The 288,358-nt window shown below is 36.0% G+C and overlaps 8 protein-coding genes and 5 non-coding genes across 29 annotated transcripts; 5 read left to right on the top strand and 8 right to left on the bottom strand.

Annotated features, from left to right (window-relative positions):
* The first annotated feature begins 46,810 nt into the window (after positions 1-46,810).
* Positions 46,811-55,893, top strand: frg1 (FSHD region gene 1). Its single transcript, XM_051862456.1, has 9 exons — positions 46,811-47,032; positions 47,199-47,263; positions 47,374-47,496; positions 51,759-51,816; positions 54,349-54,463; positions 54,590-54,694; positions 54,888-54,979; positions 55,436-55,546; positions 55,757-55,893. The coding sequence occupies exons 1-9, from the start codon at positions 46,971-46,973 to the stop codon at positions 55,791-55,793; spliced, it is 768 nt and encodes a 255-aa protein (XP_051718416.1). The 5' UTR covers positions 46,811-46,970; the 3' UTR covers positions 55,794-55,893.
* Positions 55,894-56,617: 724 nt separating this feature from the next.
* asah1b (N-acylsphingosine amidohydrolase (acid ceramidase) 1b) lies at positions 56,618-63,301 on the top strand. Of its 2 annotated transcripts, XM_051862335.1 has the most exons (14): positions 56,637-56,831; positions 57,098-57,144; positions 57,653-57,743; positions 58,863-58,949; positions 59,120-59,198; positions 59,289-59,363; positions 60,045-60,090; positions 60,773-60,917; positions 61,131-61,185; positions 61,369-61,450; positions 62,196-62,327; positions 62,425-62,548; positions 62,653-62,709; positions 62,799-63,301. In XM_051862335.1, the coding sequence occupies exons 1-14, from the start codon at positions 56,754-56,756 to the stop codon at positions 62,886-62,888; spliced, it is 1,188 nt and encodes a 395-aa protein (XP_051718295.1). In that variant the 5' UTR covers positions 56,637-56,753; the 3' UTR covers positions 62,889-63,301. The 2 variants fall into 2 exon arrangements, with proteins under 2 accessions (XP_051718213.1, XP_051718295.1); XM_051862253.1 differs by lacking the exon at positions 57,653-57,743 and having other exon boundaries at positions 56,618-56,831.
* An 83-nt stretch (positions 63,302-63,384) lies between these two features.
* pcm1 (pericentriolar material 1) lies at positions 63,385-96,601 on the bottom strand. 8 transcript variants are annotated; one of them, XM_051861523.1, is made up of 40 exons: positions 96,439-96,601; positions 95,026-95,143; positions 92,451-92,696; positions 91,901-92,200; positions 90,553-90,723; positions 87,529-87,654; positions 84,930-85,113; positions 84,747-84,856; positions 83,734-83,980; positions 83,391-83,544; positions 83,080-83,274; positions 82,185-82,345; positions 81,784-82,016; positions 81,476-81,594; positions 81,189-81,318; positions 80,911-81,075; positions 75,710-75,873; positions 75,404-75,601; positions 75,075-75,324; positions 74,823-74,968; positions 74,062-74,237; positions 73,775-73,934; positions 73,240-73,592; positions 72,954-73,121; positions 72,608-72,664; positions 70,771-70,943; positions 70,292-70,423; positions 70,073-70,205; positions 69,723-69,866; positions 68,255-68,358; positions 68,023-68,157; positions 67,346-67,543; positions 67,206-67,265; positions 66,510-66,636; positions 65,706-65,857; positions 65,545-65,614; positions 65,227-65,423; positions 64,991-65,083; positions 64,505-64,628; positions 63,385-64,185 (listed from the first exon to the last, which is right to left on the bottom strand). In XM_051861523.1, exons 2-40 carry the CDS (start codon positions 95,125-95,127, stop codon positions 64,160-64,162), a joined length of 6,183 nt encoding a protein of 2,060 aa, XP_051717483.1. In that variant the 5' UTR covers positions 95,128-95,143; positions 96,439-96,601; the 3' UTR covers positions 63,385-64,159. The 8 variants fall into 8 exon arrangements, with proteins under 8 accessions (XP_051717483.1, XP_051717664.1, XP_051717568.1 ...); XM_051861704.1 differs by having other exon boundaries at positions 73,775-73,901; XM_051861608.1 differs by having other exon boundaries at positions 84,936-85,113.
* Positions 96,602-98,808: 2,207 nt separating this feature from the next.
* On the bottom strand, positions 98,809-149,696 carry mtus1b (microtubule associated tumor suppressor 1b). Its single transcript, XM_051895220.1, has 15 exons — positions 149,520-149,696; positions 137,782-139,353; positions 135,507-135,654; positions 129,677-129,868; positions 128,571-128,711; positions 127,401-127,505; positions 114,140-114,366; positions 105,961-106,027; positions 102,825-103,039; positions 102,554-102,659; positions 102,351-102,424; positions 102,070-102,165; positions 100,864-100,980; positions 99,960-100,057; positions 98,809-99,813 (listed from the first exon to the last, which is right to left on the bottom strand). The coding sequence occupies exons 2-15, from the start codon at positions 139,189-139,191 to the stop codon at positions 99,606-99,608; spliced, it is 3,204 nt and encodes a 1,067-aa protein (XP_051751180.1). The 5' UTR covers positions 139,192-139,353; positions 149,520-149,696; the 3' UTR covers positions 98,809-99,605.
* Positions 149,697-158,366: 8,670 nt separating this feature from the next.
* Positions 158,367-172,470, top strand: mtmr7b (myotubularin related protein 7b). 3 transcript variants are annotated; one of them, XR_007930200.1, is made up of 14 exons: positions 158,367-158,624; positions 159,158-159,277; positions 159,623-159,785; positions 161,034-161,191; positions 161,848-161,976; positions 162,092-162,226; positions 163,365-163,497; positions 163,599-163,708; positions 163,924-164,049; positions 164,181-164,230; positions 165,630-165,830; positions 168,622-168,756; positions 170,790-171,052; positions 171,168-171,393. XR_007930200.1 is itself a non-coding variant. In XM_051893359.1 (14 exons), exons 1-14 carry the CDS (start codon positions 158,601-158,603, stop codon positions 171,230-171,232), a joined length of 1,701 nt encoding a protein of 566 aa, XP_051749319.1. In that variant the 5' UTR covers positions 158,367-158,600; the 3' UTR covers positions 171,233-171,483. The 3 variants fall into 3 exon arrangements, 2 of the variants coding, with proteins under 2 accessions (XP_051749319.1, XP_051749309.1); XM_051893359.1 differs by having other exon boundaries at positions 170,790-170,941; positions 171,168-171,483; XM_051893349.1 differs by having other exon boundaries at positions 158,368-158,624; positions 170,790-170,913; positions 171,168-172,470.
* An 857-nt stretch (positions 172,471-173,327) lies between these two features.
* On the bottom strand, positions 173,328-181,755 carry vps37a (VPS37A subunit of ESCRT-I). The gene is made up of 12 exons (XM_051893372.1): positions 181,330-181,755; positions 179,345-179,419; positions 179,122-179,239; positions 178,671-178,768; positions 178,360-178,573; positions 176,557-176,627; positions 176,235-176,362; positions 175,958-176,016; positions 175,624-175,692; positions 174,375-174,518; positions 173,928-174,042; positions 173,328-173,827 (listed from the first exon to the last, which is right to left on the bottom strand). The coding sequence occupies exons 1-11, from the start codon at positions 181,437-181,439 to the stop codon at positions 173,962-173,964; spliced, it is 1,167 nt and encodes a 388-aa protein (XP_051749332.1). The 5' UTR covers positions 181,440-181,755; the 3' UTR covers positions 173,328-173,827; positions 173,928-173,961.
* Positions 181,756-182,194: 439 nt separating this feature from the next.
* LOC127521518 (small nucleolar RNA U3) lies at positions 182,195-182,410 on the top strand. The gene has a single exon (XR_007932384.1). It is a non-coding gene; the product is annotated as a small nucleolar RNA U3 (small nucleolar RNA).
* Positions 182,411-185,530: 3,120 nt separating this feature from the next.
* Positions 185,531-185,746, bottom strand: LOC127521536 (small nucleolar RNA U3). Its single transcript, XR_007932391.1, has one exon. It is a non-coding gene; the product is annotated as a small nucleolar RNA U3 (small nucleolar RNA).
* Positions 185,747-186,629: 883 nt separating this feature from the next.
* LOC127521529 (small nucleolar RNA U3) lies at positions 186,630-186,845 on the bottom strand. Its single transcript, XR_007932386.1, has one exon. It is a non-coding gene; the product is annotated as a small nucleolar RNA U3 (small nucleolar RNA).
* A 1,286-nt stretch (positions 186,846-188,131) lies between these two features.
* On the bottom strand, positions 188,132-188,346 carry LOC127521523 (small nucleolar RNA U3). Its single transcript, XR_007932385.1, has one exon. It is a non-coding gene; the product is annotated as a small nucleolar RNA U3 (small nucleolar RNA).
* A 1,220-nt stretch (positions 188,347-189,566) lies between these two features.
* On the bottom strand, positions 189,567-189,781 carry LOC127521516 (small nucleolar RNA U3). The gene has a single exon (XR_007932380.1). It is a non-coding gene; the product is annotated as a small nucleolar RNA U3 (small nucleolar RNA).
* A 1,258-nt stretch (positions 189,782-191,039) lies between these two features.
* Positions 191,040-222,419, bottom strand: micu3a (mitochondrial calcium uptake family, member 3a). Of its 7 annotated transcripts, none has more exons than XM_051903168.1 (16): positions 222,094-222,419; positions 220,776-220,920; positions 217,969-218,000; positions 217,717-217,795; positions 213,188-213,235; positions 211,507-211,589; positions 211,318-211,389; positions 207,205-207,246; positions 204,707-204,802; positions 202,132-202,146; positions 201,047-201,141; positions 199,128-199,299; positions 194,422-194,530; positions 192,956-193,130; positions 192,560-192,624; positions 191,040-191,886 (listed from the first exon to the last, which is right to left on the bottom strand). In XM_051903168.1, the coding sequence occupies exons 1-15, from the start codon at positions 222,400-222,402 to the stop codon at positions 192,609-192,611; spliced, it is 1,488 nt and encodes a 495-aa protein (XP_051759128.1). In that variant the 5' UTR covers positions 222,403-222,419; the 3' UTR covers positions 191,040-191,886; positions 192,560-192,608. The 7 variants fall into 7 exon arrangements, with proteins under 7 accessions (XP_051759128.1, XP_051759109.1, XP_051759135.1 ...); XM_051903149.1 differs by having other exon boundaries at positions 192,973-193,130; positions 222,094-222,415; XM_051903175.1 differs by lacking the exon at positions 207,205-207,246 and having other exon boundaries at positions 192,973-193,130; positions 222,094-222,415.
* Positions 222,420-224,490: 2,071 nt separating this feature from the next.
* On the top strand, positions 224,491-227,156 carry fgf20a (fibroblast growth factor 20a). The gene is made up of 3 exons (XM_051895836.1): positions 224,491-225,402; positions 225,850-225,953; positions 226,153-227,156. The coding sequence occupies exons 1-3, from the start codon at positions 225,126-225,128 to the stop codon at positions 226,396-226,398; spliced, it is 627 nt and encodes a 208-aa protein (XP_051751796.1). The 5' UTR covers positions 224,491-225,125; the 3' UTR covers positions 226,399-227,156.
* Positions 227,157-288,358: the final 61,202 nt, after the last annotated feature.

The following is a 288,358-nucleotide window of genomic DNA, read 5'->3' as shown; positions in this document are numbered from 1 at the left end:
TGATAGGAGATCCGAGGCACTGATTCGATTCGCAAAGCTCTGAAGCAGTGTTTTGAAATCGGCCCATCACTATATTGTTGATATTGATATTTAATTTTAAGTGACAGTCCACCCAAAAATGAAAATTCTATCACCATTTACTCAACTTTGTAAATTTGTAATGGCCACCTAATGCTGAATGCTGTTTATGACATGAATGTTGATGTGCCTTTAAGATGACTTCTAGGTTGTATGTTGTTACTGTGCATATGCACACTGTTCTTTTTGTGTAAGCGTGCACATGCAGATGAAGGAGAGACCTTGCTTGGAAGAGAGAGATGGCTGCACTACCGCTGACTATTATAGAAAACTAACTTGTCTATTCCATTTTGTTTTGTTTGTAGCATTTCTTTTTCTGTTTTATACCCGCTTCTACATGTATGTGAGTGTACTTATGCGACTATCCATAAAGACTCATGGGACTACCAGTTCTGTGCCTCAGGTTTTCCTTCTCACCTCCTGTCTTTTATTTCACATGGGCAGATTACAAACCCTCTGACAGACATTACACATTCTAAACCTGTATGACTCTGTCTTCTGTAGAACATGAAAAAAAGATATTTTGAAGAATGTTGGTAACCAAACAATTTCGGCCCCCATTTACTTCCATTATATTTTTTATAGTCAATGAGAAACGAAACTGTTTGGTTACCAACATTGTTCAAAATATCATCTTTTATGTTCTGCAAAAGAAAGAAATGCTTACAGTTTGGAGTAACATTGGAGCAAATGATGGTAGGATTTTAATTTTTTGGTGGACTATCCCTTTAAAAATTTTTTTTTTTTTTTCATATAATAAAAATATCAGCAATGCTGGCTTTATTCAGTTTATTCAATTTGCGTTAGTTGGCAATAAAATAATCACTGATCATTACCTGTGAGAGTCAGTATGAAAGTGTCACTCCAAAATGTCAATGGCCCAAAGCACAGATCTGCACAGAGGTTAAAAGCCCGTAGCTTTTAGCAGGCATGTTTATACCAATGTGCTTGTGTTTGTGTGAGAGCATAAGCTAAAGAAAAAAATAAGGTGGTGTAATCTAAGAAGAAAGTTGTCTTTAAACATAACTTAACAACATCATGTTACAATGACAGCTCATATGCAACGGGCTCACAGTAGAGAGTGAGCCAGATGCCTTGAGCAGTCCTTGTGTCAGGTTTATGGAGAGCTCCACCTGTTCCCTCCCTCTCCCCAACATGGCGCTGACATTTAGTGATATTTCAGCCAAATGTCACGAGACAGACTCCGATGAACAAGCGAACGGAATGTCCCGCCGAAAGAGATACGCATGCAGTTGTACTCAAATGAAAGTTCACATTTGATACGTTGTGCTTGGGCACTGATACGTGACGCCAAAGAATGTGGGAGATAGGGTCGTTATGCTAGCGAGGTTGGAGAGCAGAGAAAATCTGGCTAATAAGGTCACACTGTTTGATGCTAGATGGTTCCCACGACCCTGTGTCAACGATGGGAAGCGGCACAAACGCAAGAAAAATGCCATCTTAAGGAACTATGACCGGAATGTTCATAGCCATTAAACACATAGTACATGATCCTGATCCACAACCAGGGTTTCCTTTTTTAAGCTGCTGCATTCTGTCTGTATAATGTGAAACATGCTGAAAAATTCAGTAAGAATGAACAGTGTTGTTCATTAGCACATGCTTTGTTTTAGCACCAAAACTGTTTTAGTGCTGAAACACAACAAGCTTGTTGGTCCCAGTGGGTCAATTATTTGACAGATCTATAAATTTATTTAAAAATGCAATAAATGCAATGTTTTTAAAGGGTTAGTTCACCCAAAAATGAAAATTATATCATTAATTACTCACTCTCATGTCATTCTCAGGTCAGGGGTAAGAAATATCAGTGTGATTAAAACTGTCCATATTAAATGAATGAAATTAAAAAGAAAACCTTAAATAGTTTCGCATAGTCTTTTATTATTATTTATTAGAAAAAAATGTGTTGCATCTTGTTTATTATTACGACTATTATTATTTGTCATTGACACTAATACTCTGATGTCCCTAGCTAGCTTAGCTTAACCTGGCAGACATTCAATACAAAAACCAAGCTGGTTAACCAGCAATTTTTGATTAACAATATGGCTATGCAATATGGCTAGCTCCAAATAAGCTAATACAGGTCTAAAATAGTCTTTTCAGCAGAGGTGGTGCAATTTCTTAGTGAATTTGTCCTGCTTACATTCTAATCCTTTTAAAGTTAACTTATAAAACCAGAGTAAGATTCTTTCTAAGGCTTTCATTAATGTCTCTCTTCAGGCTCAAAAAGACTTTCAGAACTTTGAAAGACGCTGTGGAAATAGCCTTCTTGAAGAGAACACCTCTCTTCACATCTCTCCTTCTTTTTAATTTGTAGTATGTCTGCTTCAAAAAGCAATCCAATTATGAAGCGTTTGATGAGTTTAATGACAGTTAATTTTGTCAGGCCTGTCCTCAAAGGCTTGGTTATGAGAGATGGACATTAAAGGGATTTCAAGTGTATGAAAAACTAGAGGATGTCAGTTTTGATCCACCAGACGAGGGGGAATGGATCCCAGCACAGGCAGATAAGTTCTGGTTGAGTTAACTTTTTGGTTTGGATTAGCGCAATAGTATAATTAAAAGTATTTACAATCTTCATTTGCTGTCACTGTTCATCTGGCCTCTACCATCTGTACAGACTCCTGGGACATCAATACCAATGTCTATGTGACAATATAAGGCATAAAATATGCCTTTAACGCTGAATGTGATAATACTTAGATAGTTGGAAGATTTTTCACTGTTCATGTTGAATTAAGGTTTGTTCAAATTCAGAGCTATCTTCATTTTAGAAAGATATTTCAAATCTGAATTGCTTGTGCTTCCTAATTCTTAAGTGTCTGTTAAATGCAAAAATATAAATGTAAGCTTTTAATTTACAAACCACTTTGTTTGGTGACATGAATCTAGGGTTTTGTAAGGCATTGCTATGCAGTTGCTAAGGTGTTTTGAACAGTTGCTGACAGGTTTTGGGTAAACGCATATTTTAAGCAAATGTAACCCCTCCAGCTCTACTCCCACCACACGCTAACAAGGACTCTAAAGACCCCAGCCTCTAGCATCAGTTGCTAGTGCATCTCTTGAGGTCAGGGGTGTGAGGTTTACCTGCACAGCTCTTTCCTAGCTGGCCTCCGTTACACTCACCCCCCTAAACCTCATTTCCATCCAGGTCACGGCACCAACAATACCCCTCCGGCTTTACTCGCACCTCTCCAAGCGGGATTCAAACTGACGTTTCCGGCATGGGAGGCGGGCATGCTAACAAGGACCGCAGCCTCTAACATCTGTCGCTAGTGTGCCTCTTGAGGGTTAGGTGAGTGAGGTTTACCTGCTCAGCTCTTTACTAGCTGGTCTCTGTTACAGTTTGCAGTTCATATAAAGGTAATAAGTCCAAAATCGTGGATATGAACGGCTATTAATGACTAATATTTGCATCTTTGCATGCTCCTGATTACCCTTAGTATATAATAATAAATTTCTCATACCTGGTAATCTACAAATAAATGCCTTCGGAGAGCAGCTCTTTACATCTCTTGCAAAGCATCCACAGCTTGGCAAACATACTGTCCTTAGTTTGGACCCAAAAATAAACTAAGAAACTCAGAGATAAATTGGTATGAGACACATGAGAAGGAGAACTGACACTGGTTATCTTTGACTCTTCTCTCTATACTTTTCCTATGCACTGCAAACCCCTTTGTGTGTCCTTAGTGTTCTCAAATAGCCTTCCAGGTTTGAGACCTTTACAATCTCCTGTTCTACCTCAGTGTGGGGCGAAGATGATGGTGATGACATCATCCAAGCTTTATTTCTTCTAAACAACTGCTGTTCTGCGCTTGCTCTACAATCAAGGACACAATCCGCAGAATGTCACATGCATCAGCTAAAAGCGGGGGGACAATTGTCAGTCCATAAGTTTCCACATGCATATGAAGTTGCTTAAAATGACAGCCAGTTGTTGTGCACATCAACATAGTAACATAATAGAAGAAGAAATACAGGAAGGTAAGTCACTTTAAATGTCACCTCACCATGCTTCTACATGACTGAGTGTTTTTTTTTTTTTTTTAAGCTTTTTAATTATTTTAAATGGGTATTTTCAATGTTTTTTTCCACAGATGTTCAAATGTTTTTTTTCTCATGTTGCAATCCCATATTTTTATCTGCTACAAATCATAGCTTAGTAATCTACTACTTCTAACTATCCCTCCTTTTTTTATTGTACAAGTGTGCTAATTATAATAGAAACATTTTTCATTTACTAAAAACTCTAATGTTCAAGAGTGCATGTCGCTAAAATGTGCAGTAAGTTTTACCTAGTAAGCTGCCAACCTAGATAGCATTTTTTGAGACACTGTTCCAGAGTTAATTTTAAACAAAATTGTAAGGCAACCTCACATTTAACCTTACCAGCTAACAAAAATATGTTCTTAGAATGTTTTGCTAACATTCCCTTTAAGTTATGAAAACGTTATTTCTGAAAGTTTTCTGAGCGTTTAAAACATCATTAGGACGTTCCAAGAATGTTGTTTTCTCTCAACATTATGAGAATGTATATAATGTTATAAGAACATTCCAAAAACATTTCTTAAAGAATGTTTTGTTCTAACATTTACATAACATTTATAAAATGTTAATGAAATTTGTGGGAACATTCCCTGTTAGCTTGGTTTATGGATATAACAACCTTTAATGTCATATTCTTAAAGGATTTCCATCCGAGATGGTGAATGAAGCCAAGAGAAATAATGATTATCAATTTTATTATTATTATTATTATTATTCCTAAAGGAAAAGCATAAAATAGTTTGACTTTATTATAGATGTATTATTTCACCCAATATTTGGTGTGCTTTTTTTGTGCTCATTAGGATTTCAAAACAAGTGTTTGTGGCATCTTTCATTTGGTTCACTTAAGGTTCCATCTACTACAGTAAAAATACTACAGTATTTATGTATAGCTTATTTAATGTAGACAGCAGACAGTGAATGAGCTCATCAGGTTATGAGACATGTAAATTCTGAAATAATCACCAATTTGCAAATCGGTAGGACTTAGTTCATACTGGCAGATATGGATATAAGAGATATGACAGACCTTCTGATATGAATGTCTGGAAAGTTCACTGTTCTCCTGCAGCTAACACTGAGAGATCTATAGTCCCTGCGTACAACACATCCTTGATGGATTTTAGCAAATATTTTTCATCTCAAAGTGGAACTGAGAAAACAGTTACTGTGTGTAAAATTCCCTATGAAGAAGCCACCAGATGTGACAGATTAACTCCCGTTAAGCAAACAACACATAAATATGATTTGAAACGCAGCAGTTAAAAATGTTAATGAAGAGGCTTCTTCCACCAAGTATGATTTCTGAGCCTTCTGAGAATTTGTAAACATGCTGATAGTTTTAACTGCTTAGAATATAAACGTGCCATTAGTTATCTAGCTTCAGCAGTAAAGATGTTAAAAGACACCTTTTAAATTTTTATATCTTAACTAATAGATTTTTTTTCAAAAACAATAGATCAATTTCTTATAAAGTCTAAAATTTTAAAGGTGCAATGTGTAAAATTTTGGAGGGTCTATTGGCAGAAATAATATAATATGCAATATAATATACATAACTATGTTTTCAAGACCTTACATAATGATCTGTTATGTTAATATTACCTTAGAATGAGCCATTTCTATCTATGTACACCACGGGTCCCCTTACATGTTAAGTCGCCATTTTGTGCCGGCATGTTTCTACAGTAGCCCTAAATGGACAAATTGCTCTAGCATGCGTTTCGTCACTATGTTGTTCTTCTTCTAAATCCTTCGTGTTTTTAGAGGCAGCTTGCATTGTCACTACACTGAATACGCACAAAGTAGTTGTAGTAATAGTAGTCATTTGGTTTATAGGAGCAAAGACCGTTCTTTGTTAGAAGTAAGAAGAAACCTCATTGCTTGACTGGCTACTCTCTGCTGTCTCAGACGATGACCTCTTTGTCTTGTGTCGGCCAGACGGCCACTGTAGCTTCCCTATGTTCTTCAAAACCTTGCGGCTAGATGCCGTTAAAATTTACACACTGCACCTTTAAATCAAATTAATTACATATGTCGATTAATATATCAAATTTATCACATATATCAATATTTGCTGAGAAAGCCCCCAAATTAAGATAATTCAAAAACATTGCATTATTGTGGCAGATAAATAATACACATTGTATATTGTGTGATCAACGTTAATGCATTAAATTAAAGGGTTAGTTCACCCAAAAATGAAAATTCTGTCATTTATTACTCACCCTCATGCCGTTCCAGACCCATAAGACCTTCGTTAATCTTCGGAATGCAAATTGAGATATTCTTGTTGAAATCCGATGGCTCCAAGAGGCCTACATAGGGAGCAATGACATTTCCTCTCTCAAGATCCATAAAGTTACTAAAAACATATTTAAATCAGTTCATGTGAGTACAGTGGTTCAATGTTAATATTATAAAGCGACGAGAATATTTTTGGTGCGCCAAAAAAAACAAAATAACGACTTATATAGTGATGGCCGATTTCAAAACACTGCTTCAGGAAGCTTCGGAGCGTAATGAATCAGCGTGTCGAATCCGCAGTTCGGAGCGCCAAAGTCACATGATTTCAGCAGTTTGGCGGTTTGACACGCGATCCGAATCATGATTCGATACGCTGATTCATTATGCTACGAAGCTTCCTGAAGCAGTGTTTTGAAATCGGCCATCACTAAATAAGTCGTTATTTTGTTTTTTTATTCTCAATATTCTCGTCGCTTTATAATATTAACATTGAACCACTGTACTCACATGAACTGATTTAAATATGTTTTTAGTACCTTTATGGATCTTGAGAGAGGAAATGTCATTGCTCCCTATGTAGGCCTCACGGAGCCATCGGATTTCAACAAAAATATCTTAATTTGTGTTCCGAAGATTAACGAATGTCTTACGGGTGTGGAACGGCATGAGGGTGAGTAATAAATGACATTATTTTCATTCTTGGGTGAACTAACCCTTTAAGCCTATATGTGTAATATTTCTGGTTGTGTTTTTGAAATAGTGAACAATTTACTGGTGGGACAGTATAAGTGACCTGAATGTCCAAAATATGTCTTCCAAATTAGTGCACTTTTGTCTGAAGCTAAAACCCAACATCAGTGCTTCACTTTGTTCCCATAAATGACATCATCTGTAGCAGCCCACTTAAGATGATCTGTCATTAATTGTGTGTGCTGATCAAGGTACTGCCATATTTAATGGTCACTAGTCAAATATAATTTTTAAGGTGCTCAGTAAGTCATATTAAATGTATTTCATAAAATACATATGGGGTAACCCTTCTATTTTCGTTTTCATATGTAAACCTATACATTATTTTAAGGTACTATTTCATACTTACATTTTTATGTGTTTGGACTCTCCCTGGAATGCCATGAATAAATATGAGCCCATTAACACATTTTAAAGTTGCTGCTTTGCACACATACACTCTTGTCATTACTATGCAAATGAGTCTGGCCCTAGTTGGTAAACAGAAAGCCAGTAAGGAGAGGTGCGAAACAGGAGGAAATGAAATCCAGTAGTTGAGCTGTGTACTAACAACATTAAGCATGCCTGGACTTATCTGTCGCGTTTACATTCCCAGTCTCGACTGGAGAAAAACGACTCTGCCATCATGGAAGCCGTTTGCGTTCAGTCAGATTTTTTGGCAGAAATTGCTGTGTACGGCATTGGTGATTATAATGAACAGTAAGGCTAATGATGGTTCAGCCGAAGGTTGATGGAAAAATGTAACAGCATGATTATTTAGATGATGGATGAATGTTTTAGCTTTACAGGCCTGCAGTTTTAATGCAGGTTTAACTTTGCAGCTGTGTGAACGGTTGCCTTCGTCACTCACAGTTGAGTCCTTAAAGAGGGACGAGAGATTTTAATTAGATCTTCAGGAGCGGAGGTGATAACAAACTGATCGATGATAACGGTACCTGTGGGCTTATCTAAGAGTGTTTCTGATGCAATCTTCTGTCACTCTGGTAGAAACTGCCATTTTACGCAGATCTGAAATACTTCTACCGTTTTACGTACTATGGATTGGTTTAGGATTTGGGTTGGGTAGCTCATCAGTATGAAAACTTTCACAGTGATTGTCAGCTGCAGCTTTATCAGCACCTTAGAGGATGTGAAGCATCACAGTGAAGCACCCGCTTTGTACTTGTGAAATGGATTTTTGCATTCCTGCGAAAGCGTGAGTGTATTTGTATGTGCGTGTCAACGTGTGATATCCATGTGATATGCAGTTGCAAATCAATTGTATTTCATTTCAGTCCATCTGTGTTCTGCTGAAGAAAAGTGGTCATACAGGTTTGGAATGACCTGAGGGTGAGTATAAATGATGACAGATTTTTCATTTTTGGGCAAAGTATTTCTTTAAGACTGAAATATCATGAATGACATATATTTTCATCACTTAAAAATGTGTAATTCCTCAAGATATTATCATGTGTTGTACATAAAATGTGGTTCTATCACACATATATTTACTTATGCTTGCATAGACACTAAAATGTACAATATTGATGTATTGACAGCATCTACAATGAAAATCATTTATGTATTAACTTTTTAGATGTGTTCACGAATCCAGTAACACTTTATACATGTGCGCTAATATGCATTGATTCATGTTTAACTAATGCACAGATAATCTTGAATTAATGCATATTAGTGCACTCGTATTGTGAAGTGTTACCACAAATCTTTATTTAATCTGTGAATATTTAATTATAAATAATCAATTAATTCTAAAGTATTTATGATCGTCAGATGTACGTTTTCAATGGCATTTAAGGAATATTTTACTTATTTACTTGATTTGAAATTCTAACATTTTATTCTATTATATGATTTCTGGTGGCAACTCGTTTCAAATGGTTAATGTTAAACAAGACTACACTTTAAAATTTTAAAATAAATAACATTTCTGTAATCATTTAACCATTTTTTATAATGTAATATTTATTTTGTCTGCCAAAGTTTTCGCAGCACGTTATGGCTTAAAAAATGATTTGTGCCCTGTAATCTAAATCTTCAGAATCAATATGAATTATGTTTTATTAACAAAGTTCGGGAGGAGCATGTTCAGATAATTAATCAAATGAACACGGGAGGAGCACATTCTGTTAATCAACTCAATTAGCGTGATAAGATATATATATATATATATATATATATAATTTTTTTCTGTAATGCAAAGCTGAATTTTAATCAGCCATTACTCCAGTCTTCAGTGTCACATGATCCTTCAGCAATCATTCTAATATGCTGATTTGATACTCAGTTATTATCAAAGTTGGAAACAGTTGTTGCTTAATATTTTTTGGAAACTGTGATACTTTTTTCAGGATTCATTGATGAATAAATAGTCAAAAAGAACAGCATTTATTCAAAATAGAAATATTTTCTAACAATATAAATCTTTACTATCACTTTTTATCAATTTAACACATCATTGCTGAAAAAAGTATTAATTTCTTCAAAAAAAAAAAGAAAGAAAGAAAAAAATACTGACCCCAAACTTTTGAACAGTAGTGTATATTGTTACAAAAGATTTAATTTAAACAAATGCTGCTCTTTTTTAACTTTTTATTTATCAAAGAATCCTGAAAAAAAGTATCACGTTATAAAAAAATATTAAGCAACGCACCATTTGTAATAAATCAGCATATTAGAATGATTTCTGAAGGATCATGTGACACTGAAGACTAGAGTAATGATGCTGAAAATTCAGCTTTGCATCACAGACATAAATTATATTTTAAAGTATATTATAATAGAAAAATATATATACAGCAGACTTATTTCTGTTCCACGACAGTTTGAAGCAACCCTCCACCACCCCATCTCCTCACTTCTAGCTATTCTTATCTCAACCTGGGATGGGGGGGTGGGGGAATTCTGGGTTCAGGCCAATCTGATTATATGTAAGTGTGAATTCGTGACTTGATTTTTTTTCTTCTTCTTCTTTCTTGCGGAACAGACCCAAATTCAAGACTTTATTCACCGATCTTCATCTGCATTCTCAGTAGAAACCATAATGATCAAATTCATAATAATAATAATCATAATAACAAATTCAAAATTGCCACCTCAAAAAGCTGTACAATAAAAATAGTTATGTTAATGATATCAAATCGCATGACTGTCTGCTACACCACTGGTACAAACGTACATCTTTGTACCTGTAAATATTATGTACGGAAACCTAAGTATATACAATTAGATGAATCCCTTGTTATACAACAATTATAATAACTTCAGTACAACAGCACTGTTGCTTGTGTGAAAAAAAGTGAACATGTTATTCAACATCTCCTCATGTTTTCCAGTTGGAAAGGTGACTTATCCTGCTGCTATGATCCTTTAATGCAATATTTTCTGTCCTGCTGTGCCGCCTTCATTCTCCTGAGCTTACTGACCCACTGAGGTCACACTGATGAACCATCTGGGTCCGAAACACACACACACACACAAGGGGTATTAAGGAGAAATACTCATGCCATTGACTCCTTCAGTCACCCGTGCTCTGCTGATCTCGGCACAGAGGAGCTACTTTTCTGTTCACTACCGTTTCTTATTCCTGAGTAAAGGAGGCTATTAGTTTTGGATGTGGACTCAATTCAAGCTGACAGGCCATGAACAGCACTTTTTTTCTTACACTTCTCTACTGGTTGCTGAGATATAGGCTTTTATTAAATGCAGTTGTACATCTCGCTCCTCATTGCTCATACTAGCTGCCTTCCTTTCACCTTCCCTTGCAGGAAGTTATTTACTTTGTATTGCATGTGTTGACTGGATCTTTGTACACTATAAAAATGATTTGTCATGGCAACTTAAGTTTTTACATTAACTAATCAAAATAATTTAAGCATTTTCAACTTTTTTATATATATATTTTACTAGATTTATCCTTGATTTTTTTTTTTTTTTTTTTTTTTTTTTTTTAATTGAAGTCAATTTAATGTAATGTAAGTTAAAAAAAAAAAGACCACAAAGTTGATTGTACTTAAAACATTTAGGGCAGCAACTTAACTTAAGTTTTTAAGTTGAAATTGGTGGAAATTTTTAACAGGGTACTTTTGTTACATTGTATATTGTGTTTTGTGCTGTGTTTAGGCTGTCAATTATAGCCTACATTTTAACTGAATAAATTACATGATATGCTAATTGATTAATCAAATTATTTGTGTATAATCATTTTTGAGAAAAGCCCAAAATGAAGACAATTAGAGGTGTGATTGGTTCTGACTTGGTTCAATTATGAATACTTATGATTACCTATTTTTGCGATGCATTGTGAGATCTGAAATCTAATCAGATTTGAACAAATCATGAAACCAGTTATTTTGGAATCATTCATTATTATTTCCAAAAACATGCTGAACTGTAACAGGACAATTTGAAACTATAGATAAGCTTTACATTCATAGTCTTACATAATTTCAGATAAAAAAATTATGTACATTTATTATTTATCCAATAAAAATAATGTTTGATACCATTTGGGCAAATTACATTTTTCACATTTATGACTTTTAGACATTACAAAAAGTGCTAAATAGTGTTTGTTTTATTTCCATATCAATGAATAAAAGCCTGTCACTGGCATCCAGTTCATTTTCCAATCAAGTTTAATTCAGATTCCATTTTTAATTTTTAATTTCCTAGTGTTCTAGATTTTGAGCAAATCTAGCCAATAACAAAACAGGATTCCCAGGGATCACATTAATAAATCATTGCATCTGCACATACAGCAATGAACCTAGACTGATACACACCTGCTGTACAACAGATGAAGAGGAAAACATGACACAGAGGAAGAAGAAGAGATGAAAGGGATTATTCTGTCAACCTTTATCAAACAGGGTAACTCTCTAAGTGGATTACAGAGCCCTAAGTTCCATGGGTTACCATGTTAGATAAATATGGTATGCTCATGGGTGGTCCTGAGATAACTCAGAGTCTTTCATGTGTGTTTACAGCATTGTCTACAGCTTAAGTTCAACAGGCACTTTAGCTTCATTTGAAGGGACTTAAAGTTTTTTCTCAGGTTGTTGAGGACATCAAAGCCCAAAATAATCCATCACTAAAACACTTTATAGTTTGTTCCCTGGATTCATAACTCAGATTTTCAAAGAACTCGGGGAATTCCATGTTTTAAACAATGAGTATTTCTTGGGAATGTACACACCTACAAAGAGTGTATGATTTTGCAGTTTCAAGCTATATAGTGAGTTTAAAATCTCTAAACCTTTAAATGAATCTCCATAAAAGCACTACCATTACTGTCATACACATGCAGATGAATGTCTTAGGCTTTTAGCATTGTGCTCTATGATGGTGTGTAAATTTAAAAATAATTCCATTTTTCAAAGCACATCTAGAGACTTTTATGATCATTGTTCATTGTACTCTGTTTAGCTGCTAAAAGCAAGAACATGTCTTACCGAAGAAACTCTTCTGATTGGGGTCAGGTGAACACGAAAGTATAGCCTTACTAGAACATTTTTTCAGTCATTTTTAGACAATCACCCTGACTAGTCAATCACAAAAATATGTACTTTTGCACATCTCTACGTTGCAGCGATGTCAGAAAATGGTGTCAACAAAATCAAAACAGACATTTTTGGATAGATGGTTTTGAGCTACTCTGCAGTGCATAATGAGTCTCATGGGCTAATGTGGGGGTCTGATATCTGTGGAAAGACTGAAAAGCACACAATATTTATGCAGTTTTGAGAAAAATAGAGCAGAACGAATTGCAACTAATATTATAATACAGAAGTCACATCATTAGACGTATTAGGAGTTTGAGGATTTGCAATGTTGACAAAAAAAAAAATTCAAATTTAATCTTGTCCTAATCCTTGCTGAAGCATGGTTGTGTTTCATGCCTGCTGGCACGTTGTTTCCAATGCTATGACTTGTGTAGCCAGTGAAATGGTAATCCTGCTGTCAGAACATTGCCTCTCTTTTTTTCTCTCTCTCTGTCAAGAGCTCTTGAGAAGCCCTCAATAATAACAGACGGGCCAGGCTGTTCCTCACCCCAATGAAGGAGCATCTTCAGCCCTCTTCACGCGCAGCAGTCCCCCCCAGAACAAACCACTACTCTTGGGTATTAATCAACTGCCCCTTTACACGCCCTCACCCAAACTCTCTTTGTGTGGGAGTTCATTCCAGCACCACCATTGCTGCCTGTAAGGGCACTACGGCTATGAATAATGGGCCTCAAGAATATAATGCTGATTTATGCAAATAACAGGTGAGGAAATCCATTTCCTTGCATAATGTTCCTTGGATAATATAGAACATGATATAGCCTGCAGTGGAACTGTGGGGGAAAATCGTCCATTTTGTCACTGATTCATTCTTATAACATGTTGCACTGCAAATACCATCTTTCAACCCTTTTATAATACATGCACTAAAATGAGATCAGTACTGAACTGCATGCTTTCCATTTCAAATTGAGACATATTCCAGTGTTCTTCGACTTCTTTCTTTTAAAGACTACATTATTCAAATGAAAATATTGATGGGGGATATCATTTTTCAGAGTAATTTTCAAATCTTAGCACATTCATTCTACACAGAATGAATCACAACTACTGTATTGCGAGCTTTCAGATTCAAAACAACACACAAACGAGAGTTTTTCAAATACTTGCTTACAAGTGACAGGTTTTCAAATTACCAGATTTTAGTGCTTTTGTGTAACATGTTTACATTAAAACCCTAATGTTCTGTGTTCATTAATATTCAATATGCAAACAAGGAACGTTCTCATAACTTTGGCTAAAGTTCTGGCAAGGTTTGCTTAAAGTTATGAACAAACATTCTTCCAGTAACATTAATAGAACGTTTGTTTAATGTTATCTGGTCTTCAATGTTCTCAGGTTAGCACAAAAACATTATTTATACATTGTTTGTATACGTTTTTTTTAAATGTCCTCATAATGTTGGGAGAAAATGTTCTTAAAACATTCTTGGAATATTCTTTAAACATTAGAATGGCAGCTAACTTGAATAAGGTTAATAATAATTAAGGTTAATAAGGTTAGATTGTTTTAAAAGAACATCTATGGAACATGAGAAAGTTTAGCCTATCCAATAGTTCTTGTTCCTAACTTATAAATAAATTAAAGGTTATGCAAGTGTTTGTTTTGAAATTGTTTAATTCTATGTTCATGAAATCACCATATGTTGTCATTAGTATTTTATGAATGTTCTCATAATGTTGGCAGAAAACATTCTTTGAACTACATTCTTCAGTTGTCCTTTAAATATTAAAAATCACACTTTTATTTATTTTTATTTTAATTTTATTTTTTTTTGCTAAAAATGGCTTAAGGTTGGATGTTACACAGCAAAATCCCATGTTTCACTAACACCGCTCAGTGTTCATTTTTGTCCACTCCACAATACTGATTGTTAAACTGAAGCAGTGTTGGAATTTATTAGATAATTAAGTGATGATTAGGCATTAGTGATGACACACTGAAGGAAAGAGGAATAAACATTTAAAGTCACCATTGTGGTGATCTGTGTTTATTGTAGTTGACTCTTGATTTTGTTAGTTTTTCTCTGGCTGGTTCTGGTGTGCTTAGAAAACATGTTTACTGTTTCAGAGGAAGTCAAGACAATAACATCAGGTGATGTTGGCTGTTAATTAATGTCATCGTGAAGTGGTCTGATTCACTGTTCACATCTTTTTTTTGTTATTAATTTGTTTGAGTATTGTGCTACTGGCCATCTGATGGTACTATGATAGTCAGATATTCTGAAAAATTATGAAAACATATTGTGAGCAGAAAGTTATTAATTACGATGTTATTTAGACAATCACAGACATCAACAATCAGCAAATGAAATGCGACCATCGTGACATGCTTCATGCCAGCACACAAAACGCATTCATGGCTCCCAGCATGCATTGCTGCATGAATAAATTATTCAACTGAATTCTTTTACTATTTATATTTGAATATTTTTTGTAACGAGGTTGTAACGTTTTTGGAAGATCTTTTCATAACAACTGAATTTAGTACTTAGCTTTTCATCTTTCTCTTTCTTATAGGCAATACACAAATGTTTACTGAAAACACTTGGATTTGCTGAAAGAGAAATAAGGTCAAGGAAAAGTCAAGGGTCAAGAGCCCAACTAAAGCAAACACTGATCACCATCAGGGTGAATCCAAACATCAACATTTAAACCTCTGTTCATCTCAGTAAGAACTTTTGTACATGTTTGAAAGAAATAAAGTCAAGTAGTTAGCAAGAAATGAAGCTGGTAAAGCTGTTTGTGGAGTTTAATCATCCTCTGCTGAGATCTTGAGAGATTTAATGTCTTTTATCTTCAGGTGATTTCATCTAAGGCTGTGGCTGGAGGTCAGTTAAAGTTTCTGTTCTTGTTGTTTCTCTTTCCTTCAGTGATACTGCTTGTTAACAGCAGTTGTTTGTTCGAATGTTTCAGGAACATCATACTAATCTTTAAATTAAATTCTATTAACATTAGGGAAACTGGACGTTTTTATGTTCTTGGAATGTACCAAATCAGTGTTCCTATAATGTTGAGTTGTAATAAAAATTAAATTGAAAAAATGTTTTAGGAAAATCATACTAACCTTTTTTTTAAAAAAAAAAAAAAAAAAAAGTTCCAGTAACATCAAGAAAACTGGACATTTTAACATTTCCATAACCAAAACTGAACGTTTGGAAAACATTCTTAAAATAAAAATGTGTTAGCTGGGTAATTGAGTAAGGTTGTTGTTTGCATTGAAAAGGAGCCTTTAAGCAATTCTGCATCAAATTTAAAACTAAGCTTTATATGTTTTGATGACAGGCTGATGAGTTTCTGTAAACTCGCTTTAATTTCATGCCACACTATGCAAATAAACGCCAGTGAATCAATGACATGAGATTGAGATAGTTGGACAAAGGCTAAGAGCCCTTTAGCTACATAGATAAGCAGAGTATTTCTGTCTTTTGTGTTTATTCATACCAGACATAGTGGCACCATTGTATCATCCCAGCGGCAACATCAGCTAGTGTTTATTAATTTATTAGGTGATTATGGGCTGTTTGACATTTCTTTTTTATATAGCTGTCAGTTACATCTTTGTTCTATAGAGATGAAATGAACCACAGAGTGATAAGATAAGGCAATGCAGGTAGTAAACATTTTAATTAAAGCACAGTAAGTAGCAGCGATATGGAGGAATTGTTTGTTTCCCAGTTCTTAGTTTTAAGTAAATGTACCTGAGTTTTTGGTTACCACCAATGTGAGTGGATTTGTTTTAATGTGTCCTGGATAAAATAGTAATGAAGATCTTATGTTAGATCTATAGAATGCAATGTAGATTGAATACAAATGAGCTTAGTTTGTTTAGCCTGGAGGTGGTTCTCCTTGTGATGTCTTTCACCTTTTCAAACACCAAGGTAGACTGTTCACTCTCATAATTTCTTTAGTTTAGCTATCGACCAAATTGACTCACAACACACATACCGCATTCAGTCAGATGTCAATGTTAATTATAAGGGGAGTCCTCTCTTTTCCTCAACATGTTACTCTAAGGCTTTCTATCTCTCCCCTTCATACCCCTTTTCCATTTAAATGGTGCTAGGTCCAATTCAAATCTCATGAGATGTTAAAAAGATGCAATGAAATCTAAGCTAATTTAATTTATGCAAACACAAACAGTGGTCAGAAGTTATACAATTTATTACAATAAATGTATAACATAAATCAAATTTATAACAACAAATTCATAATATATAATTTATTTCAGAATAATAGGGAAAATAAAATGGCTTGAGTTTATAAGTGAGAACATATTTTAAAGGATGTGCTGCTTATGATGCAGAAGTTATTTATCCTACAATCAGATTTTTCTCTGCAGCAGTGGAAACATGTGGATGGGGCTTGATGTGTGGGTTTTTCACACACAAACATTTGCCATACACTCTTTTTCTGCCTGTATATTATCTCTTAATTGCTTTTACTTTCTCACAGTGTCCGTGTGTGTGAGTGAGGCAAAGCTTGTGCCCTGTCTCAGATAAAAGGATTGCTTTTTCACTCTTGTTTCCTTATTTTCTTATATTATTTTCCTGAATATGTAGAATTAGGAACAGAATGGTTTTTTTATTATTATTATTATTATTATTATTGTAGTGTGTATTTTATTTTATTTTTTCTTTAAGCATATTTTAATTAATGAAAATGAGGGATATACAGGAGAGGAGACATATTGATTTGCCTCATTAAATGTCCTTTCATTAATACACTCTCATGTGACCTGTGTTACATTATGCATGCTTGCTTTCAGAGGTTGACAGTTTTAATTTGGACAAACCAAGTTTTCTTCACAATCTCAAAGGCATAAATGTATTATTCCAGTCAGAGTGTTTTTAAATGGTATGTAATTACTGACCTCATGGAACTGAATGAATTAGGCAGTGTTATGTTTAGCTGGCATAATGAGGATTCGTCGATATAAACAAGGACTTTCTGTGCCAGTGTTCACATTGAGTTCATTAAATACAAAGACTTAATTAGAAATAGAATTATTCTGCTTTGGACAGTCAAATTTTGATGTTTTGCCTTGCGTTTGTTCAGGCCAGATAGTTTATGTCAAGGAGGTCAATAATTCCTGGAGAATGCTATTTCTTATCCTTCCTATTCATCTCATAGGCAGTTGCTCAGCTGGAACATAACCCTTGGATGATGTACCCTATACAAAAAGATGATTTCCTGTTGGACAAAATGCCCAGAATTCCCAGTTTATGTCTCTTATAAAAGAGATCTAATGAAGTTTCAGAGACCATTTGAGTGAAGCCAAGTTAACTGGCTTACTATCTGTGCTTAGCTTCTTACAAACCATTCTAGCTCTTTTCAGTACTACTGTTTGTGCATATGTCTTTGATGCTTCTAGTTTCTGTGGGTGTGAGGGTCAACATCTGATTTTCTAGGTTTCACAGGGGTCAAGCATGACCATAGGGACTTTTACCTGTAAAGTCAGTGGATCTCATTTAGTAACACTTGTACAAGTTTTCTTACTTGCAGAAAATATTCTCACTCAAAATTTCAACCATATGCACAATTCTTGTTAAAATTTATTACATTGTTTAAATAATTTATTGTTAATTACATATAATGTAAATGAAATATGTAAAATGTTATATACTGTATGTAATTAAAAAATTAGGAATATATACTGTATCGTCTATAATAAAGAATAAAGGTACTGTAATGTATCTCCATATTAAAATGCAGTTCATTCCAGTATATGACTTTTCCCACCCACAAATGTAGCTACATTTTTATAAAAAAATTATTCTAATCAATGTAGGGAGAGTTAAGAATATCTACATGTAGGCCGTTTTAATATTAGTAACGATTATTTAAAACTTTTGCAGCATAAAAATCCAGATAAAAACTCTCTCTCTCTTTCTCTGTCTATCTTGAAATGCAATATATAGTAAAAAAAAAAGTTGTTTGCTATAAGATTAGCAACTCTTTCCTTCTCGCTCACTAGCTTTTAATTTGTCCACCGTGTGGTTTACACAGCGAATTAAGCTGAACAGCAAACCTGAGCCAGGAGTCCAATTTCAGAATTTCAGAAGTTGTGTTCCTTAATATATTTACTATTTTTAATGTGCTTAACTGCAAAGATTGCTGCCTATTTAAAATATGGCCACACTGACTGATGTTTGGAAAGTAATTGGAAAAAGAAACCTGTCAGTCAGCGTTCACAGGAAGAGCTCATAGCAGACAGCTGTGAGAAGGAGATAAGAGACCATATAGCAGTACAGTTTAGAAAGAAACACAGCAATACTCACTTCAACATCATTTTATAATGTGATAAAAATAGTAAAGCAATATATCTCTCAAAACACTGCTGATAACAAGCGTGTATTATTTAACTTCTCTGTATGTTTGATTGCAGAAGAATTTAGGTGGCTAAACAAGCCAAGTACTCTACAACCAAATTTTCAAACCTTTAACATGTCTTGAACAGTTATTTGAATAATTTCTGGTTAATATTCAAAGGATGGTCCACAGAAACGAGACAAGATATGTAACTTTTACTTGGCTCAGGAACACACTCATGTATGTGTGACCTGTGATTACTGTAGTTTCTTTCGTTGTACTATATTTTTATTTTATTATTCTGATTGTGAAAATGTTGACCTTTTCCCTTTTCTTTAATTTTAGATTTATTATAATATTCTGGAGTAAAAACATCCCAGTGGTGCTCAATGCATGAACTGATATAGATGAAAAAAAATCAAAGGACATTTGGAAGGAGAAAAGCTAATTGCAAAGGCCTATTAAAATATTTTAATATGCTATTTTTTGAAATCTTTTTAATAACAACTTAAGGTTGTTCAAAAAACATTTTGTCCTGCATTGGTTCCTCCACATAAAATGGTAAAAATATGTCTAATGTCAACAGAACAAGAATAGTTAGCACATCTGAGAAGACAAAGGGGAAGAAAAAAAAAACACTTAAATCAGAAATCCCATAAACAACCTGAACACAGTCCCGTAACAGTAACTGCATATGAATATCCTCAGGATGTCCATCATGTAGGAAGGGGAAAGGTGCAAAAGGAGAGTACAAGCAGTAATGTAATGTTCCAGCACTCACTTAGATATATCTTAAATTGAACAAAATTATGTACCTTCTTTTTCAATTACTTGACAGCATCAGGACATGGTTTCAACAAGGACAAATTTAAAAGGACATCTTCCTTCAAAAATCAGAGCTCAAAATAGAGCTACACTCCAAAGAAACAGCAGTGACCAAATAGTCTTGCTAACATCTGAGTGAGACGTACTGCACCATCCACCACTGCACACACCATGAAGAACAGCATTCAGGCTGATGAGCTGCACCAACACATGCTGCCTAAGACAATCTACATCTCACACTAACAGTAACAGAATGATTGTTGTAAATTTATTTAATTCATTTTATTCATTTTAAAAAGCAAAGTTCTGTTCTCTGTATTTTATCATTTTAATCATCCTACACTGTAGGCATTTAAAAAAAAAAAGCTCTAGTAATATTGCACTTTTTACTTTTTAGTAGAGATGCACCAATTACCGGCTTACAATCGGTATTGGCCGATAAAAGCTATTATTATATCGGCCATCGGCTGATTGTTTAAAAACTGCCTATGGTCAGGGCCGATTATATCCTGTCAATCAAAACAGGATAAGGTGCGGAAAGACGTGTTCAGACTGCAACTCATACATACTGTGTGTGAAGAAAATCGCTCTTGTGTTGAATTTTAACGCATTAACAGTTTAAAAATAGTGACGTTAAAACAGGCTCTTTTTGACCCTATGAATCACTTATAGTTCAAGCCAGGGTTGCCAGGTCTGCGTTTTTTTTCCTACATCAAATATTATTTGTAGCGCCTCCCATCCAATAATCGCAAAAAGATTTGTGCTTTATTACTTATGATAAGAATTAAAGTTTCAGTTTTCAAATTCTGTCCATTTTATCATGAAATTCAAACAATAAATGGCGTTTTGACGCTCTTAAATGTGACGTGTCAGATCGCTGTAATGCCTCAGTTCAGGCAGCAGCTCGGATTGCTAGTCTTTTCTTCCTCTTCAATACAAGTTATATCTCAAAAAACATGAATGAACATCAAAGGTATGTTGAAATATATTGTACAACTTACCAGAATGTATCATGTCTCATGTAATCACTTTATTTGTGTTTCAACCGCGGAAAGAAAACAGCTTGTGAACAATATGTCACATCATGTCACTTTTACCTCAGGAATGTTTTCCAATGTTCCTTAGCTATCTACATATATATATATATATATATATATATATATATATATATATATAAAACCACTAAAGAGGAGCTTATTTACTGTTAATTATATGTTTGTGCAAGTGCTTATGAAAACTACCTTATGTGATACTAAGTTTTATACATTTCAGTTTTTATTTGAGTGTAATTATTATATCTGAAAATAAACAGCAGCTGAATATAATACCTCTGCTGTTAATTGTAACCTCTAATATTGTAGTGTACCAAATGAGAGGGTTGCCTGTATAGTTTGCAACATTATTTGGGAGAGATTTTTTTTTTCTTAAGAAAAACCAAACTATCGGTATCGGCCGATATCATTCTGAATAATCTGCTATCGATATCGGCAGAGAAATTTAGTATTGGTGCATCTCTTAGTCATCAATAATCTATTACACATAGTACAGAAGTTTGGTGAGATGCATTGGTGGGAACTTTAAAGTGGCTCTTTAGTGCAAGTTACATTGTTACACTATTTTTAGGCCTAAAAAATTTTAGTCTTTTTGAGTGAGTCATTGAAGTCATTGAATCATTCAGGAAGGAAACAATGACTGTTTTAAGAGTGAGTCTTTGAATCATTAATTTAACAGATTTGTTCAAAATGCTGATTCATTCAGGGTTTAAACATGTGAATGGGCTAATACCCACACTTACGTGTACATGACAGGAGGTAAGCGTGCAGAACTGTCCCAGGTCTAACGTGAGTACACCTAGATACTTTAGATCGAAATTTGTTTTCCAATGGGAAATTCTCAATGGGAAAGTGCCCAAGCATCATTGCTCAAAAAGTTGCTCCGTGTATAATCATACGCTGTATGTCCTACACCTTCCCTATTCAATTCACGGAACGAATGCCAGTTCCATTTTTTCCAGAACAGGGAAGGCGTAGGACACACAGCGTAAGCTTTTTGAAGAATACGGAAGCCGGAATGACGGAACCACTTGCAAGGCGATCATTTGTGCTTATAAAGCATATACAGTTGTTTTTTTGTTTTGTTTTTTGAAAATGACAGATCGTTTCGCTAGATAAGACCCTTATTCCTCGTTTGGTATCGTTTAAAGCCCTTTGAAGCTGCACTGAAACTGTAATTTTGACCTTCAACTGTGGAGTCCATTGAAGTCCACTATAAGGAGAATAATCCTGGAATGTTTTCATCAAAAACCTTAATTTCTTTTCGACTGAAGAAAGAAGGACATGGACATCTTGGATGACATGGGGGTGAGTAAATTATCAGGAAAATTGTATTTGAAAGTGGACTAATCCTTTAAATGCCCTAATTGAACTAAGCCCTAATTCTGGCTTAATCTAAGCCCTCTTTTAATCGGGCTTGAGATCAGATTTTTCTAACTTTTTCAGAGTTTTCACCTGTGATCATATTTTCATTAATAATTTTAACAAATGCAACCAACATTTAAATCTCTTAACAGAACAATACTGCCCAATATTTAAATATAGTAGTCAACATTTGAAGTGGATCAAAACCTTTCATCAAAGTTGTCCTAAAACCTTCTTCTTAGGATAATTTAGTTCTTAGGACAACTTTGATTAACTTTTTTGATCCACTTCAAATGTTGACTACTGTATTTAACGCTCATTAAGAGCTAGCGTGTGCCTGAGCCACTACGGCCCTAACAGTATACGTGCTAGACAGCACTATAATATAGCTAGCTATATAGCTAGATCTAAATCTGGTGGATCACTCGTATCCTTGTCATATCACCCAGGCCTAAAACTTGCTCTATGTAAATCACTACTGCATTATAGAGATTACAGTATGGCTTTCTGTAAAGCTGCTTTGAAATTGTGTTCAAATACGTGTGTTCAAATAAACTTGACTTCACCTAAACAATTTGTTCAAAAACACTGAATCATTTAGGAGAGAAACACCACTATACTGTGTTGCACGGTTCTGCTGTGGCATCAAGATCCTCAGAAGCAATCTGGGTTTAAATGCCTTGCTCATTGTGACCATGAAACCCTTCTTGGATTTGAAGACACAACATGTAATCTTTGGGTTACCAGTCCATTCTTTAACTTCTAAGTTATACCACCCCATGTTTGAACACTGTTATGACTTTTAAGTTTTAAACAAATCAATCAAAATGATTTTTCACAGCAGTGCCAGCCATTGAAGCTGTTCAGTTAACATTTTTGGTTTCAGCGCTTTTCATTGCTGTCATCAACTGACCTCAGTGGACTCACCACCAGTGCACAAGTCATGTGGTGTCAGTTGTGTTGTGGCTAGACTGAAAAAAGGGAGCTAAACAAAGAGGACACCGGTGGGATTGTGTTCGACAGAAGAAGCAACAGCTACACAGTACATCAGAGACCACTGTGCTGTTGTACACGCACATACACATATTTACACTACTACACAGAATATTTGCTGTTTTTGATCTGAATAGAAAGACAAAATAAGTTCTTTCCACCCAGGCTACTTCTTGGGCCATGGAGGTTTATTGTATTCTTTACAACAGGTATCATTAGGAACTGTTAGAAAACAGTTAGCATTGATTTGCTCTGGTAGCAGCAGGGGCATAATTTGTAAAATTGGGCTATTAATTAAACATATACATTGCGCGTTTAGAGCTTTTATAAGCATAAAGTGCACTTTTTTTGTCCATCTGAGTTCCTCGTCTCCGGCGAACCCTGGACGCCCTCCTTTTCTCCAGCACTCATTGGTGACCGAATTTGGCAGAGGAATTGTGCTGTTAGGCCCATTACTCTTTTCAGGTGAGCTGTTATACTTGGGCTAAGTGTCCCTTAACGATAATCCCATATGATGTATTTTCCACTGTTTGTTTCCCTGTGTCTTCTCTGGGCAGAACCTCACTCTGCCACCTGTCACTTCTAGGGCAGGATGTGGTCTCCGCAGTGTTCTTTTTTCTGCATAGGAAAAAGAACACTCACCCAGCACAAACTTCTGGTCTGCACAGCTGCACGATTTTATCCTTTATTTAAAAAAAGAAAAAAGGTCAGAAATGGCTGAAGCGATCTACTCACATCATAAGTAGTCCTAACTGCCCCTCATGGTACAGGGGATTGCAGCAACTTGGGGCTTTGGAAAGGTTACAACGCGGGCTTTGTGCACGTGTTAAGCCCAAAGTATACTTCAGCCTTCTGCGATTACAACAGCGCATGGGTGAGTGACTTGAGCACTTGAAAACTGTTAAATAATTTTAAATAATATTTAACAGTATTACTGGTTTTACTGTTTTTATTTAATATATATAGTTTTGGTTAGCATAAGAGCCTTTTAAACACTTTAACATTAAAAATGTATTTTGAATTGTAGCTGTACTAACATTGTGTAAAATTATAAAATTATTTTGCTATTATAAAACAATGTTTTAAACAAAAAGATGAAGATTTTAACAGATTTTTTTTCCCAGTATATCATGGTTGATGTCTAGCATTAGCTTACAGCGGATTGGTCTGTGTTAGAGCATTCTGAGATTATGTGTGCTGCCCTGATCTTCTAGCCACAGTCGCTCTACATCTGTGTCAACGATTCTGCAGTAGTGTCTACTTTTGGTCTTCAAAATACCTGGGATTTGTTTAGGATTACCAGCTACACAGCTGGATTTACAGATCATATTGCTCCCACACTCCATTCTCACTGACCTCTGCCTGATAACACCAGGGAAATTTGATCTTTTCCAATGTTTTCTTTAAAGGAAGTGCTCTTGTTATCATATGACCACCCATAACTTTGCCTCTTGTCTCAACTCACCAAGGTGAACAGACTTTGGGTCACATTCTTACAAATATTTATGTATTCCAGTGATGTTTTTTAAGACAAAAACTGAACGTGGGAGTCTTTGGGTCACTAATAACTGTCCAAGGTGAAGTCTACATTATTAATGCTGATGGATTTGTTATTCTACAATCCAGTTTTTGCCTGAGATTAATTGAAACCCACTTCTGCACTGAAGTGCCATCCAGCAACATCACAGAGTATGTGAAACCCAATTAGAGTTAGAAAGATAGAGAACCTTATAACTCTTGTACATCTACCTCTTCCCGCAACCCTCTTCGATGGGTTTCCCTGAACTAATACAGGAAAATGTGACACATAGCTGATATGTTGAGTAATGCTTTTGTTTATAAAGTAAAATAAGCATGGATTCAAGGTCTGAGATTTTGTGAAGGTCAAATTTCTTTCAGAGCTGATTTTCACTCATGTAGTAGATGCGTGTCTGCTATGCTACTATAAAAAAGAAGCATTTCAGCCATAATTCTCAGTTTAGATTGTTTTGTCCCACTTGAAAATCAATAAAAACAAACATGTATTCTGCAGACTCATTCTATGCTTAGAGATGTGTACCTCACCTTGACCTTTGCCAAATGTTTTGAGGGACAGGCCGTAGCAGAATAATCAGTACTTTGTCTCAGTGTGTTGATGAGGGACTATTGATCTAACAGAATTGATAAGGTCAGGCCCTGGGCACGCATACACTTCTTATTAACCAAGGGATGGTGTACAAGTATCTCTCATTCCTCAGGAGATGTTGGTAATAGTAAGTGTTAGTGACAAACTTGTAACAGACAGATACTCAGATAATTTATTAATCACTTGTAAAAAATTGTGGTGCATGAAAAGCCTTACATAATCAACACGGTATATAAAATACATTACTGAATGTATAATATATATTATTGAATGTCACTGAATCATTCATTCAGTGGATTCATTAAAAAAAATATTCATTCATGAATTAAATGAGTGACTCTCTGAATTTGAAACTACTAGCATACTATTCTTAATACTTTTACCATACTTTTACATGGCAGAAATATAGAACATTTTGCACGTTAACATACTCTTTTCAAAACTGTTAAAACCTAGCATAATACAAAACTGAATAAGACAGCAATTTGCTGCATTACTACAGTAATACCATATTGAAATATATTCCAAATCTAAAAAAAATTAAATACTATCAAAACCATTAGATTACACAGGTGTTAGTTTTTCAATTTTATTACCATCTATACTAAAGGGGAAACTTCGTGAATAATTGTGTACTGTAATAAACATAATGTTAAAGTGTGTTTGTTGGTCGACAACCAAGTGTTGGCTAAGAATTGGTTGATTTAAAAAAAAAAAAAATAAAATGTATAAAGTGTTTTGGTAGTTTTAGTGCATTTAAAAGGAGAACTGTGTGGAGACTTTTGAAAAAGTGACCTATAAATATTGAGAAATGTGTCCTAGTAAAAACTGTAATGTGCAGTTCCAAAACTGCCTTTATGAGTCATTGAATTATTCACTTATGATTCACATTGTGCAAAAACACTGATTCATTCAGGAAGTAAACACCATTATGTGTTGCTCAGAGACATAGGACTGATCCTGTTTTGACTTGGCTGAACAAAAAAAGTAACTATCAATATTGTGTCTAAAACACAAAACGCAGTACTAACATCTTGTTTATTGGATGTCATATAAATGCGATATCACACTTGGAACCAATGTTTTCTGCCAGCAGCACTCTTGCTTGTTTGATATTGCATAATTCTAATTGTAATAGGATTTATAAATTATATGGAACAGATATCATGTGAAATAATGCTTGAGCAACAGAACTACAGAATGAAAAAGCATATGAAGTCCTCTGTACATATAAAATGCTTAAATCAGAGGATAAAAATAAGCTCTGCATTGAGAGACTGAGATCATGTGAAAGAGCAGAGATGAGTGTGTTGGGGCAGAGATCACAGCCACGTTCCCTTCACTGTGATGTTTAATGTCTCTAATGAGCTTTGTTCTCCTGGTTAATAAAAGCCTCACATTTTCACATTAAGCTTTCAGGTCAACCACAGCATCTCCAGGTCAAGAGTTTCCTGACCACACATACATGCAAAAAGAGTATTCATTATCCTTGGGTTGTGTATGTGTGTGCTCCATTGAGTGTTCTCCATTGTGTGTGTGTGTGTGTGTGTGTGTGTGTGTGTGTCTGTGTGTGCACATTTGTGATTTATGAGGACACAAATTTGTATAATGACATGGTTATTATACTGGTATTATGACATAAACATGAAATATGAGGACATTTCATGAGTCCTCATATTTAAAATAGCTTTAAAAACATACTGAACGATGTTTTATTAAAAATGTAAAAATGCAGAATATTTTCTGTGATGGTAGGTTTTGAAGTAGGGTTAGTGTAGGGGGGTAGAATGTACAGTTTGTACAGTATAGAAACCATTATGCCTATGGAATGTCACTTTGATAACAAAACAAACCTGTGTGTGTGTGTGTGTGTGTGTGTGTGTGTGTGTGTGTGTGTGTGTGTGTGTGTGTGTGTGTGTGTGTGTGTGGAAAAAGTCTTTGTTCATGTAAATTAGGGAGTAGATTTTTTTTATTATTAAAAATTACTAGGTTAGAAATGAGAATTTTTCCACCCTCTTGTGCTTTGAATTTCAAGTATACGAAATCCAACGGCAATTAAATTTGCCAAAGTATAACAGCTTTGTTTAAAACCTGATGAGCTACCTCACTGCCTAAAGCCTATAGGGAGCTGACTGCCATGGAACTTAATATGTCAGTGATTTGGGGCACTCTCTACACCAGACAGTTGACTCACAGTTGATTCTATTAAAGTTTTCCGTTAGCATGTTGCTAAGATTACACTGTGATTCTACACTAAGATCTGATTTTGTTCTATTTTGAAACAATCTTCGCTCAAGTAGTGATGGGAGAAACTAAGCTTTTTGAAACTGAATGTGGTCCAAACATTAAAGGGATAGTTCACCCAAAAATTAAAATTATCCCATGATTTACTCACCCTCAAGCAATCCTAGGTGTATATGACTATCTTCTTTCAGACAAACACAATCAGAGAGATATTTAAAAATATTCTTAGACCTCCAAGGTTTATAATGGCAGTGAATGGGGGTCCACGTTTTGAAGTCAAAAACAATGCATCCATCCATAAAAAAAGTAATCCATACGACTCCAGTGGGTTAATAAAGGCCTTCTGAAGCGAAGCGATGCGTTTTTGTGAGAAAAATATCCATATTTAAAACTTTATAAATTCAAATAGCTAGCTTCTAGCGGATGACCATACGCAGAATGCGCACGTCGATTTTCGGCAGAAGAGTATCCTTTTACCTGATGCACAACATAATGACAAACATGGAGGATAGAGCAAAACAAATCATCGGTCATGGATTATAAGTCTAAAACAATAATTTTTAAAGAGAAATTTCGGAGGAGAGAGAAGAGAAGCTTAAATTTGTTGCACAGCCCTATTTTTTTGAACCACAAGAGGCATCTAAGCTTACAATACTCCTACATCCTGCGTCAAACATCGCGTCAGAGGATTACTAATTTGTCGACTTGTGCATTCTGCGTACGGTCGTCCACTAGAAGCTAGTTATTTTAATTTATGAAGTTTTAAATATGGATATTTTTCTCATAAAAACGCATCGTTTCGCTTCAGAAGGCCTTTATTAACCCACTGGAGTCGTATGGATTCCTTTTTTTAATGGATGGATGCATTATGTTTGACTTCAAAACGCGGCCCCCCCATTCACAACCATTATAAACATTGGAGGACTAAGGATATTTTTAAATATATCTCCGATTGTGTTCGTCTGAAAGAAGATAGTCATATACAACTAGGATGGCTTGAGGGTGAGTAAATCATGGGATCATTTTCATTTTTGGGTGAACTATCCCTTTAATAAACGCATCTTTTACAAACCAATTACAAAAGTTTTTATGAAAGTATAATCTGTTAAATGTTATCGACAATTCATTAAAAATCATTAAAGGAATAGTTCACCCAAAAATTAAAATTCTGTCATCATTTACTCACTCTCAAGTAGTTCCAAACCTGTATGAATTTCTTTGTTCTCCTGAACCCAAAGGAAGATATTTGGAAGATGTCAGTAACCAAACAGATCTCGACCCCTATTGACTACCATAGTATTTATTTTTCCTACTATGGTAGTAAATGGTGGACAAGATCTGTTTGTTACTTCTTTGTGTTCAGCAGGAAAAATAAATTCATACAGGTTTGGAACTACTTGAGGGTGAGTAAATGAGTTTTTTTCAAATTTAAAAAAGTTTTGAAACCATGTTTAAAAAAGTTTAAGTAATATGTGGCCCAAGTAGCCTACTCTCCCCTCATCCCTCCATCCCTGGCTGGGATAGGAAAGGTTGAGAGTGAGGAGCTGGGGTGGAGGAGGAATGCTGGAAAACTGTCATGGGACAGAGGTGAGTCAGCTATTTATAGGCCTTCTCATGCTGATTGGGTAGATTACACGCTCCTCCCAAACTATTTTATTAAAACGTCATTTCGAAATAAAGATTTGCAAAGGTTTCAAAGCTTCCTAAAGCGTTTCAAAATAACATCTCTACACTCCAGGAATATGCCTATGATGCCATAAAATGCTGTGTGCGTAGGCAGCCTACTAGATTTTTGAACAGCAAGTGGGATTGATTGGTTTTTAAAGCTGCCTTTTGGGATTGTGAAGGAAACAACAGTGGTCTTTCATAAAGCATATCAAAGAGGCCTGTAAGCAGTGTCATTACCTTTTTATTGCTTTGCTCTGTGTGAGTGTGTGTGTGTGTGTGAGAAAGTCCACCATTTCATTTACATCAAATGTGCTTGACTCGCCATCAGTTGTGGATGTTGACAGTGAAGAAGACTTACTTCTGCTGCTACAGTATATGTGCATTCTGAAACAACATGGAAAGTTGGAGTCATGCTTTTTAGTTCTGAGAGGTTGTGATTTATTGATTAAGGAGATCATGTTTTATTCACGGGAGGAAGAGGGAGAGTATGCATGTGTATACGGCATGTGTGTGTTCTGGGGGAGGATGTTTGCTAGTGGGAAATGATATTGTTATATAGAGACATAGCACTAAAAGAACTGAAACAGTATGTGTGTTAGTTGTCACGGTCTGTTTGCATTAGGTGCTAAACACATAAATGCAATGCCCTACATCTTGTTTCCATATACTGCACCTCAAAATGGATGTATCTGTCAGTTTTATAAATGGTATTGCAATTTATATCACCTCCTGGAAGTCATCACACCATTACAGATATGGGGCAGAAATATTAAATTTGCTTTAAACATTGTGATTTGTTTCAAAAGTATTAGCCTGCCAAACTAGATAGCTTTAGTACACACCTTAGTATTTAGTAATTATTTGGAACAGTATTCTAAAGTGAAAAACTTGATAACTCCCTAGTAATGACTTAAGTCATTGTAAGCTTTTGAGGTTTTTGTAAGGTTAGTGTCCATAATTCTCTGCTAGGCAATGAAAGTTACTTAGGACCTGCCAAAAAACCATTGCCTCAAATTTGTGCTGTGTAATGTGTGCGTTCTCGTGAATCTATGGGTCTTCAAAACTATTGCCTGGTGCAAGTCCATCAGTTCTTGAGCAAATTAAACCACAGAGACTTTGATTTGGGGATCAAATCCACACTTTTATGATTGTTGCTTGTCAGATAGCACAATACAACCCATTTGAGATCTTAGATACAAGCCATCAACTGTCATTTATGTCAGACCATGCAATATACTAACTAATTTAGTCACAAATGACAACGCTGAGCGAATCCGAGTCCACTCTGACATCCTCGTTTATATGTAAAATTGAAATTATACCACAAACCCAGTTAAGCCTTGTGGTAATTTTGTCAATGATATGCTTGGAAACCAAAAAAAGGGGGGAAATGTCATGTTCTTCATTAAATGGCTGTCATAAGCGCAGCCACAATTTTTGACACAGTTAGCACTTCTTGGCAGACTAAAGTTCAATAAGACTTCTTTATTTATTAGTTATTACACCACCAAGAAATTTTTTACTTCAAGACCCAAAAAACATATCAAAATGCTTTTAATTGAGAAACTGAAAACATATTCATCATAGAAAAGGTGCATTCAAAGTCATACTGTATTTTGTATGAATTGCAAAAGAGTATTTTTTAATAACTCGATGATAAAAGGACAATAAGCAATTTATACATACTGAATACAGTAACTTGAATTCACCTCTTCTATGATGAATATATTATATTTTATATTTAAAAACTGTCTCACTGCTTATTAATATTTAAAAACTTTGCCAAGTCATGTGATTATGCAAAAACATGCAGAAAAAAAGGTCACAGGTAAGGTTAATTTAGTGTGGCACTTCAATAACTAAATGGTATTTATAAATTAGCAATTTGTGATATTTGTTTAAAAAAAAAAAAAAAAAAAAAAAAAACGTTTTACCTTAAAAAATATATTTAAAAACTCTAAAATATACCATATGACCTCTGAAGATTTTTACCTGCATAAATCTTTTACGATCCCTGAAATTAGTCTTAGATGGTAATGTGCACCAGGCTTAACACACTAAACGACTGGTAATTTTAGTTTGTTCATGCACAGATGTCCTAGTTTGCTAATAATTAGATGGTAAAGATGGCTGCATGTGGGGGTGAGATTTGACTTTAATTAATGCAAAGCTGAATTTTTGAAAGACTGGAATCAAACAGTGTTTGTAAGACTGCACATGTGGAATCCCTAGCGAGAGGGATCAGTACAGACTAACTGCTTAAGTGGCTCTTTGGGGGTTTAAGAAAAGACAGATTCTCCCTTTACAAAATCTCATTGTGTCTTCTGTGAGGATCTTGTGAGACATGTGGAGCACTACTGCTATGAAAACATTAAAATCTTGAGAGGTCAAATGAGCTGATGAGATCAGCCCTACACAGAGCTTTAACACTGGATATATTCCTCTCTCTGATGCTCATCCATTTCCTCTTTCATAATTAAACCTTTGAGAACGTGCCAGAAGATGAAACACAGGAGTGGGTCTGTTGTTTGGAGAGGATTTAGAGAACACAAATGCTATACACAAATCATTTGCCGCATTGCATCTGTTTGGGTGAGAGATGGAAAGAGATTGTTTTGGTGATGGAAATAGTTTATAAAAAATCCCCACATGGTGTTAAAATATGAGTGTGTGCAAGATACTTTCCTACAGTATGACTATACTAATCCAAGCATGCAAATCCATGTAGAAAATGCTCCTTTTGTGGATAATCCAACACAGTTTCCATGAGATTATGACTAAGCGGAAAGGCAAACGAGCATTTTGCCTGCTATGGACATTAAATGTTAGGAATCGTTGAGTTTTAAAGATCGTCCTTGAGTTAAGAAGTTATGCTTTACTCAACTTTCAAGAAAGCTTAACAAAGATATATCTTCGTCTGTGCACTTTTATGTTTATATATTATCTTCAGTAAGTATTCAGCTCAATCCATAGTGACTGACATTCAAGCTTCTTGTTGACATGATATTTACAAGAAAAAAAACATAATGCTCTTTTTTTACAGTGTTTGTTGTATAAATACTGATAGGGATGTTAGCAGCACACTGGGTTGTTGATAAAGCATGCATGAATCTTTATCAATTTAAAAAGTCCTTGAAATTGTCCATGAAGGGTAAAATGTACTGTGTGTCTATTTACTGCATATTTTGTATGTGAGTTTATTTTATACACAATACAGTGTAGTTTTATTTTTATTTTTATTTTAGGTGTTTTACCATTTTCTCACTTTGTAGCTTCAGAATTAGAAATAGATTACCGATTCTAAAGCTAAAAAGGGATTAACACCAAAAAGTAGAGAAAAGTAGCTATTTAAAAGAAATAGATCTAAAATCAGAAAAAAAAAAAAAAAGAAATCTAAGATCTATCAAATAAATTCTGGCATTTCCCTGGAATATATATATATACAGTACTGTGCAAAATATCAATATTTTATATTAAATAACTGGCTTAAAACCTTTTTTGAGGGGGTGAAAATGTGTCTAAGACTTTTGCACAGTAATATATATATATATATATATATATATATATATATATTATAAATATATAAAACGGTTAGTTCCTGTCCTTGATTCTGATTGGTCAATAGCTGTGTTTTATTCACGATAAAACACGACTATGACAGCTTCACCCAACGGTTCTGTGTATCACTACACAACACCCTTAGCAACCACTCTTAGCAACGTAAACTGTTTGTTCTCAGTTGATATAGTTCATTGAAGCTTACTGTATTATGTAGAAGAGAATTCTGAGAAAAAGTGCGATTGAACAAGTTTATTACCTGCATTCAGATTTAGCATTTTTCTTCAAGTCAGTCCTATGTTCATAATAAAAAATCTGTTTAAATGTCCGATGTATTATCTTGTCCTTTTAACAGTTAAGGGGTTTTCCCGTGACTGACAGCGCTAGTCAAAGCATTTGTCAGTTGCGTTTTGTTCTGTGTTCACAACAATTCAGTCTTTTCAATGTAAAAGTCTACGCTACTGACCAGCTACTGACTGACACACTCATAAAGACTCCGCTTCACGTCGTGCCTAACAACACCCTTCAGCCGTGACTTATTCATGATACAGCACAGCCTCTTGTACACACTGTGTAGAACACTGTTGTCAAAAAAACAAAAGTGGTCAGTCATGTACAGCAATGTTTGGAAAAAATGTACATAAATAAGACTACATAAATTAAATACTGCTTCTACATATTTATAATGTTAAATAAAAATAATAATAATAATATGCATATGACAGTAAAAATAACATATACCTCTTAAAGAGTAAACCTTTGCAGAAAGTTTAGTTAGTTTGCATTTTCACTGTGTGTGACTAATTTGCGTTGACAGTTCCTTCCCCGTATTATTCTTAAGGAAGGCTTTCCTTTGACAGGCACTGTTTCTGCCTTGCAAAAGAGCTTTAAAACATTAAAACATAAACCCACCAAAGACTTAAATAGCCACAAAGAAAAGCTTTTTCATTTCTAATTTTCTCAATTTCTGTCAAACTTATTTTTGAGCAGGTGTGGAATCTGTGGATAATACTGTTTAGATGCAACACTCGGGTTCCCAGCAATGCACCACAGCATAAATAAACTATACTGAATAATGTTGCTTATTACTATTTATTGTTATTCTATTTGCTGCCTTTATTTATGCCAGTTGTCATTGTATTTGTTGTTGCCTTCAGTTATTTGTTACGTGGTGATTATTCAGAGCCTATCTTTGTTTACTTAATATATTTTTGTTGATGTTGTTGTCATCACAATTATTCTGGTTTGTCCATGTGCATCTGAATGTATCAAAACCTTGATATACTCATATACTCCGAAAGCGAGTAGCACATTGTGAGGCAACAAAGCTGTGTTGGAACATAAAATAAATATGAATATACATACAAAAAACAGAGTGGTTAATAACATTATACATTGTATGATTTTTAGATAATATCATGATAGAAACAGGAAAGTAAACTTTTTCACTTTCTTTTTTCTAGACTTACACAAAATGACCTTACTGACATGCAGTCTTACTTAGATATAAATTATTCATTTTTCCACCTCAGTTTGTTCTTACTACTGTGAGAATGTTGCCTCTCTTGTTGTAATTTCCAAGCTAATTATGAGCAGGCTAGCATCTTTACATAGACATTGTGGAGAGCGAGTTGGGATGAATTGTAATTCTGACAGCAGCAGTTGCTGCCATTCCCTCTAGAGATGTACTGTTCTCAGCTTTAACAGCAGATTAACAATGACCAGTCCAGTCTCAGCTGAGGCGCTCTGCTAAATCACAAACACCTCAGTGCCAGGGAAATGCCAGAATTGAGCAGGCACGTGTGGGTAAGCCAGATGGTTCAGGCACTGTCCTGTCTATTATTATGATGGAAACAAGGTCCCAATGAGACATTCTGGGGACATTTTACATCTAGCAATTTTTTATTTTTCTAATGGGCCACTATCTCCCATAAACCGAACATGCATTGATAAAGCAATATACTGTCTCATCTCGTATTTAATGGTTCATAGTACTGATTAGGTTATAGTGATTCTGGTAGCCCTTGGCTTGTTTCTTGATGAATTTCCAAGCTGATTTATTCTCTTTAGTCTTCCATAGCCATATTGTAGACTAACAGCATTAAGAAGTCTAGTCCAGATTGCTGTTTATTCTGCCAAAGAACCAGCAAATGAGACAGGAAAACCCATCTGACTAACATATAAGATGACCAACCGCAGTTCATTTTGTTTTTAGAACACATTTAGGGGCAGGTGAATATGAAATTCGGTGACACATAACTAAAAATGTGTGAAAAAAACAAACAAAATGCTTGCAACCAGTGGAATTATGTACATTTACTGATTATTTCAAAGGCATGACTATGAGGTGTACAGATGGCACAGTAAGTAGAGCAGCCTAAATGAATATATTGAGTAATGGTTCATTGTATGGCCGTATAGCCGTTCTAACTGATTCTGAGAGTTTTAGTGGAGTGAAGCCTTGAGTGAAAGATTTGTCATACTGATTCATACTGGGAACTACTGAGAGTCTTTTTTGAATGATTATTTATCATAACAAGCTCATAAGAGTCTTTGTTTTCGAATCGGACTGCACAGGTTGTGCTGCATGCTGAAAAGCGCTGCAGGAAACACTTGCTGTGTTGTAACTGTGTTTCCAGTTTGTTTTGACATATTTCAATCTACATACCATATTTTATGCATCTTAATATCGCTATTGAAACAAATCAGACTCATCTCCAGAGAATAGCATGAGCACTACGAAGGATTGGCCCCTGCTGGTTGGTGAAGGTGAAGCGCAAACTCCCAAATATTAACATTAGTGTTAGCTTGGTGCTGAAATCACAGAGTCTCACTGTAAGGCAGTGGTCCCCGCTGGTTAGTGCGAGTGAAGAGCGGTAGCACACGTGGTGGCGCTGAATGATTTACAGCCTGTCAGTCCCCAAGCAACTGGAGTAGCTGTGACTCTCATCCAACAGCATCTTTAATGAATGGGGAGAGTGTTAAAAATACACAGGTTGTCAATTATTGAACATTTTCTCTCTCTCTCTTATGTGCTCGGACCCTTTCACTCGCATTTATTGGCTTGCTACCTCAATCTTTCTGTCTTTTTTTTAGTTTTTGCCCTCTTTTTGAAACCTTTGTCCCTCATATAAGGAATATGACCAGGTCACATCTCCTATCTTTATTTCGTTTCTCACTAAAGGACTGAGCTGTTTATTTAAAAATGTTTATATAGTAAAAGTTTAAAAAAAAAAAAAAAAAAAGGAAAATAAAATGTCATTCTCATGCCATTTAAAAAATGTTCTTCCTAGGAACACAAAATAAGAAGCTTTGTAGAATGTTCTCGCTGCTCTTTTCCATACAACAACAGATGATGATTGCCAAGCTCCATAAAAGCACCATAAAAGTGGTCCATATGACCAGTGTTGGGGAAAGTTACTTTTAAAAATAATGCATTACAATATTGCGTTAATCCCTAAAAAAGTAACTAATTGAGTTAGTTACTTTTTATGGAAAGTAATGCGGTACATTACTTTTGCGTTACTTTTTTTCACCTGGGTTGGGCTTGCTTGTTTGTTTTTTAACAACAAAAAAAGTTCTATTTTTGGCAAATGTTAAGGCCCTTTCACACCAAAAGTGAAATGAATAAGCTTCAGGCTGATCAGAAATGTGATGTTTATCTAAAGTCATTTTTGCTTGTTAGTATGGTTGAATTGAATCATTGAAGGTCAGCAGAAAAGAAACTGGTTAATAAAGTGAGATTAAATACATAAAGTATATTTGTTTAATTTAATATATTTAATTATTGCAGGTTTGTGCAATATTCTGAGATTGCATTTCACTGTTTTTATTCATTTTGAGGAATACTGACAGTTTTTGAGCAAGTGAGATAGAACTAGAACTACAATATACAATAATACAACACGTCTGCACTTACTCCCGATTTCTCTCAACATGACGACATGAGGTCTGTCAGTCAAAACAAAGTAACTTGCGTTACTTATTTGAAAAAAAAAAAAAAAACTCTTTTTATTTAAAAGAAATGTGTTACTTTACCAGTTACTTAAAAAAGTAATCTGATTACGTAACTCAAGTTACTTGTAATGTGTTACCCCCAACACTGCATATGACCTTGGCCAGACCACAGCAAAAGCACATTTTATCAAATGAAATGTGCCCCTAACATACCTCAACTCGTATACAGTTGCCATTTTACTTGGTTTCTTAAAATGGTTGCATAAAATGGTTTTTAAAGGCTTAGTCATCATTCACTCTCATTTTACCCTCATTTTGTTCCAAACCCAAAAAACTTTCATTCATCTTCGAAACACAAATGAAGAAAATTTTAATGAAACTTCTCCCTCCATTGAAAGTCAATTCCCCCCAAAATGTTGATGCTTCTAAAAATTAAAGACATCGTAAAAAAAAAAAAAAACACGAATAAATTGCGTGGTTGAATCCAAGTCTCCTGAAGAGACATGATTGTTTTATGTGATGAACAGATTTAATTTAGGCTTTTACTCACCAGACTTCATCAGATGGTAAACAGAAGCTGAAACGTGCTTGTCTCAGGCACGAGAACACATGAGCTTTGTTCTCACACATCAAGCAAGTACTATAGGGTTGAGCTTCCGTTTACCATTTAGGTAGGGAAAGGGGACAAATGTCTGCATCCTAAATTCCAAATTCTTCCTAACTAATTAATCCTCCTGGCAACTCTGCTGGAGCCTTCCAATCTCATTTTCACTTATGCATATTTAAACATCACATTTAGCATCACTGACATCAAATCAAAGTGTTTTCACGCATCTTCACCCTTTTGTGTTCCATAGAAGAGGTGAGCAAATGATGACAGATTTTTCATTTTTTTGGTGAACTGTCCCTTTAAGCACTTGGTCAAAGCATTGTTTTTATTCAGATTTCATTCGAGTATTCATTGAAGTTATCAAGAGTTTCACACTGCATGGTTGTCATTACACAAGTGCATCAAAAGCACTCCAAAAGTGTTTTGTTAACATAATGTACTGAAATAAACAAGAAACTGCATTAGTACAACAAAGTACTGCTGCTGAACTCAGCAACCTCCTCCGAAACCCTCTCACCTCTGCATTTTTTCACACATGCAAATCACTGTTTCTATATCACCTGGGTATTCAATAACTAGGGCGATAGCAGTACACTAAAACACCTTGTTATTGCACTTTGACCAGTACAGGTCCCTCTAACTCTTTTTTCCCAACTAACTGCTGAAATCCATGAAGAGATAGGTTGCCTCTTGATAAACAGGAAAAAAAAAAAAAAAAAAATTCATGGTTCTGTTGTTGGAAGCATGGCAAATTACATATTGTATACATGTAATTTGTCATGCTTCCAACAACAGAACCATGAAAAAAAAAATATATATATATTCTTTTAGGGAGTTTAGGTAGCCGCATTCAGCACAGTTTCATATCTGATGACTTGCTGAATTTGGTTATGACTAAGTGTGACAAATGGCTGAAAGTGAGGTTGAATATACTGCTTATTACTATTTATTGTGAGACTACCCAAGATAATCATAAAAACAGTATCTGCTATGCTGTAGTTATCATAGAAGATTAATGATCGAAGAGTGGGACATATATTAATGATGTGCAAGATGGCACATGGATGTAGTATTGCTCAATATTGCAGTGTTGCAAATCCCAGTGCATTACCGAACAAGTGAACGCTCCGGCAATGCCATGTGCAAGTACATACTGCCCCCTACAGGCAGTAAGTGCTGTAGGCAAGAAGACAGATGTGAGCCATGATGCAAACTCTCATGTGCTCAATGACACAATGAGAGCTGTGCTCTGACTGAGTGTGTGCTTTGCTCTGCCACCATCAGAACTAGTACAGAGAGACACAACTAGACAAACTTAGCTTCCCAAAGAAGAAGCAGTCTCAGTGTGAGATTTGAGAGGTTGAGACAGAGGCACACTTTCTCCTTTACTGCCACAAATTTCATAATACACAACTTTCAAAGCTCATTTCTTGTTTTCTAAAATTGTTTAAAAAGATCAAATGCAGGTGTTATTGAGGGAGGTTGCAGAAAAACTCATATTTGAGCTCTACAACCTCAGAAATCAATCACTGTTTTGATTATAATGCACGAGTTGTAGCCTAAACTGTCTTCAGTTCCAAACTGCACATATTTACACATACTACACATTTACTACAGTGGAGATTTTAGCAATTTTTAGCAATCAAAATCATATCACCCAATAAAGGTCATCGATAACTCCATCCACTAATGACTTCTGAACACCCTTCAGCAAGCAACACACTTTTTATTTTATTTTATTTTATTTATTTATTTATTTTATTTTTTTATTAGACCTACTGGCACCTTATTTTATTTTGATTTAAATTTTTATTTTATTTTATTTTTATTTATTAGGCCTACTGGAACCCTATTACTTCACACACCAGGGGCTACAATACATTTCAAAGACTTTATAAATGTAATTTATTTCCTGTTATTATTTTTAATTAATTTTATTAGTGTATATTAATAATTTGGCAATGTTGCATTTAAAATATTGGAATTTAAAAATAATAATAATAATAATAATAATAAAGTACTTTTAATTTGTAAACAAGCGTCACAAATTTATAGTTAACACCTGTCTATCACACGCATGATTAGGTGTGAGTGACAGTGGAGTTTGTGCAATGTTGTGTGTTTGTTTTGGTGTGTATGTGTCTTACAACTTAACATGTTAATGAGACTTGCAAGGAAAGTGGAATCTGTCAGTCAAACTTGTGACCTCACCTGCGACTGAGTCTGTCACTTTAACAGTTTTTTTTTTTTTATGCAAAATGTCTTGTGAGTGTGCCTGTGTATGTGTGAGCCAGAGAGAAGCAGTCAATGATAAACACACAGAACAGTCTAAGAGCGAGTGCATTTTTGTGGATCTTTAAAATGATGGGTTTGGCCACTGCTGATAACTTGTAATTATAAGGAGACTTGTGGTACTTTAACCTCTAAAAAGAGTCTGAGTGTATAATTCAACATTTATTAACTCTACCTTGCATTTTGGGATGGGAATTCATTATTTGATTACCATGATTTTATGATTTGTGCACCACCCCACCCAGTAAATGTTTAGATTTCTTTTCTAACTGACTTTTCCTGGCCAAAGCTGTGTTAGAAGGAAGATATTTTGTGTTCCTGTCACAGCTAAAAAGGAACTTATCAGAATATAGTTTATGTTCTCTGCACCTCATGAAGGAAGGGCTGAAAAATCCTCTTGTTAGAGGAAACATGAGAGAAGGAAATTAGAATAGAGAGGATGGGGCCGGAGAAACCTGGTCTGTTACCTCCTCCTGAAGTGTTAAGAGGGAAATTTCACGGCTAGTTATTCATGCTGTGATCTCTTCCCCTCCAAATCACAGTGAGAAATTGGCTGAGCCCTAAAGTGACTCTAGCTTGTAGTCTGTTTGAAAGAGACCCATGACAGAAGAGAAAATTCAGCTGGAGTCTCTCAAAGGTCTTCTACACTTCGAGATCGAGCTTTTCAGTCCAGTTTCTTGTGCCTGAAGCTATTGTCCAAACAAGTCTGTTACCAAAACCCAAACTGGTAAGGCTTTCCCATGAGCCAAAGAGTTGATTTTTCAATCTCTGTTGCTACCTGATCTCAAACTGGCCTTATTTCAACAAAGCAAACAGAATGCGATATTTTTTCGAAACACGTGGGGAATGATTCTTACTGTAGATTCTGCTATAAATTGTGTTTTATTGGAGCTGCTTGGTGTAAAACCCCAAATGTGCACTTTTCTACAGTTGACTTCTTGTTTGTAATATTACTTGTCAGCAAGACCTAGAGCTATAGCTCACCTCCTGACGGCTTCAACCCACAGCTCAATCACTGGGTCAGTGTCATGAGAGAGGACTTGTTAACCTCGCAAAATGTGACATCATATCCTGGATTTGGCCTGAGGGCACTCTAGAGATTCGGTTACACGGAGCTGAAGCTCTCATGAGTCAACGCACACATCGATGCAAGACCTTCGAAAGATTGTATCCGGTGTATAAGGTGACAAGAGGGAGACTGACATCCAGAAAAGCAGCCAAAGGTGGATGGAAGACCTGTGTTATGATACTTACATGGTAAGTTCACACCTCTGTGTTGAGAGTCTCCAGACCACCTGCTCTTCACCATCAATCACTCTTCTTCAGCTCAAATCATTTTTCATTAACACAGCAGCCCTCCGAGAGACACAAAGACCCTGAGCTGCCGAGCAGCTCCTGCTTGCCAGCCCAAAAATCACTTATTATCTGCGACACGGAGGTGCTGCGGCGGTCCCATTAGCAGCTGCATTCTCCGGTCCTGTGTGCACTCCCCCTCCCCCTTATTTCCTCTGTCAGTCACTGTCAAATATCAGAACGCACCGTTCCCATCGGAGCCTTTCTGCAATTTTCTTTGTAACACCTTATGGGGACGACGTTATCTTTTCAACACTCCTGTGTCTCTGCAGAGAATTTTACTAACGGTACAAGCAACCATGGAATTTTGCTATAACACTGCTTCACCATAAACAGAAAAAATTGAGACATGCAAGGATAAAAAAATAGGTCGCTTTGGAAAAAAAGTGTCTGCCAAATGTGTAAATGTAAATTCAATTCAATTCAATTCAATTGACTGGCTATTTATTATGTCTACACGATGTGTTGTAACTACACCAAGTTGCATGTTAGGATTAGAGCAGCAGGGATGTTTCATTTGCTTCTATTCTGTAAAATAACATTGTTCAGCCAAATTCATTGCGAACACCAAATTAAATTTAGCTCGGCCCCTAACTGTTTCCCTGGCCAGAGCAAGAAACAGCATGTGCTGGCTCATAAACAAGACACGTTTTGATCTTAATTTTTGTTTTTAGTTGTGATTGGAAGCCGCTTCCAAACTAAACATCTGTGAATTAGATGCCTTTTATTATTCTGGCTAAAAATAACAGCTGGCTTCAGAGCAGATATTCATGCCAACGATTAAATGCATTTTCTCACTAACATTGGCATTTTTATGTGTGTGTTTAATTGCGTTTGGCTCATCTGAATTCATTCAGCCGTGAAGTTCATCAATCACACATTCCCAAATGCCCGGAAGTATGCAATATGAAATCTGCCATGTTTGCTCATGGGCACTCAGTTATGCAGTCGGGTAGTTTTGAGCCAATCACATGAGCCCTAAACATCAGGACAATGCTGATATATTGAAATACAGTGTATGTATATATGAAGAGTTTGGTTCCAAAACGCGATAAATGCCATTTTCAAAAAATAATTGAGTTTCCGCCAAAATCAGTATTGTATCTGGTCGGTATTGAAAAGACATTTATTAATTTTGCGCAAAATGCGATATCCTTCGTGTTATTCTGTCATGTTTTCTCCCTTACTTTCCAAAACGCGACAAACTCCAGTCTCCTTTCTCTGCAGAATGCAATATATCCGCTCAACCAATCACAGAACACCATTTCGCGCACTGTAAACAATAGGCGGTCTGAATACACCAATCTACTCTGCAAATGTGTTTATTTTAACCGTGCGGTGGCGCCAGATACTCTTTAATCGGTAATAACAAACGGAGACATAATTAATTTATAACATTAACAAGATGACTCATTGAATTCATTTTGGGAGCGACAACTTAGTAAAATGCCTGTATATAAGATTAGTATTGGCAAAGTTCAGAGGCTGTCGTATATGTGAATCAACTTAGTTTGTTGTGTATTTTCAATATGAAAAATAACTTTTATATTGATGGATTAATTGCATTTTGAAAAAAAAAAAAAAAAACAACAAAAAAAACGTGTCATGGATTTATTGCATTTTGGGGGGAAAATAATCCGTTTTTATAATAAACCATTTAAAAATCAAAATGTAGATTTTAATTTTTAATGTTTTTATAACCAAAAGATGCTATGTGAAAGTTTGAAACAGAAAATAGTGGTTTTCATCTTGCCACTTTCTTGGTAAAGAAAACACAATTTTACTCAAATTAATCAAAATGGAGTTATAGCGTTTTGGAACCAAACTCTTCTTATATCCAGTGTGTATATATATATAAAACCAGTCATAAGTCACACGGGTATATTTGTGGCAATAGTCAACAATACATTGTATGGGTCAAAATTATCGATTTTTCTTTTATGCCAAAAATCATTAGGATATTAAGTAAAGATCATATTCCATGAAGATATTTTGTAAATTTCCTACTGTAAATATATCAAAAATAAATTTTTGTGAGTGGATATGCATCGCTAAGGACTTCATTTGGACAACTTTAAAGGTGATTTTCTCAATATTTAGATTTTTTTGCACCCTCAGATTCCAGATTTTCAAATAGTTGTATCTCGGCCAGATATTGTATATATATACAGTCAAACCAAAATTTATTCAGACACCTTGAACATTTCATTCATAAATACAGTTTATTCACTATAGTTTAAAAAATAAGAAAATAAAACATGACAAGATCAAGAGTTAAACTGTGTCAGAAAAAATTAATCTTAATTATGTCAGATAACACTTAAGCAAAACATGGTCAGGTCGAAGTGTCAGAATAATTTTTGGTTCCAAATTTTTATCAATTTCACTGTATGAAGAATTTTTGGGTATAATATGTCACAGTTTACTTTATTTTGCTATCCTCACTTACATAAATATAGTGTCCTGCACCCACTAGTAAAAATATATCAAAAATATCAAAAATGTCTAAATAATTTTTGGTTTAACTGTATATATATATATATATATATATATATATATAATTATTATTATTATTATTATTATTTACAGGGACGGAAAATGTCTATGAGGAGGTGGTCTGACTTACAGAATATTGTTTATAAGCTTGTACTTGTTTCCATTCACACACTCTCAGCCATTCCGCTGCAGTCGGCACAGTATCATGGCTTATATTAGTTTGAAAGTCAGACCAATCACTATCTATAGCCAACCACCTGACTGATGACTGGCACCATGGGAGGAAATAAAAGACTAAGCTCATTAAACTATATATTAAGCCATCTTTCCCTCTCTCTTCCTTCTCGCCATCCCCATTTGCTTTGTGTCTCATACAACGTTGATGCTTGCTAAGGATGATAAATTCTCTATTCCACTTGAGAGGCGGAGGTAATGGGGCAGGCCGAACATGGAGACAAAAAGCCTTTCAACAAGGACAAGAGAAAGACACCGAACATGGATACAAACATCTCATTAAACAATCCCATCACCACAGCCGCCCGTCCTGCTCCTTTCGTCTTATCACTTATGATTAAGTGTATCTACTGCAGGTCTTTTAGAATCTGATACAACTGATACACATAATATTTAGCATTTAATGTAAAAGCCTCCATCCAACCCTCCAAAGTTGGAGTCCATTTGCTTTTTTAGCAGGTCATTTATTTATTTATAGGAGCTCTGTGCTATGTCAGTGTCTGTCTGGCATATCTGGAATCAATTAAGCTGTCTATCACATGCAAGTTCTCTTTGCTGTTCCTCCAGTCACCCTGTTTAGCTCATTCACCTGTTTGCATTTAAAGAATGCTGCTGTCTTGTTTATTTTACTTCCTGGCAGTGTCACACTATGATTTATTACATGCTCTGACCAGTTCCTCAACAGGCCACCCTTTAATGATTATTATCATTAGCAGAAGGCTGATCCTCAGTGTACTGTTCTGTAACTGATTTGAACTGATTGATTTAATAGACCTTTAAAAGGATGTATTGAAATGAATTACACAGTAGTGAGTCCATATTGTGTGTGTGTGTGTGTACTCCAGTGTTTCATTGTTACAGTGGTCTGCTGAGGTTTTAAATAAGAGAGCTTTGCCATGTTCAGAGCTATTTTGGTTTAAATGGTGGCTCACTCTTGGTAGACGCTGTGTCTGGAAAGAAAAGGGCCTGGAGACACACTGCCTTGGCTCCTCTCTCTCTCTCTCTCTCTCTCTCTCTCTGTTCAGTCTGATAACCAATCTGGCAATAACCTATCCTTTCTGACACACCCTGTGATTTAAAACCATGGTAGGAGCAACATAAGCATGACACACACACACACGCACGCACACACGCACACGCACACACACACACACACACACACACACACACACACACACAATGTTGGGTTTTCATGTTTTACGGGGACATTCCATAGACAGGATTTTTATAGTGTAAAAAACTGTATAATATATCTTACCCCTAAACGCATAACAGAAAACTTCACAAATTTTTCACAAATTAATATTAATATAATATGATTTATAAACTGTTTTCCTCATGGGGACCAAAAAAAACACATATTATTAGTTGGTCAGCTATTGAATTTGAATGGTCAATTAATGAAGTGCGTGTTTCAGTTAAAGAATACTGTATTGTTATTAATTCTGTCTCTGTCAAGATACTATCTCTGTTCAGAAATCAGAGCACTTGGTGAAATACTGTAGGAAAATGTTTATATATATATATATATATATATATATATATATATATATATATATATATATAAAGACTGTAAGAGTGGTAACGTTAGAGTCATGCGACCGTGGTGTAGTTCATTTATAGCCTACGTTTAGAATTTTACTTCTGGCGATTATATTTAGGCTTCAAAATTCATAAAAGTTGTGTTTATTTCTGAAGATTATCATGATGAACAAGATGTGTAAGAATTATAAAAACTTGTGTTGGTCAAAAACAAGCCAATGGGTATTTGTCCAGGGTTGTTGCTAACTTTCGAGTTGGCCTTACTGATCTACATAGGGGGAGACTTTTTGTTTGAGCATCAGTAACTCAGTGGTTGTTTGTGCTAGATGTCTCTAATTTCGATACATAGTAACCACATTTGTCTGCTACAAATATAACTCACTTGGACATGTGTACTACACAACCACAGATTATGTGAGTTAATTTCAAATACAAAGAGTTCTTTTGTTACAATCTACCCTACTACTGGGATGAGCTGTAACACTAGCTGTGGATAGATGTAACACTGAGGTAATTTGCTGAAATAACACCCACACTATCCAATTCTTGCATAAACATTATTGAAAAACAAAGAAAGAAAAAAAAAGGTTTCGAACAACGTGAACAATTTAAACTGACAAAAAAAAAAAATATATGAGTGTATATGAGTGTACTGTATTCCTGTCACATAAGGGTTTAGTCACTAGCTATGTTTCCAAGATCCACCTATTTTTATGTGAATTTCAAGATATTGCATAAAAAACGCTGGATGGAAACACAAAGATGTGCCTAAATTCTAATAATCTGCACAAAAAACTTGTGCGTTCAATTGAGGCAGATAATTTTTTTTATCTGGTAAAAAGACATGAGCATAAACTATGATGGAAACACATTTACTGAATAAATCCCTCGATACGCAACCCAAAAAAACAAACAAAACAAAACAAAATAAATTCATGTGACTGCCTCAACGGAGGATGTGATTGATAACTGGACTCATTGGAATCATCATAGAGGTTGGTTGGTTCAGGTTGTAACATTTTTAATAAACTGTTACAACTACTCCCACCCCAAACAGCCATAGCTAACTGTTTTAGCATGTGGGTTAGATACAAAGCATCAAAATAAACTAGGGAATGTAAGTTAAATAATTATATGTGCAATTCAATGATTGCTAGGCAAAAAAAATAATCTTGATGAACATTTTTACTTTCTTACCTGAAAATCAGTTTTATAGTCATAAAATCTACAAATTTGCTCACAGTCACATTCCACTTCTTCTGTGAGCTCAAAAAGAAGATGGGACTGTATGATATTGATGACGGCACCACAGCTCTTTTCTGACCTGTCAAACTTACAGTGTAACACCTAACCCCGTGTTACAAAACTCCACGGTCTCACCTAAATATTTATATAGATCAGTGGTTGGCCTACAAAAATACATCATCACTGCAGCGCTCTATTTGCACAATAGTATGCAGTGCGTTCTCCGACCGATAGGTGTCGCACTTTATTCCAGCCGCGTCTGTAGTGTGGGTCCTCTCGGCCACCGTATACACGCAGATCTGTTGCTAAACTCTTTCCTGGTGTAAATAACAACGTATGATATCCCACAGAACCACTTTAATACAATTGCCTTAACCTTGTGTAATCATGACAGAGTACTCACACGTAAAGTCTACCAAGCTGGTCCTAAAAGGATTAAACGATAAGAAGTAAGGCTTTCGTTCTGTGTTGCGTTCATGAAAATGTATCGATTCTATAAGTGTTCTACACAGTTTTTGCTCTAATTGATGTAAATAGCTTTGCTGTGTTAGAGTTATGTTATTATTGCTATTATTTCTGCTAATATAAATGACCTGCGACTTCCGTATTGTGCAGAAAGAAGAAAAAGAAGGACAAGAAGAGAAAAAGAGATGATGAAGAGGACAAGCTGGATGTTGTTGGTATGTGCTGCAGTTTATGTCTTTGTAAATGCTGTATGATATGCCTCATAGCTTTAACTTTGTTTGATGCATGTAATAAGCTGTGTGTGTTTCTGAACGTGTCTCATCAGGAGGATGGTGGTCAGTAAAGAGTTTCGGTGAGATCACAAGTACAGTGGCCATAGAGATGCACAGCAACTCCTACATTCATGCACTGGACACTGGACTCTTCACTGTAGGAGCTCCACATAAAGGTGCTGATTCTATTTCCTTCATTCTACTCCTGAAAAGTTGCAATTGCAAGGCAGCTCAGTTTTACTATATAAAACTCCTAGTTCCTATTTTGTGTCTTGTTTTGATTTTGGACAAAATCATAAAACAAATAACTAAATGTTTAAATAATTTAAAAAATTAAAATTCAGAATCAGTTGAACACATCTATACATCATATTTCTTACTCTAGAGTGACATTTTTTTCACTCCAGCGTTTTAACTTATTTTTCCTTAAAGTTGAAAAGTATTGTGATGAATATCCAAGTGAAACCTCTTCTCGAACAGGAAAAAATTAGGACGGGACTTGATTTTGTTAATTGGGAATTGATTGGATCAGTTTTCTTAAAAAAAAAATAAAAAAGCAAGATCATGATGACTTTAAAAAGTTATAGGCTAGTTGAGCAAATTATTGGCGAGTTTAGGTTACAAAGAATGTCCACAGTCAAAAAATCTGTATCTGGAGAACTTTTGTGGCATCAGCTTTGTTACATGTGTATTTGTATTCATTCCTCTACAAAGTAACAGTACATCACATCAATAAAATTCATTGCTGGCAAGACTTAAAGTAGCCACAGCACTAAAATGGAGCATTTCAGACAGAATGTTAAAGGGAGGGAATATAATCTTTTGCAAATATGACTTATTTTCTGCAAAAGATTTTGACATATATAAGTGAACCTCAAGGAGCATATTTAAATAATAAAAAATATATGTCATGACATCATATAATATGAATTTAAATGTTCCTAAATATTAAAAAAATTCTCAGGACCAAAAAATATTCATCTAGTCATTTCATTCAGTCCGGGCCTACCTACCTGTTAACATATGTCCGTCCTGCCTGTTATCACATGTATTTCCATACCTCCCCACACCCTGCTAGCACAGACATCACACTTCATCAGCGCGTTCCGTGTGGCTCTGCAGAATTGTAATTAAGAATTACCATAATTAAGAGATGGCAACCTGTGACATTCAGCACATACCAACAACATCCAGCTTGTCCTCTTCATCTTCTCTTTTTCTCTTCTTGTCCTTCTTTTTCTTCTTTCTGCACAATACGGAAGTCGCAGGTCATTTATATTAGCAGAAATAATAGCAATAATAACATAACTCTAACACAGCAGAGCTGTTTTCCCTTAGACTTGGAATTATGTGTTTATACGGCAACACTATCAACACCGAAATTAATTTGCTGCAGTCATGTGGTACAAGTCAGAGCTCTTTAAGCTGTTTACATTCATTATTATTGCAATGTTATGTGCTTTGAGCTGAGGTAATTTAACACCGTCTCTCTGGCTGTGCGCATTCATGTGTTTTGGAGGAGGCGTGGCTTTGGAGAGCGCTCTGAAGGGTGGGTGGGATCTTATGCTTTCAAAGCTAGCTTGCTGTTGCGAGCCTCTCCAAAACGTCCTACCCTGCCTTTAAGTAAATGAACCGCTGCTGTCTTACAGCTTATGATGCACAAGTGCATTAATATAATGGTGAGATTTGAAAGGAGAAAATGTTAGTTTAAATGAACTAGTCTAGAAGCTTTATTGGAAATAAAATGTTGCATTCTTAAGGCCTATGTTTTAAAATACACCTTACAAGATATTTTTGCAGTCTTTTCGGGCAACAGGAAATTCTTTCTGTGCAATTATACTGCACTATATTTTTTTATGCCATGCCGTGTGGCTTTTATATTGCCTTTTAAATTGAAAAGGTCCCTCTAATAGCGCGGAACAAATAAGTCTCAAAAGTAGAGATGACTAGGTGCTGCTGTTTCTCTGTTGCTCTCAGTATGGAGGGATTTAAAAACCTGAATAATGTTAGGGATCGTCAGTTGCTATTACCGCAGCCGTTCATGCAAAGCACAGAGCAATTTCATAGATGAGTCACCAGAAGGAGTTGTTTACGATTGTTTTCTTTCCAGCTTCATTTTCTGCTTTTCGCTGACCGTTGGTTGTAAGGATCAGTCTCTACATCAGTCTGGAAGCACCATTGAAATTGTGCACACTCCCTAAAATCAATTTAATTTAGTGGTTGAGACCTGAAATTAGGAAATGAATGACTGTAACTGTTGTTGGCACCCACTTCATGACAAATGCATCTGTATGATTACCACACCTCTCCAGGCAAGAAATGTGCTAGATGTGCGCACACACACACACACACACACACACACACACATACACACAAACAAACAAACAAACAAACACACAAACAAACTGTCCTGTAACTTTTTCACTGGAGCATATCACTGGAATGCTCTTGCAGTATTCAGTATCTTTGATAATTCATGAGTTCATCATGTCCACAGCGGGGGGAATAGAATATCAGCTTTTAGATTAACTCTTTTGTTCAGGCAGTCATGGTTGAAGAAAAAAGTACTATTAAAATTTTGCAAGACTCATCAGTATGATAAATTATTGTCAGGTAGTCTATAGTTCTACAAGGCCTTTCTTTGTATTTGATATTCTTATAGCAGATCTTTTCAGTTTTGTTTCATGTTATTAGGGCCCGAGCACTGATGGTGTGAGGACCCTATTGGAATTGCTCGGCCAATTCTTTTTCTTCTCCGAAATGAATTGCATTTTTGAGGGCCTAAACATGCTCAAACTCATGAAACTTTGCACACACATCAGAAATGGGGAAAATTTACGCCTGATATGGGTTTCAGAATTAGGTGTGGCAAAATTTCAATTAAGCGCCCTTCGTGCTACGTTTCACGTACAGGTATGAAATTCAATAGACACATGTAACAGCCCAACACCTACAAAAAAGTCCATGGGTGCAAAATCTGAAAATGTCAGATATTTTGAATTTTCTCTGCAAAATGTTTGCAGTTTTTGCCATTTCCATTCCTTGTACTTTAGCGAACACCTCCTAGAGATTTTATCAGATAAACATCATATTTGGTCAGTCTAATCTAAAGGCCTTTGCGACGTTAAATTGTGAAGATCTTGAGTTTTCGTTGAAGGGTGTGTCCGTGGCGGCCTGACAAAATTCGATGTTTCGCCATGAAGAAGGAAGTTGTGTAACTCGGGCATACAATGTCCAGTCTGCCCCAAACTTCACATGTTTTATTAGAGTCCTGGCCTGAAGACATCTACATGCCAATATTCAGTTACAGTCATAGCACCACCTGCGGGCAACAGGGAATGACATGTTTTACACTGTGATTAACTCCTCATTGAGATTTAACCAGAACAACATCATATTTGGTCAGTCTAATCTTAAGGCCTTAGTGATGTTAAATTGCAAAGATGTTGAGTTTTCGCTGAAGGGCGTGTCCGTGGCGGACTGACAAAATCTGATGTTTTGCCATGAAAGAGGAAGCTGTTGTAACTCAGGCATACAATGTGAAGACATGCCAATATTCAGTTAGTCATAGCGCCACCTGCTGGCAACAGGAAATGGCATGCTTTACACTATTCCCTCCCAGAAACACATTTAAATATGCCATGAAGTACCAAACATACTAGAAACACGGTAAATCATGCAACACTTGGCTAAGTGCTAATGTTTGTGATTAACGCCACGAAACAGGAAGTTATTGTAACTCAGGCATACAATGTCCGATCTGCTCCAAACTTCACATGTTTGATAATAGTCTTAGCCTGAAGACATCTACATGGCAATATTCAGTTACAGTCAAAGCACCACCTGTTGGCAGCAGGAAGTGTGGCACTTTGAAATGAAATGCCATAATTCTCCTGTATTTACTTGCATACATGCATACCGCCCACTGTTCACTGTTTTCCTAAGGCCAACGGGTGGTGGTGAGCCCGGGTGCGAGGGCCCTTTCATCGCTGCTTGCAGCTTTAATTATAATTATTTTGCCATTAAAACTTTGATGCCATGGGAATTATTCAGTTATATTTCAGACATCTGGGGTCAGTAAGATTTTTTTTTTTTTTTGAAGGAAATTAATAGTTTTATTCAGCAAGGTTGACAGAAAAACATTTATAATATTACAAAGAAATGCTGTAGTTTTAATGTGGCAAATAGGAATGTGTAAAAATTGAAGTTTCCATTTACCAGTGTAGAAGTTTATTTGTAATAATAATAATACTTGTAATATTTCACTATATTACTTTTTACTGTATTTTTGATCAAATAAATACAGCCCATGAGCATAAGAAACTTCTTTCAAAAACACTCCAAACTTTTTATTTATTTTTTTTTTTTTTACCATCTCTGAACTTTTTAATGGTAGTGTATATACAGGTTTACAAATATATATGTCTTATGTTTACAGAGGATGAAGGTCCAGATCCTCCTGAACAGTTCACTGCCATCAGACTCTCAGACTCCAGGTAAAGATCATATCCATATCCATAACTAGGTGTCCTGAGTAGGGATGGGTGCATGAAGTTTAAATAAAAGGCTGCAACCACTAACAGCACCTTTTAAATGTATAATCATATGCACCATGTATTACAGTGCCCTCCACTAATATTGACACCCTTGGTAAATATGAGCAAAGGTGGCTGTGAAAATAAATCTGTGTTGTTTATCCTTTTGATCTTTCATTCAAAAAATTCACAAAATTCTAACTTTTTATTTGAAGTAAAACAATGGAAAGTGGGGGGGAAAATCTCATTATGAAATAAATGTTTTCTCTAGTTCACGTTGGCCCCAATTATTGGCACCCAATTATTGCAATGTCCTTTTGCCAAGATACCAGCTCTGAGTCTTCAGCTATAATGCCTGATGAGACAAGAGATCAGAGACCATTCCTTCATACAGAATCTCTCCAGATCCTTCAGATTCCCAGCTCCATGTTGGTGCTTCTTCTCTTCAGTTCACCCTGCTCATCTTTTATAGGGTTCAGGTCAGGGGACTGGGATGGTCATGGCAAAAGCTTCATTAGAGCTTTTCACACTGTGCTTAACCCCAGGTTATCAACGTTCTAAACACTGCTTTTAACCCCGGGTAAAGGAACTTTTCACACTTGTAATTTAGCTGTGGGGTTAGCACCGCTTTTTACCCGGAGTTATGAAGTTAACCCGGGCTTTTTTAGCACCACTTTTTACTCTGGGTTTTGAAGTTTACCCGGGCTTTTGCGGTGTTAACTCCGCATTGCGGTGCCAAACTTGTACAGTGTGAAACAATGCAGTGTTAGAATGTTTCAAATAGATGCTTAGCAACCGACAACCAATCGCGTGCCTGATATTCACATGCTTTGGGCAGTCATGGAAACAGCGCAATGTATATAAGCAGACATTTCTGCGTATGATAAGAAAATTGTCAAACGGTGATCAGTCATTCTTACCTTTATAGTTCGAAAAGTTCATTCAGAAAAAAAAAACTGACATTACAGTCAGCAATGAGGATGCTAGAGCCTTTATGTAAACAGGTCACGTGCTGCGTTTGTCCAGTCAGTAACACTGACACTACAAATGTGCAAATAAGGACTATAACCCTGGGTTTAGGAATGAACAGTGTGAAACGGCAGCTTATGAATACCCAGGATTAACTGTTAACCCCTGGTATAGTAAGAGCAGTGAAACGTGAATAAAGATAACCCAGGATTCCATTTACCTGGGGTTCAGAATGACCCAGGGTTAACTTTTTCAAGTGTGAAAATTTTGTGCTCAGTGACACATTTTTGTGCTGATTTTGATGTTTGTTTTGGATCATTGTCCTGATGGAAGATCCAATCATGGCCCATTATACGATTTCCAGCAGAAGCGGTCAGGTTTTGATTTTTTTTATATTTTAGTATTTGCTAGAATCCATGTGTCTGAACAAGACGTCCAGGACCTCCAGCAAAAAAAAAAAAATAGGCAGACAACATTAAAGATCCAGTGTTATATTTAACCGTGGACATGGGGTACTTTTTATCCCTGTGTGCACCAAACACATCTGGTGGGTTTGCTGCCAAAAAACTATTTTTTTTTTTTTTTACTTTCATCTGACCGTAGAAGCCGGTCCCTTTTGAAGTTCCAGTCTTGTCTGACAAGTGAATATGCTGGAGTTTGTTTTTAGATGAGTGAGGAGGATTATTCTTGAAACCCTCCCGAACAACTTGTGGGGATGTAGGTGCTGTTTGATAAATTTTTAGGCTTTCTGACCCCAAGACTCAACTAATCTCTGCAATTCTCCAGCTGTGATCCGTGGAGAGTCTTTGTCCACTCAAACTCTCTTCCTCACCGTGCATTAGGATGATTTAGACACACGTCCTCTTCCAGGCAGATTTGTGACATCTTTAGTTGATTGGAAATTCGTAATTATTGCCCTGATGGTGGAAATGGGGATTTTCAATGCTTTAGCTATTTTCTTACAGCCACTTTCTATTTTGTGAAGCTCAACAATCTTTTGCTGCACATCAGAACTATATTCTTTGGTTTTTCTCATTGTGATGAATGATTAAGGGAATTTGGCCTTTGTGTTTCCTCATATTTCCTCATTTCCTTGTACTCTTGTGTAGTGTGTAACAGGAAGTCATGGCTGGACAATTTCATGCTCCTAGTCACCCTGGTGTGCTAAAAAAAATAATTAAATATTAAAGGGAATTTACTTCAGAGAGATTTTTCTCATAAGGATTTCTAGGGGTGCCAATAATTGTGGCCCACATGTATTGAAGAAAGACATTTATTTCATAATGAAATTTTCCCCCCACTTTCAATTGTTTTACTTCAATGATGTGTTAGAATTTAGTGAATTTTTCAAATGAAAGATCAAAAGGATAAACAATGCAGATTTATTTTCACTGCCGCATTTGCTCATGTTTACCAAGGGTGCCAATATTAGTGGAGGGCACTGTATTCTATAGGTAATTAAATGATTTTTGAATCGATCATGTGATGTGACTAACTTTTCTCATCTGTTTTGCTGGTTTCTAGGATAGCGCTGAAGTCAGGCTATGGGAAGTATTTAGGTATAAGCTCAGACGGTGTTGTGATTGGTCGATCAGATGCCATCGGCTCCAGAGAGCAGTGGGAACCAGTGTTTCAGGATGTGAGTGAATCTGGCAGTCAAATCAATTCACCAGTCACAATGAAAATAATACTGGCACATTTGGCTAAACAGTTTTGAATTCAGCTTTTACAATTTCATTTATTTTTGTTTTCTTGTTTTCCGTAGGGTAAATTGGCCTTGCTTGCTGCAAACAGTTGTTTTATCTCGTACAGTGAGAATGGAGACATAGTGGCTAAAAACAAGACAGCTGGAGATGAGGAGATGATCAAGGTGAAGCTCTCCTGAACTCAGCCAGCACCAAGATGAATTGATTTTTTTTTTGTTTTTGTTGCTATCTGAACAACATCATAATTCACAGACAATGTATTTTATCTGAATACAAGACTACTGCTGTCAAATTACACTTGACTTTTTCCTGGAATAAAGATCAACATTATTTTTCATGCTTATCTGTCCTCCACAGATCCGTTCATGCACAGAAAGAGAGGAGAAGAGAAAAGATGACATAGCAGATGAAGATAGGGGTAATGTCAAGAACTGTGAGATCAACTACGTGTGAGTGCTTGCATTTATTACAAGGCCTGTCACGATTATTGATTAATTGTCTAATCGTGGTTATTCTATCTAATCACAATTATTTGAGATAACCACAATAATTGTACAGTTTAAATTTTTGCCAAAGAATATTAAAAAATACTTTTGTAAATAAAGATAGATAATCAAAGTCTTCCTTCAAATTATATTAATTTAATTTTTTACAGCGTCAAAGTAAATCACAAGGGCCTTTTTATTATGATTATATTATTATATTGTTATACAGTTCCAATAACGTCACTTACACTGTAAGTGACATGAACAAAAAACAGAATTAAATCATTATGACAATTAAACGTCAGCACAAAATTCATGATTGTGACAGGCCTATTTATTACCTACAGTAAGATTCAGAAGTTGTGCTGTTTATTTAAGCATTCAGTAAAGTAAAATGTTTATGTGAATGTTTGCCTACAGGAAGAAGTTCCAGAGTTTTCAGGATCGGAAGCTGAGGGTGAATGAGGAAGCCAGCAGTTCTCTGAAAAAAGCCAGAACAGATGGAAAATTCCATGAGGCACTGCTGGACAGGTAAGACCTCTGACTTCAGGAGGAAAAACCTCATACTGAATAATAAATAAGTGTAGCCTGGTAATTTAGCTCATCCTTAGATGGAAGAGAAGGTGGCATGTTGATATACCATATTGGATGATTTATTATAGAAGATGGTGTATGAAAAATTGTGAATATGCTAACATTTCTACATTATTAATAATGGGTTTTTTTTTTTTTTTTTTTTAGGAGAGCAAAGATGAAGGCTGACAGATACTGCAAGTGAAACCAGGAGAAACATTTTTTTTTTTTTTTTAATTTTTTAATTTTGTTGTCATGGAATCTCTGCCATTTTTATAATAAACTATTTACTGTTCAGAAGAAAATGTTTTCCCCCTCTTTTTTAAAAAAACAATTATTATTAGAGTTGTAGTAATTTGTGTAATATTGAATTGTAAATGTGATTCATTTCCTAAATTAAATAGATTGTCATTAAAAAATCGCAGTTTGTTTCATATTTTAATTATAATAATTTATTTTACAGTAAGAATGAATAAAATATAAGAAAACATGGTTATTCTTCATCAGTGTTGACATGGTGTGATTTTGTAGGGTTTTGATACATGGCATATGAGAATAGTATTAATGTTGAGCCACATTTGAAGATGTAATTCATCCTGTGAGGCAACTCTGCTGTCTGTTCACTGAATATTGATTTTGGAATTATTTTTGTAGTCTTTAAGATTTACACATAAAATGGTATTTAGTTTTTTGTACGTCCACTGCAAGGTCATTGCAGTTACATTTGAAATAATATGGGATATATAACGAGATAGTAAATGTAATTTACCTCGGCCCACACACGCGCGCTGCTTGTTGTTGCAATTCCCTCTACAGCCGTTAGAAGGCGCAATACATTTGTTTATCAGTCGATCTTACCTGTCATGTTTGCTTCGGGAGAGGTAAAATGCATTCTTGTTCTGCAGTTATTGTTTCTCATTACAAGCCTAATTAATAATAAAAAATGATATGGGACAGACTTGTGATACAGCTTAGTAAAATAAAGCAGAGACAAACCCAAAGACAGAAAGTGTAAAGTCATCTTTTATTTTGTAACTCATTGTTATGGTAACTCCCCCAGTGTCTACTGGGTTTGCGCAGATTACGAACTGTCACGAGAATCATCTCATCAGCACTTCCGTGTTCACAGACGCTTCTGAAGTCAGAAGACTGAACGCGTCTCATCATGATCGCCAAATTAAACTTCTGCTGTTTTATTCTTTCTTTGATGTTTATGTGCTTGTATGGGCAGTATGTACCACCGGTAAGTCACCGTCTAACGTCGTTGTTAATCTTGATAAAAACATGTTTGTTAACGGGAATATTATCTTCATATCGACTTCAGATTTGTTTCATTGTAAATTACAATAACAGCAGGACTTCAGTATTGTTTTTACACGCCATTTTGCTTTTTTATAACTTAACACTGACCTAATTAGTGCTGTTGGAAAGAGAAAAGTTATACGGAATAACTGACACAACATCAGGTTACTGTAAATATGTGCTAAATGACTGGTGTTTATGTTCCAGTACACAGAAGAGTGCAGAAGTGGCATGTATCCTCCAAACGGCCCAACGTGAGTATGACAACTGAAATTATGTATTATACAATCTCCACACTTCTGTCAGAGTTTAAAAATATGTTTTTCCAAAACGTAAATCAGTACAATTGCATGTAAATTAAATTCCGTGGAAATTATTCAAGATAAACGGGACGTATTAACCGTCACACAGGAAATAAACAAAGACATATAAAATGAATGATTAAAAAAAAGGTAATAGTGATTTTCATATATATATATATATATATATATATATATATATATATATATATATATATAATTTATTTTCACAATAATGTCTTTGAAAAAAATATAGTTACATTTTAAAGAAGTGAAACCAAGTCAGGTGTTTTGTAACAGGGCGGATATGCATCGTTATGCAATTACTAAATATGTCATTTTTGTCACATTGTTTTATGTTGTATTTTTTCAAATGTAATAGAAAATGGAATTTAATTTTAATTAGAATATAATTACAGGGAGAGAATGAGAAAATCTGTATTTGAATCTCTGTATCTTTTAGATTTAAAGGTGATGTGTCCTGGTACACTGTTGACCTGGACTTACCACCAAGCAAAAGATGGACAGATGTTATTACAGACAAAAAGAAAGATGTGAGTTCATACCATCAATGTTTAAGTGCAATAGTTGAATCTACTTACAGCAACATAGGAATTGCCTAACCAAATGTTTTGCCATGACAGATAAATTCACTTGATCGGTCATTTCTTCTGATTTTTGTGAACTGTGAATAGGCACGTTCATGAATTTTGTGCTGATTATTAATTGGCATGCAAATAATTGTGTTTTGTTCATGTCACTTACAGTCTAATATGTTTTTTTTTTTTTATCATATATAATGTATAATATAATACAAATGATATTAAAATAGTCCCATATGATTTACTTTAATGCTGTGAAAATTAATATAATATGTGTCATAAGTCGCACGGGTATATTTGTAGCAATAGCCAACAATATGTTGTATGGGTCAAAATTATCGATTTTTCTTTTATGCCAAAAATCATTAGGATAATAAGTAAAGATCATGTTTCATGTAGATATTTTGTAAATTTCCTACCATAAATATATCAAAAATGTATTTTGAAGGGATATGCATTGCTAAGGACTTAATTTGGACAACTTTAAAGGTGATTTTCTCAATATTTAGATTTTTTTTTCACCCTCAGGTTTCAGATTTTCAAATAGTTGTATCTCGGTTAAATATTGTCATATCCTAACAAACCATACATCAATGGAAAGATTATTTATTCAGCTCAATTCAAATCTCAGTTTCAAAAAACTGACCCTTATGACTGGTTTTGTGGTCCAGGGTCACATATAATATAATATAATATAATATAATATAATATAATATAATATAATATAATATAATATAATGCAGTCAGATTAAACCCACAAACTGTCATTTCAAATGAAGGAAGACCTTTGACTTTATATTCTTTATTTATTTACTCCCTTTCAGATTATGACTTCCCTGCTTTTCCCACAAACGATATCACACATTTAATGGCATTTCTATAAGAGCTTAAATTTACCTCGTTTGAGTGGCAAAATGTGAAATTTATTGCACAATTATTGCAGTTATCTCAAATAATTGTGATCAGATTGAATAACCACAATCACATGATCTGAGAAGGGCTGATGTGTTCTTGAGCAACTCTTAGTGACCATTACTCAGATGTTTTCACAAGCTCGTGCTTTTCTTTTAGATGGCGAGCATGATTCAGGCTATCAGAGATCTAGCAGATGCCTTTGTTCCCAGTGGGAAGCTCATCGAACTTGTAGACAAAAATTTGGTGAGTTATTAAAGGATCTTGGCAGTCTAACATATTATTTTGTATGATGCTAAATCATAATTTATTGAACTATATGACACTCTTAAGTCTTATATCTGGCAGACATACTGACCTACATATCTGTCAAAGACAGCTGTAATAACTAAAAGGATTGATGTGTTTGTCCTCAGCCCTTGATGGTGGACACCCTGCCTTATCCGTTCAATGAGGAGATCAGAGGAATAGCATCAGTGTCTGGTGTTCCTTTGGGTATGAAATGCGTCAAAACCATTATGATTCACACTGTTAAATAAAACTTAAACCATCAACTCACACCATCAACTGTTCTCTGTAACACAGGTGAGGTGGTGCTCTTCAACATATTTTATGAGGTGTTCACCGTATGCACTTCTCTGGTTGCACAGGATGTCAATGGTGAGGATATTGTCCAAGATAGTCTCATTGTTTGAGATTATTATTCAAATTTTATACTATTTCATAATTTTTTATCTTTGTTATAACATAGATATGCATTATATGACATACAATACTATTCAAAAGGTTTGGGGGTCAGTAAGATTTTTTTTTTTTTTTTTTTTTTTTTTTACAGAAATTAATACAAATGTATTCAGCCAGGATAAATAATATTGCTCAAAATTGGTTGTAAAAACTTAGAATGCTATAAAAAAAAAATTATATTTTAAATAAATGCTGTTCTTTTGAACTTTCTATTCATCAAATAATCTTCAAAACAAATAAGCAGCACAACTGTTTTTAACATTGATAATAATAAGAAATGTTTCTTGAGCACCAAATCAGCATATTAGAATGATTCCTGAATCATGTGACACTGAAGACTCGAGTAAGGATGCTAACAATTCAGGTTTGCGTTATAGGAATAAATTACAGTTTAAAATACATTAAAATAGAAAAGAGTTCTTCTAAATTGTAATAACTGTTTTACTGTATTTTTGATCAATTAAATGCAGCTTTGGTGAGAATATGAGACTTCTTTTAAAAATATTATAAAATCTTACCGACCCCAAACTTTTTAACAGTAGAGTATTTGATATGATGTTGTGCTATATAGGAAAGCTTAGTTTGTTTTTACTCTAGGCAATCTCATCCATGCAAGGAACCTGGACTTTGGACTTTTTATGGGGTGAGTTTAGTGTCATTGTTTCAGCGTTTGTTGTTAACCTACTTCCTCAATTTATGAAAAATTTTTGAGCGAGTTTTTTATATGTATATACACTCTAAAAAAATAACAACAACAAAAAAAACCCGAAACAAATTTAAACACAATTACCGTTTTCCATTGAAACAGTAATATATCATAAAAACAATGCATTCTGGGTAATATTTGTTGTTTTAAGAAAAGAGGCCTATAGGCTACTTTCTCGAAAGCGACAAATAATATTACCCAGAATGCATTGTAATATACAGAATGCATTGTAATATACAGAAGTAATATACTGTAAAAATGCATTCTGGGTAATATTTGTCATTTTCAAGAAAGTAGCCTATAGACCTTATGTAGCCCCGCCTTTTTTCAGCGCTGCGCTCGTTGTCTTTTGACTTCCGGCTTGTATTTCCACAGCGATCTTATGTATTTATGAAAGAACTGCTCAAGAAGGGCTCATCCCTGCTATAGGTTATAGGTTGAAAACGACAAAATAATATTACCCAGAATGCATTCTTTTTACGGTATATTACTGTTTCAATGGAAAACAGTATTTTACTGTGTAAATTTGTTTAGTTCTTTTTACAGTTATTTTGTAGAGTATATTGAAGTCTAAAAACATTAAGATTCCAAACTGTTCTTTGGACTCCTCTGTTTACAGATGGGATTTGAAGAACAGGTCATGGATCATCACAGAGAAGCTGAAGCCACTTGTTGTCAACATCGACTTCAGACGGAACAACCAGACTGTCTTTAAATCCACCAATTTTGCAGGATACGTGGGAATGCTGACTGGCATTCATCAGGTAATGAGAGAATCAGTATGAGCGATCCGAGTTGATTAGAGTTCAATACAGAATGGATCATGGTGACAGGATCCAGAATGACCTTTTGTCTCCGACTGTTTTTAGTTTCACTTCTGCAGTTTAACAGGAAGGAGAATTGTGAAAGCATGGATTGTTGGTCGATAATCACATTGCTTTTGTCACTTGTCTCTCTGTCTTTTGTTTTCTTTGTAGCGCTCTTTCACACTCACTATGAATGAACGATTCAGTCTGGATGGAGGGTACATCGGTAAGCCTTTGCTCTTTTATTCACCCGCCTGATATTTGCTGAGCAATATGGCATTGTCAGAAATCTGTTAAAGCTTCGTTATTTCTTGAGGTTTCGCAGGTTTTTATTTTCTTCATATAAGATTACTTATTTCTTTTGGTCAGATCTTTGGTGTATAATTTTAAGTGTGTGATGTGATTACAGGGATTCTGGAGTGGATCTTGGGGAAGAGAGACGGCATGTGGATGAGTTTTCTGACTCGATCTGTGCTGGAGAATGCAACTAGGTGGGCTAGAGATGATTTTATATATATATATATATATATATATATGTTTTTTTGAAGAAGTCTCTTATGCTTACAAGGCTGCATTTATTTGATGAAAAATACAGTAAAACAGTAATATTGTGAAATATAATATAAAATATAATTAATTCTTGTGATGGCAAAGCTGAATTTTCAGCAGCCCATTACTCCAGTCTTCAGTGTCACATGATCCTTCAGGAATCTTTTTAAAATGCTGATTTGATACAAAAAAACATCTATTATCAATGTTGAAAACAGTTTTTGCGGTTTAATATTTTTGTGGAAACCTGTGATACACTACCATTCAAAATTTAGGGTAAATAACATTTAATAAAAAAGAAAGAAATTTACTTTTATTCAACAAGGATGCATTAAATTGATGTTCTTTTGAACTTTTTATTTATCAAAGAATCCTGAAAAAATGTATCAAAAATATTAAGCAGCAAAAACTTTTTCAACATTGATAACTTTTATTAATTACCAGTAATAATTGATATTTCAGCACAAATATAAATTGAGCCTTGGTGTCTATAAGAGACTTCATTCGAAAACATTAAACATTTTAATTACTCAAATTTTTCACTGGTAGTGTATATTTTTTTAAAATAATACCTTATTTTTAATAAGTTCTTTTTTATGTTTGCGATACTTAAGAAACTAAATCAGACAGATGGACATCTCTTGGGTTTATGAAGATGATGATTTGGATGTTGTTGTCTTCTTTTAGCTATGAAAGTGCCAAGGCTCTGTTGTCTGACACTAAGCTGCTGGCTCCAGCCTACTTCATCCTCGGAGGAAACAAGGCGGGTCAAGCCTGCATTATCACCAGATCCAGAACACACAACATCAATCCACTGGAGTGAGCATTGCATCTGTACTCTACACACACAGTTAAAAGTAGACGTGCAAGTTTTCTGGTTAGTATTTCAGTTTATTACAATTTCTGTGTATTTCAGGCTTGATGTGAAGAATGGCAGGTGGTATGTGTTGGAGACTAACTATGACCACTGGAAAGAGCCTCTGTTTTTGGATGACAGGAGAACTCCTGCTATGAAATGCATGAATCAGACCACACAGGATGTGAGTTGACGTCGCAAACAAACTAAATCATGATGTTTATCCAGGTTACCAAATAAGTGATTTTTATTTTCACCACTTACATTCATGACCCTATTTTCTTTCAGGATATCTCCATAAAGACAGTCTATGATGTCCTGTCCACCAAACCAGTCTTAAATAAAGTAGGTTCAACATCCATTACTGTTAGTGTTCAATTTGTAGCTCATTTTATGGCTTGTTCATTAACGCTTTTCTTTTTGGTCCTGTGCAGTTGACCACATACACTACACTTATGGAGGTGTCTAAGGGATCATTGGAGTCTTATATCCGTGACTGTCCTAATCCCTGCATGCCATGGTGATGGACGACATCTGGAAAAGCTGCATTACTGGGACGTTCTTATGTTAGTGCGCAAGTCAAATTTTAGCATCATTGAAATCAGCAGTCAAATATTTTACAAGGTTTGCAACATCTGCTTTTGAAATCATGTGGCCATCATCATCTGGTTTAATCAAACTTAACCTGTTGAGCATCCTACTTAACAGTTGTCTAAAGATGTGTGTAATAATGGGGGGGGTTCAATCAAATGTTTTTGTGGATGTGACGTTTGTGTATTTTTTTTTTTTTTTGTAACTACGTATTCGCATATGGAAATGTGCACTGTGGATAATTAACACTACTGATGCCTTGTAACTTTAACCTCATCAGTGCCAACCAAAAGTGAATGTACAAAATTAAGCTGTACACACAATATCAATAAATCATGGAAATTCAGTATTTGTTGTGGGAAAAATATTGCATTGAGTAACCAAAGCAAGTGTTGTGCAAATGGGACAGAGAGAGCTATCACTGCAGGAAATGATAAAAATCAGTTTTATTTGTTCTAAATCTCAATCTAAACATTGGAGAATCACATGAGGTGAAATGGGGTGAGAACCCAAGCAATGGCCAACATGCCTTAAAAAAAAAAAAAAAAAAGGTAAAAATGAAAGGGAAAATATTTAAAAGAGTGCAATAAGAGAGGACAGGACAATGTATCAGTGCTACTATGTGATTCTGCGCTATCCATTACAAATTCCATTGTGCGGTCTGGGTCAAGCCAAATACATTTAAATAGGAACTTTTTTATTCCAAATGTGCTTGAAGTTTTGTACTAAATTAGAGGAACGTCTATTGTCCTCTATATATTGCATTCACAAAAAATGCTGAAGGTCTGGGAAGGAATCCCAGAAAGAAATGCGAAAACAAATGCCAAACCGTGCCAAACATAGAAACACAAAAATGTATTGCATCCCTTAAACTGTAGCCTTTGAAGGAGCTTTTACTGAGACTTCTGGCTTAAAGAGAAACACAGAAAATGTACTTACAGACTACGGAACAGCTTAAAGACGGAGACCCTTTCAAAACATTCTCTCCTACATTCTCCATAAAACAATCAGAGTAAAACTACCTATAAGTGTAGAGAGACTTCTTTAACATCTCTTGAACTGTTAGATCACACATGCTGACAGGCTAATTCACCAAGACTTAGCTTAGCTGTTGTTTCCAAGGAATCTTAAGGTATTAAGCTAGTTATACAGTAATGTTGAATGAATGATGGTTTGTAGTGTAAGACGAATCAAAAGATCATTCTCATGCACTCTGGGCTCCAATGGTTTCTGGGGGAGAAAAAAAAAAAGAAAAAGAAAAAAAAGCAGAACATTTCTTCACCTGTCACAGAGATCTGCTGATATGCAGATCATAGTAATTAAGCTCTGAATTTCAATATTCAATGCATTACAGAATTAAAACGAATTCTTAAATGTAAAATACACATGAAAATAATGAATGAGTTTCAAATAAAAGTTATCAACTTACTAGAGTAAGTTGATAACTTTTATTCGAAACTCATTAATGTTAAATTTTGAAAATTAAAATGTCACTGCAGGTTCTGTCTAAACAGATAGCTTTTAATGTTAAGCGATATTTAATAGTTACCAGGCTCTTTGAGTGCTTGAGCATTTCCCACCAGTCCAGTAAACTCGCCTGCATTTCCATGCAGAATTTCAGCTCTTAAGTTATTATTTTGCTGCTCTTCTGAGATCCTCTTACAAAGTTCTTCCTGTACAAATTATAAGCAAAGCAAATGTTTAAAAACAGCACACTTTGGAGATGTCTCACACACTTAAGAAACTACATAACTGGTGACTGACATTCAAAAAATAAATAGATGATATTAGGGAAAAAAAAAAAAAAAAAAATTATATATATATAAAAACAAATGTTAAATTGCCTGTTACAGTGTTTTATCAAAAAAAAAAAAAAAAAAGATTATTAAGAAATAAATATTAATATTATATAAAACAAATAAATATAACAATTGCCTATTATTTGATAAAGAAAAAAAATTGGATTAACTTCCCACACTTATTTGTAAACTTCACTATCCTGGCCATCCCTGTTAGAGAGCCCTCCAACTCTTACCTCACACAGAACAGACATTTGAAGAGGGAGATCCTCCACCTTCACAAAATCTTCCTCATCTGATCTCTGGCTATTGTTTCCAGATCCAGCCTCCTATATTTTAAAAAACAAACAAAGGAACTTAATAGCTTTTCTCTCTCTCTCTCTCATAGAATGATAATTTGGTCATTCTAAAAAGTGAATAAAAAGATGTTTTATGAGAAAAGCTGATCTGATGTTTGCTATGCGAGACATACATCAGTGTTGATCATGACTGGGGAGTCTGTGTCAGGGCTGGCTGTATCTGAACTCTGAGGAGTTTCCTGTGCTGGAGGAGCAGAACGGTCCTCCTCCTCCTCTTCTCTTTCATCTCCTGAACCAGTTTTTGCCTCCTCTCTGCCCTCCTCTGGAGGCTGCTGAACTGTGTCTTTGGACTCAGAATTTATGCTTTTCGCTGTTTGAAAATGGAGACAAAGTGAAAAAAATTTTTTCTCCAACTGTAATGAGTTGATTGTAAACACCCCAATAAACCTCAATAAATGTTAATGGTATAACATTACAGAAGAAAGGCATACATTGGTTGCTTTCAGAGCTTTCTAGGTCTGATTTGGTTTCCTGGGGGGCTTCATTTTGTAAGGCAGAGCACTGGAACAACACAACAGGTCATTATTAATGTTTATGTCATTTGTCTGAGATGAGTCGGATTATTTGCTCTCTCGTGTGCATGCCAACACACCTGTCTGTGTTCACTAGTGTTGTCCATGCTGGCTTGTAGTGATGTTTGCACCTCAACAGGTCCAGCCTCAAACTCCTCCATCTCTTCTACTTCATTTTCATCTTCTCCACTGCCATAGTTGCATAGAGCCTGTGTCTCTGCTTTAGACAGGCCTAAAGAAGACCATACACACACACACACACACACACACACACACACAAAACACACAACACACAACACACAAGTCAAACAGATTCTTATCAAAGTCAAATACATTACAGAACAGTCTCAACCTGTAGGCGATAAGATGGACAACCTCCAGCAAACAAACTTCAACGGGTATTGTTGAATAGTCAGAATAGTAATCATAAAATGGAGCCTAGATGGTGTGTTTCAGTGACATCAATTAAAAGGAAGATCATGGTGTAATCACTTACAGAATATTAAAAAAAAAAAAAAATCAAAAAAAAAAAAAATCAATATTGTTCAAAAGCAGCACAACTGTTTTAAACACTGATATAAATAGATGTTTCTTGAGCAACAAATCAGCATATTAGAATAATTTCTGGATCATGTGACACTGAAGGCTGGAGTAATGGCTGCTGAAAATTTAGCTTTGCCATCACAGGGAGAAAAAAAAAAAAAATTTATTTTAAAATGTATTTTCATCAAATGTTTTTGATCAAATAAATGCAGACTTGGTGAGCATAAAGACTTTTAAAAACATTAATAAATTCTTACCGACCCCAAACTTTTGAGTGGTAGTGTATATTTATTTTAATCAAAAGCTAATTTTTTTTTTTAGTTTCTGGCTGATAAACTCACTTATAGAAAGAGGCAGCCCTTCTCCCTCCTCTTCTTCCACTTCAGATGCTTCACTGCTCTGTGCATCTTTCTCCTTGTCCTCTTCTCTCTCATGAGGCGTCCCTCGCTGCTCTGTCTCATCCTGATCCTGATGAAAAAACATTGCAAGTCAATTTTCAACATTCAAAACATTCAATGTTTGTAATTCAGATCTGCAAAAAACAAACACCAAGAACTGAAGAGTGCTGTAAGTTTGTTGTATGAAACCAGCAAAGGTAACCAATAGAAAGTTGTACTGTTTTATTTCTTTTACTCAACTTTTCTCGTCATTTCATATTGAGACTGCAAGCTAATATACAACATATAAAACTTCTGCTGTGGGGCTTTAGATTCAGAAGCAGTATAGCTTATGCCACTTTTCCACTGAGTGGTACGACTCGGCTCGTTACGGCACAGCTCGGCTCTATTGACCAGGATACAGCCATTGCTATTTTTCCAAGTTGCGTGCAACAATCGTTTAAAAAAAAGTCGCACAAACAAATGATACTGCGGTGGCTGCTACTGATACTTCAATCTAGCGGGTTTGGAGTCTTGTGTTTCAAATCCAATGACGCTGCTAGTGATGATTCTCAAGCCGTCCCGAACCGTACCATGCAGTGGAAAAGTGCCATTAATCTATTTGTGTGAATATTAAGTGTATCAACAATTATAACTTACTCTGTCTTCATCAAAATATGATGGCGAGAATGTATTTTCTCTCTCAAGCGTTTTCGTCTCCTAAATAAACAATGCAATGATTATTCTCCTTGAACACAGAAGCATTGCTACAGACACACACATTTATCACTCAAACCTACCTCAGCGCGAGGTGAGTGTTTTGGAGATGTGTGGTTAGAACGTCTCTTGGTCCTGCATTTGTTTTTGGAGGTGTTCTGATCCAAATCTTGCATCAGTCTGAAGAAGGCAAGTTCATTAAAGAGGATCTCAGAGATCTCTACCAGCAGGTCCTCACCACAGTCCTGCAGCGTCCGTCCAACAAACTTACTCAGCGAGTCCTGTTCATGCACACACAAACCAAGAACATTATCATTATTCCAGGTTTTTCATGACCGTATGAATCCTGTAACTAGTGGGCTTCCGACACAGACCACATTTTTGGGCATCAGAGTCATGTCAAATGTTCAAACACACCCAAAATGCAGTCTAGGTTGTGATTTTATTTAATCATGAGTAGGGGTGTGCAAAATGTATGACCATCTTATATCACAATACGAGTCATTTTATTTTCCAATAATATACATCATAATTTTTTTCTGGAAATAAGGATGTTACCATATAAAAATTTTGATTTTGTGAAATTTCACAACTTCCCATAACAATATAGATACCATAGCAACAAACAAATACTAGGCTAACTAATGTAAATAAAGAAGTCTTCACACAACTATTGAAGAAAAGTAAACAGTCAGTAATAAAATAAAAACAAAGAAGCAAATTACAATAGGACAGATAAATACATTAGAATTGTTCTTACCTGCAAGATGCCACCCAGCTGTCGGTGGAAAAACCGAACAAACTCTTTGCTTTCATCATTTTGCTGAATGAGTTTAAGTACCATGCGTCTCACAGATGTGAGCAGCTGGTGTGAACACACCTCCCCAACGTGCTCCTGACAGAAAGACACATGCGAGACAACGTGTCTACAAGCTGCAGCTTAGACAGTTGATTTCTTTGTTAATTTAAAGAGAAAAGAAGAGCAAGCTCACCTTTAGGAAGGGGATAACTTCTGTCATGATGGCTTTGATCTGTCGGTCAAGCTGTTGTGTGTCAATCTGAGGACAATGTGCATCTGCAGATGAATGTCCTGCACCTAAAAACAGACAGACAAAGGAGCACACACAGAAATGCATTAAAACACATAAGTGGAGCTACTTAAAGGGGTATAAAACTTAAGCATTTATTATATGTGTCATTGACATGACGTGCATTTTTTTTTTTTTTGTCCAAGAGCATTATTTCCTTTTAAAATAATTTGATAAATACATGACATATCACTTTATACTATAAAACATATTTAAATGTACTAAAAAATGAATTCAAACTAAATAATACATATTTTGTGTTTCATTTTAAACCCCCAAAATGTCAGGTGGTGCAACTGTCTGAACAAATGAACAGACTAAGAAAACTATTTAAAATGCTGTCTTAATAAAAAAAAAATTAAAAACTAAATACTATGGCATCATTTTAGGTTTGAAACCTTTCATATGAACACATTTTATAGATATCAGTAGTTTTAAAGCTGTTGAAACAATTGAAAAACTTGTCCAGCAATTTTTATATTCTTAAATGTCAGGGTAGCACAACTGCAAACATCGCTCTTTTATTATGAAATGACAAGGTAATAACAGTAAACATGATAATGCATCATCCAAAGGACCCCAACTGATCCTTGTGGCAGAGTGAAAAGGTGTGTAGATCTCTCTCAAATGCTGGTAAAAACTGCTAATTTTAAGTATGGGTAGGTTGGTACACTTTCCATGTGAGGTGATATATCTACAGTATATATACACATCTATTTGGTTGTAGCGCCTCACATAAAAACATTCAAAAAAAATAAAGTTAACCTCTTCATTTAACAACTGAAACTTTTTAAACATTGTTCATCACTCAAAAATATGCATTACATCAGTTTTGAAAAGATTTTTAACAACCACCTTTTTTGAAGCTTTATCTGTCAATGACTCATTTGCATGTTTAAAACAAGCAGAGCTTTAGCCAGTGCTAATTTCTCAAACGTCTAATCTCCAAAAACATTAATAGCAACTCTCAGACAAATTAAAGACATTCCAGGTTATTTTCAATCTCATGAATGAAATGTGTTAGTGTGAAATGTGCACCAGATACAAAGATACAGGCTGTACTAAGCCTGAATTATTCCTTTTAGACATGGAATCACTGGCAGTGATATGTGCTGAAACAGCAGAAGTAAGTGTCCATCGTGAGCAGATGCAGACGCAATAAGGCGTAAAGCGATAAAAGTTTCTAACCAGCCATTTGCTAGTTGTTTGTTTCTACTTCTATGAGATTGTGTTGAAAATCTCATTGTATCAATTGTGTCAATTTGCTTGTCGCTGGAAAATTGTTGCATTGCAACTGGTAGCGATATGCCATTAGAAGCACTTGCAAATGAATGTCGGGTCTATTCTGCAGTCAAAGTGATCACAGGAATACCTTGAGTAAGTGCTGAGGCGGCAGCAGCAGCAGCAGCTCCAGGGCTGTGCTCAGGTTTATCTGTGTTACACTCAGCCCTCAGCTTCATGCGCTCATACTCCCTCATCCTGGCCAATGCCTTATCTAAATGAATCACTGTGTTGCCTGGATGAGCAGAAAGGAAACAAAGGGACAGAGAGAGAGAGAAAGAGAGAGAGCGAAACATAAAAGTATTCAAGGGGAGTACGATAGGATTCAGTCCAGCCCCAGCCCCAGGCCAGCAAAGCAAGGATGATCATGGTAAGCAAAATCTAGTGTGTTTTTAGCATGAATGTGTCTTTTCTTGTAAGTATACAGCTCTGTCTTCTTACCCAGGTCATCACTAGCAAAGGGTTCAAGGTTGGAAGAGGTGGACAGCAGGCTCTCGTTGTCCATTGAGTCTCTATCTGCTACCCTTTTCAGTACAGAATTGGATTTAACGGTTACAATCTTCTCAGATGCATCCTGGAAACATCAAGGGGGAAAGGGGGGGGTGGTTCAGCTTGTGTGATAATTAAAGAAAGAAAATCAGATGGCAGCAAATGTCTTACATTGTCGCTGGTAGCCAAGCTTTCACTTGGTGTGAGCTCTGACTGTGAGCCTGTGGCCCACACAGCCGGACCCAAAGAGGACGCCTGCTCATCTGCCACACTCTTTTCCGTCAGGTGCCTCGTTACAATGTCCTGGTGGTCAAAACCAACAATGAGATTTGATATGGCAAAGCAGCTCTATGGATATTACTGTTAAAACAGAGGCATTAATCAAAAAAGAAAATTAAACAACTAAGAAAAGGGATGTATTGATTATTGATACAGTAGTGAACGATGATAGAGGCATGCACACTATGCCACTTGTATTTTAGTACATTTGACTAATCTGATCATTCTCTCAGGTCTAAGCAACATATTTTTTTTCTGCAATTTTGCAGATTTCCTCCACAGTCGATGCAGAAAATGTGGAAAACCATCAAGTCTCCAGGTGGGCCTGTTTCTGTATAAGTGTGCACAGGTTTGACAATAGTGTACTGTACCTGCAGTGAGTAGAGCGCCCTCTGCCGCAGATAGTCAGTATTGAGCAGCTGAAGCTCATGGAAAAGTTCAATGAGAAAGTGAGGGCGAGACTCATTCTGAGAGATCAGTGTTGCCACCTCAGAATAGATAGTCTCTCTCAGGGCCTCAAAAAGAGAGAAATCACTGCTCACATCTAGATAAGAGAAATACACAGTCAGAGTAAAATAAAAGACAATGAACACAGGAAATTTACTAAAACTCTTCAAGCATGTTAAGAGTAGATCAAACAAGTGCTGTCTGTGCAAACTAATGCCCGTTTCACACAGCAAGCATGAGCGGTGTGTCAGCGTAACTACATTGTCACTGCAGCTACAGACTCAGAAGAGTATTAACACTGGAAGCGTTTGTACAGCATGGCTCCAAAGCTAGATATAAAGGTGAGCATTTCTTTACAAAGACCACTATAAATTTGTTTTTAGAAGTCTTTTATAAACTTGATAGTCTTGAAAGTTTGTTAACATGTGGAGGTGTGCAACATTCGCATGTAAATGGTAAACAACACAACCAATTTTCAGTTTGTTCGTTTCAGTCATACTTCGATATAGAATGTGCTGTTTACTTTAGTTTATTATAATACATCATACTTTCAAGCAAACTGAATAATTAAAAACGTTTACAATAGGTAAATCTTGTATATATATTTGAGTCTTCATTTTTTCCTGACATACTCAATTTTTTTCTTAAAACACACAAGACATGCTTATTCTATGCATTCATTTTGAGCACTTTTTGTGTGAAATCATATTTATTTTGTCCATCAAAAGTGTGCTGTCACTTTAATTGAGCGTGAGCAGTGCAGCAAAAAGAGACTCGACGCCAAAACCATCGCAACGCTCCTGCTTGACGCTCCCGGTATGAATGCACTCATTAGTTAACATGCATGCCTAAAAAAAATACGTGCTGCTCACGCTTGTGGTGTGAAATGGCTGTAATTATACAAAAACAAAAAATTATGTGTGGGAAACATGCTTAGCATAACTTCAAGTACATTACAGTACATTAGCAAGACCTTGAGTATTGAACTTCACACAATATTCAAAAACACTGTTTACTTAACATTTAAGAAAATGTAAGAGATGTTTATTCAAAACCATGCTCAGATCCACACTTTCTGTCTTCAACTCAAAAGCAAAAGTATAAAACATCCATAACAAAAAGTCACTGGGTTTGAATGGTGTTATAAATAATAGAGCAGATTCGTCCCCTTTCCTCCCCAATTTCCCAATGTTCTGAAATGACAATAGTGGACAACAGAAATAAACTCTATACAGCTCAGGAGTTGTTTCTAAATCTATATTTGTCATTTTATACCCTGAAAATGAAAACACCCTGGCTCATGTTTAGTACTTCGGTAACACTTTACAATAAGGTTCATTAGTTAACTACATTAGTTAACATGAACTAATAATGAATTGCACTTATACAGCATTTATTATTCTTTGTTAATGTTAATTTCAACATTTACTAATACATTATTAAAATCTTGTTAGCATTAGTTAATGCACTGTGAACTAACATGAACAAACAATGAACTGTATTTTCATTAACGTTAACGAAGATTAGTAAATACAGTAACAAATGTATTGCTCATGTTTAGTTCATGTTAGTTAATACAACTAACTAATGTTTAACTAATGAACCTTGTTGTAAAGTGTCACCAGTTCTTCTTATGCACGTGAATGTGGTTTAGAAAATAGGAGAGAAGAAAGGAGAGAAGGGAAAAAAAAAAAAAAAAAGATTAAAAATTAAAATGTTAGAGTAGTTAGCAGGTCAAACAGCTGATTAACTTGGAGTTACCTGGGACTTCAGTGCATGCAATTCTGTTAGAGAGAAAAGGTGTTCTCCAAGCATATGCTGTGAAGAAAATAAAAAATGAAATGTGAACAAAAACAGAAATAAAAATGAAATAAGTTACACTAAAACAATATAAGGACACAGTGGACATTCAAATGATGATCAAATTAAAAAAAAAAAAAGAATGGAAAAAGTCTGCTATACTGTTCTGGCAGATGCTTCTCTGACTGCAGAATATAGTGCACACTGTATAACAAGACTGTTCTCATTGTTCTATGTGTTGATATGTTTAGCATTATGACGTTTTTTATCCAGTGATATTTGTAGCTGGATCTATGAAAAGTCATACCAGATGAGAGGTCATTTGGCTTGCTGCTCTTAGTCTTGCTGTCCAGTTTCTCCTGTGTGAGTTTGTCTAGCAGACCCTGGTTGAGATCTTTGTATTTGACCCGAGAGGAGCGCTCTCTGTCCTGATCAAAGTGAGAGTCACTTGAAACACTGTCACTGTCCACAGATGCTGAAAATGAGAAGAACACAATTTAACCCCACTTCTTTTGCCTAAATATATATTTAATATTAAATATATATACTTTGCTTTTCAAGGTTGAGTCTGTCAACTTTAAATATAGACACACCTGTGTTCTTCTGTCCCCTGCCTCTCTTGCGGCGGCTCTTTGTGTTGGGGGTCTTGTCTCTAGAAGCCAGGCTGGCCTGTGCTGCAGCCTTGCGTCCTGCTCTGAAGGTCTTGGTAACGGTGGTCGGGTCTGCCCTATCTGGCAGGCTGCTCATAGACTCCTGTGAGTCAGGTATGTAGGAGCGATCCCGGGAAGTGGAAGGGTGAGGAACAGGAGAGGAGGAAGGGGAGTTCTGCTCTATCTGACTTGTATGGTCTGAGGTGAGGGTAGGTCTCTGACCAGAGCGATTCAGAGAGGAGTTTAACCAGCTCGAGTTATTAGCATCGGCCACACTATCAGGCTGAGACTGAAACCTAAATGAATAAACAAGATTAATTAGGTTTCTATTCCTTTTTGTATTTTAAGCAAGATCATTTAGTTGACTTTACAGCTAACCACTATTTAAAACAGGTCATTCTTAAATTTTCACCTGACTGTAATTAATATAATCATCAAGATTATATTAATTTAATCCAAAATACAGACACATTTGTACCTTTTCTCTGTGTTGTTGAGTGGAGATCTCTGTAGTGGAGGGGGGAAACTCATGTATTCCGTTTTGACGGATATGTTTGGATCATGCTGTTGATCTGAACCAGCCTGGTTCTGCTGGAAATCTCCTACTGAGGAGGGAAACATGGGACTGAAATTAAAGCCTAAATACAGGAAAGAATAGAGAATGAAAGTAAAAAAAAAAAAAAAAAAAAAGTTAGAAGTTAATATAAATATATTTTTTAAGGAATTTACATAATTTGAGGAATTACAGATGGATAACAGACTTACCAGTTGGAAAAGGGGAGAAGTTTGGGAGTCCAGGCATATTGAGTGTATTGGCAGGTGGGTAATTTAGGAAAAGAGAAGGAGATGCAGAATCACGTGCAACATTTTGATGCTGCTGTTGTCCTGAAAATGACTGACTCTGCTGCTGCCGCAAGAGATCATTAAGAACCTGTTTCAACCTGGCAGGGAAAAAAAACAAAAAACATTTTAAAAGTTGTGTCAAATGAAACAAAAGCTTGTTTCAAAAAAAAAAAAAAAAGTTTAGACCTTCACTACCATTCAGATGTTTGAGATTAGTAAGATTTTTTTTTTTTTTAAGAAATTAATACTTATTCAGCAAGGATGCATTAAATTGTTAAAAAAAAAAAAAATGACAGTAATGACACAATGTTGCAAAAATAAAATAAAATAAAAATACTGTTCTTTTGAACTTTCTATTAAATCAAAGAATCCAATAAATCCAGTTTCCACAAAAAATGAAGCAGCACATCTGTTTTCAACACTGATAATAAGAAATAGTTATTATAACAGTTATTTTAAATTGTAATCATTTCACAATACTACTGTTTTATTTTTTTGTTTTTTTAAATAAATGCAGCCAAGGTGAACATAAGAGAGTTCTTTCAAAAGCATTAATATATAAATCTGATTCCAAACTCCTGAACGGTAGTGCATCTACAGTAAATGCCTCATTCTTCATGCTTAAAATCTGACTTAAATACTTTTTCCCACTGATATTTTTCTAAAGAAATCTAAAGACGGACCGATTGACATTGTTCTGTTGCCAAGCCAGCTGTGTGTAACACTGGTTTAGTTGGTGCATGATGAGAGGGACCTGAGGAGAGGTCACATTATTGGGCACAACACCATAGGGACCTGTGAGCAGAGCTTGCAGCATGTATGAAAGAGTCTAGAGATAAGAGAATAAAAAAAGTTGTTAGTGAGTAGAAAAAAAGTGAAAGAATGAAAAGAAAAAAAAAGAAAAATAAATAAATAAATGTTATACACTCTCAGACCTGTTGGTCCTGTAGCAAAGTTTGGCACATGGTAGTGCTGAAGTTCAGTTGTTTCTGGAGGTGTGTGATCTGTTCCTGCCAGTGTGCTGGTGCAGCGCCCTCAGAGAGAGACAGATCAGCCGCCCATCGCAGGTTCTCCTGCCGCTTAGCTCTGCTGGAACTACCTCTCTCGTTCTGCAGCTGCTGACGAGAGTGACCTCTTGATCCACGGGGGGAAGGACTACCATTAACTTCCCTGTGAACTTTCAGACTGTGCAAAATGAAAAGACAGTTAATAATGGATTGGTTTTGAGGTCTAGACAAACTCTAGTATGTGCCTGTGTGTTTACCCATCTCTATTATTCCTGTTGTAGTTACGCTGTTTTTGGGTGGAGCAAGCATGCAGGTCATCGGTGGAACTGGACTCCTCTCCCTCATCATGTTCATCATCATCATCTTCCTCAGCCCCCACCTCAGATGAGTAATCATCATCATCATCATCATCACCAAGGGGACATTGTGTCGAACCTCCCCAGGTGGCCACAGTTCTGACAGAAAAATGAGGATTAGCACACCTGACAACAAATTCAATCTTTGCAGCTCATATATAAAACACCTTCTGAAATGAGCCATGAGCTTTCAGGGCCATGCCTTACCTTTCATCACGACTGTAGGACTGGGTCTCATGTGTGTCGCTCCTGAATGGAGAGTCTGTAAGTGTGCTTCTCCTCTGCTGTTCTGCCATCAGACTCTCCAAATGTTTCCGCCTCTGCCTCAACTCCTCACGCAAGATCTGATGCCTTCGCATCTCCGACCACAACTAATATAAAAATACAACAAAGACAAAATTATTAGACGTTGCAACTAGGGCTGGGTATTGATTCGATTCGACATGGATTATTTTGGATGTAGTATGTCAGATACAGTACATGGTAGGGCTGGGCGATATGGCTGAAAACTGTATCACGATATCAGTGTTTCATATCGGTTGATATCGATAATTATTGATAATTTTTTCTGACCCATTTAAAATAAGGACCAGGAGAAAAATATATTACATTTAAACATTTTTATTTTAAACTTAACCTTCCTCTGATCATAATCCCCTCAGTTATTAAGACAGAAATGTCAACAACCATGGAAAACTCAAATAATTAAAATGTTGTGCGGTGTTGCAGCTACAGATGTTGTTGGTTGAATACGGCTGTGCTCCAAAGGGTGAGCGCGGCTAAGGTGGTACATCAAGTTCGTGGTGTTACCAGTCTTGCATAATTTGCAGACGACATTGGTCTGACTACGGTCAGACTTATAATATCCAAAAAACTGCCATACTGGCGAGCTGACATTTCCTCTTTTATTTACAATTTCCTCGCTTGCTGCGGCACTCATTTTCTGCTTATCAGTTGCCGGTTACTGAAGAGGAATCCAGCAGACCAGCATGAGACAACGATATGGCGCAACCAAACTTGATACTGTTACATGATTGGCTGTTAGCGTGTCACTCCCTACGTTGCTAGGTTACCAGAGAGCGAGTGCCTTTGTTAATGCAACCAAACTTGCTTCGCAACCTCCGTTTTCTTCCGACGAAGAATAAAAAAAAAATATCGAACGTTTTATCGAACACATTTTTTATTGATATCGATCACGTGTCTATCGCGATACATATCGTTATCGTTTTATCGCCCAGCCCTAGTACATGGCAAATTTTCTAGAGGAGAAAAAAAAAATAAAAATCTCAACTAATGCTGTAAACTACACATGGGAGTCAGTTGGTACTACATTACTATAATATTGAAGGTTAAAATTAACTTATTTATATACAAACACTTAAATTACACTCAATTATGTTTTTTATAATAAATAAAGTTTAGAATTACATAATCATATTTCTACTCCAATTAGTTTTTTTTTTTAATTATAAACATTTAAATCGTGGCTGTGATAACCGATTTATTCAAACATGCAATAAATATTGAAGAACATTAAAAATTATAATGAATATGTAACGGTGCATATATTTATCAGAATGCTGCTCTCTAGAGTTAATTTTTCTTGCTGACTAATGAGTTTATGGTCACTGAATATGTTTTTTCTGAGGTAACGTTAAATGTGACGTTACATGACATTGTTTACAAGCTGTTTTATTGACGTCTTGCCGAGGTTGAAACCCTGATTGAGCTATTACACGAGACATGATACGGATTTCGTTAAGTTGTACTGTATCTTTTAACATACCTTCAGACGTTTATTCATGTTTATTTTGTGCTGTAACTGGTATTAAAGCAGAGGAGAGGATGTTCACATGCGCTCCGTGCTGCCGTTTCTCTTTAACTGAAGCGCTACAGCGATCTGTCATGCCACATTAAACAGCACCAAAACAGTATATATTTTTTGAATCTCATAATAAGATGGACGTCATTTGAAATCTAAGACTTTGCTTCATATCAAAAGTAACGAAGCACAAAGATTATTGCAATTTTTTGGATGGGAGGTGCGCTACATGTTCTGTTCATTCATCAACTAAAAACAGACTAGACTAATCGATTCTTGGGATTTAAGAATCGATATCGGTTCGTAAAAATGAGAATCGATTAAAATCGAGAAATCAATATTTTTAACCCAGCCCTAGTTGCAACACAGAAGTGCTATAATAAAATTACTTTAAATAAACCTTGGTCTACAAACAGACACTCCCGCCCTAAACGCAATCTATTGGTTTAGCAAATGTCATTACATTTGTCTGGCCAAAGCAATGCTTTAGCAGTGCCACAAAGACACAGCAGTTACCTCTTGTCAAGGAAATCAACCTACAATGACTTACTATAGTTTTCTCTAACTCTAACCTAAAAAAAAAAAAAAAAAGACACTTCATTAAATAAATCTTAAAGTCCCTTTAGGGATAATTCACCCAAAAGGGAAAATTCATGTAACTTTTGTTTATCTTCAGTAAACAAATGCAGATATTTTTAAAGAAACCTGCAAGATTTTGTACTAAATATAAATATAGCAAACAGAAGCTCAAATGCGCTTGCTTGACAGGCGTTAACCAATGAGGTACGCTCTCGCATATCACGTACAGTTGAGCTGCCACTGATCACATTTAATGTATGTTGATCGATGTTTACATGAGAGTAAAAGCCTAACCTAAATCTGTTCATCATATAGCGATTGTGTCTTTTCAGAAGACTTGGATTTAGCCGCTAAATTCAAATGGATTACTTTTACTGTTTCTTTATGAACTTTTTGAAGTCTGTAAGTTTTGGTGGAGTGGACTTACAAAGTGAGGGATAGAAATCTCTCAAGTTTCATTAAAAATATTTAGGGCCCCAGGAACGATGGTGTGAGGACCCCATTGGAATTGCTCAGTCAATTCTTCTTCTTCTCTGAAATGAATCGCATTTTTGAGGGCCTAAACATGCTCAAAAACTCATGAAACTTTGCACACACTTCAGAAGTGGATTTCAGAATTAGGTGTGGCAAAATGGTTTGCTAGTGCCACCTACAAAATTTCAATTAAGCGCCCTTCGTGCTACGTTTCACATACAGGTATGAAATTCGGTAGACACATGTAACAGCCCAATACCTACAAAAAAGTCCCTGAGTGCAAAATCTAAAAACCCAACAGGAAGTGAGATATTTTGTAACTTTGTAACTTGGGCATACAATGTCCGATCTGCCCCAAACTTCACGTTTTATTAGAGTCCTGGCCTAAAGACATCTACATGCCAATATTCAGTTACAGTCATAGCGCCACCTGTGGGCAACAGGAAATGTCATGTTTTACACTGTGATTAACTCCTCATAGAGATTTAACCAGATCAACATCAAATTTGGTGAGTCTAATCTTAAGGCCTTAGTGATGTTAAATTGCAAAGATCTTGAGTTTTAGCTGAAGGGCATGTCTGTGGCGGCCTGACAAATCTGATGTTTCACCATGAAACAGGAAGCTGTTGTAACTCAGGCAAATGCCCTGTCCAAATACCCACACTTGTGGTCTTTGCACTTGACCACTTGTCTACTTATATGACGTAAGTTAGTCATAGCACCACCAGATGACAACAGGAAATGGCATGCTTTGCACTGTAATTCACTCCCAGAAACACATTTAAAAATGCCTTGAAGTACCAAACATGCTAGAAACACGTTAAATCATGCAACACTTGGCTAAGTGCTAAAATATGCGATTAATGCCACAAAACAGGAAGTTGCTGTAACTCAGGCAAACAATGTCCGATCTAGGGGTGTAAGAAAATATCGATACAGGTGAATATCACGATATTATGTTTGGTGATACTGTATCGATTCTCAAAAACACTGTATCGATATTTATTTGTTTATTTACATTCAAGATTCGTGGCTTTGTGTTTGGTTTAAACCCAACCGCTAAATGGCAGTGTTATCTCAGTGTTATGGCTTTAACTATAAACAAATCACTAAGGAGATCGACAAGAATCAGGTCGTTTGTCAAATAGGCCATGTTAAAATCAAAACCTCGGAAACGCATTGAATCTGAGAGCTCACTTAACATCCCGACACCATTCGCGCTTTCCTCTCAGTAACAAAATAAACACACAACAAAGGCAGGGTTGCCATGTTTTCACAACAAATCCCACCCAATCGCTACTGAAAACCAGCCCAACCGCATTTCTGGTGGGTCCCGCGGTTTAAAAAAAAAAAAAAAAAAAAAAAAAAAAAAAAAAAAAAAATTGGGTTCCGGGGGGGGGGGGAATCCACGTTTTTGGTGGGGTTCTCCTGGTAAATTCGCATTCCAGGGGCTAAATATCATGTTATTTGGGGTCGCTTCAACCCGCGGACATGAAAAACAACCCGCGGTAACAGTGTAAAAGTAGCCCGATTCTGCGGGAACACCGTGGACTTGGCAACACTGAACAAAAGTGACAGCGGTGGCAGCAGCAAGAAAGCGTCTGATCATAACGATGTGGATATGGTTGCACCAGCTCTGTTCAGCACTTCAGTGAAGGCATGTTTATTTAAATAGCACTTTATATAATAGACTGCTTTAAAGCAAGCATTTTACATATGGAAAAAAAAATATGGGAAAAAACCCCCCCCAAAAAAACAGTCATGGAATGCACTATGACTTTCTGTTGTAAATACTTTAGAAATTAAAAAGTGCTATAATGTGAACCTTTAAAACATACACCTAAAGAATCCTGCAGTCACTTTACTATTTTCCCTTTACTTAGATTGCACAAAAAAGTGATTAGTGATATAAATACAAATTATACTGTCTTGACTAAATAAAAGAAAGTTTGTTTGTCAGGTTTTATGCATATGGTGGTGTGTTCTTTATGACAGTTTTTTTTTTCTAAAATTAGATCCTCTTTCTAAAAAACTAGAAATATCACAATATATCACCTTTCTTACAGTATTGCAATATATCACAATATATTGTAACACCTGTATCGTATCGCCAGTTTCTTGGCAATACACAGCCCTAGTCCGATCTGCTCCACACTTCACATGTTTGATAATGATAGTCCTGGCCTAAAGACATGGCAATATCCAGTAATAGTCAAAGCACCACCTGTTGGCAGCAGGAAGTGTGGCACGTCAAAATAACTTGCCATATTTCTCCTGTATTTACTCGCTTGCATGCATGTCACCCACTATTCACTGTTTTCCATCGGGTGGCGGTGGCCCCGGGTGCGAGGGCCCTTTCGTCGCTGCTTGCAGTTTAATTTCATTTGTGTTTCGAAGACGAATGAAAGTCTCATGGGTTTGGAACGACAGGGCGAGTAAATGATGACAATTTTAATTGTTGAGTGATCTATTCCTTTAAAACCCTACCTGATTTATAAAAGAAGCAAAATTGTTATTTGGATTCCACACTAACCTCATTGTCAGTGACAGTGACTGGAGGAGGTTCAGTGGTGGGTTTGAGGCCACTAGCATTGGCTTTAGCTGAGGAAGAAGAGTGTAACGGTACAGGAGCGGGAGTAGAGGCTGCTGCAGGAATCTTCCTCCTCATCTGACCGCTGACACTGCTGCTCACAGACGACTGACAGGACACATCATGATTTAAGAAAATGTTATCATAAAAGTCAGTCTCTGCAGTTTTGCAGCTCATAATAGTAACATACTATAAATCATAAGTGTATATATGTGAAGTACCTGAAGGTCAGGGCAGGCCCACTGTAAGTCTTGTATCTTGCCCTGAATCTCCATCAGTCTCTGTCTCTCTTCGTGGAGCTGCTTTAGTTCCTGCTGCTGCTGCTTGAGTTTCTCTTCATATAATTTCTCTCTGAAAAACAAACATTAAACAAGCTGATTCACACAGGTCACTTTGCAAAAGCTTTGCATTAAACTTTGTTTAATATCATGCTGCAGCATGTTCTCACACAACATGAACTGAAAATACAAGTACACACCCCGTTTCCATATACGGGGCAAACACTAACCTGGCCTTATCAGAGAGCGCTATATCTCTCTGGGCTTTGGGAGTTGTTGCTCGGGTGTTATTGGGTTGTTGCTTCAAACCGTCATCCTCATTAGCTGTAGTACCATCTGTATCATCACTCTACAGTAACATTAACAGACTTAGAGAAAAAGTCTTCAACAGGTTGACAAAAGAAAGCACAATAAAGAAAAGGCATGCAGGAGAATGAGTTCCTGAAAAAAGAGCTCCCTTATACAAGCTCCACTTAAACTATATTTGAATTATGAATGACCAGAATCTTAAATCACACTCACGGCACCAGACCCTCACCTGCACCATGGCCACCAGTTCTTGGAGTTGTCTGAGTTTCTGTTTGGCTGTTTGAAGACGATGAACTTTCTGAGCATAATCTGCATCACCACCTAGACTGCTTCTACGACTGGACCCTGAACCGCCACTGTCTCTTCCTCCTCCTCTTGCTCCATCACCATCATCATCCTCCAGTGCCTCATCATCCTCATCTTTAACTCCAACATAAGGCCTGTCCCGGTTGTACTGGCATTCTGAAGTGATCACAGTGCAAATAAAATAAATGGTTAATATGTTAATTGTTTCAGAACAGCTTTGTTAGCACAGCATGCTTTTAATTTCAGGTTAAAAGGCTTTATAAAGAGTTGACAGAAATTACACAACAGTGATATTTCTGGATGTGAAAAAGTGTGAGGTCTGACCTATGACTGAAGATATGTTGAGACGGAGGTTGGCTGCTGAGCGGTTATTGATTTCACATTCTGTGTTCAGACGGCCATCTCTATTATTGGAGGCACTGTGTGCCTTCGTTAAACTGTTCATGTCCATCCAGTTACTTGGAGTCTGTGGTTGGGCTGGATTTCTACCAAAATAAAAAAATAAAAAAATAAAAAAGTTATTTCTAATTTGCCTTCAATTAACAAAAAAGCAACCAGTTCTCTTCAAGTTCCTTCAACAGGACAATCCTCACATAAGCAGATGTAACGTGTGTGCAGCCTCTAAATCACATAAATGACAGATGTTATGAATCATTTAACTTAGATTCACAAGATCTTGAGTTGATACTATTCGGTTTCAATTTCATATTGTTTTGTCCGTGATAAGTGAAATCTGACTCCTGCTGCACTGTGCTGCACCTCAGATGCTTTCAGTTTATAATTGTAGCGTTCCTTGTCCAACTGAAGTAAATGGTTTTTATTCCTATAAAAAAGCAAAACGACAGTGGGGGCAGTGCCACGGTGGCCAAGTAATGCAATTAGTGTAAGGCCAAACAGCATGTAACACAGACTACCGCAGCAAGCCTATTTGATATTTTATTAAAGGTTTAAAATTAACAACAGTCCAAGCTAATAAATTCAATTGCTATTTTATTTTAGATATAATAAATCAATCACAAAGTATAAGCACAAAGTTTTGTGGCTAATACTTTCGTAACAGTTTGTATTTTGTGTGTCCTGCCCATCAAACTTTGATTACTGCACACAATTTTTGTACTGAACCCTGAACATCAATGAAAACAAGAAACTCCACATTATAGGAGTTCCACTACAACACAAAAATAAACTACTTAAGAAATTAAGTGACTATAATCTGTACCTGATGTTGGTGACTGGTTCGTGGTTCTCCTGTTCTGAATCAAACATGGCTTCAAAGAGTGAACCGTCCTCTGTTCCCTCATCATCCTCCTTCACATTCTCGTTTACTGTGTCCACCACCATATCTGATGTCTGTTCATAATACTGAACAAGTTCTCGTAGTTCATTCAAACGCTTATGTACCTCCTTCAGTTTCCTGCATTGAGTGACAAACCAGACAACAAAAAACAGTGAACCACTAAAACCTAAAAATAAATTACATCCTTTTGGTACATGCATCAAAGTGCTATTTAATGAAATGAATAGAGAGACCTGAGTTTGTCAGCAGGGTGGCTGTTTTCATCCATCTGTGTGTAAGAGGAGGAAGAGTCCTGTCTCACTGGACGTGGGCCATTTCCCTCTCTGCCCAATACCGAGGGACGCTCTGACATGCCCATGCGTGCACCACGTTGACTGACACTCTGACCTGAAGAAACACAAACACCTTATTTAACCAATAACAGTGCTTTTCACACAACTGCAACAGAAGCATCTAATGCAACACCAACTAATTTGCAAAATGTACAATTGAGATCATCTAAAGGGGAGGGACCTATTAAAAAAAAAAAAAAGTGTCATAGTAACTGCATGTGCTGCTGTGTAAGGGGGGGCTTACAGGAACTGTTGTTTAGAGTCTGGTCTCTAAGTGAGTGAAGTTCCTGGAGGATCTTGTCCATGGTCTGCTTTTTGTCTTGTAGCTCCTGTAGTTTGGTAAGTTTAGCACTCGTGGAGGTTGATGCAGTAGTTAGTGGGGCAGAGGAGGGCAACTGACCCCGTGAATTATGGGTAGCGCGTGATCGGCACACCTCTCTTGAAAGAGAGAGACATTCTGCCTGTCGTCTGTTGTCAGGGACCGTCTGAGACTGAAAGTAAGAAATATAAAATTAGTAGTTAGATTTTGTTTAATGCAGGAACAATAACAACTTTTTTTAAATGTCACAGACAACTACATACTACGTTTTCAAATACTACGTCATGTGATGTAGTTGTATTATTTGGTTAGGACAAAAGAACTTTTGTCTGTACAAAGGAGGAACCAACCTACATGCGAGTCATTCAACAATTGCTTTCACTTCTAGATGGTAAAATGTAGAAAAAAAAAAAACTGTAGTGTTAAGCCCTGATATATTAAAGGCAACGCTAAATGTGACATTTATTACAGTGGGTTTATATTTAAGTTCACTTAAATTAAAAGTTGTTCAATCTTTTAAAGCCTATTAAATGATGAAACTGATAGTTTTCAATTATACTTTAATGTTCAATAGCTATAATTAATTGCTAAAATTAGAGACATCAGTATCAGTATTGGTATCAGTAATACTGGCCTTCATTCATAGTGCTTAGTAAAATAATATCACTAAAACATTTAAAATATGCTGTCTTTATGTTGTTTCTACATTATTTTGGATATACAATGTAAAAGTACTACAATATAAAAATATATTAAAAGCTTTAATGTTAGGTGTGATTAATTACAGAAAAATTTGCTTTTATTTAGTTAATTAATATGCAGTATAGAATATGCTTTAATATAAATCCTAGTGTTTTGTCTGCTATATTCCAGTGAACAAACATTGGTATATAAATACATTTATATACAAAAATTTGGCTGGTTAGGTGTGCGTGTACCTGAGAATCATGCAGTTGGTTATGGAAGCGCTGGATAAGATCATTAAGTTCATCATTGAGCTCTGAGGTTATGCTCCTGCCAGACACACTTCCAGTTGTCTCTGTAACAACTGTAATACATATACAATGTCAATAAAAACGGAAATGATTCTAACTTCCAGAAACATGAAGTAAACATATTACCCGCACCAGTGTCGTCCATCACTGCTATGGCTTGTTCAGCACTTTGCTGCATGGCCAGTAGTGCAGCCTGACGGCCTTGCAGTGCTCTGAGTTGCTCCTGCTGTTCCAGCATCTTTTTTAATAGGTCATGCTGCTTTCGCATGTTCTCTAGCTCTTCTTTCTGCTCTACACACACCCCACGGCCCTGAGAAAAAGGAGAGACAAAGATATCATTAGGACAAATGACTAGTATCAACCTGTGGTTGCAATAGCAACAACATGTTGAGGTTGCAGGGTGTCATAGAGACATTACAGTCAGCTAAGGTCCGGGCTCAACAATAAGGATCACCGCTGGCCAAGGGCCAATGTAAAAGAGTTTCAGGTCAGCTGATGCAACCGTCACTTACCCTATCCTACATTAGCTCAGGTTCTCAAACTTTTTTAATCACACCCCCCCTTTAAACCTTTAATAAATCCCCCCCTCCCCCCCTTCCAAATAATTTCACTAAAAATTAAAAATTTATAAAAAAGGAAAGATTTTTTTTAAATTGAAACAACCTGCAATGAAAACACCTGAAATAGTTTCACTTTGCAATGTCATTGAATCATTAGCCCCTTTCACATAGTAATCCCGGTAAATTACCGTAAAATTACCAGAATGACTTTATCGTAAATACACAAATATGCTGCTCACACAAGCAATAATGTTCTGGCTTTTTACCGTTAAGAGACCACTCACACATCAGCACCAAAATACCAGTAACTTCTGTGATGTCAGTCATCGAAACCTATCTTTAAACACTGCACCGTTGTCTTCATTCACCGCATGAGAAGCGCTTTAGTTTCACTCTGTTCAATTTGATATCATTTTTTGATGTCCGAGTGACAGGCATAAGAGGATGATGACAAAGAACGCGTTTTTGCTCTTAAAAACAAGAGAAGTGCATAATAGTATCCAACTGCAGAACTGATGAAAAGAAGGCTGGGTCTCGAAAGAGACACGCTGAAAAAGCTGCGAGACATGTCACAACGGTCTAAGATGTCCATCTAGCACATATTTACATAGAAAAACTATTAAAAACCACTGAAACTTACTGTAAACAGCGCAAACTAATCACGTCATCTCCATAAGAACTTCATGATTTGCCCAAAGCAGACTTCTTATGTCAGCGAGTTCTGACTTCGTATGTGCTCATACCGGTATTCTTCATTCTTTACTAACACAGTATCATAATGTTACAACTTCTCATAACGGTAAATCGCCAGAACCGATTTACTGGTATTTTTGAAAAGGTCCTGTTCACACATGATCTCTTGACAGTAAGTTACCAGTAAAGACTGTGTGACATAGGAGCTTTTGAAAAATATAACAGTAACAGAATAATAGATCAAAACATGTCTTTTTATTTTAATAAACAATCAGAAATGTAAATATTTCAGTGATGCTTTGTATGAACAATATAAATCAGTTGCTGCACTGAACTCTTAACGGCGAGCTCAGCACATTTACAATAGCAGCTTTGTGATTCCATCCAATGAAGAGGTGATTTCTATGCTGAGGAAGTTCTATGTTCAGTGCAGCTTTATAAAGTCAGAGTGCTATTCACTAAGGAGGCACCGACATTTCGGGTACCGAACATTTTTAGCGGAAACAGCTATTTTCGGTTCCAGGTCGAAATGGTTTTGGAGGGTCAAAATCAGTGATGGAAACAGACGTTTAGCGCTTCTCCAATGGCACGTTTTGACCTGTGTTCAGCATCTATTTCGTGCGTCTAATTCTGCATCCGTCTTATTCTGTGCCAGGAAAAAGTCAGAACTACTGGCCCGACCAGGTTAGCAGAAAACATCCCTACTGTTGAGCCTGTGATGCACAACCACATCACACAACATAAAGACAAATGAAGCCGTTATAAATCTACAGAATCAGCTGTTCTCTAAGCACTGAAACCCAAAATAGTTGTTCACGGACAAGTAATTAAGCTCCCTTTTCCTTGCTTTATCCTCAGATTAAGTCTATAAGTACACTTATGTTCCTGAACACGTTATTAGACTATCTACTACCTGCAGCAGTTGACTAGCCAATAAGCATCTGAGAATGGGACTAACTGATGAATAAAAAGAAAGTAGAAGGGCATCATCTTACAAACAGAACCTGTTGAGTTGCATATGCTTCATCATCATTTAGCAGTTTAATGGAAATGAGTCGGCATCAAATTTCTTCCAGCAATCTGCTATATCTCAACAAAACTCATTTTAAAATGACAATCAAAGTATCATCACTTATCTTGGTCATCTGGTCATGCGGTTACATAAACGTTATAATCAGCCATTAATTCAAACAAGAACAACAACAAAAGAAACCCCAGGAAAAAGAGTTAATTCTGTAAGACACTACACCAACTTGCTTGACATTCAATGACAAACTAGAAGAACAGGTAAAACAAGCTAAATTAATAATAAACAAACAAAGCTCCCATCTGTTCAGAGGAAGCTGCAATCCAAGTAGCCAGCTATGTTTACAAAGCATGAGCTCTAAATTCCACCTTGTATGCCCGGTACATCCTGATAAATGTTCAGTTCAGGCATCAAGAGGAGAGAAGGGGTCTTTGTGAGTACTCACAGTGGCACTGGAGGCTCCAGAGCGCGGCTCCAAGTTCAGAGACATGCTCTCGGCCACCGAGCCTGAACCCACTGCAGAATCCACCGTGGCAACTTCATCATCATCCTCATCCTCATTTTCCCTCGCCTGTAGAGCGTAGGGAGGAGGGGCAGGGCTCAGAACAGACCCACTTTAGAAGTTGCAGACACTTGCTAATACTGCTACATTTGAGTATTTATACAGAAATGTAAACTGAATCGGACAAAGGCACCTGCTTAACACAAAGGATCTGGAAATAAGACTTTTTTCATTGTGCTTTACACTCCAAAACAATAACACATGCACAACTGCAAGCAAGGTCACACTGAAGAGCAAAAACAAGCTGAGGGGAAGAAAGACGACATGTTGCCCTAGATTTGGGCTCTACATTAATCAAGCCTGTGCCACTAAGAACAAAGCCTAACACTGCATATCTGTAGTATGATTCAGGTTATTGACAGACTACTGACCAGTTTTGTGCAGTCTGACAACAGGTCTGAAATTAAACAATTAATTTCATTCTTTTCATTGGTTAATGTGTTAATGCATTAATTTTAAAGAGAGAAAATTATAATATGTGCAATTATTGGTTTCAACAATTTTGTGTTGAAGTCACTTAAAGGGTTAGTTCACCCAAAAATGAAAATTCTTTGATTAATTACTCACCCTCATGTCATTCCAAACCCAACCAAATTTAGTCCATTTTAGTCCAAATTTTCTGAAAAGGCTTGATTGCTTTATATGATGAACAGTTTTAATTTAGGCTTTTATTCACATATAAACACTGATCAGTGAACATAAACAGAAGCTCAACTAAACCTGCTTGATGCGCGAGAATAAACCTTTTCTGGAAGCTCAAACGTGCTGTGTAACACACGAGAATGAACCTCATTGGTTCTCACACCTACGTTTACCACAATTGATGTGGGAGTAAAAGCCTAAATTCTGTTCATCATACAAAGCAACTATGTCTCTCCAGAAAATTTGGACTAAACCACTCAATTAATATGGATTAGACCTACGATCTCTTTATGAACTTTTTGAAGCATCAAAGTGGTAGTTGCATAGCTGTTTATGGAGGGACAGAAAGAGTCTTACAGGGTTGGAATGACATGAGGGTGAGTAATTATGACAAAATTTACATTTTTGGGTAAACCATCCCTTTAACGTACATATGCATGTATATTAGTGTTATATACCAGTACTAGAAAGGTATTGTGATACTCTGCTTTTAAAAAGGTGTGATTCCTCATTTTACTAGTACCGGTACATTTTACTAGTACCGGTACAACGTTTTAACAAGACCTGTATTTCCTGAGTTGCGTGAATGTGTGTGCAGCGTTCTGATTCCACTCCCTTCAGGCACACCGGCTGTGCCAAAATTGATATATCTGTTAGAGATGCAGCAGTCGACCGGACATAAATCAGACCCGGAAAGGGCTTGTTCTTGTGCGTCATTCAGGTTCTGTTGAGCTTTTGTGTTCGCTAATCAATGTTTATATGCCTAAATTAAAGTCTAAATTAAATCTGTTCATCATATAAAGTGATGGAGTCTCTTCAGGAAATTTGGACTAACCCGCTCAATTCATACGGATTAGTTTTACGATCCTTTTATAAACTTTTTGAAGTGTCAAAGTTCCAGTTGTGAAGGAAGTCTTAGGAGGGACTGCTGTCAGATTTCATCAAAAAGATCTTCATTTGTATTGACGAATGAAAAGAATGACATGAGCGTGAGTAATTCATGACAAAATTTTCATTTTTGGGTGAACTAACCCTTTAAAGTTATTGACACATTAGAGCGATAAAGAAACATGCATGAATGAGAAAAAAAACGTGGAACATGCTTGATATTAAAAGGAGTTCAAGCCTCGAAATAGAACTCATTTCAGTACTCGTGCTATCACACACCAGAAGCGTGCGCACAGAAAGACACTTCTCATACAGCATGCAATTCAAATTCAGATCACGACTTATTGCGCTTGAGCGGTCAAATACACAATTGTCAAAATGCTCATCTTGGTTAGTATTCACGTAAACAGAGTCAGTTATGTCTTAAGTGAATGTAAACAGTTAAATACATTTTCCTGTTGTTTCCTGTTGTTTTGTCTCGGTATAGGTTCTGTAGTAGTATCGAGATATTTTAGTCAGGTATGGTATTGAAGTCATTTTGGTATCATGACATCAATAATGTATAAAAAGGCACAAGGCAAATTTCAGCAACAGTGCTCTGTACTTATTTGACTTGCCCTGTACTCTTCCTCCAAACAATCTAATGTCCTTTCTCCGCTCATAACATCTCAAAGGACAGAAATCAATATCAAACTAAGCATGCTTCTGTTTTTATTAGTCATTTATCATGTTGTCAAGTCACTTCAGATAAAAGTGTCTGCTAAATGAATATATAAATGCAGTTTTAAAACAGCAGATTTGTATGTCAAAATGCATTAAAATGCCCAGGAAATGCAAACACTGAAGTCAAAGCACTCAACTCAACTATGCAAATCTGCCATTTTTCCCCATACTTTAAGGACTTAATTTTGTTTTTGCTAATTTGCTGTTGCAGTGCTCTGATGACCTTATCTATGTGTGTACAAAGAAGGTGTTTCACTCATGATTGAAATGTCATTCTTGCTGAGCTTCAATGACTGTTTTTAATTTTTTTTTTTTTTTATTTATTTTGGAATACCACAAATGAAATTTCTGATAGATTACGCAAATAGGGTTCTAAAGAAATCACACCTTTAAACAATCACAAGCATCAACTTTGACAGCCCTATTTTGAATATTTAAGCAGTGGCCGCTAGCTCTTTAACAATGTTGCAGTTTAGCGGATCACACACTTTTAATTAACAAATAAGGCTTATACTTTAAAAAGCAATTTTATATTGTAATTGGCAACTAACATACTTAATTGTCATGCATGTGTTCTTAAATTTTAATGAGTTAAGTCATTAAAGTGCATAAAACAATTACAATTTCCTATAAACTGGAGAGAGAAATACTGACCAGCATCTTCTGAAGAAAACGCAGGTAAGACTTCTCCTGTTCTTTCAAGTGAGTGATGAGGAGAGAAAGACGTTCCACGTTTGCAGGCACATCGTTCTTTTCCACCAGGTCGTCTCTCATGGATGTGGCCTTCCCAATGTATTCACGAATTTGCACCAGTTTACTGACCACCTGAATGGAGAGAAAAGCTGCGTGAGTGAACAGAGGAGCAAGCAGAAATGCTGATAATGAAATAAAATGAACAAATAGAAAATAAGTATACTGAGAAATAGACAGAAAAGACAGAAGGAAATGCACAGAGAGACCGAGAAGAGCAGAGAAAGAGACCAAGGAAGAGCTCTCACACGGACAGTGGCATATTTTTAAACTGGCCTAAATTCTGAGCGCTCACTGACACATCTGTGCTCCAGTTTTTGCTCAGCAACAACAGGGGGAATGTTCTAATGAATACAGGGAAGTTGTGCCATCTACTTTTATTATTTTAAAAAGGAGATCATTCTAAAACCTGTTTTTTTTTTTTTTTTTTTTAATAGTCTCCTTGCTATTCGGAATAGGCAGTGTTATAATAGTTGGCATTAATGATACTTGAAGCTAGATGCTTTCATACTAATGAGGGAGAAAAGACGTGTAGAGGTTAAAATCAAAAAGAGTTCAAATATAATCTAGAATGTTAACGGAGCATCGAAAAAGCCAAACTAAAATCATTCTCAATAGAAAGTAATTATGGAACCACTGTCAAATGCACATGTACAAACTTGGACTATGTTCAGACTGCAGGCAAATCAGTTTTTTTTCCTCAAATCAGATCTTTTCAGGCAGACAGTCCACACTATTAATTGCAAGTGAGCAAATAAGATTTGTGTGTCCAGACATAACCAACCTATCTGCATTGGTTGCTTTGGTAACGACGTAGGCATAGCCACATATGTGACAAGGATTTCAAAACGGATGCAGGAAAAATGGAGGTGCGCCATCTTGCCCTCCAAATAAGTGCCCTGTCGAACTGCAGTGCAGAACTACTCCATCGCACAGGAAAATGTTGAAATCTTTGGACATACCATTTGAACACTGTATGAATAGTTCCAGCATTTCTGTCAGCAGTTTTGACATTATTGTTGCTTGTCGCGTTAAGAGTGATGCAAAAGAAATCAGATTTGAGCAGCCATAGCATCCAGACTGACACACATCTGTAAACAATTTGATTCAAATCACATTTCAAACCACCTCCATATGGGTTTTGAATCAGATTTGAAAAAATCTGATTTCATGTGTTTAAAATTGGATTTTTGCTGGCATTCTGAACATGGCCCTAGTGACATTATAAAGACATTAAATGCATCTTAATTACCTGACTGCTGTCAATGGTAAGCTCTGCTCTTCCATCCTCCAATCCGAACTGCTGGGCGCTGTCTAGACCAAATGGCTCTTTAACCACTGGTGGAACTGGGGCAAAAAGCTCTTTCCCAGGACTCTGTTTCTTGGGTTCCTTGCCCCCAGGTGTGGAAGAGGTGGATGCACTGGGCTCTTTGCTTTTGTTAGTGTTGAGGTGAATTGGCAGGAAGTTGAAGGGTTTCTTGGCCTCAGTAGACAGCTGTCTCTGATTGTTGGCTGCAGTGACGCGGCCTTGAGAATCACTGCCAATACTTCTCTGTTGGGATGAAAAGTGATATTTTGGTTTACCAAAAGATGTCTCTGACATTTACATTTCCTTTTAGAGCTGTATTTGATAGTGATCTATTTGTGTTAGGGGCTCACTTCTGAGGATTTGCTTCAGAACTAGTTCAAATCCTCGTAATTCCTGTCTTGAAACAGTAGCAAGCTTAGAAGAACTACAGCCAAATCGAATGAGTCAGTGAAGAGTGTCATAAATCCAAATCTGGTTTTAAAGCCCCGCTCACCTCATCCAGATCCGTGAAGTTTATGACCTGCCGGAGTCTATCGAGCTCAGCCTGGTCGGGCACGGACATCTGAGTGCTGTACTTCACATGGGGGAAGGAATGGGGTGTACGTGCCCTCCGTCGCCCTGCTCCAGGAGTAGACTCTGGAGAAATGTCATTGGTTAGCCTGCTCTCTGACATAGCAGAGAACTTCTTCCTGTTCTTCTCAGAGGAGCGGTTGGCCTTCTTCTGCTGAACTCCCCAATCCTGAGAGAATGGTGAATCAACATTTACAAACCATAAATGGGAGCACAGTTTAATGAATAAATTGAGCATAAGCCGCACAGCAGCTCTCAAATATAGAGTGCTTCAGAAATGAATCCTAAAGTCAATGTTTTTTTTTAATGGGATTTCGGTTAAATGCCTGAAAATAGGTCTGTGTTTAAAGCTGCAGTCTGTAAGTTTTGCCTCTTTGTTGCCAACTCTGTTTGAAACCTGCAATTCATAGTTGTCACGTTACGTAACACCCTTAAAGGAACGCCCACCTGGAGGGCAAAACAAGGCTTTCCTCCATTGCCTCCATTAAGATCTAATGTAGTAAGACAGTGATATTAAAGACTAAATTCAATACACACCTTATTGATAATGAATACTTTGTACAGGCAAATAAATGAACACAGAATATTGATGCAACACAAAGTTTTGTTAAGCATTTTTTCCATCGAAAACCATAATAAAGAAAACACGTTGCATTCATATTCTGGGCTCACCTGCTCGTCTGTACATAGTATGCATCATCAAAAAGGGTTAAACTGAATTTGATCTTTTAATATTACTGTTTTAGTACATTAAGGCATTTTAAGGGTGGGTTGCACTAAGGATTCTTTAGCCTGGCATCAGTCACCCTCCGCCTATGCTGCTTGATCAACCCTTTAATTTTAACGGTCTTTCTGCATAGTTAAACTGTTTAAAATTAAGTGGTGCAACACAACTCGATTTAAAATAAAACACAGATCAACAAATCATTGATTAGCGTTAAACTTAGTGTTTAATCCTTATTAGTGCAACCCACCCTTTTTCACGTTAGCCTTTTAAAAAATTGTCCTGCTTTTTTTAGTAATTGAAATCACTGCAGGTGCTGTATATGGATCACAAGTGCCCAAAACTTGCATCTTGTTCACATATTTTTGTTTTTAAGATGGAAAATTGACAGGCTTCTGCTGCAATTACATGGCTGTTTTGCCTGCCAGGGCTCCACGACAGTCATGTGACTGAAAACTATGAACTGCAGTTATTTGCGGAATTATCATCTTTATGTGGGTTGTGTATCAACGCTGCTCCTCAGCACGGATGAATCTAATGTTTGCTATCAGTCACCACATCAGTGTGGATACTGTACTTTAGAATCACAGATTCTACGTCTTGAAGTATGACCAAAATAAGAATTTTTCACCAGAAAATGTTATCTAAACAAGTAAAATATCTGCCACTTTTGTTCTCACCAAATGAGAAAAAAAGCATTAGACCTACAATAAATCGTGCTGCCAATGGTGATTGAATCTAACGATCACTTAGCTCGGATCACGTCAACCGTGCAAATTATTATTATTGTTGTTATACCTTGTTCTCAAATTGTTTATGTTAACAACATCAGCACTGCGTATTTAGTGTGTATTAGCGTTACCTGTAGATTTCAATTTCTGCTTTTGACTACGGGTGAATCTCCAGTTGTCACTGATGATTGTCATTTGGACCTTTCTGGATTACAATCCGCCATCATTATGATAAGTTTAATTATTGCAGCTGCTGTGAGAAAAGGCTATAAATGATCCACTACCAGCAGCCGAATAGCCTACTAGCTGGGACTCCATCTTTCTGTTTACAGACATGATGTAATGACACAAAGACGAATGGTTGCATGCTCGAATTTTCCAGCGGAAACCCACCAATACCGATTTTATTATATAACATTATTACAAGCTTACTGTTGTGAATCGGGCTAAGGCAAGGAGATAGTTTTGAATACTGGCTGGTTATGTACTTGCTCAAAAATTGATTTTGGATCATTTTTAACCAAAAAAAGTTACGGACTGCAGCTTTAACACAATCTCAAGATATTTTCACACGTTATTCCACGACAAAAAAAAAAAAAAAAAAAAAAAATCATTAATACCCCATTCATGATTTTTTAAGCTTTTACAATTGCAAACAAGTGGCTAAATGGGACTACGGATGTTGCCTGGGACATTAAATGTCATCCCACCGAACAGGAAAACTCATCTACAGACTAGTGTGTGGTCATACTCAGACTCCTACAAACTATTCTAACTCAAACTTGCCAACTTTTAGATTTTAAATCTAAAAGTTCATTTGTGAAGATCATCTTGATGAGCAAAATATGTAAGAATCATAAACTTTTACTGGTTACAAAGCTTATTATTTTCAGCAATAATCCAAAAGTCACTGGAAAAATCCTATTGGCTTTTTGTAGCGATAACCAGGGTGCCGCTAACCTCCAGGTCATCCTACAGAATTATATATTATATACACTCTATTGTTTCTGTTACGTTGGAGTATCAGCACGATTGATTCATACCATATTGTTGAGTCTGTCATCTAAGCTTCCATTGGAGACGGTCCAGTTATGCAGCTCCTGCTCATCTGTGCCGTCTTCAAATGGAGTGCCGCCCGTCGCCATGATGAACGATCAGAACCTGAAGAAAATGAACACATACACAGACTTTACCTAAAGAAATGCATAAACGTAATCCACCATTTCAGAAATCTCTTACACACTGTGCAACCACTCAGGTTCTTGATGTGACACTTTCATTTGAGTGGCTGAGGTTTGTTTGTCCAGCTGCCAAGCAACATTTAACACGCCACACTGAGCATAACAACATTAACCTGAATGAACTTTACATAATGACAGACCTTCACAGTATATACACATTCTTACAATACCCTTAAAAAGTTCTGTGGTTGTAGAGGTAAAAGAATGGTGTTTTGATACATAGCATGATACTGATTGATTATCTTTTTCATCCACAATGGTATTTACAAGGTTCTCTTAGGTACTATCATGGTATAAACATAGTAAATGTTCCCCAAAAAACTGTAAAAACTATTACTGTAATCTAAATTTAACTTACTTTGAAAGCTGAAGTCTGTGAGCTTTATTCCTCGAGAAATGTGAAGTGAGGTCTGGTATTGTCTTATAATCTGCTGTCGTCTATGAGATGTGTCCGTTAAAACGGTTAAACCTGGTCAACCCAAACCCGCTCAGTTTCCCGGCTAACTGTCAACACGCGCTTCTCTCCTATATGAGCTTTCACCTGTGCAGGTGAAAATGTGCTGAATACGTGACGAGTTGTTTAAGATATTATAACCTGACGGTTACATTGTTATAAAATTAGATTTCACAGATGTAAAATCCTCGAGCGTGATGATTAACAGTGACTTTAAGAGGCGAGTGAAGGTTTTATGGTCTGTCACCATGGTAACCTCTGGCACGAGCCATGAAACTCTAGTTCCCCGCGAAAACTCGCGGCTAAAAGAAATAAACCCCAACAGTCATATCAACACAGTCAAATGACTCACGTCTGGTTAACAATTATAATAAAAAAGGAGAAATTAGTAGCTAAATATCACAATAGTTCAAGAGTGTTATTCTATTTTTACATACGGGCTTGGTGGTGTTAAACTTGTCCACCTGACACAAAGGCATCTGACTGGTGCATCACTCTCACATAATACAAACCACTTCGTCCACCTTCAAGCGCTCCAGATCAATTTGACCCATTTAAAATGTTGTGAATTTTAATAAAATGACAGCAAAACTTTCACATTTGAGTGGTAATTCACTACAGGATACGATATAAGCCGGTATTTGCTTAAATAACTTTGAATTGCTTTAGTGAGGGAGCTAGCAAGCTAACAGAAGTTAAGAGAGAAACAACTACACGAGCACAGCTAACAGACTGTTTTACTGAATAATCAGGAAACTTACCTTGAACGCTGTAGCGACCTATTACTGGAGCATGAAAATAATTCCCATTTGAAGTTTATTAAAATCCTAGATAAAGTGTCAATGCGTAGTGTGCCTTCCACAAGCAGCAACCGCCTGTCCAGTAGCGGCCATCTTTACCCCATATCCAAACAAACAGGCGGAAGGATACAGCTCTCATTTTCAATAAAACATAATTTATTGTGAATTCCTATCTGTTCGTTATATATTTTGATATTAAAAGTTGTATATTTGTATTTAAAGATGAGATTATCAAAAGGTCAAGCTAACTAACAAACTGAGGCCACAAAAGTGTGGTACTATTTTACTTCTCGGAAGTATTTGAAACAGTTGGAGAAGTTGCGCGATGTCTTAAAAGTACAGATGCAGAGAAATGTAACTGATGGAATGATGGTGATGAGTAAAACCTAGTAAAATATTTTAAAATAATTTTAAAACATTAGGGGAAAATGTCAAAGAAAAGTATGTAATGCAACACGCACACATACTCAAATTAGTACACTGGGAATAATAGCCTACAGTTTCAAGGGCAAAACCTGTAAAACGAAAAGAAAAGGAAAAAAAGACAAAGATCTTTCGCTTCATGACAAATTCACTAGCCCTGGTACATTATTATGAGTGAATATCCTAATTGGTCTTATTATAAGCACTCTTGTTACGCAGATGAATCTAGTATATATTAGACAATTCATAGATAAACCATATTGAAACTGAATTCATGAAGAGACAAAACAGTAGCCTATATACTGTTGTTGTATAGGACAATGTTACTTGGAGGATGATGAGAACAAATTGACAAGATGAATAGCCAAACTACTTAGTAGGCAGGCCTATTACTAGCTTAATGATGAACATCAATTTAGAAACTCACAGACGCATTATAATAATAATAATAATAATAATAATAATTAAAAAAAAATATATATAGATAAGTACACTTTATTTTCTTGTTACTAATTACACAAATAAGTACTTAGTAATATTATTTAACATGTACTTACTGGTTAGGATTGATTTAAACTTAGTTGCTTGTAATTATGCATTATGCAGTTTGCTGTAATTAACTGAGTAAGTACATTTAACGTGTAACAAGAACAGTGTAAAATAAAGTATTACCAGTATTATTCTAGATTATTTGTAATTTCTAACATTTATAAATAGTTTTATGTGTAATTTCACTTACATTAAAGCTTTGGCTACCCAGTTTGAACAGATCTTTACGAGAGTTCATCAGGGAATTGCATCCATTTTGAACAGGTACCTTTATGGATTTGTACTGTTAGTCATATTTCTACCGGAACAGCTGAGCTTTGGGCTGTGTTTGCACAATCACTGAATATAAGGCATTATATTATATTGATCCATATAGTAGGCTGTCAAAATCATGCAGTAGAGGAATAATGTCAGCATTTTCTCAGTGCATTTCAATAAGCAAATACTGTTAGCTAATGTAGTCTGTGCTGTGAGGAATGTCATACGGATATTGGCACGTGTACACATAGCCTACACATATGCACATGTATGTGCTCTCTCCAACATGCACACACATGCCCTTTATAATCTATCATCCTCTTGGCTCCTTACACACACACACACACACACACACACACACACACACACTTAGGTTCTACAGTGGGAGACTTACCATCTGACTAGTAAAAATTGTTTATATTTTCAGTTTGCTTCCCTTTATCTATTTTTATATTGGAAAAAAATATGGACATATAAATAACAAAAATGTAAAAATAGCTCAATAAAGTAATCAAGCATGTCTTAAACTCAAATATATATATTTTGTGTTTGTATTGTAATCCTATCGTGTCAGTAGTCCACTTACAGAACACAACACTTTGCATTTCCATTTATGTCCACTAGAGGACACTCTCATGCAATGAATAATACATGATTTGTCAGTCCACTTACAGTGAAAAGTTTTAGCTTGAACCCCAAGGTGGCAGAGTAGGTTAAAGGGATCGTTCACCCAAAAATGAAAATTCTGTAATTTGCTCAGTCATGTCGTTCCAACGGAATACATTCCCATTGACTTCCATTTTATTGACAAAAAATACAAATGTAAGTCAATGGGAACCAAAACTGGTTATCAACATTCTTCAAAATATCATCTTTTGTGATGCTCTCTTACAGTGAAAGTGTGGGATAAAACTGAACGGAAGGTTGGAAGTTCAGAATATAGTTTCTCATAAATCTTCGTCATATTTCAACTCCCTGGTATTTCCTCTGTGTATTTCATCTCTATTCCATGTCTTTAGTACACATTTAAACAAATTCAAAATGTAAAAATTAGTAAGTAATTAAATGTAATGTGTTTGCGTTACAATAAACAATACAAAATACAAGGATAAACATCCAGAAATTTAATGCATTAATTAAAAAAATAATAATAAAATAAAGAAGGGCACTGCGGTTGAGATAGGGACACATTCACACCTAAAGCGTTCTGGATGTGGGGGGCACTGGACACAGTTTGGGAGAGAAGTAAATACATTCCACAATATTAGGAACAGATATCTGGATCTATATGCAATCCAGTTAAAGGTGAGGTTGAGATTTAAGCTTCTTTCTTGAAAAGTCCTTTTTTCCCTTTCTGATCAAAACCTTCTATATACATGCTCTAAAAAAATAATTAAAAACTAAGCAAATAGAGGACTTTGCATCCTGTTTTCCATACTTTTTGCAAATATCATATAGTGTTCTTGTGAGCATACAAAGAAAAGGACAGCTTTACATCTTTTACTTACTATGTACAAACCATTTTTAATTAAAAAAAAGGGGAAAAAAAGAAGAAAAGAGCACAAGTATAACAGAAAATGGCATTCCGAGGAAGAGGTACACTATGTACAAGCCCTGAGGTATGTTCCCTCCTCAGAGAAATGTTTGTGTTTGTATGTGAAAGAGATGGGAACAAAAGTGAGGGAGAGACAGACATACAGAAAAGAACAAACAAGCATGTAACTGAACAAGGCAATTCCTTGATCTAGAAGTGCAACTGTGCATCATTGTCTTTAACTGGGAAAGGGAACATTTATAAACCTTACAAGTCTTTACAAACTGTACAAGTCCTATTATAGGAATAAGATTGCCAAAAGGTCCATAGATGCCTCTGAGTGAGTGCGGTCTGAGTACAGAGGTTATCTGGGTGATATTGGGGTTGTGGAGAAGGAGGCGGAGTTTCGGGGCGAAGGGAAGGGAGAGGAGGGTGAGAGGCGTCGAGGGCTGCAGAGGTCTCCGTTGTGTAGTTTCCACAGCAGCTCCTCGTTCTCCATAGATAGCCGTTTGTTGACCTTTGACTCTTTCTGTAGGGTCTGTTGTAACATGGCCTGTTCTGTGGAGAGCTGCCTACAGTCAAACAGAAAAAAAGAAAGATTTGAAATTCTCTGCTTTGAGGAAATATTACACTTATATTAGAAAGAAAATGCTGCTGGATCACAGAAATACTCAAAGGAGAAGATGACAAATTAAACGCCTCAGTTTTTGAATCTTACCTTGAAAGTGCAGCATGTTTGTCCATTCTGGCCTTGTAGTCCTCGTTCTCCTGCTGGACTTTCTTTAAACACTCTTCCAGTTTCAAATTATCGTCAATCTGTGAACAATGATAAAAACATTAACATATTTATTCTTCAAATAGACACAATACCAATGGTAAACTCAAAATTAAATTAATGTAGTTGCATTGAGTTTATGCTTCCTTGAGACACACACACATATACATTATAATATATATATATATATATATATATATATATATATATATATATATATATATATACACACACACACACACACACACACACACACACACACACACACACACACACACACACACACACACTTTCTGGATTTCTCTGGGTTAGAAAGTTCAAATGTGCCAAGTTAAAACAGGTCTACTGAGGGCTATACCTAATAGCATAGTTCGCTCAAAAATGAACATTCTGTTATCATTTATTCACCCTCATGTTGTTACAAACCTGTATGCATTTCTTTATTCACATTTATTCACACATTTTTATGCATATTAAAGAAGTCAATGTGGTCCAATGTCATTTTGGACCCAAATGACTTTCATTATATGACATTATTATATGACTTTCATTAAAACACATTCTTCAAAGTATCTTCTTTTGTGTTTCACAGAAAAAAGGAAGTCATTCAAGACATAAGGAAAGTAAATAAAGAAGTTTAATTTCTGGGTGAACTATTTTATAAGGTGATCAATCAGTACAAATCTGACAGGGTATAATTATGTGATGGGAATCATGGGAAGCGATATCACTCTTCCTTCAAATGACAGGAAGGCAGTTGAACTGGCAAAGGCTAATTACAGATACAATGATACAGGGAAATCTAACCAGAATGTTATATATAAAAAACATCTGTTCACATTCTCACCAGTTTGTCCATCTGCATGAGTTTCTTGTCTTGCTGGTGTATCTGGTTGGTCTTTATTTCCAGCACAGCTCTGAGACTCTCCAGCTCCTGTTCCAAATACAGTGTGTGGGCGTCCTTCTGCACACAGAGAAACAGGTGCTCAGTTTGTGTTTCACACCACATGGGACTACAAAGAAGTACAGGCTTGGCATTGATCACAGTAGCGAAAGTACGGTTGGGGATGTTGTTATTGACAAGCTTGCCGAAACAAAAGAACCATGCAAATGTAAACATCTGTAATGGACTGTATTAGGATGCATTCCTAGAGTGTTGTTATTGTTAACTAAAACTAAAAACTACAACTATTTTTTTATAGAAATATAGCTGAAATAAAATAAAATATAGATATTAGATAAAAAAATGTAACCTTAAAAAACTTAAATGAAAATTAGAAATGTTGCATTGCCAATTAAGTGAAATAAAATACTAAATTTATATTACTACATTTACATTTAATCATTTAGCAGATGCTTTTATCCAAAGCAACTTACAAACGAGGAGAAAAATAGAAGCAATCAAGCCAACAATAGGGAAACAATATGCAAGTGCTGTGACTAGTCCCAGTTAGTCTAGCACAGTACACGTAGCAAGGTGTTTTTTTTAAGATAGATATATATATATATATATATATATATATATATATATATATATATATATATATATATATATATAAATAATAGTAAGTGTTAGTATTAATGGGTCAAGTGTTCACGAAAATGATGCATCTTCAGACGTTTCTTGAAAATGGGTAAATACTAAGCAGCTCGGGTTGAGTCAGGCTGGTCATTTCACCAGCATGGAACAGGTATCAAGGTAAAGGTCCGTGAAAGTGATTTTGTGCCTCTTTGGGATGGCATCACAAGGCCATCTAAAATTACTATCTAAAATTTAAATAAAAATAACCCTAAATAGAAATATATATAAACTAATACAAATAAAAAGTACAAAACAAAATTATTAAAATTAAAATTAAAAGTGAAGATATAAAAACAAAAGCTAATTCAATATATTGATAAATACTATAATTCTATATCACTGGTAGTTTTTTGAGCTGACTTCTTGTAGTAAGTATACACATAAAATCAGTGATTTAAATTCACTAACTGTTTACCAGCACAGTGCTTTTACTGTGATTAATGCATATCATTGCAAACGTGCAAATTTTACCTGACTTTTGTCTGCCAGAGCTCTCCTCCACTCCTCCTCCTCTCTCAGTCTTTCTTTCAAAGCCTTGTTTTCTGCTGTCAAAGTCTGAATTTTCTCCTGTAGGGGAGAGAACAGTGATTGAATAAACAATCACCAAAAAGCCAGGATACATACAGTATACAATATTTTCAATTTGCAATTTGTGTAAATAAACTTCTAAATATATAGTATTGAGTTAATAGCAAGTTATTTTAACATATTACTCATATTTGAAAGTTAAATGGTAAGATGGTGATGCATACATTGAGCATAGCCTCAGATTCCTTCACTGTTTTATCAAGTTCTTGCATGTCCTGTTCATGAGTCTTCCTGAGCTCTGGAAAAGGAACAAAAAAAATCTGATTGATCTTCCTAGACTGACAGAATAGATTACATCAAATTCAAAATATAGTATATTAAATGAAAGGTTAAACAATATGCCTTTTCATGAGTGCACTGAAAATACCTGCAAGTGAAGTCTCATGTTCATGTTTCAGTTTTGCTATCTGCTCAGAGTGTGCCACTTCCTGCTGGTTCCTCAGAGCTTCTTGTTTGTTCCTCACCTCATCCACCTGTCAGTGGAAACCATACTCATCATCATTGCCATCTTACAATGAAAACATTGCAATGCGCTCACACATAATTTTGCATGATTAGAGCTGTGTGATTCGAATAGTTTAACATGATTACATAACACTTGTGATTTCTTTGTGACTTAAGCCCAGGTAAGATCCTACCTGCTGCTGCATGAGCGCCCTGCATTTATCCGCCTCCCTCTGATAGGCCTCGTGGGTCTTGTCCCATTCTGCAGAGTAGAAGTCCTTCAGTCTCTCCTCCAGCTGTTGTAGTTCTGTCTGATGCTGCTCCTGTAGTTTCTGAAACAATGCCTCCAAAGTCACACGCACCTCCTCCTTTTCTCTCTCCAACTGCTCACAACATGAGACAGAGTTACCTGGGGAATAAGTGAAGGAGAGGAGCATGTTAGGAAGAAGATGAGTCTTGATCTTGTGGAACTCTCAAGATTACATTTTTGTAAGTTTTGGCCTTATTGCTCAGTAGCTTGGTCTGGATCTGGGTCTCCAGTATATTTCCAACACACTATGGTTAATTGAAATGAATGCTGGAATAAATTCTGCCTTTTCTCTTTCAGTTCACTACAACACTTTTTGAACAGGTCTCGGCCTAAATCTTGGCCTTGGGGCATTGGTGGCAATGGAGCTACGATCAACTTAAGCTTACGATGCTTTTGGGAAACGCTACCCTGGTCTTGATTCTAACTTTGGAACCTTAAACAAATTCTAGAAACCATCAGTACATTCTAGATTCTATTTCTAGGTTGTACTGACTATTGTACTGCAAATTGAATTTTAACTGAATCTAGAATGTTCTGATGGTTCCATTCTCTAAAGAGACAGTAGAACCAAGAACGCACCAGAACAGAAATCCAGAATAGAACCTCGAAGTACTGGTGGTAAAATACTCTAGAGTCAGAATTTTATTCTAGATTCTACTGACTGACAAAAAGAAAATTTAAAATTTAAAAATCTCAAATTGAATCAAGTCTAGAAAGTTTTGATGGTTCAATTTTCTAAAGAGTCATCTAACAGAATCTAGAATGTACCAGTGGCTCAATTTGCAAAAGAGTCAATAAAATCTGAATGGAACCTAGAACGTACTGGTAACTAGTAAATGAATCACTAGTACATATCCACCAAAAATTACATAGAGAAGGTCTGTGTTGGTGGTTCAATTCTAAATGGTCACTTTTTTTTTTTGTATTTATTATTTTTAGTATTATTATTATTTTATTTCTTTTTTTAAAAATTAATACTTTTATTCAGCATGGGCACATTAAACTAATCAAAAGTGACAGAGTAAAAGTAAAGACTTTTACATTGTAAAAAAAAAAAAAAAAAAAAAAATACATCAATAGGGTATATGTCGAACGTCACATGACCAAACTGGAAAACTGATCTCATTGCATCCGCTTGTCAAAGAAAGTGTTAACAGCAATGACGGCATATCTATAGACTTTTAAGGAAATCAGCGAAAATACCTAGTTCACATTGTTATAGGTGTTTTATTCTATTAAATATCTAAACGTTAGTGTGAAGAAGAAAAATTAAAAAAGCTTTTAAATATCAATCTGCCTATGCGGGGGACATCAGTTATGCCCATCTTTGCTCGCTCCTTTTAAGTTATCTTGAATAAAACGGCTAATTTTTTCATGAAGCACATACAAAAGACCTAAACCCGAAGCGATCTAATCTGTTTTACAGAAAATAGAAGTTAGATTGAGCATAACCCCTAATCCAACAACATCAATAATAAAAAGAAATGTTTTTTGAGCACGAAATCAGCATTTTAGAATGATTTCTGAAGGATCATGTTACCGAAGACTGGAGAAATGGCTGCTGAAAATGCAGCTTTGCCAATATAATGCAGGAATGATAATTTAAAATATATCAAAATAGAAAGTTTTAAATTGTAATAATATTTCTCAATATTACTTTTTTACTGACCAAATAAATGCAGCCTTGGTGAGCAAACTTCTTTCAAAAACATTAAAAAAAAATTCACCAATATCAAACTTTTGAATGATAGTGTACCTAATTCCCTAAATATTGATTAGTATCCAGATTGAAATCTAGAACCTACTGGGGTAAGAATTATATTCTAGAAGATTGAACCACCAGTACATTTACACCAAAATTACATGTACAAGGTCTGTGGAGTTAAGAATCCCTTCAAATTTTCAGTGGACATTTAAGTCTAGCATGCATGTATTAGCAGCTAGCATGTTTTTGAAGCCTTATGATAAATATTTCTCTGAATTCTGCGAGGTAAAGGGCAGTAAACTTTAGGAGCAGAGTGTCATTTGGCCAACTGCACCTTCAGACTCACATACAGAAGCCAGTGTGAGTGAAACATTCCTCATACGCCACACACATCCTTCACACTTATCCTGAAGCCAAAGGCCATGACAGTGCGTAAGGCCAGACTAATTAAACATAACAAGCAGCACATCCTTAACATTCTACAGCATTATAAATGTGTGTGTCCAGGCTTGCCAAGAATGTGTGTGTATTTGCGTTCAAGGTACAAACGTATCGAGGAGTCATATTTTGTTGCTAACACATACAAATAAATACACCGACTCCAAACATAGTGAAAGGCTTCCAGATGTCTACAGGGTGTAATAAAACAGGTGGAGCGTAATTGCCGTGTGGTAATTCATATTGGTTTCCTAATTCCAAAACACTGAGCTGTACAGTTCCATCAATACAATGCTCATCAGAAGAGCATACAACAGGATAAAACACGAAACAGCCTTACTCTGGAATGTAGGAACATCATCGAACAACAAATATATGACTGGCAAATCACTCCAAGGCAATAAAGCCTCATACACATGCTAAATGGTGTCAGTGATAACATAGACAAAGAAATACCACATAGATTACTAGAAGTTTTTATTTTCAAAAGAAAATTTGAGTGACGCTTGCAGCCACAATGACAGGGCTAAGCCAAAAAGAGCCCAATCTCAAGTTTTGATGATATTCTGGCCTCTAAATATAGCTTGGGTAAATTATCTGTAAGAAAAAAAAAAAAAAAACATTCTACAATCTCAAGTAGGTGTGACCCCGAAACTAGACACTCACTCAGCCCTATTTTATCAGGATTGTGCCCTTGAGCAAAGCAAGGTTTCTCACAGATACTTTCCCTAAAATTAGTGTTCTTCAAGTTACTTTGAATAAAAGCACCTGCTAAATGACAGCTATCTAACCAAGATGAAAGCTTACGTTCTGTGAGCTTTGGGAACGGACATAGAAACCAAGCCTCAGAGTATTTGACTGGACATGTGTTGCTTACCCAGTTGCTCTTGCAGGTTGTTGAGTTGGACGGAAAGTTCTTCCCTCTGTTTGATTGCCACCTCACGCTGGACAGAAGAAACAAAACCCAAAACAGTCATTCAAATCAATCAAGAAAATGTAAAAGGATGGCTGATAACATGTATAACAAAGATTTTAGACTTAAATATACAGAATAAAATACAAAAAAATATATAATAAATATAGCAAATAATTAATATTTTTTAAAAGGACAAATATTCCATGTAGCTTAATGAATAATATGAGGTCATAAAAATGGCATAATTTTTGTATAATAAAAAAAGAAATGTGTTGTTTTAAATGTTTTTAGAAGTATAGCTTGTCTCATTGCAATATTTCTTAAAACTTTTTCATGTGGCAGATCTGACTTAAACCAAATCTAGGGGACAATGTTTTCATTTTATTTTTTCATTTAAAAACATTTTCTTTAATTGAATATAAATATTAGATGAAAATCTTAAATATATTAGAACACTTGTAACTAACAGAAATAAAATATGTTTAAGCTGAAGTACTAAAATTACTAAAAAATAAATTAAACAAAATATTAAAAAAAAGATCACTAAGCTTAAACTGTGAATCGAGAAAATTGAGAATATAAAAATAAGAGCTAATTCAAAAGACTGATAAATACTATAGTAGTATATAAATAATATTAGAATAACACTGCTGGGAGAAACCACCAAATACCCTAAATTTTGCCAATTCTTTTTTTAATTGAAATTAACTACTGCTATACTTATAGCCACAGAACTTAAATGAGCCAATTGTTTGTTAAACAAGTCACTGTATCAGACACAGTTTAATCACAAATTAATGCTAACTTACTCAGTTAATTCATTGATTAATCAGTCATTTAATGTTGGTACTTTTTTGTCTATTATAATAAGTTTATTTATTTAGAAGCAACATTTGATATGAGAGATACAACCACTTGGAATCCTTCACGGACCAACAGTGGTCCAAACTTTGAGAACTACTGAAAGCTGCAGATCACTCATTGAAATTTCCCCAAAACTTCTACAAAGTTCAAGATATGCTTCAAATCAACCTCACAGATGCTTTTAAAAAAAGCCAACACATTTTATTATTCATCTTACACACTTACTCACCCTTAGATTCTAACTATGTTTAAACATGCTACAATGCCCAAGCCTTTGCAATGATGTCATGTATTACGTGTGGCTCTCAGCTAGACACTGTCAGTATTGGCAGAATGGGCTGTTGTTGTTGGATATGAACCATCTCAATCAGTTTCTTATCAGCAGGCGTGATCAAGGGTCAGTGTGAGGCTGATTTAAATGTTCCAGGAAAGACGTATGTGTGCGTCTGTGATCAAGCAACAGTTAAATGTTACAGTAACCTCTACATAGCCAAAGATCACATGGCCTGGGAGAGGTTACTATGTTCTGTGATAAAGACTGTCAAAGACTGCTGAACACGTGATAGACAAACTTAACAGAACATGCTGACACACAAACCTCACGTCCATACTGCAGTCGAACTCAATGATATTGTTACTTTTACTCACATACACTCAGATTCATGGCCTAAGATAAGAGGACAGGAGTTTACACCTCTGAACTACTCAAACACACACTCCACATGGACAAAACAGACAACAAACACCCTCTACAGACTCTTAACACCTCATGTCAGGGAAAACGCAAACACATGATTGTGCACTATACGGTTTTAAATGCTGAATACAACTTCTGATAATAAACTGGAATGTGAACCACAAACAAAATATATTACTCCAAACCTAATCACAGATGAACAACACATGATACACAACTCATCACAAACAATCACCTAACAATGGTTCTGCTTTTAAGAATCAAAAAAGCCTACATTTTGAGAAAGAAGTTGCTGATAAACAGAGTAGCAACTAGTAAATCTGCCAAACCAGTAGTTGCAAAATAACCACTAAAAATGGAGAGAAACTAGACTGCACCTTTTGATTCTTCTTGGAGCCAGGATGCTTCTTTAGGCCAGGTTTGCTCCCTGAGGAGCCCATCTTCTCCTCCTGCCCTCTCCTCTCCCCTAAAAACCCAACAATCTTCAACTACTTTCCTCCTTCTCTACTCTAAAAACTGGTCTGTCAGCATCAGTCTCCAAGCACGCTGCATTAGAAACCATTCCCTCCCTATCACTGACCTGCCCCCGTATTCCTCCTAAGAGAGAGGGAGCGGAAACTCTCAGATAAGAGAAAATGGAAAGATGAATATTGAAAGAGTGAGTAGGTGGAAAAGTCAGTTCCGTGGTTATGAAGAAAACCTTTTTTTGTTTTTTATGGGCAAGCATTTTGATTGGTCCTCACTGATATACTGAGAGCAAAGTAATAGATGAATCACATTTTGCCAGGGTACATGGAAAGGAGTAAGTCCAAAAGGTGATATCAGAGTTACATAACATGGCTGTTCTATAAATGAGATTGTGCTTGGTGCGTTGGAGTTTATATAACATTACGGTCAACATGGGAACCGTTACTTTGCAGAAGACCACAGGTTTGCAAAGCTGTTCAGCTGAAGTTCAAATACAAACAGGGTGAAGAAAAAATATATGAAGGATCAGGACAAACGAGTTAGTAATAAAAAGAAATAGTAATAAGTTGCAAAACCAAACAGATTTTAATCAAATAAAAATTCAATAGTTTTGATGGCAGTTATAATAACTTATTAGCATGTGCTTGAATGCTTTTTAATGTTATCAGGTATGATTTAAAAAAAAGTTTTAATTGGAATAAATAATTTTTCGGTAGACATTCAAGAGCAATATTTTCCATTAAAAACTACATGTAACTATACTCTATGAAATACGGTATGGTGGAAAAGGGGTGGGCAGGTACTAAGAAACATTACTCTACTGTTATCAGCCAAACAGCTGTGAGGTGGGAAAATATACCACGCCCCTTCCCCAAGTCCCGCCCCCTGGGGCTCAGTAGCAGCTGGTGCATTCCTCACAGCAACATCTCACCTCCTCTGCGTTCACTATCAATCACTGTCGGCGACACAAGTGCTAAAACTGTCAACTTTCCCTAAAGTAAAGTCTTTCTTTTTTTTCATAAGTGGAAAGAAAGTGAAAGATTTGTGTGTTTCCTAGACAGTATGTGGGGTTTCTGGAGTAGAAGTGCAAAATTTGTGAAGTATCCTTGGTGTTTTTTTAACCTGTTTGGATAAGAAGAATTGACTGCGGGACGACTTGCTATTACTGAGAGATAAGGAGATAAGATAACAAATTCGCATTATATATAGGACGCTGAGGAATGCATGGAATGAGATGGGAAAAAATGGAAAAAGGACTGATTTTAAGTTTAAGAAAGAAAGAAGTTGTGGGTTTCTGGGTGCAATTGTACGCCTGGGGTCAAGATTACTAGAATGGGTGTGGGGTGCACATTGAGTAACCTATTAACATAGTTACAATAACATTAGCACACATAAGCCTACATAAGTCCCCTACTTTAAACCTAGCCAATAGTGTTTATCTATAGGTGGGTTCAGGCAGATTAGAGTAAGTTTAAAGTCAACACAAAATCAAAATTGACCCTATTCACTCTCTTAATACATGTTTCTGGCCCTATGCATGATTTATTTGTGTACATTATTTCAAAGAAAAATATTTGTTTTCATAATCTTTCAACAATGCAATTCAAATATAAGTTGCTCCACCTCTGAAATGCCTTTTTTGGCCTTATTTCTCCAGCCTATGTGCACCAGTCCTTTTATGAAAAGTTTGCACTTTTCACGATCCAATCAATTCTAAATGGATAAAATTGGATTAAAAAAATTCTCACTTTGATCTCTCCACCCTCAATTAATGAAAAGTTTGCACTTTTCATGATCCAATCAATTCTAGATGGATAAAATTGGATTAAAAAAATTCTCACTTTGATCTCTCCGCCCTTAATTAATCACACCTAAAATTCAAAATCAAGAAAAATTTCTGCCAGCCATGCAGGAAATACAGTAAAAGGTTCATGGTTTTAGATTATCAAACATCATCAGAAAGTACAGTATATGATTCAATTCAACATTGTACGTCAAATGATTTTATTGTCAGCGGTTCTGCCTCAGGGCCTATGAGGCCGGGATTACGCATATTTCTACTCTGTCAGAAAAAACAAAATGCAAAACAGTAGGGTGTTAATACGCCCCAATCAAATGAACAGTAGACTTACACTCTCACACTTTTCTTCTACGTTTACCACAGACGTTTCAGAATGATCAAAGACTAATATTATTCAAGACTAATTGCGACTGTAGCTTTAAACCATCCTAAGTCTTCCTTAAAAAAGGCACTCACAAACATCTGAGAAACTCCCTAGTAAGATGTTAAAAACATTAAATAGGCACTCAATCAATCATGAGCAGTGTGGCAAAGACATGTCAAGGTTGGTGATTTATTATTACGTTTTACTGGTTTGGCAAGCTAAATACCTGAGGCTTAACATTTAAAACATGACTGAAAAACTGGTTAGTTGCAATTTCAGTTTTAATGATAATTTTTTGAGACATCCTAAGAGAATAATTCTGATCTTTTCAACTCTAGTACTATCCTGCTATTGTTTCAGTGTTTAGCTTGATATATTTAGACCAACGAGAACCCTTAAATACTTTGTAACACCTAGTGATTGACAGCTTCAATTATCTGCAAATATTTGCAAACTGAAAGAAAGCAAATGGAGATTAGCACTGTGACAGGTTTGTATCCAGGATATAGCCAATCACAAAATGAAAGGGTTTTACAGACACTCCCAGATATTTGATCATGCCAGGCCCTATACTAAGAGTTTGATGGCTGACATTTAGTCAAAGAGACCCCAATAAGACTGAATGTTTCCTTTTCAACTTGTGTGGCTTCTATTGTGCTGGTTGAAGTCAGTATCAAAGCTACACTGTAGTCACATTCCATTTCCAGAACAATGGCTGAGGGTAAGAAGTAAATTAAAGGAGGAAGATCAATGCACAAGTGCAACATAGAGCTAAAGAGGCCCATGTGTGGGTCTGATGGCGATGAGCATGAATGAATAGAGGAACCTGTGTTTTCGGTGGATTTCAAACAGATCACATGATAGGCTCAGGTCAAACCCAAATCATGCATGACATCTAGAGTGAATGTGAGAGAACATCCCCCTGCAGCCCTCTTAGTTCCAACACACCTGGAAATGCTGGTTAATGGTACCACCATATAAAACGTTTCCTACTTCTGTTTTCTAGACAAAACAAACAGGCACATACACTATGACAGGCTCTTGTAGCATGTGATTATCCATAATTACATTTCAGATGTTTATAATTGCAACTGACCCAATTACAGCTTGAAAGGATGAAATGAAAATTTGAGATATCAGCAATTATAATCAGACTAACAGAAAAGATAAAGAAGATCATTTGAATAATCATCATATAAGATCATCTAATGATGTTTCATCATTATCGTTCAGAAGTTTGGGGTCAGTAAGATAATTCTTTTTCTCTGAAAGAAATTAATACTTTTATTCAGCAATAATTTAATTGATCAAAAGTGACAGTTACAAAAGATTTCTATTTCAAATAAATGCTGTTTAAATGCTGTTTAACTCTATTCATCAATGAATACTGAAATAAAAACACAGTTTCCACAAAAATATAAAGCAGTACAACTGTTTTCAACATTGATAATAATAAGAAATGTTTTTTGAGCACCAAATCACCATATTAGAATGATTTCTGAAGGATCATGTGACACTGAAGACCGGAGTAATGATGCTGAAAATTCAGCTTTGCATCACAGGAATAAAGTAAATTGTGAGTTAATTTTTTTTTTCTTTTTTTTTTTCAAATTGTAAACAGTTATTTTGAATTGTAATAGTATTTTACAATATCACTGTTTTTACTGTAGTATTAATCAACTAAATGCAGCCTTGGAGAGTGTACAAGACTTCTTTAAAATAATAATAATATTTTAAAAACATTACAAAAATCATACCGACCCCAAACAGCATAGTGTACCTTAATTTGATTCAACACACATATTGAAATTTCAGCTCATCAAAATTATAAATTAGCTATGTGAAAATGTGTTGATAGTTAAAAATCGAAGTTAAATCTAAGCTCAATGGAAAGTGCATTCACATTTTTCTGTAAAAGAAGGTTAATTCCAATCAGATGTGAAATAAAACTTATTTTAGATATCTTTACTGATGATGAAATTAAATATATTTTAATTATGCCAAATCTCATTCTCAAACACAACTAATCACAATTTAGGTGTAGAGATCTTCACAGGTCTAGAGAAATTCATTCAGAAAATCAAAATTTAGGTCTAGAGAAATTCACAGAGCCAAAACAGAATTATACAGGTGCTGGTCATATAATTAGAATATCATCAAAAAGTTCATTTTTTTATTATAAATTATTTTTAAAAATGAAACTTTCATATATTCTAGATTCCCTATATGTAAAGTAAAACATTTCAAAAGTTTTTTTTTTTTAAATTTTGATGATTAGAGCGTACAGCTCATGAAAGTCCAAAATCCAGTATTTCAAAATATTAGAATATTTCCTAAGATCAATCAAAAAATGGATTTGCAAAACAGAAAAGTTCAAGTTCTTTAAAGTATGTTCTTTTGTGCACTCAATACTTGATCGGCAGGACATATTACAGCAAATGACTTGCTCCTAGCACAAATTACTGCATCAGTGAAGTGTGGCATGGAAGTGATCAGCCTGTGGCACTGCTGAGGCACTATTGAGCCTTCAGATCATCTGTATATTGTTGGATCGACTGTTTCTCATCTTTCTCTTGAAAATATCCCATAGATTCAGGTCAGGCATATTGGCTGGCCAATAAAGCACAGTAATATCATGCTCAGCAAACCACTTGGAAGTGGTTTTTGCACTGTGGGCAGGTGCTAAAGTCCTGCTGGAAAAGGAAATCAGCATCTCCATAAAGCTTGTCAGCAGATGGAAGCATAAAGTGCTCCAAAATCTCCTGGAAGATGGCTGCATTGACTTTGCACTTGATAAAACACAATGGACCAACACCAGCAGACGTCACGGCCCCCCCAAATCATTACTGACTTCAGAAACTTCACACTAGACTTCAAGCAGCTTGGATTCTGTGCCTCTCCAGTCTTCCTTCAGACTCTGGGACCATGATTTCAACATGAAATGCAAAATTTACTTTTATCTGAAAAGAGGATTTTCGACCACTGTTCACTGTCCAGTTCTTTTTCTCCTTAGCACAGGTAAGATGCTTCTGACGTTGTCTCTGGTTCAGAAGTGGCTTGGTAGTCCTTTTCCTGAAGATGTCTGAGTGTGGTGACTCTTGATGTGCTGACTCCGGCTTCATTCTACTCATTGTGAAGTTCTCCCAAGTGTTTGAATTGGCTTTACTTGACAGTATTCTCAAGCTTGCGGTCATCCCTGTTGCTTGTGCACCTTTGCCTACCCAATTTCTTCCTTCCAGTCAACTTTGCATTTAATATGCTTTGATATACACTCTGTAAACAGCCACCCCATTCAGTAATGACCTTCTGTGACTTACTCTCTTTGTGGAGGGTGTCAATGATTGTCTCCTGGACCATTGCCAAGTCAGCAGTCTTCCGCATTAGTGTGGTTTCAAAGAACAAAAGATACCCGGAATTTATACTGTAGGGATGGTCATTTAATGAAACTCAAATGTAAATATTCTAATATTTTGAGATACTGGATTTTGGACTTTCATGAGCTGTACGCTCTAATCAACAAATTTAAAAAAAAAAACTTTTGAAATGTTTTACTTTACATGTAGGGAATCTAGAATATATGAAAGTTTCATTTTTTAAAATAATTTACAATAAAAAAATGAACTTTTTCACGATATTCTAATTATATGACCAGCACCTGTACATATTTTTAATTGTAGAGTTTTCATTTAACTTAATGAGATAGGTGAGTTCAAACCTGCTTAAGAAGATTTAGGAAGACTAAAATGACCTTAAATTAGTGCTTTATCACACATAGTCCTATATAAAACCCCAATTTAGGCAGCTCTCTGCACGTAGAGCATCTACAAGTAAACAGACCAATAATGTGCAATAATCACTGCAAGGAAGTAAAATAGACTATGAATGGGGAGAGAATTATCTAAACAGAAAGAAAGAGAGAAAATATTAAATAGTAAAGCTCTCCAACCTCACTGAAGATGTGCTGCACAACCAAGGCGAGAGCCTCCAGGCGCCGATTGCCATTTGTGATGAGTTTACGGAGGTGCAGGATGCATTGACTCTTCTTCTCATTTTGAAGACGAAGATCTCTCTCTTCCTCTTCCTCCGTCGGTCCTCCTTGAAAAGCTGGGCTGTGCTGCTGTGTCCGTCCAGCTGCTGGCCCAGCAGCTTTGGGCCCTTTGGAGCTCTTGTCCACTGTAAAAGAGCACGTGTTCAGTGTGGTCATTAAATTCAGCATGATTTCACAGTCCAGAATTACATATACTCCTCAATTCAGAGCAAAAAACAGTTTTCAAGAAAAAGAAAACGCAATCACACCCCCACACTAGAATATTAAGTTATGATATCATAAGAAAGAAATAAACATGACTAATAGAAAAGCTCTACAACAAAAGCTTTAAGCAACAAACTCAGTCACACAAACAACATACGCCCTCTCTTGAGTTGATCCAGAAAAAAAAAAAGTCCTAGTGCATGCTGGGATTGAATCTTAATGATAATGCACTAAGGTCCAGAGAGCACATTAAGAGTGCATTAGAAAGAAAGAGAGAGAGATTGAGTGGCTGTGTTTGTGTGTGTGTGTGTGTGTGTGTGTGCGTGCGTGTTGAGAGTGCATTTTGGTCCCATCTTCTACAGGCTAACTGAAGTCAAAGAAAGGTTTCCCATCCCATAATTTGTGAAGAATACTGACTCACAGATCTCTCATATAGAAAACAATCAATATATCATCTATACCAACCTTTTTCAACTTACTAAATCAGTAAAAGTTTATAACCATATATTCAAACTGCATACTGAGCAATAATATAATCAGAATGTACAATGAATACATATGAAATGTAGAGAAATGAGTATTTATTTATCCTGTTCAATGGGACTTCTGGTTAAAAAAATGTATATTCGTGATATGGAATCCATATATCCATCATCAAGATGTATTAGATAAAATGATTATATACTTCACCCTTCAAATTCTTTACAAGGTTATAAAAACATTTTTTTTTTTTTTTTGGCAAAAATCCCCTTTAGTTACTTTCCCAATTACTGACAATTATACAAAAGACACAAAGTACAAAAGTGTATATCTGACTATATATTATCTCACTATTATTAGTCACCTTATAGATTTTTCATTTTAATTAGATAGCCCAGCAGTGTGACAAATCATTAACATTTATAATCAAATATTCCATTTAGTATACGAGGTCATTAAATGTATAATAATTGTACACAAACTAGAAAAACGATGTACAGGCGTTGATGTGATGCTGTCATTGCTTCACATGTTAAATATGTATAATCTCTCTTATGTATTAATTGGATATTTAAATCATGAGGATTAAGACAGATGAAGGCTGGCAGAATATGTGTCCATAATTTTGGTATTCTGTTGGCTTCTCTCAAACTCCCAGGACTACTGTAGGTATGATATTAAACAAGAACTTGGATGGTAATTTAGTCCTTGTTTAGATGTAATCTATATTTACAAAGCAACCTTAAAATATTCCACACACAAATCTTCCAAGTAACCTCAAGAGACACATGGAAGGGTACAAATTGAATATTACTCTCATTTCCTAGTGGGGTGATTTGACAGCCAGCCTTAAAGGAACAGTTCACCCAAAAATGAAAATTGTGTCATCACTTTCTTTCTGACACAAAGCTGTTATTAGCTCAATACTGAATATAGCTGTAAGAAATCTATAGTACTCTTATGATGGTGTTGGAGCTTTTAAAACCCCCATCCCCACTCACTTTCAATTTTGGTATTCTGTTGTCTTCTCTCAAACTCCCAGGACTACTGTAGGTATGACATTTAACAAGAACTGTAATTTGGATGGTAATTTAGTCCTTGTTTAAATGTAGTCTATATTTACACAGCAACCTTAAAATATTCCACACACAAATCTGCCAAAAAGGTACAAATTTAATATTACTCTCATTTCCTATTGGACTGATTTGACAGCCTGCCTTAAAGGAACAGTTCACCCAGAAATGAAAATTGTGTCATTACTTTCTTTCTCACACAAAGCTGTTGTATGGCTTCAGAACACTTATATATCTCAATAATGAGCTGAATATAATTGTAAGAGCTTTGATAAAAAAAAAAAAGAGAAATAAGCAGCATCAACAGTCTGCTAAACTTCCCTTTTTGTGTTTCATAGAAGAAAAAAAAAAAGTCAAACATATTTGGGATGACATTGGGGTGAGTAAATCAGGACAGAATTCTCATTTTTGGGTGAACTATCCCTTTAAACCACCTTCCATGAATCACAGAGTCTCTCTGATGCCCCCTGCTGGCAGATACATTCAGGCTTTAGTTGACATTCAGATTCTGATTACATAGCTTCTTTTATGTGCATTTTGGAAATTAAGTCACACAAAAAATCATCTACAAATCATTTATCACTCTAAATAAAGGGAGACTGTTTGAAGTATAGTGTCAATATAGCAATATATCAACTGCCAGGAGAAATTACACAGACACACAAATACACAACACTACATTCATATTAGTCTTTGATCTTCTTTGCTGTGTGCATCCAATTAGAACACTAAGAAGGCAGTCTGTGTATTTAACGAAGAAAAAAATGTCTTGTCTTCCTTTATTTTCGTCTACTGATTACATCCAATTAAATAAATAGAAACGTAATCCTGTTTATGATCAATGCACATCTAATTATCATTAAAATACTTCCTATCGTTCTTTTTTATACACAGTAAAACAATTTTCTTTCTAAATCTGGCAGCCCAAACCCAAATGTGATGTATAATGCAAAGATCACTGTGACGAATGTCCCTGTTACATTATTTAAACGCAGGCTTGAAATAGCGAGATTGCTGCAGTCCTTTTTCTGGCTCAATGTGATGTGAGGGGATATGTGCTTTGAGGTAACTGTAATGTCCTTAAATAACTGTAACCCAGTGGCATCATGTTAAACAGTGCCCTTGCCTGTGGTCACATGACCACATCTGCACAATCTGCTACTCTGTGTCATCAGCTCTGATCACATCACTGCTGAGATACTCCGCTACTACAGACATCACTGTGGCACAGAGATACATTTTGTCCTCAAAACATTAGCAATTCTGTACAGTGGCAGTTTTGAGGTTTCAGATGGTAACTGTGATATTTACAACGATACTGAATGATTACCACATTTATATGTCATGGTACAGTATTTACATACATGTTACTCTAGAATACCATGAAATTACCAAGGAACATGTCCAATGTGTGTATATACATTGTTTTAGATGGCATTTTGGCCAATTTCTTGTATATTCTAAAATATATATATATATATATTTTTTTTTTTCCCCCTATATATATATATATATATATATATATATATATATATATATATATGTGTGTGTGTGTGGTACAGTATTACCATGTTACAGCAGCATATCCAAGATCACAGGGTTAAGCTATGCTAGTTAAATGAATGTATGGACCATTTCCATAAACTGTGCTGACACATTTCCACAGTTATTAATATCTTAAATCTAGCATTTTTCAAAAAAAAAAAAAAAAAAAAAAAAAAAAAAAAATATATATATATATATATATATATATATATATTTTAATTTAAAAAATGTACATTTATAACACTATATTAACTTGGCATTACATTTCAGAAAACTAGCTAACGCTGCTGTGTTTGTGTGAGGGAAAGACACAGAAAACGCTATTGTGGATTTCTTCTTTTGCTATTGGAGCAAACAGGAATGCAAAAAAAATATACGTGTTGTAATTTCCTTTCACCACTACAGAAGTATACCCAACTATGAAGACTAGAAATGTGAAGGTCCATGGAAAGGGTCCATTGGCTGCATCTTGATTATCTACTATGTCTGATTTGATTGATGTGTTTACTAAAAGTTTATTGAATTGGGATATATATTATATTAAAAATAAAGGTAGGTGTACAATATAAACTTGTGAATGTGGCTTTATTAGATCACAAGGCAACTCAAAAATAGCATCACTACTCCGTGTGAAATTAGGGCTAGTACACATACAATTAGAGTCTGTGTGTGTGTGAACAGGATAAGTCCATGAGTACCGTGTAATCAGTGTGCAGTCTAGGCCTCATAATAAGCGTTTATGATGGTCTACTGTGACAGGAGACATGCTGTGATTGCTGTCCCCCAAACACTCCACTGGAGACAGACCGTAACTAGCTACCACACACGTACACACTGAGTAGGTCTCAACCACAGGCGTCCAAACACAAGCTCCGTCAAGCGTGTCCACACCCAGGCCGGATATGTTCATGGTTATGCTAACAGACAGAGTGGTGTTCCTTTGATGCTGTTGTTTCTAGCAATCCTCTTTTCATTGCACAGCAAGATTATTCATCACACACACACACACACACACACACACACACACACACACACACACACATACAACCAGCAAACCGCAAGCCTTCCACAGAAAAAAAAAAAAAAAGGCTTCCACTCTTTCACATAATTACTGGAAGGCAGATGAGGAAATTATGCACCCGTACTGAAGGAAAGCCTGAATAAACGTTTCAACATTTTGCTTAATGGAAAGAATTATCTCGCTTAGACAGCAGTGCCCATTCAGAACACATTCAAGAGGAGACACATTCAAACACATTACAGCACATCTTCTCAATAAAAATGTGAAAGTCACATCTAAGAAGAGAAAACTCTCTAATGATACAGGGGTCGGTGAGATTTCTGTGAATTTTAAGCATCATTACTCCAGTCTTCAGTGTCACATGATCCTTCAGAAATCATTCTAATATTCTGATCTAGTACTCAAGAAGCATTTTGTATTATTATAAATGTTGAAAACAATTGTGCTAATTAGTATTTTTGTGGAAATTGATACTTTTTATTAAGATTCTTTGATGAATAGAAAAGAACAGCACTAAAAATATATATTTTTGTAATAAATTAAAAGTATTTACTGCCACTTTAGACCAATTTAATGCATCCTTCCTGAATAAAAGTATTAATTTTTTTCAAAAAGCTCACCCCAAATGTTGAACAGCAGTGTAAATATTACAAAAGTAAACAAATTGTTCTTTTATTAATTCAAGTTAGTTTAGGTCTAATTAATTTTTTTTTATGTTATTCAGCCTACATTTACATTTATTCATTTTGCAGACACTTTTATCCAAAGCGACTTACAAGTGAGGAAAACAGCAAGCGATTCATCGTGAAAAGGCAAATAGACACAAGAAAGCCTAAAAGCCTAAAAGATCTCTCCTAAAAATGCTGTGAAAAATAATGTGGGATGTAACATGGTACAGTTATGGTATCAGGTAGAAATACCATGGTACTTTGATATATGATTGCCAAATGCCATGGTATTTACATGGTCCTACAGGGTATGGCATAGAATACCATGTATTCTTTGGACCATGTCCAAAAAACATGGTATAAAAATGATACATGCTAATATAAGCATAGTAAATTGATTTTGTTGATTCATTCAGTCATATTGAATAAGATTTTGACTAGAAAAAAAAAAAGTTAATGTAACATCATGGCAACATTTTACCATATATACTATGCTAGCACTGAACAACAGAAATTAAGAATTTTCCAGTCTAAAGGACTGGAAGTTGACTAAAATGGGATCTGTTGTGAGGGTTTGGTGAAGTTACCTATCTGAGCATGGCTGGAAAGACAGACAGAAAGTGGCCAGTCTGCTGGACAGAGAGAGCGACATCCAGGGCCTGTGGTAGAATGACATACCACCGTAATCACAACCTCAATCAAAATTACTTTGATTATTTATTAATTATTTAAGATTAGAATCAGGGTAAGCAAGGGGTATGGCTTATTGGAAAGTCAAAGGGAATTCTGAAGAGGATAAGTGTGATTACACACATACACACATGCATTCATTTGGATTTTCTGTGGATCTCTTCAGATATTAAGGGCTTGGGATATCCTGTTTTCCCGCCAAAACGCGATAACAGTGTGTCATGGATTGCCAGAGGGTTGATAAAGTGTTGTGAGTGATTTTAGTGCATTGTCATGCCGTTGCTAAGGTATACTGGGTGTTTGCTAGGGTGTTGCTAATTGAAAGTTGCTTACAAAAAAATTATTTTGCATTTTATACTTATCTCGAAAAGAGCAGCAATTACATATTTTTACTTCTAGGCACCATATTTTCAAAAAAAAAAAAAAAAGAGAAGAGAAGAAAAGAAAAGTACAGCCATTTACTTTACAGATGCAGTTCCTTCATGCACACACAAGAATGCTATTGAGAAATGTACTGTACAGAATGAGAAGGTGGGTCCTGGGAAATAATCTGGATTGGAATTATAAGAATGAGGCCAGCGGTAGTGTTTAGATTAAATCGCATGATGAGGGATGAAAACTACAAGTCCAAAGCATGCCATCAAATCCAGATGAATAAATAGATTAAAAAGAGGCTGTAATGAATGTCTGAGTTTGGTGGCCCACTTTGAGTACTCTGTGTTCCCATGCATTTGGCACACACAAACACGCACACATACACTCACACAACATTACATCCCTAAAATCAGGGTTTGCAAAGCATTTGGTCTGATTAGAGAGGCTGTGTTCTCAGATAAAGATTAATTTGAACTGATATCACGTGCGCTGTGTACAAGAGCATTCAGCATGTACAAACTGTTCTCTCTCCTGATGCTCTGACACACTCACTCAGAGCGGCTGTTCAGGTCACATATATCAGGTCTGTTAATAACAGCACTGCATGATCCAGCATGCTAGTTTCTATGGAGACAACCATGAGGAGATGCTGCACTCTGAGTGTATGTGTTCAAAAATATTCTGGAATTTTCCACTGTGTCTTCCATTAGGGTGAAGACTGTAGACTGCTATACCTATACTACTTGTGAGGAAGAGAGATAAATATTGTGAACATATCCGGGTCACATTTTACCCATAAATAACATAATAATAATGCCACATAATAATAATAAGTTCAGTTTGCATAAAGAAAATAAAGCCTATTTTACTATCATTAAGATTTTTTTTGCATTGTACAATTATTTGAATTGATTTGACATTATTTGACAGTTACAGCATAATTTTCCCCAGAAATTAATTAATCTATTTAGAATTTCTTGTTTATATATATATATATATATATATATATATATATATATATATATATACACACACAGTCAACTTTTTAATATTTTTTACTAGTGGGTGCAGGACACTATGGTTCATTTATGTAAGTGAGGATAGCAAAATAAAGTAAACTGTGACATATTTATATTCATATACCCAAAAGTTCTTCATACAGTGGGCTACCAGTAAAATTGATAAAAAATATCATATTTTATTACCATTTTTTTTAAACTATAGTGAAACTGTAATAATGAATGAAATGCTCAAGGTGTCTGAATAAATTTTAGTTTGACTGTATATATATATATATATATATATATATATATATATATATTAGTCAAACGATTAATCAAGATTAATCATATCCAAAATATAAGTTAAAAATCCAATGAAGGAATATTATTATTATTATATACATATATTTATTAGTGCTGTCAAACAATTAATCATATCCAAAATTAAAGTTTGTGTTTACATAACGTGTGTGTACTGTGTATATATAATTATTATGTATATTTAAATACACACATGTATATATATATATGTATATACATGTATATACTGTATATATATACATATATATATATATATATATATATACATGCATGTGTATTTATATATACATAATATTTATACAAAGTACACACACATACATTATGTAAACACAAACTTTAATTTTGGATGCGATTAATCGTTTGATAGCACTAATATATATAGTTCCTTCATTAGATTTATGTGTAAAATTTGACATGTTCTTGTCATGGGATTTAACCACACTTTTTCAAAATTGTAAGAACACTGTGGTTATGTATTAATATACTTGAGCTGATAAAGCAACAGTTGCTAAAACCTTTTCAGAAAGATAATCAAGACTTAATGAATAAAAAAATATTTATTGGGTCAGTACTCTTAAGTGTTGAGATAATCAAGAAGATAGACCTCAGCAAGAAAACTTTGAACTACATTTTGAGAAATTCCTACATGAAATATTAACCTCTATGAAATTCCCCAATAGATTCACAGAGAGAGAGAGAGACAGACAGATATGGGAGAGAGCTTCCTTACATGAACCCTAACCTAAATTTCATTTGACACAAAAAGAAGGAGGGCGGTGGAGAATTTCGGTTAGGGCGAGGTGAAATTCAGTTATTATAGCCTATATGTGTATCTGAAAACACAGAAACACACACAGAATCAGCTGAGCCTTGATATAAACACACACTATCACATTAATCTGTGCTTTATACACTTCCAGCACAAAAATCAATACTGTTCCCCTCGCTTATATAAACACTTCAATATATGCCGTTTACATAAATATGCTGTTTACGTATGAATATCAGAATGCAGGCAAAGCACAGATAAACCCATTAAAAACACAGCAAGAGGTTTCTATTTGTGGCACTGCACATGGTGCCCACTGGCACAGGCATCACTCCACTAAAGATCACGCGACCGGCCTTTCACTACATTACACACACACGCACACAAACACACACGATTCTTTGTGAGCATCTTCTGTAAAAAGAAACAATGGTGAAGGCTGCCACACGCTCCTCAAAGCACGGATGGAACAACGGTAACTATGGAGAGACGGGTGTTAAAAAGAGAAATATGGGAGGGGGGAAGGGGCGTATGGTGAGAGAGAGAGATGATGGGAGAGATTGAGAGATGGAGGAAGGGAGAAGAGACGCTCTCCAACCTGCATGGAAGACCATCGTTGTCTTTTTGCATCCCGGCAGTAGCTGGAGATTGCGGAATAGTCCCTTAGCCGTGAGCTTCACGTGGAAGTTTGAAAGGGAAAGTCTCGGAGACCATAACATGACCTTCGATGTCCAACTGGAGGAGAGTAAATCCTCCACAAAATATATAGAAAAAAAAAAATCTCTAGTGAATAAAACGTGGTAAAAAAGGAAAGAAAATAAATAATAAAAACAAAATATTTGCTATAGAAAAAAGCTTTAGATTTGTCACATTCCAGTGCAAAAGTCTTCTTAAGATGAGGGGAGGAAATCAAATCAACAATTTAAGTGAAAAAAAAAGAAAAACATAGGGGAAAAAAAGCAATTTTGCTATTTTTAAAAATCTCAAAATCTCCCCCCAAAAATCAAGAAAGATACTCCTACAGAAACACCAAGGTGGTGATGAAGATTGGTTTGGGAATGATGCGCAGCTCTTGTGGGAACGGCCGCTCTGTTCAGCGGTATCCTCTTGGATGCTGAACTAGCCAGTGTCTCATATATTCTGCTCCCCTCTCTCTCTCTTTCGCACAAACGTGCACACGCTAATCCTTTATGTGTGTTGCACATGCACACACACACACACACAAAGCCAAGCTCTCTGTAGTTTGACACACACACACACACACTCGTGCACTCAGAAGGGGGGATGGAGGGAGAGAGGCAATGTAAGAGGGAAGGGGAGGGAGTGAGCACAGAGCGGGGAGTTGGCGGTTTATGAGTAATGTTGTTCTCTCTCTTGGCTACAGTATGGGTATGATTATGGTATGAAGATGGAAGATGATGCATTTGAAGATTATAGATTGCGTTTTACAATTACACAGCAAAAAAAAAAAAAAAAAAAGTCAATCAGTATTTTTGTTTATAAAACATCCTGTATTTGAGAAGCAAAATTTTGAAAAAAGACTCGATTTTAGTTCATATGCCTTATTTTCTAGTTTTTGTTTTTCTTGTTTTAAGTGTTTTAAATGTAACACAATTTGGTGAGGTTTTTTGGGGTTAGTTCACCCAAAAATGAAGATGTGAATAAAAGCCTAAATTTAATATGGTCATCATATAAAGCGATCCTGTCTCTTCAGAAAATTTGGACTAAACCATTTTCAATTCATATGGATTACTTTATAATCTTTTTATGAACTTTTTGAAACGTTAAAGTGGTAGTTGCGTAGCTGTCAATGGAGAGTACAGAAGTGGCTGAGATTTTATTAAAAATATCTTTCATTTGTGTTCTGAAGATGAAGGAAAGTCTTATGGGTTTGGAACGACATGAGGGTTAAATAATGTAAATAATGACAGTTTTCATTTTTGGGTGAACTAACCCTTTAAAACAAAGAAAAAAATGTAGCCTACCTTATTACTTAATTCAAGATATATTCTCTGAAAAAAAAAAAAAAAGACATTTTTCAATATATATATATATATATATATATATATGATTTTGGTGATCTATTCCTTTACCTTATTCCTTTTATTGAATATAATTAATCACTGAAAGCCTACACTCTAAAAAATGCTGGGTTAAAAACAACCCAAGTTGGGTTGAAAATGGACAAACCCAGTGATTAGGTTATTTTAACCTAGTGGTTGAGTTAAATAAAACTACCCAGCAGGTTAGGCAAACATTTAACCCAACTACTGTTTAAAAAATACTGTATTGCTTGCTTAAAATGAACCCAAAGTATGTTGGAAATTAACATTTATTAATATGTTTAATAAATTAATATTTATTAAATTGCTTATTAAAAAATGTTCACCTTTTGATTATTATTGTTGCCTCTAGTAATTATGTGTCTGATTTTTAATGTCCAACCTATTTTGGATTCATTTTAAGCCAGCCGTATAAGTAATTTTTAAACAATAGTTGGGTTAAATAAAACTGTCCAGCACGTTGGACAAACATTTAACCCAACCGCTGAGTTAAAACAACCCAATCGCTGAGTTTGTCCATTTTCAACCCAACTTGGGTTGTTTTTAACCCAGCATTTTTTAGAGTGTACATTCTCTCAGAATTATCTCTAGGCATATTTCATTTTTCATATTTCATAGGCATAAAGTCCTTATTAGCCCATAATCTTGCCTCATTTCATTATCTTTCCTTTAATTCCTCTTCTCTCCCTCTTTCCTCCCTTTTTTCAGACATCTATTTAACATTTACGTATCTTCCAAGCAGCAAACTTCCTGAATGGATGCCTTTGTTGGATAAAGAAATAGAGAAAGAGAGAGAAAGAGAGTGAGAGAGAAACAAGCGCCTCGGAATACTGATGAGTGACACTGTTGAATAGAGAGACGTCAAGCAGCACATGAACGGCTGTGTTCTGACACTATTGTGCTTCCTTATTCATCACTAAAAGCCAACAGCTGCACAGCCAGAGCAACATAAATTAGTAACAGTCAAGGGGTGGAGGTGGTGCTTGTCGGTAAAATTCTGTTAAAGTCAAGATGTTTGAAAGTAAAACAAGACGGAAAGGCCAGAAATACCAAGAAATGTGCATTGGTTGGTTAAACTTGTTGTGAATGTGACTGGAATTTTGGCCTGAGGATGTCTATGGCATTTATGTTCTACACTGAACAGTAAGTCACTGAGGGTTAAGGGAAAAATCAATGTGTGAATTAAACCCACAATTAAACATGCTTCACAAAATACTTCAAGTTGACAACTCCTGAAATGGCGATAAGTAATGTTATCGAACGAATGCCAACACTTTAAGCTAAACTACTTTTGACCCAAGTGGTATTAGGCTGTTTTCACACTTGGTCCTTTTCAAGGGTCTGAGCGCAGTTTGCATGATTTTTGGCCCATATGTGAACACTCCAAACAATCTCAGACCCCTTAAAAGCGAACCAAACCGAGACCATCTCGGGAGGTGGTCTGAGTATGGTTCGCTTTCAGCTAATGGTACAGTTTTCTAAAAATGTCCATTGTGAACACAAATCAGTTCTTTAGAGTCTTATTGCGTTTTAAGTGTCAAAAACACACAAGGTTCACATAAACAGTTGGTTTTGTCTTAGTGAACGTAATCATCTGGGAAAGAAATCGTGTATGTGTATCAGTATATTGGATCCGTGCATTACTGTAGTTCTTAAAGTGACAGCAGCCTAATAAGAATCAGTGGAATCAGTATAAGTTTTACTCATACAGTAAAGAATATGCAGTTATATTTTTTTATTTTATTATTCCATTTCTTACTTGAATGCTGCTTTTAGGTATATCTACTGTACCTGGGAAATTTAAAGCAGTTTATTTCATTTGTATCTTTCTTTTATTGTATTTGTCCTATTGTTTTTTTTTTTTATTTATTTACAAAGGTGCACGTGTAATTGTTGTGCAAAAGACCTTAGAGTTAAGCTCATTCAGCAGCATTTGTAGCAATGTTGATTTACATAATAATAATAATAATAATAATTGATAATAATAATCTTTACAAACAAATATCTTAGTTAGTGAGGCACATACAATGTAAGTGAATGGGATCAAATTTTGAAGCCCATAGATTCAGCCATCAAACATATAAACTGGACTAGATCCAAAAAGCAACAGTATGAATACAAAGAGGTCTGAGACCACATTCCTATTTAAGTGGACCAAAAAAGGATTTGAGTCCTCTTTCAGGGACAAGGACAGTGTGAATGTAAAGAGAACTGGGTCCTTTTTCACTTGGTTCACCTCTTGGTCCACTTAAAAGAGTCTGAGTATGGTTCTTTTAAAGAGGACTCAAGTGTGAAAACACCCTTAGTGAACAGATGTCCACATTTGTAAACTGCCATAAACAGAAACACTGTGTAATGTGCATTAAGCTGAGAAAGAAAAGAGAATGAAACCACAGAATATCATAGTTAACAACCCATGCTAACCAGCAAACCCCAAACCCTTGGGTCAGAATGCCTAAACATACAGAGAGACATTTAAATATTGCCACAGTGCCATAGTGTTTACCCTCTTTAGCCGTTTTTCCACCGTCGGGCCAAACGGTTCTAAGAATGGCAAGGAATGGTTCCAGTTATATTTTCACTTGAGCTTGGTTCGGCACGACACAATTACAAACCGTTCTCGTCATGGAATTCTCAGCAAGGTCGGCTAACCAGATATACATCACAATAGGAAAGAAAAGACTATCGCAACTTCCATTTAATGCCAACTTTAAACGAAAAAGAAGAGAAACATACTAGAAATTTTGCTATTTGCAACACCTCTGCAATACAGCAAGTTTACTCATGACTGCAGGTTATTGATTATAACTGAACTAAAGGCAAGTAGAAAAGTAAAATGACTGAATAAACACATCAGTCTACGCAAGCTGATCACATTATTCTATAGACAATACAGCAGTGGTAGAATGTAAATTCATACAGACACACACTAGCAAATTCTCTCCTTACCTGCTACTGATGATGAGCGAATAAGTCGTGCAGATCCACTGCGCTGCAAAGCATTCTGGTTAGTCTTAGCTGCCACATGGCTGGTCACAGCTGGGGCCTTCAGCCCTATTGAAACAGTGCAGAAGAAATCAAACTTCATGTTAACAGACTGTGCAGTGGCAGGTTTCAGTGATTGGGTCAGATGTCCTGTAAAGGCTGCATGTGCATGCGTGTTTTAATGGCAGTGGGTGGGACAGGGCGGGGCAGAAAGAATGCTGCTAAAACCTTCAAAACCATCCTTACACTCAAAGCAATTAGCAAGACAATCAATATTAACTATAAACACTCACTTAATGCTAAAACGCAATCTTTAGCTGCACTGTAAAAAAAAAACTGTTTTCTATTTGAATATATTTTTAAAATGTCATTTATGCCTGTGATGGCAAAGCTGTATTTTCAGCATTATTACTCCAGTTTTCACTGTCACATGATTCTTCAGAAATCATTCTAAAATGCTGATTTGGTGCTCAAAAGAACAACATTTATTTGAAATAGAAATCTTTTGTAACATTATAAACATCTTTACTGTCAATTTTGATCAATTTGATGCGTCTTTGCTGAATAAAACTATTAATTTCTTTAAAAAAAAATCATACTGACCCCAAAAATTTTTTACTGGTAATGCATATTAAGATTTCTTTGTGGAATTTTTTTTTTGTTTGTTTTTTCTTGTTTTATGGATATTTTAAGTATATTTTTTAAATAATAGAAAAATACTAAAGAAGAGTATATTTGTGTATGATTTACATTATATATTTTTAAACTTCCATATTAAAAGATCTATCTATCTAAGTGGAATTACAATAAGGAATTAGGGTATTAAAATCTTTTTTAAAACCTATTAAGAGGGGTATATGGTAGTAATCAGATTGTGATTTTGAACTAAAATAACATCAAAGAAGTGCTAATTGTAGTGTCATTAGCTTAAGACAATCAGAGCTTTCCCACTGATTAATGATTATAGAAGATCTGACGACAACAGAGTGAGTTTCCGTTTGAGGCTGTTTTGATGTGTAAATAATAAATGATGAGAGACAGATGAATGTGGACTCTGATAAATATATGAAAATAAGTGTGATTGCAAGAGAGAGATAATGAGATTATAAGATTAAGACTTCATGTTTCTCTCACCTGCCACTGGTTTAGACGGTGTGGAGCTCGCTCTGCTGCGGTGACCAGATACAGGTTTGCTAACTAGAAACTTTCCTTGAATCTGGGATGTGGATGATTGTTTGACAGACTTCTCCTCACTTTTCATCCCTTCAACAGGAACTGATCAAAGAAAAATCATCATTACATATTATAAAATAATAACAATGCAATAATATATATGTATGTATATATATATATATATATATATATATATATAAATAAATACTGGTTATGTGTATGTGCAGAAACATGCCACCCATTAAGAAACTCAAAGAAAGCCCAATTCCTTGAATTCTTCAAATTATTTAAAATATTCAATAAAAATGCAATTAGTAAAAGACTAGATCAGTAAGAAACAAAGCTAAGCAATTAGTCACACAGCACAACAACATGATTGCTATATCGGGTAATCATTCAAATAAAAGGCTTTTGTGTCAATATTAATGGGCAATTTACCTTGAAAATCTTCTTTAGTCATTATCCAAACACATTCACATGCATTCCTATTGGAACTAGAGCTCATTGCTCCAATTTACCATGGCAACCTAGTGGCGATCCTGATTATTCTTGTATTTAAGTTCAGAATGTGGGACAGCAGGAGAGTGTGGGAATAAATAATCATGATTCTGAGAGGGTGTTGTGTGGAGGATGTTGTGATTAATGTCTACAGCACATAGCTTTGGAATGGCAGAGATTGTATTGTATATGACTGTTGCTCACAGTCACTGCTAAACTCTGAGCAGATGTGACCTTTGACCCGAGGAAAGGAATGAGGGCAGTCTGGGCCCTGAAGATTTCATTAAAGCTCAGAGAGAAAGTGTGAGAAACTATGTATCTCAAATGGTAACACCATGGTACTTAATATATCATACGAATGACTGATTACCATATACGTTTAATTTATCAAGTACATTTATCTTGTTTCTTTTTTACTGGAAAAGAAGACAAAATAATGATTAAGAAAATGATTATATGCAGCATGAGAAAGGCGAAAGCATGTATTTTAGCACTAAGAGGTTTTCAAGTATGTACTTGTAAACCGTCAAGATGCAGATGGTGACTTGAGACTCTACACAGACACGCACCTTTGTTTACAGCAATATTGTTGCTTTCGCTGATTGTACTTCCCAGTGATGAGGAGCTGGGGCTTGTGGGTAGGCCTTTGACAGGCAGTTTGGAAGAGGCAGCTCTTTGTGGACCCTTACACAAAGAGGTGGAAACAGAAGTTGGGCTGCAGGGTACTGCGGACTTGTCTGTGGTGCGCATCCTTGGAATACCTAAACACAAAAGAACAAAAGAGTTATAATTAAATTCTACTTGTCATCATCACTGATACCAAAGCATATTCCAGCTAGACACGATATGTCTTAGAAGCAGTTCTATTCAGCCAGTTGCACTCACAGAGTGTTAAATTATTTAATAAAAACTGCAGTTATATAAAGAATATCAATGAGCATTCAGCCATGCTGATCTTGAGCACCTCCATACACATCATAATGATTCTGCTTTAAAAATAGCTGACTTAGGAGATGTAAAATTTTCATGAGTATAGATGACCCTCACTGGCTTTTGTGTCAACAGTTTTATTTTTCTCTACTCATCACTTCCTCTCTTGTAAAAGATTTAAGTATCAAGAAGCTCAGCATACAAGGAGTTGTGCTGTAATCTAGCATGTTATTATAAAATATGATGGTTTAAAGGGTTAGTTCACCCAAAAATGAAATTTCTGTCATTAATTACTCACCCTCATGTCGTTCCAAACCCGTAAGTCCGAGAGGTATCTGACTCCTCCATAGACAGCAATTTAACCACTACAATCAAGGTCCAGAAAGGTACTAAAGACATCATTAAAATAGTCCACGTGACTACAGTGGTTCAACCTTAATTTTATGAAGCGACGAGAATACTTTTTGTGCGCAAAAAAAACAAACAAAAATAACGACTTTATTCAACAATATCTTCTTTTATGTCACAACGCAGACTCAGCCGGCGTTCTGACGTAGAACCTGGAAGTGCTGAATGTAAACAGCAGAGGAGACTGACACAGAAGAGACGACTTTGTTGAATAAAGTCATTATTTTTGTTTTGTTTTTGCACACAAAAAGTATTCTCGTCACTTCATAACATTAAGGTTGAACCACTGTAGTCACATGGACTATTTTAACAATGTCTTTACCACCTTTCTGGACCTTGAAAGTGGTGGTTAAACTGCTGTTTATGGAGGAGTCAGATACCTCTCGGATTTCATAAAAAATATCTTAATTTGTGTTCCGAAGATGAACGAAGGTCTTACGGATGTGGAACGACATGAGGGTGAGTAATTAATGACAGAATTTTCATTTTTAGGTGAACTAACCCTTTAACTCTGTTTTTGCAATTTATTTATTTTTTTTAATTATTCTAAAAATGGCTTCTAACTCATTTTGTTTTCCTAGTTTAGTGCAATGTCTAACAGCTGTAGAAAAAAGTCTCTTATGCTCAACAGCAGCATTTACAGTAAAAACAGAAATATTTAAATTTAAAATAATTTCTTATTAAATTATATACATTTTATTTTAATATATTTTAAAATGTAATTTATTCCTGTTATGGCAAAGCTGAATTTTCAGCATCATTACTCCAGTCTTCAGTGTCACATGATCTTTCAGAAATCATTCTAATATGCTGATTTGGTGCTCAAGAAACATTTCTTATTATTATCAGTGTTGAAAACAGTTGTGCTGCATAATATTACCTTTTTTTTTTTTTTAGGATTCTTTGATGAATAGAACAGTCAAAAGAACAATTTATTTGAAATAGAAATCTTTTCTATCATTATAAATGTCTTTTGTTAATGCATCCTTACTGAATAAAAGTATTAATTAATCATACTGACACCTAACCTTTGACACCGTAGCATAAATAATATTATAAAAGAATATGTATAAAACACATTCCATGTCATTGGTGTTATGAATGTTAACATTTTTTTAATATACAGAAAAAGGTCAAAGACGAAGCATTTCAAATATGCACAAATGTGCATATGATTTCCCCACCACAGTGAAAAAGTAATTAATTTTCCATTAAATGCAATTTTACTCAGTTAATTGATTGCTGAATGTTTATGCAGATGATTTTTATAGTACCACCACTGGGAAGTTGTGTTTGTGTCTTTTTCTTTGTGAAATGTGCAGTAGTGTGCTGGGAAATCTTAGTGTGTTTCCTGTATCCTGTTTCTCTCTCTACACTACAGATCAGTTCCTATGTGTGAGAACACTTGTTTCACTCCAATGGGTAGAAGTTGTGTGTGTTTTTTTTAATTAAAGAGTACAGTACATCCTGTACTGTAAATAATGTAAGGTCTTATGGGGGCACTGCTATGGAGACCAACAAACACAAATACATATTATGTCAGCTGGTGTATTTACATGCAGGTTTGAATTTGTTGGTCTGGTACAGAGAAATTCCTCACTTTCTCCACAGTCTGATCCAGAAACCACTCTCTGAACCCCCTGCTCTTTCCTTTCCAAAGTGTTTAAACGGCACTGAATTCAAAGGCAGCGAGACCAATAAATTGGGATAAATGCCACCTGTTGGAGAACACATGGTACTACATTTTGCTTGTTCACCTCCAGGCAAAGTCTTGACTTTGGGTTTTTAATCTGAAAGTGCTTATCTGATCACTATCAACTATTAAAATAAGATAAGGAAAGCAAACAAACACATAGAAAGAGGTCTTTGACAAATGGTGCAGCTACATTTTTGTGGCCAGACGGACAGGATATTTACAGGGTATTTCACAGGAAACAGTGTCATATGTAAATTTAAAGATATTTATTTATTATGATGATATATCATAAACTGTAATATTGTGAAATATCATTACAATTCAAAATACCTGTTTTCTATTTGAATATATTCTAATTTATTTCTGTGATGGCAAAGTTGAATTTTTAGCATCATTACTCCAGTCTTTAGTGTCACATGATCCTTCAGAAATGATTCTAATATGCTGATATTGGTGCTCAAGAAACATTTCTTATTATTATTATCAATGTTGAAAACAGTTGTGCAGATTAATATTTGTGTGGAAACTGTAATACACTTTCTTTTCAGGATTCTTTGATAAATCGAAAGTTCAAAAGATCAGTATTTATGTGAAATGGAAATATTCTGTAACATTAAAAATCTTCACTTTCACTTCTTATCAATTTAACGCTGAATAAAAATATTATTTTCTTCAAAAACTCGACCCCAAAGTTTTGAAAGGTAGTGTAGGCCTATTATCCAAATAAGATTTACTTTTATGATATCCAAATATAAATAAGAATCTAAATAAGATAACTGTTGAGCAGAAACATTTTTGAGTGAAATCTATATATGAACATATTTAATTAATATAATGCATTAAATATGTTCATATAGGCTATTGAAGGTGCAATATGTCCTTAACCAGTAAATATCATTGAAACACACTCCACACATATTGAACAACTTATTACAATCAATAATCTTGTGCTTTATACAAAGAATAATGATAATAATTATTAATAAAAAACAATATTTTATGGGAAAAAATCACTAATTTTATCCTCATAACAAAGTTGAACTATTCAGCTTGATGTGGCCAATAAGTGACATTATAAAAACTGATAAAGATTGTAGGAGAAACTTTACACCTTTATTATGCCAGTCCCTCATTTCCATTAAATTAATTATTTATATTCAAATGTCCTCTGCATTATGAGCTAAAAAGAGTAAAAAATGGCACTGTTTCCTGAGACTGACCCCACAGTAACAGATATCCTTCAACACAAAACTTTCCCCTGATTGTCTATTAAATTGTGGAGCAAAAGCCACAGTGTGGGCCTATGGTCTCTGTGAAGAAACAAGACGACGATTGTCTAGGAGGAATGTGACCTTCTCTCCTTGATTCAATCCTACTTTTCATTGACACTGAAACATGACACACACAAACATATAGAATATGGCCCCTGAAACCACATGCACCTAAACATTACCCTGCATCCACATGTAAAGAAAGAAAGAGGAAACACGCAAAAGAAACAGAGAAAGAAAAGGATGTGTCACAGAGGAAGGTTAAGTTACGGGACAACCCCAAACTTTTCAAAAGTGTAGACATACACACACATATACACACACTGAGCACAATGAGATGTCTTTTTCTGACCAGAACAGGAAAACTGCCTTAGGCTACACACACAAATGGACAGACATACACATGATGGGATGGGAGGAGGGAAAGAAAGAGAATGACAAAGAGATAAATGGACAATATGAGATAGGAAACTGGTTAAGTGTGAAGTGTTAAACTCAAGTATGTGTTATGGCTTTAAATGCTGAACATGTGGCCACAAAAAGAGAGGAGAGTTACGTAACACTACGCAGAGTTTGGACACTGAAGTGTTGAATTCTGCAGGCTTATTAACACCAGCTGCAGCTTCCCGCTCACTCGATAACCCAGACACATGTTAGATTCACTATAGTAAGGAAAGACATTTCATAGACCTAATGGTTTTTATATGGAGGCGATTTTATTTGCTAAACGCCAACCCTAATTCTCGCACAATCCTGTAGATATCAGTCGATTTAAAGCAAAAAACGTATTTATGATCCTTCAAAATAATGAGGACTACTATAAAAGTTCCGTTTGGCATGTTTGAGGAAAAAAGTTAGAAGTTAAATCTGTCGAAACTTCTCATTTGAAGGCACCCAAGGACATCCTTAAAACTGAATCATAAATAATGTTTTTTACACAACATAATTCAAAAAGTTTACTTTTGGGTTTAGGTAATTATTTATATATTTTATTATTTCCTGGTATTATCATTTATTTTTGTCAAATTGTTAGTAATTAAAGAAGGGATAGAAGTCGATTATTTGACAAAATAAATTATAAAATAATAAAAATAATTTTAAATTATAAAATATATATATATTTTTTTATATATTTTTTTTAAATTATAAAAATAATAAAGAAAATATTATGTTATGTTATGTTATGTTATATTATATTATATTATATTATACAGTTCAAAAATTTGAGGTTGGCAAGATTTTTTCTGTTTTTCAAAGAGGTCTCTTTTGCTCACCAATACAGTAAAACAGTATTGTGAAATATTATTTGAACTGTTTCTTATTTTAATATATTTCAAAATGTATTCATATGAAAGCAAAGCTGAATTTCAGCATCATTACCCAAGTCTTCAGTGTCACATGATCCTTCAAAAATCATTCAAATATGCTTATTTGGTACTCAAGAAGCATTTCTTATTATTATCAATGTTGAAAACAGTTGTGCTTCTTAATGATTTTGTGGATACTGTAATACATTTTTTCAGGATTCAGGAAAGAACAGTATTAAAAACAAAAATCTATTGCAATTGTTTTTCACTTTTGATCATTATTGCATCCTTGCTTAATAAAAATATTCATTTCTTTAAAAATATATTATATATATTATATATTTTCCTGACCCCCCCACACACACACAACCCAAAAAAGTACAATTAAAAATAAAAACATAAATAATAACAATTATTTGCTTAGCTTAATTAGCTTTATAAATAAATATTTTTTTTTATAAATATATTAAATTTGCTTTATATAAACAATATGTATGCACATTGAAAAATCACAACCATGCAGTATCAAATTATATAGCAAATGTGCAGCAGAAAGGCAGTAAATTTTAGTTTCTTCACTCTAGCACAGTTACCTGAACTATGACAGTGATGCAGGTAAAATAATCACACATAGTATCAGCATCAGTATAAGTTTACAGGAAACATTACACTGAACGAAACAAATCTACAGGCTCTTCCACTGTAGCGTTCATTCTGTCTACTTCCTTAAACAATGCCTTTGAGATTTTGTTCTGTGTATGTGGTGTGCTAAACAAGCAAAACTCACCAGCTGGCTGAACCGCTCGGCCTCCCGGTGGACCCAGACTACCTGTGGGTCGGGCTTCTCTGTTAGAGGGCTTCAGTCTGGGTTCTGGGGGTCCAGAAGTGGATGTACTGTTAGTCCCTAGAGATGGTCCCAGCTTGGAAGACACAGTCTGGAGAAAGAGTCGTTGGTTAGTGACAGCATCCCAAGTGAGAGATCCCAACTCTGGGCGCCGCAGGGTAACCATAGTGTTGGCCATTCCACAGAACAGACAGAAAATGTGCAACGGTACAGAGAGAGAGAAGCGAGAGCGGTGAAGGAGAGGGAGGAGGAGCGGAAAGGTGGGAGGGGAAATAAGACTCGCCAGCTCCAAAAAGCAGAAGAAGAAAAAAAAAAAGAAAAAAGCAAAGGGAAAAACGTTTCTATTGTGTTATTCCCTCAGGGCTTCTGATGCCAGGACCAGCCCAGATCTTTTCCTTTTCTCCCCCTCGCTTTTAAACACTCAACACACACATGGAGTGAGTTTGTGGAAAGATTCTGTTGTCTGAATCAGTGTTCATGAATCTACTAAAGAATGTTTCCCTCCACATTCTGTTCTTTTCCCTCCAAGACAGTTGTTTTATTGGCAAAAACATCTCACTCATGTTCTCTAACCAAGCTGAAAAAGTGAGAGAGGGAACTGGCTCTTGGGTGTTTCTTAACAGTGATAATAAAGCAGAAACATGCAAAAGCACTTGCTGTAAGACTCTGGACAGTGAACAGATATAGAAAACCTCTAATCACTGTATTTACATTTGAAAAACTTGTTTTTAGGTCTACATTTACTCTTGGCATTTGGTTCGACCCAAGTTAATAACACATTTAAGCCTGAGTAACAGCATAGCATAATCATGTGATGACACGTAAAGCCGGACTTGTTGAAGCAGTTCTCTACATAAAGAGAAGATTGACATGGAAACAGACAGCTGCTATTAATATGTTGGTTTAAATGAACATTTCAGTTTAAGTAGAGCAAGATTCGGATGTATGTATATAAATAGACACAAACAACTTTTGGTCTGACTGATGACATTTAACGTAAGTTGTGAATCAAGGATGCTTCCTAAACATTAATAATTCCTTCTATTGGTGATTCAAAATAAACATGTTTCAACTGCCTAAGGTCTCAGTCTGACTCTTTCTTTGCATCCCAGTACAACTTATTTGAATCAAAAGATGTTTCATTATACATGTAAATGTAAAAATTAAATGTACTAATAAAATATTAAAAAAAAAAAAAAAAAAAAAAAAACGTTTTAATCATAGTAAACTTTAGATAAATAATCTGTAACATATGAATGTTTTTTAGTATTATTAACATAATAATACCAAAAACATTCCACATGTAAAAAATAAATGTTCTAAATAAAAAATGAATAAATGTTTTAATATTAATACAATTTAAATAAACAATAATAATGATATAACAAACTAATAAATGTTTAATAATAATAAGTTTTGATAAATAATAAAAAACACTAATAAAACACTATTTAATAATAGCAAATGTAAAATTAAAATAAACATTACTAATTTTCTAAATGCAAAAACTAAATGTACTACAAATAGTAATAAAAGTTGTAATAATAGTCAAAAATTAAATAAACTATATTTTTACTAAAATGTAGAAAAAACATTCTAATTATAAAACCTAAATGTACTAAATTAAAAAACAACAACAAATAAATGCATTAATATTAATAAGGTTTAAATAAACTTTAATAACATTTTAATAATAATCAGAATAATAATAATAAAAGTTTTAATTAATAATATTTTATAGTTTTATTTTCTAATAAAGTTTTAATAACAGTAATACTAAAATTTAAATAAATAAACCTTAATAAAAGTTTTAATAATAATACAAGTTACTGTTACTAATGTAACTACTGTTCTTTGTTACTAAAATGTAAAAAATGTTCTAAATGTAGAAAATAGTAACAATTTAATAATAGTAAAATGTAAATAAATAAACCTTAATAAAAGTTTTATTAAAATGTAAAAACTTTTCTAAATGTAAAAAAAAAAAAAAAAAAAAAAAAAAAAAACTAAATGTACTAAACATAATGTAAATTTCTCTGGAGAAATACGTCCTTCTTATATACGAATGTTGTTGTTTTTTTTTTTCTTGTTTTTTTTTCTCAGTGTTGATGTTTCAAACATTAGAAGATAACAACAAAGTGAATAATTAAAATCCAAGTGGATTAAATAACATAAACCGCAGGAGAGAAGTTGAATATACGACAACTGAATCACTAACCTTGCTGATACTCTTAAAGGTTTCTTCCCCTGCTTCTTTGTCAAGTTGAGGTTCTCCTTCATCTTTAAAATCTGTTGAAGGAGGACATTCTGACTTCATTGCTGTTTCTTCTCCTTGTGTTGGCAAGGATAAAGTGTTTACATCTTTCTCCTGACCACCATTGAAGGCAACCTCTGCACTTGGGCAAGTCTTTGTTTCTTTCCCTCTTGTATGGGTAGATGACGATCTGCTCCTTTTTCCAACAGTGTTATCTTCCACCTTCCTACTAGCAGGAACCTTCACACTTCCTAAAGCTGACTGCTTAACATTCATGTTTGTTTTTGCTGGATTGGCTGATCTTGGCACAGAGGAAGCCCTGGAGATGATCTTGGCCTTTACGTTCCTCAGGTCTGGCCTGGGGAACCTTTTCACCTCAGGTTTTGTGGCTTTGGTCAGAGTAGCTCTTGCACGAGGCTTGGCAAAAACATGTACTGCAAGATCACTGGTCTTTTTTGCTGTGGACTTTGGCTTGTTGTCCTCTTTTGAGATGGATGAGTGAGAAGAAGTTATGTTTCTGGTACTTGTTATGGGAGTAAGAACTTTGTTTTCAAGAGACACCACTGTCTCATTCATTATGTCAGTTGTTTGAATGGCTGATGACAGCTCACCAGAGACTTCCCCATTTTCGTAGACAACTTCCCTCTGGGGTTCATTCAACGTAGCCATGTTAGGCACTTCTGCTTGTTGGCTTTCACAAATGTCTAGTAAAACACTGTTTGGCATTACCACTTCAGAGCTGGTGGAGACTTCCAGAGCAGAGACAACAACTTGGCTTCTCATCATTAAATCTACAGAGGCTAAAGAAAGAAAAGAGTCTTCTTCTTCTTCTTTAGAGCCATTATCATCATCACCACCACCACCATTTTCTGAAGAGCACAAGGATGTATCATCATCATTAGTTTGACCAACCTTCTGTGCCACCACCAAAGTGACATTATTGTTGTCATTGTCACTCCAGCAGTCTTCATTAGCATCCAGATAGACAGATACAGAGTTGTCGTTGTCCTCACAGTAGTCTGGTCTGCAGTCTGGGCTCTGTATGCCTGAATCATCACTGCTGGCTGTTGCCTTTCCCATCTCCACGTCTGGCATGTCCACATCCAGAGGACTATCTGTTCTGGCACTACTCAGGCTGCTCAAGCTATGCATGGAGTCCGGTGATGTCTCGCCTCTATCGTACAGAAGCAAGGTTTTTGATGATGAAAGGGAGGACTCAGAGGTGAAAGCATTGTTTCTCTGGTCACTACTGTGTAACGGGAGACACATCCCATGCTGAGGTCCCTGAGAAAATCTCTTGGGAAGAGCAGGAGGTGGAAGTTCAGACTTGTTTGTTGGTGGTTCCATGAGACACGTGGGTTGAGACGCTATCATACAGTCAAATCCCCCATAGCTAGATCCAATTCAGCACTGATGGACAGTAAATACTCAACTTTGTAGAAGATGGGATTAAGGTATTTCTCATCATAGAAAGTGTATTCCTTTGATCATTCAGAAGATGGCATCCATGGTTTTGCTGCTACCCTTTTAATGGCTCTAAAAACAAGAAAAGACAACAGCATGTCAGTTGCATTTCATCTAGTCCTGATCTGTACTGTTAGATATTTAAAGATTATGGAGTCTGAGAGAACCACAGGGAAATCAGGATCACATAAGAAGAAGAAAATCCAACGGTAATGTTGAATTTGAAAAAAAAAAAGAAAAAAAAAAAAAAGATTGACTAAAAATTACCTTAAAATGTATCAAATCTAGATGAGATATCATATTTTGTAATATAAAGAAAATGTTGTCTTGTAGGAGGTGTAAAAAAGATCACTACTGCTCCCTACTGGCAGTTTCACTTGCACTGCCCCCTACTGGTAACTACCCTTCTATATAGGAAAAGTCAAAGAAGAGAATGTAGCACAAAACTCTTCAAACTCTTTTATATTGCTTCTGTAAGAAATGAATGTTCAGCTTATATAATATATTGAGCTGCCATTATACATATGTTGATGTATACATTTAGCTTTTATATCTAACTATCGTTATATACTAACAAGAATATAATATAATATAATATAATAATCTTTATCTCTCTTTAAGTTTACGCATGAAATCTGTCAGGCTGCTTGAGTAATGGAAAAGCTTGTTCAAAGCTGCCAGCATGGAAATTTCCTGTTAAATTAGCCACTCTTTGCATAGTTTAGGCACATACATGATAGTGCACCTGCACAATCAACTCTGCGTTATGTCAGTCACACTTTTCAATTAAATGTGGGTGATAATGTAGGTCAGATAAAAGCTAATAAAAGAAGGCTTTTATTTTGATATTCAGGGCATTCACTCTCACACACAAGGCAATGGTGACAGTTACTTCTACAATGGTGGCCTTGTGTTTCCAGACAAATGCTGAATGGTCCCGACCAAGAGCCTTGATTGTTCTGCTCACAAAAACCTTTCACTGAATACACCAAAAGTCATATTTTAACACAAAGAACAGGCTGATATCTGCCGGGGTTGGGAGGATGAGTGGGTGGCAATATGCATCTGTGCCCTTTCTAAGAGCTAGTGCATGATCTCATGACACTGCAAAAATTCAAGCATTACTTGTGAAGTATTGAGTGGGACTGCGGGTATCAATGATATACAGGCAGGTTACACTGGTTATAGTTTTTGAAAATGTCACAAATGATAATGAATTGCATTGTCTAACTGACATAGGCAATAAATAAGTTACAGGCAAAATTCTCCTCCGTTGACTTTCCTGAGATATGGTTGTGTGACAGATATGGCTACTGCTGATGAGAAAGCTGCTGACAACACAAGCTCATATATCACTCTGGAGAATGAGATGAGCAAACTTAATGATGCAGAACAGAGACAAAATCCGATCATAGTCACCTTTAAAACGAATGGTTTAAAAAGCGAATTATTATATAACATATTACTTTGCGTGTTTATTTGAACCCCCTTGAACTACAGCTCTCAACATCCCTCTACACAATGTTCCACACAATGAATGAATAGCTCTTTACTATGTACTACTGTAAAGCGTTTTACAATCATATCAGGGGTCTCTCCTCAACCATCTCCAGTGCGCAGCATCCACTTGGATAATGCGACAGCAGCCACAGTACAACACACACCAGCTCTAGGTGGTGAGGAGAGAGAGTGACAGAGCCAATTCAGTGGATAGGGATTATTAGGAAGCATAGGCGTAATTTGCGGGTGGGACAGGTGGGAAATATCCCCACCACTTTTGCCACGGTCGATATTGTCCCCACCACTTTTTTGAAACATTCTGCCGCACGGATATACCTAATCATATCCAGTTGACGTTTATTTGTGTTAAATAAGATGCGATCTGGCACTGGAATGTGTTGTTTTTGAAATCATGCCGAGTGTTCTTTGCCAAAGTTATCAGTGGCGGAACATTCTCTTTTGGCTTGTGCAGTCTTCACACAGACATCTCACCCCACGGCGGTGCTTGGTACAGTATAGTGTCCTCATCACTATACTGGTGCCATTAGGACCCACACAGACAACATATCTGTTCATCAAAAACTGATGGTAAATAAAATATATCATACTGTTAAGTATAGAGCAAAGAGCACTTATTTACATTTTGAAATATATATTTCTTGTTAGATTATTAGTTTAAAACAATTATGATCAAACTGTCGCCTTGCATTCATGTACATTAAGATGCATGATATGATTAGAGCCATTTGTCATGTTGTTACATCGCTCACACTACAAGATCACGTGGCGACAATATCAAACAGATTTGAAAATATCACAGCATCTGTGACTGCCTGAGACAGGCTCTGATCACGTCACTGACATGCTCATATTTGACAAGCATCAGCGACTGCAATGAGCACTGATTTGGCGGCAATCCGGGGGTTTTGTCGCAGACCTTTGAAAACTATCTGCGACAGCAAAATCCAGTCAAAAGTTGTGTAGTGTAAGCCCACCATTAGCTTAAGTGGGCAACCAGTCTTAGGCTACAGGGTGATATTGCTGTGACAGTGAATCAATAATTGTAGAACTTGTATAGAGGTTGCTTATAGGACTGAAATACCCTGTGAAAGTGTTTTTCTTTCCTGTATTGACTTATTTCCCATCAAGGAACTTGGGATGTGGAAAATGTATCTTCTTTATTATTTTGCCTTATAGAGCTTGCATATAGATGACTTGAAAGCTAAAAAACATGGACTAAAAGCTACAAAACATTTTTTATTAAACCATTCAGTGCTGAAATATGAGGTCTAGCACAGTAATGTTGATGGAACTAAGAATCCCAGCAGAAACAGAAACAAAGCCTCATGAATTAGCAGTTGAATCAGAAAACAAGAAAAAAATGAAATAAATCCTAAAAGTACTGTTTACAACCAACAACAGCCCTGTATATCTCTGTACGTTCAGTGACTATGATATTATGTAACAATTTCTTGCTTCCTATATGTGGTCAGCTCAGATAGCAGTGGGATACTGAACATGACGTACATGACCCTGGCCTGCATAGCAGTGTGTGTTAACATGGGTTGTCCAAGGCCACTATAATCTTCTGAGATTGATAATTACACTTGCTTTAACATCTCTGTGTACTCAGATTATAGCGATGAGACAGATAGCCTGAGAGAGAATGTGTGAGAGAGAGAGAGACACTGCAGCAATGATTCTTGCTGTGTTAGGGTCAGTCCTCTTACCCCCGGGGTGTGATGAGAAAAAGAGAGGGACATCGAATGGATTGAGTTAACAAAGGTGAGGTTACAAGACATGTCACATTTCTCAACACTGTCTCCAAACACCGACAGATTTCAGTTTTCTAACATTTAAGTGCACATACACACAATGCATTGGCTAAGGAGAAACGTGAGCGCTGTTATGTTGCACTGCATGCCTGTCAACTGAAATAACTTAGAGCGGACATCACACTGGGATAGAAAGATCACAAATCTCAAGGCCAGAGATACACAGCTAAAATTTTTAAGGAACTGCTATACTATTACTATAAATAAAAGACATTTTTAGTCTCTGCTAACTAAATTAACAAATGTAAATCCTGTTAATGAAAGGCTACATTTATTTAATCAAAAATGCAGTAAAAATAGCAATATTCTGAAATATTATTAGAATATAAAATAACTGTTGTCTGTTTTTAACATATTTTAAAGTGTAATTAATTCCTGTGATGGCAAAGCGGAATTTTCATCAGCCATTACTCAGTTCAATAGAACAGCATTAATTTGAAATAGAATTTTTGCTGTAACAAAGTAAATGTATTTAATGTCACTTCAATCAATTTAATTCATCCTTACTGGGAAAAAAAAAAAGAAAATCAGGGAAAAAAAAAAATGCTTTTTACAAACTTTTATACAGTAGAGTATTTAAAACTATCAAACTATCAGACATTTTAGTAAATGTATCTATTTTTTCTTTTCTTTTTTTTTTTTTTTTTTTTTTTTTTTTATGGCATTTTTATAACACCCCAACGACCATGTTCAACCCTACCCAACCCCTACACAGCAACCCCAAATCAAAATAATTGATTCTTAGGACCTCAGAAGCAGTTTTGAAGAAAGAGTTCCACAAATTCTGCAGTTTGGGACAAAGTGCAAACATATAGCTAAGGTTACAGGGCAATAGTTTGCATTTTTCACATATGTCAGGAATTTGGGATATATTTTAGGTTTAGTCTTAGAAAGATGAGCTCTATATGGACTGTTTTAAAGTGTATGAAACTGAGCCTGACACATGACGTAGTGGTGCGTATATTATCTAACACTCTATCCCAGTCATAATCCTCAAGCTATAGGCGTTGTTCCTCTTCCCAAGCACTTATGAAAGTTATCCTTTGACAAAATCGTTACATACATCTGTGAGATAATACATGAGGGTTCAGTTTGAACACATATTGTATCTATTTTTATTTCATTTTATTTAATTTTCTTTATATATATATATATATATATATATATATATATAAAGAAAAAGAATATATATTAATATGGAAAGCAGCTTTGACATTTTAATAACTCCTTTTGTGTTATACAGTAAAAAGTCTGTTTCATTATCAGATGATGACAATTTAAAACAAATAATCTGCGAAAGATACATTTAATTTAATTTAACTGGACTGAGCATATTTAGATACAGTATGTAAAAAAGTAAAGGTCACGCCCCCCGGTGAAGCCTCGTTTACTGAAATCACGTGACTTTGGCAGTTTGATACACGCTCCGAACCACTGATTTGAAACAAAAGATTCGTAAAGCTTCGAAGCTTCATGAAGCAGTGTTTTGAAATCGCCCATCACTAGATATTGTTGAATAAAGTCGTTATTTTGTTTTTTTGGCGCACAAAAAGTATTCTTGTCACTTCATAACATTAAGGTTGAACCACTGTAGTCATATGAACTGATTTAAATATGTCTTTAGTAGCTTTCTGGGCATCTGAAAGTGTTAATTATCTTGCTGGCAATGGAGGCCTCACTGAGCCATCGGATTTTATGAAAAATATCTTAATTTGTGTTCCGAAGATGAACGAAGTGTGGATGTGGAACGACATGAGGGTGAGGAATTAATGACAAAGGCATCGTTAAAATAGTCATGTGACTACAGTGGTTTAAAAAATTTGTCTCTCCCGTCATTCTCCTACGCTGTTTACGTTCAGCGCTTCCAGGTTCTACATCAAAATGCCGGCTCAGTATTGGCCGGCTCCTGCATCAGCAAAACACGCATGCGTCATGCTGCTCACGTGAACAGCGTCGGCCAATACTGAGCCGGCGTTTTGATGTAGAACCTGGAAGCGCTGAACGTAAATACACCGTAGGAGAATGACAGGGAGAGACTAATTTTTTAATAAAGTCATTTTTTTTTTTTTTTTTGCGCACCAAAAGTATTCTCGTTGCTTCACAACAGAAGTTGAACCACTGCAGTCATGTTGACTATTTTTAATGATGTTTTTACTACTTTTCTGGACCTTGAATGACGACAATTAAGTAGCTTTATATGGGGGATAAAAAAAAAAAACCTTGTGGATTTCATCAAAAATACCTTAATTTGTGTTCCGAAGATGAAGGAAGGTCTTACGAGTGTGGAACGTCATGAGGGTGAGTACTTAATGACAGAAATTTTATTTTGGGGTGAACTAACCCTGTAACTATCAAACATACAAATGTGTTCTGAAAGTTGCTTTCAAAATCCACCAGGCTCAAAAATCTGAAGTGGCATGTGCTTTTAAATAGGAATGGTGCTTTATGGCATCGTCACACAAGTGAATGACTGACATCAACCCATTTTATTTAACTAGTCTGACCACTAGCCCTCTGGGCAAAAAGAACAGTGAAGCGAAGGGTGGTTAATGCTTCCATCCCTGACAGAATGATCCAGAGAATGAATGTGATGTACTAGGACTGAACTGAGTGGATTTCTAGAACACTTCTCAGTGCCTGTAGGGCCCCAGCAACAACAGAAGATAGCCTATAAACTTATATAATCAATACTGGACCGTTTCAGTATCGGAAAACCCAGGACTTAAGTTTCAGTATGACCTTCCAAAAAAATCACAGTGTTTCTTTGTCAGTGGGATACACAATACATTTTTCTCTCCCAGAACAAAAATGGCAACATACTTCACCACTATAACCTTACAGAATATCTGATCATATTTCTGCACAGCATCTTTAGCATCATTTCACATTTAGCACCTGCATAATTCCCCAGGTAAATAATTTGGGAACAGCAGCCATTCTGTAACATAGTTTTTAGTAATTAGGCGAGTATTCCCATTAACAAGGAATGACGCTGATGACCTAGAATGAAAATATTTCAGCATGTGAGGACAAAAAGCTGCTATGCCCTCTTAAACCACCTACGCATGAATTGACAAAGCTCTTAGCAATTATTTTTTGGCCACTTAAAGCATTGTCAAAATTCTGTCTGCTTAAAAAATGAGACAAACAAAAGGATACAAAATGCATTTCCTTATGTTTGCAACCTCTACATTACCACTATTGTCCTTATATGACTTTAAGCCTGTGCAGACAGCCCACAGCTTTGTAAATGATGACTTAAATTAGAATAAATTATTAAGGTGGCCAGTTACACCTCCATGTAAATGTCATTCTTTTATGCTGAGTGAGATTATGCAACAGTGTCTCAATTTTCATGCAGGTCTCTCTCTATTTCTCATTCTAACAGCACTCTCTTTTAGTTTCCTATAAACAATAACTCTTGCATAACACAAAACCCTAAAAAATGTTAGATATTTAATTCAGAAATGAGCATGTTAATTTGGAAACTTAATCAAACTATACTGGTATATGTTTTATTCCTCTTCCCGCTTTCCATTTAAGTCCTAAAATAGGTTCAGGCACAAAGGACGGAAGAGAGGTCTCTCTCTCAAACATGCAGACACCTGTCTAAGTGCCCTGGTCAGGTAAACATAGACGTAGCCTGAGGACTAAAGCTGTTCCATTAAAAACTGCTTCATTGAAAACAGCACAAACTCAGAAATAGAAGGACTTTGCACAATGTGATAACTTTACGCAAGCATTCCGATAACAGTCTGGTTGCATTGCACTAGCAGAGCAATACTAATAATGGTACAGTGAAACTTAAAATTACAGATTCTTTTGTAAACTATTGAATAACATATAGATATAGAATGAGTATTAGTTTTTGTGGCTTCTCTTTGTGTCTCTATTTCTCTCCATACTGTGTAATTATACTGCATAGCTGAGCATTAGCAGGCTGTTTGCTTGGCTGGTGCTACAGCGGTTGAAAAGGTGTTTATTCCCCTTAGTAGATCTTGGTGCCAAAACTGATCTCATAGGCTTATTGTAATGCATTAGCGTCAAGCCCAGATTTGCACAACTCTACACAGGTCATAAACTGACTGGAAGAAATGCTAAACATATTAAGAAAAAGCTACAGGTCTTCAATTCTAGGCAATCATTAATGAACTAAAAGTCAGAGGACCCTGGGTCAGTTGATATTGATTTAGTCAGTTTTTCTGGCACGTATAATAATGTTATCACCAAAACCTCTTATTAATTTGTCATATTGTTTTCAACATATTAAGCATTTATTTATTTGTACATTTTTACAATAAATCTGTATATATATAGTGGTTTATACCACAAAATACAATAATAAAACTAATGCTATACCATGAATATTCTAAAACAAGAATGTACTTGATTATTTGCATATACATGATCAGATATGCAGTGTGCTGTAGTTTATGAATTGTAATTATGCTGCTTAGAAAAAACACGCAACTGCATATAATGCCCATGGCTATGATGATGACATATTAAAGCTGCAATATGTAGATTTTCACCACTAGAGGTCGCCTATTCAAAACAAAGTCATAGCTTGATGACGCCGAGTTTGAGCGGAATCTTGGCCACAGCCAGTAGAAAAGAATCGGGATGGGACTCGGGCAGAAATCATGTTCATAGATGAGATTATTAACGTTACTGTAGTATGAAGCAGAGCAGGGCCGAGTGATGCTGGAGCTGAACGAGGCCACTGGAGCGATTGCTAATGAGAGACAAACGCAACACATGCCTCGAGAGCAGCGGAACTTTTATTATGCCGCAGTCGCCGTTTCCGGTCAAGCGTATGAGGTAACACAGCAGTGTTTATCATATTAGATTCATTTGACTGTGTTGAAAATGATGTTATAACTTTACTCCGTGCGTTTGCTCGGTGGCTGCTGTGAGATACTTGTTGCACACAGCTGTAAGATAGATCGATTTTAGAATATCATATTAATAAATGCTGGATGGCTTGTGTTGATAAATGGCATGCAATTAAATTTAAAACGTATTGTATGATGGAGAAAATGCTGTATTACTGTTACTAAAAATAAAGCTGCATCTGATTATGCTATGTTAGCCACTTGACAAAATAGAGTGTTTCCGTGGTTTCTACAAAATAAAACCGGAAACCGAGGGTAACGCCAATGACAGGCGACTCCAGGACATGTCCCGTATCCTTGGTTAAAATCACGATTTTCTCAAGATTTACAAATAGTTGGAAACATCTGGGATATTGTAAGTACTCAACTGAACAAAATATATAACAATGGCCTAGTGGTTTTTGGATATTTTACAGAAAAAATCTTACATATTGCACCTTTAATAAGATGAAGCACTTAATATACATGAAAACGGCAATGGAATAAAAGCTTTTTAATTTAAGTTGTTGCACAAAATTGATTCAGACATGGTTATATGTTATTAGTTGAACACACAGCTTAATTAAACTGATGAAGTTAGTAATTTCAATTGCCTAATCATTTTATTCTACCATTTTTGTGTATTTAAGGATATAAATTAACGTTTTTGATTAAAATCAGCTTAATGTAATGTTTTACATTTAGATTATTATCACGTTCAATATACTTCAATGCATTTTGGCACAGAGAGCAAATGGGAAATGAGAACTTCATGCAAAATCAAAATGTGATATTATAACGATTAAGTTATTTCAACGATGCCTAATCATTTTTATTCTTCTTTTATGTGTGTGTGTGTGTGTGTGTGTAGCTACAAACATTTTTTTTTTTTTGACTGAACTCAGCTCAATCTAATGTTTTACCATTAGATTCTTATCACATTCAACATACTTCAATGCATTTTAGCACAGAGAGCAAATGGGAAATGAGAACTACATGCAAAGTCAAAATGTGATGATGCAGAATTACATTTTTTTTTTTAATTAAACTGAATTGCTATATACAAGATTATTGTGTCTTAACACATTTTAAGCCTTATTATAACTTCAGTCTTGTTAAGAAGACCATTTTAACCCATCTGTATTAACACATTGATGCAATAAATTTAGGAAGTTTCACACTGAATATTCTCAAACAGGTAAAGGCACCCTCAATTCCTCTGGGTTTCTTTCGCTTCCCAAACACTTCTGTCAGAACCAAACAGTTGCCATAGAGATGAGCTGTCTACTTTGTCATTTGCAGTGTCTCCAACACCAAAATACACACAAGCCTCTATAGATGACTCTTTTTTAATGCCTCCAAATTATTTTTACACTGCTCCAGTAAAATAGCTGTCAACATTTATGGATCAATTAAGTGCAAAAATGTGGTTAGTGGTTATGAATTATGGTAAGGTAGGGTAAAGTATATACAGATAGGTGCACGCAATCGTATAACACACACACAGTGTCACGTCCCTCTAAAGCAGCGATAGTCTGTGGTGCACTTTAACTTTGGCGCTGGTACATGTAACGTTTTGGCAAGGAAACATGCGTCACCAGATCAATAGAACACTCTGGTTATGTCAAAGAGCCCTGGAAAGCATCCAAAAAGAGGATGTGCTCTAATAAATACATCATTCATATATACTGCAGTGATTCAGATTCCAAGAACACACTTATCAATACCAGCATCACATGCACAAACAAATCAACATTACATTGCATAACTGTACATGTAATTAGTGTGGCACCATACAAGTACATAGATTGGTGAGATGTAACAAGTCGTAATATGAACAAACTCAATGTTCCAAGAATGTATAAACATCTACATTCCAATCCTAATATAAGTTATTAGACTGTGATTGTTATTGAAAAAGCTTCAGCTGACTTGAAAACCATCCCTCATACGTATATCTGAAGAAAAGTTAGAGGCTCTCTCATGCAACTACTCAATTAATGATTTACATATGACACAGAAAACGTACCTGCTTTTCAAGTGTTTTGAATCAATCCTAGAGAGCATTTCATCTTATTAAAACACACATTTTCCACAGGTAAACCTGTCCCGGACAGAATGTCCTGTTTCATATGATCCTGCCAGTAAAAGCACTGCAAGAGCGCAGTTGCAGTCTGAGCGGAGACTCAGAGAGAGAGACCCCTCCCCTCAGTCTTTAGCTGCAGCCAAATCGTGCCGCAGTAGCCAACCAGAATTGTCTCTCTGTGTGCGTATGTGTCAGAGAGCCAGTGACTTTTCCGAGGTAGCCTTGGAATGCATTTTTCTCCCCTTACCCAGAACCCTCCATGCCAGCATACGCAGCAGCAGGGACAATCCTTGCTGCTCTGCGACATACACATGAACATCACATAAAAATACAATAAAATCACAAATAAAACTCCAAGATTTTCATTTAACAGACTGTTGAAGGGTGCTGGGGTTTTCGCGGCAGAAAATGAGTCATAAAGCACGAAGTTCACTGCTGACTAAGAATGTGTGTGTGTGTGTGTGTGTGTGTGTGTGTGTGTGTATGGGTGGGCAGATTACCTCCTCCTGGCTACAACTTCTGTTGAAATAAGGGGCCCTCCTGTGCCTATCAGAATGCATGGTTGCTAAGCAGCCAAAAGTCTGTCCGTGTAGTTTTATTAGACCTGGTGGATGAGAGAGAGAGTGAGATGGTAATGATGTGACAAACAAAAGACAATGTAAAATGTGCCAGTTTCACTAAAGTTGGTCTTAACTCAAAATGGGAGATTAAAAGCCCACACAAATCTGCTCAGATTAACAGTGATAATCCAGCCGAATGCATGTTCATTGAGTTCACAGCTCCTTTGAAGAGTGTGATATGACCACAAACATATCGTCATTGTATTATTTTTTGTACACTACCATTTAGTGTTGTCACGGTACCAAAATTACAGTAGTCGGTACCAATACCAGTAAAAATGTACGGTTCTCGGTACCAATTTCGGTACCACAGGAAAATCTGTTGGAACTATTTTACTATTTTATATAACTAGCCAATTTTTAAAAACATATTAAATATGATGGTAATCATACATATAAATATTTAGAGTGTGCGTGTTTATGTTTGTGTGTGTGTATATACCTTAATGAAATAAATTTTGAAATATAAAAAAAATAAATAGGCCTAAACAACTGCTCAAACATCCATTTTGAAACAGACGTGCGTGTTTATTTTAGCTATTCCTTCAGCGAAACGACACACTACAGCCTGTAAAACTATGAAATAAACAGCAGTAAATAATGTTAACCTAAATAATAAGAAAGTTAAGTATTATTCTAAAAAACATTCGTTTTTTATTTCCACACAAAGATGCGTCATATAGCCGCTCTGCGCTTTGAGAGGGATGTGCACACGAGCAGGAAAGAGACCATTTCTCTTTAATAATATCTTCATGTTATCTTCTGATGTTACAAGCAACTGACACTTGTTGTAAAAGGTCTGAAGAGCTAGTTTTATCTTAAGACATTCAGGCTATGTTTGATTTTGCGCTGCCAGACTAAAAATCACCGGTGTGTGAAACGCGCTATACAAATAAACTTGACGCGCCTTATCAAGTCTAATAACAAGCGCAAACTGTGTTAAATAGAAATTGACGTGCAAGCAAAAAGGTTTCTGTCCTACGGTGTTTTTCTACTTTACCACAGTAAAGAATGCGAATATAATAGGCCTAATTAAAAGCGAACCAAAGGAAGAAACGCGTGAGTGAAGATTTGGGAAAAGAAACAGAGATTCCACGTTCATTGGAATAACTAATAAAATATTGTTAAATTCTCTGATAATCTGGTGACCAGATCGTGATTCGCAAAACCGACAAAGCTTGTATAACGTACCTCTCTTATTCAGCATGAACCAAAATGTTTCCGTGGCTGCGATGTCACATTCAATTGCTAACCTATTAACCTATTTTTTCTATAAACAAAGCTTTGTGCTTCGCTCGTGTCATATTTACGTAAAATACTGGCACAGCCCTATCAGTGGGTACCGAATATACCCGCATACTCGGTACTCCCGGTACTACAGAAATGCTGGTATCGTCAAATTTTCAAAATTTCAGTACCGACTTGGTACCAAAGTACCGGTACTTTTGACAACACTACTACCATTCAAAAGTTTGGGGTCAGTAAGATTTTTTTTTTTTTTTTTTTTAATGAAATTAATACTTTTTAGCAGCAACAATGCATTAAATTGACCAAAAGTGACACTTCAAATAAATGCTGTTCTTTTGAACTTTCTATTTATCAAAGAATCCTGAATGTATCATGGTTTTCACAAAAAATATGCAGCACAACCATTTTCAACATTGAATATAATAAGAAGAAATGTTTCTTGAAATCAACATATGATTTCCGAAGGATCATGTGACACTGAAGACTGGAGTAATGGCTGTAATTTGTGTAATTTCACAATAATACTGTTTTTACTCAAATAAACACAGCCTTGGTGAGACTTGGCGACCCCAAACATCTAAACAGTAGTGTATATCGAATATATTGATATTCAACATGGTCAAAACCATGGTTTAACCAAATTCGTCCATATAATGAAAGTCTCACGTTTCGCTTATGCTAATGGATAATGATTCTTACATACAGTTTTCTGGCATTTATGAAGAAATGACAAAAAAAGTGTACAAAAGTCTAAGGCAAGTCACTCTGTGACCCTATTTGTAATGCTACTGTCTACTTGCAAAATCTACTTTATTTTCAAAAAACAATAGTATTACAGTTTTTGCTTCTGAAGACAAAACTTGAGTCCCAAATGACGCACCATACACTATGCACTTATACACTATGTACTTATGTGCTCAACCATGTAGTGTATAAACATTATATAAGGTTATTTTGCCATTCAACAGGGGAGTCTGTTAGCCCCTCCCCCCTCCACTACATAAATAAAGCTGCAACAGTTGAGTGCATGAAGTGTCCAACATTCCACACAATTTTTTCTGGGTTAATTAAGTTCATAAACCAGGTATTATTTTAAAGTGCACTTTTTTACTTTTTAGACTTCTCGGTGTGAACACAATATTTAAGATGCGTTCACACCACGTCGTAACTATTCTGACTTATAAAAAGCATTCCCGTGATCGTAGAACTTGTAATTACAACATTAGACTCGTAATTTTCTGAGAGATATGACTTGTACCATGTGACTATCGTACCACGCGACCACTGCAGATTTATTTTGGAGTTAATAGTGCAAGAGAACCGTATAAGTCCGAATTACATGTTGTCATCTCTTATTTACGGTAATTACAACATGGCTTGAACACATCATTATACTACAAAATGGCATAGTATAGTGCAGAAGTACGCTAATTGGGACACACCTTAATCACACAAAAATACACCATTTTTCTCTGCCTTATAAACATTGAGGAGAGTATAAGAAACTAAACGTTTGCTTATGTGATGCGTTTAAGTGTTCTGAATGGTTTTAGCCCAACGCTATATGGCTGTTGGGGTGTTCTGGGTGCTTGCTTATTGACCCAAGTTAAAACAGCACACCAACAAGTATGATATTCTGGCTTAATAATGGTGTGAGACAGCTGACTTATCACTGAACTGTGGTCAAGTGGTCAATAATAGACTATGGTATCTTCAGTCTCACAGCTGGTTTTCCAGATAAACTCCATGAATTCATGCCAAGCTTATCATATTAGACGCCAAGAAAACACTGCTAACATGCACTGAGACAAAACACACACACACACACAAAAAGTGTTAAGAGCAACTAGTTCACTAATAACTATTAGTTCAACTAACTATTATTCAACTCGTAAACATAGTCTTGCTCACAATGAACCAATGTCATTCAGCAAGAAAAAAAAAAAAAACTTTAACGCAAAACACATTATGTGTAGAAAAACACATAACTACAATGATACATACACACAAACCCCAGCCAGTAACCATAACCACAGCTGTAACCGCTGACATTCAGTACATGTTATCAGAGTGCTGTGTAACTGTGTGTTTAAATGCTCTTAAATAGACGGTTAGAATGACATCTTTCTGTTTGCCTTTCATTTCTCCAGCACTGTTTTGAGAGATGACAAGCAGGCCACTTGTAAAGAGACTAAGGACCATCTTACAATTTTTTTTTTTTAAGAATTCTGTTTAGATTAACAGCGTGTTTCTGAGACTTTTCTCAATCAACACTAACAACACTACATTTGCATATACATATTAACACAAGCTCATACACGGGAGTCATAGTTGTGCAATAAATGCTTGACCTGGTCATGTTATCAGGTAATAGATAAATTTGATTTGTTTGTGGAGTTCCAGTGAACTAGCAACAGGTTCACTTGGAAGAATGATTCAGTGTTCTAGCAGACAGTGGTAGAGGGCAAAGTTTTCACTTGGACCAACAGCTTAACCTCAATGGACGTGAACTTTGGCTTATCAAACACCACTATTAACTGTAACACTGTAACTCAAAGAGCATTAAACTCAAATAGATAAATATTTTCTTTCATTATTTTTTATAATATATCCAGATCCCTAGATCTCTTGCCAAGTTTATTCCAGTAGAAATGAAAATATAAAAATGAAAATATATTCGTTTCACATGGCCAATGTAAACAGAAAGCAGGGAGAGGGCTGATATAATAGCTATGTACTGTATATATATGTATGCATATGGTGTGTGTGTGTGTGTGTGTGTGTGTGTGTGTGTCTCAATCAACTGAGCATGTACAAGTGCTGTATAGGACTGTAAATGTGTTGATTTATTCTTTACTTTCAGAAGAAGTGTTAATTCGTAATTCTTATCCTAATATTTCAAATGTCAGCAGAGATCAAACTAAATGGAAAATTATATTTAAGTGGCTTTCTGCAACTGAACAGAATGAATGTTTGAGAATCTGTTTTTACAGTCAGGCTAGCACTTCAAGCCTGGATTCACTTGTGATTGGTGTGTGTTTGTGGTGCATGGATGGAGCCAACAGTCTGATAACAGGGCTTTAATTTCACTCTTTATCTGTCTAAAGCATTTTAACACCCTCATCCAACACACTCACACACATTCAATAGCTAGTTCTTCTTTAAAGAGATAGATATAAATAACCTAGCTAGGTCCATACTGTCACGGTCTTGTTTAGTTTATAGTCATGTTTTGCCTGTGTTCGAGTTTATCACCTGTTCACACCTGTCCCCTGTTCCATTAATCATCTAGCCCTTCGTAAGCTTTCTGTTTCCTCTGTTCAGTGTTCTGTGTTAACATTTATGGTCCTTGTGTAGTGTTATTGCTCTCTGTGTTAATTAAAGTCTATTATCATCGTTCATTCTGCACCATGCATCATCCTTGGGATTTAAACTACACGCACCCTTGACACATACATGGCCAATACTCCTAAAGGTCCAGTCTCTAACATTAAGTATTTGATTACTGCATTCAGTAAAGAAATAGCAGCATCTATCTTAGCTTAAAAATAGAAAGGAAACACAGACACTGTCCTGACCACCCATGCACATGTTCCAGCAGCCTGCAGGTCAAATGTTTCCAAGGCTCCTTGTATTAAACTAAGAACCTATATAGAAACATCCAGCGCTCTCAGGGGCCTGTGGACATGGGCATTCAACCTGACCACAGACTTCAGCGGATAGATATTTACTCAACAAAACGCAAAGCCATTAATAAAATTATTGTTAAGGCCTGTTTACTTAGTGAAGCAGTGTATAGGGTGAATTCAGGTATGTTGGGCCACTTTATGACAAATCATCGAGAGCACAATTAAAATGTATATGAACAATGTTTAATTTCCAAAAGTTAAAATGACATGTAAGAGTCATTTGGTTTAAAATTGGGGTCATTCTTCTGGCCTTTTCTGCAAAAATGTTTTATAAAATCATTTAGGTTATTTTTGCAGATCGCTGCATATTTCGATAGAGACCATAAATATAAAATGTATAATATAATATAGACAATAATAGAGATTAATGTTTCTTACAAATACCTGTATATCAACCTTAGTTGTAATTTAAAAAAATAGTATAACAGGATGGATAGGTCACATATTTTCCCCAACCATCCTCATCCTGGCCACTCAAATCAGGGACCACATGTCAAATAAAGAAAAAGGTAAAATAATATTTACTCTGTTTATTAAATCGAATAATTACAGTATGACACCGCAACTTTATCTGGACCAAATCACCCTACATAAAAGTATAATGAGTCTGATTCTGAGAATACATTTGAAGACCAATCATTCTAATAAATAAATAATGAGTAGCAGTAGTAGTAGTAGTAGTAGTAGTGATACAGATACACACTACAGTAGGTTTTTGGGGTTATTAAGATGTTTTTTAAGAGAAATTCAAACATCCAGCGCTTTTTGTACATGGTGAGAAAAGAGGACCAAGCAAAGATAAGGCGTAAGCAACTATGTTCTTGACAGCTCTTGTTTAAGCAGAGTGACAGAGAAAAGATACTGCCACAGCAAGTTGTCCATCATGGCCCACAGAAGTACTAATGACTGGAACTTCAGCTGCTGTATTTTCTTAATAGTGTCTACAGATCATAGACCCTTTCAACTAAGTAAACTGATTGGTTGATTAACCTTAAAAAAGTGTAAACACTGCTATGTCGACCAGCCCGACACAGCAACGTTGGCTCAACCAATGGCGATGGTTTGAAAATGCATATTACTCAAATTAAACAAAACTTTGTGGGCTTTGTGAGGTCATACAATAAGAGCAATAAGAGCAGTTAACTATAAATTCTGTATCTATTTAACAACATTAACCTAACGACTGACTTCTTTTTATAATTTTTATTTTATTTTTGCTCTCGTCTTACCTCACAATCTTCACATACAGTAGAGACTGCCTGACAGGCTTGTTGGGCTCATGAATATTAATCGCGTTGTTCGGCTGATCTCAGCGATTTGCTGAAATCAAACAACTGACATTACCGCTTGCGTATTAGTCCCGCCCACTCTTTGCCGTCACGTAGTAGAGCCTGGTCTGCTAGGAGGTTATGCTATAATTTTAGTTGCTGTATATTTTTACTTTGAAAGAATATATCTCATTGTATTGTTGGTTTATGGCATTAATAAAAAAAATAAAAAAATAAAAAAAAAGGTTATACCATAAAACTAAAACATACTGTAAAACAGTTGTTGTAACTTATTGTATATGTCAAACAAATTTAATGTAAACCTCTTTATGAATTAATATTCATAAAAGAAACAAACAATCATAAAATTGTATAATTACACAGTGATATAGTGTGGTAAATGTTAGGCCTATAACATCTGACACTTTAGTCCATTAACTGATAGGCTACTGTAAAAAAAAAAAAAAAAAAAAAAAATCAAAGTGTTCAAAATGTACGTAGTTGTCATTTTCTTTCGTTGTATCTCAATTCGTTTATAATTGCAATTGGTGGATATAGTTTACCAGACGTCCAAGAAACGCTGGTGTTGAAAATATACGCCTATTAAGCATTTAACAGAATCGATAATAATCAACAAATAAGCAACACAGATGGACCAGACTCTGAAGGTCAGTTATATAAACCTGGTTTAGCATGATGTCCCAGTTTCCGAAGCTGTTACCAGTTTTGTTGTCCAATAATAATAGGGGGTTAAGGAATAGAATTGGAGAAATTTGACTGACAGGAGTTAAACTGCAGTGCAGAGTAGGCTAATATAAACAAACTAAAAGAATAGGCTACAGCTTTTGATTATAAACAACCAGCACCTCCTCTGACACTGATCAGTGACTGGGAGGACAGGACAGAGATTGCATAACCTCACCAACAGATCGTTTAATGTTTATTTAAAAGGAAAAATACTATAGGCCTATACGAACGACTGATTCGTTAAAGACTTATTGATAAAAGTTATAAAAAGTAACCGAATTCTCAAAATTCTGTACTTAATCTGTACTTATTTTTTTTAAAAACGTTACCACATGCAGAGCGCATCTGTATAAACACTTGCTGTATGAGCTTTCAAATATATCTGTCGGCTGTAATTTATCGCCACCTTCTGGACAAATGTTGCATCTACAGAAATAAAAACATTTATCGTAATCACGTAAAATAAGATGATTTTTTTTTTCTATGAAAAGAGTGATCATAAAATTAAAGAAGCAATTAATGTTGGAAATTCATCATATGATAAAAGGCTGCTGTAAAATGACTTAAATTGTGAAACATATGGTGCATATTATTACCAAAAAAAATGTACAAATGCAACAGCACAAAATACTGCGTGCTTAAAATCACATGATAAAAGACAACTATGTGTAACTCAGTCTCAGCCATTGTAACTGGAAATCAACTTTAAATCTTAATTAAATGATCGAATCACTGTAAATCATTGAAATCCTAGACAAGCTATTATAAACATCGATCAATACAACTATTCAAGTGATACAGATCTTTATTCGGAACCTTACATAGAGTGCCGCTTAAAATACAACTATAATCTATATTCTTGTCCCTTCTCTTTATTAATTTCAAGGGCGTTAGACTATAAGGGATACAGACGAGATGCTTGCTCATGCGCTTTTGTAAAATAATCCACGGTAATGCGAAATACGAATCCTACTATAGCGAGGGATTTAGACAATAAATATTAAATAGTTCTGTATGACGTTGCTTGGTTACCTTACTGAAGCGTCCAGTAACGTGCCTTATGTAAAATTCACTACCACTTGACATTCCTCAAAGTGAGAATCGTTCATTCGCTCTCTGACTAGAGCCCACCCATCACCCATGTCTGCCTTTCAACCAATCAGTGAGGATTATTGGACTAACGTCACACAACGTAGTTAATATTCATACACCAAACCGTCGCCATAGTAGGATTCGTAGTGTGCGTGTACCAGTCTGAGCGCACGGCGGATCTCCTCATTTAGACCAGAACCATGTCTTGAATTACACTACCTGCGGGTCATCCCATTGTCTAATGATGTTCTTTTAACCAACATGCGACGCCCTGCTCTGTTCTTCTGACCTGAAAAAGAACGGATAGCCCGGTCGGTCGGGATTAATTTTCTGCGCATCATTTGGACGGGCGTCTCTAGAATGGAGCACATCAGAACACCAAAGGTACTGCTGATGTCCTTTATGTGCCGACCCGGTATTTAATAATCACTCCCAATACAGCATACATTTACTAGATTTCTTTCATTTTGAATAGCATATGCTCTGGGGGAAAAAAAATAATATTTGTTTTCCAAATTAATCTTTTGTAAAATAAATGGTTTGACAGAATAAACCCAAAATAGGCCACAATGCAGCCCCCATTTTCCTTCATCTAGTGCATTGTAACAAGATCCGAATAATGGTTATGCCTGAGCACTACTGATACACCATGAGAGTCAGCAGATACTATTTAATTTTAAATGCATTCTTTTTAGTATAATATTTTACGTTTTTAATGTAATCAAGAGAAAATTAATCTAGGTTAGGACAAGTACATCGATCATACGGCCCTAGCTATGCCTCATTTCCTCATTAAATGACCTTCTGAGCCATTATATGTTTTGGTAGGGGTAGGATGTTTTTTTTCAATTGACATAATATAATGTGCATCAAAAGGTTGGTAGTATTTATAGAAATGGTTATATGTTGTTTTCCAGGTGGAAAATGTACGAATGTTTGATAGACTGACCCCCAGGAAGTCTACTGTGGGAACATTATACCTTTCTTCTACTCACACTATATTTGTAGAGAACTCAGAAGCCCGCAAAGAGACCTGGGTAGGAATCGAAACTCTTCCTTGCAGACAATCAAGCTTCCTCTTGAAAAATGACCCCAATTGTTTAAACCACAATGACACAAGTCATCCACTATGTTAACTGGTCTCCTATAAATTGCTATAATCGGCTGCATTTGTTGTCACCTTATTCTGCTTTTTAGCTGCTATAAAGCTTTTTTTGGTTGAATCTAAATGAAACAGTCAATTTATTTGTCTAGAATCTATCTACTGTATCCATATGTACTGAATTTGTATATCTATGTTTATGTCTACACAAGAAGGTCCAAAAAATATAAAGATAATTCCAGATTTCCGTGGCCACTAAAGATCTCTCTTGCTCTGTTAGGTTCTGCACAGTTTGATGAGTATTGTGGAGAGACTCCCCACAAATCCATCAGGAAGTCCTCTTATTATCCGATGTAAGAACTTCCATGTTTACAGACTGCTGATCCCACAGGAGAAGGACTGTGTAGATGTTCTGGCTTCCCTCACCCGTCTTTCACGCCCAGGTGAAGTAAAATGCATTTTATAAGTAGGTACCCCAAAAAATGTAAAGCTAAACTAAACATGGTGCAAAAAAAAGTAATCTAAAATGTCATGGAATAGGCTATGCAGAATGTATATTGGCTTCCATTTATCTTTTAGGGTTTAATTCAATATTAAAATTAGGGAGCTTCTAGATTTTTAGGATCAGAAAGTATGTTTGGTGGATAATCAAGTAAAACATACACTGTAAAGAAGATGTTAAATTTATAGTAAAAAAAAAAAAAAAACAAAAAAAAAACTGGCAGCTGTGGTTACCACAAATTCACAGTAAAAAATGGTGACAATGTTCCAGGTATTATGGGATGGGAAATTGGTGACTGTACATTTTACAACTTATAACTGTTATACAACGATAATATATACCAATTTACTTGAAGACCAAAATCTGCTTTGTCCCTTAAAAGGATAGTTCGCCCAAAAATGAAAATTCTCTCATCATTTACTCACACTCAAGTTGTTCCAAACCTGTATACATTTCACCAAGCATTTTCGCCCCCCATTGACTACCATAATATATATATATTTTCTTTTTTCCTACTATGGTAGTCAATGGGGGGAAAGATCTGCTTGGTTACAAACATTCTTCCAAATATCTTCCTTTGTGTACAGCAGAACAAAGAAATTTATACAGGTTTGGAACAACTTCAGGGTGAGTAAATGACAGAATTTTCATTTTTGGGTGAACTATCCCTTTAAAATGTAGTGATAACAACCATAATAATATAGGTGGTAAAATAGAAAGTCACATGACATGACACATGGCCAGTGCTCAAACAGAGATGTACAGTGGGTCATACACACAAACAAAAACACCATCGGGTAAATAAACTAAAATAAATAATAGAAAATGTAACATGCAACTCCCTGATGTACACTACTGATGACAAAAAGAAGTTTAAACTATAGTGTCTTTTCAGCTGTAAGCCTCCATTAGAAGTCATGTAACAAATTTACTCACATATGATTTGGCGAAGCATGATTAATGATCCATACATTTGCATTTTCTTCTGTGAAAAGTGAACACTGTGGCTTTTTTGCTTAGACAATGCTAGCTCTTAGCTGTTGCATCACAGTGAATTATGAAATACAACGTCTGTGAAATTTGGGCAACGTCAGATGCAGGACACAGTTCGATACAGCTTTGTGAGTTTCGCCTCATGGGACCCACACACTCATTAACATTTACTTGTGTGTCCCTTTCTCTTTTGCAGAGCGCTATGGAGAACTGTTTTGCTTCTCTTTTAACCCCAACCTGGATAAAGAGTTAAGGGAAAAGGCCTGGGCCTTCATCGACCTGAAGGCCGAATTCAGCCGAATGGGAATACCCAGCAACCTTTGGCATGCCACAGCAGCCAATCATGAGTACAGAGTCAGTATGAGCTCAGATGCCTGTTCATCCTCAGGGTCAATAAACATGATTTCCTTTTCCACAAAATTTTAGAGATCAGTGTTTGAATTTTTACGCCTTAAATTACACTGCCAAAAACAATATTAAACGTGATAAATGCAATTTTTATTCTGTTTATGATATATATGAAAACTGAACAAAGGTAAAAGACTATGTACTAAAAGGGATAGTTCACCTAAAAACTAAAATTGTCGTCATTTCCTCACCCTAATGTAGTTTCAAAACTACATGACTTAATTTCTTCTGTGGAAAATTAAAAGCTATTCAGAATCTTGTACTAATCAAGCTATTTCTCAATTTACATTTCCATGGTAACAGTGACACCTCTGATTGGTGGATTTTTCACCAGGATTATGGGTAGTGCAGTTTTTATGGCTAGTCAACATGATTTATAAAAAAAAAAAAATGGAATTGAAATCACATGGAAAAACAGCTTCTGCAAAAGCATACGTCACTGTTTGGCAAGTTCAGAGCTGAAGGTTTCAGAGGCAGAGCAAATTATAATATTTTGATTTTAAAAAAATGAATCGATGGTTCTTGCATAATAAGTAAACAGGGCCACTGTTGACCTCAAGAATGTAAAACAGTAGTTGTAATCTGAATATTTTGATTGGCAGTTGTGTGACACTTACCCGTCAGAGCTGTATGTGCCAAAGTCAGCCTCTCCAGCTGTCATTGTGGGCAGTGCCAAGTTCCGAAGTCGAGGACGTCTTCCTGTTCTCTCCTACTACCACAGAGACACCAGTGTAAGTGCAAGAGCAACACTTTGCTGGCTTTTACTTTTTATACTAAGCTTAATATGTTAAATGTTGTCATCTTCCCATCTCCTCTCTTTAAATGCTCACACCATTGCTTTTCTAGGCATCAATCTGTCGGAGCAGTCAGCCTCTTACTGGTTTCAGTGCACGCTCCTCAGACGATGAGCAGATGCTGCAGGCCATTATGAAGTCAAACCCTGTCAGCGAGTTCATGTATGTGGTGGACACAAGGCCAAAGGTGAGAAATTAGAAACAAACACACACGCAAAAAAACAGGTTGGTCAAGCTGTTGAGATTTAGTTTTCTTATCTATCTATCCGTCCATCCATCTGTTTATATACTACCATTTAAAAGTTTGAGGTTGCTAAGATTTTTTGTTGCATTTATTTGATCAGTAAAAACAGTAACATTTTTACATTATTACAATTAAAAATTAACTTGTGTATTTGAATACATTTTACAATGTAATTTATTTCTGTAATTGAAAAGCTGATTTTTTTTCAGCAGCCAGAGAGTGGTGCAGGTAGAACCTGGAAGACAAATTCACCACTGGTTCCATCAAGATTTTCCTATGGGGTTATAAAACCCATGGAAAATCTCGAAGGAACCAGCGGCAAATTAATCTTCTGAGTTCTGAGTCATACCTGCACCACTCTATTATTCCAACCTTCACTGTCACATGATCTTTCAGAAATCATTCTTATATGCTGATTGGGTGATCAAGTTACATTTCTTAGTATATCATACTTGAAAATGGTTGTGCTGTTTAATATTTTTGTGGAAACTGGTGCAATTATTATTTGATGAATGGCAAATTTTAAAAGATTGATATTTGTATCCAGACATATTATTGGCTTTGTATATATAACTTAAATAAAATTACTTTAAAATATTTTTTTTGCATAGTGACATTTTCATGACATTTAATGCCCCTCACCCCTCACTGTAATGTACTATACCATAATGTACCATACCATAACTATACCAGTATGTATACCATAATGTTGGTATTGTGTAAATAATAATGGTAACACTTTACAATAAGGTTCATTAGTTAACATGACTTATTAATGAGCTGCAATTCTACAGCATTTATTAATGTTAATTTCAACATTTACTAATACATTATTAAAATCAAGAGTTGAATTTGTTAACATTAGTTAATGCACTGTGAACTAACATGAACAAACAATGAACTGCTGTATTTTTATTAACTAACGTTAACAAAGATTAACAAATACTGTAACAAATGTATTGCTCATGGTTAGTTCATGTCAGTTAATACATTAACTAATGAACCTTATTGTGAAGTGTTACTATAATAATAAATACTAGCAGTATTGTTACTTTGAAACACTGTTTGTAACTACTTTCAGCTGAATGCCATGGCTAATCGTGCTGCAGGGAAGGGCTATGAGAATGAAGACCACTACACTAACATAAAACTGCAGTTCATTGGCATAGAAAACATCCATGTCATGAGGAACAGCCAGCAGAAACTTATAGATGGTAGACAGATTAATCATTATTACACTTATACCAGCAGATACCTGTCTGGTGACCACTTGCTATCCATAAGAAAATGCACCTTTTCTGTCTATGTGTTGCAGTTGGTGATCTCGCGGCTCCCACCATGAGTGATTTCCTGTGGGGTCTGGAGAACTCTGGGTGGCTAAAACACATCAAAGCTGTACTAGATGCTGGAGTCTTCATTGCAAAGGCAATACTTCTTAGAAAGTTTTAAAGATGATTTATAAAAAAAAAAAAAAAAAAAAAAAAAACCTTGCTTGGTTATGGAAAAAAAATCATGGAAATTCATTGATGGTACATGTCCAAAAAACATGATTACTTAAGTAGAAAACTGCATATGAGTACGAACAGCATATGATTGACATAATCATTGTAATGTATTATTCTGTCCATGTGTGTCCACAGGCAGTGGCAGAGGATGGAGTGAGTGTTCTAGTACACTGTTCAGATGGGTGGGACAGAACGGCTCAGGCCTGTTCGGTGGCTAGTGTACTATTAGATTCGTACTACAGAACTATCAAGGGACTGATGGTAATAATAACTTTGATTGATGATTGATCCATTTTGCTTTGATTTTCAAAACAGTGCTAGTCTAACATCATCTATAAAGACTAAATTTGTAGCATTTCCAGTATTTAAACACAAGTCTTCTTCCTTTATAGGTTTTGATTGAAAAGGACTGGGTGTCATTTGGACACAAGTTTTCCCACAGGTTTGTGTTTTTCATTTCAGTTTGCACGTTTCTGGACTCACATGTTGGACTTATAGTTGTTTCTAATTCATTGATTTCATGATTGAATTGAAGAACAGCTTTCTGTGAATGTCCTCTACTTGTTATGCATGGATAACATGCAAAACCAGAAGGGCCTCATTACTCAATCCATAACAGATACTGTGACTAAACCATTAGTCATGCAGTACACAGTTAGATCGTGTGTGTCTCTTAGCATAAGGCATGAAATGATACAGGGTCAGGTTTCCAAAAAAATGATTTTTTTTGATGACGCAAAACGAGGAAATTTTCAAGAGCCTCGTTTTCACTGAAATTACTTGCTGTCTGCGTTTCCATCGCGGTCTAAAGTACCGTGAAGATTAGTCCAGTGAACATAGGACTGGGCGTGACTTTCGAGGCTCCCGCTGGATTTCATCCTCTGCACATAAGCTTAATAAAGCCTAAACCTCATCATCGGTCCATCTGTCATAACTCCATTATTGATTTCCATACAGTAGCAAACAACTCTTACTGCATGTACCGCAACAGACTTTTAAAAATGGTGGTTGAAATAAAATGCTGAGTGAAGTCAACCAATCAAAATGCTGTGTGAACCAATCAGCATGTTTAGCGCCCAAGTCCCACCCCTGAAAGTTTCTGAACTTTGAAAGAGTACTACCTAGCGAGCAGGGACTTTCTGAGGGGGAAATTTTTACCCAGAACTTCATTTAGACCCTGGTCCCTGTGGTCAAAACACACAGAGTACTACCCCAAAGTCCCCAGTTCCTGGGGAAAGTTCCTGTGGTGGAAATGCAGCTAAGAATGTTCAAACGTTGTTGTTTTTTTTACTTTATAGCAAAAGCTTACAGTGACTATAGGCAAAAAATCATAAAGTGGTCCATACAACTCCAACATGTTACAAGTGTTTGGAAGTCATATGATCATTTATTATGTTTAAGTTGTTATTTACTAATGAAAAGTAGTTTGCATATGCACATATTCTTGGCATGTCTTGGTCATTGCTTCTACTATTTCATCTACTATATAATTACATTTTATCTTCATTTATTAATAAAATCGGTTACACTTTATTTCTATAGTCCATTTTAGACATTATACTAACAATAAGTAACTTTGCATCTACATGTCAACTAACTCTCAGTGTAGACTTGTTAGGTAAGGGTAAGTAGAATAAGTTGACCTGCACTTGCAATGTTACTTATAGTCAGTAGAATGTCCGTTTGGGGATCATCAAAATAAAGTGTTAGCAGATATTAAGCAGACAGTCTACTAATACTCTAATGACTGGTTGTTGACATGTAGTTGCAAAGTTACTTTGTAGAATGTCTAAAGTGGACTGTCATCATAAGGTGTTACCATAAAATCTTCTACATTTCAGGTACTCTCATCTTGACGGTGACCCTAAGGAGGTTTCCCCAGTTATGGACCAGTTTCTGGAATGCGTGTGGCAGTTGATGCAGCAGTTCCCTTGTGCGTTTGAGTTCAATGAGCGATTCCTCATACAGCTACACACACACATCTACTCCTGCCAGTACGGGAACTTCATCGGCAATTGCCAGAAAGAGAGGAGAGACATAAAGTAAGAAAACCAACCACATTTTGCCACTTTTATGGATATGGATAGTAGAAAGAGAAGAGGGGAGAGCAGGATCAGCAAAATTTGCCAGAGTTGTACACGCACCAGCTGCATGAGCGCCTGGGGCTCAACATGTCAGAGCATGTAGGCTAACTGTTAGGTCACAGCTTTGACAGAAATATATTACTTTTTGGACTGTCATGGTTATATATGTACTAGTATAGATGGCCCACAGTCTATTTACTGGCAAATTGCCCACAAAATGGCAGGATCCAATCAGATGCTATTGCTACGTAACTTTTGTGAGTCCAGGTGCACAGGTTTTTATGAACAGTCCACAAGAAAACAAAATCATGTTTTAAGGGTGATAGGTTGATATTATGACCGCTCCTAAAGGCCCAGACACAACAAACCAAAATCAAAAAACTACTAGCGACGAAAGCCAACTGTGGTGTCAACTCATGTCGCTTGCGTCTGGACCGAATACTTGCACTTGAACACACTGCAAAGACTACAGCCAATGGCTAACTACTATGTACATTCTGCATGAGAGGAGACAACTCTCCATACCAGCAGATGGCTGTGGTCTGGTATTTATCATTCAAAATGGGAAACCGGAAGAGCTAGGACTGTGGCTATTGAGGCTGGGATGATAAATCGATGCATCGCAATTCATAAATAGATTCTGAGATTTTCCGAATGCATTGCGATTCTCTCTCGAATCAATTAGCTTAGTTTTTAACCGCACACTCAAATGCTCATGAAGAGTGCTGAAGAGCGCTCGTGCATTCAGCTGAGTCTAATAATGTACTTGCATCTCAGAATACTTTTATGACGGAAGATTAATGTAAACAGCCCACTGCAAACACCCTTATAATTCGCTTCAACCTTTTCGAACTTTATGAATGATTATTTTATAGAAGGTTCAAGTGGTGTGTGTAAGGAATTTGAAGGGAGCAGAGTATGGCTGTTTCTAAAGTATGCAGTGCCATCTGCTGTTAAAAACTAAGCTCAGAATCGATTCGAGAGATATACGCGATGCATTCGGAAAATATCAGAATCGATCCAGTATAATTTCTCATTTCGCGATGCATCGATTTATTGTCCAAGCCCTAGTGGCTATACATAAATCGTAAACAAATGCTGTGTCCGAAATCGTGTGTTGTCTAATATGTACCACATTTGTTTTGAAACTTATTTCGCAACTGGTACAATGGATGTTCTATAGAGTATGAAAATGGGCAGTATGAATGATTTTCTAATATACTACATCCATTACGTTGTCACTGTTATGTGACCTACCAGTGTTGCATCACTTTATTGCTATTCACAACTCCTCTTGTGATCTCCTGGAATAGTAAAGTGTTCATCAGATGTACCCTTCAGAACCTGGTAGTAGTACTCTGCTGAAAAAAAATCCATCTTAAACCAGAATAAATTCCATGTTGTTCCAGGCTGGTTTATGCTAGTTAGAGCTGGTATAGTACTGGTCTAGCTGGTGGTCCAGCATAGCCATACTGTTCTCAAGCAAATCTGAGCTGGTGTAGCTGGGGACCAGCCAACCTGCATCCCATCCCATTAGGTTTTCTTCTTGCTCACTAAGCTGAACAGCCAAGAACAGTGATCACAGATGGGAGCCGCCAATTCAATATGTTCAATCGGCCGAAAAGCTACTTAATGGAGGTCTGGCTTGTACCAACTGTGTGGAACACACCAACAAACTTTGTCCACACTAGAGCGTTTTCATTTCAACATGGTGTTTTAAAATTAAAATGATCCTTGTCCATACTGGCATTTCCACTACATTTCAGAAAAGATCTCCATCCACACTACACAACCGAAAACGCATGTCACATGACCATTCATGCACACTGGACGTGCCTGTACAAGTGTAAACAGGAATTTGGTTGTTTAGTCTGCAGTTGGTTACTAGTCACAGACTGGCTGGTACAACAATGAGCATGATGGTGAGGAAAAGCAAGGATGTCTTTGTGTGGACATGGTGTGGTGGAATTGTTACTCAAAGTAACTAACGACTACAAGGCGGCCATGGTGGTCGAAAATGTTGATTGGGAGTCTTGTCAGTATTATGAAATGCAGAGTTTAACTGCACAATGGCTGCTAAAAAGGACAACAAAGTCAGCAAAGCTTGCAGTTCTGTCTCCATGTTATTGTTTACATGGTCGTCGAGGCTGGTCTGTTATTTTCCTCTTCCGGTATAATGGTCAGATGATAGGGGCTTGATGAATCAGGATACGCAATGATCCGGAAGACCCAATCAGGGAGCAAATGTGGGCATGCCTTTCTTTTCAGAAGTCTCCTTTTGGTCCGTCTACACTGAAACGCAACCCTGGAGTTTTCAAAGTAAAACAGGGTCTGCAGCGTTTCCAAAAGTCTCAGTTTTCGAGGGTCGAAACTCTGGAGCACTGTGGACTCCAGGCGTAACCGTAGCAAAAGTTAGCTTAAGTGGCCGGTTCTTGCCCAGAATAAGCTGCAAAGTGGACCAGGCAAACATGCCAATACTTCCTCAAAAAATGAGTTCAATATCCAAAACTCTTCAATGACAATACAGTTTAAACTGAATATTCAATATATTTAAGTTGTAACCAACATTCGAGAACTGAGGTTGAGATCAGATTTGTTTTTTTTTGTTTGTTTTTTTTATGGCTGTGGTAAGCCCTTGACATAGAATCAAGTTTCAAACAAAAGGTAGTGTAACTGTTGGACCAGCTTGGTTTCATTACCTTTATGTGCTAGTTTACTTATTCAATCTCCCTCTTTGTACACCATGCAGGTTACAAGAGCGAACACACTCTTTGTGGCCACACCTGTGGGAGAACAGGGCCGAATACACAAACCCTCTGTACAGGACAGACCACAGCCAGACACAGGGTGTTCTGAAACCTCTCACCACTGCCTACTGCTTCAAGTAAGTCAACACGATCTGAATGGCCCTGATGCCTTTAAACAATCATTTAAACTTTCAGGTCCCCTCAAAGAGATAGTTCACTCAAAAATGAAAATTCTGTCATCAATTACTCGCCCTTAAGTTGTTCCTGTATGAATTTCTTTCTTCTGCTGAACACAAAGGAAAATATTTTGAAGAATGTCAGTAGCCAAACAGTTGTGGAGCACCATTGACTTCCATAGTATTTTTTTTGTTTTTCATTACTATGAAAGTCAATTGTGCCCCACAATTGTTTGGTTACCCATATTTTTTAAAAAATATATTCCTTTGTGTTCAGCAGAAGAAAGAAATTCATACAGGTTTGGAACAACTTGAGGGTGAGTAAATTTTCATTTTTGGGTGAACTATCCCTTTAAGTTGTACAATAGTCGTGCTTCCTTCTGAATTTGCTCAGATGACAAAGCTCCATACTGTAAGAATGAGAAAGTGAAATGAAACTATATTGGGCAGAAAATATCTTGCAGTGACACTTTTTTTTTTTTTTTCTCTCAGCCAATGTAGCAATAGAAAAAGGTGTTGATTTCTTTAAATAAAAATTAAAGGTGAAGGAAAAAAAAAAAACCTTGTTAATTCTCTACTTTACACCAAGGCACTTTAGTGGACAAATTTTGCCTTGTAAGTGCTACCGTTTGATGTAATTACTAGGGTGTTTTGTCCCTTTTTAATAATTTAATTTAAGCTAATCCAATCTTAAGATGCCTATATGCTTGAGAGTTTAACAAATAACTGTTGATATGAAAAGGAAGTTTTACCTTTGGGATACATTGATTTAGAAGGGTGAACTTGACCTTAAACACCCACGTTCTTGATCAAAAGCCTCCTCGAGTGGTGTTTCAGGAAGAGAGTAGTTTTAAAAAATTAAATGGTGGTCCTTTTTAGGTATGTTACCTGGAGGCACAGTGTGAAAATGGATAGAAATGAGTTTTACTTGGTAAAAACAGCACAGAACAATGCTATTGTTATGCTAACTATTTTATTACACTTATCATTGGTGAAACAGACTTTAGACTAACTTAAACATAACAGATTTGAATAAAATTGGCACCTGATTTCCTAACCATTTACTTCAATTAAATAAATAAAAAAAACATTAAATATTAGGCGCAAACTAAATAGCTTAATAAATATTCATATATCCACATTCACACCTATAAACAATTTAGTTTCTCTAATTTGTCTGTGCTGCATGCCTTTGGATTATGGTGGAAATTGGAACACCCGGAGGAACCCCATGCTAGTGTTTATTTTATTTATTTATTTTTTTTACTAAAACTACTATAAATAATTTGTGTTAAATGAAATGAAATAAAGCTTAAATAAAATATAAATATTATATGAAAATCTTACAAATTTAAAAAAAAAAATAGAAATTAAAAATGAGAAATGTCCTTGGCAACTAGCTAAAATAAAATAAACTTAAATAAAAATAAATTATGAATGAAAAATAATAAATTGAAGCTAAATAGAAATATTTTTCATAAACTTATCTAAAAATAAACTGACAATATAAAAATATAAGCTAATTCAAAATATTAATAAATGTTGCTGCTACTACTACTACTAATAATAATATAATAGTAAATAATACTAAAGTAACACTGACCCACACCAACAATGGGAGAACATGCTAGGAAAAAAAACTAGAAATTGACAAACTAGAAATCGATATTATAAAACAAACGAATTAGAAATCGATATCATAAAAATGCCTACCCTAATATGATGTGCAATTTTCTGTTCAATCACCAAGATCCAAATTTTGATGGCTGAATAATCCATTAATATGCTTACGAATTTAAATAAAAATGCACATTTTAAAATGTCTGCAGGAAATGACAAGACAAAGCTTTTTGTTTTTTTCAAAGTAATTTCTCTTTATTATTAACCATTTTATTACCATCCTAAATGCATTATGAGCTTGCAAAGTGAATAAAATGGGTTTGTTGGGTAAGACTGTACAATAGAGGATTAATCAACTGGAAATTATGTTCTAGGTTTTGGAAGGGGATGTACGGCCGTGCAGAGAAAAGTATGGCTTCACAGTCTCCAGCTGATTGCCTGAATGCAGTAAGGGAGGAGTCACAACAACTGGAGGAGGAGCTTAGCACCCACCAGGAGGTACCACGGGAGACGGACGCTGGACAAGGCATACACATGCATGCATAAATATCACATGTATCATAAGCATTTGAAAACGCATCACCAAGTAGACATCGCCCTCTCTGGGATGGGATTCATTCTGACATTACACATCACAGTATGCTAGTGTTCCATTTCAAACAGTCCATTAGAATTGAATTTGTTGCTTTTAGTTGCTGCACTGATGTAAAACTGAAAGACTTTGACCTCTTCAAACTTACTCACCTAAACAGAGACTTGCCGAGCTGAAGGAGATGAAAACTTCAGGGGAGAGGAAGAAGACCAAGAAGTTGTCTGAACGGGCCCGCCGTCCAATTCCAAGCGAGTGTGAACTTGGCAGCCCTCTGGACTATTTCACCACCCCAAGAAGCGAGAAACACACTCCTTCCTTCACACTGCCACTAGAGCTAGCAGCCCAACCCAAGACCGGTGACCCTGATGACCTTTCAACCTGCAGCGATTTTGAGTCGGGCGTGGCTGACCTCAGCAGCCACTCCTCCAGTGCTGGAGACGATGCTAAGGACCCCGATTAGGACGAGGTGGTCAAAACAAATGCCTGAACTAAAACAGAACTGGTGGCCATGGGGGATAAAAGCACAGTAACCAGTATCATACTGGGAACTACATTTTTTTTTTTTTTTATGTTATTTTAATTTTTTTAAAATCTGTGTGTGAATTTATATTTAAGTATGTGCACAATATCCAAGATGGTCTGGCAATAAGACCTTTTATAGTAAAGTTATTTCCATTATAGTAAGTTATTTCCTGAGTAGTATTTTAAGTTTTGTTTTTTACTGTGAATATTTTAGTCTGATTCTTCAAGCCCTCAATATGCGACTTTTTTTTTTTTTTTGTCTTTACATTTTCCATAACCATGTTTGGAACAGCATATTACCATACTACTCATACTAATATACAGAACATATATCAGATACCTAGAATACATACTACATTTGCCAAAATAAACACTGCGTCCCACAAAGCAATGTATACACCGGAAGAAATGTCTGCATATTTTTTATCAGCTCATTTTTGAATTTTCTTAAAATTATTTATTTAAGAAATATGACGCAGCAGTTTTAACCGTATGCTAGATGACCGTAGAGTAGCATACTATTGTTTGAAATGTACAGCATTTTATAATGCATTCTAATTTCACATACTATATACAGCAGGCAGTACAGAGTATGCTAGTATTCCATTCCAAACATAGCCCATATCTTCATGGAAATTGTACTGTACCTATCAAGACCATCAGATTCCCACCTGTGTGTTTCATTTGTATTCAAAGGAACTCTTAAGTAGAAATTGTGAGAATTTGCTGTACATGTGTAAACAAGAAATGTATGTCAAGGACACTACATTTACTTCCCATTTCAGTAACTGTAGGCATACTCTGACACATAGACAATCAATCCCTCACACATCCATGTGATTAACTTTTCAGCTATACCAGTAGGTTTTGTCTGGAACATATGAATATAGGGCAAATGCTCTCAATAAAGTGTTTGCCAAACAGCAAACAAAATTACAGCATATCTGGAGCCAATTTTTACTGAGAATGCTACAGCGAAATGGTGTATTACATGAATCTGGGTACTTGAGCTCAAGTTATAGTCATTCTTTGGTGAACATTATAGTGAAATGTGTAATTAGCGCCATTAAATGGATTGTTCCCAAACAGTTTTCCTAAATACTTCTAAACCATCTTCCATTGTTGGACAAACAAGTCAAATGCAGCTCTGCAGTGCTAAAAAAAAAACAAAAATTATATATATATATATATATATATATATAAATAAAAAAAAACAATATTTATTTTCACGTTATGGCTGATAATTGATAAATGCAAAATTAAAATGCAATACTGTTTGTCTAAATATATTGAACACTAAAATCATTACTTTCAAATGCTACAAATAAATGATTACAGCATAGAGTATGAGAAATGGATATTTGTTTTCAGAATTGGATATTACATTCAACAATGTTATTAAATTTGTAGTGTTCTTAAAGGGATAGTTCACTCAAAAATGAAAATTCTGTCATTATTTACTCGTTCTCATGTAGTTCCAAACCTGTATGAATTTCTTTCTTCTGCTGAACACAAAAGAAGATATTTTGAAGAATATGGGTAACCAAACATTTGATGGGCCCCAATGACATCCATACTATGGAAAAAGAAAAATACTATGGACAATATAAAAATATAATCTTTTTTTAAGTGAGCACTATGGCAAATTAGGACAAAAAAGTACAATCCAGTATCAACCAATACCTATGAATTTAATAAATCTCTAATATCGGCTCACAACCAATATACTGTGCATAAACCTCCAGTGTATAATTTCCTTAATGTTACTAAAGATGCAAAACCACACTTAAGCCATAACAAGGATTATTCTAAATGTTTTATTAACCTATCAAATTAAATAAACATATAATACAATGTCTAATTATAATAAAGGCTTTTTTTATCAACATTATTAAATACAGTATGTTTTTGTCGTACGTTTACGGCAGCATTAACATTGTTCAAAATCATTTTCAAGTGCGTACAAGGCCCAACCCCATTTGTCACATCATCAACTGAACTAAAAAGCTTAGAACTCAGGCTGTTTCTGAACACTATTAAGAACAGATTGCTCTCCTCTCCTCGCCTTTGGGTCACAGCTGGACTGGGCACATCCAGACGTACTCACATCTGGTCTACTCAACCAGTGTGAGAGTAACACTTTTGGAATCATGTGCAAAAATCATTTTGATTTCATTAAAGAATGATGCAGAAATCTCTATTGTCATATGTATCTAGGTTTGCCCAATCAAGGCTGTAGACCACAAGATGTGCTGCTTGTCTCAAGCCCACTGGTCTGCTGGTAGATTGATCCCAAACCTGCGATAAAGAATATAATGTTGTTGTTTTTTTTAATCAACTTAAAGAGTTTCTTACCACAAGTGAATCAATCTGTTGAGTTTCACTGAGGGAAATGTACCTTCCTCCAAGGAAAGAGCACTGGGACATTCAATCTAATGTGTGGTGGGGAACTGTCCATGTGTGTTCATGCATTGCTGGAGCTTTTCCTCTTTGGCTCTTCTGCAATGGCAAAGCTGAAACGGAAGGTTTGATCATTATGTTAACTTTAAGGAAGTGCACATGTTTTTCATATCACAGCTTATGATAAGACGCAATGAAATGGCATGACAAGTGTTCCTGTGTTGACTTTCTTTTGTAACAGGAAGTTGGAGCAGAACAAAAAGTCTCATGAACATCGCACCGGTCTTGTGAAATGTAAAAAGTTATATAAAGTTACACTTGTTTCAAAATAGCATGATGAACTGTATGTCTTTAATATGTAGTGTGGTGCTATACAATTTGCCTATAGATTTCTACTGGAGGTGCATGGTTGTTTGTTGTTTCATACAGAATATCACTTTAATACCGTTCTCTTTTCCATGAAGCTGGCTAAGAAATCGTCAATCTCTGTCTTTCCTTCCAGAAAGTTTTCTGCTGTCTCTTCAGACTCCTCTTCAGCCTGATGGGCCGCTACCTTTAATCTGGCCTGAAGCGCACTCAGACTGCAGCTCTAGCAGAAAAAAAAAAAAAAAAAAATGAAAATGCACATTTCAATTAAAAAAAAAATAATAATGCTGAATTTTCAGCAGCCATTATTCCAGTCACATGATCCTTCAGAACTCATTCTATTTTGCTGATCTGGTTCTCAAGAAACATTTTTTTTTTTTTTTTTTTACGTTATTATGATTATCATCAGTGTTGAATACAGTTGTGTTGTTTAATATTTTGTTTAAACTGTGATAGACTACCATTCAAAAGTTTGGGGTATGTTACAAAATATTTTTATTGCAAATAAATGCTGTTCCTTTTAACTTTCCCTTCATTATAGAATCCTGGTTTCCACAAAAAAAAAAAAAATCTAAAAGCAGCAAAAATTGTTTTTAACATTGATAATAATAAAGATTAAAAATAATAATAAGAACCATTATTAAAAATCATGTGTGACTGCCACATCAATGTGTGTGTGGCAACAAGCGACTTAAAAATGTGTCATTGAATCATTCACCCAAGAGATTCATTCAAAAACGCTGATTCATCCAGTAATGAAACAAGTGAAGTATTTATGAGTAAGTCATTGAATCATTCATTCAAATAGTTTTATAAAGTAATTCATTAGGACTAATTAAATATTTTAAATAGACTGCAGCAATTAACATTTTGTCACAAGTTATTTTGTTTAGTTGTCTGTTAAGAATTATGGGAGAATCGTGATGTCCGTTTGAAACCAAAAAATCGTGATTCTCAATTTAACCAGAATCGTGCGGCTCTAGTATAATATATATATATATATATATATATATATATAATGAGATACATCATAGATTATATCATATTTTATCTAGTTGACCCACAAGTTAACCTGAGACAAATATAACTCAATTAAAAAGATTTATAAAAAAAAAAAAAAAAAAAGGCAAAACATACAATATGGAGGCAGAAAAACCACAAACACAACTCAGGTATTCTGAGGTCTGATAATTTGAATATTAGAAAACATGAATATTGGAATATTATATTTTCCATTTCCTTGTCCAACGGACACACAATCAGGTATCAAAATAATAAATCCAAGAGAGTATTTTTTTTTCCATCTTTGCAAAACACGTGTGTTTTACCTCACTGAGCTCATGTTGTCTTTGCATTTTGGTTTCAAATACCGACTTCATCTGGGTTAACTGTTCATACTAGAGAAAAAAGAAAAAAAAACAATCATTAGCATTCTGAAAAGGAAACACAGTGACAAGATAATAATGTACACTGGGCTCTAGAAATCTGAGACAGCTTGTGAAATTAATACTTCTACTTTGCATTTTTCTCTTTTAATAAATCATTTTTATTATAGATAACATGATCAACATCGACAATGAAATAATAAAAATGTTAAACAGAAAAATTAAATCACAGACGTTTGGACCCAAGTTTTTGTGTCAGCATTTGTTAAGTACGTACTTTACACAGCATCTCTTGTCTCTTGCCCTCCAGTTGAGGCTCAAGCTGTAGGTTCTTCTCTGAAAGTAAAATATATTCCTTGTGTTATTTGCAAAACTAATCCAAAAACACTGATCTGGTCTACATTAAAATGTGTGACAGGTGTGAGTTTATAATTTTAAGGGCTAGTCTGGTGATTCAAACGATCTGCGAAAAAATCCCACTAATCCCACTTTAGTCTAAAATTGATCTAGAGGTTAGTAACTAGCTCAAACTGCAGTGCGCTCAGAAAACTCACTGGCCATCTCTACAATGCTGTTGACCAGCTCCTCTTTGTCAGATGTTACTTGTTTGAGCTGAGGCAGACACATGAAGAACTCCAACAGCACATCATCTTGATCGCTCATGTCCTTCAGTTGAGAAACACTAGGAGATTACAAACACACAATCCCGCCAGAAAGATGACAGAATGTAACAAATGTCAAGTTCGTGTTCATATGTTCAAATTAAATATATATTTTTAAGAATATGATGTTTTAGTACAGTACACTACCTAAAAAACAAGATTAATTCATCCTCAGAACAAACAAATGCAAGAGAAAACAAATGCCCTGACGTACCTCATCTCAGATAGTTCTGTAAATGTATCTGGGATTTCAGGCATCTTGTATATGTGTCCATTCAGACCTGACTACAAGGGAAGAACATCACAAGTGAGAATTTACAGGTTACAAGTTCCTGTTTCACACCAGACAGAAAGTGGTGAGTAATGTCCTCCATTATTGAATGCTGCTTCATAAAAGCCTATATTACAAAAGACTATGTTGATTAATAAGATATAGTGCATTTTGAGTGTGAAAATGTTATGGAAGCACATTTTATGTCTTCTTTCTCATAATTTTACCTTTTTATGTCATGATTTATCTCATAACTTTGACTTTTCAAAATGTCAACTTTTAATCACAATTATAAGATAAAAAAAATTGACAAGTCATAATTATGAGATAAGTCAATTATAAGATAAAAAATAAAAAAATTCCTCAACTCAAAATTGACAAAAAGTATTTTATGTCTCATGACATTTTATCTCATAATTTCAAATTTTTACATTATAATAAGGACTTAGTATGTCATAACTTCAACATTTTATCTCAGAATTTCAACTTTTCATGTCAATTATGATTTAGAGTCTTTTGCAAAAAAATTATACACAGCACTACACATACAAACAGTGTGAATACTGTAGCCTCTTAATATGGGTACTTAATATTGTCATAATTTAATTATGAGATTAAAGTCAAAAATATGACATGCTAAACCATAATTGAAATAACAAGTCAAAATTATTAAATACTACAACATAATATAAAAATCATAATGGATAAGATAAAAGTCATAATTCTGACTTTTTATCTCATATTTCTGACTTAGGGACAGATTTTCTAACATCTTGCTCCAGCGCAAACCCTCTTTTGGTTTTAAAAAACTACTGTCAGGATTTACTAAAGACGCAGTGCAAAATTAGCATTGAAAAGGCGTGGAGACAGTTTTGTGGCTGATTTTATTGAATATGCATTTGTAGGAGTTTCTCTTTCAGATGCAAAATTTATGAGAGTATTTAAATGAATCATGCAAGGTGATTTACTAAGGTTTGCGTGAGTCAGTTTACTGGTATTTGCGCCATTATTTACCGGCCAAAAAAAGCACGTCTTAAACCAGACGCTAATTTGCGCTGCTCTTGGTAGATTACGTTGGTCATTACGGAAATAATCCGGCTGCGCCTGTTTTCTTTCATTTACATGTCATCAGTAGATCACACACAGAACTTTCCTCTCCCATCTGCACTTTTTTGGAATTGCACTCTCACACTAATTTGCCCTGTTTAGTAAATTTGGCCCTTAGTATCTCAGAATTTCAACTTTATGTAATGGTGAAAATTGGCTTCCATAATGTGTGGCATAAATACAAACGTGCACCTGCAGTTCTGCTACACAACTCTACGCTGCTTATACAAACAGTGTGAATGCGGTAACCTCTTAATATTGTGTGTGTTTTGAAACAGACCTAAGGATAACTGTAAAAAATTATTGTGGCCTTGTTTTAATTAAATCAGGATGTGTAGCAGGTGGCAAAGATGGTGGTGGAAATTTAAAGTAAACATAATGACACGTGCAAATGTATCACCTCTAGTTTCTATTTTGTTTGTTCACAACATCCCAAATCATATCATTGTATCAACTGAATTGAATCAATTCAATCCTCAAATGTATGTGATTTGAAATGTTTAAAATTGCAGTCTGAACAGTCAGATTGGAACTCAAGTAGTCTATTTTCATTGTACACAATGTGAGCTAGTGTCTCTAGACGTAGTAGTGTAAAAAAGTGTAAATGTAATGATTTTGAACTGAATGCCCGTTAGGTACCTGTGAGTCAGCAGTTGGTACAGGAAGAGGAAGGTCTGTAATGAGTCCATAAGCTGGTGCTGCTGGTCGGGGAGGGGCTTGTTGAGGCTCCACCCCTGCATGTGGCACAGGGGCGGGGCCAATAGGCCGCTGACCATCCTGTGGTTGGAAGGCAGGAACAAAATGGAAGCTCTGAGTTGGATAAGGAGGCATCCCCGATGGTTTGTACATACCACTGAGCCACAAGACAAAGATAACAACAAACGCACAAATTAGAGATCTTCCTTATTAGACATGATTTAACTTCTAGTAAAATGGTGAAAAATACTCACTAAGGAAAGGTGGGACCTGACATTAAGGCAGGAGGACTTTTCCAGAACTCATCTAGCAAACTCTGAATAACTTTCCCTAAATCCGAATGCATTCCAAACTAGTGAAAAAGGAAAGGAAAAGGGAAGAGTAAAATAGTGAGCTGAAGGAACTATTCCAGCTGTTACATAATACATACATAGATAGCTATGCAGTTTAAAGTCAACATGAAAAGGCATTTGACTCGAGTTTATCCAACAGGTATTGATTGGGTTGTGAAAAGCGGTATTAAATTAATGTTGGGACGATTCACTGACGAATTGTAAGACCAGGAGCGTGTATTAAAAAAGTAAATATAGGCTTTATAAATATTGATTTCATGTTTAGCTAAGAAACCAGAGTAGAAAATCAGATCATTACATGCAGTGCAGAAGGACTGATTTCATTTTTCATAGAAAATGACAAATTACTTACATTAGTTATGAGTGGGCTGGTAACCATTGTTCCATTATTACTGTCTACTAAATGATGACCTACTGGTGGAAACACACTGACCACTGGTTTCTCCTGAGGGAACTGTGGTGGGAGTAAACTGTGGATGACACCAAATGTGGATGTATATTAGACCACACTCAAAACCATGCAAATGTATTTGTGTAAATGCATATAAATAAACAAAATACATTTTTATACTTACATATTGACATTAATAGTTGAATTGTTGATAGTAAAAGGAAGTCTGTACTCTACATCCTTCTGAATTTCTGCAAGACTATGGAGACATCAAAATTAAGTCAGACAAATAAGTAACCATTTTGTTTTAAAGTCGGCATGAAAAGTAAGTTGCAATAGTAGCTATTTTCTTCCCTATTGTGACATATATCTGAGCAAAATGGCTTCTTGGTCAAGAAAAAATGTAGGCTGTGACTTGAGTTTGTCCATCGGGAATTGACTGGATCATTGGGGTTTGCTACTGCTGTGATGTCATGTGAGTGACAGGTAAACACATCATCAGAGACATCATAAGAGATGTCATTGCAAGAGGGAGGGCTTTATTAAAAGATATTTTGATCAAATATTATGTTTATTTACATTAAATATTAATAATAATGTGCATGGATAAATCATTTATAATAAATACTGCAATATTTAATTAAAAAAAAAAAAAAAAAGAATTGTCCATTTTGACTTCATAGTGACTTTAAAGGGTTAGTTCACCCAAAAATGAAAATAATGTAATTTGTTACTCACCCTCATACCGTTCCACACCCGTAAGACCTTCGTTCATCTTCGGAACACAAATTAAGATATTTTTGTTGGCCTGCATAGCCAGCAATGACATTTCCTCTCTGAAGGTCCATTAATGTACTAAAAACATATTATAAAGCGACGAGAATATTTTTGGTACGCCAAAAAAACAAAATAACGACTTATATAGTGATGGCCGATTTCAAAACACTGCTTCATGAAGCTTCGGAGCATAATGAATCAGTGTGTCGAATCAGCGGTTCAGAGCGCCAAAGTCACATGATTTCAGCAGTTTGGTGGTTTGACATGCGATCCGAATCATGATTCAACACGCTGATTCATAACGCTCCGAAGCTTCATGAAGCAGTGTTTTGAAATCGGCCATCACTATATAAGTCGTTATTTTGTTTTTCTGGCATACCAAACATATTCTCGTCGCTTTATAATATTAATATTGAACCATTGTACTCACATGAACTGATTTAAATATGTTTTTAGAACATTAATGGATCTTGAGAGAGAAAATGTCATTGCTGGCTATGGAGGCCTCACTGAGCCATCGGATTTCATCAAAAATATCTTAATTTGTGTTCCGAAGATGAACGAAGGTCTTACGGGTGTGGAACGATATGAGGGTGAGTAATATATTACATTATTTTCATTTTTGGGTGAACTAACCCTTTAATACTGCACCAACCAACCAATAAATAAATAAAAATAAACGTCTGAACAAGGCCTCCACCTGTTAGTAAATCTCAGCCAATCATGTTTTTTCGGGGCGGGATTATCTTTTTAGCAGACTAATAGAGGAGTCCGGGAAACATGTTCGATAAATATATTTGCGAATCCCTTGCCAGGTATCTTGACGCAGATCTCACTTTTAGTGTTGTTTACAATATTGGCTGCTTCATATTAGAGTTACATTCAACGAAACTGAAAGATAGATAGTTCAGAAGAATTTTGTTGCGAAATGGGTCACATCATGTGCTTTGAATAACTAGTAAATCATGATACTTCATAAGAACGAAGGAAGTCAACCCTCTCAGGAAGAAAATGGCTCTATCAGTCTGTTAAGTAATAATACAAGGTGTACCATGCCACTAATTTAAAACCTGTCCAGTTGAGTAAGAAGGGATCTGGAGTAAACTATGAAGAGCTAATACTTTAATCTGAAACACGCACGGCACATCCAGAACACAGGTGCGAGCGCGCGCACACACAAAAACACAACAACAACATAGATCGGGTATTCCTGATGATCACGCCACTGATCAGACCACCGAGCACGTGTTATCAAGACTGAAATCATTAGATGTATAGTTCATTTTGGCTGTCTTAAATCCCAACGAGCTTCCTCTTGCTATATTAATACCTAAACGCTGTCTAGGTATTCAGCTCTCTAGGATTGGAACACAGCCATTCAGTGAGACTTACTTGGAGTGAGCAGCTTTGAGAGACTCGATCTGTCTCTGTCTTTGTTTCTGTAAACTGTTCAGAGGAGGGATCGATCCAGAACCCTTGGACAGAGGGAAAATCCAGTTCATTCTCGACTGCCAAAACGCAAACTAACGCTTGAATCTCTCGGCGGTGTCAGTTTGAAGAGGCCTGGTGAAATGAAACAGAAATTCAAGAAATACCCAACGCCACCATTAGCATTTAGCTACGGCCCTATCTAATGTTTACTGATATTAGCGACCTAACGCCCGTTTAAATGAGTGAATATGGAACCTAAGTGGACCGCTGAAAAGCCGCTAAAAGGTCTGTTGAGTTTTAATAACAGTATGAGAGATTACGAAGTACACGGGCTCGCAAGAAAACAACCCGTGTGAGCGTGACGTCAGCTGTTTAGCGCTGCTCGCGTCATCACTTACAGCAGGGAGGAGTTTAAAGAGACACGAGTCTAATAAAAGCATATACGGCAGATTGCTGAGAATCATTTTTTTTACACAATAAAACATCAGAATAACTGTATATCTCTATCGGCTCTACATAATACACGAGAACAGCAGTAGAACGACATGCCCCAAACAGTCATTTCTTGTAATCATGCTTACAAGTTAACGTACCATGCTACACCGAGCGCTTTTGAGAAACTATAATTACTGGATTAGCAAAATTGTGTTTACTACGCGACTTAATCAACAAGTAAGTTACATTCGCTGCAAGTCTTCGAAACAGTAATGATTATGAACATGTCATGGTTTTAGATGTCACTTTTGTATTGCTATGATGGGACCCTACCGTCTGTGAGACACCTAGTGTCAGAAGAGACTCGAGCTGGGTTTGGTGAGTGAAGGTTAAGACTATACTTTCAGGGATCATTTCTATAGTTCTTAACTAGGAAATGTATTGAGAAAGTGATGAGTCTCCCAAACCACGATGAAGAGTTTTGATACTGTTTTCTGAGCGTGAAGCGGGTGTAGAGTAATGATTCAGTTCATAAGCTCTGCATCATTGAAGAACGTTCCTTACTTCTTTTTGAGGTTATGGAGGAAAAGAGTATGAACCGAGTGGCATTTGAAGCTGGTTAATGTAAGATTAAAAATAAACTAAATTTCCGTTTTTTAATGGAGTGGGTTGTGCTTAGGTAGGTTTTCAGTTTTGTATGTTGGTTTTTACATATTTATCAAGGAGTATTCTTGAATATGTATCTGGTGTTAGTAAATCTGTATATTTTATAAAAATTATTTTTAAAAATTCAAATGAAGAATATGTTTATATTAAGTAATATCAACACAATAAAATTTGCATTCAGTAATTAATATAATCAGTTTTGTTCAGTCAGAAAAAAACTGTTTTAAATGTAAGTTTATTGAACACAGGCAAAATATGAAATATATATATATATATATATATATATACATATATATATATATATATATATATATATATACACACACCAATCAGGTGTAGTGTTAGGCAGAAAGTGAAATGGTCAAGCAGAAGAATTTGAGCGAGTTTGACAAAGGCCAAACTGTGATGGCTAGACGACTGGGTCAGAGCATCTCCAAAACTGCAGCTCTTGTTGGGTGTTCCCGGTCTGCAATGGTCAGTATCTATCAAAAGTTGTCCAAGGAAGGAACAGTGGTGAACCGGTGACAGGGTCATGGGCGGCCAAGACTCATTGATGCACGTGGGGATCGAAGGCTGGCCCGTGTGGTCCGATCCAACAGACGAGCTACTGTAGCTCAAATTGCTCAAGAAGTTAATGCTGGTTCTGATAGAAAGGTGTCAGAATACACAGTGCATCACAGTTTTTTTGCGTATGGGGCTGCATAGCCACAGACCAGTCAGGGTGCCCATGCTGACCCCTGTCCACCGCTGAAAGCGCCAACAGTGGTGGGCACGTGAGCATCACAACTGGACCACGGAGCAATGGAAGAAGGTGTGTGTGCGTCAGTTAACTGGGGAACACGTTACCAGGATGCACTATGGGAAAAAAAAGCTAAGCCAGCGGAGGCAGTGTGACGCTTTGGACAATGTTCTGTTGGGAAACCTTGGGTCCTGCCATCCATGTGGATGTTACTTTGACACGTACCACCTATCTAAGCATTATTGCAGACCATGTACACACTTTCATGGAAACAGTATTCCTTGGTGGCTGTGGCCTCTTTCAGCAGGATAATGTGCCCTGCCACAAAACAAAAATGGTTCAGGAATGGTTTGAAGAGCACAGCGAGTTTGAGGTGTTGACTTGGCCTCAAAATTCCCCAGATCTCAGTCCAATCAAGCATTTGTGGGATGTGCTGAACAAACAAGTCCGATCCATGTTGCTGCTAACATTTTGGTGCCAGATACCACAGCACACCTTCACAGTGGAGTCCATGCTTTGATGGGTCAGGGCTGTTTTGGCAGCAAAAGGGGGACCAACACAATGTTAGGATGGTGGTCATAATGTTATGCCTGATTGGTATGTATATGTATAAAAATATAGTTTTTCTTTCATATTATGCATACAGTGCATCCGGAAAGTATTCACAGCGCTTCACTTTTTCCACATTTTGTTATGTTGCAGCCTTATTCCAAAATGGTTTAAATTCATTATTTTCCTCAAAATTCTACAAACAATACCCCATAATGACGTGAAAGAAGTTTTTTTGAAATCTTTAAAAATTTATTAAAAATAAAAAACAAGAAAAAGCACATGTAAATACGTATTCACAGCCTTTGCTATGACACTCAAAATTGAGCTTAGGTGCATCCTGTGTCCACTGATCATCCTTGAGATGTTTCTACAACTGGGCTGCGTTCAGCCCTGACAAAACGTTACAAAACATTTTTTAAACGGAAATGGTGGTGCGTTGAACACCCTGTTCTGATGATGCAAGAGTTGCAACTATGGCAGCTGAGAAGGCCATTCTTTGTGTTCTTTTTGAAGAATTTTCGGAGCCTGATGAAATCGGTATAAATACGTGTTTAATACTGCAAAATACACTCGATGTTACACTCACTGCCCTTGCTTTCCAGAATAAAAGAGAACATCCCAATCGAGTGAAGGGATTTGTGGAAACTGTGGTTCCTAATTATTGTGATCCAACATTTGCCTCGCATTTCAGGATGAAAAGACAAACATTGAAGGATAATCCACTTCTTACCTCCGAGACTGTGTTATGATCTATATGACCTTATTATTTTTATTGTGAGTATTAGGCTTATCATTAATGATTATCACTATTGTTGTGCTTTGATATTGTAATATTTACCATTATATAATCAGATGAGAATAGAAAAGTTTATGAAAGTGTCACTCCAAAATACAATAGCAAAATATATAAATATGTATAATATTTTTATGTTACAGTTGTCACTTTACATGGAACCATTGTGCGAGCTGTCTCTGTAATACCGCGTGGTTTATATACATGTTGTTGCTGATTGGGCTAACATTTTTGACACACCCACCAAACAAGAGAAAACGTATCTCAAACCTGTTGCACACCGTTTCCAGGAATTTTTTGTCGTTCAACCCGGAAACCGTAGCAAAACATTGTGCACCGGTTTGAGCTTGAACGTGCCCCTGGATTGGAGTCTACCTGTGGTAAATTCAGTTGATTGGACATGATTTGGAAAGGCACACCCCTGTCTATATAAGGTCCCACAGTTAACAGTGCATGTCAGAGCACAAACCAAGTCATGAAGTCCAAGGAATTGTCTGTAGACCTGGAGACAGGATTGTATCGAGGCACAGATCTGGGGAAGGGTACAGATTTTTTTTTAATTTTTTTTTTTCCCTGCCAATTTATCAAACATTACATGCCATAAATTGCCTATGAAACAGATTTTGATAACTGAATGGATCATTTTGCATGTATTGGCTCACACGATGAAAGAATGTTTAGAGGTTGTGAAGAGTTTGTACTTCTTTTGCACACATGCCAAAACGCATGCATTTCACTCAAATCAGAGAAATTAATTTCTGATGTGAACAATAAACTGTTCAGAGATCTGAATTTGTTTTGAGAAATAAGTCTCATTTGAGAACTGAGCCAAAGAGATTGAGAAAAATTGTAATATACATGAAATCCACTCTTCCATATAAACTGTTGATAATAATAAAAAACATCAATACAAAAATTTGTGACATGTTTACACTTTAGAAACTCAAAATGACATACTTCAGGAAACAGATTTTAAAACCACTCAGCTCATACTCTCTTCCTCTTCACTGTACTTAACAGCAACGAACATTCATCAATGATACAAAGCATATGAACTAAATCATTACTCTACACCTGATTCATGCTCAAAAAAAAGGTATCAAAATTCTTCATCATGATTTGGGAGACTCATCACTTTCACAATACTCTTCCTAGTTAAGAACTATAGAAATGATCCCTGAAAGTATAGTCTTAATTTTCACACATCAAACCCAGCTCGAGTCTCTTCTGACACTAGGTGTCAGAATAGTTACTTTTTCACATTTATTGACTGACAGCTCTCCTGTCCTCATGTTGAGAGAAATAAAGTCCAGAGGTGTTATCTGCGCTGTATAAACATGATGGTTATTGTAGTTGTAGACTAAATGTGAACATGCATTTACTCATCTCATTTGCACGAAAATATTCAGTATTCCTCAAAATGAATAAAAACAGTGAAATGCAATCTCAGCAATTTATTGCAAACCTGTAATAATTAACTATATTAAAATACACAAACATACTTTATGTATTTAATTTCACTTTATTAACCGATGTCTTTGCTGCTGAACCTCAATGATCTAATTCAACCATACTAATAAGCAAAAATTACTTTAGATTTAGAAATAAAAGTGTTGAACTTTCTTCTCTTGTATCCTGTTCTTCTTTAATCCAGATTGGCAGCACAGCTGAAAGGTTTGTTTGAGCTGCGCCCTCTACTGTATAGGCGTAAATATGCATTTTCTTCCACTTTAGGCTATTTCATTTCACTTTTGGTGTGAAAAGGCCTTAACATTTGCCCCCCCCAAAAAAGTTACACAAAACTAATATAATGCATTACTTTTCATAAAAAAATAACTCAGTAACACAACATTGTAAATAATCACTTTTAAACGTAACTTTACCCAAAGCTCATCGCTTTACAACCACAACATTCCATATGTAATCTAACCAACAGATTTATTTTCAACATATTATATACCACTACTATATGATAACCACACTTCACAGCACATACAACTCTAAGCTACTATCAATCATTTTCATTACTGAAACAACCAAACTCTTTACTCAACCAACATAAATCGCTAATTTAAAACCACTCTGATCATACTCCTTTCCTCCTAACCATAATAAACAGAAAGGAACGTTCATCAATGATGTAGAGCTTATGAACTGAATCATTACTCTACACCCAATTCACGCTCAGAAAAGAGTATCACGTCTCATCATCGTGGTTTGGGAGACTCATTACTTTCTCAATACGTTTCCTAGTTAAGAACTATAAAAAATGATCCCTGAAAGTATAGTCTTAATCTTAACTCACCAAACCCAGCTCGAGCCTCTTCTGACACTAGGTGTCTCACAGATGGTAGGGTCTCATAGCGATGAAAAAGTGACATCTGAAACAATGGGATTTTTAGTCTTAAATCTGTTTAAAAAATATGCAGATTGACTAATGCTATGTGAATATTTAGTAAACGGTTTCCTTGATAAAATGAGAGAAAAAAAATAATGCTCATCATGGTCATATATATATATATATATATATATATATATATATATATAACCATAACAACATGTCAATGCTCAGTGTTACAAGTAACTTGAGTTACGTAATCAGATTACTTATTCAAGTAACAAGTAACGCATTACTTTTTCAATTTACAACAAAATATCTGTTACTTTTTCAAAGTAATGCAAGTTACTTTTTCACATTTATTGACTGACAGCTCTCCTGTCCTCATGTTGAGAGAAATAAAGTCCAGAGGTGTTATCTGCGCTGTATAAACATGATGGTTATTGTAGTTGTAGACTAAATGTGAACATGCATTTACTCATCTCATTTGCACGAAAATATTCAGTATTCCTCAAAATGAATAAAAACAGTGAAATGCAATCTCAGAATTTTATGCAAACCTGTAATAATTAACTATATTAAATTACACAAACATACTTTATGTATTTAATTTCACTTTATTAACCGATGTCTTTGCTGCTGAACTTCAATGATCTAATTCAACCATACTAATAAGCAAAACTTACTTTAGATTTAGATATTAAAGTGTTGAACTTTCTTCTCTTGTATCCTGTTCTTCTTTAATCCAGATTGGCAGCACAGCAGAAAGGTTTGTTTGAGCTGCGCCCTCTACTGTACAGGCGTAAATATGCATTTCCTTCCACTTTAGACTATTTCATTTCACTTTTGGTGTGAAAAGGCCTTAACATTCCCCCCCCCCAAAAAAACTGTTAAAAAAACAAAGCAAGCCCAACCCAGGTGAGAAAAAGTAACACAAAACTAATGTAATGCATTACTTTTCATATGAAGTAACTAAGTAACACAACATTGTAATTAATCACTTTTAAAGGTAACTTTGCCCAAAACTCAATGCTTCACAACCACAACATGTCAACATCCCATATATAATCTAACCAACAAATTTTTTTTCAACATATTATATACCACTACTATATGATAACCACACTTAACAGCACACACACCTCTAAACCACTATTTAAAAAAAAAAAAAACACCAACCATTTTTATTCTTAAAACAACTAAACTCTTTACTCAACCAACTTAAATTGTCATGTTAAGAACCACTCTGATCATACTCTTTCCATCCTAACCATATTAAACAGAAAGGAACGTTCATCAATGATATAGAGCTTATGAACTGAATCATTACTCTACACCCGATTCACGCTCAGAAAAGAGTATCAATTCTCATCATCGTGGTTTGGGAGACTCATCACTTTCTCAATACATTTCCTAGTTAAGAACTATAGAAATGATCCCTGAAAGTATAGTCTTAACCTTCACTGACCAAACCCAGCTCGAGTCTCTTCTGACACTAGGTGTCTCACAGATGGTAGGGTCTCATAGTGATGAAAAAAGTGACATCTGAAACAATGGGATTTTTAGTCTTAAATCTGTTTAAAAAATATGCAGATTGACTAATGCTATGTGAATATTTAGTAAACGGTTTCCTTGATAAAATGAGAGAAAAAAAATAATGCTCATCATGGTCATATATATATATATATATATATATATATATATATAAATAACCATAACAACGTCAATGCTCAGTGTTACAAGTAACTTGAGTTACGTAATCAGATTACTTATTCAAGTAACGCATTACTTTTTCAATTTACAACAAAATATCTGTTACTTTTTCACATTTATTGACTGACAGCTCTCCTGTCCTCATGTTGAGAGAAATAAAGTCCAGAGGTGTTATCTGCGCTGTATAAACATGATGGTTATTGTAGTTCTAGACTAAATGTGAACATGCATTTACTCATCTCACTTGCACGAAAATATTCAGTATTCCTCAAAACGAATAAAAACAGTGAAATGCAATCTCAGAATTTTATGCAAACCTGTAATAATTAACTATATTAAATTACACAAACATACTTTATGTATTTAATTTCACTTTATTAACCGATGTCTTTGCTGCTGACCTTCAATGATCTAATTCAACCATACTAATAAGCAAAACTTACTTTAGATTTAGATATAAAAGTGTTGAACTTCCTTCTCTTGTATCCTGTTCTTCTTTAATCCAGATTGGCAGCACAGCAGAAAGGTTTGTTTGAGCTGCGCCCTCTACTGTACAGGCGTAAATATGCATTCCCTTCCACTTCAGACTATTTCATTTCTCTTTTGGTGTGAAGAGGCCTTAACATTTGCCCAAAAAAAAAAAATTTTTTTAAAAAACAAAGCAAACCCAGCCCATGCGTGAAAAAGTAACACAAAACTAGTGTAATGCATTACTTCTCTAAAAAGTAACTAAATAAAACAACATTGTAATTAATCACTTTTTTAAAGATAACTTTCTCCTATATTAACATTCCAGATGTAATCTAACCAACAACAAACTTATTTTCAACCTACTACATTACATACTACTGTATAACAACTACATCTAATAACTTCATACTATCACTGACACAACTCCAATAACTTCCATTATCAATTCAGTCTAATGTTTTACTCAACTAACATAAAATGTTAATTTAAGAACCACTCTGATCATACTCCTTTCCTCCTAACCGTATTAAACAGAAAGGAACGTTCATCAATGATATAGAGCTTATGAATTGAATCATTACTCTACACCCGATTCACGCTCAGAAAAGAGTATCACGTTTCATCATCGTGGTTTGGGAGACTCATCACTTTCTCAATACATTTCCTAGTTAAAAACTATAGAAATGATCCCTGAAAGTATAGTCTTAACCTTCACTCACCAAACCCAGCTCGAGTCTCTTCTGACACTAGGTGTCTCACAGACGGTGTTCATTAGTTGGTCACTCGCACAGTACATGAAACAGCGATTAGGAAAGTAACATCTAAAATATTGGTATTTTCATAATCACTAACGCTAATATTTGCAACTAATACAAATATTGGCTAATGTCGGTGTACAACTAGTAGACACAATTTCTCTGTTAAATGAGACGCATATTTCCACATACAACATGTGCTCACCATTATCACCGATGAGAAAAACAACAATCACAGCCACTTTCGAGTGGATTTTTTTAAAACATTGTTCTTATAGTTCCGGTTACATATATAACTTAAATAACATTGAACACTTTCTTTTTATTGTAGAAACAATATAAATACATTTACATTATTGTCACCTATAGAGTTACCCATAATGCACGTCAAATTCTAGAAACAACGCGTGACAAAGCAACCAATCAAGAGAGAGCATATGTGTTCCTCAATAAAAAATGGATAAATCGGCACATATAAACATTTTAGACTTTCGGACACAATGTAATATGCACATACATAAGAATGCCAGTTACTATAAATATAAACATATTTTATTTGTTTCTTTAGGGTAATTCGTTTATTTCGCGAATTGGTACATCACTAACAAACGTCCGGAGAGAAATCGCCCGCTCTTGTATAAAGGTTCCGTCAAGAATGAAAGTTGTTCACTCTGAGCAGATTTGTATCCACCAGATTTTTATTACATATTCTTTATGTCACATATTATATGTGTTACAATCCAGAAAACTACACTTGCTGTATTCTTAAGACGTATGTCTTTAAGATAAATCCAATAACCAAATACGTGCATGCAGCATGTTTCAAAAATCACGAACGGGGCAAATTCATACGAAAGTCATCACAACTTTAATAAAAACATAAACGTTTATGCAATTGTTATTTTATGCCTGTATCTTTTCTATCTTATGGAAGTTTCAGAATTATTTTGATCTAAGGAAATTTTAATCATTATAAACCCTAAATCATTCACTTTTATCTTTGCTCAAAAAGGAAAGCCTATAAATAGGATAGCCTATTTCTGAACAGATTAGGAATTTACTTCGAGTAAATTATAAATATATTTCTGTATAATATTAATTATTATATAATAAATAATATTCTAATAATTACCTACAGACTATATGAGAATTACATATAGGCCTATATGTCATACAGAATCAGTGATGACAGTCACAGAACACAGTGCATCATAGGCATATTGAAACCACTTTATTGACTTGTATAACATTTTTATGGAATTTCAAGTCTATTTGTCAAGTGCTTGAATTACAGTCTTAAAATGCGTGCTTAGACTGTGCCGTTAATTTCCTTACATGGCAATACAACCTCATACAATCTTTGTACAGTCATACCTGTTCAAAAATAAATAAACTGTATGAGAAAAATAAGTTTTTTTTTTTTTTTTTTTTTTTTAGATTAAGGCAATGCTCAGTATTGCTACATGAACTACATAATCTCTTTCAAACCCAAATAACAAAGTATTATCCTTTTCACACAGTATGATTTAGTATATTTAAATCAATCATGACAGATAACAATGATAAATACATATGATTAATAGTTTTGTTTGTAATGGGCATAATAAAATCCAAGGTACAATGCAATCTAGTATAAATATAATTAATAAAAGGCCATAATGAGCTCATCCTGCTTAAAACATCTCTATTTAAAACACATGAAAATGATCTCTTTACCCTGCCTGGACACATATGTGCAACTTTAAAACAATCAAAAATTGAACATGTACCAACTGAAATTCAGTTACAAGGCCATCCTGAAGGTTACATGCAAACAAGATTAATAGCAGATTACAGAACAAAGTTTGATCATGCAGATATGTGCAGATAGTAGAAGATGCAGTGCAGAGCACTGATTGCAGGGACACTATCCCAATCCCAAGGTTTCAAGATCAGAAGAGGATGAGGTAGATCTCATGATGGAATCTCTAGCACTATGTCTTTGATCTCAAACATTTCCAGAGCAGACAAATCCGTTTCCTTCTAAGAAAGAAAAGCCATGTCCTTTGTTCACCTGGTGCAAAGGGAAATGGAAAGGAGCTAATAAAAAACTTACACTTATTAAATCATCAGATTTAAGATTTTCCAGTATAACAGGCTATAACGCAGGCAGTATTATCGCATACACTACTGTTCAAAAGTTTGGGTCAGTGATATTTTATTTATTTATTTATTTTAAAGAAATTAACACTTTTATTCAGCAAAGTTGCATTAAATTGACCAAAAGTGATGGTAAAGACTTTTACATTGTTACAAAAAATTTAACTTCAGATAAATGCTATTCTTTTGCATGTTAATAGTAAGTGGCACAATCATTTTAACAATGATAATCAGAAATGTTTCTTAAGCACCAAACCAGCAATTTTAGAAAGATTTCTAAAGGATCATGTGACACTGAAGACTAGAGTAATGATTCTGAAATTCAGGTTTGCCATCACAGGAATAAATTACATTTTAAAATATATTAAAATAGGCTATATAGCCCCAGTTTCACAGACAAGGCTTAAGCTAGTCCTAGACTAAAATGCATGTTTGAGCTGTTTTGAATTGAATTAAACTTTTGAACAGCAGTGGTAGCGTGTGTCTATATATATATATATATATATATATATACACACACACACACACATATATACATATATATGTGTGTGTGTGTGTGTGTGTGTGTGTGTGCACGTGTGATTACTTATCTGCCTGCCAGTTCCTTCTTCAGACATGATCTAAATGAAGTGAAACGCTCTACAGCCTTATAGCCCTGCAGGTAAAAAAACAAAAAACAAAAAAAACAAAACAAAGTGGGAGAATGATTCATTACTTCAGTAGTTGACACAATTTACATTTTTATTAACTATAAACAATAACTAGATTACAAGAAAAAAAATCATAAATTCTTGCTTTTTGTATTAAAAAAAATCATGCTGCAGAAACAAATTTGCTGTTAGCATAGTTCAATTTAAAAAGAAAATGTTATGCTTATTTGACAGCGGATTTAGGAACTAGACCTAAATGTTGATTAAAAAAACAAAAAAACAAATGTAGCTACTGAACACTAGATGGCACTATAGTTGAAGTGATACTGTCCATACCTACACCTCTTTCTTACCCTGCCTCCACGGTGCAGACGGTCCTTCATTATACCAATGAACTCTTTGTAACTGAGCTGATCATCATGATCCACATCAAATATCTTAAAAATGGTGTTAACCAGGTGACGGGTCAGCTTAAGGCCTGTTGCGACATACACTGCCCGAGCAAACTCATCTGGAGGACGGAGAGCAACATACATTCAGAGGATATAATGAATTTGCTCTACAAAACAAACACTCAGTGTGCTGGTAAAAGATTTTCATGATCAGATCATGATCAGCTCATTTTTGGTTTTCTTAATCTTTATAGTACATTGAGTAGAACATAAAGGCCCGGTTTCACAGACAGGGCTTAGCCTAAGCCAGGATTAAGCCTTAGTTCAATTAGGGCATTTAAGTAGCTTTTATAAACATACATTAGAAAAAAACATTACTTGTGTGCATTTTGAGACAAAACAATGGCTCTGACATATTTTAATAATATCTGTCAGTACAAGTTACGTTCAGTTAAAACAGCTCAAACATGCATTTTAGTCTAGGACTAGCTTAAGCCTTGTCTGTGAAACCGGGGGAAATATTTGGACCCTTAAGCCACACTTAAATAAATGTCACTGCATTAGATAACATATCAATCCAATAATTACCACAAAAAACAAAACAAAAAAAGGGTATTTGTGTGTATATTATGTAAGCAATAAGGTAAGCGAAGCGGAGTATCTGGAACCCCTTCAGCCGTATTCAGACTTATTCACGATACAGCACTAGCCTCGAGTACCTTATTGCTTTTATAAAACGGTTACCACACAATACAAATATTAAAGCCAAAAATATGTAACAGTGCAACTTTCATGAAGTAAACTCATACTAAAAGCCTTCCTTCCGCCGGAAAATATAGTCCCTGATCGTGAACAGCAACAGAAGTTACATTATTACGCCATTAGATGGCAGCAAAGACTGTCTTTATGAGTGTGTCAGTCAGTAGCGAAGACTTTTACATTGAAAAGACTTGAATTGTTGTGAACACGGAACAAGACGCAACTGACAAATGCTTTGACTAGCGCTGACAGTCATGGGAAAACCCCTTAACTGTTAAAAGGACAAGATAATACATCGGACATTTAAACAAATTTTTTATTATGAACATAGGACTGACCTGAAGGAAAATGCTAAATCTGAATGCAGGTAATAAACTCGCTCACTCGATCTCTTTCTCACAATACTCTTCTAGTTCTACATAATAAAGTAAGCTTCAATGAACAATATCAATTGAGAGCATACAGTTTACGTAGCTAAGAGGGTGTTGTGTAGTGATACACAGAACCGTTGGATGAAGCGGTCATAGCCGTGTTTTATCGTGAATAAAACACAGCTATTGACCAATCAGAATCAAGGACAGGAACTAATCATTTTATAAATATGTATTAAATACTAGTATTTGTGAATCCCAAATGCATTAGGTATTTCACCTTGTCCAATGGAACGGCAAGCGAAGTTGTACATCTGCATGGCAATGGCAAAGTCTTCAAGGTTATTGAGAAACTGAAAGAAAGACCTGAACTCTTCGAAGGTGATGCCCTGATCATGAAAAGAAAGAAATGAGCAAAAAGACAGAAATCTTTTAATCTGAGACATCAAATTCAACAGACAAATGACGTTACATTCCATTCCATTTCAAAGAGGATCTGTAAGAGACATGACATCACGCAGAATACACAAGCCGAGTTGTCATTTCATACTCAAGCGAATCTGAACCGAACAGACAAATGCAATGATGGACAGAAAGAAATCAACATGTTGATATATGCAAAAGAAATCAGACGCTGTGCCACTCATGCTTGTTTGCTGATGCATGTTCAGCTCTTTGTGCTCTGCCGCACTGCATACAATGATACATGCAACGATTAAAGGCATGAGTCATTTTACAGCACAATGTCATAAAATTGTCAGCCTGTCTGAATGCAGAGAAGCGAAAACAAACAGCATGACATCATAGACTGGAATCAAAGAGATAACTTACAATTTGACTGACAACAGAACACCAAGAATCTCTTAAATACACTACTCAAAAGTTTGGGGTCGGTAAGATTTTTTTAGATGTTTTTAAAAGAGAAGTCTCTTATGCTTACCAAGGATCCATTTATTTGATCAAAAATGCAGTAAAAATAGCAATATTGTGAAATATTATGTTTTCTTTTTTAATATATTTTAAAGTATAATTTAGTGATGGCAAAGCTGAATTTTCAGCATCATTACTCCAGTCTTCAGTGTCACATGATCCTTCAGAAATAATTCTAATATGCTGATTTGCTGCTCAAGAAAACATTTATTATCAATGCTGAAAACAGCTTAATCTTTGAAATAGAAATGTTTGTAACAATGTTAATGTCGTTAGGCAATTTCGATCAATTAACTGTCCTTAATAATAAAAAAATCAGAAAAAAGAACTTCCTGACCCCAAACTTTTAAATAATAGTGTACATTTAGAACTCAAAGGGATAGTTCACACAAAAATGAAATCTACGTAATCATTTATTCACCCTCATGTTGTTCCAGCCCTGCATTTTTTCTTCTGTAAAACACATTTTGTAGAACTTTGGATAAAATCCAAAATATCTTCTTTTGTGTTCCACAGAAGAAAGAAAGTCATACAAGTATGACATAAGGGTGAGTAATTTTCATTTTTTTTTATTATTATTTTTTATTTTATGCACATTGTTCTGTCTGTCCAACCAAAATCTATGATTAAATCTTTCACCTGAGGGTGTCAGATGTATTAACACAGACCTGCTTTTTTTGGTTGTAGAAGAAGATAAAGGGTAATGAGGTAGAAAATACCTTAAACAAACACAACAAGAGTTGTCACAGCTATGGTAATCCACATAAACCTCTCTGGTGAGTATTTAACATAGTTCTAGTTACACATTAGGTTTAACTGAGGGTTAGGTTTGAGGTCGGGATTTATGTTATGTTTAAAGCTGAATTTTGTTTGATTGAGTTGAGGACTTGGTACTCATGGTAGAAAACCATAAAATGCCATAAAAGTGAGTTTAGGGTCTATTCCGTGGGAATTTGAGAGGGGGTGAAGTCATTCTAGCCAAATGTACAAACTGCTCAAAGGGGCCCCAAAACCTGATACCCTCAACACAAACAGATCCCTCAGATGGGACTGGGAAAGAGCTAAAAGAAAGCAGTCAGGCATGGAGAAACCTACATCAGGTGACCCTCTATAGAGGGGCAGCATGACAATCTGATTTCAAACATAAACTTTGCCCCAAGCACATACACACTCACACAAATACAGTGGGCGAAAAAAGTATTTGGACACTTCACTTAAAAAATAAAGGGATTTGTTTATATACATTACAGACTGGCAGATAGATATGTAGGTAGACAGGAATGTTGGTAGATAGGGTAGGTAGCTAGACAGGTAGACTGGTAGGTAGGTAGACAAGTAGACATGTAGGTAGGCAGGTAGGTATGGTAAGGTAGGAAGGTAAGTAGATGTATGTAGGAAGACAGGTAAGTAGGGCAGGTAGGTAAGGTAGGGTAGGTTGGTAGGTAGACAAGTACATAGGCAGGTAGGTAGAGCAGGCAGGTAGACATGTAGGTAGGTAGACAGGTAGGTAGGCAGGAAGGTAGGTAGGGTAGGTAGTAGGGATGTGATGGTGAGGAAATTTCCCACCAGTTAATTGATGTGTGACAACACCGGTAATACCGCTATCACCGACACTGGAGTTTTCCCCCTCTTTTCCCCCTCACTTTTAAATCGCTTATGAATGCTCATGCAGCCATGCTCAAAATTAGCGGCAATTCGGTGGAGACAATTGCTTGAATGGTGGGTTCATTATTATTCTTAATGAAAAACACAACAACAAAACTTGCCTATATGAAACATAGAACTATTTCACTTTGAAACCAAATCTTTCGGCATCATCTTGTCAGTCGTCTCACTCTTCTTGTCAGTAAGCTCGCCTCACTCTCGTCAAGTGATAAATGAAATCTGACTCCTGCAGCTGATCTGTGCTGCAACTCTCGTTTGACTCACGCTGAATTGAGCAGACACGTTCAGTTATTAGTAGTTTGTAGTGTCTAACTGAACTAAATGATTTTTATCACTATAAAAATTCAAAACAAGCATAGTAGGTAGATAGGTAGACATGCACTTAGGCAGACAGGTTGGTAGGTTGGTAGGTAGGGCATGTTGGTAGACATGTTTGTAGGCAGACAGGCAAGTAGGTAGGGTAGGGTAGGGTAGGGTAGGGTATGTAGGTAGGTAGACAAGTAGGTGGGTTGGTAGGTATACAGGTAGGTAGGATTGATAGGTAGACATGTAGGTAGGCAGACAAGTAGGTAGGTAGACAGACACGTATGTAAACTAGTAAATAGGTAGACAGGTAGGTAGAATAGATAGGTAGACAGGTAGGCAGGACAGGTAGGTAGAAACATATTAAGGTAGTCACACATTTTAAGTATAGATGAAGTGACCAAATATTTTTTTGGGCCCACTGTATATCTTAATATAAATTTGTAAAAATGTGGGAAGTTCTCTAAGAACAAGATCATTTTAGATGGTTGAAAGTAAATGGGAATTTACTTTCTTGAACATGTGCCACAAGATCAAAGATAGGGAAAACAATTGAAACACGAAATGAAAAGCACAACAAATCAAAACACGATCTGATCAAGGACTGCGGGACGACGGATCACTCTGGCAGGGACAAACCTCTGGTTTCTTCCAGTGTGTGATAAACAGGGATAACAGAGAGAATACAGGAAGTTTTTGTACATTGTAAAAGAGCTGGAACTTGCTCTGCAACTTGTGTGCACTTAACAAGACGTTCTTTGACTCCATCGTCATTATTTCTGTGTTAGTAAAGATATTAATTTATTTTAACAGCAATCATGCCACAATACAGCATTAAAAAGAGCAATTCAAAAAACTGATTATGTTCATCAAGTTTTACATGCTTTTTCAGATGTCTTTGGCCTTGTTCAGACAGGTGTCAAAAATCCATTTTTTGGTGTATCTATCTCAGATACATTTAAAATTTTGTAATCTGCAGACAACAATAAATAAAAATGTCCCAACATGATCCAAACCGCATTCAAAGGTGGTTGGAAAATATATTAATATGTCTCCTGCGTATGTCTCAGTGGTCACACTGGATCATTTTTCTATAACTGTGTTCAAATTGACACATTTTTACCAACTCTTTCTCTTATAAATTTATTGGCATTTTGACATATAGCTAATATGAGACTACAGGTGAGTGATTTTGGACAGCTTATTCATTAATGTGTGGAATACAGTTAAACCTCCAGTGCTTTTATTACTATATTACTTACATTACCGTAGCAAATGCATCATTACTACATAATCACTAATCAGTGTAGATATACTGGACATTGGCGACAGTATCTGAACAAACAGATTTCATTACTTACAAAATGGCAGTCAGTCCAAAAGATCGGATTAATGTGCAGTTTGAACAAAGCCTGTTTTTTATTTATTTATTTATTTATTTTTTTAAAAGAACTAATATATAGCACAGTAGTGCACCAGCTAAACAAATAAAAATATACACAATAGCACCATGCAACAAAGAGATACATCGTCAAGATATTAAAACAACCGGACCTGGGAAAGTCCAGTTCCACTTTACTGCAAAGTGTGATTTTAACACTTGCTTCTCAAATAAACATGGTAATAACTAGAAAGATGGCTGTCTGCAGCATAAAAGGGCTTAGTCGCATTAGTTGTGGAGAGGTGGGAATAGAGGGACTATAAGACTAAACAGCAGTTTACATGCAAGTGTTACACTCACTATGGGGCGGTGGAACATTCAAGGGCGAATGACCACTCAAGGTGTGTATATTTTGGGGCTGGATAACAGAATTATAGACATGGAAAAAATGTACATGTGAGCGGGCAAAAATTAATTTGTTGTTGTATTTTTAAGATGATAAACTCTTAAAATTTCCTTGTGGGCACATAATGTAATTTGAGATAGAGATTTGAACCAGTTACCTTCTTGTACATGTAAAGCTGCTGGGAGGAGGGGTAACATGGGTCAGTTAAAGGGGTGAAAGTGTGAGCATGGGGGAGGTGGGTGTCACAGTTGTCCTACACCTTCTTTTCAGAAGTTAGCGGCTAGGTGACGTTAGTCATTACCTTCTCATCTGGTATGCACTGCCGTACATTCTCCAGATAGCTGCGGATATCCTCTACGTTAGTGTAGCGCAGCAAGATTCGCGCAAAATCCTCCTCACTGATGGTGGTCATGCCTTTGGAATAGGTCAGGAACTCAATCTCCAACATCTCAGTTTGCAGGTTATCCATAAATCTGAAAGCACAGTGACCGCAATAAGATTCAGAATGTAAAGAATTAAAACTTTAAGATGAAATGTGTCATTTCTGTAACATTAGCAGCAAAAAATGGAATGACGAAAAAAAGTCAATGGTATTTGCCCATGCAAAACTCAATGCTATGTGCCAGCAGGCCTGGCTCCACAAGGGGGCCAGGGTGGGCCTGCCCCACCCAATCAGCAGCTTGGCCCACCATGGCCCCACACCAAAAAACAACCTCTCTCTCCCACACTGACGCAATGTCAAGACAATGTCTTGAGGCTTGGTAACCATAGCGCATAAGCGGAATAACTGACGCTGTGCCGTTGAATTATTAGAAACTTAATGCATTATTTTTCTAATAATTCAATGGCCCATCATAAATTATTCCTTACTTTTAAAAAGTTTGTTCCAGTTTTTTTATTACATTCTGCAAAATAAATAAAATAAAATAAAATAGTTTTAAGTTGTTTTAAATAAAATAAAAAATGTTTTTTGAAGCATTTTAATCCCGGCCTCAAACACATTTAAAAGAAAATAATTTTCCATAAATTATATTGGTAATATTTGACATGTGAGATTAATTTTGAAGCATTAAACAAAAATGTATCATTAAATTTGACATCATTTTCTAAACAGAAGCATAAAACAAGTAATTTGTGCTACTAAAAAATAGTACAACAGTGTTACTAATAATCCCTTTCAAAACATGCCACTTTTGATATAAAATCTAAAATTACAAAATTGTTACAAAATCTGTTATGAGGACAAAATAAAATAATATTAAAAAATTTAAAATTTTAAAAAAATTTCTAACAAAAATATAATGCATATTGTTAACAGAACACCTCCGGCCCACCTTGCATCTCAAAGCTGGAGATGGGACTGTGTGCCAGGATGTTGCCACCTGCAGTACACCCTAGCAACAACATATGTTGTTGCTAGGGTGTACTGCAGGTGGTTTCTATGATGGCCATGTGTCTTTATGATATTAGAGTTCCTAGATATGGATTTGTATGTAATTCTATGTAATTCATGGGATTTGGTTCATCTGCGTCAATATCTGCGAGGAAAAATATCTAAAAATGCTGCACAACACTGCACAATAACAGTCAATCATAACATATTTGATGTTTAATATACATTTATTTGGACCAATGATATTGAATTGTGGGTGGGGCTACCTGGTGCTACACACCAGAAGTAGAAACAAAGTGAAGGGCAAAATGTCTTGTCACTTATAGTGACTGTTTATGACAAATTACATTTCACATTTACACAAATGTTCAAAAGTTTTGGTCAGTAAGAAATTAATAGTTTTATTCAGCAAGGATGCATTCAAATGTACAAAAGTGACAGCAAAACATTGATAATAGTACAATAGATTTCTATCTCTAATAAATGCCGTTCTTTTGAACTTCCTATAAAATAAAAATAATGTATCGCGGTTTCAACAAAAATATTAAAGTAGCATAACTGTTTTCACCATAATAGGAAATGTTTCTTGAGCACCAAATCAGCATTTTAGATGATTTCTGAAGGATCATGTGACACTGAAGACGAGTAATGCTGAAACATCACAGTAATAAATGTATTAAAAATAGAACTAATTTAAATTATTATTTTAAATTGTAATATTTCACAATATTTCCTTCTACCTGCTTGATGGATATTATTTCTTATGTATCTTTCCATGTCTAGTGGGGATGAATAAGTGCCATGTTTTTACACACAAGTCGTCATACCTGTAGAAGTCGTCAAACGTCAGCTCCGCCTTTCCCTTCTTGCCAAAGAAGTGCACGAGCAGAGTGGTGTCAATCATCATGTTCTCATCAGCACGCTGCCATTGGTGAGGAGTGGCGGTAAAGAGAGCAAAACGAGAAAGAAGAAACTATGACAAAAATCTAGCTGTTTTTGGAATAAGAAAGCAGTCCGTCATAGGCTTGCTGAGCCATTCAAAATACCAGCCATCCAGTGCCTGAAAGTGTGCATCCATTTATATTGTCTCCCCTAGCACACAGAGGACATGTTCTGAGTAGACATGCAGATCTTTATACCATTAGTGGGTGAGAATGGCATAAAGACTGTATATTAGACTGAAACAGAAACACAAAGAGCAATGATGCACAGAAATGCACACAAACATGCCAATTGTGTACATATAGAGACCCTGTATACACCTGGTATATTCAATTACCACTGAATGGTGTTTAAAAGAGCCATTCACAAAACCTTTTGGAGTCCACTTGTTTATAGTGATAACCAAAAATTAATACCAGGTGTAAATGGGGTCGAGCCAGTATAGGACATAGATCGAGACAAGACATCAAAAGCAAAGACACACAAAGCATCCACATCGCATGCATTTCTACGGCAAACTTTCACACAGGAGTATCTGCGGGAGATTTGTGAAAGAAACGCACACATGTGAGCAGATTCCACCTTTCCTTCTCTGAACAAAATCTTCTGTTTGTTTAAACTCCTTAACACTAATGTTCAAGATCAATTTGAGTGATCTAACAAGTGTCAAGATTGCTTTTTCAGTGGAGCTCAGGATAAGGCGTTCATTCGCCAGTTCAAAAAAAAAAAAAAAAAAAAAAAAAGTAGTAGCGTGGCATGGCATTCAAAAAAACTGGAAGAAGGTGGTTGAAAGGTGCAAGGCCAGATTAGGTTGTATTTTTCTCTCTATCCATGCTTCACCATCATCTGCAAGAGGAGCCTATCATGCTGAAACTAGGTAAGGCATAAACTCCAAACAGCTCTTTGTCCCTGGTTATGGGCCTCTGTGCAATAAAGCGAGCCAGAATGCAAGTCCATGCCACTGCTGTACCTCTAGCTTAAAATCCTATCCATGAAGATACAATCAGAGGAAAGTTATAAAGAGAGAAAAAATGATTCTGTTTCACTAGCCAGATCGTCTCAGACACATATCGCCAAGCTTGGTGTTTTATCAACACAGTGTTAAAGAAGAGCAATAAACAAACAAACAAACAAATAAATAAATAAATAAATAAAAGTCAAAGTTGTAAAACTGTTCTGATATGCCTGATTAACCCAGGGTGGAAATGGTATCATTTGATCCCCACAGAAAGCTTGTTTCAAAACAAAACAAAGCAAGACAAAAAACAAAACAAAACAAAACAAAACAATTGAGATAACATTTAAAATAAAAAGTCACAAATTGTGAGATAAAAATTCACAATTGTGATAAAGATTTTATTTATCTATTTGTTAACAGGAGCTCATAAGAGACTGTTCCAACCATTTTCACAAAGGCTATTCCAAAAAAAAAAAAAAAAAAAAAAAAAGGCTGTAAAGATGGTGTCTTCTAAAATACTTTGTTTTAGCTCAATTCTAAGGCAGCATCATATACATCCACGTACATTGCAGCTTTATCTAAGATGGTGGAGTCGACAGGGAATTTCTGCAGATTGTTAATATACTCATATATTTCATTTAATACTGAAAATATTTGAATAAAAAAAGCAGTTCCACCTAATTAAAACACACTATTTCATCCAATATTTGAGTGTGCTGCATTTTTGTGTGTATTGTAACGTTGCAACTCTTCTGAAAACAGCTGTAAGTGTTGGATGGAGAAGCATTATATACTTATGACAATCATGGGGCAAATCCATAGTGACAATATATAGAGATGGATTGTATATTAAATATATAAATGTCTGCAAATGTTAGATTTGCTGGAATCTGTGCCAACTTTAGATCTGTAAAAATGTTTTCTGAGATTTGGTATGGATCAATTTCAAAAATTGAAATGTTGCATGTTTTTTTTTTTTTTTAAATAAACTTTCTGGACTTTAAGTTCAGTGTGTGGACATCCATTCAAATCCAAAAAACAGCATTTTTTCTTGGTATCTCTGTTCATGTATTTTTGTATTTACCCCCATTATTTTGCCATGCTGATGGTCGTAAATATGCAGAAAAGGTGCAGAAAAGCCATGTGATTAAAACTGATGGATTGATAAATTATTATCTTTCCTTTATCTAAAACATAGCTGTTTTTCCCATTTCACAATTTCATCATCAATCTGCTGGAAGTGTGACATCACAGCACTGTGGTTACAGGAAACCATTAATGTGAGGTCATCATTACATGTAACATCACAGCCAGGCCCACAGTGTGACTTAGACAAGGCCTGAGGCCTTTTACTCTTTGATCTAAAAACAGCGGTAAAAACAGTGATTACTGCTGTCGACTTCTAAGATGAGTAACCCCAGTCACACTTCCACACATGCTAGCATGCACCCTTTAGCCCACAAATACACAATGTCTGGTACCTTGCAGTTGTCAGCTCAGACAAACAGACCTGTCTAACTGCTGTGTCATCTGAGGAAGCCAAGCTGAAATTACCCTTTCATTGTGAATAACAGACTAAATAAATACAGGGCATCTGCACACAGCTCTCCACAATCATTAAACTACTGCTTCCTACAGACGCCCTCTATTAGCCATCAGAACACAAACACACCATCAGGATGAGCAGACTGAATCGGTGTACAAACAAAGGCCTTTAATGTGCCTCGCAGCTGTGAGCATTTGCAATATTTTTTGGTATTAGTCGCAGTCAAATACAGACAGAATATCAGAACAACATCTGAACATAGACACCGATAAGCTGAAATTACAAAAACGATTAACTGATAAAAAAAAAAAAAAAAAATACAGCAATTCTTTGCAATACTATAATCATATTCTTAATTCTTAAATCTGTTTTTTTCTTGTTTTCCAGTAAAATATCAAAACTTCCCTTTGATTATATATATATATATAAAAGAGTAAAAAATAAAATGGTAATATGTTATTTGATAAAATATATTTAATTGTGTCTGTTTCTCAAAATTGTGCCTTTATATTCCACAATTGTGACTACTTTATCTCACAATTATTATTATTTTTTTTTACTCTGATACGGAAACAAGCTTTTGAAAAATTCCCTTATATTATTATAATCTCATAAGACATATTCTCTGAACACAAGATGTCTCACAAAATTTTGCCTATATCAGGTAAATTTACAACAAATTTATCTAGTTTAAAGGATGTTCAGATGTTTTTTGTGGAAAACAGAACAAAGTTACTGAATTTGATATGATTTTTTTGGAGTGAAGCATCAGAAACAGATTTACTAAAAGATCAACAGTTGATAACATACATAAAAAAGAGGGATGAAACTAATAAAAATAAACAAAAGAATAATCGTAGGTCATTAAATGACAATGACCAATGTTAGGGTTAAGGTGGATATAGGGTTGGGATGCTGAAACATGAAGGAGGAATGAGAGTTACAATGTACCTTTTTTCAGGTGAGACCATTGTGTTAGGGATGGCTAGGGACGAATAAAAACATGGGATGAGACAGGAGGACAGAGGGCTATGGCTGTACCTCTGCCAGGTCAGAAAACAGGGCTTGGCTCGCGCCACGTCTCAGCATGTCCCAGTAGCTCCTGGGCACAAACTCCTGACTCTCTTTTTTTAGTACCTGCAGAGGGGTTAGCATGAGATGGAAAGCTGTTATCATGTTAGCTTCTATAGACAGGGTTAAATAGATGATGTGTCGGATGGTCTCTCAGATCTTTCTGGACTGTTAAGGACATATTGCAAATATATCAACTAAAACCAATCAAATATACTGTACTGTATGAAAGATAAATAAGAAGATTGGGGTTTGGAGGGGGGGATTGGTTGATGTTAGCCAAATGCTAATTGTATGATGTTCTATGATGTGTGTGATCAATAATCTGGGATATTAACCAAGGCTGGAAGGTATTAAATATCAGCATATAGTGTTTACCAATATACCTATGAAATGGCTCAGAATGTCATCATGTCCTCATTCACTCACAGTATTCAGTTTACACCATGACTCTGTTGAATTCTTGATTATGATTGGTTGAGTCAATTTTCTGTAACTGCACAGCTATGGAATAGATTCAGGTTTGTTTACAGATGCATATCACCTCAGATGCATATTTTTCAGACTCTTTTGAACAGTGGCTCAGACTGTTTTGAAGCAATATTCTGGCATAAGAAAGGTTTTTTTTTTTTTTTTTTTTTTTTTTTTTCTCCATGGGGTTCTTGAGATAAATGCATGGAGTAAACATGATATAAGCAAAATAATTGATTTTGAACAGTTGAATGATTGAAAATGACTGCATACACATTTACAACATGGCAGCGTGTGCATTTTCAATAATTCAATGATTTGCCTCAATTATTCTGTACAAATTTATTGAATACAGAGGCTGAGAGACTAAAGGTGACACATCAGGTTAAGAAAAACTACGGACAATGCTGCTCTTTCACTCTGTCATTCTGTCATTCTGTACGTGATTCACAGATACACAGAGTGGCTTTATCCAAACATCACATAACCACAAAAAGGACCACCAGCTCAGGAAGGCTTTCATGGAAATTCTTGTATAGATGTTTGTGTTTGTACTTGAGTTGACCGTGTGTTTGTTCGTGAAAGTGGAAAGTTTTATTTTTTTATTTTCATTTATATTTTCAGTTGTTTTCAGTGTCATCAAATTTGTCTCAGATATTTCCAATATCATTTCAGAAAAAAATAAAAATTATTTTTTTAAATATATATTTTATTATTATTATTATTATTTTATTATACTGTTATAGTATAGAGCTACACTACCTTTCAAAGAAGTCTCTTATGCTCACCAAGGCTGCATTTATTTGATAAAAATACAGTAAAAACAGTTAAATTTGTGAAATATTTTTACCAAATATACCAAAAATATTTTATCAAAATAACTGCTATTTCAATATATTTTAAAATATAATTTATTCCTGTGATCAAAGCTGAACTGTCAGCAGCCATTACTCCAGTCTTCAGTGTCACATGATCCTTTAGAAACCATCGTAATATGCTGAATTTGTAGTTAAGTAATATATCTTATTATCAGTCTCACTTTATATTAGGTGTCTACTATATGCTAACATTTAAATTAATAATTTATACAATCCACATATTGTGTACATACATGTTTGTACATATAGTTATATATAAGAAGTACCTGAATGTAATTACAGCTGTAATTAATTTCTGTAATTACATTGATAATTACACTGTTGACCATTTTTTATGTAAGTACATAGTAATTACTACTATGGACATAGTTTTATGTCCAATATAAAGTGTGACTTTATGTTGAAAACAAAACAGCTGTGTTGCTTAACATCGTTGAGAAAACAGTTTTTTATTTATTTATTTATTTTTTATTATTATTTAATGAATAGAAATCTTGTAGAACAGCTTTTATTTGAATTAGAAATCTTTTGTAACACTATAAATGTTTTTACTGTCACTTTTGATCAATTTAATGCATCCTTGCTGAATAAAAGTATTAATTTCTTAATTATATACTTGTTGAATGGTAGTGTATACAATTTAGTCTTGAAAGAGTTGAATTGTTGTGTCCATTTAATCTCATTGCTGTCTAGGAGAAACAATCTCAACATCTCATTTGTGATCTTTCTTTTCTTTGGGGTGTCCGTGAGTGAGAGAGATGTAATGTAAGTGATTTAATGTAAGTGAATGTGAAAGACTCCAGAGCTGGCTCAATAGAAAACACATTTTACACCAACAACTCCATCCACTCTTACCCAGACCTGTTCTTTATAGCCCACTGATGAAGTTTGTAACTGACACGTTGTGGTTAAAGAAAAAAAAAATCAATAAGAATGAAATTAGACTGATTGTGGCAAAACACCCACATGCTCTCTGACCTCTGAGGTCCACTCCACCTCCCTTCACATTTTCATTCAGTCATCTGCAGATCTGTCTCATTCTCCCATCATTCCTTCCATGATTTCAAGATTCACACAGAGGTTATAGTTCACAGGTCAGAGGGCCGAGGTTATACATACGCTGTTTACGGGGGCAACCTGATATCCATAGAGCTGCATACTCTACACAGAGACGAGAGGAGAGGTCACAGCATGCGGAAGAGGAGAGGAAGCATAGAACCACATAAGAAGAGATGGACAAAGACAGGTTAAACATGCAAAGAGTAGAAAGTGGTTTAACTACAGGACAGTTGGCACACTTTCGCAAGCTTCCAAGAGGGGATGATATACGACTGGCTCCCTCTCAGACAGACCCTGATAAACTGGACATGTGAATGAGATAAGAAGGGTTATGCACCCAATACAGGCAAAACAAATACAGTCTAGAGGAAGTTTACAGAAGATGGCCAATTGTACTCTGATGTTTTCAAGATATATATGGGATTTTGAGCATCCCATATATAACAAGACTTGTACATTTTCTGAAGAAAATGTGAGCAGTGCTTGCCTGTGCAAAACTCGCCATCATGATGCTAGGTTGTTGTGGCTTGTTGTCATGGTGTTGTTTTGCGTTGTTGCTAAGTTCTGAGTGCTAGGGTGTTGCTAAGAGGTGGCTTTGTGACCCAAGTCAAAAAAGCCCAAGATATGGCTCGGGTCCCTCATTCAACACACTTCAATGGGATTATTAACCCAATTTGTCATCCGACAGCTCAATCGGAAAAATTGTAATTCTACTCAAAAGTAATAAATAAGGATGCACGATATGCACGGTACCATATCAGTTATTGGCCGATATTACACGTATACACTATCGTTTAAAATTTTGAGGTCAGTAAGATTTTTTTTGTCTCTTATGCTCACCAAAACTACATTTATTTGATCAAAAATGCAGTAAAACCAGTAATAATTGTGAAATATTAATGTGAAATATTAGTAAGATTTAAAATAACTGTTTTCTATTTTTAAATATTTTAAAAAGTATAATTCCTGTGATTGCAAATCTGAGTTTTCAGTCTTCAGTGTCACATGAGCCTTCAGAAATCATTCTAATATGTGACCCTGGACCACAAAACCAGACATAAGTGTCAATTTTTTGAAATTGAGATTTATACATCATCTGAAATCATCTGGTTTGTTATGATAGGACAATATCTGGCCCAGATACAACTATTTGAAAATCTGGAATCTGAGGGTGCAAAAAAATCTAAATATTGAGAAAATTGCCTTTAAAGTTGTCCAAATGAAGACCTTAGCAATGCATATCCACTCACAAAAATACATTTTTGTCAGATATATTTATGGTAGGAAATTTACAAAATATCTTCATGGAACATGATCTGTACTTAATATCCTAATGATTTTTGGCATAAAAGAAAAATCGGTAATTTTGACTCATACTGTCACACCCTCACACCACATGGACTTTCAGTTTGTTTGTCTTCATTAGTCACATGTGCTCCTTTGTTCTAGTTTCCTGCCACTAATCATTCACCATGGACACTAACTCACTATCACAGCTGTGTATCCTTAGTTAATCTACTCTTGTGTATATCAGTTGCTGTTTGTGTTCGTTGTCTGGTCTTGTTTCAGTTATGTGCGCATGTAGCTCGACGAGTGTGGATTATTTTAAACCTTGTATTGGAACTTTATTCGTCTTTGCCTTCATCTGCCTGCCTGCCTGCCTGCCTACGCACACGCGTTACACATACAATGTATTGTTGGCTATTGCTACAAATATACCCGTGCGACTTATGCCTGGTTTTGTGGTCCATGGTCACATATGCTGATTTGGAGCTCAATAAATTAATACTAATATACTGTAATACTGTAATGTATAATACTGTACAATATAAAGTTGATGCCTAAATTAACTTATAAAATGCATTTATTATTGGCTTTTCACTATCGGCTTGAATTTTAATATCTGTACATCCCTAGATATAACACAACTTCTCTTTGACAACCTGCATGATTTGGGGTATCATACATATCCGTAGCACACAGGATGATTTATGTGCCAAGGTTTAACACTTAGGGTTAGGGGTTTGCTCATATTACTAACCCCAAGTATGAGCAAAACAAATGGTGATGCAAACACCACTAATTACATGTTACAGTACCAGTATTTCACACCATGTGCTTTCAGAGAGTGCTGAATTCCGTGAGTGTGAATGGATGTCACCCCTCCATTTATATCTTATGTAGAACACTATATAATTTAGTAATGATGTGTTGAAAGATTTGTACACAAAGTATATGCTCCTTTACACAATAACAATATCTCTGATTAAGTTTTCACAACCTGGCAACATTTTTATCCTAGTCTTTTGACAAACAAGCATCATAATTAGATTATAACAAAGCACAATGCTTACAAGCTCAAAGTTGTTGCTAAACAGCCATTCTACTTGGTGTTTTTTTTTTTTTTTTTTTTTTTTTTACTTATAACTCACTGAATCTGACATTTGAAATAAATTACAACACAATTATATGACAAGTACATTTTTCACATTAACATTCTCTTTTTAGAGAGCCGCTCTTAGAAACTAAGAGCCTGTAAAATGACATCAGGACAAGCATACTAATCAAAATAAGCCTAAACTTCTTAAAATTCTCAGTAAAATCATTATCTGTGACATCAAGATTTTGATGAAAAAGTATTAGGTTTGATTAATATGAAATTAATCATTGGCTCATTGTACATTTGGAGCATTTAAAATGACAATAGCAAATATTCTGCCCCATGTCATGTTTGCTCTGATACTGGTTGCCAAGGCACAAAACATAAAGAGCTTTATCATGTATTTCTCTTTATACAGAAGAATAACAAAAGAGGCATCGTTTTAAATAAGAATCCTCAGTAATGTGGAACAAAAGACAATGTGGTAAATAGTGAAAGACAGATACTGCATTCCAAGTCTTTGAACTCCTTTTTATCTCATGAAATTCTCTTGTTTGCATGGCTCTGCAGAAACAGCTTATGGGAGATAGTAGTATAATCCATAAAACTGAACAAGTGGATGAAACCCTTTGCCAATAATATGTACCACTCATTAGTTTTAAAGAACGGAGGCAATTTAGACAATACTGACCATTACTGATTTGCTACAACAAACTTCGCTTTATAAAGCCATATAACTCTACCTCTAAAAATCCCTTTGTGAGAAATGAGAAAGAAATAGGCAATGTATGGAAGCTTGTTTCCGCCATGGAATAAATAAAATGAAATAAAAAAGGACTTTTTTTCTTGCAACTGTTCGCAAAAGTATTTTTCGCAATTCAGACTTTTAGAATTGTGCGATATAAAATCAATTAAAAAGGTAATTGCGACTTTTTATCTCGCAATTCTAAATTTTTTCTTACAGTTGCGAGTTTATATCTCACAATTCAGACTTTACAACTCGAAATTGCAAGACGAACTTTCAGACTTTTTTCCCAGTTGCAAGTTTATATCTTCCAATTCTGACTTTAGTTCTCACAATTCAGACTTTATAACTTGAAATTATGAGACAAAATTTTCAGACTTTTTTCTCCCGCAATTCTGAGTTTATATCTTGCAATTCTGACTTTAATTCTCGAAATTCTGAGTTTATACCTTGCAATTCTGACTTTTTTCCTCACAATCGCGAGTTTATATCTCACAATTCAGACTTTGTAACTCTAAATTGCGAGACAAACTTTTCTGACTTTTTTTTGCAATTCCGAGTCTATAACCTGCAATTCTGACTTTTTTTTTTTTTTTTACTCAGAACTGCGAGTTATAAACTATTCTGTGGTGGAAACAATCTTCCTTACCAATGAGATACTGTCTACACCTCAGTAATTATTAGCATCTAAATATACTGTTTATGGCTCTTTCTACAAACAGAAAACAAAAAATGTCTGAAACCTTAAAAAGGGAAAATCAACCTTAAAAAAAAAAAAAAGTAGGGAAAATGGTAAGAAAATGTTGATCATCAAGCTCAGGAGGTAAAACTAAATGTTCTGAACGCTCTGTGAGGTTAGCACATTTAGAGACATCTAACTTGTTTTTTTTATTTGTATGATTTAGTTATTTTTCCAAATTAAATGTGCAAATGTGTAAAACTATCATTTTTATACAGGATTATAATTTTAAGTTCACAATTTGGGATAACTGGAACTGAAAAACAGATTACAATATTATTATAAACAAAAATCCTGATATCAACTTACAAGTTGAGCAGATTTTTCAGCATCTCCTTTTCTTCCTTTCTTCTCATTTTTCTTTCGGAAGATTTCTTGCAACTATTAAAAGAAGTAGAGAAGGAATAAAGCAAATAAATAAAGATGAATGATTAATTAACCAAGACGATTGTTTAAAAACAAACTTCTAAGGCTAGATTCTACACTCTATCCACTCACCACGAGAAATTCCCGTTTATCCACCATCTGGTTACCGTCAGCGTCAAACATGTTAAAGGCAATCTTAAAGCCTGCATGAGGCTCTGAAGAATAGATGTGAAAAGAATGTTAAATTATTATAATATGCTGTACCATGTATATAATAAAACAATGCTATGTATAAATGTATTTGCTCATTTAGCACTGCAAATTTTGCAGTAAATCTGGTTAACCACTTTTAAACATTTCAACCACTAGGTGGCTAAATCAGAGATCAGATCAGAGGTGAGGCCCACATTTGTAAGAACCTGTTATCACCCCAAGAACTTCCAATACACTTTTGCTTTCACCACTTTTCCTTTCATCACTCTCTTCAGGTGTTTTTCAACCCATCAAGAGCCACATGTCTCCACTTTGTTATGTTGCCCAAGCAACAGCAGAAGAGAGAACACATGTTAGGCAGTTCATTTCTGTTTATACTGTGTGTTACAGCTACTTTAAGATGCTAGCTTAGTCAGACAACTCTGTACAGATGGACAATCATAAATTAGATCTCAGTTATTTCTCCTAAACAGTACATGGAGAACAAATGAAGATTTTTGTTTAAGTCTCCTGCTTCTCATATTTTTACCTTGAGGAAAAGACCCAAGTATTCTCACACATGAATGTTTCATCTGAACAATAACAAACTGTGCTTGGATTTGCCAAGATATTATCTAAGTCTGAGATAATTTGAACACAAATATTTCACATATAATTCTCCCTTCACAAAACAATCTGGGCTATGTTATCCACATTCATTAATATATGTGCAGTTACTGATATACAATTACTGTAATACAGCATTTGTCTCTTTTGTTTCTAGATAAATGACAAATGTATATGGAACTTTATATTTGCATAAGCAAAAATGTATATTTTTTAATGCTGTAAGTGATCAAGATTTTTTTTTTTTACAACTTTAAAGCAATTTTTTGATGTCACTAGAATTTTTAAAAGTACTATATTTTGTCAACACCACAAATTAAATTAATATTACATATTAAAAATTAAAAATTTCCCTCTTCTTGACTTACAAACTTGAAAAACGACGTCCAACTGGGATCCTGATTACGGACATTTTTAGGGAATTCAAATTATTTTGTTAGTCACACAAAATTGGATAAATGGTGACAAAATTGTGTAAAAATTTACACTTTTCAAGTAACATATAAATTCAAGACTACTCTAAAATTGAAATTCAATTTGTATATTAGTACTGATACTTTTTATGGTTATAGACAAAAATTGTGTCCACTATATATATATATATATATATATATATGAGAAACATTTGGCATTTAAATTAGATATAACTGAGAATATAGTCTTGTGATCTTTGAAATAGAAATCTCTCTCAACCTCTGTTCTCTGGCACAAAGTCTGAAACGTTGACAAACATGCAGTGAGTAAAATGTGAACTTGAGTGAAACTTTTTTGGGTGAGGGTGAGAGTCTGGGTGGGCCTTGTCTGAGTCTGAGCCACACTATAGACATAAAACATCCATGGTCCAGAACGATCCTTGATTCATGTTTAAAATAGGAACCATAGTGTGCTGATTTCAAAAGAGAGGGGCACAGAAAAATAAAGCATGGGATAAGAATGAAAGGTTAAGGGAGGGAGACAGAGGAAGAAAAGATAGAGAGATAGAGGTCATACTCACTTGTCAGAATGCAGAGCAGAAAGAGATACTCCGTGTAAGCGATGATGCCTGAAAAAGGATATCAAAGGATCACATCCATTCTGCTAATGTACAGTAACACACTAACAACCTTCAAATGGCCACGTCTTCCCTTTTTATAATCTCTCCTTTTTCTTTTTACTCTTTGTCTAAACTGAAAACTCAGGAGGCGGCTCATCTGAAGCTTGGATTAAAATGTTTACTGATTTTCAAAGCTATGGGCCTCCAGAGATAGATGGAGTCACATACCCTTTTCCCTTCTTCTCCTGCTCAAACAAAAAAAAGGACAAGTAATCCCCCCTTTCATGACGATAACATCTAAAAAGGTGCCTCTCGGCTAAAGTGTCCGTCTACATTTAGGCAACATTTGCCCCGCGTTTGGCCCACACACTGAAGCTGAAGACTTTGACACAGTGAGTGACCGCCATGGAGACAGAGGCTGCGTTCAAAGGCTTCTGTTTGGATAAGGGTGTTCTAGAGGCATCCGTCAGAACAAGGAGATGTGCCCCATTTAGACAGGGAACTGTCCCTGCTTTTGTTAGACTCGTGAGAAAAGTGGCAAAGTAGAGTACGAAGGACCGAGAGAGTGAGAGTCAAAAGAAAAGCGAAAAAGAGACAAAGCGAGGTGGGCTGATGGAAAGATGGAAGTCCTGTAAAGGCACTGGGGGAGGGCAGACAGAAGGGATAAGTTTTCCTACACCTCCACTGAAAGTGTTCCTCTCCACAGCTTCTGTGTGAAGGGGGACATGGAGACAGTAGCAGGCATACAGATAGTTCAGGGTGAGTGGACTGAGTGTTACGGGACACTGCCTGTGCGCCTTCGGGAGGAAAACCTGACACTGAAAATTCAACCCAACACCCGCAGTCTCACACACTCACTCAAGCAATACAGAGGCATTCAAAGTCCACTGAGCAAAAGAGACAAGATTTGGGTACATTTACTTATATTCCTTAGAAGGAACTTATTCCTAGATAAGCGTTCCCTCTGCCAGAGCTCTCAAATCTCATGTCTGGAATAGATGTTTTATGGAATAAAGAAAATAATACAGGGTTTATAATGGCACACACACACAAAAAAAGATAAAGGTAAACTATTCCTTTAAAATTCACTGTGAATTCTGTGGTTTGAGTTAAATTGTCATTAGACTTGCAGACTCTGGGTCAAAGGTTATCATTGGGGATCTGAAACAAATTTAAAGACATTAATTGATGTCTAAAAGCTGCTTTAAACTAGTAAAACAACGCTTTTAGCGGCAGACATTTTGTTCATGTTTATATGCTGCTTACATACGCAGTAAATCTTTGTTTTGAGCAGGGCTCCTTAAATGAAGAGGTGCTGTTTTACATTCCATTCATTCCTGTTCAATACAGTCCCAATTTTAAGGATGGATTGTCTCTTAAATGCCAAATCTGATGTGTTTGTATGAGATGATTCATACTTTTAAGGGTTTGCATACCGATCGTTCTCAAGAAAGGTCTGGTTCCTGATCTGGATGCATATCAACAGTAATGGAAAATATTTGCAGAATTTTTGTTATGAGAAAACATGCACAAAAGTGCCATTCATTTATACAGTCTGTATTAGTGGTTCTCAACAAGATTTTACATGGACCCAACACACACAAAACTTAAAATCAAATATTAACCATCAACTGCACAGGTTCAACAGTAAGATGAGGATGAGGACAAGTCACATAACCTGACTATGTTGTCTAATCTGGCTGGCTTCCAAGTGACAGAATTTTTGCAAACATACTGCTTAATTTGGACAAATGACCTCTGACATGAAAAACAAAAGGTACGGGATGTGTTTTCTCATCATTTCTTAAAAGTAAGATTTTCTATTTATTTGCCATCATAACAATGCATGACTACATGGTTAGTCTATTTTAAATACTAAATACTAAATGTATTTTTAGAGTCTGCATTTATGTATGTATGTATGTATGTATTTATTTGCAGTTAAAGTTCAATTAAGTAAATTTAAGCAAAATGAACATGCAGGCCAGGATACTATTTTTCTAGAAAAAACCCATTATTTTAAAGAAACAATCATACGCAAATATAAATAAATAAATAAAAACCGAACACATTTGCTATAATGTATTATTTAAAAAAAAAAAAAAAATATATATATATATATATTTTTTTTTTTTCTCCTTAAAATAATACATTATAGCAAATATGTGTTCGGATTTATTTATTTATTTTGAGTATGATTTTTTTTCTCTCTTAAAATAATATTAATAATAATAATAATTATATATATATATATATATATATATATATATATAATTAAACAAACAAACAATTCAATATTTTTTGGAACCCAAACATATATTTGCTATAATATATGTTTAATATTAAATATTATACTAATAATTAGTATAATATATGTATAATATAATGTATTATTTTACAGGAAAAATCATACTCAAAAGTTAACAAACAAACCAATAAATAATAATTAGAAATTAATTAAATAATTAAATTAACATATTTGCTGTAACACATTATTTTAAGCAAACAATCATACTCAAATAAATTAACTCAAAAATTAATCAATGGTGTTCTTGGTGTTCAATCGCTTGCTATAAGTATTTCTCAAAGTCATAGTGAAGATTTTCCAGCAACTTTTGAACTTCCCATGCCTCCTTCAAGTTCTTAACTATGACGTCCGCTGTGTTCGCTTTCTCTTAGAAACTGCTCCTTGGAGACCAGAGCACATTCACGGATCTCGTTAGCACAGCTTCCTCAATTAACATCTGCATGCTATCATTACCACAGCTTGAGATCAGATGCCGTGTCAAGCTTCAGCTTCTGGCACACAAGGCATCTTCTGGATGCGTGGCTCCACATCAGTAAACCAAGATAAATGTACCACCGCCAATTTAAGGTGATGATTTCAAAAACTGCAATTACTACTAGGAAGAACAGAATTCAGAGGGTTTATTTTTAGAGTCCTGCTGGAGTGTAAGAGGGTGGAGTGGTTGCCTGTGTGTGTGTGTATAATTATCACCACTGGGAATTAGCTGGTGGTGTGAGCAAGTGCTGTTACGTACGCCACAAGCAAATACTTTAATTGTGGCTGTGCTGCTGAAGAACTGCTCGCTCGTGCAGTTATTTCAACAATATTTATTTATATATTAATGCTATTCTGCACTCTGTTTTTAGGTTTTAATCTTCGTTTTGGTCAGCAAGCATGTATTTTGCCTGGAGAATGTATGGTGCACTGGTCCCAGTGAGAGAATGAGAGGGAGGAAATGGAAACAGTAAGAGAGAGGGAGACGTAGAGCGTGAACTGAGCTATTTTTAGGAGTGCTCACAGGAAGTGAAAGCCTCAGGCCTAGGCTTAACTGGTGCTTGACTGGTACCCACCGAGAGAGAGCAAGAAAGAAAGAGAACGAGAGGCAGGAATGGCCAGGACAATTCAGCATCACTCAGAAAAACTTGGAAGGACTGGATTTTACTTTTTTATGATTCTGTACACCAGCCACAAAACTGAGAAAGTCTTTTTAGCCCTATTTCTGTCTTCCCATGTCCTTACCAAATAAATAAATAAAAATACTGTGATGATACCATGGTACACTGATGGTATTAGGTGGTAATATCATGGTACACTGATACTGAATGAGTACTGTATTCATATACCATGGTCTTTACATGGTATATGAATAGATATTTCAAAGAAGGTCATGATATTATGGTCAAAAACAAACAAGCAAAGAAAAAGCATGGTAATACCATGGTACTTTTAAGAACAGAAATACTAACAAAATCAAAACCTGATTTATTTACTTTTTTTTAAAGATTTACATAATATAGTTTGCACTATAATGCACTACTGTTCAAAAGTTTGGGATAAGGAAGATTTTTTTTTAAAGAAATTAATACTTATATTCAGCAAGGATGCATTACATGGACCAAAAGTGACAATAATAACTGTGACAGTGTTACAAAATATTTATATTTTAAATAAATTAGGTTCTTTTGAAAACCAAAAAATCCTGAAAAAACTGTACCATGGTTTCCACAAACATATTAAGCAGCACAACTGTTTTCAACATTGATAATAATAAGAATTTTTTCTTTAGCATCAAATCAGCATATCAGAATGATTTCTGAAGGATCATGTGACACTGAAGACTGGAAATATGGCAGCTGAAAATTCAGCTTTGCCATCACAGGAACAAATTACATTTTAAAAAATATTAAAATAGTTATTTTAGATTGTAATAATATTTCACAATATTACTGTTTTTACTGTATTTTTTTGATCAAATACATGCAGCCTTGGTGAGCATCAGAAACGTTTTTAAAAAACATTAAAAAAAAAAAAAAACTTATTGACCCCAAACTTTAAAACAGCAGTGTATATTATGAGAGATAGAATGGTCATTGATTAATTATTTCCATATTTTTTGCATAAACATACACATGCACACGCTGCCTTCATATGATCCCAATAAAGTGTTTTAATTCTAATAATGAGCTTAAAATTAAAAACTCACCTCGTTCCCGAAGGTTCCGGAACAGCTTGGATGTTCCTTTCCAAACTGGTGGAGTGTCAGACAAGATCTTCTCCAGCTCCTATAAAACATGACAGAACATATGTGGTGGTGGTGGGGGGGGGACTGTACATGTTATTTGCATGCATAAATACATTTTGAAATGCAAACCTATTTATTATCTATAAATAATAAATAATTTAACTGAGCTATCAAATCTACATAGCATGCATTAGCAATAGTTTTATAACAGACCTGTTTGTTGAGTGACCTCCAAGGTTTTTTGACTAAGGAAAATGGATGACCAGAGACAGACAGCAACAAAAAGAAGCAGAAAGAGGGTGGCTTGTGAGATAAGATCAGAATAGGAGTCTTGTCCCATTTAACAATCAGACAAAACAACAAGATTGTTTTCAGAGTAGCAGTTTTCTGCTCAGCAAAATCCTGCAACAAATGTTTCAATCAATGAATTTCCCACTAAAATATCTCTGTGTGAGAGAGAGGCAGTTCACTGTCGGTGTAAATGAAGAGAGCTGGGCTAAACAGTCCTGTTCTCTGTCATAGCAACCAGGCAATCAGCCCCATGGAGCTCTGCTTAGAGGCTCAAGGTCAGTTTGTCCCACAGACTTTGCTTCAGGTGTCAAGAGCATGCAGCATAATCTGACATAATGCAACTACTATCCTGAATGTATCTTTATTTATGTATTAAAGGGCTAGTTCACCCAAAAATGAAATTTCTTACATTAATTACTGACCCTCATGTCGTTTCACACCCGTTAGACCTTCGTTCATCTTTGGAACACAAATTAAGATATTTTTGATAAAATCCAATGGCTCAGTGCGGCCTCCATTGTGTATCAAACTGCCAAAGTCACGTGAACCATTGAAATTACTAAACGTTTCGAAACAATTATGACGTAACAAAGCCTCGTTTACTGAAATCACGTGACTTTGGCAGTTTGATACACACTCTGAACCACTGATTCGAAACAAAAGATTCATAAAGCTTCAAATTCTTGATGAAGCAGTGTTTTGAAATCGCCCATTACTAGATTGTTTTTTTTGTGCGCAAAAAGTATTCTTGTCATTACATAACATTAAGGTTGAACCACTGTAGTCGCATGGACTGTTTTAAATATGTCTTTAGTACCTTTCTGGGCATCTGAAAGTGTTGATGAACGAAGGTCTTACGGGTGTGAAATGACATGAGGGTGAGTACTTAATAACAGAATTTTCATTTTTGGGTGAACTAACCTTTAAGAACATACATTATTGTTACAAACGCTGAAACAAAACAACTAAATTTACAAATGATACATATCACATTAGAATCACACCTCCCTTCTGCTATTCATGCTCCACTAGAGCTGTACGATTTTGGATAAATTGAGAATCACAATTTGTTTCATTACTGGATGAATCAGCGTTTTTGAACAAATGAATGAATTCAATGACAAATACATTTTAAACAGTCACTTATCGCCACCTACTGGTGTAACTGGTGTAACACTGATACAATCTTTATTTGAAGTGTCAAGTTACTTTTAAAAGGTGATTTACTCTATTTTTATCGCTACCCGAGACATATCCGAACTACAAACTTTTATCCTAGTACTTCTGGACCCTTTTCTGTGATAACACATTTCCACAAATTATAAACATCACAAATCTAGTAAAGTTTTTAATATTTTAATTTTTTAAAAATCAAATACACATTTATAACACTATACTTAGTGTTATATTACCTTAGCAGTAAATGAAAAAAAAAAAATGAAAAAAAAAACAACAACAACGAATTAACGCTGCTGTGAGGGTGTTTTTAATACAACGGCTGAGGGAGTGATAACAAATCTTTCTCTCTTCTGCTTTAAGAGCAAATGCAAATACAAAAATGATATTTGCTGTCTTCTCCCATTCACCGCTATAGAAGTTTACCCAACTATGACGACTTCCGCTTCTGAGAACCCTGGGAACGTGAAAAGCGTCCATATGAATTATTGTAACAGAAATAATTATACTGTGTGGTTGAAAAGAATGTTTGTGAAGCAGATTCATACCTAAACATGACAACTGCTCTCTCTGGCTCAGCGGCAGCTGCAAACGCAGATTTGAATGTTCTGCTGTGCACTTACTTGTCAAAGGTTTAATAGACAGAGGCGAATCGTTTAGGAATAACATCACGTGGGTATTTGAATCAAGATTGTGATCTTTTAATGATTAATTGTGTAACTCTATGCTCAGCCTTTGTCATAACATGGAGCAAGCACAAACAATAAAGTTTTGCAGGTGTAGCATTAATGGATGTCCTGCTCCTTTTATATAAGATTAATGCCTGTTGTGTCTAGTGGAACACTATGACATTTATTGTATTTATTCTATCAAGACATGCACTTCAAAGACTAAACAACAGTAGAAATTGAATCCAGCTAAGTAATAAGTAAGCACTGCTGTGGGTCTCTTGAATAGCTTTGATCTGGCCCATTAAGACCTACTAACATTCATTTCTAAAAATTATTAATTAGCATACTATAAGATTAAGACACAACAACAAAACATTTAATTCACACTGATGTCCTAATTAAACAGTTTTATGTGCACTATGAAGTACTGGGGGAAAAGAAACAAGTCATATTTCCCTCAAATAACAACATAATAGTTTCATTTTATCTTATTTAAATAAGAGACACCTAGACATATCCCTCTTCCTCATGTTTAAGTCACTTTGGATAAAAGTGTGTCTGCTAAATGTACAAAACAAAATGATGCATATAATCACAGACCTGAGTTAAGTCTACTTGGAGCTAGTTAACTTATATGATTAGAGAAGACCACATTAGGTGATTCCAAGACCATCAAATACTTTTAAAAAAAAGAAAAAAAAAAAAATATACAATTCTTGGTCTACCTTACTTAAGGCAAATAAGGCAAACATTTTACATGAATTTTAGAGTAAGGCAAATAAAGCAGATTTTACAGTAAAGAGCTTTGCACTCTGCTGCTGTCCCTAAAGTAGTTTAAATGAAGTATAACTCTGAGTTTAGATAGAGCATGTGTGTACTCACCGCGGGGCTCACTCATGGTGACCGACTCGATGAAGTTCTGAGGAGTCATGTACAGCTGTCCCTCATACTCCACTGAGCTGAAGAGACGGAAACGATGCTCATGAGACGACATGTACACGTCACCTTCGTCAAAATCAAACGGAGCCTGCAAGAAACAACGACAAGCAAAATCTTAAATCTTAATCTAAAATGTTTTTAGTGTTAAATTGCTAATCATTATGTATAGTGAAGCTGTCTCTGTTCAAAGTCAGGTTAAACAGATAACATCTGTTTCATCTGACATCAAATGGTCCTCATGAAGGGCGTCATGTGGAATTGTTCTGCCTTTTGTGTCATGAAACTCAGACTTTTTTTTCACACTTGTACACTATATTATTCCCATGTGGCATGTATTGAATGACAATATACTCAATATAAAATATATAGATATTAAAATACTAAAATATATAGATTTAGATTTTATTTATAACTATTTATTTATAAATAAAATGTACTAGAACAACTTTTTAATATTTTTAAATTATTAAGTTTATGTATGTGTGTACGTATGCATGCATGCATGTGTGTGTGTATATATATATATATATATATATATATATATATATATACACATACATATATATATACACACACACACAAACACACACCACTTGAAAAATATATTTATATGTAAGAAAATACTATTTCATCTCTCCACACTAAACTGAGTCAAAGAAAATTTTTCTTTAATGTGGTAACACACACAAGGGATGAAAGAACTGCAACGTTTCCACCCCAATCAAGAAAACATTTAGTTACTAAGTGGAACAGTCAGACCAAAACATCTGGCAGCCCATGGAAACCAAATATGATCGTCTGCCAAAGATACAAAAATCCCAAAAATATGTTTATATGGACGTGCCAAAGAATTCTGTGCTTATATATGACAGCTCAACTCTGATAGGGTACTGTTTGACAGGCCTCTATGATACAGCACAGATAGGTGAATAGCTGTTTTAACCAACCGTAACGCTCGGATAGGTTATGTGATCTGAAACAGTCACTCGTGTGCGCAGTCATTTCAGCACCATGACTGGGGAAAGCGCCCTTCTTCCTGCTGCAGCATCACACAAATGCGCATTGTCATAGTATCGAAGCATTATGATTGTTTGTGTGCGTAAGCAAAACAATTCACCAAACTCTACAGCAACAAAGCCCAATAACAGTTCATTTCCCAGAAGCAGTTGCATAGACTTGACATTGAAAAACCCTTGCCAGGAAAAAAACACTAATAGGAAGCAGTGTTACGTGGCACTGAGAACAGTGGGAACAGTCATACCTTATCCTTTGCGGCTACAGCGGGTAGTGAAGGCAGCAGTGCCCGACAGCCCGTTCCGTTTTTCGGGGCTTTTCTAGCTCTGAATCCGCCCATATCTGAATAATAATAATACAACACGGCTCCTCCGGCTGCAACACCCACAGCAACTGCTATTCCTCTGAGTCTGCATCGGTTATCCTTCACCGGAGAACGAAAAAGTGCATTCCGTGGAGCCGAAGAAAAACTCCTAAATATACCTCCTAGTCTGCGCACAGCGGCCATTATTGTTGTATGACAGAATTTGTGCAAGATTCTCGAGTTCTCATTCATTCATCGCGAGATCATGTGCTGCTCCCTCACCGGGATCACCCAGAACAGAACAGCAGCAAGTCCAACATGTCCATTTGAACTCTGGTCGTTAAAGGTAGCCTATATAATGTAAAATAAACTTATATAATGATATGAAAAACAGTTGCCAACGCATATGTAAGTCTGATTACTTGTCAAATTCAGGCTTGAACCCCCACAAAAGAAGTCAAAACAAAAGGTGGGGTGTTCTTTTTACACGACTAAACGTTTCAAATAAAGTTTTTACAAAAAAAAGAGTGCGCTAAACAAGTCGCGTTTGCCTGATGAGGTAACCATAGCAACTGTAAGCCGCTCGAGCGCTTTCAGTTTATTAGTAGATACAGTATACGTCGACAAAACATAAGCACAAGCAATTTTAGCTTTATTATAGATTTACATATTACAATTAAACATCATATAAACAAATATAAAAATCTGTGTTTTGTTTAAACTTTAGTTTAGCAATCGAGCGGCAACAAAAGACCATTTTTTGTTGCGCAAGACGAACCTCAACAGATGCTACTGCAAAATGTAGGCTACCTTAGTGAAGAAATTAAGTCAACTTCTTAAAGTTATTCCCTGCCACACCCTGTCTACCAAGTAAACATCTAAAAAAATTAAAGACATTTGTTTCAACCTTCTCATATTCAGACAATTTTAAGGTCTATTTACACATACTTTAGTGTGATTACGCAAATCAAAGTTTTGTTAATTGTACAGTCATCGAAGTCAAATGACTCAAATACGTCTGCAATCGGGATCAGACGCAACAGAGTGATGCAAGTTTAGAATTGTTGAGTGCAGATGCGGGTGATATGCGCGTGTAGCAGGGGGATTGAAAATCCATCCCGCGCAGACCTCTAACTCAAATGTCTGATCAGAGTCTATGAGCTTTTATGAAAAGCGCCAAACTCCTATGACGTGTTTTTGGTTTACCCATGCAGCAAACTGTCAATGTCACCACGAAACCTGACACATAACTGACATCTCTATTGCAAGTGATCGATCCACTGCGCCTGTGGATTGATCCTGCTCTAGCTGACCACATTGATTTTGGTTTAAGGTATTTTTGGAGATCATAAATACTAATGAGCTAAGGGGAACGACGTGGGAGAACGTGTCCCTCGAGAGAACCGTTGATAAATCACCTACGGTGGAAGTGATCTATATCCTCGTGAGAGATAGCAAAGAAGGGCTTTGCCACTTAAATGTTATGACTCAATGATATATATATATATATATATATATATATGGTGAATTCAGGTTGATTGGGACACTTTTCCCCCAGTCATCTCGGTGGTAAAATGTGTCCCAATCAACCTGAATTCATCCTATATATATATATATATATATATATATATATATATATATATATATATATATATATATTATTATATTTGACAAATATTAACAAACACATGCTAATAAATTGGTGGGTCTCCGGAGAATAGTACATTTAAGCGCAGTTGATTGCGCGCGCATCTTGTTTTAAATTAACAAGGCAACACCTGATCCATACCTAAGTAATCTTTCATGTAATATCTACTTTGAGGCATGTTCTTAGCTGTTGGGCTGGAAAATTTCTATATCAATCACTCATAGTATCAACGATTTGCCATCAAACATTTCGTTTCCTTTGTGTTAATGACCCTTCTTTTGTGCGTAATGAATCTTTGATCTTTGATATCTTTGATACTTCATCTGAACTCATGTTATGCTGGAACTGTTCAAAGGCACGTTGACATCAGTCAGAGCTGACAGTGCAGTGATGGCGTTTGCACAGATGTGCAGGTTGTTTTGACTTTTCCTTCTTTATTCTTTTAAAGGCAGTTACATGCACACTTTAGAGGTCATATAAATTTACACCTGGCTATCGATTAAGCGAAAGTCTAAACCCAAGTATAATGGTATAAACCAAGTCGCAAATCAAGTACAAGAGACTTTTTGGCATCAACTAACGCACACACCTTGAAGTCTTGTCTCTCTCTCTCTCTCTCTCTCTCTCTCTCTCTCTCTCTCTCTCTCCCTCTCGTTCTCTATCGAGCACCGCCCCCTTTCTTTTCCTTTTTCCTCCTTGGCTTCCACCTGCTTCACACTAGAGATTCGCCAGAGCGCGTCAGTGCGCGTAAACCCCGGGGAACGGAACGGATCGGTACACAGTGCGCATCCCTCTTCACCATCCAACTGCACTTTTCTTTTCCTCGTTGCGCACTCATCTCCACAATGTTGCTTTCTGCACTTTTATCATAATCCATCAATGGATTAAACGCGTGGATGCAGATGAAACCGATCATCAAAGAAGACAGAAGAAGAGGATCAAACGATCAAGGAGTTATGTTTCAAACAGTCATCTATAAAGGGCTCCATTAGCATATGTCAAGAGGGCATTTACATAAGGGCCATATTTAGGCTGCTGCTTCAGAACAGAGCCAGTCACATCCAGAGAGCACAAGAGGAGAGAAGCCGCATAAGCTTGTGTGCTGGAGTGCGTAAGAGAGAGTATTGGATACGCAGGGGACCGGAGCAAAGGGGAGTAGCCTGGAAGGTCGAGAGAGCATGTGCTAAACCGAGAGGGAGAGAGCGAGAGAGAATCGGATGTAAACACGCATTGACTGTCAAAGCCGCAAGCAGTGACTGCGCAAAACACTAGGGAAAGAGAAACCACAGGGGCTCTCCTCACGGCAACTTTTCTTCGACTGTCGGTGATGGGTGCAGTCGGTGAGCTGGCGGGCAGCTTCTCTCACGGCTTTGAGAGCTTTGCGCACGGGTCTCATTTCGTCCTCACACCCCCCGGGGACTCCGGTGCTCTGATGAACGAGCACATCGTCTCCGCCGAGCGCCTGTCACGCAGCACTTCACCGGACCTGACGCATCTGAAAGGGATCCTCCGCCGCCGGCAGCTCTACTGCAGGACCGGCTACCACCTCGAGATATTACCGGACGGTTCGGTGCAAGGCACGAGAAAAGACCACAGCAGATTTGGTAAGTATTGTTTCATTATTACAGTCAATGCTACAAAATATTGCATGCCACTGTAATAAATTAGTACTATAATAATAACACTAGCTATATATATTAGGTACTTGTGTATAGAAATTGACCTGGACTGATAATGATTATTTTAACGGTTAAAAGTCTTTGTTACTTAATATGCATCATGATTATTGCTGAGTGTTGGTCAATCTCTACTTATGTAACTGCACTCCACTGTAATGTAAAATGTGATGATATTATTATGACGATGGTGATTATTATTATTTCCACGGTCATAGGCTACTGTGTTCAAATAATGTTCATTATAATATAGCAAAACATAGTGATTAAGTGTGAAAGACGTCATGAATTAAGTATAGGGCAGGTTGATGCCACTATTGCAGGTGCTTGTCCTGCTGTCTCAACTGAGAACTAACAGCTGTGCTTCTCTCACAGGTATATTGGAATTCATTAGCCTCGCTGTGGGCATGGTGAGCATCCGTGGTGTGGATAGCGGATTGTATCTGGGAATGAACAGCAAGGGCGAACTGTATGGATCTGTAAGTATAGCATAAATGCTACTACTGCATATTATTGAGTAATGCAACAATTAATTTCATTCATAGCCTGCCTGTGCTAAATTGAGAATGTGATTTATGGTGCAATTTCAAATAGCCTTTGGACATAGTTTATCCTTCTGTTTGTACTTATTATGCAGTGTGCATGGTTAACCCTTGCTTTCCCCTCTCTTTCTCTTAGGATAAGCTGACAGCGGAGTGTGTGTTCAGAGAGCAGTTTGAGGAGAACTGGTACAACACTTACTCTTCTAACCTGTATCGACACGGCGAGCGAGGATCTCATTATTACGTAGCCCTCAACAAAGACGGAACGTCTCGAGATGGAGCCCGCTCTCGGAGGCACCAGCGCTTCACGCATTTCTTGCCACGGCCTGTGGATCCAGAGCGCGTTCCTGAGCTTTACAAGGAGATACTAGGTCAAAGCTGAATCCACTGAACCTCAAACTCAAACGCAAAAAAAAGCACCTGCATGCTCTTTACCCCCCCCCCAGACAGACCTGTCTCAGGAGAAAGCAGTGCAGATGGGGGGAAAAGAGGCCCTCTTCTGCGGCCAAGGTTGGAGCAAAAGCAGGAGATGGAAAGCCGTTGACTGCAGTGGCAGGAACCAAATGTCTGGACTCTGGATAATTCCTGAAGAACAGAACACTGCTTTGGATCCATTCACCTGCTATATGTAGGGATTTTGGATTAAAAGAGAGCAAATTACCACTGGTGGACCTCTCGCAAGAGAATAATGGACATCTACTACTACTGAAAATTCTAGAAGGCTTCTGAAGGAATTCTGCGAAATGCTTTTGAGATTTCATACTCTTTCAAAACACTGGCATGGACAAGCAGGAGACATAAACTCCTCCAAACATTTCTCTTTAGGTCCTTTAATTTATGTTTTTTAAAGATATTTATTTTATATATTTATTTATTTTGAAAGTATATTTTTACAAGAATATATGCAAGATGTAACAGGACGTCATGAGAGCTTTATTTTCTACCACTATAGAGACATGACTTCTAGAGACAGAACTACTGAAGAAAGTATTTTCTTATATGAGTTGTTAATTTTCGGTTGTATGTGGTCCACCTTGGTGTCCCCCCCGTTTTTTGTTTATCTCTCATGTCATTAAACCAGATCCTTAAGAGCCTGAGAATGTTCCAGAATTCACTGGGGAATTAAACAGTTCAAATGATTGCATTTTGTTGTGTCTGTCTTTTCAGTAGAAACATAAGGTCACCTGTCAGAGGTGAATGGTTATTGAATTTCTATTTGGAGAAAGGAAAAGGAGGTCGACTTTTAGGAAAATGTAAGCAGGGACAGCAGGTGTCTACAGCTGTCTGATTTTCATCGATCCTATTGCAGGGAAATTAAATCAAATGAGCTTTTAATAGCTTAAAAGCCTAAATGGTTATGCTAAACAGTACACATGTAAGTCACGATAATACGATTTGCAAAAAAATGTTAAAGGGTTGGTTCACTCAAAAATGAAAATTCTGTCATTAATTACTCACCCTCATGTTGTTCCAAACCCGCAATACTTTCATTCGTCCTCGGAACACAAATGATGAAATCTGAGAGCTTTCTCCATTGAGAGCTACACAATTAAAACTTTGACGCTACAAAAAGTTCATAAAGAGATCGTAAAACTAATCTGTATGTATTGAGCGGTTTAGTCCAAATTTTCTGAAGAGACTCAATCGCTTTTTATGATGAACAGATTTAATTTAGGCTTTTATCCACATATAAACATTGATCAGCGAACATAAACAGAACCAAACCTGCTTGACACGTGAGAACAAACCTTCCGGAAGTTCAAACGTGCTGCGTAACACACGAGAATGAACCTCAATGGTTCTAGCATGCGTCAAGCAAACATGCTTGAGCTTCCGTTTACCAACTGATGTGTGAGTTGATGAATGTTTACATGTGAATATAAGCCTAAATTCAATCTGTTTATCCTATAAAGCGATTGAGTATCTTCAGAAAATTTGGACTAAACCGCTCAATTCATATGGATTAATTTTACGATCTCTTTATGAACTTTTTGAAGCGTCAAAGTTTCAATTGCGTAGGCTGTCTATGGAGGGACAGAAAGCTCTCAGATTTCATCAAAAAGATCTTCATTTGTGTTCCTAAGATGAACGAAAGTCTTACAAGTTTGAAACGACATGAGGGTGAGTAATTAATGACAGAATTTTCATTTTTGAGTGAACTAACCCTTAGATTTCATGCTCCAGGATCTTTCCATTTCACTAAATTCCATGCTTTCTCTGACACCCGCTGTTAAAAAGGCAGCACAATGCTTACATTAAAACACAATGACCTAAAAACAAACTCCCCTCCCCTTCTTTTCCTACGGCAACCTTCTCAAGTGACACCCTGCAACTCTGGCCTGTGGGAAGTCCTCCACAAAGTGGCCTTTTCTTTTGCTAAGTATCTTTTGAAAGCCATGCACTAGGATTCAAAAAAGCTCTCAAAGCTGTTGTAGAATGCTGGATTGTGGGATATAGTACGTTTGCTGATCCACTGCAGGTGGAAGTTTTCTTAGGAAGCATGAGGCCACGATCACGTGTGGTCTGAAACGCCACAATTACTGACTGACAAGAGCTTTGTGTTTTTCTCATCTCTTATTTCTTTCTATTTGATGCTTTTCACATCCTATCCTTCCTTACGGTTATGATTCATGAGCTTTGATGACACTCGATGAGCTTGCTGCCTGTCTGTGAGAGTGAGACTGTTTGTGTGTTTAAGGAATGATACTTTTTAAGTAATGTAAGGGTAGAGGTGGATCTGGGGCACACATGCGTTTCCAAAATAACACTGATATGAGGGTTCTCGGTCAAACTACTGAGAAATAGGGGAGATGGGGAGTGTTGTAACACTTTTTTTTGCATGTGACATAATATTTCCACATTTAAATGCAACAAATTAAAATCATTTGGAAATCTACTACATATCTAAAAAGTGTCAAATACAAGTGCATTAGTGTCACTATGAGGGTCATGGGAATACTAAAATTGTGTCCATTACCTTCCTCATTTCATTTTAAATATTTTAATGCAAAATAGTAGACATTTAGAACTCATTTTAATTCAAAACACATACAAAAAAAAAAAAAAAAAAAAGAGACCATTTTTACCCAAATTTATACTTTTATCCAGGGAGGACACGTTAAAGGGTTAGTTCACCCAAAAATGAAAAATCTGTAATTAATTACTCACCCTCATGTCATTTCACACTCGTAAGACCTTCGTTCATCTTCAGAACACAAATTAAGATATTTTTGATGAAATCCAATACGACTCCTCCATAGATAGCAATTTAAACCACCACTTTCAAGGTCCAGAAAGGTACTAAAGACATTGTCAAAACAGTCCAAGTGACTACAGTGGTTCAACCTTAATGTTATGAAGTGACGAGAATACCTTTTGTGCGCAAAAACAAAACAAAAATATTGACTTTATTCAACAATATCTTCTCTTTTGTGTCATTCTTGTACGCTGTTTATGCTCAGCACTTCCAGGTTCTACATCAGAACGCTGGCTCAGTATTGTATTTTTGGGTGAACTAACCCTTCAAATTGATGAAAAGTGACAGTTAAGGCATTTATAATATTACAAAAAAAAATTGTAAATCACATGTAAAATGTCTTATAGTACACTAAAGAAGGCATGATGGTGAATAAATCATGACAGAATTAAAACTATCCCTTTAAGGTAACAATTACAGGTTACCATGTTTTACAGTGTACAGTACATCGACATTGTTTTCTAAATGTTGAGTAGCAGCAGACAGCTAGAGAAATAAAAGGAGAGAGTTTGTCCTGTGTAAAAGTTCACAGCAGAACTTTACAGCTTACATAACTGACATTATGTAGGGTAGGAGTGTCTGAACTGTGTGTCTTTTCCCCTTTTTGGGGGGTTGGAGGGTGGGATGATACTTCTATTTGTGTGCGCAGGCATATCAGCAAGCTCTGTGCGTTGTGTGATCTCCAAATCTCTGTGATGATGAGCCAGGGGTTCTCCTAACTGAGAGTCAGTCGGCCTGCACACACCCCAGCCTGCACACACACACACACACACACACACAGGGGTTTTCCCCCAAGCAGAAACACTGCTACAGCTAAGGATGTGGTGAGGCTGATGTGGCCCGATCGACAGATCTACTTTTTATTATTTTTTACCTCAGAGAAAGAGAGAGAGAGAGAGAGAGAGAGAGAGAGAGAGAGTCTATGTAGTCACACATCTCTCTCTCTCTCTCTGTGTGTGTGTGTACACCTTTGTACCTTTGACTTGCCGCATGAACACCTGTGCAGTTTTTACCTGAGCCACAAAGACATGCAGGTGAAAGATCACTCACTTCAACACCTGTCTTAGAACAACACATGTGTTGTAACTGTCCAAAAAAAAACACACAGACATATACACACGCCACTGATGATGAGAATGAGAGAAGTGTCAGATTTTGGATGCTTGAGGGAATTGTTGTTCTGCTAGGTCATTTTTCCACTTGTAAACACAGAAATGGGAATAGCAAACATTTTTTTGCTAGGAAATTTCTTGGTCTGCTTAACTTACAGTATCTCTTATGTCACCACTTGCAAAGCGGAACAGTCAAGTTTTTCTTTTTCTTTACAGCTGAATGATTTTTAACATTTGAATTTTGAAATTCAGACAACTTTATATGCAAACTTCAGTTCTCTGTTTGCTGCGGGTTTCAATGTATATTGTGTTAAAATATAAATAAAAAACTGAAGGCATCTCAATAAAGTAAAATAAAGTTAAATAAATAAACTTAAATATTGACAGTAAAGATATTTATAGTTGTATAAACTTAAAATGTGTTTGCTTCTATATATTGTATATTGTGAGCAACTTCTGAGCTACAATAAAGACTTCTGAGACCGTAGATTACAGAGAGAAAGTGGAAAAAATAAATAAATAAATAAACTAATGAGTGTGTTCCTATTTCTGCCACCATGTTTGTATATGTTTGAGGTTGACAAGCTCATTATAAGTGCAGCTATGTTCAATGTTAACATAATCACAAAACCACTAATTCACCTTGTACACACACACTGGATTTCCATGTTTTAAGGGGACTTTCCATAGACAATGGTTTTTATACTGTACAAACTGTATATTCTATCTCTGAACCCCCTGGTTCAGATAGCATAATATTTTGAGTTTCTGTTGATTAAACCAATAGCCTCCATTGTATTAACTTAAAATTTTAATTTCAGTGAACTCAAAATTTTAAGGTCACAATTTACTGGTATGACTATACTTGTGGGGACGTCCCCATAATGGAGGGAATACCAAAATACACACACACACACACACACACACACACACACACACACACACACACACACACACACACACACACACACACACACAACCAAAGCAAAGACTTCAGAGATCAACAAGATACACATTAAATCATTACATTCTTTATTTTAAATCTAGTGTTGTACCGTTTCTTGTAGATTTCTTCCTAAGACAGGTAAGCTTAATGGCTTACCTTTTGGTCAATGTAAGGAATGCATGGAATTTACCATGGTGCTACCATGGTAACATGTCTAGAAAGCCATTAACATGCTGATTGTCCACTAAATAATAGTGCACGCGTCCAAAATATGATACATCCCCCCCCCAACTCCAAAAAACTTTAGTAATTTTCTAGACAAAAAATTCACCTCAAGAAAGTGTGAAGATAAATCCAAAATATTTACACATACAGCTTTATTTATCCAAATAGAGGAAGTTGCCTGTGACAGTGCCAGTTTTAGCATGATGGATGAGGAAGACTAAGTCTGTGCTCCCCATCCTGAACTTAAGCGTGGGGAGGAGAGAGAGAGAAATTGAGTGCTGCCTCAGGGTTCAGTTTGAATGACAGCACGCTCCCAAAAGACGATCCTCTAATTTGCATGTCTTATTGAGAACAAGCCTTGTGTCAATGCAGCAGATTTGGCCTACAGTTCAATCTTACATTCTTAATGGGATAAAATGCTTCAGCTGAGGAGGAGAAAAAGAAAGTGCCAAGAAGAATGTAAAGTGTTCTATTCTATTGCCATCTACATGTTTGTTTAAAGGGATAATTCATCCAAAAATGAAAATTCAGTCATCATTTATTCATCTTCATTTAGTTTCAAACCCACATACTTTTTTTCTTCTGTGGAACACAAACAAAGATAATGTATATATTCAAATATGGCATGACAACACGCATTGGACCAGTTTAAACGTGAACAATATCATATACATAAAAGGCAAATGTGTTATAAAAGAGGGGAAGAGTTCCATTTATTCCTCACAAAAAGTTACTGTATGGTTTCAGAAGACTTGGAATATAGCGCATAACTCGTACAGACTACTTGTATGCAGTGTGGTTATTGTTTAAAACTAAAACTACATTCTCTTTGGGTATATGGAATGTCTGTACGAATAAATATTTTGGATTAAATTTATATTTAAGGCAAAATATTAAACTATGAAACTATTAAACAAAGAAAATTACTAATCATTAATAAAAAATGTAGCTATTGACGTTGAATTAAAGCATTTTAAATAAACATTGTTTGAATTAAACTGCAAATTAAGAAGGGGTGTAATCATTAAAATAGATACAATGTGAACAGCAAAAAGTATAATATTAAATAGTTTTCAATAAATATAAATCTGAAATAAAACAAAATGCAATATTAGATGAAAAACTTAATCTTGAAAACCCCCCACAAATATCAGAAATGTTGCCTTGCTACTAATGGAAATAAAATAAGTTTAAGTAGCCTACTAAGATTACTATAACTGAAATAAAAGCAAATAAAATCTAAATAGAAATATAAAAAAAAAGAAATATAAAATTACAAATCACATAACAAAACTATTTAAAAAAAATGAACAAACAAAAAATTATATAAATGTGTAAAATATAAAAATATATACATACATACATATATATATATATATATATATATATATATATATATATATATATATACACACACACACACACACACACACACACTAAAACAGTAATACTATATAAATAAGAGTCAATTAACATTTGAATGGTACTTGGAGCTCACCAGCAGCAGACACTGGAAAAGAGCAGCATCAACATTTTGCTAAACTTCTTCTTTTGTGTTTCATGGAAGAACAAAAGTCATTTAATTTAGGAAAGACTTAAGGATGTGTACATGAGGACATAATTTTTATTTTGGAAGCACTAACCAAAATAAACAACCTCTGTTCTGTTTTTATATTCTGTTGTGTCCCCCTGTTCACTCTTCGCCTCTGAATCACAGTAAACAACCTGAAATATTGAAGCTCTCACAAAGCAGAATAAACAGTCTCATAAGAAGTGTCCTGAGGCACCTGTCTCAGCTTCTGAAACACACACACACACACACACACACACACATGCAGTGTGAAAGTAATTAGTTAGAGTGGAGGGGGACTGAAGAATATTGAACTCATCTCTCTCTCTCAGTGTCTTTCTTCCACTCTTACACACACACACACACACACACACACACACACACACACACACACACACACACACACACACACAACTGAGTGATGGCTTGTAAGGATATATTGATTGCAGACAGTACTGCTGCACTATCTCAGAGCTGCTGCAGTGTGTCTCTACATGTGGATGTGTGTCTGTGTATGACATTGCATGAGTTGAGCATGTTTCCCCTTGGGGTTCAATTAAGTAAGTCTATGCATATAATATACAGTATCTAAACATATGACAGTACATATAGTTTCCCTTTAACAGTGCTTTTCTTGTGTTTTGTCATCTATACGTCCTTCAAATGACCAATTCGTTGTGTGTTTGTGACAAACAGTTCTAGGCAAACTCAAACACACTAACTGCTATGTGACTATCTGGCTTTGATTACATTTAACGATTTTAACTAAATGAGAATCTTGTCTTCTCTCTCCTTTCAATTATCGGATCAATGCTACTCAGGAGTTTTTGCACTTGCACACACACATAAACATGCATGTACCCACAGGAAAGAAAAATAACAAATGTGAATGTTTTAACATCTCAGTGGTTCCTTCTGGACCCAAATGAGATTAAATGGAGAGCAAATGGAGACTTCTGGTTCGGTCTCCACAGATTTTTTTTGCTGAAAAGGACTTCTCTTTGTACTCAACAGTTTCAGAAAAGCTGTAATGTGACAAAATGTGGGGCACCAGCCCTGGCTCACTTCGTTATGTCACATTATAAAAGCAAAAATATATAATAAAAAATAATTTTATGAGAGTTTGAATGGGCCGATACCAATATACCCAGCAAGTCTGTAATAAAAAGTAAGGGATTTCAGCATGAACTCAAACATTCAAATCAAATTCTTTCTGATTTCTGTCTTTCTCCTCTTTGCTTACCCTGTCTTTATCATTCCACTTCTGCTGGCCTGCATTTTATCTTACTTCAGTGAGATCAAGAAGCAAATCTGAAAAGGCGACAACAACCCGTATGTGCTTGCATTTGACGAATGCCTCAGGGCCTGTTCACATAGGAAAGTCAGATGGAGCATCTTTTAAGCATCTTTCACAATGAGGACCATGTTTTTTTTAAGGTACACTATGTAACTTTTGGCTCTGTTAGAGAGCTACATATGGCAATTTATCTGTTCAATAAAATGCCATACTTGCCTGTTGAGGAATATAAAAATGCCATCTCTACATCACTTTTACGTATTTCAAATCCCTCAGTTCTCGCCATCTCTGAAAAGCCAAGCCAATCTTGATTCTCGTTTTATTATGAGCTCTGTCGCATTCTCATTTTGCATACAGAAGTTTCCTTTGTTCTGCCTTTTTTTTTTTTTTTTTTAAACTGGTGATTCCCCGGAGGTTCGAGATTTAGCGGCTCCCTGTCAACCTTTCTCACTCGTTGTGACAACTAACCTATGCCACTCCCACATGCATCAAAGTACACTGTAAAACAGAACAGCAAAATTAATTAAATTAAATTAGTTAGTTTTACTCAAATAATAATTCAAATTAATTGTACTTAACAGAAAAAAAAGTTGTGTGAACTAAAAATTTCATTGTAGTAAGCTGAACTTAATATGATTGAGTTGAGTTGCAGCAGATTTCTAATTCCCAGCATGCTTTGCGTCAGACGGTATAAATATATGTTGAAATTAAGTGTTACTTTGTGTGTTTTTGCACAAGATTAACATAGGGATTGACATTGCTCCGCTTCCACAGCTCTCGGCCCCACCCCACTTGTCACAAAAAGTTCTACTAACTTAAAAAAATGAGTTAGTTTACTTAAATGTTTTGAGGTAAAAAGTTTCCTCAAATGTTTTGAGAATTATTAACTTATTGAGTTTTACAGTGTAGCCGGAACAACTTTTCCCCATTTACGGTTTTGATGAGACAAGCACGGATGATTGATCTAAGTACGCAAATTCGCGCGAAAAGCATCTTGCTCGGTCTAAAATATAAACACTTTTAATGGGCTTAATCATAGTGAATTAGGGTAAGACAAAAGCACGTTTTGGAAGAAGAATTGATGGTGCATTGACTGTTAATTTTGAACAAAAAAAAGTCATATAGTGCACCTTCATATATATAGTGCATAGTGCACCTTTAAGATGGCATGTCAAATTGAAAGAAGTTTGGTAGATCCCTCCAGAACCCTATGCAAATGTTCAATAATATGTTTCTACACACTACAGATCAAAAGTTTTGGGTCCGTATACGATTTTTTGAGAAAGAAGTGTCTTATTTTTACCAAGGCTGCATTTATTTGATCAAAAATACTGTTAAAACAGTAATATTGTGTAACATTACTACAATTCAAGGTAGATGTTTTCTAGTTATTCCTGTGATGACAAAGCTGAATTTTCAGCAGCCATTACTCAAGTCTTCAGTGTCACACAGTCCTTCAACAATCATTCTAATATGCCAATTTAGTGCTCAAGAAACATTTCTTACTTATTCTGCTGCTTAATGTTTTTGCAGAAACCTCAATACATTTTTTCCCCAGTGTTGTTAAACGTGCAATTACAGCTTAAAAATAACATAAAAAAAAACACATGGAGACACCTGCATTCTGTTCTATACTGCTGCACTGCATCTAGCTGTTTTTGAAGAACACGTCCTGTGTGGACAGCCCCAAAGTCAGCACTGAAAGCTCATGCAGACAGTGTCGAGATCAATCAGACAATCAGAGAGTGCGTGAGTGAGCGAGAGGAGGGGAAGGGGTGGAGGGCGAGTCTCAGCAAGCCTGTAGAAAGAGAACTGACACAGGTAACTCTGCCTGTCCATGGCTTTCTTTCTCACTTTATAAAGACACAACAATAATTGTGGTGCACATCTGGTCCTGGTAATTACAGAACCTTTAATATCTAACATTACTGGGACTGGCTACAGGGAAAATCTGGACAAAATATACTTTTGACTGGACAGCCACTGCTCACTATAAATGCTGTAACAGTGATGGCCGACATGAAAAAACAAATTCTGAGAAGGAATAAAAAAAGAACAGCTCTATCTCTTCTTTTCCTCCTCTCCTGCCACGGTGTGTCATCACTTCTTTAAAAAGGTGTGTGTGTCAGCGAGTGCAAAGGGAAACAACATGTACCGTAAGGGGCTGCTGTAACCTGTCGGAGAGCAAACATTATCTGGTTCAGATTTTTATGCGGTTTGTGTGTGTGTGTGCACTTCAAAAGCGCCTGGTGGTGCGGCGTGCAGCCACTTCCACACAGTCACACACACACATACACACACACTCGCTCTCAAAGAAGCCGCAGCAAGGAGAGGAAATTCCCTGGTTGGGAAAACCAAGGATCACTCACAATTAGATCTTGTGATAAGCAACAAAGATATCACTGATTGCGCGCATGCATGTGTGTGTGTGTGTGTGTGTGTGTGTAGTGTGTGCGAGTGCACACTTGTGTTTCTGCATGTCACATATCTCAAACCCATAAGCAATGATGAGTATGTCAGAAAAAGGGTGCAAACGAATCCTGAATCACAAATCCTTTGTATGCATTTGTTCTGACATACACCCACATTAGCTCATCAGTGCGTTTCCTGCTCAAACACACACAAACCTGAGTGAGCGCCACACTTTCCATTCTCTTGCCCTGACAGCTATGCAGTGGCCATCCCTATTTGATGTTGTCATCTCATTCCAAAGGCATTGCAAAGAGCCAGGTGGAGAAAATCTCTCACAGGCTCTGTCTCTGTCGATGCACGTGGCACTTTGTTTTTTAACATACAAGGTTCTTCCACACTCCATAGTTCTCCCAAGCACGCACACAAAAGATGACACACTGCAGAACGGAAGTAGCTTTTGTGATTACTTAGTGTAGATGAACACAGTTTCACATAAATATAGTGGGGTCCAACAGTGTGAGAGTACTGAAAATGCTTTGTGTTTTGGGAAGATAAATGCAATTAATATTTGCAAATGTAAAATACGCATATTTAAATACATACTGCACATAATATATAAATATTAATACAACTTGTGCTGTACAACTGAATACCACTTGTGATAAAAATTGTAGTTAGAAAAAATCCACTGCATTACACATTTTAGGTAATATGATCTGACTACTACTTGATTACTTTTAGATTTTAGATAGAAGTTGTTGAAAATATAATAATTAATTTGATCATATAAAAGTAAACATTTAAAATAAAAACAATCAAAATAAAACACAAAAATAAGCAATAGGCTGTTTTAGTAAGTATGATTTAAAAGATAGAAAAGATTTAGTGAGAATCAATAAAATTATGAATAATTTACTGCCATTTTGTTAACATTAAGTAATCGTGTAACCAATAAAAATGTAATTGTAATCTGATAAACATCTATAGTACACAAAGGATATTACACGGTAATTTACTCAGATTTGTGACCTAGAAATAGTTTGAAATGTTCTGTTTATTTATAGACCTAAATTAGATTTAGAGTCCCAGATTTACAACGCACACACACTTTCAATCCAGACTTTTGGACCCCATTGTACATCTCTGGACTCAAACTACAGTGAGAAAAGCGTGAGTGTGTGCTTGTGTGCTGGCATGTGTGTGAGCACCTGTGTGTGTGTGTGTGTGTGTGTGTGTGTGTGAGCAAGGGCAGACTGGATAAACATTATATTTGCTCTGACAAGTACAGGTCTTTTCATACTGAGCCCTGCTGTGTGAAAACAAACATGTCTATCTGAGAGGAAGCAAACAGCTGAGCACGACTACACCTCCACCCTGCACAACCTTTAGCCTCGGGGAAGAGCATGTATGTTTGTGTGTGTGTGTGTGTGTGTGAGAGAGAGTGAGAGAGAGAGAGAGAGAGAGAGAGAGAGAGAGAGAGAGAGAGAGAGAGAGAGCTTGTGTGAACCCTGTGAAACTGCATCAGAAGAAACAAGACAATCAAAGCAATGTGTTTTTCCTCCTCACTCTGCATCATTCACACACATGGGAGGCTGAACACCTATAGATTATTCTGTCGTTTTGAGTAGCATGAGCCTAAAGGAAATTTAAAACATTCTTAGATGTTTCACTGAGGTATATGAACTTTTGTATTAACTTAAAGGATTAGTTCACTTTCAAATAAAAATTTCCTGATAATTTACTCACCCCCATGTCATCCAAGATGTCCATGTCCTTCTTTCTTCAGTCGAAAAGAAATTAAGGTTTTTGATGAAAACATTCCAGGATTATTCTCCTTATAGTGGACTTCAATTGGCCCCAAACGGTCGAAGGTCAAAATTACAGTTTCAGTGCAGCTTCAAAGTGCTTTAAACAATACCAGACGAGGAATAAGGGTCTTATCTAGCAAAACGATAGGTTATTTTCTAAAAAAAAATTAAAATTTATATACATTTTAACCATAGACGCTCATCTTGAACTAGCTCTTTTCTTCTTCTCTATTAGCATTCCGGCAGTGCAGTTGCTGCTAAGTGTATTACTGCCCTCCACAGGTCAAAGTTTGAACTAAATTGTAATATACAATATGCTAGTGCAAGTATATAACAATTGGTTCAAACTTTGACCTGTGGAGGGCAGTAATACACTTAGCAGTGTACACTGCCAGAAGTAATCCTTTAATTAGATTTACACTGTTATACAAGCTGTACACTCACTACTTTACATTGCAGCAAAGTGTAATTTCTTCAGTGTTGTCACATGAAAAGATATAATAAAATATTTACAAAAATGTGAGGGGTGTACTCACTTCTGTGAGATACTGTGTGTGTGTGTGTGTATATATATATATATATATATATATATATATATATATATATATCCAACAGAGGGAGGGTTCTGCACGCGCCCTATGAGCGGCCGCGCCATCCTCACGAGCCCCCCATATTATACTTGAAATCGAAATCGAAGGACAAATAGTTGTGACGCCATTTCAAACAATATCAAGCCAAAACAAAGTTTGTTTTATTGTTTATTTTGGGAGTTAGTCACATCGCTATGATCAGATGCTTTCTTAACTGCTGTTTTCCCACCACTGTCATTTTTGTTGTATTTATTTTGTTATTGAGAGGAAAATTCGCAGCACATACTTAAATATTAATCTAAATGTCGCTCTCAACAGTGTTGGCTGTACACCGCTAACAGTATACCGCTGGTCACGTATTCCAAACTTCTTTTTACCTGACTTTTTAGTATTTTGGGGCTTTAATACCATCAAAGAAGCAAGAGACTTCAGGAATTACTAATTACTACTTCTAAATTAGCTCACTATACAAGTACTGCTAAATAAGCTCAATTTATCAAGATGTTTTGTTTTAAAATGTGTCAGAATATACTTAATAACAGTATGTGCTGTGGCAAGGTATGCTATAGTGGACATTAGTAGTATTCTCAACTACTGTCATGTCATGGTTTGAAGAGAATCTAGTTAACGGTCATTGTTTATAGCTAGCGACCTGAATAATAACACATATGGTTTAATAGCACAAACATTTGATAGTAATTCTATCACAACTCTACCACAAAGGCCACGTACACACTACAACTAAATTTGGTTGTCAGTTCACCTTTTAGTGCTTAATCCCATTCTGTACACACACAGTTTAGTAATTTACGGTAGTGACAACCGCATTGTACAATCGTATTAGGCCACGTGCACACTGTAAAGTTTCAGTAGTGAAAACTGCATTTAAACAGTTCTGTGTGTGTACAGAACATGCGGTTGTCACTCCTGAAACTTTACAGTGTATACGTGGCCAAAGTGATTTACGCAGGATTTTTGTGCAATGTGTCGGTCAAGCATTTGCATTTGCATCTGCATTTGCATACTCATGCAGTAAAGTATATTTCTGGCCTGAAGGAGAACTTATTTGTGATTTTCATTCCTACAGGAAAGTATCACACACACACACACACGTTGGGTTTTCATGTTTTATGGGTACTTTCCATAGACTTTTTTTTTTTTTTTTTTAAACTGTACAAACTATATTCTATCCCCTAACCCTAACTCTACCCCTGAACCTATCCATAACTGAAAACTTTCTGCATTTTTACATTTTCAAAAAACATCATTTAGTAAGCTGCTAAAGTTTTGTTTTGCTATCAAAGTGAGGACATTCCATAGGTGTAATGGTTTTTATACTGTACAAACTGTACATTCTATCCCCCTACAACATTCTGCATTTTTACATTTTTAATAAAACATTGTTTACTATGTTTTTAAAGCTATTTTAAATATAAGGACTCATGAAATGTCCTCATATTTCATGTTTACGTCGTAATACCAGTGTAACACCCATGTCATTATACAAATTTGTGTCCTCATAAATCATAAAAACGCATGCACACACACACAAACACACGTGTGTGTGTGTGTTGGTTTTGCTGTAGAGCTGCAACCCCAAACATCTAAATTACATGCTTTTTAATGAGTTTGATGTTATTACCTGTATCAAATGTTCTGAATGTTATGAATCTCAATATGCCAATGCCAGTCAGTGAGAGACTTACAAAACAATATAGCTTTTTTTTTTTCTTCATACCACACACAAACCCACACACACAGTGGTGTGGTCTGACCTCCTTCACACTCCTCTACGCTCAGACTGTGTGCTTCCAGATCCCAATCTCATTCGGTAGCAGCTCTCCCATGCAGCTTAGAGATTACACAGCGATTCTGGACCACTACGTCACAGCATGGGTTTGGACCGCACTAGCAGACAAACAGACAGAAGGACAGAGCTGCGAATACACACATACAAACACACAAAGAAGGCCTTTGTTTGTGCAGGAGACTCGCTGGTCTCGGATATCAAAGAGAGATGCGGCCGCCGAGACAGACAAGCAGTGAAGAGGTGACAGGATGCGGGTGAGAGAGAGATACAGAACTCTAGGGAGACAAAGACCAAAAGATGGGGTTAAGAAAAGAAAGATCAAAATAGAGATGAGAAAAAAGGACAGCGATATTGAGAGACCGCAGAGATACACAGACAGTTTTTGAAGTGAAGTACGCAGAGGTCTCAGCTTTAGACGGCACACCCACAGCCAGTTCACTGACCAGCTGATGTATAATGCACACAAAAATGGCGAACACTGGCGAACACCAAAAAAAAAATAATTTGCAAAAGTAATCCATATGAATTGAGTGGTTTAATCCAAGTATTTTAAAGATATATGATTGCTTTATGCAGCATGATGAACAGATTTAATATAGCTTTTTATGCACATATAAACATTGATCAACACAAATACATAAAGTACATCAAATATGGTTAATTGAAGCTCAAACATGCTTGCTTGTGGGAGGTCACCGATTCCGGTGTGTGAAGCACGCATGGTTAAACTATCTATTTTACATTTAGACTACCTTTACTGTCATATAATGCTCACTTAAAGGGGCTATATGAAGAATTTAGAATTCAGAAACGCTTGTTATTAGCGACACCAGTGGCTGTTAAGTGAACTGCAGACAGAAACTCATTGCTTGTGCACTCGCACTTGTTCACACGTAACGTAGCAGAGACTGAAAATGATACATTAATCCCTTTTCTTTGCGTGACACATTGACATTCCAGTACACAGTGTCTCTTTCGGCATTATCCTGAACATTGTATAAGCATTTTTTTTATGTGTCACAGAATGGAAGAGAGGCTCTCGGGAGAACGAGCAAATGTCACATCCTTTAGATTTTCCTGGCAAAAACGTCCTGATCCCTTCACATAAAAATCAGTCTACAGGCTTTCATAGACAATCTAGGAAGTTAGGGAAGGTTTTGTTTCGTAAGTTCCGTTATAAGCTGTTCACACATTAGCAATAAAAAAGCGTTTATTACATGAAAATTTGTACATATAGCCCTTTAAAGTTAATTTTTAATAACACCAATTTAATAACTCTGTTAAATGTAATCTTTTACAAATCTTAAAGTGAATATCCATTTTTCATAATGTACTTTATAATATAAGTTCACTTGTAGCATTTACAACAACAGATTTTATTTTTTATTTTTTAACTTATATAGACAAAACAGTGTAGAATACTAATAAATATTGGCTATTTATCGTTTATTGGCCATAACTTGAAAATAAATGTCTGTATCGGTTAAAATTTTAACATCTGTGCATGCCAGTCTAATTGTGGTACCATTTATTTCAGACAACCTTCCCCCTAAAAAGCACATAAAAACAAAAACTGTGGTTGGCCACTTTCCATGTCAATCAAGTGGTCTTTTCCTGTCTAAGTGGGCGGTTCTTGGCTAAAAAGAGCTGCAATGGGGACCAGACTTTTTGCCGCAGGTCAAACTAAGTGAACTACTCAAGAAGATCAAGCATTCAAACAACAGAGCAAATCACATATTTTCGTCTCACAGGAGCAATGATGTCAGCTTTCTGTGTGTGTGACTGTGTGTTATTGACTCGAACGCATAACATTCCTCAGCGTGGTCTCGGCATGTTGCAAGAATCTCATACACATGTACGCGCACTTGGGCACACAGACACAAACAAATCACACCGCAAACAGATACAAGAAGACAGCAGCCTGCCAAACCGCCATGCCAGTGCACACATTCAGAGGAAGAGAGAAAGAGAGAGAGATAGAAAGGATTGTAGGGAGGGAGAAGGAGGTACATTAGTGTCTAAGGGAAATTCCTGGTGCCCTGGAGAGCTGAAGATCTTAAAACAAACCGTAATGACACACACATAGTGCTTTTAAAGATCTCAATTTAAACACACACATAAATCAAAGCCAGAGGATGAGCAGAACAAGGGAATATGTATATCTTGTACTACATACAGAGCTGCTCTAATGGAAAGATACAAAAGCACACGCCACGCTGATGGAAATTTGTAGATGCTTCTGGAGGGTGGGGATGGCTTTGTGTAGGTAACAAGAAATCCACACACGCATGCAGTTCCAATTTGAAATCGTTAATATTTAATTTCTTTGGACAAGGCATCTATCAATAACAGTCACCCAAGGGCATACACGCCAATCTGACGGACTCTTGAGAGACATCCCATGAGCTACATCCCTATGAGCAGAACCTGTTCAGCCCAGTAACTATAATGCTGAGTGAGCAAGACTCAGACAATGTCAAATGTCCAAACATTAGTGTACTAGTCACTCACAAAAGGGAAAGATTGTTAAACACATCTGTCTTACTGACAGTCTATGCCCAACGGGGCTCCTCCAGGAGTAGGCATATGGGTGATGTGCCGAAAGCGATCAGTCATGGTTACCCTTATGGATTTATTCCCTTTGAAGTATTGGGATCGCAAAGTTCGATGGGGCTGTGATTCTTGTGAATTTTGACCTTGCAATGACATCAGCAGGGGATTTTGAGGTCAAAAGAAGAATGAATGACCAAATTCTTAAAAGACTGAAAAAGACACAGCTATGAAGTTAAAGCTGTGGTTAATTTTACATTGAACATCAAGTGGCGACCCAACTCATGGAAAATATACTGTAACATTTACTGTAAATTTACCATGAACTGCATTTTTTATCTAAATATCATGAAGTTTGTTCAATATAAAATGTATAACATGAAACAATGCTAAATAGGAAAATAACACCCTGTCATGTAAACAAGTTTCCATGTTATTAATCACAATTGCATGGAAATAAAATAGTTGATCATACAAATTTATTTATAAATTGTCTAACATTACACAGGCTAAATAGGAAAATAACATAATAATTATTTAATAATCCTACTTAATAATTTTGTATATTAGTGAAAAAAAATTGAACAATCTGCAATTATATGAAAATAATTTTCCATATTGGTGAATTTTGTCGAAATGCAGAGCTTTTGACAGAAATACAACAACAGATATTGGAAGTTGTTCTCCCTTTTAAAAGATGATAAGCCTTTTTACTATTTTATCCTACTATCTGTGTTATAGTGAATTTTTTTATTTTATTTTATTTTATTTTATTTATTTATTTTTTACTAACACAACCCAAAACAGGAACAGACCTGTGACCCAATTTTGGGTTACAATTGAGAACCAGCGAATAAAAGCCAATAAAGGTCATGAGAGAGAATTTAGTGTTCAAGTGAGGAATTTCATTTGCAAGTCAATAGCGAGTGAAAGCGAGATCTAAGAAAGCCAAGGTTGCACATCCTTGCAAAACTCATTTCCCAAATTGTTGCGATGTGAAATTCAAAGTCAAGAGAGAAGAATGTATTCTTTTTGAAGTGTTCCTGGTGCCACCTGCATGCTATAAAGAACTAACATATAGCAATAGCAACAACTTCTCACAATTCCTCAGCATTGTAAAAGCTATTCAATGGCAAACTAAAGCAAACTAAGAGCAAACTAGAGCTTTGGTTCTAACTCAATCCTAAGCATAATCATCGGCCTACCTTTTACAGCAACCAATCATTCCACTACTAACTATTTTGTCTAATGAATCACTATTAAAGGGTTAGTCCCCCCAAAAATGAAATTTCTGTTATTAATTACTCACCCTCATGTTGTTCCACACCCACAAGACCTTCGATCATCTTCAGAACACAAATTAAGATATTTTTGATGAAATCCGAGAGCTCTCTGACCCCTCCATAGACAGCAATTTAATTACCACTGTCAAGGCCCAGAAAGGTAGTAAAGACATCGTTAAATTAGTCAATATGACTACAGTGGTTTAAACTTAATGTTATGAAGTGATAAAAACACTTTTTGTGCACAAAAACAAAACAAAAATAATGACTTTATTCAACAATTTCTTCTCTTCCCTGTCATTCTTCTTTACGTTGTAAACACAGTGCAGAGCTTCCATAAAATTAAGGTTGAAATGAAGATGAACGAAGGTCTTATGGGTGTAGAACGACATGAGGGTGAGTACTTAATGACAGAATTTTAATTTTTGGGTGAACTAACCCTTTAACTCTTTCACTGCCATTTTATTTGTAAGTTGAAAGCAAGCGCCAGCATTTTCGATCATATTCACAAAACTTTCATAGCCCCCAGAATATTTTGTTGTATATGAATATGTAAATGGTGAATATATCAAAAGAAAGAACAGAGGCTTAAAAAAACATTCTAGCTTAATAATTTAATAATAGTTTAATAATTTAATATAATTATTTTAATAAAAAAAAAAAAAAAAGTAAATAAAAAGCTGAGAAAATTTGTAAAAAAACTTTGTCAAGATCGGATTCAGAACGATGATCAAAACATAGCTCGAGTAGACTGAATCCATCAACACCCCCAAAGCTTGCACAGTTGTGTATCTCTTTGTGGGTTCTGTACTGTTAGAAGATCTGTAATAGCGCCCCCTACCATACAACAATGAAAACACAAATTGCCAGAATGACTTATCAATGGCGGAGAAGCATTGTGTCATATATGAAGGAAAATCACATTGCGCAGTTTGTTGAGGAAAGGTGTGCTATTACTATTTCTAAGTGATCAGATGTGCGATTTCTTCCTGGTTGATGATAAAACTGTGAATAAATACATTTGATTTATATTTTAAGGAAGTAATCGACTGTGGTAACGAATTACATTGGAGTAACATGGTATACCATTGGTACTTATTGTAAGGCCTGTGCCAGAAATATATCCTTCCCTCCTTACCCTTCCATCCCATCATCACTTTCTGTAAGACTAAGAGCTCTTGAGGGAATGGGTAAATGTGAAAAAGAAGTAGAGGCAACAAGGGAACCCTCCTTGTTGTGGATGATGAGGGGCGACTGAATGCTGATAGCTCCGGTGGTTCACAAATCTGAGGGACGGGAGACAATGACGGGTTTATCGACCCAACAAAAGGCCTCTTCACCGGGGTTACGAAGGCTGGGAACCACTGGCAGATGGGAGCCGGGGGGCCCAGGTAAGGCCAGGTATCATGTCGGCTCAGAGAAGAGCTTTTTAAAGCTACATTAGCATACATTGCTAGTGCCGAATTAGAGGGGGAGATAAGAGAGTTTTGGGAAGTGCATGGTAACATGATAAGACCCTAATGCTTGGAAGGTATGGAGAGATTTTAGAAGCAGATACAGTTGATGGAAATGGGAATAAGACACACTAAGAGCGCAATTATGTGCACAAAAACATGCATGCATACATAAAGCAACATGAATGGACAGGACACACAGACTACACACACACCACTGACCTGAACATATCCCAGCCCTGGATGAGAGCTGCAATGTATCTCCAAACAGCTGGTTTATCAAATTAGACCAGGGGTTTTCAAAGTTGGGTCATAGAAGGATGTGTTAGGGGCTCTGCGGGACATAAAAATATAGTTTTCTCAAAAATATATTTATAAATGTTCAAAGTTTGGGGTCAATAAGATTTTTCAGCAGCCATTACTCCAGTCTTCAGTGTCACATGATTTATAATTTATATAGATTTTGTTGAAAGCATGATAGTTTTTTTTTTTTTTTTAAAGATTCAGATTTCAAAGAACAGCATTTATATGAAATAAAAAAAATATTTTGTAACATTTTAAATGTCTAATTACATTATAAACCCCCAACTTTTAAATGGTAGTGTATGTAAAAAATATATTAGGTTTTATTTATTTATTTATATTTTTTTTGCATCTTTCTATGGAGTTTTTCCTCACCATTGACGCTTGTTGTATGGCCCTATTTTCTGTAAAGCTGATTTGGTTACATTTAAATTTATTACGTATAGTCATATACAATTACACTTGAATTAAGGTGGGGTAAGTAGTTTTTCAAAAACACTTGTTTGGAAGTTAGTCGGGCCGACGCCAACAACAAACGTGTAACCAATCAGCATTAGGGGGCGTGTAACGGTTGAGGAGAGAGAATGAGCAAGAGGGAGATTTGAAAAAAAAAAAGAAACTGCAGAAAGACAGATGAGACACAATACAAAAGAACTCAAAAGGATATCACTGGAATGAAAGTTTATGACTTTATGAAGAAAATCAAATTAATCTCCTCCAAAAAGTGGCACAATTTAAGACAATTTTTTTGTCTGTAGCACAAACAATGCGGGACCCGCAAAAACTATGGTCCTCTTGTGAAAAATCCCTTTCCTAAACTATATATTTTCAGTCCCGAGACCCCAGTTTAAAAAAAAAAAACCCTGTGCTAATTAATCCTTTTACACTGAAATGTGACTCACAAATTCACAGAAACACACCGAAACACATGCATACACACGCAAACCTGCACATAACGTCAAAACAGCTATTAGTGCTTTGACTGGCGTGGAGAGGTCTGGAAGTTTCTCCGGTGAGTGTGTGTATGTGTGTGTGGATGAGGGTGTGCACAGGGGCGGGTGATAGCCGCACTTCAAAGAGAGCCAGGATCACATCAACAGCTGGGCTGAGTGTGTTCTCAGAGAGCCTCGACTGCCCACCCACCTGGCTATAGCCATCATCACACACGCACACCCATATCACAGACATACAGATGTACAGGGACACAGACGCTCACTTACACACATTATGACTCAGAATAGAAATGGAAGTTGTGGATTGTCATTACCGAAGAGGTTTGCTTTTAGCCACAGGCTAGTGATTTTCTCTCGCTTACTCTTACAAACTTGCATGCTGGTAATCTCCCGCTCCCGCAGGCCAACATGATGAGGCTCTTTGATGGAAGATACAAACAGATGAACTAGAGATGTAAATCTCTGTCAGAGGATCACACACACACACACACACACACACTGAACTGGATCTAATCTCAGTGCTGATCTCAGTGCTGCCACGCTGTGGGTTCAAGTGGGAATAGTAGATTGTGGCTGTAAACCAAGGAACATACAATACCTGGAGAAAGCTGTCCGTTAGCGTTCCCATTCATCTCATTAGCAGTTCTGCGGGTGTAGGAACCCCTGGAAGTATGTGATTTTTGTAGCCAATCACCTGAGCTGTAGATGCCATGTGACTAATCATTCTGTAAATGAAGGAAATTGACATCATGACAATTGACAACCTGGTGGCAGCACAGAAGTCCATTTCTGGTCAAAATGGTAAAACATCTAGTACATTTGATAACAATATGTTAGAAATAAAATAGATTGCAAGCAACATTTATATCTTGTCATATTTTAGTCAAATATAAATTAATACTCTAGTTTCTGTTTTATGTTTACACCATTTTGGGGTTACATGCATATGCAACAGCAGTTTAAAGGGTTAGTTCACCCAAAAATGATAATTATGTCATTAATTACCCTCATATAACCACTGTAGTCACATGAACTGTTTTAAATATGTTTTTAGTACCCTTCTGAGCATTGAAAAAGGGAGTGTTATTGCTGGCGATGCAGGCCTTACTGAGCCATCGGATTTTATCAAAAATATCTTAATTTGTGTTCCGAAGATGAACGAAGGTTTTACGGATGTGGAACGACATGAGGGTGAGTTATTAATGACAGAATTTTCATTTTTGGGTGAACTAACCCTTTCACTTACACCAGGGAGTCTTTAATTAGCGGGTCCACCAATTACTTAGTTATTTTTGGTGAAAAGTAAAAAGACAAATCTGTGTAATTGATAAAATGTATTTAAAACTGAAGAGTATGATTCTGTACATCAATAATGATTATAATAATGTTTTTTTTTTTTTTTTGTAATGCAAGCATCATAAAGAACACAAAGTGCTTCATCACCAAGGCTGCATTATTTGATCAAAATGGATCAATGAATGGTCCTTACTGTTACTTTTGATCAATTCAATGCATCCTTGCTGAATAAAAGTATTGATTTCTTTAAAAATCTTACTGATCACAAAGTTTTGAATGGTATTGTAAAATATGAATGAAATGCAACTCTGTTTTATACAATAATTAATGGGGTTGCCTGCTCCGTCTCTCTATCAAACAATTGGTCGTTGGCCTGATAAAGATTTAAAACCAAGTCACTTCAAGCCTCCTGGGACAAAAACGCCCTTGTTATAAACACACTGGGTGAGTGCAGTAACAGTGTGTGTGCAGGTCACGGCTGACGTGGAGTGTATTAGTAAAACCTTCTGAGCGGCAGTAGCTCTGTGTCTCTATTGATCAGGCTAGATCAATGGCAGTGATTTCCAATGAGGAGTACTCTGAGCGTTTGTAAGTGTGTGCGTGAGAGTGTGTACATGTGAGAGAAGATAGGAGCCTGGAACTCTTCAGGGACAAATCTGAAGAAAAGACATCTGCTGACCCACTGCAGTATTTCACAGTGTGAAACCAGCTAATACACTTGCACTTACTTGCATTCATATACACATTCTTTCTGTTACTCCAGCTGCTGCAACTCTTGCTCCTGGTGTCACATACATTTTCTGCTCTGTAAGGTGTATATTCATCCATCCCATTTTGAATCTTTCCTCATAGACGCTCATTTCGACTTCTCAGTTCGGCTGTAGATGCCAGTGCTGATTGGCTGATGACACCACAAAACATGTACCTTAATGGTAGGGGGAAAAAATCTATTTTATAAAAATTATTAATATTTATATTAATAAAACCAAACACGTCAAAATGATTAACATAGCATAACACATAAAAATATATTAAATTACAGAATTGGCTACTTTTGAAGTCATCAATAGCAGTGTTATTTTAGTATTATTTATAAACTGTTATAGTATTTTTAAATATTTTTTTATAAGAGATTCATTTATAACTTTTTTTTAACTTTTCAGATTTCATTTTAATTTTAGTTTCATTTTTAGTATTTTTATGCTTTGTCATTTTTATTTTAGTCATATTTTTATATTTCTATTTAGTTTTAATTTATGTCTATTTTAGTCATTTTATGGTAGTCAATAGGGGGCGAGATCTGCTTGGTTACAAACATTCTTCCAAATATCTTTGGAATTATTATATTGTTTGGAACAACTTGAGGGTGAGTAAATGATGACAGAATTGTCATTTTTGGGTGAACTATCCTTTTAAACTTATTTTATATCACTTAGTTACAAGTTTGTTAAGTTTTTCATCTAATATTTATGTTTTAACTTTATTTTTTAATTAATGAAAAGATTTTTTACAAGTTTTATTTAACAATAACAGTTTGAGAAAGATGTGTTTTGCCTCCAGAATGGTGGTTACATGTAGTTACTGGACCATGCTAACCAGCTAAACCCTTTATCTCTCGGTTAAAACCAATCCAGCCGTTTCAGACTTATTTACACTGTTAAAGAGTTGGATTCTCATGCTAAACATGGCCAAAGTTTCAAAACACGAGTTGGACGTATGTCCAAAAACGTTGCCAAAAATACTCTTCCAAATCCTCAACTTCGCGGTCTTTTTTTCGAGTATGGGGCTGTGACACGTCAGATAGGTCGGAATTCCTTCTACGGGCACTTCTCCAGGAAGAGTGTGCGCGCACACGTTGACCAGACAATAGAGGGCGGAAATACGTCACTTCCACTAGTGGAGCTAGCTACAGCTATGGCCACTGGGCATGCACACATCAGTATTGCGTCATTTAATTACTGTATTTGCATTATTGAAAGTGTAGGTTTAGGGTTGGGGTAGGTGAAGACATTAGTAAAACACAATCTGGTAAGTAGTAATTTTATTAATTGTTATTTTATTGTGAGATTTTGCCTCACTATGTTATTTTAACACAAGCCATCAAAACATAGATTATGCCTAGTCGTCATGCAACATCAGCTAACACTGGTGAGACATCAATATTGCTCATTAGAAAAATATATGCGTTTTTCTTGCATTGCACTTTACGGCAGTGTCAGTCTGCCAGTATAGCGATGCTGAGGTAAAATTATTCAAGTGGAGGCGACGTATTTCCTGTTCGAGAGTGGAGCTCCACTCGCCCATGGCGAGAGAGCAATAGCACGCCCATCAACGTGCGTTCAGCTTTATGGAAGTCGTCAGCAGCGCTGCACAGGTCACAGGACTTCACGAAATCAACAATGTCACCAAAGAAGTGTGTTTTTGGTTGTGAGGGAAAGATAACCTTGCTTCCCAAAGAACCCAGTGTTAAGCGGAGCTGAGAGTTTTGTGCTCACGCATTACATTGATGCGCTCTCGATATTTGTTATTAAAATAACCATAGAAACTGATAGTTGCAATCACTTTTTTATTGGTTAAAATGAATGGAGAATATCTTGTGTTTTTTCCGTGGCTGCTCGAGCCCTCGGGATCGGCGCTTATGGTTTCATAAACAAGGCCCAGTTCTACACTGGATTTACAGATCGTTTGAAACTATAAGATGGAGCGGTCACAGCAGTAATGATCCCGGTCATGAGTTGGAACCGCAGGTGGTGAGTAAAACTGCATCAAATGTCTGTTTTGTTGGCAATAGGCGCCTAAGAGCATATAATGTAAACAACATGAACGTAGTGAATTCATAAATTCATTATTCATCATTCACTATACGCTATATTCATTATAGTGATTCAAAAGTTATCCAGGGATAATGCGATGGTGTATTGTGTGCGTTTAAATACATTTGTTTAGCTGACCATTGATAGCTTTGCTACGCAAAAGCTGCGCGTGCTCATCACTCTTTAGCTCCGCTCACATGGCACGCCTCCAGGCGCTCGGCTGTTTTCGGAAAGACTCGGTACAGCGTATGTATCTTTTATAAATATGCTATAACTGAAGACTTTTTGGAGATATGAAGGATGCACTACTACTATATAGGTACTCAAGATTAACATGAAATTGGCAGAAACTGTGTGTGATACCCCCCTTTTAAATGTGTGAGACTTCCGATTCATTAACCATTGAGGTAAGTAACTGTTAATAACTAAGTATATCAAAGTACAGCAAACGGTAAATCTATTTGCATTACAAACCAGTGTGTTTATGATAATAAATTAAAAAAATATGATGACAGTTTGCAAAACATAATGAGTATTTGTACAGGTTAAATAACTGGAAGTGAATAACACTGGAAGCCTTTGCGCTACCCTGTATCTTAAGGAAACAGTTCACCCAAAAATGACAATTCTGTCACCCTCATATAATTAAAAAAAAAAAAAATTTTAAACTACTTCAAAACTACTACTTTTATGTTCTACAGAAGAAAACAAGTAACAGAATTTTAAGTTTCGGTTGAACTAATTCTCTAAAGTCGGCATGAAATGGAAGTCACGATAGTCTTTTCTTCCTTATTGTGATGTATATCCGACTGAAACGGCTTCTTGAACAAGAAAAATTGTAGGGCGGGACTTGATTTTGTCCATCAGGAATTGATTGGATCATTGTGGTTTGCTATTGCTGTGATGTCATGTGAGTGACAGGATGTCCTGCCCTCATGCCAGACAAGAGATGTCATTGCAAAAGGGAGGGGAAGGTATTTTGATTAAAAATTACGAAGACACGTGAACTAGAAAAATAATAATAATGATGTACACAGATAATTTATGATAAATACTGCAATATTCCATAAAAAAAATAAAAAAATAAAATAAAATAAAATAAAAGAATTGGCCATTTTGATTTCATGGTTACTTTAACCCAGCCATTCATTTCCTCTTCAACAGACCTTGACTCCTCATTTGCCTCCTGTGAACACGTACCTCTGCAAACCCTTGCAGACATTTCCTGTTCCTCCCCACCATATTGTACAGTAAGGTCTGATTTACTGGGTGGGCCAGGAGACTCCCGCCCTTGATATGTCCCTCAGGAGCCATTATTGTCCTAGCCTGAGCACTGGGCTGCAATGAGGCCCCTCATTGAACCTGGGAACACTGACAGAATGTGTGTTAGCTCACAAGAACAGTTCTGACCTCCAATGGGTGGCATATGGCTGTCAGAGGAGGTGCCCGTATATTGGATTTGTTTTATTGTTTTGAGGTCAAGCAATAGAAATCAATCAGGCAGGGAAGGACTGGGTGAGAGAATGACAGAATGAGGAGCATGACATCATTAGATAACAGTTATGATGATTAGGGATGTTGGATAAAGGACTGAGGGAGACCGAGCAACAATAAGAGAGAAAAAGACCATACAAGTGATTTAAGCAAATTGACCCTTTTCACATTTCTGGGTTTCTCAGAAGCAGAAGTCGTCATAGTTGGGTAAACTTATATAGCGTTGAATGAGAGACAACATTAAATATATATCCACAATAGTGTTTCCACAACTTTCAAAAAAATAGAGATAGATTGATAACAGCAGTCAGAAGAGAGAAAGATGTCAATTTTACCGCCACTCCCATAGCATTATCAGTGTTTTTGTTGTTAGTGATTGACTAAGTGAGCATTAGATGACAGCAAATGTAAATGTAAAAATAGAGAAAATGAGCATACATAATTAAATATTCAATACCTGCCAATGAATCCTCAAACATTATTTTTCAATATTATCTTACCATTTTCAATTAATTGTAATAAAACTAAAATTTGACACAAACTTTCAATTTGTCCATTCGGTTCATGTAAAAAAAAAAAAGTTTTATTCACAGACTTTCAAAAATAGATCGCAAAAAATACAGGAAAAAAAAAAAAGGAGAAACACAGACAAAGCTCATAGACAAAAATACAGAGGTACAACACCCTGAAAAGTAAGAAAACGATGACCACACTGTCTGTCAGAGATGAATCTTTCTCTCTGTATTGCCCTTGCCTGTCTTACTCCATTATGAAGATTAATGCCTTTACCTTTTCCATCTCTGAACAGTTTGGTCTTTCATACTGAGAATAAAAATGACACTTTGCTTTGGGTGTTTGTGTGTGTTCGTGTTAGAGAGTGCTTGTATATTGCAAGTAAGCTGAGAACTGATCAGCCACCTTTCTAAAACAGGCCATTGTTCTGCTCTTCCTGTCAATTACTGAACAGTAAATGAGGGGGGAAAGACCTACCTAACTACCCATGTCCTCCTTCTCTCTCATTCCTCCCATTTCACACTCCAACCACTCCTTTCTGTGACCCTGCTGCCTCATTACATCTCAGTAATACAGTTTCCTGCCCAGCAATTTGATATGTTGCCATCGTGACAGGTTTGGAAATAATGAGAGATGTTGAACTGATTTGTTTCTGTTGGAGGAGATATAGTTGCACTGTTAGCATACAAGGCACAAAAAATATGTGATAAGTTATTACAAATTATTATTTATAATAATTAGTGTTTGAGCAAGTGTGTAAGAAGGATTCCCAATAGTGCCACTAAATTTTAGTATCACATTGAATAATTTGTAATCATCCAAACCAGCAGGTGGCAGCATAGGACTACTATCCATCCTAAATATTATGCAGGTTTAGCTTAACATAACTACACACTGACACATGCATTTTTTTAAAAAAAAAATAATGTTTCCCACAACCCATTTCTTACAGTTCTCTTTCAGCTTTTTTAGTGGCGAGTAATGCCATGTTGAGGCCACTCAGTAGTTTCGAAAAGTTAATGAATTTAGCATTATGCTAATGCTTATACAAAACAGTGTGTGTGATATCAAGATTTTTAGTCTACAGTGTAAACAAGCAAATTGGGACATGCCCTAAGAATCAAAGCTTTTCTGGATTTATCACTAAAATCGCTAATTGTTATAAATGCGACAAACAACCAGCTATAGCCTACTGTATGTCGACTTGTCCCATTTTCAGTGATGATACATGTAAATGAGTAGGCCTAGTTTGTTACTAATATTTAATTCAAAATATTATATTAGACCACCAAACATCTCTCTTCAAACATATTCATGCTTTTATACATAATACAGTAGTGAAAGTGTTCAGTTATGTGTAAAAAAAACGTCTTGGTGTCTCTGTGGCAGTTTTGACCCTGCCCTGAAATGTAAGACATGAGTTGTATTCATACTTGCTGTCAGATTTGCATATAATCTGATGTAAATTTGCAACAAATAAGGGTTTTTGGAAGGATATTTTGGAAGGACTTTGTTGCCATCTGGTGGTTTCATATAAAAATAATTTGCAGTCCTAGTTTTGAATGAGAAGCAGGGTGAAGGAAAATAAATCTGCTGCTGATAAATGGCTTGTAAAGCAAGATAGAGTCACTTTTAGACACATCTATCACTGGATCTGCCTTTTCAGGAGGCTGTGGGCTGTGCAGATTTCAGGCCTGAATCCTGAAACAACAGTAAACCGTAATTAAGTCATTACATCAACAGAGGGCAGCAATGCACCTCAAAAAACAAAACCCACAGACATGCCAGGAACACAGGCCTTTTACACCCTTGACAAGCTGCTGATGGGGCCATTGTCACACTACAGTGGATATGAGTAAATTGTCTTAATAGAAATTAAATGTAATTAAATAGATTATTATTGGCTATAGGTATAATAATTTTCATAAAGTTGATGAAAATTCAAATACAAAAATGATAACCACTGTTCTGTTCTAAAGATATTGTAACTAATAAATTGCATGAAATGACAACATTTAAAACACAAATGTTAAACACCAATTTCCACATTAAACAGATGCAATCCTCACAATCACCCAAATTCTGTAAATAATACAAGAAAAGAATTAATCTGTAAAATTGTGATTGCATACGTTTTCAGCAGTTTCACTTCAGTGAGGCAGATCTCAGCAGACAATACAGCATTAAATGCTTCTTCACCTAGTGTCAATGACTTCTATACTGCATGGGCATTCACATTTCCATCTGAAGTTTGTGGTAGGGGGCACTTTCAACCCCAATACAATATTAATGCCCGCTCTATACGTGTGCCGCCTGTCAACACCCCCGTAATGCATCCGTGTTACTCAGTGTTACCCGACTCAGCACTTTTATGCGGCGACCTCATCACCTGATGTGATGAAGGTTGTCTCGCACCCTTAAGGGGTCACATCGTCTGCCAGGGTCACAGGGCTTTTTTAATACCTCACTACGTGCACCTGGCTTTCCTGTAATGAAAGGTGTTGCTGTCAGGCTAGACAATTTTACTTTGAGCGAGATCCCGCCTGTGGATAAAACTGAAGCCTTTGTGATATTAAAATTGGAGCTTTATTGGATATAAATAGGATTTGACAAATTATAGCTGCTATGGGAAATTTTTCTAATCAAAAATAAAGAAAAACATCCAAAAGGCAAAACAACAAATGCATTACATAAGGAGATACAGTGAAAATAACATGATTAAATATCAAATATTTAAAAAAAAACTGAAGAAAAAAAAAAAACCTTATTATGAATAATAATAATAATAGTTATAAAGTTCAAAAATAGTTATTTTACTAATTGTTTTAGTAAGAAAGTATTTTCTGTGAAACAGTTATAGACAAAGCAATGCATTTAACTGTATTGGTAACACTTTAAGATAAGGTTTCATTTGTTAACTGCATTAGTAGGGATGCACGGATCATGATTTTTGATGGCCGATTTCGATTGCCAATTTTTTTGCAAGCAAATTGGCCTATTCCAATACTGGTTGCTCTATTGCAGGTCAAACCTGCAATTATACTGGCATTATACTACATAAAACATTCCTGCACACACACACACACACAAAAAAAAAAAAATAGCAATTGACCTGAATGAAAATGCAAATTCACTCTCTGACAGTAGGTGGCACTTATGGAACAGAAGCGGTATAGCATTTCCTTGGTTACTGCTGTACACTGCTTATACACACTATTTTAATACACATTTACACGGATTAAAGAACCAAAACAGATGATACGTGACATTACACCCCCTCCCGCTATGTGCCTCCTGGCACCGTAAACAAAATACATGCCGAAGTGGTGGGAGGAGGTGATGGCTATCATCTCCTCACCCTCAGGCGGCATAGTCCATGGTGGGACTGGTGGAGGGAAGAACCATGGAAAAAGTCGGAGGAAGAGTCCACAAAGGAGCAGACCACCACGGGGCCAGCTGTGGAGGAGATGACCATGGAGGAGCCGGTGGAGGAAGAGCTGAGGTGGGGACTCTGTGGCAAAACAAGGGTGATGCCTGATCAAGGCAGAGTCAGAGAGATGAGGGAGCCCGATGAAGCCTGAGGCATGATGAACCATGGTGGAGCCAAGGGAGCGAGGAGCCAAGGTGGAGCCGATGGGTCGACAGGCCGAGATGGAGTCATGGGCTCGGAGGCTAGAGGGGGCACCGGGGAATCAGAGCACCTCTGCCAAGCTAAGGAAAGGGTAGTCCGAGATGGAGCCAGAATAATGGGAGTAGCCTAGGGGCTGGACAGAACCAGCGAGGACAATGGGGCTTTGGACTAGTGTTAATTTTGTCATCTATTTTTAAATTTATTCTTAGTGTTAGTCCTGTGTCAAATGTACTTTTAGTTATCACATTTAATCAATCTTGTCCTGTTTTTGTTTAGTCAAGTTTTAGTTGACCAAATGTCAGGGCATTTTAGTCTAGTTTTAGTCAATGAAAACATTTTCATCATGCCGCTCATGAAGCAGCTCGTGACAGAACACAGACTGACTGAATGACACTTTCATTTAAGCAGAATATCTCAAATGGAGATTGCTGAAGTCCAGCTTACTTGTTTGTCTGTGCTTTCAGATCATCTGCACTTCTTCCCCAGTGTAGAGAGAATGCGTGCACATGGTCACCAGATTGCAAATATGAAGTAAAACACTGGGCAAGAAAAGCTCTGATTTAAAATCTTGGGGGATTTAAAATCTTGACATCTTGGCAACTGCAAGCATGAAAGCTCGCAGAGTCTTGTTAAAAACGGTCTATAATATTTTTTTCTCCTCTATTTTTATTGGACAAAAACAATAGTGGTTTTGGTAAAGTTTTAATTTTTTTTTTACTACATTTTCTTTTTTTTTTTTTTCAACAATACTGCATGTTGATATAGACAGTTATCATTTAATGACGTTGGTGTCGTCTCGTCATTGTCTCATCTGTCATGAGAAATACGTTTTTTTGACGGACATTCTTCGTCATAGATTTCATTAATGAACTATTCTGGATGACATCCATGGTCCTGATGAAGAAAATTGGGCCAGCCTCTGTGGCTGGGATGTGAAAACATAGGGGCTGGGCGGGACCAGCACAGGAAGAAGGGCCAGGGGACTGTTAGGACCATGAAGTCCAATAGGCTGGACAGGACAAGCTGAGCAAGAGGGAGCTTGAGGGTGGGCACATGGGTGGGAGTCCATTCCAGGGTGTGCAGATCATTGAGTTCCATTTCTGGGCCCACTGGACTTTCGGACTTAAATCAAGGGGCTCTGAGATCCTCCTCCTCTTTACCCACAGTTGGAAAGTACCCACTCCAAATACTCACAGAATTTGTCTCAGGGCATGTTTTGGGCTGTGCATTCAGCCCCGCCAAGAAGAATGCACAGAGGGAGTTCTCCAGGTAGTGAACCATGCATGCCAGATCTAAGTACTCACGTGTGTGGTCCTCGAGTGTGCGGTTCCCCTGTGTGAGGAGGAGGGTATGTACTGCTGGTAGATCCATATGTTGGTCTGTTCTTCTGTCACGGTTGGTTAAATCAAGGCAAGAGAAGTGAACTAAACAGGGGGTATAAATACACAGAACAATGAGGAAGACAGGTGGGACTAATCAATTAACAAATAAGTAACTAAGGCAACTGAGGAAACTGGGACAACACACAAGTAAATAAACTCAAATCAAAATAACACAGATGATATGTGACAGAACAAAGAATGAACAATACTTCAACTGCATTTATTAAACTTAGTTAAAGTTAATCTCAGCATTTACTACTACATTTTTAAGATCAAAGTTGTATATGTTAACATTTGCTACTGCACTGTAAACTAACATGGACATGGACATTTGTATTAACATTAACAAAGGTTGATAAATGCTGTCTTGGCCTTTTACTTCTTTTGTGGAGGTGGAATTGCAACTTGACATGTTGTTCATGCCAGATTTAACACATGGCATGCATTAGTGCATGGGTTGCAACAATGGAAATGGAAGAAGACACCTTACATCAAACCATGGACACACACACACACACACACACACACACACACGCTCAGCAGGTATAAAAGATAAATGTGAGCGAATACGAAATGTGTTCATGGCAGCCGAGAAAGGGAGGGTAAAAAAAGTATAAAATATTAAAGATGTACAGGAGTCTGTAAGAATACTGCCACTAAGATCAGACACAGAGTGCTAACACAGTAACAATGTCTGTCAATCAATGTCTGTCTGGGACAGGATAGGACACACAGCTTGGGACTTGTTACAAATTCTACAGGGAAGCTGTAGCCAGACTAGTGTTATGGAGCCACTGATGTGGGGGTGAAAACCAATACTACAATTTCACAGGTAATATTGATCCAGTGTCTTTCTCTCTCTGTCTTGCTGTCAAGAATCATCACGTTGGGAAGTCTTATCTCCCAAATGAGTCACACGTAAAGGGGCTATCTGTTAGTGACTGGAGTTACAGAATACATACACCACAGAAAGAGACGTAGAGACACAGAGAGCAAGAGAGATTACTAAATATTTAACCTGCCCTGAAACCCTCAGGATTGATAATGCAAAAACTGAAAAGTCTGAGGCTGGAAGACAGGGAGGAAAGGCAATTACAGCAATTTTGCCCCTTCACCTTTTGCCTTTCTCCATAATACTTACAATATTTTTTTCTGTGCACATTTTCATCAAAATAAATATTTTAATATTATATAACATTATATTATATAATTTTGAATAATATATAAAGTGCTTGAAATCCAAAATTGTATAAAATAAGACTATAAAATACGGCTACTAGCAATAAGCTAAAAGAGACTGCTTTACAGTGATTTAGGGATGACAATAAGTGATGTAAACGGCAAACAGCACAAATTGCACAAAAAGACCCCAATGACTAAACTGTTAAATTTATCATTGATAATTATTTGTATAAATTTGTATAAATCGAAATGAAATGTTTTATTGTTTTAATTGAAATGTATTTTTCTTATACCACTGGCTAATAGTTGTAAGCATAAGGTATAAATGTAATAATAGTAGTAATATTTTTTGTAGCACATCCACTATGGCTGACTTTGCACCCTCACAGTCTCAACCCTTCATGTATTCAAGAATATCCTTTTCTCTTTCTGAATTTGCCTTTTATGTAACAAATATTAAATAATAATTAATATTAATACCAAAAAGTGCTCCAGGGTCACAGTTTGGTTTCTCCTCTTTGAGCAACAGGTTCACATGTGTCTCTTTCATTGTGTAACATCAACACTTCCCTTGAGCTTTCCGAAATTTTCTTGCCACCCTGCTTCCTTTGCACAGGAAAAAAAAAACAAAAAAACAAAAAAAAAACATGTTCTGTTTTCATGTACCACATAAAATGCTTTTGTGTCATTCTCTCTACAGTTCAGTGCTGGTTGACTGTATTAGATCGCTGACCAGCAACACCTCTGTTTACTACAACTGTGATGATTAAATGTTTCATCCCAAACAAGAAACAGGCAGAGATGGTGGGGGAAGTGATTACTTTCAAGTGGGTCACAGTAGCTCAAGAAAAAGACATTTATCTTGCATGGCAGCAGAGTCTCTCTCTCGCTCTCTCTCTCTCTGCCTGTAGTGAAGGTTGTATGTGAGCACAGTAGACGATCGAAGGGTTTCTGACAAGAGACAGATGGTGCTGTGAAAACAGCCCGCTACTCTCACTCTCTTCCTCTCTATCTCTTCAATAGTAGTCTTCACCTCATCTCTAGAACAGTAGTCAAGTCCAAGTGTGCAGGAAGGCAGGTTCACAGCTTGCAGTACACATCTGGGATAAAACTATGAAACTTCCGGAGTACACAAGGCGGATATGGTGAAACATGACTCACAAATGTTCTACAAGGAGAATTAGCTGTCTGAGCAGCTATAGTACTACACTGATGAAATTTCACCAAATAACCTAATTGGACCGAATTAAACGTGCATTACTTGATAGCACAGTCTTCAAGTAGCACAACTGTCAGCATTGATAAGTGATGATGGGAATCTGCTGCAGGTGATGGCCGAATGAGTGCAGGTGAGAAACAGGAGGGATGCTGGGAAATGTAGTCTCTGACTAAGGAAGATGGAGGGCATATGTGACATTTACCCCCCACCCCCTCCACAGGAGGCTCCTGATGCCCACAAAAATGTAAAAGTCCTTGAGGGTGTTGGTTGGTGTCGATCTTGGGGGCCCCAGGAAGGAAGGTCTGAGGCATTGATGGGGAGTAGTTAGTGAGAGGACAGTGGAGGAACTGTTGAAGGCAAACACCACAGAGCGAGCCAGACTAGAGCCAGGATGAGGACCCACAACAGAACCGATGGAGGACGGAACCAGGATGGAGCTAGAGATCTGACCAACAGAGGTGGAGCCGTGGGAGTTGGAGACCCAGGTAAAGCCGAGGAGATAAAGAGCCATGAAACCCTGCTACCACATGACTGTCTGTGCCCATTACAAATTTTTTTTTTTACAGTTTATCGGTACTATTCAACAAACTATCTCAAACTAATCAATCAATATCTTGCTTAGTGACTTAACTTATTCTAATGTAGTTTTTATTTTATTTTTGAAATGTTGGTGTTTATTTAATTTTTATTGCTAGATAACATTTTTCATAATTAAATAAATATATTAATAAATTAAACCTCATTTAAAATGAACTAAAACAGCTTCTGAGGTTTACAATCAACTTTTTCTGAAGGTTACAAAACATTTGTTTCAACACTTTTGTACCCTACTCATGAAAAGTGCCATTCAGTTTCCTTATTTGGAGGTAGGTGGCACCATTATACTGAAAATGAAACGTCTGTGATTAATACACAGGGCAGAAGTCAAGTGGGTGAATACCCTGCCAATGTACCATGAGCACGAAAGGAGAAACTGAATCATGAATCATGGACCGAACTTGCCACAGTGTTTTTGAAAGATATTGTTTTATGCGAGTGAAAACCACTGGTGTGTCTGCAAGAGTTACTTCCACATAGATGTATTCATCTAAAGGCCCAGTGAACCAAATAATATGAAAAAGAATTAGAAAAACAGTGAGGTAGAAGAGGAAAAGGGGGGGATAAACGAAGAAGATGACTGAAAGAATGACAACAGCCCCAGTATGCACTGGGCCAGTCTCCTCTCACATATGATATGTGCCTTAAACACAGGTGACTAAGAATCATACATATAAAACAGACCGGGATGCACTTCACTCCCATTCGAGCTTTAAACAGAAAAATAATACCCTCTCAATCCCTAGACATTATAATGGAGAAGCCAGGAAGATTTACCTCTTTTTATCTCCTGGGCTGGCTTCTTAAAACAAAAATAGCTTTTTTTTTTTGGAGAAAATATCCTCCCCCTTCTGAAATAATGCCTTTATGCCCTGCTCTTATGGGGTTGGGTAGGAGGATGTGGCATTGCTTTTGCATATGCATCTGCGGGAGCCAAGAGTTTTTCATGTTACAACATGAAAGCTGTATATGTGATATAGTTGCGGCGGTCACACTGCGATGCTCCGAGACTCAAAACAACCCTAACGTGGTTCTTCAGCGTGGGATTATGATTTGGAAGTAAAATTCGATCACAAAAGTTTCTCGAAGTTTGAAATTGCACAAGCACATTAGGCAAGGCTCCGAGGAACAATATTTCACGCAACACGGTGGTCGTTCTTGATTTGGAAAGTACTTTTGACAGTTTTATGGCTACGGGGAGGAAAGTATACATGTTTCTATTAAGTTTTGGAAAGTAGTTGAATTAAAAGTTACTGAGCAAGAAACATCTTTGCACACTGGAAGGTTTCTACATGAGCATAATTTGTATTAAAAAAAAAAAGAGAAAAATTGAAAACAGGTTGATATTGATTGTTGAACTATATTCCCCATTTGCTCAGATCAAATAAATATCTGCTCTTTTGGCTCTTTTTCATTGTGTAAACAGCAAATGAAATTCCTCATCCCAGCCACCTTCATGGGAAAAATGGCATCTCATTTAAGGGATTGGTCAGTCAGTCATTTTTGTATGCAAGTTTTCTAGCACATTTTAATCTGCTTCATTAGGTGACAGATTTCACACACAATCAGTGTAATTTGTAGCATAATGTGAGCTGACTGTTCCTGACCGCTCCGAGGGCAAGACTCTTTCTTCCGCTTATTTATACAGAGGTCTGAAGAAACTAGCTTCGTGCAATGCAATGCAAATGACTTCACTCAAGACTAAGAAACTCTGGATATAGCAAAGGTAAAGTTGGTTATTTAGTTGTATAATATAAGCTCAAAAGCCCACAATTCTTAACTGGCAGCTCATGATGTTGTTGACAGCTCTATTCATACTGAATGAATTGCATTTTAAGTATTTATTTATAACTTATCTTGACTATTTCTTTTTTTTGCTTCTATGGTATAACAGTTTGCTGGACAGCCTTGAGAAAAAAAAGGTCTGAGAAAATGCACATATTTTAACATTGCATTAGTTGTTCTTTTTACAATTTAAATGAGTCTGACTCAAAGAGATGCCAAGGCTATTTCTGTCAATAAGACTGACTGGTGCAGTGCCACACAAAAGCTGTTTTTATACCAGAGTTTCACAGAATAGTGAGAGTAAAACTGTGTATTAATAGACTTAAAATTTAAAAACCAAATGTGAGTTTTTTTTTATTTATCAAGCACAGGTGCTATATAGGTTCATGTTTTTCGACTATGAGTTATATTCTTTCCGGTTTCCTGTTTATCCTGAATATGTGAATAATGAAGCCTGTTAAATAAGTTCCATCCAACTTAGGGGACGCTTACACGACAACGATGTATTAAAAACATTTTTCCTTTGAGTTTTTACATACAGGCAACAACCTTGTCAAAACGATCCCCATTCACAGTACACACGGATCTGAGAAATGACTAAAAGCACTGTATGTCAGGCCAGGAGCTGGTGGTCACTTTGTAAAGAAACACTAAGCGCCTATAGAATGAACACGTAATACTCAATTTACGCATGTGCATGACGTCACCATTTTCACATTCACGTTTTTGTCATTTACACGGAGACTATCCACGCTATCGTTTTCAAAAACTTGCACTTTGAAACCCATTTTCATGCCCCCAAAACGAAGTCGTCATGTAAATGAATGGACAAAACGTATTAAAAGTTTCCCTTTTGAAGCCCAAAGTATAGTTCACTATTTACGCATACACGAGTGTCAGCGTACAGTGCATGTGACGCGAATTTCATCATAAGTAGAGTACGTGCATACTGTACGCACACTGCTGGATTTTTGTAACTGTGCGTACTTGTACATGCAGGTCGCACATGCGCATTTAATTCATTTATCCACAAGGCGGCAACCGTGCCCTGGGGGCATCGATTCACAAGGTAGTCAAATAAAAACAGCATAAACAGAACAGACCGGAACGCAAGCAAGCTACAGCCACAACTACATAGACGAGAGATTGTGTGAGGTTAGAAAGTACCCTCATTTGTACAACTCTAGCATGAAAGAATACAAAGATATTTACATGGGTTGTAACTCATTGCAAAAGATTGTTCAAAAGTGTGCATGTGTCGAACACCTGTGTATGCGTACGAGTTGAATGAAGTATGCTTTGCAAGGCTGTGCATTCGACTGTGCACATACACTAGCTTAAGTGTAAAAAAAAAAAATTAAGTATACCCAGGGTTGGTACAGTGTTGTGTAAACGGCCCCTTAGAAAGACAAAAGTTATCCCCCAAATTATGTACTAAACACCATGCACTAAGTTCACACTGCAAGCCTTAGTGCTCAATTCTGATTTATTGCTCAGATCCGATTTTTTTTGTTTGTTTGTTTGTTTACATTATTTTTTAAATGCGGCCAGTGTGAACACGTCACGATCCTGAACTGAACAACATGAACAAAAGAACAATAAAAAAAGACAGAACACAGCACACTGTCATTTGGAAGTAAACACAGAGGTTACTGAAGTCAGCATTTACGCGCTCATTTATAAAGGTGATGTGCCGCAGAAAACAGCGACGATAAGGAGGGCACAGATGAGGATAGGGGGAGAGCAACGTTTTCTCATATAGTTGTCATATAGATGTCACCGTACTACCTATGAGTCTAACAGCTCCACTGACTAACTTTGCTGTCATCTTCCATATTCATTGAGTGACCAAAGAACTACCGTAAAATATTTGGAGTGACTCCCATCAGCGCAGAACCATGCCGAATGCTGATCTAGACTAGAGTGACGTAAAAGTCGTATGAATTCCAATATGACTGCTCAGACTGAGGACGCATTGCAAAACATCAGACCTGTATCTGATTTAGGGCCACATACAGTATGGAAGTGGCCCAAATCAGAATAGAAAAAGATCAGATGACATGCAAGAAAACGTGTGCACGATTTACTATTTCGTTCCCTCGATTTATAAATCATGCGCATGCTAAAAAAAAGCTAACCATTTTGTTTAATTTCATCTCCTGTGCAGATGTAATGAAATAAAGTCGAAAGTTGGGGATATGCCTATGCCACATCTGACTTTGAAAGGAATGCCGCATAACAGAGCCCTTTACTTCCTAGAAACCAAATAAGCAATACTGAAATCCACTGGTCTTATCCACAAATCCAGCTTGGTGCTAAAGTCATTCCCCAGGCCTTGGGTTTGCTTATGGAGAAAGCACTTGATTATTTGTCTTTTAGTGGTGCAAAGTAAGTACAAGTGGAGTGCATAAATACAGAAATCAGAAACCAAACCAGCCTCAGTCTATATCTTAAATTAATAGAAATAATATAGAAAAGTTATTTTTTTCAAATGTTTAAAAACACAAGAAATGCAATGAATATAAAACATGCTACATTATATTTTGTTGATAATTGTAAATCTGAAAAACAAATTCTAGCATTATTTGTCATTTTGTTTCTTTATAAATCATCTTCTGAGCATCTGACAAGAAACCGCTACAAGGTCAAAAGTGATATCAAGTGGGAATATCTCTCACCCTAATTGAATCGCCTAAATCGTGAACAAACAGGAAATGATGATGAGATGTGGCAGAATTCCAGGAATAAAGAGAAGTGCGCTGAGCGGTAGCTGATGGAGTCGTGTAGACTGTATTAGCCGGGCAAGAGATTACAGTGCGGCTCTGATGTGTTGACATACCTTAATCTAATGACCTGGAAACAGAAAGTAGCGTGTAATCAAATGACCCAGTAGCAAAATAGGGAGTCTGAAAGTCAACAACCCCCAGGTCAACATAAATTAGCTAACGTTATAACACGAGATCAGTGAGCTGGCATGAAATCTAATGAGGAGAGAAGGCCGAGTGTGACCACACCACAGCTGACAGGCGGAGAGTGGTAGGTGTTCGTGCAGTGAGCAGAACCACAGGAAAGTGGATCGGCAAGGAGACCACTGAGAGATTCCAGCATTGCGGACATCTGGCTCATTCCCACTGGCCTTTGAAACACCCATCAAAGCAGTCGGTGCTGGGCAAGAACAAACTGCCTCCAGGGCATGGAGAGGCAAGATGTTTGGGTAATTTTGCTGTGGTGGATTCTAAACGCTGCAGGTTAGAAAGGAATGGACACAATCAAAGGCGTGAGAAGGTGAAATGACAGATACTCCACACACAAACGCACTTGAGTGGCAGTTCTTTGCGGCTGATATGTAGTAAACAAGCAGCAATTTTACTATAACTGTTTTTTCACCAAAACAAGTTACAGTACACTTTCCTGCTAAACAGACCAGTATACCAGCAGACCTTGCCACTAACATATCTTTTTGGATTTTGTTCCCCAGTCTATAACACACTTTCTATAACTGCCTTCACATTATAAGCTTCCTGTAACCTGATAAGCTGCCATAATCAAATTTAGACAATATTCCGGTTTAGGGCTGGACGGTATATCGAGTTTGTACGAGATATTGATATATTTTTTTTATATAAGATATGGAATGTGGCAATACCATTTATATTGATATAGTTTGATACGAGCGCATCTGAAAAATAACGGAGGACTGAGGGGCCGTTTACACAACACTGTTCTCGACTAAAAACTGAAAACTTTTTATGTGTTTTGGCCATTCATTTACACGACAACGACGTTTTGGTGGTCTGAAAACGCAAACTTTCAAAGTGCAAGTTTTTGAAAATGGTCTCCATGTAAACAACAATATGGTGCATATATTTAGCTAAATGTTCCTCTCTACAGTTTTCTAGCTGACTAACGAGTTTATGGTCACTGAAAATGTTTGTTCTGAGGTAAATGTGACATTACATTTGTTTGTTTACAAGCTGTTTTATTAACGTCTTTCTGCGGTTGAAACACAAGAAACTACACAAGAAATGATACGGATTTCGTTAAGTTTTAACATACCTTCAGATGTTCATTGTTCATTTCATGCTGCAACTGGTAAAGCGGAGGAGAGGATCAGTTCACATGCGCTTCTCGCCGCCGCTTCTCTTGAACTGAGGCACTATTGCGATCTGTCACCCCACATTAACGAGTGCCAAAATGGTACGTTTTTTTATTTCATTGTAAAATGGGCAGAATTTGAAATATGAGACTTTGTCAAAAGCAACAAATCACAAAGCTTATTGCGATTTATTGGATGGTTACGTATCCTCGCACTTTTTTAAGTGGGTATATGCCTAAGGAAATCCTTGACCTTTCCTAGTGGGTATACGGTGTATACTTGTGCATCACAACACGTAGACTACACCACTGGATATAATTAACACATATAGTTTAAAGCGGCTTACCCTGTCAGATGCGCTGACACATACTTGCGCTGTTTGATGCGTTTGTGATGTGGTGTATAACCATCTGTAAATATTATAAAGTCATGCAAATATTTCCATTTTGCTGTCAGGAGTGGAAGAGAGTTAATTTCTGCTAAACTTCACACTTTAGTGAACGAGCGCCGCCGAGCGCATGCGCATCAAACAGATGGCGCACAATAAATTAGGAGCGCCATAATCCTGACTAAAATATACATTTTGCTAAAATATTTGTTGTTGAACAATAAATGTGCCATATGTAGATGTTGCTTTTATTCAGCAAGGATGAAATAATTTGATCAAAAGTGACTATAAAGACATTTATAATGATACAAAAGATTTCTATTTCAAATAAATGCTGTTCCTTTGAACTTTCTGTTCAACAAAGAGTCATAAAAAATATTTACACAAATTTTAAGCATTAAAACACATCAACACCGATGATAAGAAATGTTTCTTAAGCACCAAATCAGCATATTGTAATGATTTCATGGATCATGTAACACTGAAGACTGGAGTAATGGCTGCTGAAAATTCAGCATTTACAGGGATAAATAAACTGTTTATTTCTTTTTGAATATTTTTATTTTTAAAAATTGTATTATAATAATTTCACACGATATTACAGTTTTTACTGTATTTGTGATGAAAGAAATGCAGCTTTGTTGAGCATAAGAGACTTCTTTCTTACTGACTGACCCAAACTTTTGAACGGTATAGTGTATCTCATTCTCAATAGCTTCGTAAAATCATAGTTCAAAATATAATCCAGAATAAAAGCTTGACCAGAATATAAGCCTTGTGCTGTGAATGGAAAATGATGTGCCTGTAGATGTGGTCAATGATGCAGACAGTATATACAACCATATAGAATCTATATCAATCAGTATCCAGACTAGCAGGCGTCTCTGAGAAGGTATGTGATGAGTTGTAATGGTCTTAATAGTAGCCTTAGAGCCAGAGATTAAAATCATCATTCAAAGGCAATAAAGTCATTTTCGAAAGACTGCCCTCTCCGTATCTCGCTCTTGATCCTTCTGTCTCTCTTAAGCCCACTCTCTTGCAAGATCATTGATCAGCGTAAGTGCAGGATGAGTATGTGTGTACGTACACATGTGTTTGTGCATGCGTGTTAATGGTAGAGTTCAAGGTTTGAGAGCTTTGCTCACATACTCATTTACTCAGTAATGGCCAAGGGGCAAAGAATGTCAGGCCTGAGGGCACATGCATACACACGCATGCACATATATATTAGCTCTTCAGCTTACTGCTATTTATGTGTCAGCTTCCTTCAGCCAAAACAAATCCATACTATCGACCTTAACTATGATACTTGATACTCTAAACTCACACGAACAAACATACATGTTCATTCAGAGCTGAAGAGATTAGTTTAGTTATTGAAAGCAGTGAGAGATATTAAACGAATTCTAAAATATAAACATTATCAAGACTTAATTAGACGCAGGTATGATTTTTAAAGTCATTAGTAGACAAATTAATCATAATCAGAACACACTGATAAATTATTAAAATGCAAATGTGAGCATGTTGTTTCAGTCTGTAATTGGACAAAGACAGTCATTCTGTTTATTATTTTTCCCTTTTTATTTCCTCCTTATTGAATTTCCACTCAAACTGCAGAATTTTTGCTCCGTTACTAATGAACTCATTCCATCTCTTTCTTCATGCCATCTTCACTCACATCCTTCCTGTCTTCCAACAACAACAACCTGTATAGCCTCCCAACTCTGTCTCACCTCATTTGCAATCTGCTGCTCTCTCAAACTTTCTTTTAAACAAAAATTCACTTAAGAAACAAATATGTAGACGGATAAAAACATGTCTGTAGTATTATAAGGGATAATATGGGATAGGGAGGAGAATTCAGTCATCATTTACTCATCCTCATGTTCTAAACCAAAAAATAAATAAATAAATAAATAAATAAAAATATTTTTTTATCCCATTTACTCAAAAACTTTTGTCTTTCACAGAATAAAGTATCTTATACATTTTATGACATGAGGATGAACTATAATAGTCACTTTTTGGTCGCAGTCCTGAGGATGAAGACACCACAAAAACAAGAATCTGTGATTTGTTCATTCTCTTGAACCTTTATTTAACTGACAAATGTACAAAGAACAAATGTCAATGCTTTCCAAATTAATTGTATTTTGTAAATATAAACAAATTCTGATTTTGACAGAGGTAAAATAAAAGTAAAACAGATTACAGAATTTCCAAGTTAAACTGTTTTGAAACAGTCCACAATTAGCAGGTGAATTAGTAATAGGTAAGGGTATCAAGATTGGGTATAAAAGGAACATCCACCAAAGACTATGCTAACAAAGATGGGTCATGGCTCACTACTTTGTGCCAAATTTCATGAGAATTGTCAAAAAAAAAAAATTCACATTTCTTAATGCAAGATTGCAAAGTATTTAGGTCTTTCACCATCTACCATACATAATATTGAGAAAAGAATCAGGGAAATCTGTGTAGGGCAAGGCAGGAAACCTCTGTTGAATATGTGTGACCTTTGAGCCCACAGATGGCACTGCATGAGAAACTATCATGCTACTGTGCTAAAAAAAAACCCACGTGGGCCCGTTGTCATTTAACAGTCTGCCGCTGCATCAAGAAATGCAACTTGAATCTCTGCAAGCCAGGAGAAAGATATACATCAATTCTATGCAGTGATGCCACCGAGTTCTCTGGACCAGAGCTCATCTCAGATGTCCGAAAGACAGTGGAAATGTGTGCTATGCTCAGATGAGTCCACGTTTCAGCATGTTTTTTGGAAAAATGGACATTGAGTTCACATTCCCAAAAAATGAAAGGGACCATTCAGACTTTCATCAGCGACACATAAGCAAACACCTGTCATGGTATGAGTGACTTGCATTTGTGTGAAGGTACTATTGACGTGGAGGCGTATATTGGGATAGTACAAAGACATGTGCTGCCATCAAGATGACATCTTTCCTGGGAAGCAAGACAATGCCAGGCCTCATTCTGTACGTGCTACAACAGAGTGGTTTCTAAGACACTCTACACCAGGGGCTCCCAAACACATTCTTGGAGCCTCCCCAACACTGCATGTTTTCCATGTCTCCTTAATCAAACATACCTGATTCAGATCATCAGCTGAGACTCCCAGACCTGAAATGGGTGTGTCAGACAAAGGTGAGATACAAAATGTGCAGTGCTGGGTAGGCTCCAGGAATGTGTTTGGGAAATGCTGCTCTACACCTTAGAAGGGATGTGCTTGACTGGCTTGCCTGCAGTCCAGGGGTGCGTTTCCCGTACAACGACGTAACTCGCTGCTTCACTACCAAAGTACAAATCAACTAGCTTGTCACAACTGTTTCCCGAAACCGTATTGTCGCAAACCTGGTGAGCCACGTTGGTGAATGATCTCACGCAGGTGGTGGAGTAATAACTGAATCCGTCTGAGATCAAAATAAAGCTAGATTTATTTGCTATAAATTACAGACATGGCATCTGACGACTAATTCTCATTTTTTCTCAGTTATTTTGCTTTATTTCCAGATTCAATCATAGGCTCGTTCTTTCGAGCATGTACACACATGCGCACTCTTCAAAAATGGTGCTTAAAATCTCTTGACAAACTAAAATACGTAAATGACATTTGTATATATTCGAAATAAAAGATATACATTGTACTTAATGTCAGTTTGCTTATTTTGCTCAAGATAAAGATTTATTAAAGTCCACATTTCATAAAAACAAGAAACTATGCTTCTAACCACAGCTCGAGTTTCAGGAAACACCAAATCATTGAACTATGTTAATAACAACAGAACTTGCAATGTTAATTGTTTAACAATGGTTTTAGGAAACACACCCCTGATCTGTCTCTTATTGAAAATGTATGGCACATCATAAAGAAATCAGACAACGATGATCACAGACTGCTGATAAAAAAAATTCCACTTGCAAAACTGCAACAATTAGTATCCTCAATTCCCAAATGATTAAAAGGTGCAATCAAAAGGAAAAGTGATGTGACACAGTGGTAAACATGCCTCTGTCCAAACTTTTTTTTGTTGCAGCCAACAAAATCCAAATTTGATTATATTTACAAAATACAATTAAGTTGGTCAGTGAAAACATTGAAAATCTTTTTTTTTTTTTTTTTACTTTTGTCAGTTAAACAAAGGTTAGAGAGTTAACAAATCACAGATTCTTGATTTTATAGCATTTTACAAAATGTCCCAACATTTCTGGAAATGGTGTTTAAATGATTTATCAGTGCACAATTTTTTTTTTTAATTAATGTGTCACTCGCATGAGACTGAAGCAGTAAGCAAACAACACAGATCCAACAATCCAATCAAACACTTTTTCTTATTCATGAAGCCATTTCACTCGGATATAATAGAGAAGAAAAGATGATCACAATTTCCATTTCATGCTGATGTTAAATGCAATTTTTATTTGATCTAATCAAAGGCTGGAGGAAAATTGCTGCTCTCTAAATTGTGACAAAATAAACATTTTTAAGCACCATTCTACAACATTTCTGATTTCCTGTTATACCTCTTTTTAATTTATTGTTTACTAAAAAAAAATCCACAAACATGATTATTTTATTTTGTGATGCTTAGAATTTACCAAACACATACAGAAATGCACACCCCTAATTGTATTTCATGCATTTTCATTTCCTCTGCTCATCATCAGGCCCACATGGAATTTGCACCTAGAAAATCCCAGAGAAAGCTCCACTTTCCACACAATAGGAATTACCATCATTCATAAAATTCTTACATGTTCATTTAATAAATATTTTGGCTAATCTGATTATTCTTTCAGCTACCTTTTCAGCTCCATTTAACACATATTACCACAAATGTTCCTTCAATATCTGCACAGAAATTGCAATCAAAGTCCGCATATTTCAACTGGGCCTGCTCCTCACTCATAACAGGTATGTCGACACCTCCCTTCCCATTTATCATGAGGTTCACAGGGCTCCAGTAAAAGCCAAATGAGAGCCAGAAGACTGAAGCATCCCTGACTGCGAGAAACCAGTCATCTCTATTGATTACAGTTTGCTGGGAAAATGGACGCCACCTCAGAGTGAACATAATCACTCCACAACAAATGCATCACCTGAGAATGAGAATGAGAGAGAAGTGAAATTGCTTTCCATCGCTCTCAAGCTGGGTGGGAGGTTTGGCTCAATAAACCACTAGGATACACTCAGTCAACCTGCCTGTTACCCTCAAATACAAACAGATGTGTGTTTATTTCAGTGCACCTTGTCCAGCTATGGACTGTGTGTTTTGGTGCATTCTTGTTTATACTGGTAACTCATGATGAACTGACATTGCATGTTTAAAGGGTTAGTTCACCTAAAAATGAAAATCTTGTCATTAATTACTCACCCTCATGTCGTTCCAAACCCGTAAGACCTTTGTCCTTCTTTGGAACACAAATTAAGATATTCTGATGAAATCCTAGAGCTCTCTGACCCCTCCAGCCAGCTCAGTGATGGCCAGCTCCTGCGTCAGCATCACACGCATGTGTCGAGGTGCTCATGTGAACAGCATCGGCCAATGAGCCGGAGTTTTGATGTAGAACCCAGCGCTGCAGAGTGTGTTCTACGTGAACAGCGTAGGAGACTGACATGGAAGGGAAGAAATTGTTTGTTTTTTGCACACAAAAAGTATTCTCGTCACTTCATAAAATTAAGGTTGAACCACTGTAGTCACATGACTATTTTAACGATGTCTTTACTACCTTTTTGGGCCTTGAAAGTGGTAATTAAATTGCTGTATATGAAGGGGTCAGAGAGCTCTCAGATTTCATCAAAATACTGTATCTTAATTTGTGTTCTGAAGATGAATGAAGGTCTTACGGGTTTGGAACGACATGAGGGTGAGTAATTAATGACAGAATTTTAATTTTTTGGGTGAACTAACCCTAGCTACTTTAAAACTTGCCTAGAAAGAAACAAGCTACTCATAATTTGAAATTAAGCAAGCTCTTCTGAAAACGTAATTTCACTACAAGTTGCTAAAAGAAAGTAGTATGTTACATTTAAACTTCTTAAAAGTACAATAACATTTAAAACTTTACGATAATTAAGCAACATCACACTTCCAAGATATCATAAACGTGAAATAGCCCAGACATTAAAAACAACAAATTTTGAGTGTGAGCAGTAAACAAAACACATAGGCTATACAATAAACAACACATTTATATTGAGTAACTTACATTTTAGACACAATATTTCCAGTACTTCTTCATTTTTAGCTCCGTCAAAGACAATATTTCCACGCAGCCAGAGCAGTTCTGAGAAACACGGACAGAACTCGTGAACTCGTCCCTGGCACTTGAACAACTCGATTTGATGACTCACTCACACAACAGTCGCTTGGCGCCACCTACTGGCTTAACGATGTAACGATGAAAAATAAAAAAGAGAGAGAGAGAGAGAGAGAGAGAGAGAGAGAGAGAAACCTGAGCTGAGCTGCATGCATAAAAAAAAGAATGATGTGCAGATAAAACATTTATAATAAATACTGCAATATTCCAAAAAAAAAGAAGAAAAGAGAAGTCCCTTTTGATTTCATGGTCACTTAAGTAGCGTCAATTCTTTTAGCTTTTAGTGTGGACACATTACATTCAGTTTATCTAAGGTAACTCTTCTTGCCTGTCTTTTCTTCTTCAACATGATGAGCAGACAGACACTGAGTTTCCGTGAAGTGTTTTGCTGAGATGGCAAAGTTTCTGAGGAATTTAATGTGCCTCCGTCTACTGCGAAAGAGAGCGAGTTCAAGAGTTCAGCCTATTCCTTATACATTTTTATCACCCTGATTATACAAAGTGAATTAACTTTACAGTATTTCTGAGGTTTCAAAGTGGGAGGGGTGACATTTGAGGACATGGAGGAAAATATGGCATGCAAACTGAGAATCAAATGGTGATTGCCTTAATTTGTTCAAATAAATCTCATGCTAAAAAGAGCTATGAAAGGGAAGTTTCAGGTGCTGTCAATTGCCAGGATCCTATGAGTTGAAGACACATCTAAATGATGAAAGGCTTGAGTGACAGTAAATGACGGTAGAAAACGGATCCTGATTATGTCTAAAGCTTCCAGCATCAATTAGGAATATCTATTTGAAATGCATTAGATTTTGTACATCGGATATGCGTTTGAATAATGAGGAACAGAAGACTAATGACTTCCTTCATACCAGACTCACTCATAGATTAAATATATTTTGATCTGAAAATTAGATTAGTTTTCTCAAGAGAGTGGCAAGCTCTTTTGTAAGAGACCTATCTGGATCTAATGGAGTGCAGGCTCACAGGGAAGATTTATTATGGGCTAAACACTGTACAACAGCACTGTACTTGCACTAGAACCTTACAAAGGGGCCTGTTCACACAGGATGCATTGTGCTCACCAATAGTTGGAACAAAACACAGGTGTCTTGAGGAGCATTTTTAAAAAGTTGAACCTCTTTTATGCATGCAGGATGTTTTCTTGTGTCCATCTGCTCTAGTGACTGTTGAATGTTAAAGATCTAAGCTAACAGGGAATGTTCTCAGAACTTTGGCTAACATTCTTGTAATGTTCTTTCAAAGTTATGAACAAACATTCTTCCAGTAACATTAATAACGTTTGTTCAAATTTATCTGGTCTTTAATTGTGTTCTCAAAATGTCAGCACAAAAACGTTATTTACATTGTTCATGGAAAGTTTTTTTTTTCTTAAATGTTACTACTTGTTTCAGAATGTTCAGAGAACGTTCATATGCAATGTTAACCTAAATTACAAGTGTGAAACATTCCTTTACCCAGAGTTAAAAGTCATTGAGTGGATCTCTGAACTGGTATGAGTGAGTAGGGGTGGGGCTAATTTGCATATCCATAGAACCGCGTATACTAAATGAGGCAAGGGTGTAGAGTTACATTCAAGCTATTTTAAGCCATGAAGAATTTGGAAAAAACTTTAAATATGTCATTTTGACAATCAAAGGTGAGTTTTAAGGAGTAAAATTATTAACTACAGGGGGACTGTAAGAGTTGTCAGTTGTCAACAGCTATTACTAGTCTTCAGTGACACATGATCCTTCAGAAATCATTCTAAGGGGGCGTTTACTTGAGTGAACATCAATAAATATGAAAAACGTTTTAGGCATTTTGGTCGTTCATTTACATAACAACGCGTTTTGGGGACCTAATAACGCAAACTTTTGAAAACAAGTTTCAAAGAGCAAGTTTTTGAAAATGATAGCATTATCATGTCTGTGTAAACTACAAAAACGTGAATTGTCATGCGCATGCGTATTACGTGTTCAGTCTATAGACACGTAGTGCTTCTTTTATAAAGTGACATCGCCAACTACTGGCCTGGCATGCATAATACAGCATTTTTAGTCATTTTCACGGATCTGTGTGAACAGGGATCATTTTGACAATGTTGTCATCTGTATGTGAAAAACACAAAGGAAAAACTTTGTTGTGTAAACGTACCCTCATTATCATCAATTAAAAACAGTTATAACATTATAACAAGCTGGGCTGATCCATGAAGTTCAATGTTGCAAGTTTAAACACTGCAAGGGGTGATTCCTGAACAATCACTATTGTGACTTTGAAAAAGACACTTAACCTCAGGCAGCAGACGGACCATCCTGTAACTTAGCATGGCAGCACCACATGAAATTTGCAGAAAAAAAAAATACCACCTTCCCATTGTCACAGACAATTAAAGAAATAGTCTTATAAAGATCTACTTATACATAAAGTACAGTTATAGTTTTAAATAGCTACATAGTTACTGGATGTTAAAATGCAACTAAGTTGTGTATAATAAGTGCAGTCTGAAGTTTGTAATAACCTGTACTATAATTGAGATGGTATACAGTTGTCCTCTCCCTGGTCGTCTCCTGTTATTTGGTGTTCCAACTGGTTTCAGAGGCAGGCTCAGGGAGGAGGGTTCTGATTCCCTCGTCCACCAATCACCATCACCAACAGCCACCGCCATCTGCTTCACCTGTCTCCTGCAGAGATTCATACACACGCTCACTAACTTAATGAGAGTAAACATCATCGCCTGCTAACTCATTAGCACAGAGAGCCTGCGACAGCATGTAGAAACTGATAACAAACTCCCTTAATGGCAGGGGATCAAGGTTTAGCTGGTTTAGCGAGGTGCTATATATATATACAACACAACGTCATGACGCATGACGTCAAGTTTCACTTGAAAGGGAACCAAAATCTCTAAAACTTCTGTTTCTATAATCCATTTTAAATCATCAGTGAAATAAGGCAGACATACTGTAGTATCAAATTGTTCTTTTTAGTTGAAATGAGCATAAGCATAGTAAACTTTCCATTCACGATTTTCAAATTTGAACATTTCTATTTAGTCACACCAACTTTAAGTTATGTGAATTTTTTCAATGTTTAATGTTTAGCAAAAGATACGAAAATCCTTGCATGTTTTAATGAATGTGCAGATATCGATAGAACAATTCTGAAACAGATGTAGCATGTCATGCTACATGAATTTTACTCATAATCTCTTCCATGCTTCATACGAGACATAACGCAAGAGATTATGGATAGACCACAAACTCACTGACACATGGGAAGTGTGAATGAAATGGTATTATACTGCAGGGGGTCTCTGGTGATGATTTCAGGGGCTTAGAGGCTAGATTTGGAGGCTAAAAACCGGATAGGTGGAAGATGAGAATCTGGTCTCTGAGGATGTTTAACTGCAGAATGATTCTCTAATGGCACCAGCGAGACAAGATGGAGGCTGGCTGGAAAAAAGGCAATTAAAAAGTAAACACACATTTATAGGCGCGCACACTCACACTCCCTGATCAGATCCGGCAAAATAAATAGTCTTAAACACATTCATCTTCAAAATAAAGTACAAAACACTGCAAACAATCAGAGGAATTCATTTCCTAGGATATGCAGTGGAAAGAAATGCAGACTCAAACACATTTTATCCACTGCGACGACATATCACAACACTACAAAATAAATTATGTAGAAGACTCTCAATACAAACGACATAGAAAATCAATTGGCACCAGCAGCTATGTGCTTTAGCTGCAGGCTGATGAGAGAAGAGAGCAGGATGCAAACAAGCCAAAGAGCCCAGAGGCTGTCTGAAACAGAACACAATGGAAAGCCAAGTAAAATTCACTCCATCTTGTTCCACATGAAAGATGCCTCCTAAAGCTAAAGAGAGAGTGAGAAAGAGAAAGAGAGGCCCTCATTAACTGAAAAGGCCAGATACGCACTGGCCCAATCTTTCCTTAAGGAAAAGCTGTGGACTCTTAGTAGACTCTCCAGCACTCAGGGATTAATGAAGATTGCAATCTAACACTTAAAAGGTTTTGCACTTAAACCATGACCTCTTCAATCTGCATCAGCCCGAGCTTTCTACAAATGTGTGCGTTACCTGAATAGGTTAGTTGTGTCAGGGACAAAAGCTGTTGAAGCTGCAGTGTGTAATTTATGCGCCACTAAGGGAACCACACGAGATTGGAAAAGTAATTACCTGTTTCTCAAACTCTACTGTCCCTTTCTGCTCGGTCTGCCATTGTTTAGATGAAAGCAGGTAATTCCGCCTCAAACTCATGCAAGATTGAAACAGAAATCAGCTTACCTGTATGAGTGACTTACTTATAGTTGTCTCTCCATATCAAGCTGGGATCGTGGACATCGGAACATCGGCTTTAAACACTAATGTTTAATGTTAAAATCTACTTTTTCTCTTTTCTCAGCTTACTGGGAACAGTAGCAAACTAGTAATTAGTAGCAAACTTACTAGAAAATATAGCAAACTAGAAATTAGTAGCACTATGATATATGAATAATAGTTCTGTTCGGTCATGACAACTCTGGGAGAGATTGGCATGGTAATGGAAATGGCAATGTAATATATTTGGTCATGGTGGAATACAACCCGAATTCCGGAAATGTTGGGACGTTTTTTTTTTAAAATTTGAATAAAATGAAAACTAAAAGAATTTCAAATCACATGAGCCAATATTTTATTCACAATAGAACATAGATAACATAACAAATGTTTAAAGGGAGAAATTTGACACTTTTATTCACTAAATAAGCTCATTTCAAATTTGATGCCTGTTACAGGTCTCAAAAAAGTTGGCACGGGGGCAACAAATGACTGAAAAAGCAAGAAATTTTGAAAAGATTCAGCTGGGAGAACATCTAGCAACTAATTAACTGATATCAGGTCTGTAACATGAATAGTTATAAAAGGGATGTCTTAGAGAGGCAGAGTCTCTCAGAAGTAAAGATGGGCAGAGGCTCTCCAATCTGTGAAAGAGTGCATAAAAAAATTGTGGAATACTTTAAAAACAATGTTCCTCAATGTCAAACTGCAAAGGCTTTGCAAATCTCATCATCTACAATGCATAACATCATCAAAAGATTCAGAGAAACTAGAGAAATCTCTGTGCTTATGGGACAAGGCCGAAGACCTTTATTGGATGCCCGTGGTCTTTGGGTCCTCAGACAACACTGCATCACTCATCGGCATGATTGTGTCAAAGACATTACTAAATGGGCCCAGGAATACTTCCAGAAACCACTGTCGGTAAACACAATCCGCCGTGCCATCTGCAGATGCCAACTAAAGCTCTATCATGCAAACAGGAAGCCATATGTGAACATGATCCAGAAGCACCATCGTGTCCTGTGGGTCCAGGCTCATTTAAAATCGACTGTTTCAAAGTGGAAAAGTGTTCTATGGTCAGACGAGTCCAAATTTGACATTCTTGTTGGAAATCACAGATGCCGTGTCCTCCGGGCTAAAGAGGAGGGAGACCTTCCAGCGTGTTATCAGCGTTCAGTTCAAAAGCCAGAATCTCTGACGGTATGGGGGTGCATAAGTACATACAGTATGGGCAGCTTTCATGTTTTGGAAGGCACTATGAATGCTGAAAGGTATATAAAGGTTTAAGAGCAACATATGCTCCCCTCCAGATGACGTCTATTTCAGGGAAGGCCTTGTGTATTTCAGCAGGACAATGCAAAACCACGTACTGCAGCTATTACAACAGCATGGCTTCGTGGTAGCAGAGTCCGGGTGCTGAATTGGCCTGCCTGCAGTCCAGATCTTTCACCTAAAGAGAACATTTGGCGCATCATTAAACAAAAAATATGTCAAAGACGACCACAAACTCCTCAGCAGCTGGAAACCTATATCAGGCAAGAATGGGACCAAATTCCAACACCAAAACTCCAGTATGGGCAGCTCATAACCTCAATGCCCAGACGTCTTCAAACTGTTTTGAAAAGAAGAGGAGATTCTACACCATGGCAAACATGCCCCCATCCCAACTATTTTGAGACCTGTAGCAGGCATCAAATTTGAAATGAGCTAATTTTGTGCATAAAATTGTACATTTTCTCAGTTTAAACATTTGTTATGTTATCTATGTTCTATTGTGAATACAATATTGGCTCATATGATTTGAAAGTTTTTTAGTTTTCATTTTATTCAAATTTAAAAAACGTCCCAACATTTCCGGAATTGGGGTTGTAGATCTGCTACACTGCTGCTGCTGATGCAGATGTCCTGGTCACACAAGGTGTCTGGAAATGAAATTAGCCACATATACAGTTACTAGTGTCTCCAGTTTTGATTATGTTAGTATCACAAGAAAAGTAAGTTGAGCTCTTGAATGGCTGTTATACCCCTAGCACTTTGGTGGGAAAATATTATTTCTTGCAATTTTAGTGGTAACTAAATTGAATGGTTATTAATAAAAGCATAGAATTAGCATAAATGTCACCATTTTCAGCAACAAATTTAGAAAAAAATATGGAGAGATCAAGTTAATGTAGATAGAACAGGAATGCAAGAAAAAGAGAGAGAGAGGCCAAGGAAGGAATGGGAGATTAGAAGCAAATCGAAGAGTGATGCTATGTGTCTAATGCAGGCAAAAACTCACTCCTCCAGATGTTGTATGTGCTGTTGTATGACTTTGAATGAATGTGTACACATGTGATTTATGTAGTCTAGCCCTAATATATCTCAGTACTTCCACCCTGCCATCACTCACACATGCTGCTGATTGGATATTATAATTAGACAAACTGAAATACAACCTATGTCAGGAGTTCATCAGTGTCAGTGTCTATATGGAATGTCATAATTCAACACTGAAGACAAACAGAAGCAACAGCACTGCCTTCTGTTCCACCAATTCACACTAAATTAGCCGTGCATTAACATAGGGACTCCATTAGCCATAGACAGGAAGCTGATGTACCTGTTAGTGTAACGGAGGCCAGTTAGTAAGAGCTGTGCGCGTAAACCTCACTCCCCTGGCCTCAAGAGGCACACTAACGACTGACGCTAGACGCTGTGGTCTTTAGCGTCCTTGTTAGCGTTCCTGCCTCCCATGCCAGAGACGCCAGTTCAAATTCAGCTTGGAGCGGTGTGAGTAGAATCGGAGTGGTTACATTGGTGCCGTGACCAGATGGAAGTGAGTTTTAGGACGTGTAAGTGTAAGTAACATTCACACTGTCCATTTTTGGGATTGACAACCACATTTACTTACAGGTGTAAGTCTTTCACACAGCAACTTTAACATCTCAAACACTGTCCGTATGAATGTGCAATGGGAGTCAAGCCCGTATTCTCTTACTAGTAATTATAATGACAGTGACCAGCGTAATATTAAAGATGGCGACATCCATAAAACTGAAAAGTCTTTTTACTTTTGACATGACAAGAGACCAATTGAACCACGAGTTCATCCATTAAAAACTTAATTAACCGACAGCAGCATCAATGTAAACGCACTAGCCAGAGTCTTTAACTGATGCACTTGTGTCTCACATCCTTTGCGACATTTAGTGAATTACACGGTATTTGAGTTCATCCATTAAAAACTTCATTAACCGACAGCAGCATCAATGTAAACACGCTCTAGCCGGAGTCTTTAACCGATGCACTCGCACCACACACAAAACCCCTTAGAAGAGCGGCTCTCTAGTACTGTTTGACGTGACAGAGAACTAGTTGTCCAGTCCAGTTCTATTCATACAGCGCAGATTTTCTGAGAATGCGGTTGTAAGTCCTGAAAATGTACGGGTGCAAGTTCTCCCTTAAACAACCGTACTGCGTGTGAACGTAACCATATTAAGGACTCAAATACAGGACTGACAACTGTAATCTGCTGCTGTGTGAACGTGGCCGTAATGTAGGCCAGCTAGTAAAGAGCTGTTCAGGTAAAACTCACTCCCCTGACCCCAAAAGACGCACTAGAGACTGACGCTAGAGGCTGTGGCCTTTAGCGATCTTGTTAGCGGGCCTGCATCCCATGCCAGAGATGGCGGTTTGAATCCCACTTGGAGCACTGCGAGACTAGAAACTGGGGGGTTACATTGGTGCCATGACCCGGATGGAAGTGAGATTTAGGGGGGGTAAGTGTAACGGAGGCCAGCTAGTTAAGAACTGTGCAGATAAACCTCACTCCCCTGACCTCAAGAGACGCACTAGCAACTGACGCGAGAGGCTGTGGTCTTTAGCGTCCTTGTCAGCATGCCTGCCTTCCATGCCAGAGACGCCGGCTCGAATCCTGCTTGGAGCAGTGCGAGTAAATCCTGAGGGTTTACATTGGTGCCATGACCCGGATGGAAGTGAGGTTTAGGGGGGTAAGTGTAACAGAGGCCAGCTAGTAAAGAGCTGTGCAGGTAAACCTCACTCCCCTGACCTCAAGAGACGCACTAGCAACTGACGCTAGAGGCTGGGGTCTTTAGCGTCCTTGTTAGCATGCCTGCCGTCCATGCCAGATATGTCGGTTCAAATCCCACTTGGAGCAGAGCAAGGAGAACTGTAGGGGTTACATTGGTGCCGTGACCCTGATGGTAGTGAGGTTTAGGGGGGTGAGAGTTGTGGAGGCTAGCTAGTAAGAACTCTGCGAGTAAACCTCACTTCCCTGGCGCACTAGTGACTGACGTTAGAGGCTGTGTCCTTGTTAGCGTGTGTGCCTCCCATACTGGAGATGCCAGTTCGAATCCTGCTTGAAGCACAGCAAGGAGAACTGTAGGGGTTACATGGTACACAAAACCTTGAGCCCCTAAATCCTTATATAAATAAAAATACTTGTTAGGGTGAACATAAGATAAGGCCAATGAACACATAATTTACTAAAAACATTAAAGAAAATTGAACAAACTGTATCATTAATCATACAAGCAAATAAATGTTCAGGTTACACTTCAATGCTAATTATTATGAGCAAAACTGCAAAACGCAGAGCAATCATAATAATAATCCTGATACTTTTGATATTAGTGATAATATTAGTAAAAATCTTATACAAAAACTACAGTAAATCATTTGTGAATGTGGGATCATATCTTGTATCATACTTTGATATAATCTTTAAACCACTTTCCAAGTCCTAAAAAAAATAAAATAAAAAAAAATAAGAAACCTTTTCAGAAACTTGGATGCAAAAATATCTCATTCTAAACATCCGTAACCTTCAGACATCAGTTACATAAATACATAAAAACACGATCCCTCAAATGTACACATCAGTGAAGCTTATTATGTATTCAAAAGCCTGGCTTGCACTTAAAACCCTTAAGTTCTATTGAGTAGGAAGACTAAAGAGGAAGAAGGACAGACACTGTTATTCCTAAATACCTTACATTGGTGCCATGACCAGAAGGAAGTGAGTTTTAGGAGGGTAAGTGTAAGCCACATTCACACTGTCCATTTTTGGGATTGATAACCACATTTACTTACAGGAGTGAGACTTTCACACAGCAACTTACAGTCATTACAGAATGACCAAAAAAAAACCGTTTCAGACGCTGTGTAACAAGCTCGGTCCGCTGGTCGGTCCAGTTATGCTATTACATTGCAAAGTCACATGTCTTTTTTGATGCGCATCAAGGAATTTATTGGGTGAAAGTGTTTCCATCGTAGTTTATGCGCATGTTTTCGTGACGCATAAAAAATGTATCCTACTTAAGATAAGATTTTTATGCGCATAAAAATAGGTGGTTGGAAACATAGCTAATGTAAACATGCAAGCTGGAGTCTTTAACCAATGCACTCGCGTCTCACATCCTTTGCGACATTTAGTGCATTACACGGTATTTGAGTTCATCCATTAAAAACTTCATTAACCGACAGCAGCATCAATGTAAACACGTGCTAGCCGGAGCCTTTAACCGATGCACTCGCGTCTCACGTCCTTTGTGACATTTAATGCATTACACGGTAAAGAAACACAAAACAGATGGTTTTATTGAGTAGGAAGACTGAAGAGGAAGAAGGACAGATACTGTTATTCCTAAACACCAGAATAACTAACCAATAAAAGGGTAAATAGTGAATTAGTACATTTGAATTGAAGACATATGGTCCCTGTACTGTAAATAACAGGTAAATTCAAGACAAGCTAACATGGTTATGTATTTTTTTTTTATCCATTTAGGTCTACTATGCCACAGTCTTTTAACAAAATTGTAGGCCTACAACCAATAGTGATTGTGAAAAAGTTAAAAGTTGAAATATTTTGGGTGTTTTGTGAAGAAAACCTGTTTACGCCAACAATCATCTGACTTTTTTCTAAAGAACATTTAATAAATGCTGCTGATGCAAGAAGTAATCGATTTTGGAGAGCCTGAAAACCTTCCTTTAGCTCCACCGAGAGCCGGTGCTAATGGTTTTCACCCAAATGAAATTACATACTGTAGATAATCTATCTACCATTCATCCTTGTTTAACCATAGCAAGGAGTTCATTCTTAGTCTTCTCAGGGCTTAGACCATAATAATTTATTCCACTGCTGGGGATTCATTTTAAAGCTGAAATTTCAAGTAATTAGTGCATGTAGAAATGCGAGGGAACAGCATGATGATGGTGCTACAGTGTGGACGTCTAGTGGTTGTTGACCCTCACATGTGGCATTGATTGACTTAATATTCTGACTTTCATTATTCCTGAGTTTCCCTGACAGCCCCCTTACCAGAAAATGATTAACAGTAATGAGCTCAGTCCCTGTGAAAGTAATTGTGAATGAAATATTGCCATTATATTTCACGCTTTTTTTTTTTATGAAGCATTTCAAGATACGTTTGAAGAATCACGGGCTAATAAATAATGCATGAACAGGGTTATTCCTGTTATGCAGTACCTTTTGAACTTTCTAATTTAAAAAAAAAAAAAAAAAAAAAAAAAATGAATATGCATGCTTTAAAGAAGTTTTTTCTATAAAAGGGTATAGAAGACTTTCAGAAATATTATCTGGTCATGCTCAGGTACTTAAATTTTATTAATTATATGGTAACACTTATATATAATAACTGCACACTATGAAGAATTAGTTAAGCATTAGTAAACAGTCAATTCATCATTTATAAAGCATTAATAGACATTAGTAAGCAGTTTATAAATACACCTATAAATGCTTTGTTCTTGATTTATAAGCATATCTATAATATGTTTAATAATTGTATTTTCATACTTTATTAATGATCAATTTATCATTTCTAAATTAAGTATTACATTATTTACAAACCAGTTATTTAGGAGTTGTCAGTGGTTCATAAGATCATTTAGGAAATGTAAGTAAATGATTAATAAACTATTTAAACATACATTTATACATCTTATTATTTAGACATATAGTAATAGTTACTCAGTGTGTTAATAAATGCTTTATTAATACATATTCCTACTGTAATTCATGATTAATTCAAGTAGTTATAAAACATTTAGTAGTTGTCAAGTTAACTATTTTTGTGAGCTCATCTAAAGTGAGGACTATTTATGCCTCGTAAAGCTTTTATAAAGGAGATTTAAAGGCTCAGTGATCTTCTGCACTGCTGTTCTCTAATGTTTTAAAGTTAGTACTGAGGTAGTTTTGACACTGTGAAATATTTTATTACATTATTATTGTTTTATAAAAACATTATTTGTTGTATTTTGGCACTCCTGTAATCCAGTTGGCACTGGTAAAATTTTATTCAGCAATGTTTACACTTTACAGAAATGTATTTTTATATCAGATTGCAAAAGCTTAGTTTCATTTTACTGCACAGTTATGTTTTCTGCAGGAGTACAGGGATTTTTATTTTCTGTGAAATTGCAGAGGTTTACTTTTAATTTTATATCAAGTTACCCATCGTAAAGTTTCATTTTTTCCCTTGAAATAAATATTTCTATGTTCTGTATCCTTTAAATCTCCTTTATAAAAGCTTTACGAGGCATGAATAGTCCTCACTTGGTGAGATCTCAAAAATAGTTAACTGACAACTACTAAATGTTTTATAACTACCTGAATTAATCATGAATTACAGCAGGAATATGTGTTAATAAAGCATTTATTAACACACTGAGTAATTATTAAGTATTATTACTTATTATTATGTCTAAATAATAAGATGTATAAATTGTTTATTCATCATTTACTTACACTTTATAAATGATCTTATGAACCACTGACAACTCCTAAATAACTGATTTGTAAATAATGTAATACTTAATTTAGAAATGATAAATTGATCATTAATAAAGTATGAAAATACATTTAAACACATTATAGATATGCTTATAAATCAAGAACAAAGCATTTATAGGTGTATTTATAAACTGCTTACTAATGTCTATTAATGCTTTATAAACGATGAACTAACTATTTACTAATGCTTAACTAATGCTACATAGCGTGAGTTATTCTAAAGTGTTACCAATTATATAACTTGATCATTTACACAGCTGGCAAATGACAGGATGGAACTAAAGAAATAGCAAGATGGAACCAATGAGCTAAAATTTGCTTTTACTTGGTGAGTTAGCTGACATTTCAACTTATTCTCAGCCATCCTTTAAAATTTAGATAGTATCTTAATGATCTCTAAAATGGCAAAATGTTTTAGAGTGGGACAACATTTCAATTGCAGAAAGGAAAGAAAAATAAATATATTTAGGAATATCTAATAATAAATTGATATATTTAACCCTGCTCGGTCATTTTTGACCAAAAAACGTGTGGTATACTGCGCCAAACAAAATCTTACTGAAAGCTAATTTTTTGAGATATCAACCTCAAATTTGGAAGACAACTTGTTTTGATTTATGGCTTTGATTTTCTTACAGTTTTAGAGTAAATCATGTTTTGGAAAATATATATTTCATATGAAATTTAAAAATAGTATTTGTATGCATTTTTCATAATAATAAAATTAAACTTTTATAACTTTTTTTTTTAGTTTCACTTTTTAAACAGTTTTGACTTCAGCAATAATCTGCCAAGTGTCTTCTTTAAAAAGACACCAAACGTAAGTCTGTTCCAAAGCATTCCAGATTTATGATGGTTTGGATTTCATTTTCAGGCCTATGCTCAAAAAGTGATTAACAGGTAATAAATGGAACCTAACAATTCCATAAATATAATTTAGTACAAGAAAATCACCTAAAATTAAAAAATATTAAATAAAAAAACATTAACTAAAATATAGTACATTCATTTCATTAAAATAAAAAAATGCAGCACCAGAGGGTTAAGTAAATTATAAATAAATGAATAAATATTGCTATAATAAATATTACTCATACATTTCTCAAAATATAATGGATCTATTCACTAATAATTGCATAGATTATTTATTTATTGTAAAGAGACGAAAAAAATAGAAAGTTATTGGTGAATCATTATTTGTTTGTGAAAATGTTCAGGTTTTACGCATAAATTTGTGCATATACAAGCTTAGTGAATGAAACCCAATGTTTCATTTTAGAAGGTGCAACAAAATGGAACAAAAATGGCAACATTAGCTCAAATCAAAATAGTAAAATGATTTGAAATGATTTAGTGAAAACAATTAAGTGAACTCCATTCATGTGATATTGTGATAAAGTATGATTTCTTCTACACAAATTCATAAATATTTTATCCAATATACTGTGTTAAAATACATATAATGGGGATATGAAAATGTATTGCATATTAGAAAATGACCCTAGGATGACTAGGTGGGTCTTGGTGCTAAAAGCAATAATGTGTCCAATCTTCAATTTTGTCAATCTTTATTTTATTCCATTCCTGAGGTTACCATACATTATAAACTGAGCATGTTTCTCTCTCTCAGTGAGTAAAATAAGTGGTGACAAACTCAAAGAATTCAGCAATTTTAAGTTTAAATCAAACCTATCTCACAGGAAAATGTAACAAGGTTGTACAAAATTGTTTGGAGGTCCACCCCTAACCCCATCCCTAAACATAACTGTCACTGGTATGTAAAATGTACCAATGAGATTGTACAAATTCATATGAATTAGCCACCAATTTGCCAAAATGTAAAATAGTTATGCATTGCCATG

The sequence above is a fragment of the Ctenopharyngodon idella genome, chromosome 1 (genome assembly GCF_019924925.1).
Source record: "Ctenopharyngodon idella isolate HZGC_01 chromosome 1, HZGC01, whole genome shotgun sequence".
Taxonomy (NCBI): Eukaryota; Metazoa; Chordata; class Actinopteri; order Cypriniformes; family Xenocyprididae; genus Ctenopharyngodon; species Ctenopharyngodon idella.
Note: the sequence above shows the minus strand (reverse complement) of the source record. Positions and strands in the feature narration are given on the sequence as shown.

Excerpts from the sequence above, each read along its gene's own strand:
- frg1 (XM_051862456.1), top strand. The coding sequence starts at position 46,971 with ATGACAGAGTACTCACACGTAAAGTCTACCAAGCTGGTCCTAAAAGGA. Across the intron at positions 47,497-51,758 it reads TGTAGGAGCTCCACATAAAG|AGGATGAAGGTCCAGATCCT; the intron begins GTGCTGATTCTA and ends TTATGTTTACAG. Across the intron at positions 54,464-54,589 it reads GGGAACCAGTGTTTCAGGAT|GGTAAATTGGCCTTGCTTGC; the intron begins GTGAGTGAATCT and ends TGTTTTCCGTAG.
- asah1b (XM_051862253.1), top strand. The coding sequence starts at position 56,633 with ATGGTAACTCCCCCAGTGTCTACTGGGTTTGCGCAGATTACGAACTGT. Across the intron at positions 60,091-60,772 it reads GACTTTGGACTTTTTATGGG|ATGGGATTTGAAGAACAGGT; the intron begins GTGAGTTTAGTG and ends CTCTGTTTACAG. Across the intron at positions 61,186-61,368 it reads TCTGGATGGAGGGTACATCG|GGATTCTGGAGTGGATCTTG; the intron begins GTAAGCCTTTGC and ends ATGTGATTACAG.
- pcm1 (XM_051861523.1), bottom strand. The coding sequence starts at position 95,127 with ATGGCGACGGGCGGCACTCCATTTGAAGACGGCACAGATGAGCAGGAG. Across the intron at positions 82,017-82,184 it reads CAACATATCTTCAGTCATAG|AATGCCAGTACAACCGGGAC; the intron begins GTCAGACCTCAC and ends TGATCACTTCAG. Across the intron at positions 81,076-81,188 it reads GGGCCTGCCCTGACCTTCAG|TCGTCTGTGAGCAGCAGTGT; the intron begins GTACTTCACATA and ends GTGTCCTGTCAG.
- mtus1b (XM_051895220.1), bottom strand. The coding sequence starts at position 139,191 with ATGATAGCGTCTCAACCCACGTGTCTCATGGAACCACCAACAAACAAG. Across the intron at positions 103,040-105,960 it reads CAACCTGCAAGAGCAACTGG|GTAACTCTGTCTCATGTTGT; the intron begins GTAAGCAACACA and ends CTTATTCCCCAG. Across the intron at positions 100,981-102,069 it reads CTCTGGCAGACAAAAGTCAG|AAGGACGCCCACACACTGTA; the intron begins GTAAAATTTGCA and ends CTCTGTGTGCAG.
- mtmr7b (XM_051893349.1), top strand. The coding sequence starts at position 158,601 with ATGGAGCACATCAGAACACCAAAG. Across the intron at positions 164,231-165,629 it reads GGACACAAGTTTTCCCACAG|GTACTCTCATCTTGACGGTG; the intron begins GTTTGTGTTTTT and ends TCTACATTTCAG. Across the intron at positions 165,831-168,621 it reads AAAGAGAGGAGAGACATAAA|GTTACAAGAGCGAACACACT; the intron begins GTAAGAAAACCA and ends TACACCATGCAG.
- vps37a (XM_051893372.1), bottom strand. The coding sequence starts at position 181,439 with ATGAACTGGATTTTCCCTCTGTCCAAGGGTTCTGGATCGATCCCTCCT. Across the intron at positions 176,363-176,556 it reads ACAGAACTATCTGAGATGAG|TGTTTCTCAACTGAAGGACA; the intron begins GTACGTCAGGGC and ends GTAATCTCCTAG. Across the intron at positions 174,043-174,374 it reads GCTTCATGGAAAAGAGAACG|CTTTGCCATTGCAGAAGAGC; the intron begins GTATTAAAGTGA and ends CTTCCGTTTCAG.
- micu3a (XM_051903149.1), bottom strand. The coding sequence starts at position 222,402 with ATGAATGAGAACTCGAGAATCTTGCACAAATTCTGTCATACAACAATA. Across the intron at positions 213,236-217,716 it reads CCGGAACCTTCGGGAACGAG|GCATCATCGCTTACACGGAG; the intron begins GTGAGTTTTTAA and ends ATCCTTTTTCAG. Across the intron at positions 211,390-211,506 it reads ATAAACGGGAATTTCTCGTG|TTGCAAGAAATCTTCCGAAA; the intron begins GTGAGTGGATAG and ends TTCTTTTAATAG.
- fgf20a (XM_051895836.1), top strand. The coding sequence starts at position 225,126 with ATGGGTGCAGTCGGTGAGCTGGCGGGCAGCTTCTCTCACGGCTTTGAG. Across the intron at positions 225,403-225,849 it reads AAAAGACCACAGCAGATTTG|GTATATTGGAATTCATTAGC; the intron begins GTAAGTATTGTT and ends CTTCTCTCACAG. Across the intron at positions 225,954-226,152 it reads AGGGCGAACTGTATGGATCT|GATAAGCTGACAGCGGAGTG; the intron begins GTAAGTATAGCA and ends TCTTTCTCTTAG.